The following is a 250,598-nucleotide window of genomic DNA, read 5'->3' as shown; positions in this document are numbered from 1 at the left end:
TAGATAGATAGATAGATAGATAGATAGATAGATAGATAGATAGATAGATAGATAGATAGATAGCAAATACAGAAGAAGAAAGAAAGGTCACTTAACTGAGAATGAATACAGAAGAATGTCACAATCTGTTAAAAATAGCTCATGAGGTAGAGTTCAGAATAAGGCCGATGATAAATACTGAGATAATAAAGGAGATAATTGTAAATCACTTAGCATAGTGCCTGGCTAGGTAGTAGGTACTGAATAATTATTAGATATCATTATTATTATATTATTACTGATGTAGGGAAGAAAGGAACCTTCGACACAACAGCAGTAATATAGGACAAAGATCACCAGTTCTGCCCTACTTCCTCCCAGGGTCGCTAAGCATACCCTTGAATCTAGTTAAAGTTTTGAGACAATTTATGTGGCCCAAGTCATGGCACTAGGTACTAGAGCATGAAAGGAATTTATAGGAGTGGAGGAATACCTCCACTGAGGACAGTGGATAGCTCAAAAGTTAAAAAAAAAAAATCTTGATAGCCATGAAGATGCAGCCTAGGTTGGATCCCTAGAGAGAAAATAACCCAGGTTTAAGGTACTCTTCCAGGTAATCTTCCAGGGGAAACAATTAGAATGAAGCCAATGTCTTTGTAAGAGCAGCAGTAACAAAGTTTCCTCCACCTCCATAAACCTCCCACAAACAGAGGATCAATTGAAAGAGTAGGAACAAATAGAGTGTGCATTAGTAAAGAAGTAAACACTTAAGGAATACATGTGACCAAGGTAGCCCTTATTGCCAGTACTTCAGAGCCCCGGTGCCCTTTGTCTCCTAACTGTATTCTCACAATACTCTGCTGAGCACATTTTGGGGGGTAGAGGTTCCTTGGCCTGCTTCCTTCTGGTCCTACTGTTTCCTATTTGATGAGAAGCTGAACTATGTAATACCAAAGTCAATAAGAAGGGAGGAGAAAGAAATTCCTCTTTAGCTGAAGAGATGAGGAGCTATTCCCTCTCAAGAACTGGGATGTTCTTCCTTATCTGATTCTCTTCTCAATTGCCAAAGCTTATACTATTCAGAGATGCCTCTTGCTTTGAATGGTTCTCTAAATATTGTGTTTATTTTGTTGTCTAATGGCCACCAGGGACACGGTGGATCCTTCAACCAAGTAATGATTAGCTAAACTATGTTTCCCACAGATTTGGTTGAAGAACTTCACCCCTTTTAAGGTAGTAACAAAGTGTAAACATTTTTTCCACTTTGGCTAACACCTTAATATCTCATTGTCTCAGTCACTGTCCCTTTACACTTTCCCCTAAAATTTTATCTACTAGATTGAAGGGAAATTCATTTATTAGGGATTTACCACCACCATCACCACCAGGTTGGTCTCTCAAAAGACTAATAACAGTCCTGACCCACCCCCAAAATATGCACTTGTGCATGCACACACGTGCACACATGCGCACACACACACTCAAACTCCTACATCCCAACAGAATAACCCACAGCAGCACATGACAATTCCAGCAGATGGCAGTCTAGTTTAGTAAAAAAATAACAGTCATAGCAAAAAGTGAAAGCTCTAGCAGATGACAACAGCATCTTAGTGGGAAGGCAGCTTCAGAGACAGAAGGCAACATGAGGAAGTGGAGTTTTAAGCTGATGACAGTTGCAGATAAAGAGTTGAAGAATAGTTTTAAGAGAACTATGATGCCATGCCACAGAGGCAAAGCTTAGAAATTGAAAAGCAAGTTTGCCAAGAAAGCAAAAAAGAATGAGCACTATGGAAAGTGTTCAAGTCACAAAATAATCATGTTGGAGTATCTAAGTAGTACTGGCTTCTCTCCACTGGTATGGGAATCTGTGGGATACTGTATCTCTTCATGTATGGGGAAAGAGAGAATGCTTCTACTATTGGATTTTTTTAACTTTTTTTTAAATTAAATTCTTTGCTATTTGATTATGGTTCATGCATAGCCTCTTGGAAAAAGTACTTATTGGGTCTTTAGCCATATTTGAATAATTATGATTACACAAAGCTCCACACACTAAACATGGGGTAGTGAAACACTCCAGAGTCATGTGGGATCCATGCCATACCGTGGACAACAATAATGTCGGGAACAAGAGGAAAATGAAAGATAAGATTTTTGTCATAGGATAATAGGCAGCTGAGATAAAGAAAGAATTAAGTAAGTAACTATTATTTTGCTTCTTTTTTTAACAAAAGAGAATGATCTTTGGGTTGGAAGTATTATAATAAAATTGTAAACATGGAAATAAAATCCAAGATATGTGAAGAGATATAAACATGAACACTTAAAGGCCTAGTTCAAATAATTAGGCTGAAATTGATTATATCCAAAGGTACCAGAGCCAGAGTTTGTGATAGCTAACATTTATATTTGTTGTTGTTCAGTCATTTCAGTCATGTCCAACTCTTTCTGACCCCATTTAGGTTTTTCTTGGCAAAGATACTGAAATAGTTTGCCATTTCCTTCTCTATCTAGCTCATTTTACACATGAGGAAAATGAACCCAAGAGGTTAAATGACTTCCCCAGGATCACATAGCTGGCCTGATTCCACTATCTAACCACTGCATCATCAACATTTACATAGCATTTACTATATAACAGGCACTGTGCTAAGTGCTTCACAATTATTATCTCATTGGATCCTCACAACAACCCTGGGAGGTAGATGCTATTATTGTTCTCATTTTATATAACTTTGAAAAATTGTGGAGAATAGCAGGTGCAATTCAGAAATCAAGAAGAGCAAATGTCCAAATTTTAGACAAGAAAAAAAAGAGAGAATGGGTCATTCCAAGTTCAGTAATCTTGATTTTGACTCCAAAGAGAATTCTAGAAAATTCTACTTTTTTGTATTCTTTGTTGTATCTGTCTTACATTCGAACTTAATCTTAAAACTCACATAGTGCTCAAGATGAGCTGAAAAATGTGTTTTGTGCCTTAAAATTTTAATAGTATTTTCTTTTTTACCAATTATATGTTGACAATTTTTTAGCGTTCATTTTTACAAGATTTTGAGTTCCAAATTTTTTCTCCATCCCTCTCTTCCTCCTCTCCCCTCTTCCTAAAATGATAAGCAATTTGATATAGGTTATATATATGCAATTTTGTAAAACTTATTTCCATAGTAGTCACAGTTGTGAAAGAAGAAACAGATCAAAAAGAAAGAAACACAAAAATTAAGTGAAAAAAGTATGCTTCAATCTGCATTCAGAGTCCATCAGTTGTTTATATGGAGGGGGATAGTATTTTCTATCATGAGTCTTTTGTAATTGTCTTGGATCATTGTGTTGCTGAGACCAGCTAAGTTATTCATAGCTGATCATCACATAATGTTGCTGATATTGTGTACAATGTTTTCCTGGTACTGCTCATTTCACTTTGCATTGTTTTGTGTAAATCCAGGTTTTTCTGAAATCTGCCTGCTCATCATTTCTTATTGCCTAATAGTATTCCATTACATTCATATAGCAGAACTTGTTCAGCCATTCCCAAATTGATAGGCATTCCCTCAATTTCCAATATTTTGCTACCAAGAAAAGGGCTGTTATAAATATTTTTGTACATGTAGGTCCTCTTCCCTTTTTTATGACCTCTTTGGAGTACAGATCTAGTAGTGGTATTGCTAGATCAAAGGGTATTCACAGTTTGGTTGCCCTTTGGGCATAGTTCCAAATTGCTCTCCAGGATGGTTGGATCAGTCTACAACTCCAGTGCATTACTGTACCAGTTTTCCTACATCCTCTCCAACATTTATTATTTTCCTTTTATTCATATGGGCCAATCTGATAGGTGTGATGTGGTATCTCTGAGTTGTTTTAATTTGCATTTCTCTAATTAATAGTGATTTAGAGCACTTTTTCATATAACTATAAATAGCTTTGATTTCTTCATATAAAAACTACCTGTTTTTATTCTTTGACCATTTATCAGTTGGGGAATGGCTTGTATTCTTATAAATTTGACTCAGTTCTCTATATATTTGAATAAATCTCTATATATTCTCTCTCTCCATTATATATATATGTATGTCTATTTATGTATATATGTATACATATATATATATATATATTATCAGAGATATTTACTGTAAAAAATTTCCCCCAGTTTTCTGCTTTCCTTCTAATTCTGGTTGCATTGGTTTTGTTTGTGCAAAAGCTTTTTAATTTAATACAATCAAAATTATCTATTTTACATTTTGTAATACTTTCCATCTCTTTTGTTTGGTCATGAATTCTTCCCTTCTCCATAGATCTGACAGGTAAACTACACCTTGCTCTTCTAATTTGCATATGGTATCACTCTTTATGTCTAAATCATGTACCTAATTTGACCTTATCTTGGCATACAGTGTGAGATGTTGGTCTATACCCCCTATTATTTTCCAGTTTTCCCAGCAGTTTTTATCAAATAGTGTGTTCTTTTCCCAGAGGCTGGTGTCGTTGGGTTTGTCAAACAGTAGGTTAATGTGGTCATTTACTATTGTATCTTGTGTACCTAATCTATTCCACTGATTCACCACACTATTTCTTAGCCAGTAGCAGCTAGTTTTGATGATTACTGCTTTATAATATAGTTTGAGATCTGGTATTGCTAGGTCACCTTCCTTTGTATTTTTTTTTCATTCATTCCTTTGATATTCTTGATCTTTTGTTCTTCCAGATGAATTTTGCTGTTATTTTTTCTAGCTCTATCAGATAATTTTTGGTAGTTTGATTTGTATGGCACTGAATAAGTAAATTAGCTTAGGCAGAATTAGCATTTTTATTATGTTGGTTTGGCCTACCCATGAGCATATTGATATTTTTCTAATTGTTTAGATCTGACTTTATTTGTGTGAAAAGTGTTTTGTAATTTTGTTCATGTAGTTCCTGGGTTTGTCTTGGCAGGTAGACTCCTGAGTATTTTATATTGTTTATGGTTATTTTAAATGGATTTTCTCTTTCTATCTCTTGATGCTGGGGTTTGTTGGTCATATACAGAAATGCTGATGATATGTGTGGGTTTATCTTATATCCTTCAACTTTGATAAAGATGTTAATTATTTGAAATAGTTTTTTAGTTGATTCTCTAGGGTTCTCTAAAATACCATCATATCATCTGCAAAGAGTGATAGTTTTGTTTCCTCACTGCCTATTCTAATTCCTTCAATTTCTTTTCTCTTATTGCTATAGCTAACATTTCTAATACTATATGGAATAATAAAGGTGATAATGGGCATCCTTGCTTCACCCCTGATATTCTTGGGGAGGCTCTAGAAAATATTTTTATCAGTCAATTTGACATTTATTAATTGTTTACTATTTGTAAGACATTGAAAATATTTTCACAATCGATTTCTATTTTAATGAGAGAAGAAAGTGGGGTCCTTGAGGACCCTACAAACCCAAGGGACAAATAGTTGATCTTTATTTAGGTCTTACAATTGCTTCCTATGAGTCTTGAAATCTTCCAGGGTTCTAAGATATTGTGGTCATTCTTGATCTAATCCTCTGCCATTCAAGAGCCTAGAGGTGAGACATGAGACCACAGCCATCCTTGTCACTTTTAGTTGTCACACAACAGGGGAGTGTACCTGCTTTGTAGTTTTCTCCATCTACCATATGAGTTCCCTACTCAGAAGGAGGTATTTAATAGGGAGTACTACCTCAGGCTTTCAGATTTTCTAAGTTTGCTGGGCACTTTCTCTTTTTTTAATCTCCCTAGTCTAAAAAGTGAAAGAGATGCTGAATCTTTTTAGACCAAGTCACTAGGTGGTCCTGGGACATGACTTTCTCTTGCACCCCCTCCTCTGTACTTCCAAATTCTGAGACACCTAGATTGGCTACTGGCTAGAGGTGAATTGGTTCCAGCTCACATAGTTGCATCACTACTATTTTAGTAGTTTATATAATATATGTTATTAACCAAATCATTGCCATAAGGTTTTTTCACAACAGCAGCTTAGTACCTCCAAGTAAGCGAGATTCCTCACCTACTCTGACTCCTTGTCCCAGCTAGCTTCTTTGTATTTCTAGCTAGTCACTGGTAACATCCATTGCTTTCTTTGTATGAAATTAATGTACAGATATGCTGCACAAACTATTATTTTTATTAATTAATTAATTTTTAGTTTTCAACATTCACTTCCACAAAATTTTGAGTTCCAAATTTTCTCCCCATCTCTCCCCTGCTCCCACCCTAAGATGGCATGCATTCTGAATGCTCCTTCCCCCAATCTGCCTTCCCTTCTATCACCTGCCCCCTATTCTCTTATCCCCTTCCCCTTCTATCTTCCTGTAGGGTAGAATATATTTCCATACCCCATTGCCTGTATGTCTTATTTCTCAATTGCATGTAAAAACAATTTTTAACATTTGTTTTTAAACCTCTGAATTTCAAATTCTCTTCCTTCCTTCCTCTCTCCCCACCCACCCTCATTGAGAAGGCAAGCAATTTGATATAGGTTACACGAGTGTAGTCATGCAACACTTCCATAATAGTCGTATTGTGAAAGACATATTTCCCTCCATCCTATCCTGCTCTCTATTTATTCTATTTTCTCCTTTGACCCTGTCCATCTTCAAAGTGCTTGCTTCCAATTATCCCTCCCAATCTGTCTTCTCTTCTACATTTCCCCTTTCATAGCCTGTTCCCCCCATTTTCCTGTAAGGTAAGATAGATTTCCATACCCAATTAAATGTGAATGTTATTCCCTCTTTAAGCAAATCTGATGAGAGTAAGATTCACTCATTCCCTCTTACCACCTCCCTCTTCCCCTCCACTGTAAAAGCTTTTTTTTGCCTTTTATGTGAGATAATTTGCCCCATTCTACCTCTCCCTTTCTGCTTCTCTCAGTACAACCCTCTCTCACCCCTTAATTTTATTGTTTAGATATCATCCCTTCATACCTTCATATTCAACTCACCTTGTGCCCTCTGTCTATATGTATGTGTATATATGTATATGTATGTGTGTGTGTATATATACATATACACATACACATACACATACATATGCATATACATATACATATACATATACATATACATATACATATACATATACATATATATATGTATATTCCCTACAACTACCCTAATACTGAGAAAGGTCTCATGAGTTACAAGTATCATCTTTCCACGTAGGAATATAAACAGATCAACTTTAATAAGTCCCTTATGATTTCTCTTTCCTGTTTACCTTTTCATGCTTCTCTTTAGTCTTGCATTTGAAAGTCAAATTTTCTATTCAGTTCTGGTCTTTTCAACAAGGATGCTTGATTTCATTGAATTTCCATTTTCCCCCTGAAGGATTATACTTAGTTATGCTGGGTAGGTGATTCTTGGTTTTAATCCTGGCTCCTTTGACCTCCTGGAATATCATATTCCAACCCTCTGATCCTTTAATGTAGAAGTTGCTAAATTTTGTGTAATCTTGATTGTATTTCCATAATACTTGAATTCTTTTTGGCTACATGCAATATTTTCTCTTTGACCTGGGAACTCTGGAATTTGGCTATAATATTCCCAGGAGTTTTCCTTTTGGGGTGATTGGTGGATTCTTTCAATTTCTATTTTACCTTCTGGTTCTAGAATATCAGGGCAGTTTTCCTTGATAATTTCTTGAAAGATGATGTCTAGGCTCTTTTTTTAAGCATGGCTTTCAGGTAGTCTGATAATTTTAAAATTCTCTCTCCTGGGTCTATTTTCCAGATCAGTTGTTTTTCCAATGAGATATTTCACATTGTCTTCTAATTATTTCATTTTTTGGTTTTGTTTTATAATTTTTTTGATTTCTCGTAGAGTCATTAGCTTCCATTTGCTCCATTCTAATTTTTAAGGAATTATTTTCTTCAGGAGTTTTTGGTGTTCCATTTGGCCAATTCTGCTTTTTAAGGCATTCTTCTCCTCATTGGCTTTTAGGACCTCTTTTGCCATTTGGGTTAGTGTATTTTTTAAGATGTTCAGTTGACTCATTTTTCCTGATTTTCTTGCCTAACTCTCATTACCCTTCCCAATTTTTCCTCTACTTCTCTTGTTAGCTTTTCAAAATTCTTTTTGAAGGGGCAGTTAGGTGGCGCAGTTGATAGAGCACCAGCCCTGAAGTCAGGAGGACCTGAGTTCAAATCCAGTCTCAGATCAAACACTTGCCACTTACTAGCTGTGTGACCCTGCACAAGTCACTTAGCCCCAATTATCTAAAAATAAAAAAATAAATTTAAAAAAAATTCTTTTTGAGGGGCAGCTAGGTGTTCAGTGGATAGAGCACTGACCCTGAAGTCAGGAGGACCTGAATTCAAATCCGGCCTCAGGCCAAACACTGGACATTTACTAGCTGTGTGACCCTGGGCAAGTCATTTAACCCCAATTGTCTAAAAAAAAAATACTTTTTGAGCTTTTCCATGGCCTGAGATCAATTCATATTTTTCTTGAAGGCTTTTGCTATAGGAGCTTTGACTGTCATCTTCTTCTGGTTGTATGTTTTGATCTTCTTTGTCACCAAAGTAAGATTCTATAATCTGAAATTTTTTCCCACTGTTTGCTCATGTTCCCAGTCAATTACTCGACTTTTTAACTCTTTGGTAAGGTAGAGGTCTGCTTCCAGTGGGGAGGGTGTACTGTCCCAAGCTTAAAGGGTTTTGTGCAGCTGTTTCAGAGATACTTCTAGGGACCTGTAAGTTTTTAGTTCTTCCAAGGTGGTAGGATCAAAGAAGAGGTGTTTACTTCTTTCCTATATGCCTTTCTGGCCTATGCTCTGATCTATAAGTGACCACAAGCACTCTTTTCTGTCTTGTAACTGTGAGAAGGATTCCCTGTCTACTGTGCCACAAGCTCCGCCACACCAGTACTCCTCCTCTCCCCAGGACGACCACCCAGGACTGTGACCCAGATCCAAGTACTGGTAAAGCAAGAGAATACTGCCTCAGTGTCAGCAAAGAGATTCTTGCAATCCCCCTCTGATTAGTCACTCGATCCCCCCACCATTTGTTGGTCAAGAGCTCCACAAGCAGTTACCACCCCAGAGCTGTACCAAGGCTGGGGCCTGACCATGGATCTCTTTCACCCAGATCCAACAGACCTTTCCTACTGACTTTCTAAGTTATATTTGGCATTTGTGGGTTGAGAAACCTCCACAGCTGCCAGTGATTCAGTTCCCTAAGGCCTGCTACAAGTTTGTTGGGGCCCTGCCTTTGCCTATGCAGCTCATATTGAACTGTGCTCCTCTCCCAGCCCAGCACAACTGACCTTTCCCATCAACTATCCAGGTTTTCTTGGGCTGGAAATTTGTTTCATTCTTGTCTTTTTGTGAGTTCTGCTTTTTGTGAGAATTTGTTTAGAGTCATTTTTATAGATATTTACAGGGGTTTTGGGGAGATCTCAAGCAAGTCACTGCTTTTACTCCACTATCTTGGCTCCACTCCACTAGAAAATATTATTGACGGAATTGTTTATGACCATTTAGGAATGGAAGTAATGAATCTATGAACCATCACGGGCACAATAAGAAAAATTTATGTGAAGTTACTTTTATTTTCTTTAATAGGATTGTTAGATTGTCAGCTCAAGACAATGCCACAAACATGGCATATCAGAATTTCTGCAAGTCATTTGACAGATTTTTTTCATGGTATCTTCATGGACAATAACGAAAGATGTGGATTACTTTATAGTATAGTCAAATAAATTAAGAGCTATTTAAATAATGGGACCTAAAGATTAGTAATTAAAGGGCTGCTATACTGGGGAAAAGGTTTATAATGTCATGTTTTTATAATGAACTGCCTTCCCTGGCTTCTTTTAAGTCCCAACTAAAATTGTATCTTGTAGGAAACCTTCCCCAACCCTAGGGTAGACTTGCATAACTTATAAACTTCTTCAGCCCACAGATATGTTAGACTAAAGACAGACTGATGATGGTTGGTTGCTGCAGGTCACATGACAAAGAAGAGTGCGCAGTGACAACCCTACATTTTTTGTGGGCCACCCCAAATCCTGTAGTGGACAGCAAGTGGCCTATGGGCCGTATGTTCCTCATGTAATTATTTTCTATTTTTCCTTTACACAGCTTGTTTGTTCATATTTGTTTGCTTATTGTCTCTCCCTTAGACTGCAAGTTCCTTGAGGGTAGGGATTGTCTTTTGCCTCTTTTTGTAGTCTCAGTGCTTAGTACTCAGTTGCTAGCACTTAGTAAGTGCTTAACAGATGTTTATTGACTGACTGACAGAAAATAACGTAAAACTTGAGGAGAGAATTATTAACATGTTAGGCAGAAGAATCTGGATCTCAAAGGATCTCAATAAACTAGAAAGGTGGGCTAAAATTTAATAGAAATAAATATAAGTTCTGGAGAGGCAGTCTCTTGTGGTAGATAGTGGGCCAGCTCCAGAGTCAAGAGTAAAGTTTCAAATCCTCCTTCTGACAAATGCTGGCTGTGTGACCTTGAGCATGACACTAACCTCTCAGTGCCCAAGCAAAGCTCTAAGACTACAAATTAAAGGACAGTTAGTTATTTGCATTGGTAAAGGAAGTTTCCTCTGCGGAGGTTGCCTGAGCCAATGAATCACAGATCCAGACTCAAATATAAATTATATCCTTGGGTTCAAAAAAATTAGCTGCTCAAGTATAAGAGAGGAGAGGTATAGATAGACAACAATCTGAAAAAGACTTTGAACTTTTAGTGAATTGTAGGCTCAATGTGAGTTGAATGTGTGAAAAGGCAACCAAAGCTAATGTGGTCTTAGGCTGCTAAGAGACATATTGTTGGGGACAGCTAGGTGGTACAGTGGATAAAGCACTGGTCCTGAGGTCAGTAAGACCTGAGTTCAAATCCAGCCTCAGACCAAACACTTGACACTTACTAGCTGTGTGACTCTGGGCAAGTCACTTAACCCTAATTGCCTAAAAAAAAAAAAGGTATATTGTCCAGAACAAAGGAGAAACATATAGTCGAGAACAAGGGAAGAATTAGTCCTGATATACTCTGTCTTTTTTAGATCTCATCTAGGGTATTGTGTTCATCCTCAGGTACCAAATTTTGGAAAGGATATAGACAAGTCCAAGTGCTACCAAAAAAAAAATAGTCAACCAGAATAGTAGGTTGAGGAACATGCCATTCAAGGATCAATTCAAGTAGCCTGGAGGACAGAATACTTAGAGGCCCAAAATAGCTACTTTTTGAATTTGAAGAACTGTTATGTGGAATTTAATTAGACTTATATTAAGCTTTCAAAGGCAGAACTAGAAATAGTATGCAAAAGTTGCAGGGATACAGATTTAAGCTTGATATAAGGAAAAACTTTGATCATTGTCTCAAATTGGAATACTATGTTCTCCCTCACTGGAGGTCTTCAGTCTGACTATATGACTATTTGCCAGGAATGGCAGAGAAAGGATTCTTTTATTCAAGTATGAGTGGTATGAGATGCTCCTTTGAGTTCTTAGATACTGTTCTATATGGAAAAGTAAAAAGGCATCAGTGGCAAAAATCAACCAATTAAGAAGTGTTTATTATGTTCTTACTATGTGCTAGATATTGTGCTAGGCACTAAAATGGGGCTTTAAAACAATGAATCTGGGAGAAGATTCTGGGAAGATGGTGGAGTAGGTCAGAAAATTCCGAGCTTTCCAGTTTTCCCCCACAAGCAAGAAAAAATAGCACCTCAGGGTAAACATAGAGCAATAAAAATAAATGAGAGTTGGGAGAATAATGATTCTCCTGAGACAATCACAAAAGATCTGAAGAAAAATCTCAAGGTTTGGTCCCTGTGAAAAATAAATATCTCTAGGCTAGTTCCCTTGAAACAGCAAGCCATGAGTCTTGGGACTAGGTGGGTTGGGAGGTAGCCTCAGCCACAGCCACAGGAACTTTCACTTCCACACAGTGTGGTTGGGAAGACTGAGGGAACCTCTGCTGATAAGAGATGGCAGACCTAGCTATGCTGCTGAGACAAGGCCCTGGGCAAGAAGGAACCAGTACACACCTAGTGAGTGCAGAAGCAGTGGGATAGAGACACTACTGGCCGTAGGCACTTGCAGGAGGGCAGAGTGTCTGGTTTTGATTCTAGGACAGAGGGGAGAACTGAAGAAGGATCTGAGGCCAGAGGCAATATCCCCCATGCCCCAGGACAAAAAGTGATTACAAAAAATAAAGTGCTACAAATTAAAAAAAGAAAAAAATGAGTAGGCAAAGGAGAAAGAATCCAACTATAGAAAGTTACTATAGAAATAGAGAGGACTGGGGTTCATCTTCAGAGGAGGATACTGAAGCAAAAAAAAAAAAAGTTTCTCCTATCCCAAAGAGTAATGTCAAATGGTCATTTGCCCAAAAAGAATTCATAGAAAAACCTTAAAAAGACTTTAAAAACCAAATGAGAAAAATTGAGGAAATTTTCTTAAAAATAAGAACAATCCAAGAAAAACAAGATTATGAAAAGAAAGTCAATCAATTAGAAAAGTAGATCCTTTAAGGAAGAAAATGACTCCTTGAAAATTGGAATTGGATAAGGGGAAGCCAGCAAGGTTATGAGACCAAGAAATAATTAAACAAAATATAAAGAAGGAAAAAATAAAAGAGAATGTGAAACATCTTATAAGAAAAAATAACAGATCTGTAAAACAGATCAAGAAGAGAAAACATAAGAATAATTGAACTATCAAAAAGCTACAATAAAAAAGAATATTCATACACTAATACAAGAAATAATAGAAGAAAATTGTCCAGAAGCATTTGAACAAGAAGGAAAAAGTAGAAATAGAAAAAGTTCACCAGTCACCACCTGAAAGAGATTCTACGAGGAAAAACTATAGGAATATCATAGTCAAATTCTGAAAATCTCAGCTCAAGGACAAAATATTACAAGCAACAAGAAAAAAAAACAATTTAAACATAGTGGTGCCACAATCAGAATCACACAAGACCTAGCAGCAGCAACACTAAAAGACCACAAGTCTTGGAACACTATATATTGAAGAGCAAAAGAACTGGAGCTGTGGCTGAAAATATCGTAGCCAGCAAAATTAAGCCTCATTCATAACAAAAAAAATAGACATTTATGTTGTTATAAAAAAAAACATGAACTTAATAGATTTGACATACAAGAGCCAAGAGAAATATAAGGTACATATCAAAGACCAATTACAAGGGACTCAATAAGGACAGATTGTTTAACTTTTATATGAGGAAATGTAAAGCCTATGTTTTACATGTCCAAGATTGTTATTAGTAACTGGGTAGTTCCTAAGGAAGATTAGGGTAAACCTGAGTATCATATGATTTTAAAAGCAAAAACCATTTAGGAACAAGTAAAAAAGAGTAATTATTCTATACAAATGAGGTGCAAGAAGAAAAACTGACACAAGAATTAGATGGGGGAAGAGGACCCATTGTTCTGGAACCCTACTTTCATCAGGTATGGGTTTAATAGGAAATAATACATATATATATATATATGTATATCTTGAAGAGTATAAAAGTCTTCTAAATTCAGAAAGAAAGAAAAGGTAAAGGGGATGGGATGGGTAGGAGAACATAAGGGAGAGCTTTTTAGAGAGGAGGATGAGGGAATAAGATAAGGGGGGTAATACAAGGGTGTTTATATTAATGGGAATGAGAGGGATCCTTGAAGGGCAGATAGGTTAAGTAATAGGAGGGCAAGGTAGTGGGTAGAAGTAAAGTAGAGGAGTCAGGAGGGATAGGAAATAAGAGATATACACAAACATAAAATAAAGATCAGCAGTAGAATTTAGTAGGGAAAAAGGCAAAGGTAGTAGTCATGATCTCAAAGGTAAAGCTAAAATAGATTTAATCATAAGAGAAAAATAGGGAAACTACACTATATGTCAGTATTTTGTTTAGACTATTTAAAATAATTAGACAGCATAAGGTTGGAATATTGCTGTGGTGTAGGAAATGATGAGTTAGTGGACTTAGAAAAATATGGAAATACTCAGACTTATGAAGGAAGTCCTCCCTCAGAGAGACAGAGGACAAATAAGTATAGTATGGTCTTACTGTGAATGTATATGTCTATATATGAGTATGATTATAGATATCTAAGTATATGCGTGTGTATGTAAATGTATGTGTGTATATGCATGTACATATCTGTGTGTATGCGTGTATATGTATGTGTGTATATATGTATATGCATGCATATGTGTGTATGTGTATTCACATTTAATTATACCTTCTTGGGGTGGGGAGAGGAAAGGGGAAAGAAGAACAAAGTAAAAAATGCACAGCAGAGAACAAAAGAAAGCAAAGGAAGCAAAGAAAAGATTGATAGTGCTGAACACTATGCATAGTATTTATTATATAGGCTTTTTTGAAATAAAAATTTATTGTTGTATATTTTTAATCCTCTCTTACGTTCTGCTGTGTACATTGCAATGTTTTTTTAAATTTTTTTCTTATTTTGTATTTAAGTTTATAATATGATTAAGTATTAAGTTTGTAACATGTTTCTCTTTCTTTCATATGTATTGAAGTTTAAAATAAATTAATTTTATAAATAAAACAATAAATCTGACAGCAGTGTGTAGAATAAGGAAAGACTGAAAGAACTGACTCTAGTGAAGAAACTAGTGAAATAATCTAGAACTTAAGTAATAAGAGCTTAAGCTAGAAAGGTGGCAGGAAGAGTACAGAGAAGGGAACAAATAGGAGAAATGCTTCTAAGGAGGAATGAACAGGACTTCGTGATTAATAGCATATGAGGGACCAAAGAGAGAAAAGAGTTTTGTTGTTGTTGGGTTGTGTCCGACTCTTTGTGAGCCCATATGGAGTTGTCTTAGCAAAGATACTGGAGTGGTTTGACATTTCCATCTACATCGGATTAAGACAAACAGATGACTTACCACGGGTCACACAGCTAGTAAGTGTCTGAGGCCAAATTTGAACTCAGGTCTTCCTGACTCCAGGCCCAGTGCTCTATCCACTGAGCCACTTAGCTGCCTCATGAGAAGAGTTTAAGTGTTCTCAATTATTTGAACCTAGTTCATAAGAACAATATTGGCTTTTCTATACAGGAATCTTAGCATTTACTGTCCTGGTTCCCCCTTCTAGAGGGTTTCTTGACTACTGACATAGCTGTCCAACTTCCAATCTTGTACATTTATTACATCCCTGCTATTCTTCCTAGAACTCCCTTCCTGACTAACTCTTTAAGTTTCTTTTTTTTTTTAGCAGCCTCTACTCTAACATGCCAAAACAGGCAGTTTTATTTGACTCATCCCACTTGATTACGCCTCTATCACTTCTGTACTTCTTGATCATAGGTAGAACTGAGCTCTTTGTGTTTTTGTACAGAGAAATTTTTTTTTCCACTGGTTTTACTTTCTCACTGTAAACTATTTGTGCTAAAATGTCACTGTCACTGACACTACTCAGGGTGACTATGGAGAGTAATTAGGTATGAGACAAGGCATCAGTCAACTAAATATGGTATGACAGTGACTTGCCCTATAAACAGCTCAGGAATGAAGCAAGCCCTAAAGGAGCTTGTATATATTTATGGAGATAAACAGTTTTATAAGATTCTGTATGGTTATCCCAAAAGTCTTAGTACAATTTTAAGCCAACAGAACTACTAAAGCTTAAAATTGCACTAAGACTTTTGGGACATGTATATAGCCTGATTTATTATAATTATAATTATGTTATATTAGATATTATATTATATTGCCATATTGGAAATTATAATAAACAAAAAGAAAATGTGAATATTTTACTTAGAGAATAAGAATTTAATATGCCAACATTTACTAAAATAAAGTTTATATATTAGGAAGCAATAAATACAGGGGAAATTTGGAATTTGGATTTGGAGTCAGAAACCTAGTTTCAATAATTTACTACCTGTGCTTCATTAGGTAAGTTGTTTAACCTCTTTGTGTCTCAGTTTCCTAATCCGTAGAAAGAGTTGAACTAGATCTCTAAGTTGCCTTCTACCTCTAAATTTATGATCCTATAATATAATCTATTAGTTATTCTTAATAAATAAGAGTCTATAAACAATGAAGAAAACTTTTAAAATAGAGCCTATGTCTAATAATAATCCATAAAGTGCATGAAACTTGATTTTAAAAACATAGAATCAGTTTTTCTTCTCATCTGTGTAATTGGGGGCAGGGGGAAGGAAAGGGGTTTACAAAGATAGAGAATTTCCAATGCCCAATTTCCTCTACTGATAGAGTTTGGCAACTTATCTGTAATTTATAATGTCAAGACATGAGGAGATAGACACCCTGTTTTCCAGAGCTAAGGTCCAACAAGCACACTGTGCTCTGAGGTTGACATTACAACAATCTTTTGCACTCACGCTCTAGATGATCTCACAAAACCACATAATTATTGTATTGCTTTGACCAGTACCAGGTGTTCTCTGAGCTTGGACAAGCACTGGACAAGCTCAGACAAACACCCATGTTCTGGTCATGAAGCCCTGCTATGAATCAAACCCGTCTCATTGTTGCTGTTACCCCTCATTTTCAGGAGCGCAGCTCACTGTGTAGCCATTGGTATAAGTATTGAGATCTCCCCACGCTGTCTCAGGTCCCCCCACTAGGGGCAGGGGCCCAGCATATGTGTCTAATCTGCCTCCTCACTTGCAAGCCATTTCCCTCACTTTGAAACTAAACTTCTGTTTTATTCCTGGCTCTCTTGTCTCTAGCCTGCTCTGTTTGGTTCCAGCCATCCAAAAGTTAGAGGCCAGGGTTGACAGTAGTCTTAGAGAGTTGCCTGAGGCATTGAGAAGTCAGGTGATTTGTTCACTATAAAACAGCCAATATGTGTAATAGTCTAGAATTGAACCCAGAGCTTCATGATACTGAGGATAGCCCCTCTGTTCAGTATACTAAGGTGGCTTCACGTTTTATAGATACACAGTTTCAATCACCCTTTTCCATCCTTTGGTTGTCTCCTCCTTTCTTAAATGTTTCATAATAAAAATGAACAGAGAAACCACTCTCATGCCGAACAAATTAAATAAAAACATATTACATTTGTAATATCCTTATTGCTGAGACCTTGAAAACATACCAAGTTGAAGTAAATATATTCCCTTATATATCCCTTGTGGATAAATGTTTCGCTGTGGCAAAGAACAGATGACAGGAAGAATAAAAATGTATATGGAACCACCATTGCCTTCATACCAATGAGACCATTTGAGAGGATTCATTATTTGTACTAATTGGAACCTAGCTGGCAAATTTTGATATTTTGTTCCATGTTCAAGGCCAATTACAAAATAAAAATTGATATAACAGCAACAACAAAACTTTCATAGTAAATAAGCCTTCCTCTTTTAAGCAATATTTAATATTAGGGCAAGAGAAGAATTTATATAGTGTCATTTTTGTCAGATTTGAAGTGGCTGTTATTTCCTGTTTGTCTCCATAATTCCTATTTCACTGGGAATGTTATGAAACATAATTTCTTTACTCTGGCTTGGTCAGGGAATAAAATTTTCTGAAGTTTGGAACTAATAGATAACATTCAACAGACAAAAGTAAGACAGTGGGCCAAGTCCCCAACTTCAAGAAGAGTAGATTGAAGACAATGTGAAGAAAAAGCAGCAAAGTCCCTAAATACCTCACCACAGAGATATGGGAGGCAGTCATACATGTCCAGGCCAAAAACATATATATATATATATATATATGTATGTATGTATGTATGTATATATATACTCACACACACACACACACACATATTCCAACCATGATACAACACCAGGGGTCTTCCTGGAACCCTTCCTCATTTCATAGACCAGGGACACATCACCTTTTCCCACTAATGTGTGAGTCTGAGAAGACTGCACCCCTGTATGTAGGCAGCTGAGAATGATTCTATAGCTCAATGCCCTCCCGTTGACCCTTCCCCCACTATTATTTATTTTATTATTCTGTCTAAATTGATACTTTGAGGAAAGGACTCACTATATGACAAAAACTTCTGGGGGAAAATGGATGGCAGTCTAGCAGAAATGAGGTTTAGACCAATACCTCACACTTTACAATAAGGAAAAAGTAAAATATATGACCTAAATGTAAAAGATTATATATAAACAATTTAGAGGAGCAAGGAAGAAACTACCCTTCAGATCTATGGCTAAATATGACTAAACATTCAATAGAGATGATCACACAAAATAAAATCGATAGTTTTGTTCACAAAAAAACAATAAAGTTTTTGCACAAGTAAATCTAATATGGTAAAAATTAGGAGGGAAACAGGTAGTATTTGATATCAGAAAGATGGATCTAATTTGTAAACTGATTAGTAAGTGCCTAAACCATTAATTTTTACTATCACCTATAGATTAACTAAAAAATATATCTACATGAATGACCATCTCAAGAAAAAAACACCAAATTACTTTATCAATACTTATACCACCTTAAAGAAAAAATTAAATATGTGGTCAATATGAATGCATAATAAATGTATAATAAATATCTCTCCACTATTCCTTTTTCTAAGTAAGGTAAGATAGTTCAACATTAACTTTTTACTTCTTTGGAAGAATACAATTTTTGTTGAACTTTTTTTTCTCTCTTTCTTTTTGGTTCTTTACTGTAGGGTATGGTTCCCTGGATAAGTGAGGAAAGCAAATTACATTCTAAAATGAAGATGATAATAATAAAAATAAAAAATAAATGAAAATATGATGCATTTTAAAAAACACACCCCAAATCATACCATTTTAAGTGTTTTACTACAATCATGACATATCAGAGTTGTAAAAAAAATGGGCTGTTTCAATTTACCCTGTTCACTTCCTGGCAGTGTTTTAGAAACTAGGATGAGAACCTGACTTGCAGTTTTTAATATAATTTTCAAATAATGTTCATGAAAATTCAGTTGTTATCTGATGAGAATATGGGTAATGCCCTTATAAAAGAAAAGGATGAATGCCTCACCTGTTTGCTCCTACCTTCAAGTGACATGCCTATATCATTCTTGTTCCTAGAACCTGCTTGATGGTACCTTTCCATTGTTTCTCATTATTCTTCAAAGGCTTTAAAAAGAGTAGTTAGCATTTAAAAATCACTTTAAAGTCTGAAAATATATTTACAAATTCAAAAATGTTGAGAAGTAGGTGCTATTATTATCTGCACATGTGTTAACTAAGTGCCCAGGATGAACCAACAAAGAAATATCTGCAATTGGATTTAAATTCATCTCTTCCTAACTCCAGGTCCATCACTCTATCATATTAGTACCAAACTAGTCCACATGAAAGAGCAGTGCCTTACATAAACAATAAGAGAGAGAGTGAATAGTCTGATATTCAAAAAGACAATCACTCCCAAACAAGAGATACAGGTGATCAAAAAAGGTAAAATAGACAATTCATATTACATGTACAATGCGAATAATCAGGAAAGCCTCCACAATTTGCTGGAATAGGGTATTTCCCTTTTGGGGCTGAACCTGTATCCCTGTCCCTTGTGGTGGACTCCATGCTTGGGTCACTTCTATTGACACATGTGCCTGGCTTCTTGCCCAAAGTACTGTGTGACCATACCCTTCTGCCCAGTCCTGTGGCCTTGGTGATGGGTGAGGAGGGCTATACCAAAGGGGATTGGCAACTACTCGAGGAAGAATTACCTATTCAGTAGGCTTAAAGGAAGAGGCCAAAGTCTCTAACCCTCTCTCTCTTCTTCTCTTTCAAGCATCTTGGGACTTCATCAACTTTCCCTTGGACTGCTGGGAAAGGGAGAAAAGAAAGAGATTCCCTTTCCCCACCATAGGGATCAAGGGACCAACCAGATTACACATGCCCTTTAGCCAGGCCAGACCATTTGTATCACCATAAGTGGGCCAAGCATGGAATCTACCAAAGAGGCCAGAATCTAAGCTCAGTTCCAGCAGATGTGCCTCATTCCAGCAGTGGGATAGGGTGGAGATATCCATTGTTTACTCACATGTCACATAAAAGTTTAAAACATTTACACAATTAAAATCAATACAGTCAAAGCAATGAAAAACTGTTCAGTGAGAAGGATAAAAAAATAAATAATTTCCATTACTACAAGCTCACTGGAAGGAACTCTCAGAAAGCAGATTAGCATCTTCTTTGAAATTTATAATCACACAAAGTTGCCTGGGGGCAGTGACAGATAAATGTCCAGGGTCACAATGTCAGTATTTGCTAGAAGTGAGATTTGAACCCAGGTCTTACTAATACTGGGGCAAGCTCTCTCCTTCTTATGCTAACCACCTTTTAATATAACTTATGATCACATATTTCAAATGTAACCAATATGAAATATCTCTGATAAAAGTCTAACATATAAAAATACAGTTAATTGATGGAAACATATGAGATCAAGAACCATTCCTCAATAAATAAATGGTCAAAGGATATGAATCAAGTTTTCTTTTTGTTTTTAAATGATAATTTGTGTTTTTATATCACTTTTGTTTCCATATATGTCATTTTCTCCTCCACATATAATTAGTAATTAGCAAAGAAATGAAAGGAAAGTGGGAAAAATGTAGTTCAGCAAAATCAACCAGCATATAAACTGAATCTTTCAGTATATGCATAATTCCACACACACTATTTGACACCTCTACAAAGAATGAAAGAAGGTATCTTTCTTCATCTCTTCTCACATGAGAAATATTTGATACAAAGATATTTTACCATTTGATAACTTTCTTCTTTGTCCTAGTTGGACTGGTATTGCTTATTCAAAAACTTTTAAATTTTATGTAATCAAAAATGACTTTCATCTTTTTGTGGTCTTCTCTATTTCTTGTTTGGGTTGGCCATAGTTGTGAAAATAACTGATCCTATTCTTTTCTATTTTTATGGCATGTCTTTATTAATATTCATGGTACATATTCTGAATTTGAGCTTATTGTGGTATATAGTGTGAGCAGTTGGTCTAAAGTGAATTTCTGCCAAATAGCTTTACAATTTTCCCAGAAATTCTTGTCAACTTAAAAATTTTCCCCGAGTAACTATATTCTCAGGTTCATCAAATACTGAGTTCAACTGTCTAACTCTTCCTGATCCAGCTTTTCCCCTGTATACTTTAATATTTTTAGTCAGTATCAAAGAGCTTTGATAATTACTGTTTTGTGGCATAATTTGAAGTCTAAACATGTTATTACCCCTTTATTCCTACTTTTTCCATGAGTCATTCTGACATTCTAAACTTGCCCTTCTTCCAAATGAATTTTATTATTTAGTCTAGCTCTAAAAACTATCTCTTAGGAAATTTAATTGGTATGGCACTTCATCTTCATGTTAATTTAGGAATCATCATTTTTATTACATTGACATGACCCATCCAGGAGTATTAAATATTCCTTCAAATCATTTAAATCATTCTTTACTTCTTTGAGGAGTTTTGTAAATTAATCTCTGAAAGCTTTGAGTATGACTTAGTTTACATTTATTCCAAGATAGTTCATGCATTTTATAGTTATTTTGAATGGGTTTTCTCTTTCTGTTATTTTCTCCTAGATTTTGTCATTGCTAAAAATGTTGCTGATTTTTGTGGGTTAATTTTTTCCCTGATACTTTACTGATGCTGCTGTCTCATTTATTTTTTTTTCACTGATTCTCTGGGATTTTCTAAGGAAAACGTCTTGTCATCAGCAAAAAGGGATTATTCTGTCTCCACTATTTTCAAAGCAATATTTGAAGCAATATTTTGAAGCAATATTTAAAGGAATATAGATTTATAGTTCTTTTTCCTTGGTTTATACCCCCTTGGTTTGAATAATAGGACTATATTCATCTTATTAAAAGAATCAGGTAGCATGTTTTATTTTGTTAATCAAATTTAACCGTGATAAAAAATGGAAATGATCGATGTGGGAAGATCTATGGGAAATCAAGCACATGAATCTCTGGCTGATGGAGTTCTAAGTTGATTTAACTGTTTTAAGAAACAATTTGAAGATAAAGAAAAAGTCATCATAATGTTCTTGCCCTTTGACTCGGTAATCACACTACTGAGCAAATACCTACAAAGGACATTAAAAGAAAAGGGGAAAAAAGGATCCCATATATAACAAAATATTCACTCTTATAACAGCAAACAATTTGAAAGGAATAAATGGGAAAAAACATTTATTAAGCATTTAATGGAGATAAAGATAGAAAAGTAGATAATAATCAATTGGGGAATGGCTGAACAAATGATGCTATATGAAAATAATAGAGTATTATTGTGCTATAAGAAATGACAAAATTTCCAGTTTCAGAGGAAACTTGAAAGACCTCTATGAACTAATGCACAGTGTAATGAATAGAATCAGAAGAAAAATGTATACAGTGATAATCTTATAGAAAAAAACAACTTTGAAAGAAAGACTTTAAGATTTTGATCAACACAATGACAAATCACAGGTCTAGAGTAAACACACCAACCACATTCTGCCAGAGAGGTGATGGACTTTAAATGCGGAATGGAGCAAACATTTTTGGACATAACCAATGTGGGAAGTGTATTTCCTAGGTTATTGCATATTTGTTATAAGGGAATACCTACTTATATTCCTACATTCTGACCTATATAAAATTATAAGAACAATCTACTTATATGTATATATCAAGTATGCTCAATGAAAATAATAGTAAAGAACAGACAGTGGGTTTTCAAAAACAGTATTTCCACAGTAGACCATATCTTCATTATCACTCAGTTGGTTAAAAGATTTTAAGAACGGGAAAAGGACCTACATGTACCAAAATATTCCTAGCAGCTCTTTTTGTGGTGGCAAAGAATTGGAAATTGAGAAGATACCCATCAATTGGGGAATGACTGAGCAAGCTGTGGTATATGAATGAAGAAATGATGAACAGGCTGACTTCAGAAAAACCTGGAAAGACTTGTATGGTCTGATGCTGAGTGAAGTGAGCAGAACCAAGAGAACGTTGTACACAATAACAGCCACATTGCATGATGACTAATCCTGATAAACCTAACCCTTCTTGGCAATACAAGGATCTAGGACATCTCCAGAGGCCTTGTGATGGAAAATGTTATCCACAGAAAGAACTATGGAAGCCAAGTTGCTAATTTTTTTCTCTTCTGTTGAGTTTTGTTTCCTCTTTCTGATGGTTGCTCCTATTGGTTTTAATTTCTACTTACAATATCACTAATGTGAAAATATGTTTAATATGAATGTAAATGTATAGCCTATATCAGATTATGTGCCATCTTGAGGAGGGTGGTGGGGAGGAAGGGGGAGAAAAATTTTAAACTCAAAAGCATATAGAAGTGATTATCAATAAATAAAAATAAATTAATAAAAAAGTTAAATAAATAAGCAAATAAATAAATAAAAAGAAAAAAAGATTTTAAGAATCTAAAATCTAAAAGATTTTAAGAAAACTACTTTACTTATTTTTTTGCTTATTATTTTAAAAATTGATTTGGTAGCCAAGTCCTACCTTTAAGATTCTTCCACAATAGGGTATATCCTATGCATACATCACAGTTATCCAGTATTTTTTGTGTAACACAGAGGACCTTTTACAAAGGAATGTTTACTTCAAAAGTTTTGGTTGTAAATATACATACTCCCACACTAACACAAGGGAGGCATAATCCTACTACACCTTGTATCCCCTCAGTCTCTGGGAAGGCAAAGGGGATTAGCTTCATATTTTAGTTCAGTTCTCATAGACCATAATTCCATTTCCAAGTCCCATCTATCCCTGTCGGTTCTAGTCCCAAATACCCAGACTTTTCAGGGTCTCCACGCTGACATGTCTGACTGCTTTACTTCCCTATCTGCAATCCTGGTTCTAAGGTCACCTTGGCTCAAAATCATGATCCTGTGGAGATCATCTTGGGCACATGAAATTGAGGACAAACAAGACAGAAGAGAAACAAACAGCCCCAGGTCAATTTGTTGGAGCCAGGGTAAAAGAGTCCCTTTTCCCTCTCAACCTTTCAGTTCATGGTGTCTATGCTGGGAGCAGCAGCTGGGAGCAAATCAGAAGGATGGCAGAAAGTGAAGAACCAGAAGCAACCAGGCTCCACGTTAGACAAATCAGACACACTCAAAAGCCAAGCTATACTTTGAGGCTATAAAAATGGAGAAAACTTTGTTTACAATCCTTTCTTCCTTCATTAATACTGGTTGAGGTATAAAGCTCCAACAAAGATATTCACTCTTATAGAGAAAATCCAACAGAAAAATACAAGTACAATGAGACTTACCAATGAATAGAGAAATAATTCAAATGTTCATGCTTGCAAATAATATCATGCTGGTTACATCAACCCTATTTGACTTCTGGATAATATCTGTAATTCAAAGAACTTGGTCTGACATATACATAAGGAAAAAAGTGAAAAAGAATGTCTATTTTCCAAAATACGGTATAGTTCTATAGAAAATATAATGGACAAATATTCCCAAACATAACTTTTTTTATAAGAAAACTAAGGAGATTAGACAAACAGACAGACACACAAATATCTTGGATAGACATTGAAAAAGGACAAGTTGACCTTGGAATTAAAAAATGAGCACAGAAGACTGCACTGCCTCCATGAAAGTGACCTCAAACTTTTCCTTAATACAATGGCCTATTTTTTTAAAATCCTCATATTTACCAATACTTTTAGTTTTTATATCAATTTCATCTAATGTATCCCACCTCTACTCAGCAAGCTATCCTTTGTATGAAAATTAAAAAAGAAAAACAAGTAGTTCAACAAAACAAGACCAAACCAGCAATCTCTGATATTTTCTTGCAGTACTTTATATCCATAGTCTTCTGACACCAAAGGAAAATGTGTTGCTTCTGAAAGAAAGCTGAGTCATTCTAGTTGCACTGTGCTCAGAATTGTTGTCATTTTTCCAATTATGCTACTACAGTCATTGAGTGTATTGTTATTCTGGTCTGCTTATTTCATTTTGTATCAGTACATAAATATTTTCCCATTTTCTCTGAATTCTTAATGTTATTCACTTACTACAATGCAGTAATGTTTCACTGCATTCATGTAACATACTTGGTTTAGTCATTCCCTAATCAAGCCACATCTTTATTTTTGTTCCCAGTTCTTTGCTATTATAAAAAAAATTTGCTGCTATGAATATTTAGGTACATATGGGACCTTTCTGTCTTGATCCTCCTGGGATATATGGTTAGCAGTCAGAACAGTGTAAAAACATTTAAATCACTCTCAGCATAATTATATTACTTTTCAGAATCATCAGACCAACTCAATATGTTAGTTTACATACCTTCCCACGGTGCCTCCAACAATAAACAATTTGCCAACTTGCTGGGTGTTAGGTGAAAACTTGGCTCTTTTGACTTGGATTTCTATTATTTGGAATGATCTTTCATATGGTTGTTGGTAGCCTGGAATTCATTCTTTTTAGAAATGTTCCATCATATTCTTTGACCAATTGTTTATTGGGAATGGCTCTTGGTCTTCTATCTGTGTCTTAGCTCCCTATGTTTGGAATATTTGATCCATATCAGAGGTTTTTAATGTAAAAGTTGTTCTCAATCAACAGCTTTGTTTCTTCTCCCAGCTGAATAGTTGTTAGTGCAAAGCTTTTAAATTTCCATTTAAGTGAAATTGTTTTATCTTTTTTGGTAACCTCTTTCTCTTGTTTGGCTAAGAACTCTCCCCAGTTATAGCTGTGAAAGGTTATCTTTTCTGGATCTTATCTAATGTTTTATAGTGCAATCTTCATTAATATTCATTGGGCATATTCATTTTGAGGTTATTGTGGTATATTATATTAAAGGCAATCTAAATCTAATTTCTGCCAAACTGTTTTCAGTTCTTCCAACAGTTCTTGTCAAATAGAGAGTTATTTCCCAAGTAAAATATGTTCTAAAGTTTATTGAACACTAGATTATTGAGTTCATTTGTTTCTGGATCCTCTTTGTCTAATTTATTCCCCTGATCTACTTTGCTATTTTTTTAAACAGTAAATGTTTTTGTACTATTTTACCTTATTCTTGTTTTTTCATGATTTCCATTGATATTCTAGAATGTTTGTTCTACCAAATGAATTTTATCAAGCACTATGAAATATTTCCTTGTAGTTTAATTGGTATAGCTCTGAATCTGTAAATTGGTTGAGGTAATATTTTAAAATTATTTCATTGGTTCAGTCCAACTATAAGTAATAAAAAAAACTCTGTGATCATTCAAGTTGTTCTTCATTTGCTTGAAGTTCTTTATAATTATATTTATATGCCTTAAGAATATCTAAGTATACTGACTACCATATATTTTATGCATTTTGCATTTATTTCTAATAAAATCTCTTAATACATTATTGTATTATATATTAATCCTTATGGATATTGTTATTGGCCGATAGAAATGCTGATGATTTGGTGAGTGTATTTTTGAATATTTATCAATTAGAGAAACCTACAGAATAAGTAAAAAAAAAAACCTAAGTAACCATTTCTTTGACAAATTGGGCTAATTTTGTCTTATTCAATGTTTATGCCGTTCAGGCTTCTCTCTCTTTGTCTTACCTATCACTAACATTTCTAGAGCTGTGCCAAATAAAAATGGGCAGAAGAGGTATCCTTGCTCTATTCTTGCATTTATTGAAAAAGCTTTTAATGTTTCATCATTGCAAATATTAGATTTTGGTTTTAGGGAAACTTTTTTCATATTAAAAATGCTCCTTCTATGCTTTGTAAGGATTTTAGTATAAATTATTTTTGTGTGTTTTCAAAGTCTTTTAAAATATATATATACTATTTTAGTCATGTCATTTTGGAGAGTTTTAAAGTAGAATTCTGTTAATTATTTTCTTAATTTTGAGTCATCCTTGTATCTCTCATATGATTCAAACTTAGTCAAAGTGGATAAATCATATACATACATATATGTGTGTATAGCTATATTATTTTACCAATTTATTTAAAAATTTTGTGTCAGTATGGTACAAGTGAACTTATAATGATCAAACAAGTGATCTTATGATCACTTCCAACTTTTGTTTGATTAAGAACTCTACCCACAGACAAAGCTGTGAAAGGGCACATATCCACTTTGAGCATATTATATTTGGTATAGGAACTTGGTTTAAACCAAAGTAGTTTCATTTTTTACTTTTCCCAGCAGTTGTTGTCAAATAGGGAATGCTTCCTTAGGTGATTTATATTCTTAAGTTTGTTTTTGAGTTCAGTTATTTCTGACTTTTCCTTATCTAGATTGTTCCCCTCATCTACTTTTCTATATTCTGACTAGTACCAAATAATTTTGATAATTATTGTTTTTGTAATATAATTTTAAGTATGGAAGTACCATTCTGTCTTCATTCCTACATTTTTGCTGAATGAAAAGTCTTAAAACACAAACATTTCTACATTTTAATAGTAATTTATTTGTAGAAAACTTACACTAAGTTTTAGAAAAGAACATATTCAAATACATCTGGGATAAAAATAATGTGAGTATCTATACAACAATGCCAATCACAACTTCTCCCTGCCTGCCTGCACCCACCTTGTTAAACTCTTGTCCATGTCTTTTTGTCACCTCAGGAGATCAACAAAACATACCTTGGGGCCTTCCTTGAGTTCTCTCAAAATAGCCTTTGCCATGCTTTTGTTTTTCTTTTAAAAATGTTTGCTTTTCATCAACATTATACCATGATTGACTTAGCTCTTCTCAGCAATTCAATGATCCAAGACAATTCCAAAAGACTCATGTTGGAAAATACTATCCACATCCAGAGAAAGGACTATGTAGTTTGAATGCAAAATCAAAGCATGCTATTTGCTCTTTTTTTTTCTTCTGTTTTGTTTTTGTTTCTTCTTTCTTGTGGTTCCTCCTATTGGTTCTAATTCTTCTTTACAACATGACTAATGTGAAAATATGTTTAATAAGAATGTATAAGTAGAGCCTATATCAGATTGCATGCTACTGTGTGGAGGGAGATGAGGAAGAAGGGAGAGAAAATTTAAAACTCAAAAGCTTATGGAAGAGAATGTTGAAAACTAAAAATAAATTAATAATATAAAAAGAATTGTAACAGAAATTTATAAGAGGAAAAAATATAGGCAGAAATTTCCACTTGAAAGATTAAGGTCTTATTCTATAATCTTTTCCCAAACAAGATATCCTATGATTTCAATCTTACCTTCTATTACTTCCAATATCATAGTTATCTCTGATGAAGGACTGATGTAGCATGATATTCTTTATTTCTCCATTTTTCACTGTTCATGTAAAGGCATTTAAGTGATGAGAAAATTTTCTGGGAGTTTTAAGCATGTAGCACTAAAAATGTTAGGGTATTGCACTTAATTAAGTAACAATAATCATTTACTTGTAAGGTAAACAATCTCATTTCATATTCATAATTCAAATTTACATTATAAAGATATAATAAAATATCATTTTAAGTGTCACCAGTACTTGTACTCACAGTGTTTGAAGTATCTCTATTTTAAATCACTGGCATCATAGGATAGTTTTCCTGCCCAGTGTGAAACACCTGAGATTTATCCTCTTGTATTAATAAGTAAACAACAACTGAAATTAATGGCACTGGGACCAGCTCAACGTGAAATATGAATAACTTTTTAATCCAACACAGGATTTTCACCTTTTCTCTTCACTTTTGCTTGATTTTCAGTTAAGGAAACCTCAATAGTGTTGCTATAGGTAAACCAAATAGCTTTTCAAAATAAGCTTATGGAACCATAGAATTTTGGAATGAAAAGGGGAGCTTAGGCATCATGTAGTGCAACCCCCCTAATCTGACAGATAACATCCAGAGAGGTTCAATGACAAGGTCACAAAGCTAGCTGAAGCTTGACACTATCTTAAGAGGTATTGTCTGTTTTAAAAAAGAAAATGTTTGTGTTGATAGAAAATAAGTTTAAGATGGAAACAACTAACCATTTCAATCATGCAGTAACAAGGAGACTGTGGCACAGTAGAAAAGTCACTTGATGTTTTGTCAAGGGCTATGAGTTATAGTCAGTTTTGCTTATGATTTGAAATGATTAGTTGTTTCCATCTTAAATTTATTTTCTATCAACACAAGCATTTTCTTTTATAATCTTTCTGGGCCTCAGTTTCCTGATCCATAATAGATGGTTCTAAGGTCCTTTCTAATAGTTCACATTGTAATAGTAAGAACAAGCTCACATTTAAAAGAACAACAAACTGCTTTACATATGTTTCCTAACATGGTCCTCTCAAAAACCCTATGAGGTAGGTGTTAGTATTATCCTCATTTTACAGAGGAAGAAACTAAGGCAGACAGTGATTAAGTGACTTGTCCAGGGTCACACAATTGGTTAGTATCTGAGGCAGCATTTGTTTGTTGGGGTTTTTTTTAATACTTAATAGTATTTTTTCCAATTGCATGTAAAAATAGTTCTCAACATTCATTTTTGTAAGATTTTGAGTTCTATATTTTTCTCTCTCCCTCCCTTCCCTTCCCCCCTTCAAGATATCAGACAGTCTGATATAGGTTATACACGTACAATAATGTTAAACATATTTCCACATTAGTCATGTTGTAAAAGAAGACTCAGAACAAAAAAAGAAAAAAAAGAAAATCCATGAGAAAGAAAAAACAGAAAACAAAGTGAAAATAGTATGCGTCAAACTGCATTCAGACTCCATAGCTCTTTCTTTGGATTTAGATAGCATTTTCTATCATGAGTCTTTTGGAATTGTCTTGAAACATTGTGTTGCTGCAAAGAGTTAAGTCTATCAAAATCGATCAATGTTGCTGTTACTGTGTACAGTGTTCTCCTGATTCTGCTTACTTCACTCAGCATCATTTTATGTAAGTCTTTCCAGGTTTTTCTGAAATCCACTTGCTCATCATTTCTTATAGAATAATAGTATTCCTTCCATTACATGTATATACTACAACTTGTTCAGCCATTCCCCAAATGATGGGCATCCCTCAGTTTCTCGTTCTTTGCCACCAGAAAAGAGATGCTATAAATATTTTTGTACATGTGGGTGCTTTCCCCTTTTTTATGATCTCTTTGGGATACAGACTAGATTAAAGGGTATGCCCTTTGGGCATAGTTCCAAATTGCTCTCCAGAATGGTTGGATCAGTTCAACAATGTATTAATGTTCCAATTTTCTCACACCTTCTCCAATATTTATCACTTTCCTTTTCTGTCATATTAGTCAATCTGATAGGTGTGATGTGGTACCTCAGAGTTGTTTTGATTTGCATTTCTCTAATCAATAGTGATTTAGAGCATTTTTTCATATGACTATAGATAGCTTCATCTGAAAACTGTCTGTTCATATCCTTTGACCACATATCAATCAGAGAATGATTTGTATTCTTATACATTTGACTTAGTTCTCTATATATTTTAGAAATGAGGCCTTTATCAGGAACACTGGCTGTAAACATTGTTTCCCAGTTTTCTATTTCCCTTCTAATCTTTGCTGCATTGGCTTTGTTTATGCAAAAATGTTTTAATTTAATGTTTTAATTTTAAAATCATCCATGTTGCATTTCATAATGTCCTTTATCTCTTGTTTGGCCATGAATTCTTTCCTTCTCCATAGATCTGACAGGTAAACTATTCCCTGCTCTCCTAATTATCACTTTTTATGTCTAAATCATGTACCCATTTGGACAATATCTTGGTAAAGGGTGTGAGATGTTGTTTTCTGCCTAGCTTCTGCCATGCAATTTTCTGGTTTTCTTCACAGGTTTTTGTCAAATAATGAGTTCTTATCCCAGAAGGTGGAGTCTTTGGGTTTATCAAACAGTGGATTACTATAGTCATTTATTACTATGTCTTATGTACCTAACCTATTCCACTGATCTACCACTCTGTTTCTTAGCCAAAGAAGTACCAAATAGTTTTGATGATTGCCACTTTATAATATACTTTTAGATCTGATATGACTGGGCCACTTTCCTTTGTATTTTTTTCATTAATTCCCTTAATATTCATGATGTTTTGTTCTTCCAAATGAATTCTGTTATTTTTTCTAGCTCTATAAAATAATTTTTGGTAGTTTGATTGATAAGGCACTGAATTAATCAATTAATTAATTTAGGTAGAATTATCATTTTTTTTTATATTAGCTTGGCCTACCCATGGGAAATTGATATTTTCCAATTATTTAGATATGACTTTATTTGTGTCAAAAATGTTTTGTAATTGTGGTCATATAGTTCCTGGGTTTGTCTTGGCAAGTAGACTCCCAAATATTTCATATTGCCTACAGTTATTTTAAAAGGAATTTCTCTTTCTATCTCTTGCTGTTGGGCTTTGTTGGTAATATACAGAAATGCTGATGATTTGTGTGGTTTTATTTTATATCCTGCAACTTTGCTAAAGTTGTTAATCATTTAAAATAGTTTTTTAGTTGATTCTGTAGGATTGTCTAAGTGTATCATCATATCATCTGCATAGAATGATAGTTTTGTTTCCTCATTGCCTACTCTTATTCCTTCAATTTCTTTTTCTTCTCTTATTGCTATAGCTAATATTTCTAATACCATGTGGAATAATAGTGGTGATAATGGGCATCCTTGTTTCACCCTTGATCTTATTGAGAAGTCTTGTAGCTTATTCCCATTATATATAATGCTTGCTGGTGGTTTTAAATAGATACTGCTTATCATTTTAAGGAAAACTATATTTATTTCTAAGCTCTCTAGGGTTTTTAATAGGAATGGTTGCTGTATTTTGCCAAAACTTTTTCTGCATCTATTGAAATAATCATATGATTTCTGTTAGTTTTGTTATTGATATGGTCAGTCATGCTGATAGTTTTCCTAATATTGATAGAGGCAGCATTTGAACTCAGGTCTTCCTGACTCCGCATCTAGCCCTCTATCCATTGTTATCACATAATTTAAAAAAAAAAACTTCCTCACAACACTCCCTTGAGCTTGGTAGTATTAGAATTTCTATCACTAAAAATAATCATGCATGTGTATAAGAAAATTAAGTATTTTCTTTCAAAATATTGCTGTAGGGTATTCTAAGAGTAAAAGTGGTCCCTGGTGGAAATAGCTAAAAACCAGCATTATGAGTTCTAAGAAGATGAAATCTTGCAAGTTCTTATTCTTGCAAATATCTTCCCAGTTGCAAAAAAAAATAGACAGGTGAAGAGAATATGACAGTGATATCCCATGGCCCTAGAGCTTGCAGAACTTTAAGATGACATCAAAGAGGATACGAGATAACTTTACAATCCAGGTCAAAAAAGATTCATTTCTTGTAAGGACCTTAGAGGGACAGGATAGTATTTCCTAGGCCATGACTAGCAGAGGCAATAGGTATTGAAATCATCACTTTAGGCATTAGAGATCACCATTAGACAAAGTAAAGTTTGGGGGAACAGATAATGACTGTAAGGGCAATTCTAATCAGCCAATTCCATGTTCATGGAATGATTATTCGGTTAATAGAAAGGCATAGACCAAGAAAGTCAAAAATATAATGTAAGCTCTCAGTAGCCAAAAACTATTTCTTCCTTTTTGTCTTTGTAGCCAGCACCTAGCACGATTCCTGACACATTGAAGGCTCTTTATAAATAGCTGTAGAATGAATTATTGTATCCTCAGTACAAGATAACTAGAACACTTCAGCATTATGCAATGATAATGCAGAGCTGAAATGATAAAGCAACTCGAATTTTAATGTCACTTTAAATATTATAAAGCAAGTACTTTCCTTGTAACATTCTGGTGAAGTTATATGTATTATTATCCCCATTTTAAAGATAAGGAGACATAATAAAGTTAAATGATTTTGCCAAATGTCATGCAGCTCATTAATATCAGAGCTGGAACTCCTATTCAGATCCTTTAACTGGATGCTCTGTATTTCTGAATAAACTATTAGAGTTGAAACTATAGAAATAATCTCACTCAAGCAAATCATGTTGGACATGAAGAAATTGAAGCTCAGAGAGGATGAGTAACAACAACATTTTACATTTCTTAAGTTTACAATTTTGAATTCATTTCAGGATAAGTGACTTGTACAAAAGTGAATCCAAGTGACTTACTCCCCTTTTTACTTTATGACATTGCACCATTGTTTTAAAATGACTATTAAATTTATGTAAATGATAAAAAGATACAAACATGTAAGACATGATTTTGGTGAAACATTATGTATCTTCTGCTACTCATTTTTCATGCCAATGATTATAGACTATCCTTTTTTTCCCTCCTGGCATTCTAATAAAAACAAAAAAGCAGAAAAAATATCAGCAGATTTTTTTTAATTTTGAATAACTAAGTTAAAAACAACCCTAGAAAAATATATGAAACAATAATAAAAGAAGACTTCATAATGATATCCTGAATGAGTTGCTGAAAAAAAAAACTCAGAAAACAATAATGATGTGAAAGAATAACAGAGATCAGATATCACAATTTCTGAAATTCAGCTAAAGCAATTCTCGTAGAAATAATTATCTCTTTGAAAATATATAACAACAAATGTTTGTTTTGGTTTATAAATTAAAAATAAAATAAATATTTAAAAAACAAAAAAAAGAAAAGAAAATCCATAACAACAAAGGAAAAGGAGATTCATCAACTGAATATACCATTTTAAATGCTAGAAAATCTATAAACAACAACAAAGCACCAATGAGGAAATCTTGAAAATTAGAATAGAAATAAATAAAAATGGAAAACAAAAAGTCCTATAAAATTGGGAGATAACAACTGAAGGTGGGTTTTTTGAGAGACTAACAAAATTGATAAGCCTTTAGCTGACCTGATTTTTTTTAAAAGAGAGAAAAAATAAAATTGCTAAAATAAAAAAAGAGCAAGGTAAAAACTATATAAATAAAAAAACAAAAATAATTATCAGAACTTTCTTCACACAAGTATATGCTAGTAAAGCTTGAGAATTTAAAAGTAATGGATATTTATCTAAAAATATAAAATATCCAAATTAACAGACTGTGAAATAAAGTTTTTTTTTTTTTAAGGAACTCAGTTTCATAAAATAACACTGGCTCATGGAGGAACTGCCAAAGGAAAAACAAATATGCCCTAATCCAGATGAACATATAAGTGAATGCTGTCATACATTTAAAAAGCTAGTGGAACTATATCTTACAGCTCTAATGCCTAAAACAGACAGATTAGAACTAAGACAGGAACCACAGATCAATATCACAATGAATGCGGGGGAGTTGAGGGAAATAAATAAAACAATAGCAAAAAGACCACAGCAATACACCTTCTCCAAAATGTTCATCAAGTTGGACTTCTACTAGAAGTATAAAGTTGGTGCAACATTAGAACAAATAACATAATTAAATCAAAAGAAAAATAGCACAAAACAAAATTATATCAGTAGACACGCCCCCCCCAAAAAAAGTCTTTGACAACGTACGAAATTCATTTACGCTAAAAACTCTAGAAAGCATAGGTATAAAAGCACTATTTTTTCACTCTCCCAAATAGTCAAATTAATCTGTGATCTTATTTCAGGAATGCCTTCCAACAATATACCTATCCATGCCTGCCCATCCTGTGAGATCTTTGTCCATATTTTCCCCTAACTTTGCCACAGAGGGGTCCTCCAAAAGTGCTAGAGGCCATCTTTGATTTCTACTTAAATCTTGAGTGGAACAATAGATCTCGTGGTTTATCTGTCATATGATAGTTACAACAATATAAATGAGAATTACAATAACAACAACAATGATGATAATAATAAAAGTGGTGATATAGTGTTTTAAGGTTTTCAAAGCACTTTACAAATACATCTCATCTGTATCCTTACTATAACCCTGGGAAATAGGTGCTACTATTATCTTTACAATAGAAGAAACAGGTTAAGTGACACAACTAATAAGTGTTTATGGCAGGATTTAAACTCAGGTCTTTCTGATTCCAACTCCAAGACTATATCCACTCTACCACTTTGCCGTCTGAACAACAGTAAAACCATGAAACTGAACACTGCATAATTACTATTTCCAATCTGAAGTAGGTGAACATACTGTACTAGACAGACATCGACATATTGGTTAGTTTTGTCAAACTATTTTTTTCTTGTTCTTTATATTCTTTGTTATAAGGCATGACTCTCTGGGTAGCAGAGAAGAGAGGGTTATATTAAGAAATGAAACTGATGTAAAAACAAAATGTTTCAATACAAATTTTTTAATTGAAATAATATATACATTCTGCAACAAATAGTCATATCATTGAGCCTGAGTTGCTTAATGTTTTGCACATGCTTATTGCGAACAGTATTGTAGGGAAGGGATGGGGAGAAGTGAGGGTTGAGAAATTGAAACTGCTCTCTTACTCCCTTCAGAGTTATTGATGTTCTCTTAATTGCCATACCAGATGTTTTTGTTTGTTTGTTTATTTGTTTGTGTGTTTCCTCCTAGATCCTTATCCTTCTTGACTTCTTTTCAATAATTGACGTAGTTGACCATGCTTTCTTGGATATCTCTCCTCACTAGGTTTTCATGACACTGCTCTCTTGGTCCTTCTGTCTGTTTGACCAGTCCTCATTCTCCTTTGATAGGTCAGAGGCAGATAGGTGGTTGGTTGGTGCAGCAAATAGAGAACTAAATTTGAAATCAGGAAGAACCTAAGTTCAAATCTATCCTCTGACATTTACTTAGCTGTGTGACCCTGAGAAAGTCACTCAATCACTATCAGCCTCAGTTTTCTTCTCTGTAAAATGAGGATAATAATAGTGCCTACCTCCCAAGGTTATTGTAAGGATAAAATGAGATATTTGCAAAGTACTTTCCACACTTTAAAGCATTATATAAATGTTGTTATTGTTGTTATTGTTATTTCCGTTGATCAATATCAAGCTAATTAACTTTGTGTATACCTCACAGCTCTTTCCTAAGCCTCCTTCTCTTGTCTTTCTATACCCTGTCCTGGTGCCCTCATCAGCTACCATGGTTTTAATTTTTGTCTTTTATGTTGATAACTCTCAGAAAGAATTTTGTAGCACTAGTTTCTCTCCTTAGCTCCAGTGCTACATCATCAACTGCTTATTAGACTTTTCAAACTAGATGTCTAGCAGACATCTCAAACTCAACATGTCCAAAACAACTTATATTTTCTCCAGAACCCACTCCTTTTAAAAGCTTCCCTGTTTCTATTGAAGGCATTACCATCCTTTGGTCACCCAGGTTCTCACCCTTACTGTCATCCTTGACTCCTCACTTTCACCCTACATACCTAATCTGTTGCCAAATATTTCTGTTTCTTTCTGTCTACTATCACTCACATAATCACCTTTTTAGCAACAATTTTAGTTCTGGCCTTCAACAACTCTCATCTGGTCTATCCACTGGTCTCCTTGTCTCAAATTATCTCCCCATTCTAAGCCATCTTCCACACAACAGTCAAGATGATTTTCCTAAAGCGAAGGTCTACGTATTTCTCTCCCTTCTTCAATCCCAGTATTTCTAGCTTGAAATTTAAACTCCTTTGTTTGGCATTTGAGCCTCTTCATAATCTGGCCCCAATCTGCCTTTTCAACCCTTATTATTTCTCTCCTTTGTGCACAATATGATTCAGTCAATCTCACCTTCTTATTGTTTATCCTACTAAGCAATCCAAAGATCTCCATGCCTTTACATTAGTGGTATCCTAGGCTTTGAATGCACTCCCTCCTTCCCTCCACATCTCAGAAATCCTAGTTTGCTTCAAGGTTCAGTGTAAGCATCACTTTTTGTATTAAGTCTTTCCTAATCCTCCCCACCAGTAGGTATCTTGCCTTCCTCCTCCAAAAATTGTCTCAAATCTATTTTTCCTCTTTTTGAATATGCCTATATATGTATCTTTTGTTTCCCCTGGCTATTGTGTTAGCTCCTCAAAGGGAAGAGGTGTTTCATTTTATTCTTACATCCCCAATGCCTAACAAAGTACCTGCCCAGAGTAGGTTCTTAATAAACTCTTGCTAGCTATTGCTTATTGATTGGGAGAGACTTTTGGTTATAAGGTCAAATGAAACATGCAAATGAGGTTTTTAAAACATAATTTTTCAATTCACAATAAAAAAAATACAATTATACTCAGTGCTACATGGGTGGGTGTGTCACTTTTGATATATTGGTTGGTCAGTATGCCTACCAGCTAAACAAAAATAAGTTATCTATAAAAAGAAAGAAAAAAATTTCTTGTGTTATTTAGAAAGAACTCTAACATTGTATAATAAAAACTTATCCACCTAGATGTTTATTTAACATTTGCTTGTCTTTCTGACTTTCTTCCAGATGGGTAGCAATGAAGTGGAAGGAAGACTTAATTGGAGTCACAGGAACTAGATTTGAATCCTGCTTCTACTATGTATTACCAGTATGATATGAAACATGTCACTGTCCCAAGCTTCAATTTCTTCTTCTGTAAAATGAGGGACCTCTAAGGTCACGTCTAGATCTAAATCTATAAGCTAGAATCTAGCTAACTTAGGCAAGCAATGTAGATAATTCTGGGGGGAAATGACTTTTTATATTAAAATTGAATATTTTTATTTGTGTTTCACCTGGATTATGAATTTTCATTTCACTTTGATAGTATAAACTAGAAGTATCAAATACACTATTCCTTAGCTGACTTCAATCAGGTTGAAATGTAACTGGGAAATATTTTATAAATGAAATAAAAATACAATATAGGTGTTAATATATAGTTTTCTAAATCAATATATTACTTGTGGGGGTCTTATGTATAGTCTAATGGCCCCCATTTCTTTTTTAATTTGACAACACTAGTATAGGCCTTGATTTAAAAATAATTGTTATTTAAGATGATATTCATGGAAATGATGTTTTAATTTTTTAAGACAAAAAATCTTCTGGGAGTAATAGGCCAGGTTTACATCTCTATATTCATCCAATAAAATTTATTACAGAGAAAGTCTATTTGGTTTTAGTAAGCTTGCATTAGTTGATTCCACAAAATTTAAATTCATTAACAAACTTACAGTTTTACCTTCACTTTTCACAAAAAAGTTTTCTTCCATTGTTCATAGAAGCTCAAGAGAAATGAATATGATAGTTTTAACTTAGTATTAAGCTGAGATCAATATTATCAAAACAGCACAATTTGTCCTAATGAAAATTTCCATTTTGTCAATAAGATAGGGATTGGAATATTAGTGTGATGCATATTAATATATGAAGCAATACTAGATCATTTGAGAAAAAGAAAAATGAGACCTGGAAAGAGTGATTCTTTCAGAGCCATTAGGTAAAGTTTTCATAAAAGACCAAGTTGCTTATGGACACCATTTATCCAAGACAATGTGCCAAATTGTTGTTATTCAATTGTTTCAGTCTTGTCTTTGTGACCTCATTTGGGTTTTTCTTGGAAAAGATACTGGAGTGGTTTGCCATTTCCTTGTCCAGCTCATTTTACAGATGAGGAACTGAGGCAAACAGAGTTAAGTGATTTCCAGGCTCTTACAGCTAGTAATTATCTGAGACCAGATTTGAACTCAGGAAACTGAGTTGTTCTGACTGCAGGCCTGACACTCTATCCACTGCACAACCTAACTGCCCTGATATGTGAAGACAATGACTTATTTCCTTATTAAAATTGAAATGTCAGACTCTTCCAGGAACCAAGATGGTGGAGTAAGAAGTAAGTTGCTCTTATCCTCCCTTATTGACCTCAGAAAGCCCAGAAAATATTGCCCCAGGAAAAACCCTGGAACAACTAAGCCAGCAGAAAGATGGGGTACAGCAGTCTTGTAGCCCAGGAAGCTTGAGGTATTAATGGGAAAGGTCCCTCTTGCCTTGAGGGAGGGGGAGCAGTACAGGATGGGAGGAATCCTGCAAGCCAGCAGCAAACTCCACCTCAGCATAGCAGAGGGAGATCCTTAGCTCCAGGGCAGTGGAGCAGGCAAACGCCAACACCAGGACCCCATAAGTACCTCAGTATAGGCAGGGGAACCAGTAGACACCCACTCAGAAAACCACCATGCGGTGGTCCATCAGCCAAATTTCTCAGTGCCTCAGTACAATTCCAGGAAGCACAACTCCAGGAGGCAAAGCTCCAGGCTGACAGACATCCTCCAGAATCCAAACATTCAAATGCCAGGCCTGGGTGAGCAGAAGCCAAAGAAAGGCATGCAAAGTCTAGGTGAGTAGGCATTCCTCAGGGGTAGATGTCCCATCCCCACCCTGAGAGCTCTAGTGTTGCTGATCCCAGCCCAGCACCAGGTGAGCTGCCAGAACCCCACAGCCTCCAACTGCCAGAATCTGAGGCCCCAGCACAGAAAGCCAGTGACCAGGTCTGGGTCTCCCAGCACAAGAAGCTTGGGTCAGTGCTACCTGTGCTACAGCAGGAGTGCTCAACTTTTTTAAAAGTCAGGAAATAGGCAAACACCATGAGCAAAAAGCAGAAACAGACAGTGATGATAAATTCTTATTATGGGGACAGGGAAGACCCAGACACAAATTCAGAAGAGAACAACATTGTCAACATACAAATATCTGAAACCTCAAAGGGGAATATGAACTAGTCTCAAGGTCAAAAAGCCTTCTTGGAAGAGCTCAAGAAGGATTTTAAAAGTCAAATAAGAGAGATAGAAGAAAAAAATGGGGAAAGAAATGAGAGGTATGCAAGAGAGAGTGAATAGCTTGGGAAAAGGACAAAAATTAACTGTAGAAAACAAGTCCTTAAAAAATACAGTTGGGAAAATGGAAAAAAAAAGTACATGGAAGAAAACAAGTCCCTAAAAAACATAATTGGCTAAATGGGGAAAAAAAAGTACACTGAAGAAAACAATTCCTTAAAAAGTAGAATTAGTCAAATGGAAAAGTAGGCACAAAAACTCACTGAGGAGAAGAATTCCTTAAAAAGTAAAATGGGCCAAATGGAAAAGGAGGTACAAAAATCTAGAAGAAGAAAACAATTTGTTAAAAATTAGAATTAGGCAAGTGGAAGCTAATGACTCTATGAGAAATCAAGAATCAGTCAAATCGAAACAAAAGAGAGAAAAAATAGAAGAAAACATAAAATACCTCATTGGTAAAACAAGTGACCTGGCAAATAGATCCAGGAGAGACAATTTAAAAATCATTGGTTTAACTGAAAACTATGATTTAAAAAAAAAGCCTGGACAGCATCTTTTAGGAAATCATGAAGGAAAACTGCCCTGCGGTCCTAGAACCAGAGGATAAAATAGTCATTGAAAGAATCTACCAATCACTTCCTGAAAGAGATCCCAAATTGGAAACAGCAAGGAATATTGTAGCCAAATTCCAAAATTACCAGATCAAAGAGAAAATACTGCAAGCAGCCAGAAAGAAATAATTTAAATATCATGGAACCACAGTCAGGATTATGCAGGACCTTGAAGCTTCTACATTAAAAGATCAGAGGGCATGAAATACAATATTCTGTAAGGCAAAGGAGTTTCGATTACAAACATGGATCAACTACCAAGCAAAATTGAGCATTATCTTTCAGGGGAGGAGATGGACATTCAATGAAATAGGGGACTTCCAAACCTTCTTGACAAAAAGCCCAGAGCTCAACAGAAAATTTGATCTTCAAATACAAGACTCAAGAGAGACATAAAAAGGTAAACAGGAAAGAAAAAAAGAACAACATATTATTAATAAGAGCAAACTGCTTACATCCCTACAAGGGAAAATGACACTGATAACCCTTGAAAAGTGTATTGTTATTATAACATTTAAAAGGGATATGCATGAGGGGCAGCTAGGTGGCACAGTGAATAGAGCACCAGCCCTGAATTCAGGAGGACCTGAGTTCAAATCCAGTCGCAGACCAAACACTTGACACTCACTAGCTGTGCGACTCTTGGCAAGTCACTTAACCCCAATTGCCTAAAAAAGTTTTTTAAAAATGTATAAAAAAAACACTCACTTTCTTGGGGTAGCTAGGTAGTACAGTGGATAGAGCATCAGCTCTGAAGTCAGTAGGACCTGAGTCCAAATCCGGCCTCAGACACATAAAAACTCCCTAACTATGTGACTCTGGGCAAGTCACTTAACCCCAATTGCCTCACTAAAAAAAAAAAAAAAAGGTATACATAGACAGAAGACATGGGTATAAGTTGACATTGATGTGATGATAAAAAATCTAATTAAGTAGTGAAAAGGAATTGTACTAGGAGAAGAGGAAAGGAGGAGGTAGACAAGGGTAAATTACATCACATGAAAAGGCACAAAAACCTATTATAGTAGAGGGAAAGAAGGGAGGGAGATGAGCATTGTTTGAACCTCACTCTCATCAGATTTATTTCAAAGAAGGAATAACATAATCAGTTACATATAGAAATCTAACATACCCTATAGGAAGCAGGAAGGGGAAGGGAAAGGGAAAAGAAAAGGGAGGGGGTGAATAGAAGGGAGGGAAGACTGAGGGAGGTTGTGGTCAAAAGCAAAACTCTAGTGAGGAGGGAAAGGAAGAAAGGAGAGAGAAAAAGCATAAATGGGGGGGAAGGATGGAGAGAAAGACAGATAGTAATCATAACTGTGAGTGTGAATAGGAAAAACCATAATCCTACAAAATGTCATTTACAAGAAACACATTTGAAGCAGAGGGATACAAACAGAGTAAAGGTAAAAGGCTGGAGCAGAATATATTATGCTTCAGTTGAAGTGAAAAAAGCAGGGGTAGCAATCCTAATCTTAGACAAAGCAAAAGCAAAATTAGATCTAATCAAAAGAGATAAGGAAGGAAACTACATCCTGCTAAAAGGTACCATAGACAATGAAGTAATATCAATACTAAATATAAATACACCAAGTGGTATAGCATACAAATTCTTAGATGAGAAGTAAGAGAGTTACAGGAAGAAATAGATAACAAAAGTATACTAGTAGGGAACCTCAACCTCTCCCTCTCAGAACTAGATAAACCTGACCACAAAACAAACCAGAAAGAAGTTAAGGAGATGAATAGAATTTTAGAAAAATACATACAGTTGACCTATGGGGAAATTGAATGGGGATGGAAAAGAATATACTTTCTTTTCAGTGATACATGGCACTTACACAAAAATTGACCATGTACTGGGACATAAAAACCTCAAAATCCAAGACAGAAAGGCAGAAATATTAAATGTACCCTTTTCAGATGATGATGAAAAATTACAAGTAATAAAAGGCCATAGTAAAAAGTCATTGGAAACTAAACAATCTAATCCTAAAGAATGAGTGGGACAAACAACAAATCATAGAAACAATCAATAACTTCATCCGAAAGAATAACAATAATGGGACAACATACCAACACCTGTGGGATGCAATGAAAGCGTTTCTTAGGGGAAGTTTTATATCTCTCAATGCTTACATGAATGAAATAGAGAAAGATGAGATAAATGAATTGGGCATGCAACCAAAAAAGCTAGAAAAATAACAGATTAGAAATCCCCAAATAAATACCAAATTAGAAATTTTGAAAACCAAAAGAGAGATTAATAAAATTGAAATTAAGAAAATTATTCAACTAATAAATAAAACTAAGAGCTGATTTTATGAAAAAAAAAACAAAAAAATAGATAAACCTTTGGTTAATTTGATTAAAAAAAGAAAGAAGAAAACCAAATTACCAACATCAAAAATGAAAAGGGTGAATTCACCACCAGTGAAGAAGAAATCACAACAATAATTAGGAGCTTTTTGCCCAAATATATACCAATAAATTTGACAATCTTATTGAAATGGATGAATATTTACAAAAATATAAATTGCCCAGATTAAGGGAAGAGGAAATAAAATACTTAATAACTCCATTTCAGAAAAAGAAATTGAACAAGCCATCAATGAACTCCCTTAGAAAAAATCTCCAGGGCCAGATGGATTTATAAGTGAATTCTATCAAACATTTAAAGAACAATTAATATCAACACTACATAAATTATTTGAAAAAATGGTAAAGGAGTCCTACCAAATTATTTTTATGATACAAATATGGTGCTGATATATGAACCAGGAAGAGCCAAAATGGAGAAAGAAAATTATAGACCAATTGCCCCAATGAATACAGATGCAGGAGCAGCTAGGTGGTGCAGAGGATAGAGCACTGGCCCTGAAGTCAGGAGAACCTGAGTTCAAATCCGACCTCAGACACATAACACTCACTAGCTGTGTGATTCTGGGCAAGTCATTTAACCCCAATTGCCTCACCAATAAAATAAATAAATGAATGAATATTGATGCAAAAATTTAAATAAAATATTAGAGAAGAGATTACAGCAACTTATCTCTAGGATAATACACTATGACCAGATATGATTTATACCAGGAATTCAGGGCTTGTTCAATATAGGGAAAACTATCAACATAATTGACCATATCAAAAACAAAACTAACAGAAATCATATGATTATCTCAATAGGTGCAGAAAAAGCATTTGACAAAATGCAATACCCATTCCTATTAAAAATACTAGAGAGCATAGGAATAAATGTAGTCTTCTTTAAAATGATAGGTAGTATCTATCTAAAACCATCAACAAGCATTATATGTAATGGGGATAAGTTAGAAGCATTTCCAATACATTCAGCGGTGAAACAAGGATGTCCATTATCACCAATGTTATTCAATATTGTACTGAAAATGTTAGCTTTAGCAATAAGAGAAGAAAAAGAAATTGAAGGAATTAGAATAGGCAAAGAAGAAACAAAGCTATCACTTTTTGCAGATATGATGGTATACTTGGAGAATCTTAGAGAATCAAGTAAAAAACTATTTGAGATAATAAACAAATTTAACAAAATTGCAGGATATTAAAAAAAACCCACACAAATCATTGGCATTTCCACATATTACTAATAAAGCCCAACAGCATGAGATAGAAAGAGAAATTCCATTTAAAGTTACAGTAGACATTATAAAATATTTGGGAGTTTACCTGCCAAAACAAACTCAGGAATTATATGAACACAATTACAAAACACTTTTCACACAAATAAGGTCAGATCTAAATAATTGGAAATATATCAGTTGCTCATAGGTAGGCTGAGCTAATATAATAAAAATGACAATTCTACCTAAATGAATTTATTTATTCAAGGCCATACCAATCAAACTACCAAAAAATTATTTTATAGAGCTAAAATAAACAAGAACTAAAGAAGAACTAAAGGTTCAGAATATCAAGAGAATTAATGAAAAGAAATGCAAAAGAAGGTAGCCTAGCCATGCCAGATCCAAAACTATATTGTAAAGCAGCAATCATCAAAACTACTTGGTATAAGCTAAGAAATAGAGTGGTGGATCAGGGTTAGGTATGCAAGATACAACAGTCAATGCCTATAGTAATCTACTATTTGATAAATCCAAAGACTCTAGCTTCTAGGATAAGAACTCACTATTTAACAAAAACTGCTGGGAAAATTAGGAAATAGTAAGGCAGAAACTAGACATAGACCAAGATCTTACACCCTATACCAAGATAGAGTCAAAATGGGTGCATGATTTAGATATAAAGGCTGATACTGTAAGCAAACTAGGAGAGCAAGGAATAGTTTTCCTATCGGATCAGGTAAGAATTTATGACCAAACCAGAAATAGAGAATATTATGAAATGCAAAATGGATGACTTTGATTAGATTAAATTAAAAAGTTTTTGCACAAACAAAGCCAGTGCAAACAAGATTAGAAGAGAAGCAGAAAACTGGGAAACAATTTTTACAGACTGTGTGTCTGATAAATGCTTCACTTCTAAAATATATAGAGAACTGAGTCTAATTTATAAGAACACAGGTCATTCCCCAATTGATACGTGGTCAAAGGATATCAACAGGCAGTTTTCAGAGGAAGAAATTAAAGCTATCTATAGTCACATAAAAAAATGCTCTAAATCACTATTGATTAGAGATATGCAAATCAAAACCACTCTGAGGTACTACATCACACCTAGCAGATTAGCTAACATGACAAAACAGGAAAATGATGAATGTAGGAGAAGTGGGAAAATTGGAACACTAATGCATTGTTGGTGGAGTTGTGAACTGATCCAGCCATTCTGGAAAGCAATTTGGAACTACGCCCAAAGAATTATAAAATTGTGCATGCCCTTTGACCCAGCAATACCACTTCTACATCTGTATCCCAAAGAGATCATAAAATGGGAGAAAGATCCACACATACAAAAATATTTACAGGAGTTCTTTTTGTGATGGCAAAAAATTAGAAATTGAGAGAATGCCCATCAATTGGGGAATGGTTAAACAAGTTGTGGTATATGAATGTAACGGATTACTACTATGCTATAAGAAATGATGAGCAGATGGACTTCATAAAAACCTGGAAAGACTTGTATGAACTGATGCAGAATGAAATGAGCAGAACCAGAACACTGTACACAGTAACATCCACATTGTGCACCAATTGACTTTGATAGACTTGGCTCTTCTCAGCAATGCAAGGATCTAAGACAACTCCAAAAGACAATGAAAAATGCTATCCACATCCAGAGAAAGAATTTAGTCTGAAATTCAGATGGAAGCATACTATTTGCTCTCTTTTTCTTCTGTTATTTTGTTTTATTTCTTCTTTCTGATGGTTCTTCCCATTAGTTGTAATTCTTCTATACATCATGACTAATGTGAAAATATGCTTAATATGAATGTATAACTAGTGTCTATAACAGATTCCACACTGTCTTGGGGAGGGGGGAGGAGAGGAAGGAGGAGAAAATTTAAAACTAAAAATCTCATGGAAGTGAATATTAAAAACTAAAAAGAAATAAATTATTTAAAAAAAAAGAAATGTGAGAATACACAAAAATATTTCTGGTAAAATAACATGTAATGTTTTCATCTCCAGTTTGCCATTATTTGGGAGGGGAGGGAATCTTTGTTGAGTGGTGTGCAGTATGTCCAACTCATTGAATTATGCATATGTGCACTAAATAACAAATGGATTATCTCTAAAGAAAGATATCCTACTAAAGGATAGAAGGTACATTTTCATTGCAAATGCAAAATGAAACTCTTTATACCAGCAGTGTGCATTTAGAGTTCTACTCCCCCTACATCCAATCAGTTACAAATTCTTATTAATTTACCTGAACTCCATCTTCAGATATCACCCTCTTACAACTCTCACAGTTGCCCCTCTAGTTCAAGACTTCGTCTCTTCTAGACTAGGCTGCTGAAATCGTATCCTAATTCGTCATCTTGCCTTCAAGCTCTCTTCTTTCCAATCCAAACTCTCCATGTCTGCAGATCCAATATTCCTGAAATCCGGGTCTAGCTGTATCATTTCCCTACTTAAGAATCTCCCCTGCCTATAGAATAAAATATAAACACCTTTGTTGGACACTTAAAGTCCTTCACAATCTGCCTCCAGTCTATGTACAATCTTACTTTATATTATTTCCCCTTATACACTCTATGTTGCTGCTCACTGGCCAGGTAGGCAAATTTCATCTTTTATGTTACATGTGCAGATAGCCTAGGAATCAAAATCCAGATCTCAAAAGCATGGAAAGAAAAAATAAGGTCTTATTTACAAGGCAGTAAATTCTGGGAGAAGGAGTAGACAAAAAATGGACAACTGGTGCCAGGGGCTAGGAGACAAGCTTCAGTGGCAATAGGACTAAAGGTTCCACAAAAGACTCATTAAATATATAAATGCTTATCAGTTAGTGGTAAGAACAAAAACAAAAACATTTCTCAGCACAGGCTGCCCCTAGTTACTAAAACTTGATGTATGTCCCTTCTTCATTTCTGATCCTTAGAATCTCTACCTCCACCTTCAAGATTCAGTTCAACAGCCCTCTTCTAAACAAGATATTTCCTGATGCCCTCAATTATTAGGGTTATCACTGTGTAACTACTTTGTGTACACTTTATATTTACTTCCTTATAAACTTGGAATGAAGTTATGAGGTTGTATTCAACTCTTCAAGGTCTAAGGGAAATTCCCAGAGTCTCCTTTAACCCCAACTTTCCAATTCCAAGCTATCTAATAATAAGCACTGTAATATACTCATCACTTCTTTTACCTAAGTGTTTCTTATATCCAGATTTTAACGCATTTATGTAGAAGTCAGGTGTTAGCTGTAATACATGAAATTTAAATTAGGACGGACAACTATATCTCTGTATGACAGGAATTTCCCTAACAGGGGGCTCTGAGCTATTGTGATTGTATCAGTAACTTTCCATCTGCTGTAAACTCCATAAAATCCCAGAGAATGGAACCCCATTAACCTGAAAACTATTATATTTGTCCCTAGGCTAAAAATAAACTAATTTTTATAAAGGGGTGTGGCTGCTTAAATATCAGAAAGGAGGAAGGAAGGAAGAGAAAGTATTAAGCAAAGAAAAGATTATACCCTAACCTAATTCCCAAGGAAGAGATTGATGAGGCCGATTCAGCTTCATTCCTTTCCAGAATGGAGAAGCAAGCCAAAATTGATAATATTAGCCAACCAACTCTATCCTCCACGATGACACCTCGGTGTGTTACAAAGTTGGTTCTAGCAATACATTAAGACCACTAAAAGTAATATTGAATGTTGGAAAGAGCACTGGTATTAGAAGTAGGTTTGGGGGCAGGTAGGTGGTGCAGTGGCTAGAGCCCTGGCCCTGAAGTCAGGAGGACCTGAGTTCAAATTGGGCCTCTGACCAAACACTTGACACTTACTAGTTCTGTGATCCTGGGCAAGTCACTTAACCCTAACTGCCTTAAAAAAAAAAAAAGTAGGTTTGAATTCTAGCTCTCCTATTTAACATCTGTGTAACCTTAGTCAAATTATTTGATCTTCCTAAGGCTCAGTTTTTTCATCCATGAAATGGATGTAATAAAACTTGCACTATCTTATAGGATTGCTGTAATTTTGTAAATGTTAAAATGGCATAGAAATGTAAGCTATCATTATTTCTTAATGTTAATAATACTAATCTCCTTTGAAAAAGAAATTCTCTAATATGAAGTCACAAGACATCAAGGATCTTGAAATTAATAAAGCATAACACAAAACTATGATTTACTAAGTTTTTGTTTTAAGGGCTAAGACTTAGTAAAACAGCACAGTTGTGCAAAAAGTGACTAGTTTGAAGGATTGAAGGAAGAGTGAGGGCCTGGGCAAGGTACTTAAGATTACATGAAGAGATCAAGTTTATATCATCAGAGTGAAATAGGCAGAGAATATTTACACATACTTCATCCCTCATTTTATACATTCAGATTATACTAGAAAGTTCAGATCTAGCTCTCCAAGTCATAGGAGAAAATAACATTTTTTTTTAATATAAGACAGTAACTTCTGGGGAAAGAGGGAGTAGTTCAAAAGGGCCAACTGTTACCAGGGACAGGGGAGCAAGCTTCAGTGACAACAGGCTTAGAGGTTATGCAAAAGATTGATAAAATATATAGCTGCACATCAGTGTGTAGGGAAAGGAGATAAACAGAAAAGCATGCAGCAAAAAGCACTACCACCCCAGAGAAACAGCTGGTGGTAGAGACTGCTAATGGGTTATGGAAGAAGGTACTCTGTAAAATAAGCATCCTTTAGCTACTAACAAGGAACAAAGTTCAGAAACCTTGTCCTAGGTTTGAAGGAGAGAGGAGGTTGAGACTACATGTGCCCAGGGCAGCCTCACAAAAATAAATTCAAGTTTCAGAGTTAAGCACTGATCATATTCTAGTGCTGTTTGCCCACTTCAGTTTTCTTAACTCCTCTTTTTCTCCTCTTCTCCCTCTACTTTTCAGCCCTAAACCTTTCTTCCTATAAATTGATACCCTCATAGACCTGGGGAATAGATTGGCTCTTTGACCTAACACCAAATCAAAGGAGTTAGAGCTAGACAGAAACTTGGAGATCTTCTATCTCAAACTTCAATCAAGGAAACCGAGGCCCCTGAGGTATTAAGTAAAATGTCCAAGGTCACAGGTAGTAAGTAGCAAAATTGAGATCCAAATTCAGGTTTTCTGACTTGGATCTGTATCTTGACCTACTAGACCATACAGTTTGCCTCTGTCTCTCAGCTCCTCCCCCAGAACTTGATCTGTCTAATTCATTTTGCCTCTCCTTCCCCACCAGGAACTAGAAGATGTACTTTTACTCAAAAAGCCACCTGGGAATGGGATTCAAATGTTAACCAAAGCCTTTCTCTGTTCCTTCTTTCTCCTAAAGACTGTCATTTCATTTTCCAAACTCCACCAGCAACTAAGAGCCTGGGCATCTTTCTTAAGTTAAAGAGACAGTTTTTCTCTCTCCACTCCCACCACCCTCTCTCTCTCGGGCCAGCAGTGCAAACGGAGGGAAGGAGTGTTAGCAAGAAGGAGAGTGGGGAGGAGTGAAAGCAGGCACAGCAAAGAGAGGACAGGAGGGAAGAAGAAAGAAGCTTGCTGGGATTGGGGAGAGGGAAGGTTGAAATCATTGCCTCTGTGTCTGCAGAACTCCGCCCCTGAAGCCAGTGCCCCAAGTATCTCTTGCCTCCTCCTTAGCTCCAAGTCCACTGGGGGAAGGAACCGATCCACTCTCCAGAAGCAACAGCAGAGGCAGCAGCTGCGGTGGCAGCTGCAGCAAAGGGCTGTCACCTTGCCTTCCTGGCATTTTTCCAACTCACTCCCCGTCACAGTTCGCCTTTCAAGTCCTCTGCGGGACCTTTCCAGACGAGAAATTTGATGCTCAGGAAGACTCCAAGATAACTCCGTGGCGGGGCGTTCGGGAAAAGAGGGGCAGGTGAGAATGCGCTGCGGGGACTGTTGGAGAACAAGTAGGGAGGTCAGGCTTTTCCTCATACTAACGACGCGCCTCCAGAGTTCAGGATTCCTTTCTCATTCCCCTTCCTCCTCAACCAAGCTCCGCAGTTGCTTCAGTTGTGAAGTCCTAGAGTACATATGTGTCTACATGCTAAGTACCTGCGACACTGCCCCGACACTGGAACCTTAGGGAGGGGAGCGGGTTGAGAGCGGGGGGGGGGGGGTGTTAGGAAAGGGAACTGGAGAGGAGACAAGAAAGGGGACGAAGATGGAGAAGAGTATACATCTCTGCCTTTACAATCAAGGCTCCTGTGTCTCCTTGGGAGATTGGCCAGCACAGATTTTGAGAGCGGCTGCTAAAGGATTCTCGAGGAATCAAAGGGAGAGCAAAAGCGTTAGAAAGAGGGGTGGGAGAAGGAGGAGGGTCACAGGAGAGGAATACCGCCACTTGCTGTAGTTGCTAAAATAGGAGAGGAAGTCAGAGAGAGAGAGAGAGCGAGTTGGGGCTGGCAGCGGGGTTGGGGGGAGCGGGAGAAGTCTTGGATCAGAGAGAGACTGCAAGTCTGAAAATTAGAGTAGTACTTAACTGCTTCAATAGGAACGGTGCTGTGGGGGGGGGGGGCTACCAGAGGGTGGGAGTGATGCTCTGGAAATACAGAATTAGCCTGCTGAGGACACTGAAGGTCCTAGCACCGAAAACTTGTTGGGCTTGAGAGAGGAATGAAATAGATAAGGAGTGGAAGTTGGTGAAGCATTTAAGGTTGTTTTTGAGATGCATCAGTATTGGGTTGATGTAACTGGCTTTGTCTTCACCTAAAAGAGAAAATAATGACCTGATGGTAGAGCTCTGGGAAACAGAGCTGAACTTCCACTGGTTGTAAGATACTCCTCACAATTTATTTTCTGTTTCTCTGCCTTGGAAAGTGCTTTACTGGAATCTTGGCGGGGGTGCGGGGGGTGGGTGGTGAAAATGATGCCTGAAAAGTAGGGCATTTTGTTACACATGGGTGCTATCAACTATTTTTTTTTCTAGATTCAATGTGTTATATTTATGCCACATTGAACTTTTTTAGCAGGCATTCTGCATGAGGGAAAATAGAAAAACTACACAGCAATCAATAAACATTTATTAAGTGCCTACTATGTGCCAAGCACTGTGCTAAGCTTTGGGGATACAAAAAGAGGCAAAAGAAAGTCCCAGAGTTTCACTATTTTGCTTAATGTTAAACTTAAGACAAGTTTAAATTTATTTTGTATTTAAATATTGAAAGATAAATTGGATTTAAAACTTCTGTTTGTAAGAGGAAGCAAAACATGCTACACTGTGAATCTAACAGCAAGAGGGAAGGGAGTGGGGGACAAGGAAGGTGCTGTAAACAAAAGAAATTGCTGAGCAGAATGAAGGTAAGGGCTTCTGCTCTTTTTCCTGTCTCCTTCCCAATGCAGTTTCTCCCTCTGATTCCACTCCAAACATACAGTTTTGTTTCTATTATAGTAATTGTCTTTTTGTCTAATCCCTAGTAATACCAACACTAGATTTGTATTTCAAGAAATACAAGGTTGTTACCCTTGTTAATCCATGCTAAGGTAATTTCACATCCAAATTACGTTATCAGTTGTCTTTCACCAACAGACTAACATGCCCATAAAAAAAGAAAAAGATATCCTGCCTATGACTAACTGAAAGAGTTACTGGATTTCAAAAGAGATTTTGTTTCGTTGTCACCCAAGGACTTGCATGCGTCCCTTCCTCTAAATGCTCTTCTAATCAGCAAATGAAAAATGAAAGACTGAAAGATATTTGAAAGGAGATAGGCTTACATTATATCCAGCATATTATCTACCCCTCTACCCTGTGGCTTTTTTATTGATGCACAAGAATGTTTGATTGTTGCCATTAAAACCTGTTTTAACAAATAGGATGGCTTCTTATTCACCCTTCCAATCAGTCTAGGTGTGTGGATGATGGACTTGTTAATATTGTTTAAATATTTTTATAGTTTTGGGGAAAAAATCAGATTTACCTGTATGATATGTATAACATCCTTTAATTTATATAATATTGATAGGCAGATAGTTATTATAGGGATTATCAGGAAACTATTAATTCTCAGTAGCATGTTTTAAGACACTACTGTTTTTGTTTTCCTAAATATGCTTTGAAATAAACCATTATTTTTTAAATCAAATTACCCAAAACTCCTGTCAGTTTTTATCTGAAAGTTGGAAACAGGTGTGTGTGTGTTTTTTAATGTCACCTCCAAAGAAAGAGTCTGATCTTGTGTGTGTGTGTGTGTGTGTGTGTTGTAATTATTGCTATTGAACTCCCACATCAACAGTCTGAAAGATACATCCTCATCTACTGTTAAATGCAAGTACGTTGGTTTGTGAAAAGTAAGCTGGACAGTATCACATATGATGAACCACCTCAAACCTTATTTTAAGGGTAATGACTTTAAGAAGTCAATAGTGACTAAGGAAACCTTCATTACTTTTTGGAGCATAGGCCTACAATGAACCTACCCTCAATCCCAAGTGTGAGAGAAGGAAAAAAAAAATGAAAGAAGTTTTGAGGCCTTTGGCTTCCCATTTGATCAGCCTTAAACCAGGCAAACAGGAAATATCCTTTCCTGTTTCTAATATGAAGATCTGAAGACCTGAATTAGCAAGTTACCTCTACTTAACAAATAATAGCCACAAAGTATAGGTGTGAATTTAATTTCTTAGGCATTGTGCCACAAAATCCATTGAAATAATAAATGATAATGTCAAGCCCTGAAATAAATAAAATTCATAAGTGAAGGAAAATTCATCTTTAATAGAGATAAAAAGGGTCTCAAGCCTGGGACCCTGCATGTATCTATAGTACATGGGAGTACATGGGAATCCATCAAGAAAACTTACAGAAAGGTTTTTTTAATACATTCAGGAGAAAAAAGGGGCAGGGAGTATCATATGAGATCCGAGGCCTGGTCATGAGGCCCCAGCCACCCTTGGCAATCTGAGCAAGAAAACTCACTTCATTTTGGTTTACCTTCTTGACCTAATTTCCCCCAAACCTTTATGAGGAGGCAAGGACACTTGGAGTCACTTTTGGTAGCTGTGGTTAGCCCAAGCCAGTTCTGTTTATGGGATAAACAAAGCTAAAGGTTTCCAGCCCAAGCTAATTGAGAAGAAGAGCCTCAAGAGCAGGAATACAAGGCCATTACTAGGACCCTTTAAAGGGAGTGGCAGGGAATATTACATTTGATATTAACAATATTAAAGTTAATTTTCCTATCAATAAGAATAAATCTTATATATAGATATATCTTCAGAATCAGTGGGTTTTCTTCGGTAAGTTTTTATTTTATTTATTCTTCAGGTAAAGGAAAGTGACTGGCACAACCTAAAAACTTAATAAATACTTGTTGCTTGGTGGATTTCTGATTCCCCCACCTCCAAGTTCTGAATGTCTACCTTTAACCATTAGCTTGTATTTAGTTTGTATGTGTTTTCTAAGAGAGGGATCATGGTATAGTGGGTCGAGTTGATCTTGAAGACATGGGTTCAAGCCCCAATCTGACACAAACTGGGCAAAGTATTTAACATCTCAGTGCTCTAGGTACCTCTTTACTTTTATAAGTTGTAGGGAACATGCTGACATACATCGATAGAGGCCTTTTTGGTTTTTTTGTTTTTGTTTTTGTTTTGTTTTAATCTGGGAAATCCCCAAACCAATAAAATCATAGACTAAGCTACTAACCCCATATATTTTTGTATGTAGTTTGGTCTGGGGCAGCTAAGTGGCTCAGTGGAAAGAGTGCCAGGTCTGGAGTCAAAACAACTCATCTTGCTGAATTCAAATCTGGCCTCAGACACTCACTAGCTGCTTGAGCCTAGAAGTCACTTAACTGTTTGCTTCAGTTTCCTCATCTGTTAAATGAGCTGGAGAAGGAAATGGCAAACCACTTCAGTATCTTTACCAAGAAAACCCCAAATGGGGTCACCAAGTCAGACATGACTAACAACAAAATGCTATATGTGTCTTTTTGTCATTTTCCCAGATGCAACGTCACCTCCTTGAGGATAGGGCTGTTTCATTTTTGTCATTGTATCATCCGGGCCAAGCATATAGTAGGTGCTTAATAATTGCTTGCTTGATTTACAGAATTACAGTGTTAAGAGTTAAAAAGGGAAGCTCAGAGGCTTGTGGTAGCTGATAGAATCCCCTCTACAACATCCAATACTGGTGGTCATTTAAGCCTATGCTAGAACACTTCATTTTGTTGTTGTTGTTGTTGTTCAGTCATATCTGACTCTCTGTGACCCCATTTGGGGTTTTCTTAGCAAACATACTGCAGTGGTTTGCCATTTCTTTCTCCAGCTCATTTTATAGATGAGGAAACTGAAGCACACATAGTTAAATGATTTCCAGGGTTACACAGCTACTAAGTGTCTGAGTCCAGATCTGAGCTCAAGTCTTCCTGACTCCAAACCCAGTGCTCTATCCACTGTGACATCTAGCTGCCCCCACTTAAATATATTATAGGTAGCTATTTCCATTCCTGAAAAGCTGTAATTGTGAGACTGTTCAGTTTTACAATTAAGTCAACAACTGGCCCTCTATAATTTCTGGCCATCAGTCCCAAGTCTGTCCTCTAGAACTACATAGATGTAGTCTAATTTATCTGTAACATGACAGACCTAAAATATTTGAACACCACTATCATGCCTTCCCTACATCATTTTTACAGAACAAATATCCCCATGTCTCTAAATTTGCCTTTATATGGCACACTTTTAATCACCTTACCTTTCTGGTGACCATCTTCTGTGATGCCTCAGTTTGTCAATGCCCCTCATAAAATGTGATGCCCAGAACTGACCAGAATACTGGAGATGTAGTTGGACCAAGACAAAGAACAGTGGAACTCACATATTTCTTCTGTACAGTGTATTTCTCTCAATATGGTCTAAGATAACATTAGCTTTTGTTTGGTTTCCATATCATTCTTTGCTCAACATCTACTAAAATCCATAGATCTTTTTCAGGTGAATTTCAGGTTGATTATTTGAACCAAAGTATAGCACTTTACATTTGTCATAATTAAATTTCATTTTGTGAGTTTGGGCTGTAGTTCCAATCTGAATTTTGATTCTGTATTAACTATCTCTTCCAGTTTTGTGTCTTCTGAAAATTTGATGAGAATGCCATGTCTTTAAACTTTTTATGTGAATGACTTTTATATGTAATCCTACAGCATAACATTAGAGACCTCCCTCCTGTTTGAGATCAATCCATTGCTCACCACTCTTTGTGTATGGTTGTTGAAGCAACTATGAATGCTCTTAACCTCTGTATTCTCCAACCCACATTTCTCTGTTTTGTTCTCACTGATATCATAAATGATGAAATGCCTAACTGAAATCCAGGTTTGTTATTTCAGTAGCAATGGTTCCCACCTCATAGGCCAGGACACATTTGAAATTGTTATAAAAGGTTTTCAAACCCATATTGTTATTCACTCATGTCTGACTCTTTGTGACACCACCCCCCCCAGACCATAGCAGGACCAGGCCCTTCTATCCTCCACTATCTCTCAAAGTCTATCACTGTCATTGTTTCTATTACACTATCTATCCATCTCATCCTTTGTCATCTCCTTTTCCTTTTGCCTTCAATCTTTCCCAACATCAAGGTATCTTTGTGACCTCATTTGGGGTTTTCTTGGCAAAGAGACTGGAGTGGTTGGAATAGAGGTATTACATTAGTATAGGATATAGCATTTATTATAAGAAGTCAGTGTTAATCTCATGTCCCCAGTTGTTAAAGACCCCTAAACATATTATTGAACAGTAATTGTATTCTTTTAGTGGTGAGATTTTAGCAGTACATTGATTTTTCTAGGCTCTCATGTTTTTGAAATTATTTAAAATAATTACTACTTGTAGGGTTTTCTTTTTAGTTACCATAACAAACAAGATTTCTGGCTGCTGTGTTAATAATCAAGGTTGTTTCAGAGGAAAAAGTTCTTACTTTTTTTAAAGGGTCACTCAGCATGATACAAGTAGGATAACTAATAGGGCAGTGGTACATTTTCATGCTTCCTTGTTAGTTAGTGTTTGAAAAAATAACTACAACTCTTGGAAAACAGTCATTTCAATATTCTCTTTGCATGTTATCCAGTGCAGAAACTATGATTCAGCACTAATAATTCAAGGAATCTCTTTGATTGTTCTTTGGAATCCTGGCAGTTCTTTCTGACAAGTCAAGGACCCTTTATTCTTTCTATTTAATTTTAGATGAAATTAATTCTTCAACACTTTCCTTCCTCTTGATTCTAGAACTTGGACCTTTTCTACTCCAGGGGAGTTTAGGGGCGAAAGGTGGAAAGAAGGAATCAGAGTCTTAAGTATGCATCCTATCATCTTTCAAACCTTGCCACTGCTTTGGATCAAAAAACCATGTAAGAAGGAGACAGCCAATTAACTTATGGAGAGAGAGAGAGAGAGAAAGAGAGAGAGAGAGAGAGAGAATTTAATTTTCTTGCCTTTTCCTTGGCTGCCCAAATTAACTACCATGAAAGGATCATTAGAGGAAAGAAAATAATACACCTTTCCAGATGCCTCTACATTTCCCTTAATCATTCATATGTGTCACCCATATACCCAAAACAAGGGACCCCTCCCTTCCCTTCACCCTTCTCCCCCACCCCCTGCATCTTTGGCTCTTTGGCTCTAGGCCTAGTGGCTTTAATCTAAACTTTAGTCCTGGGAAAGCTTGACTCCCAAGAGAGGGCATCAGAATTTTCTTATACTCTCTGGCTTATTTTCTCCTCTTGGAGTCAAACTCCAAAGAAAATTCCTTACTCACATCTTTACTGTGGCTCATGTCTATTATCCTCCCTGAAAGGAATGAATGCTTTCTTTTAGAAAAATTGCCTCGATGTACAAAATAGTAGATATCAGGTATTTATGTCCTACTCCACAAAAGAAATGCTTAAAACAAAATAATTATAGTGCTTATTAACATGTATTTCAAACATTAACAATAACTTGTCACCTCTATTATCATCCAGTAGGTAAATACTTTTTGTAGAACCAGAGATCAGATATTTCAGTCTCACTGGATCATCTGAGCAGCTCTCATACCTAAGCACCCCATATCTTCTGGACATGGCTTTAGTTTTAGTTAAAGCTTCCCAGCAATTATATTTTTGTCCTCTGAGAAACTGTTGCACAACCAATAATCAACTCAAGGTCCTCTCAACCTCTTGAACTCCTGAGGTAGCTTCCAAGGCAATAAAAATCCTTTTCAGTATCACTCTTTGGTCTATTCATTCAAATATACTTGGAGAAAGAAAAACAAAGCAAGAGAGTCAGCCAGGGACTTGAAGTCCAGTCTCATGTTTGAATAAGAGAGCAGTGTCTGGGAAAGAGAAATCTCTTCAATCCTTTGCTGGAAGTCCAAGGGAAAGCTGATATTTTCTTTGTTTTAATGAAGAAGCCATCTCAAAAAGAAACTGGAAGCTATGTCAACTCATTTGTTATAGCCCACAGAATGGGCAGTTCTTCTCAACTCCATTGTCAGTCTTCTTTGGATTGTCCAGTCACATGAGGACCTACAAGGAACAAATGGTCCCAGATGTCCTTTAGAAAGGAACCACAGCATATGTTCTTCCCCAAGTAACTAAAATGGGTATGCCTACCTTCATAGGAGCTGTCCTAGTCCAGCAGATTAGGGACTTCCCTTGATTGCCCCATTACACTAGAAAATATTTTTAGAGAAATTAGGTTTGTCAACCTTACAGAGTTTGTTCTAAGAAAGACCAACAAAACTAGGCTGCATGTGCATGTTTATTTCTCTCAAAGCTGGAGACATGAATGAGTCATACACAGGAGGTCATAAGAATGAGCTCAAAGAAAGGACAATTGAAGAGGAATCTATGTCCTCAGAGCAATCCCTCCCACCCCTCCTGACTCGGGATGCCTGTGTCAGTTAAAATTAGAGTCTCTATATGTGTCAGCCATAAACTTGGGCATAAAACATAAATGTCATAACAGGATATAACATAACAGAATCCGTGCAATGACAAGATAAGAGAAATGCCATTATTCAATACATTGTCCAGTTCAAGGTACCTGGTCCTTATCAATTGTAAACAGAAGAATACTCCTGGTCAGTTTCATCCAGCCTTGTTGCTTACACAGAAAAGGGCATTTTGGGTTCACTCAGAGAGTATGCAAAGCATTATGGTAAGTTAAGTTCAGAGTGGGCCAAAAATGTCTTTCTTTTGATTGGCCAATACAGGTTTTAGGCCTTTTTTCAGGTTGGGGGGGATCAAGCTGGTTGGGGTGCAAGGCACAAGCTGTTTTACAATAACAAATGAGCACAGTCAAGCAAAACAAATCCACATATTGGCTGTATTTGAAAATGCTTGCTCTGAACCTCCAGTCTATCACCTTCCAGGCAAGAGATGGGAAGCATGATTCACTATTAGTCTTTACACTGCAGCACTTCTTAAACTGCAGGTCATGACCCCATATGGGGTTGAGAAAAATTTGCCAACAGTAAGAGGTTGAACATACAAAGACCAAAAATTAATTAAAAATCAAATGCTTAATGAATCCGAGGTGTTTCTGGCAGCTCTTGCCCGTGATGCATCATGCAACTTCACTGCAGGCTTGGTTCTGAACACAAAACATGTGCACTTTTCACTGCACATACCCTCAGGCCATGCAACATCAAAGAAAGCTGCCAAAATTCAAAACGGAGTTGTGAGTGAAAAAAAGTTTAAGAAACTTTTTTATAGTAGTTATTGGCAATTGTGTTGATCATAGTTGTTAAGTTTTTCACAATTGTTTTTCTTCTATGATATTTGTAGTCATGGTAAGAATTGTTCTCCTGATTTGACTCAATTCACTCTGCATTAGTTCGTATGTCTTCCCAGGTTTCTCTGAATTTTTCCCTTTTGCCATCTCTTACAACACAATATTCTTCCATTATTTCATATTCTGTAACACTGGGGGGGGGGGGGGGTCAGGAATTTCTCTCATTTTACAAGTGAGGAAACATAGGATCAGTTAATTGACCAAGGTCAGAGGCTAGGTAGAAGAGCTGGAAATAGAATCTAAGTCTACAAGTTCAGTGTTCTTTCTGTTACTATATGTTTGTAAGAGTTTGATATGAAGTTTCCTCTTCTTGAAATTTTTTTCTAATTCTTTCCTATGTTCCTCTGAGCCTAATTGAAAGAATAATTGTGACTTTTCACATATTTCTCTCCTTCTTTCATCTTTGCTCTCTTCTGTACCACTAAATACATTGAAGCCTTTGCTAAAATTGTTCATGCAGTACTCGATTTTTGTTTTTGTTTAATGCCTGACCTTCAATTATTTCATTCACATTACAATATGGTACCTTATAGGAGTAATTCATTAACCTTTCTGGCCATCTACTATAATAGGTTAGATTAGTTCACAAGATTAGCTATCTTGTAAATAGGACTCTCAAGGCCATAAACAGGTAATTATGCATGGCAAGAAGGAAAAATTTCTGGTACATCTAGTGCTATTCAAGTGAGTAGCTCCAGCTGCTATGACTGTATAGGGTGACCTTGAGTCACTAGGAAGCATAAAATGACCATAGATGTTTGAAGTTTTTAAACATCTTAAAGAAGGACGTAGCCATTTTCACATTTTGTCTTCCCTATCCCTGGTAATTAATGAGAACCTATTAGAACTCCTGAGGTTTGCCTTGAAATTTAAAAACAAGATACAATTTTTAGAAGGCTATGGAATAGTATCTCACTTTACTTTCTGCTTATGCTGCAATGACCAAGGTGATCCTTCTCCACTGGCTCCAAGAAAGAGCTTCCTTTGAAGGGATTGGCATCTGAATCTATTAAAGTCCCACCCTTCCTTTAAAGACCAACTAAAGTTCTACTGCCCTCGAGGTAGCCTTCCTTGGCCACCTTCAGGTGAAAGCAAGCCCTTGCTTCATAACACTTTGGCTGGGCCTGTTCCTTAAACTTATCTCATTCTGTTTTGTTACTCAGTTTTCCCCCCATGATAGTTGATCTCTCCATAGTGCTTTAAGAGATACAAAATGTTATATATGTATATATGTATGTGTGTCACATTCTCATGTGATAGCTTTAATAGTGTTTGTGTACATAAGTACACACACATATGTGCATGTACATATGTGTGCACACATATTGCCTAGAAATTCAATTCTATCAATTCCATACAACAAACCTTTATTAAGTAGCTATCTGGGACTGTGTATCTATAACAGGCCTGTATAACACATGGCCCATGGGATGCTTGTGGCCTGCTAAAGGATTTCAGTCACTCACAAAAATGTAAGGTTGCCACTGCTCACTCTCCTGTTTGTTACATGATCTGTGGCAACCAACCATCATCAGTTTGTCTCTAGTCTAACCTATCTGTGAACTGAAGAAGTTTAGCCTATTTTAATTTTGACCCCTACCTACTGCCAAGTAGGTAGGCCTGCTCTATAGGGATGTGCACATAGACATAGGCATATGTGGATATGTATTGCATATATACATGTATGTGTATAGTCATATATGTGTATAATATACACACAAACATGTGTATATATGTATACACACATATATGGTGAGTGTTATTTTTATTTTTGTCTTCGTATTCCCAGCACCTATCATTGTGTCAGGTCATCTAGCTATGCATCCACATCTATGATTTGACAGGATTCGAATCTAAATCTATTAAAGTCACACCTTCCCTTCAAGCCCATCTAAAGTGTCATGTCCTCCATGATGCCTATAGTATGTCAAAAGCAGTATGTGTAGTCCATATAGAGTAGCTATAACAAAGAAACAAAAACTTTCAGCCTTACAACAAATCCAACACTTCTGGCTACTATAATTGTAAAGGGCAGGGCCATCTTCAGTCACCCTGGTCTGTATCTTGCCACTGGACCCAGATGGGTCCAGAGGAAAGAATAAGGCTGGTAACTTTACACAGCACTGCCTCACTTAAATCCAATTCACTTGCAAGTCATGACATCACCTTCCCAATGTCATTGGTCCTCTTCCAGAAAGAAGGACAAAAAACAACAACAAACAGTTTTTAAGTACAAAATTACACACATACATACACACACATGTTTGTATATATATATACATATATATGTGTGTGTTTATATATATATATACACACAGACATACATATATACGTACATGGCATATACCTGCGTTCACAAAACGTATATAGACATGCATACATATGTATATATAAATATACTATCTGTATATGTATTCACATATGTGTATATTATGTTCATATGCACACATGTGTATGCATATATGGGTATATGTGATATATGTGTATATATAATATATATACTTGTGCATATTATTGTTGTTCGTCCTTCATTTTCAAAAAGGATGAATGACATCACAAGTGATGTCTTAACTTGCGTGTGAATTAGATTTAAGTGAGGCAAAGTTGCACAAAGTCATCAGCCTCACTCACTCTTCCTTAGTCATTGAAGTCCAATGGCAAGACAAAAGTTAACATAACTGGTGATGGGCCAGGATGCAGTGGATGATCTTGATATCTTCAATGCCTGACTAAGCTCTAAAGCATTCCACAGCACCTGCTTCAGCCACCTTCATGGCTGTTGGAACAAATTGTTCTTATCTGCCCATTCTGCCAGGGAAAATCTTCACATGCCTGAACTAGCTGTCTTCTTAATTCACCAACAGGTTTAAGGCCTGTCAGTTACCTTCAACCTGGTTTAGCCTGAATGACAAGATGGTTTACTGAAGTATGGCTGCTGCACATGCTGCAGCTTCTTGGAACCACTGGTAAGAGTTGAATGAAGGTGGACAGCAAAAGTGGATGAGCAACCCTGAAAAGGGCTTGGAAAGCCCTCACACTAGAGGTACTAGTACTCCCTAAATACCCCAATATTTGTGCATATGCACGTGTATGTATATATATGAATATACATATCAGAAATATGAATATAGAGTTAGCTGATAAGCTCAGGGGTAGGGTGTAGCATCTCTATAATGTGCAGCCCAATGCAGATGCATAAACAAAGCTTTATTGTTTTTTAATAAATAAAGTTGTTTTTCTGACATTCTAGAATTGAGATTGATAGTATTGAAAAGTACGCAACAAGATAAGTCAGAGAACTGATCCTTGTTCTCTCCATTTCACAATTCCCTGATTAGAATGATCTTAAAAACCATAGTAGTCAGGAGTGTTGGATTTGTTGCAAGGCTAAAAGTTTTGGCTTCTTTGTTATAGCTACTATATATGGAACATACATATTGCAAACTGTTACTCTCATTATTGAAATAAATAAGATGCATAGTTGTAATATATCTTGACCACTATCTTTTCAATTTCCTTACTCTGAATGCTACAGAGGAAGTTTCAATTAAAAAATAATAAAGAAAACAAATGGTAAGATTTTTGAAAAGTTTGTAAAACATTTTAAAAATCTCATTTGTTGGCTTTATAGATGCAGCCTCAGCACTATTACTTGGGTTGCAGTTGAAGCTTTGCTATATAAAGCTTAGCATTGTCAAAACCAGAAGAGAAATAGGCAAGATATTCTTTGTCAGAAAGTGAATTGAAATTAGTATACGTTCTATGGAAATTCCCAAATAACCTTCAAAGATTGGTGTTTAAGTGTCCTGGATTTCAAAGATGCACCATTAATAAGAAAGAAAAATGCAATCTCTATTTTACTAATCAGTGTTTTTTTTTTAATTTGTTACCAGTTCCTGTAAAGAGTTACACATGTGCAGAGTTCCTTTGTGTACCTGGTACTAGTATTTTTTTTTTCTGTGTGATCTGCACCACAGGAACCTTCAGGAATGAGCACATTCATTGCTACATTTGCCAAAATCTTTACTAAATACTCTTAAAATTATTAAAACAGAGGTCCAGGAGATTAAATAATATTAATAAAGCAACAATGTCAGTGAATAAACATCGAGGTGATAAGCATGTAAATATGCTATTAATATCTATGTGAAAAAAAAAACTTTAAAATAAACCAGTATTGCAATATGTATGGAATGAAGGATCCTTTCCCAATCCCTCTTAATCCCAATGCCTTATCTCTGTTAATTATTTCCTATTTCTCCTGTATGTAGCTTGCTTTGTCTATATTTATTTGCATGTTTTCTCCCTCATTTGATTGTAAGCTCCTTGAAGGCAGGGACTGTTTTTTGCCTCTTTTTGTATCCCCAGCAATTAACACGTTACCTAGCATATGCTAGGTACTTAATAAAATGTTTATTGATTGATTGATTGATTGATTGATAAGGATAGTATAGCACAGTAGAAATAGAAATTAAACTAGGAATCAAAAAACTTGAGATCAAGTTTTAGCTAGATGACCTGGAGCCTGGGCCTCTGCTTGATCCTCTGCTTTGCATTTTTTTTTTTTGCCTGAATGTAAGCGACTTAACAGCAGCCCCAAGAAGGACAAGTACAGGTCTGGAGGCAACTTCATAGAAGAGAAGACAAATGAGTAAAAAAATAAGACCCCTGGCTTGATTTGCAAAAGACATGGACCAGGGGGGAATTATTTGGACAGTGCAATTAAGGTAAAATATGAATCAGTTTAACAATTCCACAAACTGCTTTATGCTGTTGATAGTTTTCCTTGCCAACCTTCTGGGAGAATATAAACAATCATATGTTAATATTGCTATTTCATTAAGTTTTCCTGTAACTCATTTGTGTTTAGCATTTCCTTTGTGTAAAAGAAATAGTTTTCCTATACATGATCCACATTGTACATTGAGTATCTTTCTACTCTCCCCTTTTGAAGAGACCCTAGGCATGAGTCAGATTTCAGCTTCAAATGATTCTCCCTAGGGCTCCTGAATTTGAGGTTTTGGACTTGTTAATTAACCAAATGAATGAACTTGACTCTTCTCTCTGAAGGTCAAACTCTCCCTAGATTTGAACCTCTTTTATAATCCTAAATCTAGAGCTCAGACTCCTGCTCTCTGGCACCAACAATGGTTCTTATTGTCACATAGTCTTTTAGCTCTGGAGGACCACTGTCCTGAGAGCAACCATTTCTACTGTCAAAAGAGAAGCAGTATCATTGCTTATTCTAGAAGTCTAAATAAATATTTCTTTATTTCTTTATTTATTTATATATGCATGCATATACATATGTATACATGTAAACCTATATAGGTACATATATACATGCATATACACATCTATTATCCAAGTTTTTTGTTTAGGCATGGTTTACATAGAGTCCAATTAGTCTAAAATGATCTATTATTCACATTTTTTTCCAGATCAGTTGTTTTTGATGGTAGATACCTTAGATATTCTTTATATGTTTATAAGCATGTTTATTTCTAAATAAACAAATATATAAATAAAATTTATTTATAAATAAATAAATATTTCTTTAAAAGATTTGACAGTTCCACCAAATAGTAGGAGCATCATATAGTGGATGAGGTTTTAGTCTTGGAATTGGGAAGACCTGGGTATAAACCTGCCTCAGACATTACTAGTTATATGTTCCTGGGTATATCATTAAAGCTACCTCTGCCTCAGTTTCCTTATCTGTACAATGAAGGGGTTGGACTTTATGGCCTCTAAGGAACCTTCCAGCTCTACAACTATTAGCCAACGATCCTATAAAGATTACTCTTGTTTTTAACATGACCTAATAGGAGTTGAGGAAGTTGTTTCATAGTGAGATCAAATGTTCTATATAATATAGTTCTCATTGGTTTTCAGTAGCCAGAGGTAAATGTGAATGTCACAGGTATAATATACCAATAATGGTTAAAGTCACATTGGTGGACTTCTGATTTAATTACTATGTTAAAAGTTATGGAGGAGCCCAGCTCTGCCACATAAACTCTAGCAAATATCTGATAAAGGGCTCTGGAGAGAGCAATGATAAAAAAAAATACTGTAGAAAAACTGATGTAAGCTCATCTATTCCATCCAGATTTGCATGAAAGACAACTAGAAGCCAATAGAGACTGAGAGAGGGATAACACTAAGGAAGCCAGCACAAACTCCAGTGAACAGTCTAGAAGTATGCAGATACCTCAAGAGTGGTCCTGAAGATAGCCATACCTCCAGTAATTGAGGGCCTGAAGTCATGTCCTGGCCCCGAGTTTGAACAGAAGTAAGGAGTAGAGCCTCCCTCAGGTCACTGCACAATAAGAGAATGCAGCAATGCATTCCTCAGTGCATTGGGATCCAAAGCAGGATTAAGGTTAACTCAGACCTTAGGCAATCATGTCAAATAACCTTGTAAGGGGCCTGAGATGAGTATGATATCTGACATTGGAACAAGGCCAGAATAGATGACCAAACCAGCTCCTAATAGAATATTATACAAGGAGAAGGAGTCAGAACTTGCAGTGACCCACCAGAAAAAAAGCTGCAGCAAAATCCAGGGATTAAGGCAAAAGATGGGGTCTAATACCAGCCATCCCATCCACAGTGGTAGCTGAAGTGACATCCACATTTCAGAGAGAATAGGCCTGAGCCAGATCTACCCAACCCATCCATTAGTATCAAAAGGGACTACCCCAAGCACAGTCCCAATACAAAAACTGAGGTTGGTTATAACACTAAATAAAAGAAAATACTGAATGTGATGAAGAAATACTACGGGTAAAGAGAAGCTCAAGTCATTATCTCTAAAAAAAAAAAATTATTATCTCCACAAAAACTATAAGTAGAGCTAATAAAATAAATGGCTTGGCCAAAAGGATTATGAGTGGCTGGAAAAAAAAAAATGAAGGAAAAGATCAAAATATAAAATTAGGGTTCTAAAAGGGGAAAAAATGAGAAGAAAGTAAATAACAGACCAGAAGATAGAAAACGTCATGTAAGTAGTAAAATCCTTGACTAGAATGGAAGAAACAAAGCAGTTATTCCAGGAAAGCAGAGAGGAAAGTCAAAAAGTTGAAAAAAAGTTAAAGAATATCTAAGGTATCTACCATCAAAAACAACTGATCTGGAAAAAAATGTGAATAATAGATCATTTTAGACTAATTGGACTCTATGTAAACCATGCCTAAACAAAAAACTTGGATAATAGATGTGTATATGCATGTATATATGTACCTATATAGGTTTACATGTATACATATGTATATGCATGCATATATATACACATTTATTGAAGCACAATGTTTTGTTTAGTCATGCTGATGTAATTTGGGGTTTCAGGGAACCCCAAAATGTCAGCCTACAGGACAGCACCCACCCACAATGAATTCACACACTCAAACCTTCTTCTAGTCAAATGACAAGTTTTATTGTAATGCCAATAAGAGTGGGCAGGGTTCTTAGTGAACCTGCAACTTAATGGGGGTGAGACTGATGCCTTTATACAAAAAGGACAGTGAAAGGATCTGGATGGGATTAAGGAGTGGTAAGTAGTCTGGGGTAGACCAAGAGCTACAGTGAAAGGAACTGATGTAAGTAAGCTATTTAGGTGAGCTAAGTGAGATGGGGTGGACCAGTTGCCTTGGGTGGAGCCCAATGATCTGGGCTGCTGAAATATATGGGAAAATTCAGGGACTGGGTTGCTTTCAAAGGCATGGTCTTTTCCTTTTAGGGATTTAGGAATTTAGGGAGTTAGTCTCATCACCCCAGCAGAATCATAGGGTGAAGTAAAAATAAAAACAGTCCCCTGATCACCTTCTAAAAAAAATTTAAAACTCCTAGGAATATCTTGATCAAAATTCAGAACTTCTGAAAAAAAATTTGTAAGTAATCAGAAAAAAAAATTCAAAAATGAAGGAACCAGAAAGGAATTCTGGGAAGATGGCAAAGTAGATCAGAAAATTCCAAGCTCTCAAGATTTTCCTTCACAAAAGAGATAAAACACCACCTCAAGGCAAACATAGAGTGATAAAAATAAACAAGAGAAGAGGCAGAACAGGAGTCTTCCTGGGACAATTGGAGAAAATTTGAAGAAAAATCCCAGAACTAGGTCTGGTTCCCATAAAGAATAAACACATCCAGGCTAGGAACCCCTTAAACAAGAAGCAGCAAGCTCTAGGGTTAACTGGTTTGGCCCCAGCCATTGAAACTTCTCCGGGGAGTTGGGTGTCTGAGCCAGGGAAGACCGAAGGAACCTCTGCTGACAAGGAACTGTAGACCCAGCTGTGCTATGGAGACACAGCCAGGGGCAAGAAGGAACCAACATCTGCCTGATGAGTACAGAATCTGGCTGTGAGTGCTGTCTGTGGGCACTTACAGAAGGCTGGAGGTCTTGGTTTATGTTCAAGATCAGAGGTCAGAACTGAGGGAGGACCTAAGGCCAGAGGCACCACCACCCCCATGCCCCAAAACTGGAGGTTATTAGAAAAATTGAGTTATTACCAAAACAAAAAAAAATGCACAGGCAAAGGAGAAAGAATCCAAACATAGAGAGTTACTATGGGAATAAAGAAGATGGAGGTTCATCTTCAGAGGAGGATAGTGAAGCAAAGAACCCTCTTCTACCCTAAAGAGTAGAGTCAAATGATCACCTGCCTGAAAAGAATTCATAGACGAACTTTAAAAAGACTTTAAAAATCAAATGAGAAAGATTGAGGAAAAACCAAAAAAATAAAAATAAGAACAATCCAAGAAAAACAAGAGGATTATGAAAAGAAAGTCAACCAATTAGAAAAGGAGATCCGTAATCTTAAGGAAGAAAATTACTCCTTGAAAGTCAGAATTGGCAAGGGGAAGCCAGCGAAGTTATAAGAGACGAAGAAATAATAAAACAAAATATGAAGAATGAAAAAATAGAAGAGAATGTGAATATCTCATAAGAAAAACAACTAATCTGGAGAACAAATCAAGAAGAGAAAACATAAGAATAATTTAACTACCTGAAAGCTATGATCAAAAAAAGAATCAATACGAAAATACAAGAAATAATTAAAGAAAATTGTCCTGAAGCATTAGAAAAAGAGGGGAAAGTAGAAATGGGAAAACCCACCTATCACCATCTGAAAGAGATCCTATGAGGAAAACACACAGGAATATTACAGTCAAATTCCAAAACCCTCAGCTCAAGGATAAAATATTGTAAGGTACAAGAAAAAAAAATTTACATATGGCAGTGCCACAATTAGAATCACACAAGACCTACCAGCAATAACACTAAAAGATTGCGGGTCTTGGAACACTATATATTGAAGAGCAAAAGAGCTAGGGTTCCGGCTGAAAATATACCCAGCAAAGCTAAGCATAATACTGAATGAAAAAAAAAAGGATATTCAATGAGTTGTCAAACTTCCATGACTTTGTTAAACACAAACAAACAAACCTGACCTTAATAGAAAATTTGACATATAAGGGCCAAGAGAAACATAAGGTACATACCAAAGACCAATTACAAGGGACTCAATAAGTACAGACTTTTATGTATGTAAAATGTAAAATGTATGTCTAAGGTTGTTATTAATAATTGGGTAGTTCATAAGAAAGACTGGGCTAGACCTGAGCATGATATGACTTCAAAAAGTAAAACAGTTCAGGAACAACTAAAAAGAGTAATTATCTTATACAAATGTGGTGGGAGAGGAAGAACTAATACCGAGCAATTAGGTGGGGGAGGAGGGCTGTTAGTTCTGGAAACCTACCGGAATGGGTTCAAGAAGGAACAATACATATACATCTACAAGAGTATAAAAGTCTTCTAGATTTAGAAAGAAAATGTTAAGGGGATAGGGATGGGGGAGAAGATAAAAAAAAATATGTAGGAACTATAACAGGATAACACATGACTATGATGCAACTTCTTTAAAGGAAAGAAATTCTCATAATATAATATTCCAAAAGGCTTACAAGCAAGAATAATGTATTCTGAAAAACTGAATATTTCTTATTGGGAAAGAATAAACCTAAAAGAGAAGAGAAGACTTTCAAGCATTCCTGATGCAAAGACCAGAGATAAATAGACACTTTGAATTGCAGACACTGAATGTGCCCCTTTCTTACATACACAAACCTAACAAAAAATAGATAAGAAAAAAATTTAAGACATGAGTAGAATTTTAGAAAAGTTTGAGATATATATATATAAATATATATATAGATGTATATATAATACATGCACATATATGTATATGTATATAACTAAGAGCCTGTATTACATTATCTTTCATTATTCCATTACATTACTGTAATGTATATTACATTACATTATTCCATTACATTATCTGTAATGGAAAAATGTTAAAGATCTTTCCAGCATTCCAGCATGACCAGGAGTGACATGACCAGCATGACAAGATTATTATTTGAACTTGTGCAAGAAATACTAACTATAGCAATAGGATAAGAAAAATAAATTGAGAATAATCATAGTTAAAAAGGAAACAAAATTGCAATTTTTGTAGGTATTATGGTTTAATTAGTGAGCCCTAAAGAATCTACTGAAAATTAATTAAAAGAGCTTCAGCAAAGTAACAGGATATAAAATAAACTCACAAAAAATTAGCCCTTTTGAATATTACCAATAAATCCAATAGGAAGGGATTTAAAAATAAATTCCATTCAAAATACTACATACATAAAATTTCTAGGAGTCCAGAACACACAAAGGAATTCTATAAATATGACTACTACACACTCTTTATAGAAATAGTGACCATCTTAAATAATTAGACATATTAATGGCTCATGGTTGGACTGTGCCAATATAAAAAAAATGACAATGTTATCTAAATTGCTTCACAAGTGTGTTGCCATATCAATATAAATACCATAGACTTATTTTGTACATAAGGACTGGATAGGGGCTGGGTCAGTGATTCATTGATATAGGAAACTTCCATGAGTAAAACTACCTCTACTAATACAAGTTCAAATCTACTGTGAAGCTTAGAGTCTAAATTATTGCCTAAAACATTGAATGGTTACATGACTTGTCCAGTCACACAGCCAATATGTATCAAAGACAAGACTAAAGCTCAGGTTTTCCTGACTTCTAGGCCAGCTCTCTATCTACAATGCTAGGCTGCCTCTCTTACTTTTAAGAACTAGACAACATATAGGTTCTTAATTATCTTTGGAAATAGACCAAGTTAGTGGTATTGCTGGGTCAAAGGGCGTGGGTAGTTTAATAACAATTAAATTAATAAAGGATAGTTAGGGAAAGATAACTAAGGGAAAAGGAAAAGAACCTATATGCTTTAAAATATTTATAGCACTTCTCTTTGTGGGAGCAAAGAACTGGAAACTGCAGGGATGGCAATCAGTTGAGGAATGGCTGAACAAGTTGTGGTATATGATTGTGATGGAATACTACTGCACTGTAAGAAATGATGAGCTCAATGGTTTTCGAAAAACATGGAAAGATTTGCATGAAATAATGAAGAGTGAAATGAGCAGAAACAAGAGAATATTGTATATATTAACAGCAATATTGTTTGTAAGAATGACTTTTAGTGAACATGTCATTTTGACTACAATGAATACCCAAATTAGTTATACAGGACATGTGAAGAAAGAAGTTATCTGAATCCAAAAAAAGAACTGATAAATAGAAGTATGCATAAAATAATTTTACCTACATACATACACACATATAGATAGATAGGAATGTAGATGTGTGTGTGTGTGTGTGTGTATGTGTGTGTGTCTAATGGTAGCCATCTCTAGGGTGGGGGTTGGGAGAAGGGAAGAAAAAAAGAAATTTACATGACAATTTTGTTGTATATTTTAAAGGAATAGCAAGTTGTGCGTAGTATATTTGTAGTTTCATGTGCAATCATCTTTTTTATTGTGTTATGTTAATATAAATGCTTCTTTTATTCCATTAATTAAAAGTAAAATTAAAAAGAAAGAACTAGACAGAATAATAACAATTTATTTGGAGGGGAGGAGGTCAAGAATCTTAAGAGAAATAATGAAAAAAATAAAAAGGTAGGAAGGGGGGGAAAGGTAGCAGGATCAGATCTCAAATTATATAGCAATAATGTTCAAAACAATTTGCTATTAGATTAAAAAAAAGTAGATCATTGGGACAGATTAAGTATTCAAGGTCCAGGAAGAAATTATCATAGTAGCATGGTGTTCAATAAATCCAAGCACTTGCTATTTGTCAAAATAATGGATAGTCTGAAAGAAAAATAGATTCTATTCAGATTACTACAGAAAATTTCTACAAGTCTAGATGCTAATTCATACCATATACCACAATGAGTTCACGTGATGAAACATAAAAAGTCATATCATGAATTAGGGAAGAGTTCTAGACCAAATAAGGAATAGACAGAATCACAAGCAATAAAATAGACAATTTTTATAACAAAATTGGTGGGAAGATTACACACAAGAAAATGCAGTTAAAACTAAAAGTGAAATAGTTAAGTGGACAAAACATTGGCACCAAATTTCTCTTGTAGTATGAGTGCATGTGTAAAAACTAATAAAAATATATAAGAATATATTTTCAGCTATCAAAATGAACTTCCTAAAGGGTGTCTGACTATATGTCTCCCTTATTTAACAAACTCCATTGATTCCTTATTATTTCCAAGATCAAATATAAAATCCTCCATTTGGCTTTTAAAACCTTTTGTAAAACATGACCTTTTTCAGTCTTCTTATACCTTATTTCCCACCACCTCATCACTTTGTGACTTGGTTACACTGGCCTTCCTATTGTTTCTTGAAGACACTCCATTTCCTGATTGAACATTTTTACTGACTCATAACCCAGACCCGGAATTCTTTCCCTCTTCATCTTTGCCTCCTGGCTTTCCCAATCCCCCATAATGCTAGAAGATTATCTCCAATTATTCCCATATAGATCTTGTTACATGTTTGTTTGCTTGTCTCCCTCATTAAACTGTTAGCTCCTTAACAACAGGGACTGTTTAAGCCTTTTTTCTTATCCCCAGTGCTTAGTGCGGAGCCTGACATAGTAAATATTTAATAATCCTTGTTGATTTGATTTAATAGAACAAGAACTATTCCCCAATAGACAGGTGGTCAAAGGATAATTTGATCAACTAAAATCTCATCATCACATGCAGATTGGCTTAGTTTTTGATACCAAGCACCTGGCCAGCTCTTTCAATTGCTCTGAATAGAAGGTTGAAGTGCATAGCAAACGTCTCCTAAAGCTTTCCTTTGCTGGGGGGCTCAGAACTTTCCAGGTAACTCACCATGCCCCTATACCAAATACTTTCCCTCCCTTTTAGCTTCCTTGTAGGGCAGCTAGGTGGTGCAGTGGATAAGGTGCTAGCCTGGAGTTAGGAATACTAAATCTGGCCTCAGATACCTACTAGCTATGTGACCCTGGGCAAGTCTCTTGACTCTGTTTGCCCCAGTTTCTTCTATAAAACGATCTGGAGAAGGAAATGGCAAGCCACTCCAGTATCTTTGCCAAGAAAACTCCAAATTGGATCACAAAGAGTCAGGAATGAAAAATTCGGGTACACACACACACACACACACACACACACACACACACACACACATTTTCTTCCCCCATTAGATTGCAAGCTCCTTGAGGGCAAGGACCCAAAAAATGTATAATACAATTGTTTGAAGCAATGCAGGAAGATGGGTACACTGATGTACTGCTGGTGGAGGTGTGAATTAATTGGTTCATCTATTATGGAAAGCATTTTCAAACAAAAGCTCAAAAAGTCAAACTTCATACAACTACTAGATCACTCCAAAGGGATCAATGAAAGAAGGAAAGGACTTATAATATACAAAAATATTTATTTCAGATTTGGCTTTTTTTTTTGCAGTGGAAAAGTACTGAAAATTAAAAGGCCTCCACCAGTTAGGGAAAGGATATATATGTGGAATGGGATATTAGTGTGCTATAAGAAATTACAAAATGGATGGATATGGAGAAAACCTGGAATGATTTACATAAATTGTAGCAGAATAATTATAATTATTGCTAGCAGTTATATAGTGCTTTAAGATTTGCAAAGATTTTCTCAATTGATACTCAAAAGAGCCCTGGGAGGTAGAGGATATTATTATTCCCATCTTACAGATGAGGAAATTGAGGCATAAAGAAGTTAGTTGACTTCTCAAAGTCGGACAGTAAGTATCTAAGACTGGATTTGAACTTTTTTTCCTGACTCAAAGTCCAGTTCTCTACTCATTGTATTACTTAAGCAGATCTAGAGCACTTTATCCAAAGACCATTGTAAAGATAATATACAAATACCAACCACTATTCCAAAAGACTGATGATGGATGAATCATGCTTTCTACCTCTTGGCGGAGAAGCAGAGAAGCGATACACTCGGGGTAGAGAAGGATTCAGACATTTTCATTCATGATGTTTGGATTCTTTTTTTTTGTTTTGCTTAACTATATGCATTTGTTGTAAGGGAGCACTCTATTTTGGGAGGAAGGCAGCAATTATGCAAGCCAGTATGGAGGGAGTAATAGTAGTGATGCCCCCAAAAAAGGAAGAAAAAAAAGACCTGTCAGATTCAATGGTTATATGGGTTGATTGCATTTAACTAATTTTCTTTGTTAAGAAGAGCTCTTTAGGGTCAGTTAGATGGTGCAATGAATAGAGCACTGGCCCAGGAGTCAGGAGGACCTGAGTTCAAATTCAGCCTCAGACATATAATACTCACTAGCTATTTGACTCTGGGCAAATCACTTAACCCCAATTGCCTCACCAAAAAAAAAAAGAGCTTGTTGGGTTTTGGTGGGGTGGAGGTGGAATAAAATCCAGAAATTACTATGATATAAAAACAAAGGGTATATGTCAACTTATTTTAAAAATTATTAATAATCAAATTGATCAAATTAGCAGTGAAAAATATTTCTTTTATCTTACACCTACTGACAGTGTATGCAACATTTTCTATCCATGATTCCCTATCTCTCTATTGAAAGGAAAGGTATATTTTCTCAACTCTTTTGGTGCCATTAAATCCTACAAATTAGACAGTCATCTTGATTCATACTTTGCTAATGAAAGCAGACAAGGTATGCTTAAAAATGTCCAATAATCATGAATGAGCCATCTAAATTCATACCCTGTTAAGAACAAGTCTAGAAGAAGACAGAAATGAGACAGATAGGGGACTATACTGGAAAGAAAGAAGGGGAGGGAAATCATTTTCACACAATAAGAGTATAAAAGATGAGTATTAAAACATCATGGCATGGAGAAGGCAGGTAGAAGGCATGGAAGGAGTGGGCATCCCATGAGCCTTACTTTCATGTAAACCACAAAATCACACTTACGTGCACACACACACACACACACACAGCAAATCCATTGCCTTACCTCTCACAATATGTTCAAATGCCCATGTGCTACAATTTCTAGATGTAGCTCTTTCTATCACCATGAAAAAAATGAAACTAACTGGCCTATTTGAACAGAAAGTCCATGACTTTGGATTTTTTAGTTTTTTTCAAGAGCATTGGCTAATCAAGTAGCAACAATATTTAGTGTTTTAGTAAGAATCCAGAAAATATTTATTACGTTCCTACCATGTGCAAAGTCCAGAATTAGGTAGTCTATAGTATACAAAGAGGAAAAATAAGATAATCCCTGTTTTCAAAAAAATGTTTGACAAGTAGAGACTAAGACACATATACAAATAATTATAATATAAATGAGACTGGGATATGAATTAGAAAGATCAGACATAGATGAGAGAATGAGGGAAGGGATCATTTCTAACTGAGATGAATAAGAAAGGCTTTATGAAGGAGGTGACAGTTGAGCTGGTTCTTGAAGAAAAAGGATCTCAACAGCCAGATATGTAGAGGAAAAGGAATCTGTTCCAGGCATGTGAGATAGTATGTGGGAATCCATAGTAATGGATGAGATTGGGAAGCAATGAATGGTCCAGCTAACCTGGACTCACACAGGGGAATAGTATGAAATAAGACTGAAAAAGTAAGTTAGAATCAGATTTTGGCGTTGATGGAATGTGAGGCTAAGAAGTTTATATTTAACCCTAGAGAAGCCATAAAAAATCTATGAGCTAGAATAACATGATCAGATCTATGTAACTGGATGATTTCTTTATTGTATGTGTGAAAGAAGACTTAAAAGAAAGGGAAGAGACTGTAGCTAGAAAAAATAGTAAGAACATTAAATCAAGTAAAAGTATAATTGGGTTTAGACTTAAGGTGGTGCCACTAGAAGTAGAAAGGAAGGGATGGATACAGCAAATACTATGGAAATGGAGATGGAGGACTTGGCAATTGGTTGTAGTGTTAAACCTAGAAAAATGGAAATATGATGAGACCATCATTAGAGAAAGGGAATATATAAGGAGTGATGTTTAGTGAGAATGAAGATGAATTCAATTTTAGACACGTTCAGTTTGAAATGTCAGTGGTAAAGGTCCACAAGATAGTTGAACATATTTAGATGTCAGAAGCTGTTCATGAGCTAGAATTATAGTTCTAGGACTAAGGACTCAGAGTACTTTGAACATGTGGTAGCCATCTCCTAGGGGAACTTGACCTATGAGTGTGAATTGGGAGGTAGCCAAAAGGGGACTGCCTTCTTATCTTACAGGTGGAGATTTGTCAGTTGTCAACTTAGAGGTAGAAAAAGAAGCCATGAGAGTGAGTTGGTCCCAAAGAAAGGCACAATCCTTTTGTTTGCTATGTATAATAGGTAACAGTGAGCTCAGAGTATGCATAGATTCAGAATTACATAGTGTTCTCTCATATGTGGCAATCATCTTACTGTTATCAGTACAAAGTAGCTTTGATTTAAATAAAATTAAACTTCTGAAAAGTGTACTTGAGTCACCAAAACCTAGTGATGAACATTAGCATAAAGGAATTTCTAAAAAAAAAGTCACAATTTTAGTTTTAAAAACTACCAAAATAAATGAAAATGATGATTTTTAAAAATGATGTCATCCTGACTACCACCTACTTATAAGCAACTCATCCAGCTTGCTCAAAATAGACTCCCCTGAGATTTCTACATCCTATTATCTGAGGTTAAAAGATCCTTCGTTTCTGACCCAACTGCTTGCCTGGACTTCACAATCTCCAAAAACTCATCATCTTTCAAGATGACATCAACTCAGAAACTCACATCTCCTCAGTATCACTTGCTCCTAAAGTGACTCTCTACCTCTGTTGGGGGGGGGGATGGAGATTGGACAGATCCTCCTAGATCCTCCATTTAAGGAAGGCACCCAGGGCAGTCACCTCATAATACTCATCCTAGCTGTAGGACTTCATCATACTCCTGTACCAGCTTAGTAAAGGAAATGCAAAAATTGGAAAAGTATGTAAAAAATTAGCTGAAGAAAACAACTACTTAAAAAGTAAAACTGGCCAAATGGAAAAAGAGGTACAAAAGCTAACTGAAGAAAATAATGCTTTAAAAATTAGAATTGGGCAAGTGGAAGTTAATGACTCTATGAGACATCAAGAATCAAGCAAACAAAATTTGAAAATAAAATGAAAAAATAGAAGAAAATGTGAAATATTTCATTGGAAAAATAACTGACCTGGAAGATAGATCCAGTAGAGATAATTTAAGAATTGTTGGACTACTCCAGAGGTTATTTCCAACAATCCTGAGACTTATCTCTCCAGTCCAAGTCTCTCTCCTGAGCCTTAGTCTTATATCAACCATGCCTGTACAAAAATGTTTCATTATGGCACAACAAGAAGTAGAGAGCATTATAAGATATAAAATGACCAGTGCAACCAAGATTAGAAAGTAGAAAATTAGGAAATAATTTTTACAGCAAATGTCTCTGATAAAGACTTCATTTCATATATGTATATATATGTACATATATATAATACATATATAGAGAGAGAGAACTGAGTCAAATTTATAAAAATTATTCTGTGATTGATAAATTGCAAAGGATATAAATAGGCAATTTTCGGGTGAGGAAATCAAAGCTATCTATAGTCACATAAAAATGCTTTAAATCACTAGTGATTAGAGAAATGCAAATTTAAATAACTCTGAGAAACCATTTCACACCTATCAGATTGGTCAATATGACAGAAAAGAAAAATGATAAATAACATGCTTTCAGAAAAACATGGGAAGAATTACATGAACCAATACAAAGTGAAGTGAGTAAAACAAGGAGAATATCATACACAGTAACAGTAATACTGTATGATGTTTAACTGTGAATGACTTAGCTAATCTCAGCTATACAATGATCTAAAACAATTTCAAAGAACTAAAGATGAAAAATGCTATCCACCTCCAGAGAAAAAAACTGATGGAGTCTGAATGCAAAATATACTTTTTTTTTCAACTTTTATTTTTCTTGGGATTTTTTTTTGGTCTGTGTTCTTTTTCACATGACTAATTTGGTAATGTTTTGCATGATTAAACATGTATAACTTATATCAAATTGCTTACTGCCTCTGGAAGGGGAAAAGTGAGGGAGAAAGAGAGAAAATTAGGGACACATTTTTAAAAAAAAAACAAATGTTTAACAAATATGGTGCTGATACCTAAACCAGGAAGAGTCAAAACAGAGAAAGAAAATTATAGACCAATTTCTCTAATGAATATAGATGCAAAAATTTTAAACAAAATATTAGCGAATAGATTACAGCAACTAATCACAAGAATAATACACTATGACCAGGTAGGATTTATACCAGGAATGCAGGGCTGGTTCAATATTAGGAAAACTATCAGCATAATTCATCATATCAACACCAAAACTAACAGAAACCACATGATCATCTCAACAGATGCAGAAAAAGCTTTTGAACAAAATACAACACCCATTCCTATTAAAAACACTAGAGAACATACTTGGAGAATCCTAGAGAATCAAGTTAAAAACTACTTGAAATAATAAACAACTTTAGCAAAGTTGCAGGCTATAAAATAAACCCACATGAATCATCGGCGTTTCTATATATTATTAACAAAACCCAATAGCAAGAGATAGAAAGAGAAATTCCATTTAAACGTACTGTAGACATTATAGAGTCAGATCTAAATAATTGGAAAAACATCAGTTGCTCATGGGTAGGCTGAGCTAATATAATAAAAATGACAATTCTACCTAAGCTAATTTATGTATTCAATGCCATCCCAAACTACCAAAAAATTATTTTATAGAGTTAGAAAAAATAAGAACAAGGTTCATTTGGAAGAACAAAAGGTCCAGAATATCAAGGGAACTAATGAAAAGAAATGCAGGGGAAGGTGACCTCACCATTCCAGATCTTAAATTGTATTATAAAGCAGCAATCATCAAAACTGCTTGGTACTGGCTAAGAAATAGAGTGGTAGATCAGTGGAACAGGTTAAATATGCAAGACACAGTAGTCAATGACTAATATTGTAGTGTCTATTATTTGATAAACCCAAAGACCCCAGCTTCTGAGATAAGAACCCACTCTTTGAAAAAAACTACTAGGAAAACTGGAAAAGAGTATGGCAGAAACTTGGTATAGACCAAAATCTCACACCATATATCAAAATAAAGTCAAAATGAGTTCATGATTTAGATATAAAGGCTGATATTATAAGCAAACTGGGAGAGCAAGGAATAGTTTACCTATCAGATCTATGGAGAACAGAAGAATTCATGACCAAACAGGAGGCAGAGAACATTACGAAAAGCAAAATGGATAATTTTGATTACTAAATTGAAAGGTAAAAATTTTAACAAACAAAACCAATGCAACTAAGATTAGAAGGAAGGTAGAAAATTGGGAAAGAATTTTTAAGATCAGTGTCTCTGATAAGGGCTTCATTTCTAAAATATACAGAGAATTAAGTTAAATTTATAAGAATACAAGCCATTCCCCAATTGATAAATGGTCAAAGGATATGAGCAGACAGTTCTCAGATGAAGAAATTAAAGCCATCTATAGTCATATGAAAAAATGCTCTAAGTCACTATTGATTAGAGAAATGCAAATCAAAACAACTCTGAGGTACCACATCACACCTATCAGATTGGCCAATATGACAAAACAGGAAAATGATAAATGTTGGAGAAGATGTGTGAAAATTGGAACACTAATGCATTGTTGGTAGAGTTGTGAAATGATCCAACCATTTTGGAGAGCAATTTGGAACTATGCCCAAAGGGCTATAAAAATATGCATACCCTTTGACCCAGCAATGGAACTTCTAGGGCTATATCCCATAGAGATCATACAAATGGGAAAAGGACCCACATGTACAAAAGTATTCATAGCAACTCTTTTTGTGGTGGCAAAGAATTGGAAATTGAGAGGATGCCCATCAATTGGGGAATGACTGAGCAAGTTGTGGTATATGAATGTGATGGAATACTATTGTGCTATAAGAAATGATGAACAGGCTGACTTCAGAAAAACCTGGAAAGACTTGAATGGTCTGATGCTTAGTGAAGTGAGCAGAACCAAGAGAATGTTGTACACAATAACAGCCACGTTGTGTGATGACTAATATTGATAAACTTAACCCTTCCTGTCAATACAAGGATCGAAGACAACTCCAGAGGCCTTGTGATGGAAAATGCTATCCACATCCAAAGAAAGAACTATGGAAGTTGAATTGCTATTTTTTTTCCTCTTCTGTTGAGTTTTGTTTCCTCTTTCTCATGGTTCCTCCTATTGGTTTTAATTTTTACTTACATCACTAATGTGAAAATATGTTTAATATGAATGTAAATGTATAGCCTATATCAGATTGTGCACCATCTTAGGGAGGGTGGTGGGGAGGAGGGGGAAGAAAAATTTTAAACTCAAAAGCATATGTAAGTGAATATTGATAAATCAAAATAAATTAATATAAAAGAAGAAAAAAATGAATGCGTAAAATTGTTTTTACATGTAATGAGAAAAAAATATTTTTTTTAAAAGAGGAAGAGCTGGGGCAGCTAGGTGGTGCAATAGATAGAGCACCAGCCTTGGAGTCAGAAGGACCTGAGTTCAAATCTGACCTCAGACACTTGACACTTACTAGTTATGTGACCCTGGGCAAGTCACTTAACCCTGATGCCTCACCAAAAAAGCAAATAAAATAAAATAAAATAAAAGAGGAAAAGCCCAAGAGAGGCTCAATAGACCATTCCCTAAAGAGATCAAGGACATCAAGGTCCATAGTCCAGAGTTAAGTTTGTCCTAGGCACACAGGTTTTCTTCCCTACTCATGTCCTTTTTTTTCCAACTGTGTACATTGATAAGAGAGTGTTGTCCCAGGTTGATGGTGAGGCTATTATGATTACTTTTATCTTTACCTTAAAACTTCGTGGCTAAGAGTTAGCAGTATCATCTTGGCTATTTTTGTTTAAATAGAAATCACTACAGTTGTGAATAGTAGATGAAGAGCTCTCCATAACAGGATTACCCACAGGACCATGAAGGTGAAATTTAACAGTGTGGTTACCCCTTTGGGAAACCTCCTCCAAACTGGCAGCATTTGTATAAGTGGACTGAGCAAAGTTGCCCCACTCCAGAGAGAAAGAACAGTTGGGGAATAGAGGAAAAGTGTTCTATGTCCAGGGTTTTATTTGTATCCATATAACATAATTGAGCAAAACTTCCATTATCTTCTCACTTGTATATTTAAATATTCAAGCTGTGTTTTTTTTTAATTTTGGAATCTAAAAAAAACCACTCCTCTTTCATCACCTGTTTGCTTTAAAAAAATATCCTAAATGATATTTGTTTTCTTCTTTATTCAGGGCTGTGTTTATTTAGGATGAATTCATAGAAAGTAATGCAAAAATTTCTCTTATTTCTTACCTTTTTAGGTTAACTGTGACAAGTGTTTATCTCTTCCTTTAATAATTTATTTTTTAAAGTTTCGAAAATTACATTAAAATTATTTTTGAGATTTGTTGGCTTAAAAATACATTATTTTCTACGTAAAATAATAAGAACCACCTATTAAATTTGAATCAAAACTGAAAATCAAAGATATAACATACCAATAGATAATACCAAAACTCAGGATATATGTATAGGTAAAAAATAATTTTTCTAGTTCCATAATTTGCAATTTTAAGTCCTTAATTTGAACTTAAAGTATCTTTCAGACTAACAAATGTGCTTTGAAGGACGAATGATAAATATTTATAGGTTTCAGTCAATTAAATGAAAATAATATCCTACAGTTAAAAATGTCTAATGTTACAAAATTTTAATGCACTCTTAAAATTACTCCTCAGGAACATTAATGTTTTTTTTTTCTTTATTTCTTAAATTATGTGGATTGAATGATAGTATAATGTTTAACCTTAAGGAAAGTCACTCATCTTTATGCTGAAAGTATTTAAACCTTAAAATTAGTGCCTCTCTAAAAGTGTGCTGTTTTCATGAATCTCTGGTGCCAATCCCTTTGTTTTGCAAACCTTCAAGCATTATAATGAGGTTATATTTGATAGGAAAAAAAATTAAGTTGGGAATCTTGACAATTCAGATTTTCCTCAGAGGAAACTGACTTTCAAGCTTTTCTTCACAGAATAGCTGTATAAAGTGAATACTCCCATGACCTATTTCCTCATTTCCAAGCATAACTTTAAGGGCTTCTAGGGCTACCCTCCAAGTAATGCTAATGCCTGAAGTATGTATGAGAGGCTCACTGCAACTCTCAACCACTCTAGAAAGTACACCAATCTAGTATATCTGAAGAGTTTTTCCAAGGAGCAATTATGTTGCTTCCCTGGGATTCTGATTCACTTGCAAGACAGGTTAGATAACAATTGGACATCTTTTAGATAGTCATTCACAGAATGGATGGTAACTTCCATAGCAGTCACAAAATTCCAGAGTCTTTACTCAGTCTCTCTAGTGACCTCTTCCACAATCTCCATACAGTCCCCAGAATCTATTTCTCACCCTTACAAAGTTGCTTGATACCTCGTGTCTTTGTGAAAGAAACAAAAGTCTGATTTATTCATTCAGCACATCATTAAGTGCTTATTATATGTCAGGCCCTCTACTAGCCACTAGGGATACAAAAACAAAAATGAAATAATCCCTATCCTCAGGATGCTTATACTCTCTTAAGGGGGGGGGGGAGTGGGGAATACATGTTTGCAAATGAGTAAGTGCAAAATAATTTCTGTGGTGAAGGCACTAGCACCTGGGGAGATCAGGAGGTATCTCTTGAGCTCAGCTTTGAAGGAAGCTAAGGATTCTAAGAAGTGGAGGTGAGCAGGAAGTGCATTATAGGAATGGCGGACAGCCTAGACGAAAGCATGGAGATGGGCAGTTCAATGCCATGTGTAAGGACATGCAAGTACACCAGTTTGAGCATAGTGCAGAATGTGCAATAAGCCTGGAAAACGAAGCCATAGCCAGACCGTGAAGGACTTTAAATGCCAAATGAAGGAGGTTGTGTTTTTCCCCAGAAATAAGAGGAAGCCAGTGAAGCTTCTTGAATACAGGACCCCATGGTCAAACCTATGCTTTGGGAATATCATCCTGGCAGCTGTGTGAACGATGGATTAGAGTGGAAAGAAATTGGGGGCAAGAAGACTAATTAGGAAGCTATTGAACCATCCCAGGCAATGAGCTCTTAAACTAGGTGGCTCACCACATAGAATAGGACAATTAGGAGAGATGTGGAGGTAGAGTCCATAAGACTTCACAACTGACTGGATGGGAGGAGAAGGGTGATGGCAGGGAGAGTAAATAGTTTCCTCTACAGTACGTTTGAAACTGGATGCTTGGAACTATGATGGTACCCTCCCTAGAAATTCCAGAAGTTAAGAAAAGGGCAGGTTTAGGTGGGGAGAAGATAATGAATTCTATTTTGGACATGTCAAGTTTGAAATGTTTAGAGGAGAAAGGGAAGTAATAAACATTTATTATATGCCTACTAAGTTCCAGACATTGGAACCTCTTACACATATTAATTCCTTTGGTCCTCACAACTGTTGTCCATTTTACAATTAAGAAACCTGGGCAGACAGAGGTTGTGACTTGCTTAGTATCACACAGCTAATAAGTGTCTGACACAAGATTTGAACACAGGTCTTCTGACTCCAAGCCTACACCTCTATCCATTGTGCCATTTAGCTTCCTTATAGGAAATAGAGATGGCCTTGATTAATATTTGTTTTTTACAGTCTCTTGATTGGAATAATAAATGTTATTTTCCTTAACAAGCTTTTTTTTTTATTTTCAAGGCCAGACTAGAAAATATAGGCTGTATCTGAACAAGCCTGATATTTGATATTTATAAACTCTGCTACAAGCATGCAGACAAGTAGAAAATGGAACTTTAAAAGCATGAGCATATTCACAGCTTTATAATGGTAATCTTGCAGACATAGACACAAATACAATTTCAAAAGGGTTTTTCCAAAATCTGTTTTATAAAATAATGGACAAAACAGCAAACTTGTGGCATCCAGGAGTGGAATTTGTTGTTCCCATTCTTCAAGCCTGTCAGGCATTAGCAGAAAACTATTTCTTAAAAATAAAAAATAAAAATTAGTTTGATGCAGTGTTGTGGCAGAATAAACTATGTTTATCCTACTAACTTTAAAGCCATTTCTCTAATAAATTTCAATATCCAAAGCAGTATCAGTAAAGGCCAGAATTATCATGGATGCTAGAAATTATCCACAAGAATCTGATTTTATTTGAGAGACTATATTTTTTCCTTCTCTTCTGCCTTCCTCTCCCTTCTATGAAATTTTATAGTAGAATTTAAACTTCTAAACTTTATGGGAGAAGGTCATAGATAAAGGACTAGGAGAAGAAAGAACTTAAAGTGAATAAGGTCATCACGTAATTACCTTGAAGGGATTTAGACTGGAGAAGTAGGTCAGAGGTTGAATTTGGAGAAATTGTGGAAAATCTGAAGAACCAGATCCAAACTAAGATACTAGTCTATATTCCACTGGAATAATTAAGAAGAATCTAAAAGAATTATGTAAGATCAAGGAGAATTGGGGAGTAGAAAATTAAGAAGATTCAAGATGGGAAAGAAAAAAGTAGTGGGCAAGAAAAAAAACACAAGATAAGTTGTTAGGGTTTTTTTAGTAAGTTGAACAATTAGAAGATAAAACAAATTGATAAAGTGAATTGGTACTGTGGGCAAAATTGGTGAAATGGGAGCTTGATGCAGGTCTGAATGGAAAGTGGGTGTATCTGTGAAGCTATTTTTAAGGAAGAAATTTAGTAGGGTGGGCAAGTTAAGAGGTGATAATTGACTACAAACATTTTCAACTTGTATAGTAGTAGTATGACCCATGAGTAACAAAAACAAAGTATAAAACAAAATCTCAACTAATACAGGGACTATTGACTTGCATCAAGTATATGATATTTATATTTCTGCTATGGCCTATTATGACTATTATCTGTTTTCTAAATGTAGGCAGACTTCCCTCCTAGAGGAGAAGGTAAAGGGACTCAAAAAATGGTTCTCCACACTTTACATTGTTAAGGACAATGAAGGATTCCTAAAGAAAACAGAATCAAGACTTCAGCAGGGAAAAGGGGATCTGAGGTAGGGAAGAGCTTTTGTTAGGATGTTGGAAAGTAGAAGGGTGTTACACAGAAGAAAAAGGAAAGGAACAAGAAATAATATAATTAGAACTTTAAAAATAAATTTGATTCTCTTGCTGAGAGGATGGAGCTGGATTCCCTGAGGAGGAGGAAGCAGCTTGTCCTCCAAATAATTATATAGTAGCGCTTCAGAAGCTATACACTTGCTTGCACAGAACGTGGCAAATAGCGGGTGCTTAATAAATGTTTGTTCCCTTCCCCTTTCCTATCCAATGATACAGATCATCTAATAAGGGTTAGAGGAAAAAGATAGTAGTTTATCATTCCCTGCTCTGAGGCATGTATTTGTTGCCCTGATAACAACTATGAAGAGGCCTATTGTCTTGCCCGAGCACATATCCAAGACATAAGACAGCACCTTCCAAAACTTTTCAAAACATGACAACAGCCGCCTTCTGATGTACAAATATATGGGTACAAATGATATGGTCAGAAGGAACCAAGAAAGTTTTACCCACTATCGTAAATACTTGGGCAAGAAACTGAAAGTCATTAGGTGACAGAAGAGAAATTTTAACTTGAGATTTGGACAACTAGCTAAGAATGTTGTGTCTGAGAATGAGATTTGATTATTAGGATTCCTGACCAGAGATCAAGTATGCCTAGAAGCAGCTAGTCATAGTGGAAAGCTCTGAATTTAGAATCAGGAAGACCTGAGTTCAAATATTGGCTCAAACATTTATTACCTGTGTAGACCTGGGCAAATTACTCAACCTCTCTCAGCCTCACTTTCCTTATTTGTAAATGGAGATCATAATAACACCAAATTCATAAGTTTTTATGAGGATAATGATGAGATAATATATGTAAAGTGCTTTCTAAATTTTAAAGCTCTACAAATGCCACCTATTATTATTATGACACCTAACAAAGGCTGGCAAGAATGTGTCTTACAAATCTAATCAAAAGGGCTTTAAATTTAAGAGTATTGAAAGGAGAAGGGAGGAAAAAATTGCCATTGTATATCCCCCAAGTTATATATAATAGGAAGTAACTACAATGAAAAAAGAAAAAAACAGCAATTTAGAAAATGAGAAGTTCCCAGCAGATAAAACCAAGAAAGGAGCCAGTAATAAATATTCACAAGTGCCCAAAATTTAGGCAACAAGAAAAACTGGAGATTATAATGCAAGGAGGCAAATTAAACCTCATAGGTATCACTGAGACTTGGTTGTGTGAAATTCATGACTGCCCTGCTTGGGAGTACCTTTATATGTATGTGTATGTATGAATATATAGATAGATAGATAGATATACATATACACACGTACATATACTCACATATATACATATGTATGTGTATATACATACATATTTTTATATATGTATGTATATACATATTTATGTGTGTATATATGGGTGTGGGTATAGACACACACACATATATGTAGGTAAAAAGAGAGTGAAAGTAGAATATTGTTGTAAATACACTATATCTGTGATTTATCTCCTTCCATAAGGAAACACCCTTTGCCAATGTAGGAGCAGCCTGCCTTTCATTCAGTAATCTCAACTCCCATGGGTTCAATTTATCATCTCTATGAAGATGATCCTGTAAGAAGTAAGAAACTATTATATTTCCATATAAGGAAATTGAAGGAAAGTAGCTCTGGGTCAGGAGCTTCAAGAACCAGCTAAAACTGGTTGCTTGATTAAAGGGGCTGGAAGTAGGACAAAAGTTAAGCTTTACTTAGAGTGTGCATGCTTAAAAGGCTCATGAATACTAGCTTCTCTGCCTCCCGGCAGGGTTAAGATGCTGTTTTTTGAACATACAATGTATGAAGAAACAGGGGAGAACATACCAAGGGGAACATGTGGTAGACGTTTCAGGAAGTCTATGACCTGTGCTGACTTTTACCAATGAAAGTCAGCTAGGAGGGACTTGTGGCCAGGAACAGCGATATAAGGTTTGCTCTAGCTTCTGTAGGGTGTGTGTGTGTGCTCCTCTGAGTTCCACACCCATTTCCTGTAGGAAGCTTATTAAACGTTTCAACTGCTTCACTCACCCCGAGTCTGGCTAACTTATTGTGCCTGTTTGGGCACCAGAGGTTATTCCAACAATTCTGAGATTTTTCTCTCCGGTCCAAGTTGCTCTCCTGAGCCTTAGTCTTATATCAACCACTACTTAATGAACATTTCCAGTTGAATGCCAAACTTTTTAGAAACATTTATTATGCGAAGAGATGCATGCCTGTACAACAATGTTTCATTTGTAGAGGATTTTCAGAGACTTTATCTTATTGAGCAGTCAGTCAGAACTCTTAATAATAACATATGTGTATAGCACTTTTAAATTTTACAAATCACATTCCTTACAACAAGTCTGTGATGTAGTGCAAATTCTATGGTGCAGCAAGATTGATAAGTTACAGAACCTCTAAAGCAACCATATTTTAAGCTTTGATGATTTTACTGTTTGAGTCAAAGCTATTTTCACTAGAAATAGGAAGGGCTGGTTAGGAGGAATGAATCTGTGTCCCTTATTTAGAATTTTAATCACCTAAGTTGCCTGACCTGAGTTGCCTATAATGGTCCACTAAACATCACAGAGCACCTGAAATTCCTCATGACTATTTTGTCAATAAGGCAATAAAGAAGTGATGTCAACAGCCTGAGCCTTTAGTCCCCTGAACCAATAATGTCTTGATGTTGGTTTCAATACTTTTTAAGGAAAAACTAGGCTAACTTGTGTAATGGGAATTTGGCGTGTGTGCAGACCACATTAATTTGCTCCGTTGATGATAATGGACAATACTGGGGAAACAGCATCCAGGAGAATCATGATAATATGTAAAGGAAGTATCTTGGAGACACTTTGGAGCATTTATTGACCTTCTTTAACTGGTTCAAGTTGACTAATCATGTGTTTTTTTTTCTTCTATAAGCTATGCAGTTGGAACTGTCCTCCTCAAAAAGGCCGTTTCAGATACTTCCTATTGCTTCATTTGCATGTGTGGTTCTTTCACTCAATGGCTTCCAATGAAAGAAAATGAAGTAAAGAAAGAGTCTTAAGGCATTAGGACCATCTTCCCTCCTAAGGCCATGTACACCCCACCCCCACCCCTGGAAAGGGGCCACCGTCCGTGGCCTTTTCAATTTTTTCTTTTTTTTCTTGTCTAGGTAGAAGGAGGGGACCCCCATAACCTAATAAGTTTCAAAGGTCATTCCAATATCCAAGCATTTAAGCCCTATGGAGTGATCTATTATAATGGCCTTCAGGACCCTAGCCAGCATTCAACTAGAGGTGTTTGATGGCACTAATGCTATGTAGAAACTGAGCTAAATTTTGAATCTACTCCCCCAGAGTCTGAAGTGGTAAAGGGGGAGAGTAATCCCCAGAGGTACTGGAAGAAATCTCTGGATGTTTATTCTTGCTATATCTGTGAAATAGTTTTTTATGCAAGCTACCTAGTGATGACTGTTTAAGTAGAACTGGCATGTCAGTCCATAAAAGCCTAACAAATCAAGGAGAACACAACTGAGGGGGGCTTGAACTGATGTCAGTAGAGAAAACATATCCTAGCTCCTTAGGATGACCTGGAAATCTGAAAAGTGATGTAGCCTGCTAGCTCCTAGGAGAATAGTGCCAGAAACATGTTATATTTGTATGGGGGGCAGTGGTTATAATATCACACAATGATGATATTTGTTAAATACATAATGAAAAGAGAAAATTTAAACTTTTTTTAACTCTTTGATCCCAAATGATTCATTCTCCAGTGATCCTGGCTAACAAAAATCTTACTGTATGGTGTGATAGGAATTAGATGATGAGCAAAAACAAAACAAAAACTATGAATGTTTTTAAATTAATAACCAATTTGGAGTGATATTTTGCTCTTACTGTATGATGCATTACAATTAAAAAAATTGAAATACAATGCATTCAAGCTCAAGTCAACATCTTATATTTATTCAAGAAGACCTTTTATTTAAAGGTTAAGTGGATTTATAAGAAAATTGCCTTCATTGAATTCATACAGTGTTGTAAGACATTGATGAATATTTTATATAATAGAACTTTTAATCCTGTTTTTTTATAAAATATGACTAAAATGCATGCCATTATTGAACTTATAATGAAAGAACTTTAAAGTTTGCCTTTTAGATGATTTATACTGTATATATTTCTTTCAAGTAGTAGTAAGGACTCTATTGTGACATTATCAGTACTTTAGATTATGGTGCTTGAAAGTTATTTAGCAAAATCTTTAGTGTTTTTCATTAATATCTCAGGAAGCCTTCAGGAAGCTCCTGATTAATATGTGAATCAAGAAGAATAAACCTATATCTTTTTTTGTCCCAAAGCTGACTCCTTTTAATGATGTAACAAGGTCAGTAGGTTATAGGACCATACCTTAAACTTTGAAGTGTCACTGTGTTAGTCAAAGCTACTATCTCTGGAGATAAGAAGGGTTGGCTAGTGAGTAATTTAATCTCTTTCCCTTGTTTAGAGCTTTTAAGCACCCAAAAATTTCATTATGGGGGAAGGGGGGAAGTAGGAGGATTCAGTGAGCTGAGAAGGGATGGTGGTGGAGATGGCCAATATACTGGGCCCAGCTGGATAGGAGTAGGTGATGAGTAACAAACATTAAGTTCTTAATATGTCCTAGACATTATGCTGCATAGGTGCTAGGTATCCAAAGACAAAAGTGAAACAGTTCCTGCCCTAGAGGAGCTTATGTCTAACTGAAGAAGACAGTGTGTGTGTGTATGTGTATACAGATATGAAGGTACAATGAGTATTTATGATCTCACTCTCCCATAGCCAGCCTAGTTTTATTGTTGTGACATTAAATAAATATATTTAGATAATATCACCTTTTTTATTCTATTGACTTGGCCCACCCATGTGCAATTAATATTTCTCCAATTATTTGAAAGCTACTAAACAGTGTATATTCTTTGACCTACCTATACCACTTCTAAGCCACCCCCAAAAAGGTAGGTGGTACAGTGGATAGAGTGCCAGGCCTGGAGTTAGGAAGACTCATCTTCCTAAGTTCAAATCTGGCCTCAGAAACTTACTAGCTGTGTAACCCTGGGCAAGTCACTTAACCCTCTTTGCCTCGGTTTCCTCATCGATAAAATGAGCTGGAAAAGGAAATGGCAAATCACTCCAGTCTCTTTTCCAAGAAAATCCCAAATGGGGTCACAAAGAGTCAGATATGACTGAAAAACAACTGAACAACAATGAAGTCCTAGTAATAAACTCTGTCCATCAGTTCACAAAGGATTATCCACAGAAGGTTGGTCACCAGATAATAATGTTTATGGTCATGGCAACTAACAATAAGAATCTATGACAGTATAGTGGGGTTATGATTGGGTGCCATTTGTGTTGTCACCCAATCACAAATTAAGTCAGAGATCCTTGAAGTACTAAAGGTGAATGGTATCTTTTCTTCCACCAAAAATAAATTAATAAATACCAGTTGCTTTACATGATACATTGACTAGTGAATTAATTTCCCCCAAAAGCTTCAACTTTTACATCCAGTCTTATGTAACAATAGGAACATGTAAAAACTAAAAGTTTTTAAATGTGTTTGTATAGTTTAACATTACATTTTATCAATAGTAAATGAAATTCTTGTCTCTGGACTTTCCTTCTGTAGAATCCATAATGCTTATGACTTTAAAGGATCTCAAGAGGTCATTTGGTTCCTTCAGCTAAGCTACTATCCCCAATTTCTAGGTTGGCCACCTGAGACCCAACATAATGGACCATAAGTGTGTCATTGAGTTATAATCCTAAGTGTGTACTAACTATGGGTCACAAAATGAGTTTATGTCAGAGTTGAGCCTAGAATTGATTTTTTTCAGGCCTCCTAGTGCAGGACTCTATATATTTTGTTTAGAAAGGCAGTCAAGCACACGTACAGACTCTATAAGCTTGCTCAGCTGATACAACCTCTCCACATAGAGGACAGTGGGGAGATGGCTTCCAGGAGAATCATGCTAGTATGTAAGAGGAGTGCCTTGAAGAGACTGGAATATGTATTGAAATTCAGTAACTCAATGGTGGGCTAATTAACTATGTGATGACAGAGGCTCTCTGATTTCAGAGATGTTCAAAAAGGCCTATCAGTCTCAGTTACTTTTTTTTTTACTACTTTCATTTCTGAGGGAGCTCACAAAGTCTTATGAGACTATGCAGCAAAATGAGGAGCTTTGGGGCCTTCTTCCCCTCTGAGACCAATAGGGCTCCTGGCTTTAGTTGTTAGCCTTTTTTGTTCATTATTTTCTGTTCTAAGTTCAAGGGAGTGTTGAGTTTCTGACCTTGGGAGTTTCCAAGGTTGTAAAAACATTCTACAGGAAACTAGAAGTCAGAACCAGGCCAAGTTGTGCAGCCAGCTCAGCATTGATGAACTGAGGAATAAGGATCAATCTTAAGGAGTGATTTTATGGACCTCAGCCCAGTTGTGAAGAACTCAGCAGTCATACTGTCTTTGGATGTGAACTTAATGAGGCCACTGCTATGAGGAAATGAGCTAAGTTTTGAGCTTAATCCCACTTAGAGACCAAGGTAATATGTGGGAGAATAAGTCCTAGATGGATGAAGAGAAAATGTATGTTTGTTCTTGCTATGTATTTGGAGTAAATATGTCTTTGTAAAAGCTATCTGGTATAAGGTTAAAGGAATGTGCTAGTTATTGTCCCTTGATAGTAGGAGAACCCAGCTGATGATGGGGGCTCAAATAGTAATAGAGAAGAGAAAGATCCCAACTCCTCAGGGTAGCCTAAAACCCTCAGTAGGGATGAGGATCAGGGGTAGCAGGCCTGACTTTGGGAGAGAAAGCCAGAGAGTATCCCTTACATTGATTATTAGGTCAGATTCTTACTCCCTTGTGTTTAAGATCTCTCTCTCTCTCTCTAATATATATATGTATACATACACATATGTATACACATACATACATGAAGTTAGTTTATATATGGTTTTATATAGTCATAAAAACACACAAATAAGATGCACATATCTTTTAATATATATATAACTATAGACATATATATATAACCTATATACATACTCACATGTATGTATAGTATTGTCTGTTGCTCATGACAAAATACTAACATCCCAAATTTTTAGTCTTTTGTACATGTATAAACCCTTGGGGTTACCTCCCTATTGTAAGAGCAGTATCTACCCTATGTAGTCTACCCTAGTTTTCCTTAAAAGATATTGAAACCTGGGGCAGCTAGGTGGCACAGTATTTAGATCTCCGGCCTTGGAGTCAGGAGGACCTCAGTTTAAACCTGACCTCAGATGCTTGACACTTACTAGCTGTGTGACCCTGGGCAAGTCACTTAACCCCCAATTGCCTCACTGAAAAAAAAAAGCAAAAAAAAAAACTGTTTAAGGGGCAGCTAGATGGCACAATGGAAAGAGCACTGGCCCTGGAGTTAGGAGGACCTGAGTTCAAGTCTGGCCTCAGACACATGATGTTCACTAGCTGTGTGACCCTAGGCAAGTCACTTAACCCCAATTGCCGTGCAAAAAACAAAACAAAACAAAAACAAAAAACAAACAAATGAAAAAAAAGATATTGAAACCATCCTTAATACTTATTTGCTCCTGGTGCCCCAAGTGCAAAAGCCAGGACACAAGTAGTCAGAGACACCTTCCTCAGGCTTCATATATGCTTATGACTCACATGCTACCTTGCAAAGTACAGATAGAATCCTGGAAGCTATATCTAACTGAATCAATTCTGTATACTTACTGAATATCCTTTCTTTTTGTTAATTTCCTTTTGGTAACTTCACAAATATTTGAAGGTGTAATAATCAAACTGTATAAAATAATCATCTGTACAAAGTTTTTTAAAAATTATAAGGATAGGGGTTAGATTTGAGCAGTGATTGATATTGAAATGAGAGAGGGAAGTTACTTGTATCTGGTGTTTATATTTCCTTTAAAATTGTGATAATTTGTTTACTTTGTTGGCAAGATTGTTTACAATATTTAAATGTATAACCCTCCAAAAACCTAGTAAATAGAGAAACAAAAGTAAAATACCATAAAATTGTACATAATATCACAAACTTTTCTCATTTAAATTTTGATTGAAATATATAAATTAACAAATAATATCAAACTCATCCTAATTATTTATGTGTTCTCCTTTTCTCTAATTTCTGTATATTTTTATTTATTATCTATCTATAGATATTTTTGTTTTTATATTTTCTTTGCATTGAATCATCTCATGGATTTTCATATTTCTTTATAGCCATCATATTTGATATATTGTGATCTAATAATAATCTGTGTAGTCAAACCTTCATATCCTTGCTAATTGAAAATGTCTGGTATAATAAAATGATGCCATCACTTCTGACTATACAAAACACTGAATGTCAGCTGGCCTTCTGTGCCTGAGAGGAAATGCCCTTTGTATAGTGTCAGTTGAGAGAATCCAGAGCAATGAAGAAACACTACATAGGTTGTTCTGCTGGGTCAAGCCATGTGGGCACAATGATAAGGAAACAGTATAGCAGTGATGATGTTTTTCTCTTTTGGCTAGAATCAATGCTGGTAGAGTTTCACTGAGACTAAAAGTAAGAAAACTGGGAAGTTGGAAATTTGGATCATGGAATATTAATATTGAAATAATAAAAATTAATGACTTTATATAGTAATGCAGGGTCTATAAAAGCACTTTACTCACAACAACCTTGAAAGTGAATGTAGATAAAGTATGGAAATCAAGATAATGTGATTTTCAGTCTTACTGAACTGTAAAATATCAAAAATGTTTCTTTTTATTTTATCATTAAAAACAGAATTGTTTTATCTCAGAAGTAGATGTTTCTCTAATCCAATTAGGCTAACATTGAGATATCTAAAATATCTCAATCACTTTATCAAATCTTTGAACTTGTATCTAAGAGTAAACATTAAAAAAAATGATTACAATTGTGTGCTTTATGTAATTATTAATAATAATAATAAATAGCTAACATTTATATTGCACTTTAATATTTGAAAAGAACTTTAGATATACTACCTCATTTGATCCTCAAAACAACCCCATGAGGCAGGTGTCATCATTATGTCCATCTTATAGTTGAGGAACGGAAGTTAAGTGACTTTCCCAGGGTCACACACTTAGAAAGTATCTGAGGCAGGATTTAAATTCAGGTGGTCTTGATTTCAGGTCAAGGGCTCTATAATTCTAAATAGACAGCAATATTTTCAAACACCATAAATCTGTTGTCAGAAGAATATCATTTCTCAATTTCCACATGCCTCTCAATAGTCTATATTCCATCCCACCTAACTTTATCATTAAACTCAATGCCTTACAGGAGATGGTAACATATTGGGAGGAGAAGGGGACAGTGAGAGGCTGCAGGTGAAAAACACAGAAAATCCTATAAGGGAAAGGTAATAAAGAATAATAAAGGAAACTAGGTACCTATTCTTTCCCAGAAAATGGAGTCTTTCTGATAGCTCCCCCCTTTTTGGTCTGAAAAAAATTGTTGGTTCTTATTAAAAAAAAAGGATTTTTACTTCATGGAGGTATGTTTTTCATAATACTAGTTATTTAGAAAAATAGTATTGTTCATTTTTAGGAGTTGAGCACTTTGAATATGGTTTCAAAAGCTATGATACAGAAGGGAAGAAAGTATTTCATTACCCTTCATAATATAGGTGTAATGACTTATTTGCAAATAAAGCATTTCATTTTCTGGCTCACAGACACACATACTCCCACTCCCAACAAAACAACTTCCTAGAGAGCATTCTTTCCAATGTTCCAAATTTAGACATCTCTCCAGTTTTTAACAAACATACCCAGGTCATAGGTAATCTAATTAGGGTAAAACAAAGCCTTGTAGATTTTGCAATTAGCCCATTTTTCTGAACTCTCTATGCAGTTAGCTATGAGCATATATATGTTCCATATTGATTTTGGAGGAAAAGTTGCTGGCACCACAGGGTGACAACACAAAATCCCTTGTCATTCAATCATCCCTTTCAAAATAGAAAGTAAAACAGAACTAAAAAGAAATAGCTATTTTTAAACCAACAATACACTTGAGTCTAAAAGTTCTTGTATATGTATTCTACTCCCTGATTAAGAGCCCACAAAGGCAGACCTTTGAACACCATTAGCAAAGGTAGTGCTGGCTCTGGCTTTGGTCCCTTCTAGTAATGTTTTCATAGAGACATAATGTGTGTTATCCATTTATGTCTTTGAACTCATTAGCACTTTTCATGTCTCCATTCCTTTCCTTTGTGATATGGATGCACTTCAGGCTGTCCTAGAAACTGAGAAGCTATCTTAGCATGCTTTTTTTTTTTAGTAACTTCCAGAAAAGCACAAGGAACACAATATGAGAGGGCAAACTGGAAGAATTCAATTGAAAACGAGGGGAGATTGATTGAAACCTAGAGAAAATGCTGCTGATCATCCAGAAATCAAATTTGACAAATATTATTTTGAAATAATTTACTGAAATATTTTTGACAAAAAGAAAGTTCTGCAGTACTTGTATGGTTCCAATGGAGAATAATACAGATGTCAAAAGGATAATGTTTAATTTAGTCACAAATAAATGATGTGACAAGTAGTACAAGTATAAAGAATATGGGCTTTTAAGTAAGTGTATATATAATATATGCAGGGTAGCACAATGGATAGAGTGCCAGGCCTGGAGTCAGGAAGACTCATCTTCCTGAGTCCAAAGCTGGCTTCAGAAACTTAATAGTTATGTGACCCTAAGCAAGTCACTTAACCCTATTTACCTCAGTTTCCTCACCTGTAAAATGAGCTGGAAAAGGAAGTGGCAAACCACTCCAGCATCTCTGCCAAGAAAACCCCAAATGGGGTCACAAAGAGTTGGATGCGTCTGAAACAATTGAACAACAAAAATAGCATAGATTCAAACAGATCCTTGCAGCACCCCATTGAAGACCTTCTACCATGGTGACATTGAACCACTATGACATCAATTTACATCAATTTAACCCATTCCAAATCCCTATTTGGAATTACAGCATCATTTAACCTGTATCTCTCCATCTTTTTCCCACAAAAATCAAATTTCTGTCAATTTTTTTCAAAATCAAGACAAAGAATATCTACAGTTGTCTATTCTACCTTGTCAAAAAAAAAAGGCTATAAAGTTAATCTGGCACGGCATCTTTTTGATTAAGTCATATTGGCTCTTTGTAATTTTTCTTTGTTCAATTATTCATTAACCATCACTTTAATGATCCTTTCTTAAATTTGCTCAGGAACCAAAGTAAAATTCACGATCTATAGGTTATAGTCTCTATTTTCTTCCTATCTGTGAAAATCAAGATAATATTTGTCCTTCTTTAATTCCTCTTTGCTTCTCCACAGAAATATAACTATCACTGACTGGCTCAGCAGTCATATCTGCCATTCCCCACCTCACCCCCAAGGATGTAGTTCATTTGGAACAGATAATTTAACTTTGCAAATAAGCATTCTCTTATCTCTTTATTTATCTTGGATAGACATTATTTTTATTCTGTCATTTCTAGTGCAAACTTCCTCCCCAACTCCCATCCCACCCCATCCCACATACTCTGTGACCTAGTAACATTGGCCTCCTTACTATTCCTCAAACAAGATACTCCATTTCTCAGTTCCTAGCCTCAAGTGCTCTCCCTCCTCATCTCTACCTCCAGGCTTCCTTGATTTCTTTAAAGACCCAGCTAAAATCCCACTTTCTTCAGTAAGTCTTTCCTGATCCTCCTTAATTCTAGTGTTTTCCTTCTGTTCATTATTTCTAATTTATCCTTTAAATATCTTGTTTGTATAGAATTGTCTACATGTTCTTTTTCCCATTAGACTGTGAACTTCTTGTGAAAAGGGATTGTCTTTTGCCTTTTTTTGTATCCCCAGGGCTTAGCATGGTGCTTGGAATATGGTTGGTACTTTAATAAATGTTTATTAACCGTCTGCTTGAGGAGGTAGAGAAAACAAAAACCCAGCCTGAATTTAGCAACAATTCTTCTTCTCTGTTTTCAGTTTAAGTCATCTCATCTACCCTGGTCAGTGGCCCTAACCCTTGCTTGAAACAGAATAGAATTAACCAACCATTGGTGGTTCCTTCAACTTTTGCTGGTTAAAATTATCATTAAGGCAAGTAAAAAAAAAAATCTGTTCTGCTTATAGCTGAGAAAGAGCTCTAGATGTCTTGATAATATGCTTGCCATGACTATTATATTGTGCTTTTTATATCCAGCTCCTGATTTGTTTCCTTAACCCCTACTCTATTTCTTCTGTCTGTCCAAGTGATCCAATGAAAAATCAATTCTATTTTTTCCTCCATAATTCCCCGAAATGTTCTCCACCATGCTTCTCACCATTGGTTTATTTTTTTTCCCCATGAGTATGCTTTATTATTTGGGATACATTAACTGGGATTACAATTATACTCTAGCAAACTCTTTGCCTATCCTGCTTCTTTTAAATAAGGCACACCCATTTGAAGTCTTTCTAGTCATGAGTTTTACCCTGCCAAGTTTCAGTGATAATCAAATTTGTCTCCTATATTGGAACCTCTAGTTCATCTAGAGGTTACTAGGTGACACAGTGTATAGAATGCTGGACTTGAAGTCAGTAAGAGCTGAGTTCAAATCCTGCCATTTACTAGCTGAATGATTCTGAGATGGGCAGCTAGGTGACACAGTGGATAAAGTGCTGGGCGTGGAGTCAGAAAGATATATCTTCCTAAGTTCAAATCTTGCCTCAGACAATTACTTGTTGTGTGATTCTGGGTAAGTTACTTAACCCTGTTTGCCTCAGTTTCCTCATCTATAAAAATGAGCTAGAGAAGGAAACGGCAAAGCACTCCAGTATCTTTGCCAAGAAAACCCCAAATGGGATCATGAAATGTCAGACATGACTTCGAAATAACTGAACAACATCAAGAAGACTCTGGGCAGAGATACTTGATCTCTTTTAGGGCTCTACTTTGTTGCAAGGATAAAATGAGATTCTATATGTAACACGTTTTTGCAAATCTTAAAACACTATATAATGCTAGTTCTTGCCTGTTTTTATTGCTGCCTAAGCTTTAGGCGTTTGGGAACATACAGCCGAGGCCACATGTTTTATATTGACTCTTTTCTTGTAAATTTCTGTGTGACTCAGTTTCTATTCTTCCTTTATTATAGTTATTCTGTATTATATTTCACTTAGTTGGTGGGTAGTTTCTTTCTCATCCTTTTCCACCTGCATTTTATTTTCAAGTCCTTTTGATTAGATTTTTCAGACTCTAGGCACATACTTTCTCACCAGCCTTTATTAGATGTGCTCCATCACTGTCCAGGAGCCTGTTATTGCTGTATTTTATACTGTGATCTAAAAATCCACATCCCATTTGTTTACTTCTCAGGTTATTTTTTTTCTCTTCTGTCTCCTTTGCAATGGGTAGTAATGAGGAAAATAACAACTTATTGCTATCATTTTTAGTTTCTTGCCTGACTTCATAATCTTTGGAAATACTTTCTAGGTTGCTTATGACGGTATCATTTGTGCCCATGTGAATCACCAAAAGTGGATAGTAATCTAATTCATTTTTTAGTTATTTGGTGATTAATCGTGAATGATTTTGTGACATCTTTCCTATGGTTTATATTGAAATGAGGTTTTGTTTTTTCTTTCCCTCCACAAAAGTCTTATCTCTCTGGTATATGAAAAGTTCAAAAGACATAATTTCTAGGTAATTAATCATTTTATTAAATATGGCTAGTGAATAATTAATAAATGAATAAAAAGTCATTTGGGCTTCTCTTGTAAACCAAAGACAGCTCATGGAGGTCTCTCAATGCTTATACGCCCTTGGAAGAGGGGGTGTTCCCAACAGGCAGAAATCAATTCTGATTGGTTAACAATTAATGAGAGAATGAATATTATAATGAAATGCAGACCTATTCTAATGAGGGGCTGGGGGAACCATGACTTTGATTGTATCACTATTACTCCCAGACCACCCACAGCCTTGGGCAAGCTAGACAAAAGGATCACCACCCAAGCCAGTGTAGAACACAATGGGCCAGAATTCACCTGGATTAGACTCTCTCTGTCAGTTTTCTAATTGGGTGGGGTAAAAATTCCACCTAGATAAGATGGTCTAGGTGGGGTAAATTTTGGGGTGAGATCAGTAATTTCCTTCAAAGACTGGCTATATAACCTACAGAGGTTTATTTCTGAATGAGGAAATTAAAAAAAACTTAATCTCAATTAATAATTTGTTATTATTATAAGAAAAAATAATCATTTCTCTCATCCTTGATCTTCACTGTCACATAGAGGTGACATAGTTATCCAGGAGAACATGAGTTTTGCCAGGTCTTATAAGATGGTAAAGTCCTTAAACACAGATACAATAATCAAAGACTATCCTAGCAATGGTTGGAGGGTCTTATTACCAGATTGTCCAAGGGGCACATTGTCTATGAATTATTTTGGGCACAGAAAATCTCAAAGACTCATTCATATTGGTTGGAATTGATATACTTATAGATCCTTGAAATATTAGAAAGAGATATTATTTCAGTATTTTAAGGTTAACTCTTCACGTGTTTTGTCTTCCAAACTAAAGTATAAGGTCCCTGAATGATAATCCTAATGCTTATTTGAACTTCCTATATCATTTAGAAAATATTTTGTATATAATAAATAGTCAGCAAATACTTAATTACATGGAATAATAATATAAAAATATTTTATACACATATGATATTAACTTATTTTAATAGATGCTCAATGGATGTGATCTCATCAGTTTGGATTTTTCCAATGTTGTCGATATCAGCTCATCTGTATCTACCCATTCATTGTGACTCTTGATCATATCCTCCTGTAAGTTCAATATAAAAGCTCCACAAAATATATAGGAGGCCTTACTTGCTTTTTCCTGGCATTGTTAACATACTTGGCCTCAGCACCCCTTTAGTTTACAGTTGATCCACCACATACACACAAGAAAAGCTACTGTAAGTATTTTTATACATACAGTTCCTTTTCTTCTTTCTTTAATCTCTTTGAGGTATAAACCTTATAGTGCTATCACTGGGTCAAAGGGTTATCCAGTTTAATAACTTTTTGAGCATAGTTCCAAATTGTTTTCCAGAATGGCTGAAGTAATTCATCGCTCACCAACAGCCCTTTAATCTGCCTATTTTCCTGCAATCCCTACAACATTTGTCATTTTCCATTTTTTGTCAGCTATGGTTATCATTTGTAGAATGGCTGAACAAAGTATATTAATATAATGTAATGCTATTGTACTATAAGAAATGATAAAGGGAATGGTTTCATGGAAACCTGGGAATATTTGTATAATCTGATTCAAAGCGAGATAAGCAGAAAAAGGAGAGCAATTTATACAATAACAATAAAATTGTAAAAACAAGCAATTTTGAAAAACTTAAGAATTCTGGTCAATTTAATGAGCAATACTTCCAGAGGACCATAAAGAAGCATGCAACCCACCTCCAAAAAGAGAGGTAATAGACTCAGGGTGGAAAATGAGACAAATTTTTTGGACACGTACAATGTGGGAATTTATTTTTTTTTACTATGTGTATTTGTTATAAGGGCTTTGTTTTTATTTTTCCTCAGGTGTACATGGGATGAGTTAGGAAGAACAGAAAATAGATTTTTTTGTTCATTGAAAAAATTAATTAAAAAATATTTAGATTGCCCTTCTTATGGCACAGGACTACAGGACCAAACAACCTTCCTTTTCTGCCATATATTTTACTCTTAAGATGCTTTACAACTGTTCTTCTTTGAAGTTCCTCTTTTGTTATATATTGCAACCTGTTCACACATAACATACCTTCCCATTGCCTTCAGTATGACATTTATTTTCAGTGTTGTATTCCACATATCACAGCCATATAATAATACCAGGAGAATATCAGTCTTAAAAAACAAAGGCCATTATTTCTGGGAGAAGCTTGAGGTCATTAATAGAGTTTTACAATTTCCTGGAAATTCTCCAGCCTACTTTCCTCCTCCTGTTTATTTGAGTTCAAATCATTGTTCATTTGTACTGTTTGTCCATATATGCATATTGGTAGACAAGCTACAGGGTTTCCATTCAATTGTATGTCATATCTTTACAATAGACATTCTTCATCCACTTGGTCTTGCCAGTGTGGATGGTCAGGCCAAACACTTTTGAGTGACCATAGATACTTCTAGGAGGATCTGTAACATTCTAGGGCTTGATTCAACCAGGACAAAGCTATTAATAAAAAGAAGCATCTGTAGAACCTCAAAATCCATAAAGATTTCTTCTTGAGCATGAATTCTGTGTTGGATTTCTATCAGAATGGTAAATACTTTTGGTGAGAGTACATCTCTTTATTTTATACCTCCCCTAATATCAAAATCAGATGAGTTGTTAAACAAGGTTATTTCTGTTGTTATTTCTTTCACAGTCCCTTAAGCGACCTTGATATGGGGACGGGAGACATCCCGAAGGAAGAAAGCTTTTATGGTAACATTTTGTTCTAATAACTTAAAAACTTTTTAAAATAAAAGTAAACCAGAAAAGATCTTGTATCCTCTACACTTCCAGTTAATTGAAGAATGTAAAGATATGATCCACTGTAGAATATTCAATAAGCTGGGAATATAGGTACAAAGAATTAAATAATCATTATTTATAAGGAAATTACATTCTAATGGGTAATGTAAGTAAATGTGTGTGTATGTCTCAAGCATAGAATAAATACAAATATATAGAACATAGTTAAATATAAGGTGCCATGGGAGTGAGTTCAGTTACAAAAATACAAAATTCAGCTACAAAATTCAGTTAGACAAAATTAGAAAAAGCTTCATGTAGAAGATAATGCTTGAGCTGTGTATTTTAAATAAGAAAGGGACACCTTATAAAGCTGGATAAATAGGCTAAAACCAAGTTACATAGAGATTTAAAAACTAAATAAATTAGTTTATCTTTTATCCTAGAGGCAATAAAAAGCTATTGAGGTTGCTTGAGTGGGAGAGTCACATGGTCATATTTATACTTAAAATTTATTTAGATGTAGTGTATAGGATGGACTAGATTTGTGAAAGCTTTGAAGCAACTATCTTTATTATATATGCCTTTGCTGAATGACCAGATGATTATTAAAATTTTATATAAATGTAAAAATGTAGGCATATAGGTCAGTAGTTACCGTTGTTTTACTTACTTTTTTATATGAATAGTCCTGAGGTTTGGTTTTGCTTGTTTATTTGTTTTCAAATTGTTGATATTTTTTTCCCTCCAGATACCCTGTAAAATGGTCCTTCGGCTCTCTTAATATTGTTTCACCTCCAGGACATATCTCCTCTATGTACACTTGGACTAATTTACCTTCTTTTCCCATTTTTGTTATATTTAGAGTTATTTCTATCTCTTCTATAAGCACATGCAGGATTGTGACGTTGAAATACAAAGACTCTACAGAGTCTTTCTGTCAAAAACAGTTTTTAAAATCTTTAAAGTCTTCTGTTAGACTCCTTTTATTTTCATCTTTAAATAATTTGGGGATGATTTTGATTGGTAGGTTCTTTTGCCTAACTTTCTTTAAAATAATTTTGCCCCACACTGTTTGACTCTGCTTGATGAAGAAAAGCTGCTCATAATTTTTCATCAACCATCTTCCATAATATTAGAAAGGTATTTGTATCATACTAGTGGTTCCTTTGGATGCCACTGTTCTCTCATTGGCAATTAAGTCACATGTTTGCTAAGGTCTTTTTTAGACATTTTTAGTATCCTTGTTATGGCAATGGATTTGCATTAGTTAAACTTCTGTATAATATCAGTGTAGATGTCCTTTCTTGAAGCTGTTACCTGTATTTCATCATTAACAGCTTTTTAAAAATAGGTCAGGATTGAGTTATTTCAACCACATACCATATTTTTTCATTATTAGTCTTTCCTATAACCTTACATTAATTCTGATCTTTGTGCTAATAAGTCAGTAGTCTGTCTGTACATATGCATATGCTTCTCACCTTAGTAATGAGTCTTTTCTTTTCTTAGTAATGAGTCTGCTAATATATAATCTATTTCCTTTTTATTATGTAATTTGGTGCTTACCATATCTAGCCCCTGCCAATCTTTTTTTCTTACTAAAGCATTCATGATATGGAGGAATAAGGTTTCTTCATAGTCTGCAGTCCACTTCTGGGTTCTAAGTCTATTTTAAATTCTGCTGCAGATTTTTTTTAGTATTTGTATTATTCATGCTTTTTGTTATATTTCCTAGACCCTGAGTCATCCTTTGTTCTGTGAAAATCTAATTGAAAGCCTTTTCCCTTGTCATCATTGATCTAATAAATAACATTTTAAATATATCCTTTATGTGTTCAGAACTATCTGGAAAACTCATTAATAAATTAAAGGTAAAAAAAATGCTAAAATCAGTGACAAAATGACTTTACCTGATTTGCACCACATAATAAAAATATTTATAATTTGAAAGGAAATTAAAAAGAGGACTCTTTTGTACCTAAGAAAGTTTGCAGTTGTTTTTACTCAAGGGGAGGGAAATCTACTAGTTTTACTAGATACTTGATCTACCATTGAGAAGTAATTTCTTTAAAGGTCCTGCCACTTTGGATTATGATCCCATTCTGGACAAAAATAAAAATCATTTTCTAAATGGATATGTACATAGAGATTCACTTATTCATTCAAAAATGAAGTACCTATGGTGTAGAAATGTGCAGAGCACTGTTCTAGGTACCTGAGGACACAAATAGATTTAAGACATGTTCACTCTTATGAAAAGACAACAGCACAAATAATTTTATTCATAATTGTACGTAATATGTGTTGTTATTCAGTCATTTAAGTCACGTCCAACTCTTCATGACCCCAGTTTGGAGTTTTCTTGGCAAAGCTGCTGGAATAGTTTGCCATTTCCTTCTCCAGTTCATTTTACAGATAAGGACACTGAGTAAACCAGATTAAGTGATTTGCCCAGGGTCACACAGCTAGTACGTGTCTGAGGTGGCATTTGAACTCAGGTCTTCCTCTCTCCAGGCCCAGCACTCTATCTACTGAGCCACTTAACTGCCTCAAATACATGTGTTAGAAAGTTGTGTAACAAAATAGATTAGAAAAATGAAAGACTGAAAGCAAGAAAGCCAACTAAAAAGTTACTGAAATAGTTCCAATGAGAAATGACAAGGGTCTGAAACAGGATAGCAGCTGTGGAAGTATAAAGGAGGGCAGTAGTGCAAAATATAGTTTTGAGGTGGAATTGACTAAACATGACAGTTGATTGTATTTGGAGATTGAGGGGGGAAAGAATCAAGGATGATTATCTGAACCTGGCAGATGCCATGGATGGTGCTGCCCTCAACAAAACTAGAAAATTTTGGGGATAGGGCAGATTTACATGAGAAGATAATGAGTTCTGTTTTGAACATGTTGATGCTAATAACCCATCCAGAAATATTTTGGATTTAGAGAAAAGAGATCTTAGAAGTTATCTAATTTTACAGATTAGGAATCTGAAGCCAGAAAAATTAAGTGAATTAGAAAAGTTAACTGGGGTTCAGAGAGGTTAAGACACATAAATATTAAGTAGCAGAGGCAAGATTTAAACCCAGCTTCTTAAACACCCAATCTGGTGCTCTTTCTACCACGCTTCCAAGAAGCAGTTGGCAAAGCAGAAACTGGAGGTCATCAGAGAGATTGAAGTTGGTATATAGATTTAGGAAACATCTGAATATAGATGATCATAAATCATTAAGAGAGAAAGAATCTAGAACAGGTATTCTTAACTTTTTCATGTCATGGACCCCTTTGGCAATCTGGTGAAGCCTATGTGTACTCCTTCTCAGAATATTTTTTTTAACATGTGTTTTTAAAATTTTGGGTTACAAATTTTCTCCCTTCCTCCCTCCCCACCCACTCTCATTGAAAAGGCAAGCATCTTGATACAGGTGATAGATGTGTAGTCATGCAAAACACTTTCATAGTAGTTCTATTGTGAAAAACTAAGTATATTTCCCTTCATCCTAACCTATCCCCCATTTATTCTATTCTCTCTTTTGACCCTGTCCCTCCTCAGAAGTGTTTGCTTCTGATTATCCCCTCCCCCAATCTGCCCTCCCCTCTATCAACCCCATGCTCTCTTGTCCCCTTCCCCCCTTATTTTCCTGTAGGGTAAGATAGATTTCCATACCCCATTGTGTGTGTTATTCCCTCCTTAAACCAAATCCTATGAGAATAAGATTCACTCATTCCCTCTCACGTTCCCCCATTTCCCCTCCATTGTAAAAGTCTTTTTTTGTCTGTTTCATGTGAGATAATTTACCCCATTCTACTTCTCCCTTTCTCCTTCTCCCAGTATAATCCTCTCTCATCCTTTAATTTTATTTTCCAGATATCACCCCTTCATCTTCAACTCACCCTGTGCCCTCTATCTTTCTATCTATACATACATATAATTTCTTTCCCTCCCACTACATTAATACTGAAAAAGGACTCATCTTTCCCTGCAGGAATGTAAACAGTTCAACCTTAATAATAAGTCTCTTATGATTTCTCTTTCTTGTTTACCTCTTACATGTTTCACTTGAGTCTTGTATTTGAAAGTCAAATTTTTTATTCAGCTCTGGTCTTTTCCTCAGGAATGCTTGAAAGTCCCCTATTGCATTGAATGACTACTTTTTACCCTGAAGGATTATACTCAGTTTTGCTGAGTTGGTGATTCTTGGTTGTAGTCCTATCTCCTTTGCCCTCTGGAATATCATATTCTATGCCCTCCAGTCCCTTAATGTAGAAGCTGCTAAATCTTGTGTAATCCTGATTGTGTTTCCATATTACTTGAATTGTTTCTTTCTGGCTACTTGCAATATTTCCTCCTTGACCTGGGAACTCTGGAATTTGGCTATAATATTCCTAGGAGTTTTCCTTTGGGGATTGGTGGATTCTTTCAATTTCTATTTTGCCTTCTGGTTCTAAAATATCAGGGCAGTTTTCCTTGATAATTTCTTGAAAAATGAGGTCTAGGCTCTTTTTGATCAAGGCTTTCAGATAGTCCAATAATTTTTAATCTCTCTTTCCTGGATCTCTTTTCCAGGTCAGTTGTTTTTCCAATGAGATATTTCACATTCTCTTCTATTTTTTCATTCTTTTGGATTAGTGTTACAGTGCCTTAATTTCTCAAATTGTCACTAGCTTCCAATTGCTCCATTCTAATTTTTAAGGAAGTATTTTCTTCAGTAAGTTTTTGGACTTCCTTTTCCATTTGGTCAATTGTGCTTTTTAGGGCATTTTTCTCCTCATTGGCTTTTTGGACCTCTTTTGCCATTTGGTTTAGGCCATTTTTTTAAGGTGTTATTTTCTTCAGTATTTTTTTGGGTCTCCTTTAGCATCACTCTCAGTTTTTCCTCTACTTCTCTTACTTGCTTCTCAAAACCCTTTTTGAGCTCTTCCATGGCCTGGGACCAATTCATATTTTTCTTGGAGGTTTTGGATATAGGAGATTTGGCTTCATTGTCTTCTTCTGGTTGTATGTTTTGATCTTCTTTGTCACCAAAGTAAGATAATATAGTCTGACTCTTTCTGCGCTGCTTGCTCATGATTCCAGCCAATTACTTGAGTTATAAACTCTTTGTTAAGGTAGGGGTCTGTTTCCAGTGTGGAGAATGTACTGTCCCAAGCTTCAGGGGTTTTGTGCAGCTGTTTTCAGAGATACTTCTAGGGACCTGTAAATTTTCAGTTCTTCTAAGGTGCTATGATCAAGGGCAAGGTGTTTACTCCTTTCCTGGCCTGTACTCTGGTCTATGAGTGACCACAAGCACCCTTTTCTATCTTGGAACTGTGAGAATTTCTTCTCCACAGCCACTACAAGCTCCACCACACCAGCGCTTCTCCTCGCCCCAGCACAACCACCCAGAACTGTGACCCAGATCCAAGAATGGGCAAAGCAAGAGAATCCTGCACCAGCAGAGAGATCCCTGCAATCCTCCTCTGATCAGCCCCTTGATTCTCTCTCAGTCTGTGGGCCAGGAGCTCAGGAGGCAGGCACCACCCTGGGGCCAAACCAGGGAATGGGGCTGGAACCCCACCTTGTTTCTCTCTCACCCTGCAGAAACAGACTTTTCCCACTGACCTTCTAAGTTGTCTTTAGCCTTCATGGATTGAGAAGTCTGGAAACTGACACAGCTGCCCACGATTCAGTCCTCTGAGGCCTGCTCCAAGTTCGATGTGGCCTGCACGCCCATGCCGAACTATGCTCCTCTCCCTGCCTGACACGATAGACCTTCCTGATCAACCATCCAGGCTGTCTTTGGCTGGAAATTTGTTTCACTCTGTCTTTTTGTGGGTTCTGCTGCTTTAGAATTTGTTTAGAGCCATTTTTTACAGGTATTTGGAGGGGTTTGGGGGAGAGCTCAAGCAAGTCACTGCTTTTACTCCACCATCTTGGCTCCGCCCTCAGAATGTTTTTCAATGCACAAAATAAAACACATAGAATTATAAAGGAAACTAATTATATTAAAATCCAATTATCAATTTTTTTTAAATTCAAGGACCTCATTTTAAGGACCCCTGGTGTAGTGAGGGAAAAGGGAAGGGCCCAGGACTGAGCCTCTATAGATAAGCACAGTCAGGGAGTAGTAGATAAAGATTTAGTGTAGGAGGATTGGTTAGAAAGGTAAAAATACACACAGGAGAAAAAAAATGTTATAGAAGTAAAGCAAGGAAAAGAGTTTGTTTTGGGGGGTAGGATATATAGGTGGTGGTCAACAGTTCAAAATTAAATAAAGGTAAAATAAGATGAAAATTGAGAAAAAAGCCTTTGTATTGAACAATGGTCTGGGGTAAGCACTGCAGAGTTCAGGCAGATAGAAGTAAGAATAGGTGTATTGTTACTGATGGATATCCTAGTCCAGGCTGCCTCTATCTTTGACAGCACAGATTTAGGACCAGAAGGGATTGTAGATCATCTAGTCCAAATATTCCATTTAACATAAGCCATTCAGCAGATAGCAAGAACACCCCCCAACTCCCTGCCAAACATCATCATCATATTCTGCCACTAACCACCCTAATATCCTGTGGATTATAGAGATTAAAATCAGTTCACAATCATGATTAAACCAAAATCCTTGGACATCACAAAATCAGATACTCTCAAGATTGGAAGAGATTTAGAATTTGTCTAATTCTACACATACCTGAGCAAGAATTGCCTCTAAAACATTCCTAATAAGTGGTCATCCAAGTTTTCCTTTTTGTGAAAGTCCCCATAGTAATGATGTCATCACATTTCACTAAGAGCAAGCCTTTAGGTAGCCTTAACCACCATATCTGCATTTTTCCCTGATTCTATCAACATTGCCAAGTCTGGTGCAAGCTGAGTATATACACATCCAGCCAGCCAGCTAATTATCAGAAAGTAATTTTCCATCAACTTAACACCTCTAACATTCCCCCAATAAAAAAGAGAATTAAATTCAGTTGTCAACTTGGAATTTTCCTGGAAATGACAGAGCTAAGAGAAACAGTGCATGAGACTGTGCCTGAAAAAAAAAAAAACCCTGGCACCTCTCAAATACATAAAGGGCCAGTTCAAAACACCTAATGATGTACAAAACTGCCTGTACTCCTCCAGGTCTTTGAGCTCAATGGGGAAGCCATTGGCCCTCTTTTTTGGTAAATTCATGATAACTAATAAACTGCTAGTGCTCAGAAAAAAAAAAAAAAAAAACAGACTGTGCCTGGCATAGAAATAGAAACTATGAGCAAGAGTTTTTATTTTCTCTGCATATTTTACTTGTATATTCTTTTTTTTGAAGATTTAAGAATCCTAATTTATGTATTTCATGATGGAAAATGCTATCTGCATCCAGATAAAGAACCAATGGACTCTAAATGCAGATTGAAACATACTATTTTCACTTACTTTTTTTGGCGTTTTTTCTCTTTTGGTCTGTTTCTTCTTTCGCAACTGTGACTAATATAGAAATACGTTTTATATGATTGCACATATATAACCAATATCAAATTGCTTACCATTTTAGGAAGAGGGGAGGGGAGAGAGGAAGGGCAACAAATTTGGAACTCAAAATCTCGTAAAAATGAATGCTAAAAAAATTGTCATTACATATAATTGGAAAAAATAAACAATAATTATGTATTTCTGTACAACAGGCTAATAAAATACATTTTCAATGTACTTTGAAATATATGTCTTTATTCAAATTCTGTGCATAATATAAAAAGTCTGTCCATTTCAGGCATGAATGCATGAAACAGAAAAATAGGGGGCCTGTACCATCCACTATAAAGCTCAAAGTTCTTTTATCTAACACAAACTCTGTTGCTTTGCTTAAGTCCTATCAAATTGCACCCTACCCAATCAAATGTATTAGACTTTCAGTGGAAGAAAAACTATTGCCATCTTAATATTTGCCTTCTACAACACTACTATTATGATTCTCTGTCTGAGGAAGACAAGCTTCAGCAACTTCTGCCAAAATATTGGTACACTTAGTATAAGAGAAAATGAACCATATATTTGTTGGAATTTTAATCTTCAATTCAATTCAACAAATATTGATTAGGCACCTTTCCTGTGGCCCTGGTAATATGAAAACAAAAAACCAACAATGCCCCTTAAGGAGCTTAAATCTACTGGTAGAATGAAATGAAATTTAAATCAATCCAAGCTTATGACCAATAGAAGGACAAGTCACAGCTTCTCCTTGGGGAAGCAAATAAAAGACTTAAAAGAGGTGGCCTTATTATATGGAGAAAAGATCATCCTGTGTTTATTGTTTCTTGAATACAGAACTATGCTGAATTGAAGTTATCCTCTGATATATTTAGGCAAATATATTTGGTATAATGAAGTGATGTTGAAAAAATAGAAGCAGAGCCACCAAACTATACATAAGAATTCCTGCAGGCCATATATTGATTTAGAAAACCATAAATTAATATTATTGAAAACCACATTAACATTATCTGTGTTTTATTGTAATTTTGTTTATTTTGTAAAGTATTTCCCAATCGCATTATAGTTTATTTTGGGTGAACTGTGGGCATAGGGCTTGATATAGTGAGCACAATTCTGAGAATGGGAACATGTGGAGAGCTCTATCACTGTTAAGGTATCACCTTTTATTGGGATTTTACACAAGACCTCTTTCATGAAATTAAGGAACTTCTTAGATGGATGTGTCACTATCCATCTAAAGTTGGGGGGAGAAGGGTGCAGTGTGTTTGACACTTCTGGTGTAGTTAATAGAAGACTGGATTTGAAGTTAGGAAGTAGTAAGTCCAAATCCTACTTTAAACACCAGCTGTGTTATCCTCATCAAGTCACTTAACCTCTCTTGGCCTTTTTTCTCAAATGTAAAATATTAGAATATAATAACACTTATTTTATAGGGTTATTGTGAAAATCAAATGAAACAATGTATGTAAAGTGTTTTGCAAATACTAAAACCTTAAATATTAGCTATTATGTTCATATATGTAAAAATTATCTTTTTACATATTAGACATGACCATAAAGATAAATGTATTATTAAGAAAGTAGCATGGTCTATTGAGAAAAAATGCTTGACTTAAAGTTTGGAAGATGGAGGTTTAAATTCTGGCTCTGCCATTTGGTTGTTATGTTGTCTTGGGAAAGTCATTTTACTTTTCCTCATCTATAGAATGAAAATCAAAATAGTCACACAACTTCCTTCACAAAATTGTCATAAGGAAAGCTTTCTATTAGCCTTAAAGCACTACATAAAGGGAGACAGTATTTATTTAATGATCTTCTGAGTGGTACTATAACTGAGCATGTGAAAAAGAGAGACATATCCATCTAAGTTCCATAATTTCATGAAGGAGATATTGTGCAAAGACCTAGTAAGAAAGTGATATCTTAATAATGATAGAGTTCTTCAGATGCTCTCCTCAGTGTTGTGCTTATTGTATCTAGCCCTAAAACAATATTTTACAATTATTATTATCTCCTCAGTGAGCTCCATAGTGACTCTAAAAAAGATCATTTTAGCTAACTACACTTAAAAAAAAATAAAGAAAGCATAACATCCAAAGAATGGCACAAAGTTGGAAAGACAGATCATTGAGTAGGCCCTTTCATGTACAGACAGTTCTTGTTTTATGTTGCTTTTCCTCTCCTGTCTGTGTCCGTGTTTGGCAAGGGTAGAGGCATTGTCTCCCTACATGGTTGTCCTGTGTTCCTCCTCCTGCTCTAGCTTTTCTGTCCCCAGTCCCCACATATCCTTGAACCATGTGCCAGCCTTCTCCCTCCATGGCGAACACCCCTTTCCAGCATTCTTCCCTCCCTTCTTCAAGTCCTTTGGCAAACTGGCATGGTGCAAAAATCACTTTATATAAAAATATTGCTTTACATAAAGTGAGAACTGTCTGTAGGTGTCTGACTATATATACGGGTATGCTTGGACAGATGCAAGGTTGTATTATATTGAAAAAGAAGGTTATCAAGCTAAATTGGATTCCAGAAACTCCACAGTGTTTTCAGTGATCTTAAGCTATTTGTTGCCTACCCCCCCAAAAAAAAGAATAACAATACTAACAACATCATTTTAACACAAATATTGTCCTTATGATACTGTGTGACTGTGGCATCTATAAGGCATAATGGATACTGTGCTGTGCCTAGAATCAGGAAGATCTGAGTTCACATACTGCCTCAGACACTTTCAAGCTGTGTGACCTTGGGCAAGTCACTGAATCTCTGTCTGTGTCAGTTTCTTCATCTGTGAAATGGGAATATATATCACTTAACTCACAGGGTTATTGTGAGGATAAATGTGATATTTGTAAAGCACTTTGTGCACCTCAAAGTGCTATTTAAATGTTAGATGTAGCTATTACTAACATCACAATCTCAGAAGATTAAAATTTTCAGATGGCCCTGAAGGTCATAGAAAGTGTTATGGTAGTCATAAGTACAGCGCAACATATTACCAATTATAATTTGTGTCCTAAAAGTAGGAAAAGACGTAAGTAAAGTCATATACAACTATAAAATCTTTAACTAACCATGTAATCAGAATAGAGAATAATGCATGCACAGCCCATTTGCTTCCCTGGTGTCCACAAAATATTAAAAGAACTCATGGAACGGCTCCAGCACCAAGAAGAGATCGTCTAAGACAATAATAACATATGTTGAAAAGGCATGGATAAGCTATGATCTGCACAGGTCAAAGTGGAGATCCCAGATCACTGAAGTATTGAAGCAAGTAAGAACATATTGAAATAATATCCATGTGAACTTAAGCAGTATATTATAATGGAGGGAGCAGGGGGCTTACAGTAGAAAGACCTAGTTTTGAATCTCCACCCCAGCACTCACTATTGGTTCTTGAATTAATCACTTTACTGCTCTCGGCTTCATTTCCTCTTTCATAAAAATGGGTACCTTAAAACATATATTCCTTAACTCAACTGGGTTATTGTGAAGAAAGCTTACTGTGGGTTATACTTTTCCAGACTCGTTATATATTACTTCCTTTCATGCTTTCCATGGGCCAGCCAAACTAGATTCTTCCTCTGTCCTGTCCCTGGGCCTTTGGACAGGCTGTCATTTCTTTTTTGAAATTCTATTCTTTCCTCACCTTTATCCTATTCTTAGTTTCAATCAAAGCTCAGGCAAGTGTCAGTTTCTGTATGAGGTCTTTTTTCTATTTTTACAATAAAATAATAATTGATAACATATTACAGCCTACTAATGACCACTATAAGCTTTTCCACGGTTTTTGGGGCCATCAGACGTTTTTTAATCTTATGAGACTATGATATTGCATGGTTTTCAGTCAGACAGTATCACCAAGAGAATATTTATGTTATAAAGTTGTTTGGATTTAGGGGAGCAGGGAGGAGCTTAAAATCATTGAAGGTGTTGTATAGTTTCCCAAGTCCAATTCAATTTGATATCCTTCTTATTTAATTCTACTCAAGGTAGTAACTGTCCAAATATGCCTGTCTATATACTCAAAAAACACAAGGAAGGAACAATTCAATGAGCCGCCTATCCAACTTCATGTTATTATCTGGAAAAATTCCTTTCATCTACTCTTGCCTCTCCCTAACCTGTTCCCATCCCATACCCTGTCTTGTATCCATATGTATATTTTGAATATACTTTAACATAATAATAGCTAATAGCTAGCATTTACATAGAGCCTTAAGGTTTGCAAAGTGCTTGGGAAATATCTCATTTTCACCTCACAACAACCCTGGGAATTAGGTGCTTATTATTGTCCCCATTTTACAGATAAGGAAACTGAGGTAGACTGAGGTTAAATGACTTGTCCAGGGCCACAGAGCTGGTAAAGATATGAAGCAGGATTCAAACAGGACTTCCTGACTCTGTGTCCAATATTCTATCCAATTCACTACCTACCTGTCTCTATATTGACATATGTATATAAAGTTGCCTTCTCTGTTAGAATGTAAGCTAACATTATTCAAAACAGGAAAGGCTACCTCAGGAATAAGCAGATCCCCATCCTTGCAGGTACGTGACCAGAGGCAAATACCTCTGCTGACATAACTGCATGGATGACAACTTGTTAGCAATTCATTCTTCCAATAGGGATTGGACTAGACCAGAACTATCAAACACATGGCCTATGCCTGATTGCAGCCTGAATCAAAAAATTTAATAGGAAATATCGAACAAAATAAATAAAAATACAATAATATATATATACATACAATGTTAATATGTGGTTTTCTAAGTCAATATATGGCCCACAGGGATACTTACGTATGATTTAGTGGCCCCTGTTTCTATTTGATTTTGATACCACTGAACTAGATTATTCATTCCCTTCCAACTGTAAGATTTTATTGTTCTAGGATATTGACTTATTCTTCTATTTTGTGAAATGTCTGAAATATCAGTTTCTTTAGCTCCTTTTTCTCAGTTTTTCCTTGCACTTGTTAAGCTGCTATTAGCTCTTGTTCTCTACTACTCATCCTACAATTTAATTATCTATGTCAGTTCATCAAATGAGATAAGTACAGCTGCTGACACATTTTTAGGAAGATAATTTTATTGCTAGGATATATTGTAGCTCAAAAGTTGTGACTTTTGTTGAATCTCATCCTTTCATGTATTTCTTTTTGCTAGGGAAGACAATGCATTTTGATCAGGTTAACAATTAGGAAGTTCTTTAAAAGATTGTTATTAACTAATCACTTTTACTTCTCTAGATTCGACTTGGGTTTGCATATTATTGAAAAATATGACTGCAGCAGAAGTTATATCATTCTAAAGTGTAAGGAAAAAAAACTTGGCTCCAAGGATTTGCTTTAAGAGGACACAATGCTGGGGCAGCTAGGTGGCACAGTGGATAGAATACCCGCTCTGAAGTCAGAAGGACCTGAGTTCAAATCTGGCCTCAGACCCAACACTTGACACGTACTAGCTGTGTGACCTTGGGCAGGTCACTTAAACCCAATTGCCTCACTAAAAAAAAAAAAAAAGAGGACACAATGTTTCAGAAATTATAGCATTTATATTAATTGGCACTGCTGACAATTTGTTATCTCTTAGTTGTCTTTCTACCTACAATGATGATGGAGTATTGAGTATTCTTACCCTACAGAGAAAAATTGAAATTGTTTTTCACCTTGAAGATTACATCAAAAGCATTAGTAAATTAGATAAAGAAACCACTGTTTTGTTTCTAAGCCTGTTTCTATAAAGCTCAAAGTCAAGGAAAAATGTGGCAAATACTGTATGTGGTCAATCTGATTAAGTGAGAAAAGACCTAAATTATACAATGTGAGTATTATTATATTAACCAGAGAGCTGGTAATCTTTAATATATACTTTGTAGACAAATCATAAAGCAATACTAAGATATCAGCATTCCCAAATACAATATTTCCAGAATAGCATGAGGCCTAGGTAGGTATTTTGTATTCTGTTCCAGCTTAATAACCTTGAGTATTTTGCTGGCACTCTATAGGACTCCTTAAATAGGAAACAATTTCCATCACAGTACACTTTGTGTTTCCTACAGTATGATTTAATTTACATTTGAGTACAAGAAATAGGATTTAAACCAAAGTCCTCCAACTCAAGAACTAGGGCTCTTTCCACTGTACCTGACAGCCTCATCACACTTGTCTGTGGCTTCTGCAAAACTCCCCAAAAATTCCCACTTACTTTCTTATGCTGACCTGCGATATATCGAAACCACAATGGAGAAAGTCATAATGTGGAAGGGTTAACTATAATAATAACTGACATTTATATGCTTTAAGAACTGAAAAGTGCTTTACATCTGTTATCTCATTTGAACATCACAGCACTGGATTCTGAGGGGTAAACAGAGAGGAGTTGATGACAATAGGGCCTCAAGATCATACCATATGTTCTAAGCCAGTCCAAACAATCCAGACTCAGGACTAGAATACAATGAAACATATATGGTTCATATAAAATGTGAATAAAAATAAAGGACAATGAAAGGATACAATAACTGATTCACAAGGATATTGCTCCAGTCCGCCTCCACATTCACCATAGCAGCCACACTAGGGTCAGAAAGACATCCTGCCCAGCAGCAGGAATTCTGCCAAACCTCAGAAGCACCACTTCACAATAAGCTGCACTTTTGATGCCTCAGGTGACAAGGGAGCCATGCTAATGACTCAGGACCTAGTCTCCCAGCACAACCAAGTCCTGAAGACAGTTGCCTTGGAAAAGGAAAGCAACTTATTTTAAGTAAAACAAATGCTGCTCCTATTAAGCCGTAGGAAATCTGTTAACAAAGAATTAAGTATGTTTAGCCTAGATAAATCAAGAATCTATGGGAGAAAATAGCCATCTTCAAGTTATATGGAAGAAATATTAGGCTTCTTTTGTTTGTTTTTGGAGGTCAGATCTAGAGTGACAGATAGGTCCCAATGGGGGACAGGGAGGCAGTTTTTCAACTCTATATAAGGAAAACCTTCCCAATAATTAATAAACTTTCCTTATTATATTTTTTGTTCACCTATTTCCATCATGTTCAACTCTTCATGACTCCATTTGGGATTTTCTTGAGAGTGGTTTGTCATTTCTTCTCCAGCTCATTGTAGATGAGGAAATTCAGGCAAACAGAGTTAAGTGACTTGCTCAAGGTCACACAGCTAGTAAGTGTCTGAGGCCAGATTTGAACTCAGGTCTTCCTGACTCCAAGCCTGATGCTCTATCCACTGAGCCACCTAGCTGACCCTCATAATTAGAGCTATCAAAAACTAGAATGAGTTACCTCTGAAGGTAGAGAGTTGTATTCACAAGGAGACTTGTCAGGAATAGTATAGAAACAATTCTTCATCTGGCAAGGGATGGACGAGATAGCTTCAGAGGTTCTGTGATATATAACTTTTCTGATTCCAAACAGAGCTGCAATTCTAATTCCATCTAATCATAAAAGGTAGTACATTACATCTCAAACTAATTTCCCTTTCATTTAATTTCCTTTCCTATTAGTTTTGGCAAAGAAGGAAAAAATATTTAAAAGAACAAATTTTAGCAAAGAATCACATTTTTACCAATTTAATTCACTTCAGCAAGCATTTATATTCAGAACCTAAAGCATTAGGGATGGCATGGAGTCATGAATAGATAGAATTGTAATCAGGAAAACCAGGGTTCTAGTCCTGCTTCTGGCACATACCAGCCGCTGTACCATGGAAAAGTTGCTTATCCTCTCAGTAACAGATTTTCCCAGATTATTAGTTATCTATATTAGCTATCTCCAGAATAGAGCTGTTTTTAGCAGTTCCTAAGTCAATCACATCCATAGCCAACTAACAACTTAGTTAATTTAGAGGAGGGGGAAGGAAGATTCCTGTATCTGTGTCACACACACACACACACACACACACACACATTAAGCTTTACCTTAAAGAAAGGGTTGAATTTTTAAAACAGAATAGAGGGAAAGTTGGAGTTTTAGATAATGGTAACAGTATGACCAAAGGCATAGAGGTTAAAATGTACAAGAAGCAGTCAGAGGAATGCTCAGTCTAGCTGTGTCTGAAAGAAAAATTGATAAGAATTGCTGCCTGGTTAAATATGGAAGGAAATGGAGCTGGAGGAATCAAAGACAACTCTAAGATCTAGAAGGCAAAAGAGTTAGCAAGGATGTGGTGCATCATGTTGTATTGCTCTATAATGACTGATCTTAAATGTCTGTCTTATAAGAAGCCTACTAAAATATGATATTTCCTTTTTTGCTCCTGATTTTTTCATTTGCAAATTCAATTTGATATATATATTCATATATGTACATATGTATGTGTGTGTGTGTGTGTGTGTGTGTGTGTGTGTGTGTGCCCTTGCCTTGTCTTCAAATGGTTTACTACCAGCTGGGGGAACAACAAATGAAAGCATGAATTAACTCATACATAGTACAGCTATGTGTGATAGTGGATAGAGGTTTAGACCTGAATCCAAGAAGATTTGGGTTTAAATTCTAGTTCTGTGACCCTAGACAAATCAATCAACCTCTATCTGCCTTGATTTATGAAATAGGGATAATAGTATCACCTAAATTGTTGTGGGGATAAAAATAAGATAATATTTGTAAAGCACTTTGCAAACCTTACTTATTGTGTTGTTTTATATTATTGTTTTTATTATAGAGTTATAATTATTGTTGATTTTATTATTATTTAGTTATTGTTATTCTGAAGAGTCAACAAATACAAAGGGAAGCATCAAAAAATATATGAACAGAAAAGGAGATAGGCCGGTTTTGGAACAGGATAACTGATGGACAGCCCATTTGTGACATTGGTTTTTATGTCAAGAGATCTAGAAAAAGAGCTCAAGCATATGGAGTAGAACCCCTCCACTGGGGAAAGTATCTATATCCCTGAGATCACAAATCCACTAAAATAGAAAGCAAAACTTTTTAATGTTGTTTTTCACTAATATGATATTGGGCAGCTAGGTGGCACAGTGGATAGAGTGCCTGACTTGGAGTCAGGAAACTCATCTTCTCAAGTTCAAATCTGGCCTCAGACACTCACTAACTGCGTGATTCTGAGCAAGTCACTTAACCCTGTTAGCCTCAGCTTCATCATCAGTAAAATGAACTAGAAAAGGAAATGTCAAACCCCTTCAGTATCTTTGCCAAGAAAACCTCAAATGGGGTCACAAATAGTCAGACACAACTGAACAACAACAATATGAAATAATGTATTATTAAGTTCAAACAATCAGCTGAATTTCATTTTACTTTCTTTAGATGAATACTGTCTACAGGAATTTACTGAGTCTAGTTACTTTCTTGGCACTTTTAATATAAAGAAGGGAAAGAATTTCTAAATGGATGGACTAAACTGGAACCCATTTGCTCTCAAAGATATGAAACTTTACTTAAGCATTCAAAATATGTAGAGTTCAGCTCTCTTTGGATAATTAATTATTATTACTATCTCCTTTTTATCCACATTACTTGATACATTTGTGTATGTGTCTACAGGAACACAGCATAGGGAAAATGTACAACTGAATAGCAACAGGGATTAGGGAATTAGCAAGAAAATCCTTTGCTTTCTATTCTCACCACTCAATGAAACACAACTGTGGCTTTTGCTTTCAGGTTTATATTGGGGATGTTGGTTTCATTCTTCTAAAATGCAGGGGAGGAGCAAAGCAGAGATGAAAATATTCATTATCTGTTTTGTTTTATTTTTAGTATAAAAATCAGTGGTTGCCAAAGTTCTCACCTTGTAACAAATACCTTTTCAAATATAAGCAAATATTAAGTCCCAAAATGAAAAGGTTTTTTTCTAAATTTTACAAGTAATGTGAGAATAAACATTTATTTTGGATTGTCCTTTGGAGTATTCCTCTACTGCAATACTATATATTTTAAATAGCTGTATCACTATAAAAATTAATCTGTGATACTTTTAAAGGATACATTAAGTTTTAAGTTATTTTTGAAGTTGTTTATATTAGATGCGTCTCATACGTCTAAAGGTTCTTGACCATGCAGTTTAAGTTTTAATTTTAAAATATGCTGAAAGGTATGAAAAGTGACATTTTGTGCAGGCTGGGTGGGGAAGGAATAGTGTCCTTCCTGTTATTGTGAAATGACGCTGCAAATCTAAATCTAATGCCTCCATTGTCTAAGTTTTCAATTAAAATGTTCACTTGAATATTTATATTCAAAGCATTGTGCCTTAACTATTTTTTTACTTTCCCATTCAATGAATTTATTAGTAATTGCCTATTTTTCATATGCTAGTATTATGATTAATAAAGACTGTAACAGTTATTCATGTCAAAATTAAATTTTGTTGATTTTATGTTGAGCATAAAGATTAAAATATGTTAATTTTATATTGAGCCTAATTTATAACATTTTCCTCATAATCCATGTCAACAAAAAACTTACTTGTAGTTGAAATGAATATATAATTCAATCTTCTTATTTCTGAATAACTTACATCCTAAGCACAGCTTAAATCCCACTTCTTGGAACTTTTCCTTATAACTGTAAGCATGTATGCTATCTTTCTCCAAATCCTTATATAACATACTATATACTGCAAACTGTAGCACATAACATTGTACAACAAAAGTATAACATATTGGGGAATGGATAAACAAATTATAGTATATGAATACAGCGGAATATTATTGTGCTGTAAAAAAATAATTAAATGTTCAATTTCTGCGAAAACTGGGAAGACCTTAATGAAGTAATGCAGAATGAAGTGAATGGAACTAGGAGAACAATTTTTAAAATGATAACAGCAACACAGAAAAAAGAAAAAAAGAAAAAACCTTGAAAAGACCGTAGAACTCTAATCAACACAATGATAAATCATAAGTACAAACAACTGAAGATAAAACACACCACTCACTGCCTGACAGAGAGGTGATGAACTTAAAATACAGAAAAAGACAAACTATTTCAGACATGGCTAAACTGGGAATTTATTTTGCTAGATTATGTAAATACATATTGAGGGATTTGGTTTTTTTTTTTTAATTTGATTGGGGAAGGATCAAATGAATAAAAATGACTTATTGCTGCAAAATAAAAATAATAAAATATTTATAGTATATGTCTAAATGTATTATGCTAAAAAATTTGCATCAAGTGGTTAATATACTGACATTGTTATCTAATTGCTTATTTTTGTGTTTATCTTGTATCACAAAAGAGACTGTAAATCCTTTGAGAATAGGTATCATATATTTTTCCTTACATGTTGTATAGAGCATAGTCCTTACATAGATGTAATTGCTATTTGTTGATGTATTGAATAGACTAAATAGATGAACATTGTAGATACAGTTAAAAATCTCCATGCACTGCCCTGATTACTTTCTAAAAGACTAATAGAATGATTTATAGGAGTAGATTTGTATCTGTAGGCAGAAATTTCATAAAAGAAACATTTATGATATTAGAAAACAGTGCAAACTTTTATTTGTTTGGATATAAATTTAAGGAATTGTGTTAGTTATAATAGTATTTTCTTTTTTCTATATAATGTACTGCAGGACATTGTGTTGCCTTAATGACACAAACATTGTTTTTCATTTGAGTTAAATGAGACTCTGTCTCTCATATAATAGATCAGGACATTCCTGTTTTAAAATTGTTTTCTGAATTTGTTGGTCTAGATTTATATTTCAATTAGGATTTTTCTATATTTGAGGAGTATTAGTTGTTCTTACTATGGCTAAAAGGCCAAGATCCCCCACTACCACCTGGGCCATCTCCAGTTGTCCTGATCTATATCTGGCCACTGGTCCCAGGTGACTCTGGAGGAGAAAGTGAGGCTTGTGACTTTGCACAGACCTCTGTCACTTAAATCAATTCATTTGCATGTCACAGCACCACCTCCCCAATGTCATGGTCCTCTTCAAGAATGAAGGACAAACAGCATCATTCAAGAGAACATCTCTCTATTCTTTTCCCACAAGAAATTTTACTGCAATTTGCTGAAAGACATGTCCATTTAAAAATTGGCATTAATTACTATTTGGTTTTAAGATGAAAAACACAAATGGACCTCAAATTATATCTTGATATTCTTTAATAACATAACACAGTTTAACTGAATCAGCCAACTCTTTAAAAAATTGTCATGTAAAAAACAGGCAGTTTCAAAATGCTGAGCAACTAGCATTTGGTTCAAAAGTGGGAGGGAAACACTTCTTATGTTCATCTCTGTTCCTTGAGAGCTTGGTCTTAAGTGCAGGTAACCACATAACTGGTATGATTTCAAGGGTCATTAGAAAATGTTCCATGCCCCCCAAAAGAGTTGGAAATTCATTGATTTGGCCTAACCAAATTAGTTAGCCAAGTGGCGTAATACACAGAAAGCAGAACCTGGAGTCTGGAAGACCTGAGTTCAAATCCAACCTCAGACACTTACCAGCTATGTGCTCCTGGGAATGCCACTTAACTCAGTTTACCTTAGTTTCCTCATCTGTAAAATTTAAGTAATAATAGCACCTACTTCTCAGGTTGTTTTGAGGTTAACATATACAAAGGGTTTTACAAATCCTTTTTCATTTATTTTATTACACAGAATATTTATCTTAGCAATGCAAAAATTTAAAAATACAAATGGTTTCCACTTCAAATCCTCATGCACTTACATTATTTTTCTCAACAAATATTCCACATTTATTACCAATAACAATACTATCAACAGCAGTCCCACCCCATTAAGGAAGTGCATCCTTAAAAAAGTGAACACTTGTTTTTTTAATTAGCAAGATGTTGCAATGTATTTTGTCATTCCTTTTTAGCACTATGATGCAGTGGATGAGTTTTAATTGAGAGCACCGTATCATATTTCATAAATTTTAATGAAAAATTGTGACAAAGCATAGAATAAATATCCCTTTTTGTTGTGTTTTTTCTATTTTTGCTATTCTGTCTCTCCCAGTACCTCTCTTGAGCAAAAAGATAGATAGATAGATAGATAGATAGATAGATAGATAGATAGATAGATAGATAGACAGACAGATGAACAGATAGATAGATAGAATAAATGGATGAATGCATGAATGAACAAGACCCTCTGATAAAGCCCTCAATACATAACTACATAATCTAGCAAAAAAAATTCCCACATTCGCCATGTCTAAAAATGTGTCTCATTCTTCACCTCTCAAGAGGTTCAATAATGAATTTTGTCTTCATTCTTTTGAGCTCCCAGTTAGATTATCATTGTATTAAAGTTCTAGAGTGATTTTACAAACCTAAAAGCACTATATAAATGGTACCCAATTTAAAATGAAAACACCTAAGAGAGAAGTAACATTAAGCCTTATCAGCCACTTGCATAATGGTATAAAAATGTTTATGTGACTCTTTGCTGAGAGTAATTGTTTATAAAAGGTTAGTACTAGGTGTCTAGTGAGAAGCATTTAAGGAAGCACAGTAGCAAGAAGATGAAAAACAATAGAGGTTGAGTTGTATAAAAGACATTTTACTTTCTTTTAAAATTTTGCCTTCAGCAAAATTGAAATAAAATTCAATATTGAACTATTGAATTGATAAAATTACTTCTAGGATTGAAAAATACCATACTTAAAAGTTTTCAAGGCAATTGTATGAATTTGGGGGAGAAATATTGGTTTATGATTATGGGTTGTCCCAATAGGACTTGATATAATAAACATAGCAAGCTCTTATATAGTGCTATAAGGTTTGTAGAGTACTTTAAAAGTAATATCTCATTTTATCCTCAACAATCCCAAGAGTTAGGTATTGTTATTATTCCCATTTTACAGAAGAGGAAACTGAGACAGATTAAGTGCGTACATGGTTATTGTCTGCCTCTATTGACATTGACTTAATATTTCAGATTCTCATCCCTTCATCTCTTTCACTTCAGCTAAAAGAACTTCTCTTATCCTAAATCCAAAGAAGTTTCTTAGTTCTTTATACATAAGTTGCAAGGGGGGAAAAAGTAAGAGTTGGTAATGAACTGCTAGATATAGAACCAGAATTAATTTGATTATCCATAATGCAGTCAAATTGATTGTTTTCTTGTCTCTTGTAAACTATTGGTTATTTTACAACTTACGTTTTATTATTTTAACAACTAAAACCGATTATGCTCAGTAATTGCTAACCTATTATATTTGTTTTATGTCTCAAAAGGCTTTTGCAAATGTGATATAATTTAATCTTCATAACTCTTTGGTAGACATTATACAAATGAGGAATCTGAGGCTCAGAGGGAGTTTGTGCTTCCAACGTTGTCTGATTAGTAAAGCACAAGACAGGAACCAGAGCCTAATACTACATCAATACGACTGCTCCATTTTACTTGTTTGCCAGATAACTCCTCTTCTATCTGCTTTTCATTAATGGTGCATCAAGCCAGTTATTGTTTTCTCCTGAAATTCTCTCCATTCACTAAGACAAATAATTACCTCAGCACAGTTTTCAACCTGGAACCCTTCCTTGGTCCACAATGCTTATTTTGCCTAATTAATCCCTTTGGCCGTGGAGTAGTGCCTAAAGGAAAAGATACTGTTAAATGCAAATCAAGCTGTAGGTTCTTTGTTGAGTTTCAAGTTGATCATACTTCAGATACTTAGAAGCATGCTTGGCATATAGTAGGTACTATATATATAAATGCTTATTCTCTTCCCTCCACCCAACCTCCCTTGATGCCTGCTTTTCTCTACTAGTTAGTAGTAACATGAAAAGGCAATATTTACATTAAACCAGTATAAATATATGTATATTGCCATGGTAGGTAGTAGCAGATGCCTTTTATACAGATGGAAGACCCAATAGTTAGGCCAAGGCTGGAAACCTCACTAGAGCAAATGTTTTGAATGGCGGCTGAGAATCTTAGAGAATTGTAGTTTTCTTCCCTTCTTATCCTAGATATAAGATGTAGGAAACTTTAATGGGATTTAGGATTTGAAGTATGAGATGTTGAAGCACATGGTCCTTGAGCAGAAGAGGGGCTCAGAAAGAAAAGCAGCATCCTAGAGAAAAAAAGAGGGAATCACTGGCTATATAATGAAGAAACCGGCCAGAGGCTAGTTGATATTATAAACTTAAAATGTTACCAAGGACCAATACTTATGTAGAATCATCACTGTTACCCCCAGCAGGTTGCACTTATGAAAGTAATCAAAAATTTCACCATAACCAATGAAGAAGCCTCATGGAATAGAGATAGATAAAAAACCAGACTCAGAGGCAGGACAATGTGGGTTTAAGGTCATCCTGCCTTTGACACAATCTACCTGTAACAGAGTGGGCAAGTAAATCAGCCTTTCAGTGTCTCCAGCAAACTATCTGACAATAATTTACAGGAAAAAAAATGCTTATCTTTATTGGTGGAAGGAATTTCCATGTTGGGATCATACCATATCAATGAAATCACAGGTCCAGACATAAACCCCCCCCAACAAAAAACACCATAAAACAAGCCCATAAATCAAACTGAATATGCATTTTGATACCTTTTATTACTCTGACAAGTTTGGTTAAAAATTAAATCAGCCGTAACAAAAGTCACTGTCAAAATACACAGAAAAATTAAAAGTGGGCAATGATCAAATTGAAAGAGATGCCTAACTTTGACCAATAAATTATGAAGTAGCTTTATGAAATGAGTGACAGTGGTGGTGTTTTTTGGGCATTGCAAGCAGAGAATAGAATTTATGAAGGAAAGAAATAAGCATTCATTAAGTATCTACTGGGGGCAGCTAGGTGGTGCAGTGGATAGAGCATGGGCCCTGGAGTCAGGAGGACCTGAGTTCAAATTTGGCCTCAGACATTTGACACTTACTAGCTATGTGACCCTGAGCAAGTCACTTAACCCCATTGCCTAGTCCCCCTCCCAAAAAAATTAAGCATCTACTATGTGAAAGTCACTGTGCTATATTATATGTAACATCATATAAAATATGTATATAATTATTATATGTTATTTGTATATAATTATAGCATATGTAATGTTATAGATATGAGTAATATTATATGTATATGTAAAGTGCTTTATAACTATTATTTCATTTAATCCTCACAATAACCCTGAGAGTGAGGTGCTACTATTATCCCCATTTTACAGTTGAAAAAACTGAGGTAGGCATAGTTAACTTACTTGCCCAATGTCACACAGTGAGGAACTGTCTGAGCCTGAATTTGAACTCAGGTCTTTCTGATTCCAGGTACAGAACTTGATTCAGTGAACCACCTAGCTGCTCTAGATAGTACTAATGACAGTTTGGATCTTAAAATCAATTCATAATTAATTGTCAAGTCAACAAGTCAGTAAGCAACTTTTAAGTGCATATGATGTTCTAGGCACTGGGCCAAGCCCTCAGGTTACAAAGAAAGGCAAAAACAGTTCCTGCCCTCAAGGAGTTCACAATCCAATGGGGAAGAAACATGCAACCAACTATGTACAAACAAGATTTATTTAGTATAAATTGGAGGTAATCTCAGAGGGAAGACATTAACATTGAAGACAGGGAAAGGCTTCTTGCAGAAGGTAGGACTTTAGGTGAAAATTAAGAGAAGTTAAAAAGTCAGAGATGAGGAAGGAGAATATTTCAGGCATCAGGGATGGCCAGTGAAAATGCCCAGTCAAAAGATGAATTGTCTTGTGTGAGGAATAACAAGGAGGTAAGTTCACTGGATGAAAGAGTACACAAAAGGGAATAAAGTGCAAAGAGACTAAAAAGGTTAGAAGAGACTGAGTTACAATAGGCTTTAAAAACCAAACAAATGGTTTTAGTTTTGATTCCAGAAACAATAGGGAGCCACTGAAGTGTATTGAATGCGGAAATGCTTGATCAGACTTGTGCTTCAGAAATATCATTTTCATAGGTGAATGAAGGATGGACTGGAGCCAGGAGACACTTAAAGTAGGCAGGCCAAACAGAAGGCTATATATTCCATGTGTGGGGGGTTGAGGCCGTATATGACAGTGATTACAGTTTTAGAGGAGATGTTGGAAAGGAAGAATCAATAGAACTTGAAAACAGTTTGGATGAGGTGTAAGTAGTTGGAAGTCAAGGATAACACCTGAGTTGTGAGCCTGGGTGACTGGCAAGATGATAATGCCTTTGACATTAATAGAGATGTTAGGAAGAGGGGAGAGTTTGGAGGAAAAGATAAGAAATTGAATTTTGGATGTGTTGACTTTAAGATGCCTACAGGATGTTCCATTAGAGATGACCAGTAGCAATTGGAGATGCAAGATTAGAGGCTAAGAGAGGTTAGGGATGGGTAAGAAGATCTGAGTCATCTATATAGAGTTGCTAAGTGAATCCATGTAAGCTGATGAGATAACCAAGTGAAATAGTACAGAAAGAATTGAGAAGAGGGCTTTTGGAGGCACCTATGGTGAGTGGATATGACTTGAATGAAGATCAAGCAACAGAGACTGAAAAGAAGTGGTCAGACAGGTAAGGGGAGAAACAAAAGAGAACAGAGTCATGAAAACCTAGAGAGAAGAGATAAGAAGGATAAGAATTGAGAAAAGGGAATTAAATTTTGCAATTTAAAGATGGCAACTTTGAAGAAACCAATATTGGTTTAATGATGAAACTGCAGATTTCAGAAGACTGAAAGGAAAAGATGTTGATGTATTCATCATAGACAGTCTTTTCAAGGAGTTCAGCCATAAAGGGAGGAGAAATATAGGATGATAGCTCACACAAATGGATGGGTGGTCCAAGTGAGAGATTTTTAAGGATTGGGAAAACATGGGATTATTTGTAGACACCAGACAAACAGCTAGTAGACAAGGAGAGATTGATGATTAGTGAGAGTAGGGATGATAGGGAAGTCTCCCAGAAAGACATTGTCAAAAGGAATTACTTGTACATGGATATGAGTTTACCTTGGCAAGGAAAAAAACCAACTCTTCACATGAGACAGAAGTAAAGGAAAAAACGGTGACAAAAGCCATAATAGTGATATGAGGTGAGGAGGAGAGGATAAGAGAACTTGTAGCAAATGGTCTCAATTTTTTCAGTAAAATATGAGGCAAAGCTATTAGCTAAGAGGATGTTGGGAGTGGAGGTTTGAAGAGGGATGAAAAGGTTTGGAAAAGCCATTATGGCCAGTGAGATAGTGAATCAATTAGAAAGGTATAAAAAGATTCTCTTAACAAAATTAGAATCATTTTTTTATTGAAAGTTATAATAAATTACAGGCTTACACCACCTAACATTGTTGCATCAAAAAAAAAATTATGAAGAGGAACAGTTAATTCCAATGGAAGTGTTACAAATGGGAAATCAGTTCCTGGGTAGCCAAAATCCAGCCCTTACAAGCCTGAAATAAGGTAAAAGTGAATATTCCACTCTGATGTGGTACAATGTAAAGAGCACTGGATTTGGCATCAGAGAACTTATATTCAAATCCCATCTCTGACACTTAGTATCTGTTTTACCCTGGGCTCTGAGATTCCATTTCCTCATCGGTAAAATGAGAGTGTTGGATTAGATGGCCTTTAATATCCCTTTCTGCTAATTATTTCTGCTGGGCAGGCCACAAATTCTGCCATTTTATTAACCTTTTAATTTCTATTAAGATTCAGGTTTCTTTTTTGAACCATTTGGGAACATTCTGCTACTGCAGCATGCTCTTGGGAATCCAGTGTTGTCTTTTTCATCAAGTTTTCGTTCATTTCCCTTTTTAATTCAGTCAATTTAATTCGATCAAATTAATTTAATTTAATTTGAGAAATTTGGAGTCATTGAATATCTTGGTAGACATATTCTCTTCTGTTTTAATATATTCCCATTCATTTAGTTGCTTATTCTCTAGGTCTTTAACTAAGTTTTCTTTCTTCTGAGATCTTCAGTTCAATCTCTAAAAATACAGATTATAACCTATCCTTGGTGGGCTATCCTTTACAGTTCTTGTCTATATGCTTCCATTAGTTCACCACAGGAGGCCCATCCAATTGCTCTTCCTCCCTTTATCCTGAAAACACAAGGGTAGCAGTGCAGCAATCTATCTATCCCTTTTCTATCCCTCTCCATATTGCCTTTTGTCTCTCTGCCACATATAAATATCAGTAGTATATTGATATTTGAAAGATAGGTCTTTACCATTATGAGAAGGGTGTGGTCATTAAAGGAACTTTGTAATTTCCCCCAAATTCACTCTTGTAACTTCCCCCAAATTGACCTCTTCCTGGTCAATTCAGGGCTCAATTCATCTGTATTATCCATACTAATTCCTATTGTTATCTGAGCAATAAACATTCTTAATCCACTTGATCTGTCTTTCATGTATGGTCAGGTTATTTTTTAGTGATCATAGTTCTCTTCCAGGAAGTTCAATGATGTTTTAGGGCTTGATTCAATCAACACAATGATGCCTGCAAATAGAATCTGAAGTATCTCATGATCCACTGGACATCTCTTTTAAGCTGGAATCCTATGCTAGATCAATCACTCAATCAAAAAATATTCATTAAGTACTTGGATTTTCTCCATCTCTGTGATGAACATCTTTGGCAAGTCTACATTTCCCTTATTAATGCCTCTCCTGATGTCTATAATCAAAGTATCATCAAATAGAGTCATATCTATTGTTATATTTTTCAGGAAATCTTGAATAACTTTAATGTGAATGGGAGATAAATTGATTTAAAAGCTCACTCAGGACATCATTTTACTCTAATGAATCACATACTTTATCAGTTAAGAAACAATAAGCAGCCAGGTAGCTTTGTAGATAGTGCTGTACTTGGAGTTAGGAAGATGAGTTCAAATCCTGCCTCAATCCAGTTACTTATTAGCCCTATGACCCTGGACAAGTTACATAATCTCTTTTGCCCTCAGTTTTCTCATCTGCAATATGAGGATACATATAGCACCTATCTTACAAGGATGTGAAAATCAAATAATATATTTAGCTAATAATAGCTAACATTTATTTAAGATTTGCAAAATATATATTATATATGTAGTTTGAAAAATATTATGTGCACATAATATTTTGCAAACCTTAAAGCAATAAATAAATGTTAGTTATTATTAGCTAATAATCAACCCACATTTGAATTTTATGTAATATCCTTTACTCAAGCGTGAAATGGTAAAGCTGTTGTCTAGCTCTGAATACCATTTGATAAATGGCTCCTTGTTTATACCTCCTTCAAGGTTCTCCTTGATTCATATTTTGTCTAGATGGGAGAGTAAGAATATAAGTAAGTTAATTATATCATATTAGTTACCTATTTTGGGTATTAAGTTTGGTCTAAGATTTTATTCCGTGCTTTCATGTTTTCCCTTCCTTGAGATACCTTGTCTATAGATGTCTACATGTTTTCACAATTGTTTTACCTCCAGCTCAAAGCTCCTGAATATATATTTGGTCCAATCCAGCTGCTTTGCCCAATTTTGTTCTCTTTAGTGATATTTGGAATGTACTTACCAAAATTCTAGTTCATAAAACACTTTTCAGCATGTCACCAAATTTTTAAACTTTTGAAAATAAAACATAAGCAAAATAATTGAGGTAAGATTTTTTTAAATAGTACTATAAGAAATTATTAATTATTCCTACTAATTAGACATTCCATTAGTGTCAACTTCTCCTTGACAACTCCCTTCCTTCCTGCTGCTTAACTGATACTCTTCCTATTGTTCACCAAGCTGGCTTCTACACCACTTCATAATCCAATGCCTTCAATCCAAGGGTTACCTTAACAATTCAGGGGACATATTGTTTTAGTGGCCTCTGAAACACCGGAGGATACTTTAAACCCAGCTTGATTGTGGTTCATTTGCCAGGGTGGCAAAAGGGCACGTGAATAGTAGGAGATGTCTACTTTTTTTAATTATTCATTTACGTAGTGAACACTTTTTCAGGATCCTTCTATGGTAGTGAGAAGGCAATGAATTGGTCAACTTGCACAGCACTTCTAATTCTTACCTATCCAAATGTGAAATTCAGATGGGGGGTCCAGTGGAGTACCAGCAGTAGTTGCTGATTTGAGATAAATCTGAAGGGACACAAGAACTGGTAAGGAACCTGTTCAAGGGTAATAAAACTTATCAAATGCTTACTTTCTGGAGACAAATCTATTTTAATACCAACATAGAACAGCTAGTCCCAATCTTATCCTCCTTTCTTTGATCTAAACTCACAATTTTATATTATTGACCTCAACCTCCTGCTTGATTCGTTGTCTTCTCTTGAATTCCATGACATTGCTATCCCTTGATTCTCCTTTTACCTTTCTAACTCTTCTTTAGTCTCCTTCCCTGGTTCATCTTCACCCCCTATCTCTATACTGGCTGCACGCCGACCTTCTGCCAGCCGTGCGCCAGTACCTACTTCTCTTATAAGAAGCACACTACCAGAGTCTTACCCACACCCGGGTCTTAGGTCCTCAGCCGGATCACCACACAGAGACGAGCCATCGGGAGGCGCCAACACCAGAGCTTTATTCAGAGGCCAACACAGCAAGCCATCATAGCAAGCCCAAGCAGCAAGGCCAGAGCAACAGGGCAGGAGCCAGGGGAGAGCACGTGATCTGACCACGCTTGTTCCTAAGTACCTACCTAGCCCCTCCTCCCCAGCCCGCTACTAGCCAATGATTGTAGAGTCAGATACCGGAAGGGGCTGTCTGAGTTTAGCACACCAAGGGGGAGGGAGTGACGTAGGAGGCTAGGATTGGATACAGGAAGGAGGCATCTGGGATTGACGCATAGACAAGAGTACGTGACCTAGGAAGTCAGGCTCAGACACTGGGAGGAGGGGTCTGGGTCAGTGCTGCACAAAGGGACCCAGGAAGTCAGGAAGGTCACAAGAGGCATCTGGGGATGACGTTGCATATAGGGAGGGGACTAAGCAGAGGGAACTCAGTCCTCTGCCGTCCCACTCCCACGTGGCACCGCCCCTTGCCTCAGGAGCTCAAGCTCCGACTACTTCCTTGTACCCAGCTTATCTCACAAAGCATCGCCCATTGCCTCAGGGCTTCTCCGTATCCAGCCCATCCCAGTACACACGACTCTGCCTACCACAGCCCCTACCTCGACTTCCAAAATACCCAGATCTTACCCTACCCTTGCCACAGCACCCAACCTGGTAGCTGCCAACATCAGACAGTCCCTCACATATCTCAACACCATCCTCCAAGGTTCTGTCCTCAGTATGCTTCATTGTATCCCTTACAGGGATATATGTTAGTGATTGGAGGCTAAGAGACTATCCCTGCCCAGTGAAGAATCAAAGGATCAAAGCAAAAATAAACCAAAAGCCAGACAGACTCAAGGACCAGGGTTTCTGAGAAGTGCCAAAATCCAAGATATAAATCTGAGGACAAAAAGAGATTTCAAAGCATATTCTATAAAGGATCAGTTAGCCACTATCACAGGGTGGTGAGGACTATGGAAACACCTAGGATTCATACCAAAATACAAAGTCCTCCAATACTCAACCACAAAAGTTACCTAAGGACTAAAATTCATATTCTCTAGAATGGCTCCTATAGGCTCAACCCCATATATACTCCTTAAAGTTCAACTCTTGGTACACCTGCTTATGTTCTAAATTCTTTTCTTTCAGTGCATTTTAATAGATATGGTGAAAAGGAATGGGGATTTTTTTTCTTGATCTTAAAGGAGAAGGAATGGATTATTGCTTTAAGAACCACACACACACACAAATTCCAAGAATTATTTTATAAATTGGGCCAAGGATATTACAGGGCTTTGGTAAATACCTATTTGTTTTGCTATGACAAGGCTGAAGTTTTCTAATTCTTATATTTACCAAGTCTAGGAAAAGAAAAACTCATTGATGCACTATATATAGTTTTTCTTATCACTGTAATACTTGGAGGTACTGAGGTTTTGAGGAATAGGTGATTCTAATGAGAAATCATGAGAAATATTTGTCATAGGACACAATGAAACCATGCATCACAAAGAAAATCACAAACTAGAAATGCTCCACTTTAAGAACTTGATCATCAAAAAATGTTCAAGGATCATTATTTAAAGATAGGCCAAAAATATTTAATTCCTTTGAAAGCATATTGAAAGCACAGACTTTACAAATAGATTTCAAATGCCATTTCCTATAAATAGAAATAGTATGGAAATTCAGAAGTAAAAGTACAATGGAATACGTTTTTAACAGAAACAAAGCACTTCATAATGAAAATGACAGAAAGTCTTTCCCCTATACCCCTTAATTTTAGTGCCTTCCCTCTGTTGATTATCCCCAATTTATCCTGGAGGTTGAGTGGACTAAAGAAATAAAATCAAGCACTGAATTCAATTCAACTAAGTAAGCATTTGTTATGTGTCTGCTATTTGCCAGGCACTAGAATTATCTGAGACTGTTCTGTTTTATTAGGTGGTGCCTAGAGTCAGGAAGACTCATCTTCCTTAATTCAAATCTGGCCTCAGACACTTACTACTTGTGTGATCTTGGGCAAGTCATTTAACCCTGTTTGCCTCAGTTCTTCATTTGTAAATTGAGCTGGAGAAGGAAGTGGCAAACCACTCCATTTTGTTTGCCATGAAAACTCAAACAAGGCAGACACAACTGAAAATGGCATCCCAACCACTAAGTAAGCCTTGATCAATAACTGCCACATATATCCCCTGAGTGTATAGATTATGGAGAAAAGCATCTTATTTTGTTTGCTCATATTTTAGAGCAATGGAATAGGTAACAAAGATTTCAGTTAAATTCTAGGGTGCTGGATGTTATTATGGTCACTGTCTCCCCAACAACTTTCCTTCTTTGGTGTTAAGAAAGGGAAGAAAGAAGGACAAGAATTTTTTAAAGCATCTACTAAATGGTAGGCACTGTGCTAAGTGATATTTCACTTGATCCTCGCAACAACCTTGTGAGTTAGTTGCTATTGTTCTTCCCATAATAGAGTTGAGGAAACTAAAGCAAACAGATGTTAAATGATTTGCCCAGGATTACACAGCTAATAAGTATCTAAATCCGGATTTGAATTCAGGTCTTCGTGATTCCACACTCAGCACTCTATGTACTGAACTACCTTGCTGCCTCTTTGGGTGCATATATAACATATGACACCTTTCCTGAAAGAGCACATCTCATTCCCATCCTTCTATAGAATCAAGGGAAGGAGAACTAACTTAATTTTCTCTTTCCCAACTTTCTTCTAATTACTTCCACTAATACTTTACCCCATCCAATATACGTGACTACTCCCACCAAAACCTTTCCCTAATAGATAAAAATTCCAAATTCCTTACAGTACTACTACCCATGGTATTCACCATTGAACAGTGCCTACTAAATAGAGTCATGGTGCTTATTCAAAACAAATGTTGATTGAATTTAATTTTAAATCATTATCTCAGTATGTTTAATTTTTAAAAATCTTGTAAATTCCTAGTTGAACTAAAATATTTCATCAGATCCTGTGTAATTAAATTTTAAAATGAAATCCATAAGAAAATTCTAAATTAAGTAAACCTCCATGACACAATATAGCTCATTGTGAAAGACCTATTTGATATTTCATTCTATACTTCTTTTGACAATATCCTAACTTTCTAAAATCTAAGTGACTTCTTTAAATATCTTTCCATTAAGAGTAAAATATAAGTAATGAACTGAAAATGAAATTATTTTACCATAAAAATAAACTACAAAAACAATGGAAAAATTATTATAAGATTATACTTAATAATATTTTTAAATTGTCATAAAATTTACTTTTGTGCCTTCTATCCCATACTACAGAAAATGGTACCAGCATGACAAGTTTTACATAATGCAGTCTTCCTATACTTAAACCTTAATACAATAACTAAAAATTAGGTGTTCTTTCTATAATCTATACTTTATTATGGAAAATTATACCCTTTAAATCCATTATTTAAAAGCTATAAAATCATATTTTAATGGTTATCTTCTTTATTGAAATAACCACATTCATTTCTTTTAGCAGGCAATGTGAGTCAAGTTTCTACAACCACACATACTATGATATAAGGATGGACTTGTTTATTCAATAGTCAAGAATTGTCTCTGCTACAAAATGTGCAGGTTATTTTTAAACATATATAAAGAGATTTAATCTAGAGATTCAAACCTTAGGAATAGTCCACATACTATATGAAGCAGATGCAAAGGATTTTGGTGTTTTTTATCATTTTTAATTGATATGTTATGGGTTCACATCACCTGCATTTATTTGTATATATACTTCCTTCCTCCCCTACCAATGACATTATCTGTAATGAAGAATAAACAAAATTAAAATGGGGTGGAAATTGAGCAGAACTAAAATATGTGTTAACCATATTTGTCAATATTTTAAATATTTCACACTTAATCTGTCTCCTCTCTCAACCTCTGAAATGATGAGAGAGAGATACATGTTCTCAACTCTTCTGCATGTCAAAGCTTGGTCAAAATAATCATACAACATTCAGTTTCTCTTTTGGAGCCTTTCTGATCATATTAATAGATAACATTCATTTTGCTTATTTGTCTTGGTTCTATTTATTTCATTACATACCAGTTCATATAAGTTTTCCCATGCTTCTCCAAAGTTTTCATATCATTTCTTAGAGTTCAGTAATATTCTATTGCATTCATATGCCACAATTTGTTTAACTAGTCCCTAATCAATGAACACCCATTTTGTTTGCAGTTCTTTCTTACCACAAACCAGTTGTTAGGCATATTTTGATGTAAATGGGATCTTTCTCTCTTTAACCTCTGTTTTGGATATATGCATAGCAGTGGAATCTCTGGGCTAAAGGGTGTGGATATTTTAATCACTTCCTCAGTATTATACTAAATTTCTTTCCAGAATGGTAGGTCCCATTTACAACTCCACTAACAAAGTATTAGTGTGCCTGTTTTCCCACAGCCCCTCCAACATTAATTATTTCTGTGTTTTGTAACTTTTGCCAGTTTGCACAGTTATTTTGATTTGTATTTGTCTTATTACTGATTTGGTACAATTTTTCATATGGTTTATGCTGGTGTATATTGTTGGACATATACTCTGAAACAAAGAGGTGGCTCTTGGTCTTAATCTTATTTATCTTAGGTATGTTAATTTTTTTCATTTTTTATCCTAGCATCATTTTGGTTTGTGCAAAAACATTTATAATTTCATGTAACTGAAATTGTGTTTTATTTTTTATTCCTATACCTTTAATTCAAAATTCTATACCAGTCATACATTTAGTTACCTGATCTGTTTTTCCTATTTTTAATAGTGTTACCTCACATTTTTTTCAAAGCAGATGAATACTTATTCCAAGTAGTCACTCATATTTACTAAGTGTAGTAAGATTTAAAGAACTGAGACTTGAATTACTAAAAAAACAAATAGCTTACTGCATTATTTGAACAGAAATTTTTTTCTACTATATTTTAATCTAGAAAAAAAGATAGTAGGTTGGTTGACCATCTGAGTCACCATCAGTTATCATGAAATTGTGTGTTTGTATAACCCTTTAATTGACTAGAAATGTTATAGTATAAAGGAAAAAACACTGGACTAGAAGCCTATATTCTAGATGTACTGCTGGTTCTAGCTATGTGATTGACAATGGACAAGTCACATTTTCTCTGGGACTCAGTTTCATTAACAGCAAAATAAAATAGTTTGCATAAGATTGCCTCTACAATCTATGTCATTTCTAAGAGTGAATAATTCTGTGAATGTTACAGAAGATAGAAAAAAGCCAGTACACAGATACTCATACAATACTGTTAGCCAACAAAAAAGCCTATTTGAGAAACCATTTAATTTGTTGGAAGCCATGTTGAATGAGCACTATACTTGAAAACAAAAGGCTTGGATATGAATCATGGTTCTCTGGACCTTTGTCTCCTTGTCTGCAATATTTGGGTACAACTGGGGTTACAGTCTATGATTTCTAAGATCCCTTATGGTTCTGAGATTCTCTGAGTCTATGGTTGTACAGATGCAAATTTTGAATACTCAAGTTCAAGTTCCTAAAGGAATTTGGTCAAATGTTTAAATAAGCATTTAGAGTTTCACAAAATTGGTTGTTTGGTTTTATAGTAATTTTTATTGTTATAGACCTATGACTTCCTTAGTATAGGGAAGAAGTTCTCAAAGTATGGTCTGGGGACCCCAAAGTAGGGTCCATGAGGTCAAAACTACTTTTATAAGAATATTAAGATGTTGTAATTTCCAATATGGTAAATAATTAGAGTTGTTATTCATATAAATGAAAGTTCTTTGGTGACTTCTCAATAATTTTTAAGATTATAAAGATAAGAGGTCCTGAGACTAAAAAGATTAGAACCAATGTAGAGAATGCCCAATGAAAAAACTCACTTCAATAATGCACATCAGAAACTGTTCTGCAACTTGTTGTCTTAGGTTTCCTGGGGTGCTAAGACTTTCCCAGTGTCACCTCTCTAACCACTGCATAATGCTGCTTCTCACCTATAAGAACAATTTATATCTAAACAGCATTTTAAGGTTTACAAAGAACTTTCATGACAGCTGTTTGTCCTTTATTTTTGGAGACCAATGACATCATAGGAGATGTCTTAACTTGCTTGTGAATTGGGTATAAGTGAGGCAGAGTTGCACAAAGTTGTCAGCCTCATTCTCTCTTCTTGAATCATCAAAGTCCAGTGGCAGGACAAAAGTCAGGATGACTAGTGGTGGCCCAGGATGCAATGGATTACCTTGGTGACTTCAATGCCTGACCATACTCTAAGTGCTTCACAGCACCTGCTTTAGCCACCTTCATGGCCATTGGAACAAATTGTTCTCATCTGCCCATTCCACCAGGGGAAGTCATCACATGCTTGGGGCAGATATCCCCCTAACACACCAACAGTAATCCCATAAGATGGGTAGGATGTTACAGTTGGGAAAATGTCAGTGTAGATAATAAGCATATAGTCATATGTAGTAGTATATATAGATTTATTACAGCTTCCTGGATTGAGCCATTCAAGAAACTGACAGATTTAAATGTGCTTTTGGTTAATTCTATTCATTTGCCTTTGTCAAAACCTCATTATCTTCCTACTTATTTATACTACTTATTATTATTTTATTATATATATACATATATATATACATATTACTTCCTACTGTTTTCAAACAAACCGAAGTCTCCTCCATCCATAAAAATACCTTCACTAAGCTCTACCATCCCTTCAAGATACGATTCTAAATCTCTTTGCTGTTTCTTAGCCAAACTCCTCCAAAAAAAAAAGCTATCTGCATTTGCTCTCTCTACTTCCTAATCTCCTTCACTTTTTGACATTTTCTATTTTACATTCTGACCTCTTGGCATTCTTACTAGCTGTCCCTCATGCCTAGGATGCTCTCCCTCCTCATTTCTTCCTCCTGATTTCTCAGGTTTTTTCAGGTCTCAGCTGAAATCCCACCTTCTACAGGAAGCCTTTCCCAATCCCTCTATTTCAGTGCCTTCCTTTTTTTTTTCAATCACTTCCAATTTATCCTGTATATAGTTTGTTTGTACGTAGTTGTATTCATGTTCTCTTCCCCATTAGATTGTGAGTTCTTTGATGGCAGATACTATCATGTTTTTGTTTTTGTTTTTGTTTTGCCTTTCTTTGTATCATCAGAGTTGAGCATATTTATTGCCTGACACATAGTAGATACTTAATGCATGTTTATTGACTAACTGGCCTCATCACTCATTAAAACTGCCCTCTCTAAAGTTATCAATAGTTTCAATTGCCAAATCTGAAGATCTTTTCTCAGTTTCCTCCCTCTTGATCTATCTGTTGAATTGGAGACTGTTGACTATCCTCTCCTTCTAGATGCTTTCCCCTCCCTAGGTTTTCATAACACTTGAGCCCTCTTGGCTCAATGACTGCCTATCTGCCTGAAACTTTTCACTTCTTTTGCTGGCTAATCATCTTCATCATGACCCCTAAGTATGGGTGTTTCCCAAGGAACTGTTTTTTGCCATCTTTTCTTCTTCCTTTACACACACACTCTCTCTTGGTGATGCCCATCTTCAGCTCCTATGGGTTTAATTATGAGCAGGTGACTCATTGGCCTTTTCTCTGTTCCTTACACATGATTCTCCATCTCCCATCTCCATGCCTTTATATTTATCCACATAATATATATATAGATATAGATAAATATACAATATACTTGTTGTCTTTTCCTATTAGAATGTAAACTCCTTATGAATAAGGATTGTTTCATCCTTTGTGCTTTTATCACTAGCACTTAGGATAGTGCCTGGAACATAGTGTATGCTTAGTAAATAATTGTTGATTGATTGTTATGATGTAGAATTAGTCTTGGATTCTCAAAGGTTGTGTAAGTGGAACACTATAAAAGGTTCTACCATTCTGGGAAGGTTTAATGTATGGCCCTGGCAACAGACTACACTGGCCTAGGTAGGTATAGAGAGGCTTGTTAAAAGCAGGCTGCCCACTTGATGATGAGCTCACCATGGCAACTCACAAAACAAAGAAAACTATCACAATCAGGCCCTTGGTTCTGTGACTGACTTTCTTTTTCTGTAGTGATGGTGATAGAGTGAAAGGGGGGAGAGGGGCAGAATGTAGGGTGGTGGGGGAGAGAAAGAGACAGAGACAGACAGAGAGACAGAGAGACAGAGAGAGAGTTTTTCAGTTAGTTCTAGAGCAATTGGTCTCACAAGTTCCCTTTTATCCTCCCTTTCCACACCTTCATAGCAAACAATCACTCAGAACATAGTAACAATCATCTTTATCTAGAGACAAAACCTATTATAAAAGTACAGAAAGTAAATAGATAAGATTTTTTAAAAGCTAGTAATTCCTAAGGATAATGGATGCCACTTCCCCAGACAAAATGAAATAGTGGGGAGATGGAAGAAGTAAGTACATTCAATTTTTTTTCTAGGCTAATTATTCCTTAAATGGTTCAGTGAGCCAGAAAAGGATCCAAAGAATTATATTAAAATGAAGGTAGCAGCACCCTTCACTTACAACTGATTCATTACAGATGCACCCAGGACTTCTCTCTCCCTAGAGAACAAAAGTTGCCCAGGATTTCACTGACCAGCAAGGCTCCTGACTCATATGATCATTCCCTCTTTCCAACTGTTAAAAACATCACTTCCCATCATCCCACTGGTTGCTAGGAGCTACATTTTAATAATTTAGTTTTTAGACTATCCATAATATTAGCTTAACTGTTGTTGCTTTTAATGAAGTTCTTGTAATAACTAGTGGACATCCTACTGAAGGAACTGAATTATATAAATGTTGACACTCTTGTGATAACTGAAACTTAAAAACAAAAGGAAATCAAGGAATTAACCCACTTATTTTTATCATGTACACAAAGACAAGAAAAAGTATTATTTCATCCCCCTTGCCTGGAATTTTCTCCATCCTTATATCTACCACCTGGCTTCCTTGGCTTTGTTCAAGTCTCAACTAAAATTCACTCTTCTACAAAAAGCTTTTCATGATCTCCCTTAATACCCATGCTTCCATATATGGATGTGTGCATACATACATATATGTACACATATGCATATAGATCTTATTTTTACATAGTTTCTTGTATGTTATCTCTTCCATTAGACTGTAGGCTTTTTGAAAACAAAGACTACCCTTTGACTTTCTTTGGATCCCTAGCACTTAGCACAGTGTCTGGCACATGAATGCTCGTTGTTGTTGTTGTTTATGGTAATGATGATGATAATGATGATAACACACATACGTTTCTCATGATGTATTTGCAAAAGTGTAACTGCGAAAATAATTGCACTATAACGTGTCCATGTATATTGTAGGGATGGAGACTGAGAAATTCTACAGTGAATTTAGTAATACCATCCAGATTAAATCACCATATATTTAACTACTCCATAGCTTCAATGCAAATGTAGGATGGAAGCGAAGATGACAAAAACAGTATTTTGGAAAGCATAATTCAAAAGTAAAAAATGAGAGAGGTCATAGTCTTGTAGACTAGATCTATGGGTCTCATGCCTTATAGATAACAAATACTTTATTCCAGGGAAGAGTCATAAAGCACTAGTTATGATGTACTAAATAACATCACACACACACAAAATGAAATGACTATATTCTGTTGAAAAGAAATTACTATCTACCAATGTGGAAGTAGTTTCTGAATCATTTGTGTACAGTCAGACCATTGACTTGTTAGAGAAAAGGTCAAAAAAGCCACAAAATAAAAATAAAAGATATGGCATACAAGTGAAGGACTCCAACTTGAGCTATCCAAATAAGTTGTTGATTTTTTTAAAAAGGGGCATTGGATATAAATCAGACTTGTAGAGATCATCACGATGTCCTATAGAAGTTTAATAGATATAAAATCTATTTCTCAAACTGGACACCATGAGTCTTGAAATTATCTTAAACCAAAAATGCTCAATCTCCTTATCAAGAGATTTGGCAGCCAAAGGCAACAACAGTTTTGAATAGAAATCTGCAAAAACCTTAAAGGAGAGGAATAATCTGTGTTGCTCCATAAAACAGTGAAAAGCAGCAATAGGAACAAATGAAGAGAAATTTGAATGAAAGATCTAATTAAGCTAAATCATACCAAAAATGTTTAAGCATGAAACTAGAAAAACAACAATAAGATGAAAAATGGAAAAGTCTGTCAAGATTTCTTTAACAGACCTTTTTTTTCCCCATCAAAGAAAATGGAACAATCACATTTGATCCCAACATCAGAGTTTCTGGCATGCTGCAGGAAGAAGTGTAAATGACACTAAAAAAATTAAAGATGGAAAAAACAGCTGGAGTAGCCCACGTATAAATACAGAAGTTCCACGCTGGAGGGGATGCAATTCTGATGGCACTGAGGCATTGATTCTCAAGTTACATATTTAGGAGAATAATCTACACATGAATTGGGGCCATCTTTTAATAACGGTATGGAAATGGAATAACAGGCGTTAGAAAAGGTATTATATGGCAGATTAAATCTTTATAGTCACACAATTGACTGAAAGGTAAAAGGGATATAAGGCCCATTATATTTATTTATGAACTATTAAGAAAAAGAGAAGCCTGAAATTATCTGCTCTAATTAGATGTTTGTATTGTCTTAAAATATATGCATTTATTAATACTATGCTAGATTTTTTCTGAAATATGTAACAGAGATAACTTTTAACAACAAAGATGTTTGCCATTGTCACACAAGACAGAGTCTGAATGGATGAAAGATTCCCCATAGATTCTCAGGTCATCTGGATGCTCCCATTTGTGGATGACACAATGCTTACTGCATCGTGATCTGAAATATGAAGATCTTCTAAATTAGACTCATAATTACTCAAAGGACTTTGACTTAACAGTACACAAGACAAAATTAAATGGATTAAAAATGCCTTTTGTTCAAACTGCTGTTGGATAGAAAACCATAGAGCCGGTGAATCAGTATCTTCTCCTTAGATACAGCAGATGAACAATGAACAGGAGCCATAATTGAAGGAAGACAAGCAGGCTGAGTTGCCTTTAAGAGATTGTACAATGTCTTTAGTGACTCTCTGTTTCTTCATGAAATGAAGGGTCACATTTTTCAAATCAATATTCTTCTGTGATGTAGTAATTGATATGAGTCATGGAATATCACAACCATTTAAGACTCAAGGTTGAGCATCACCCAGAGTGCAGTGGAGAGATATAAAGTGGAAATGAGTAGCCTGTGACATATTAACAATGAAGAATTGTGCAAAAATGGCACAATATAAGCAGATTAAGAAGGAAGGTATGCTAGTCTTATAGTAAAGGTAAGGGATAGATGATGGATAGTCTGCATGTTGCATTAGTATCCAAACAATGTCAAGAGATCTAGATAAAAGACCCAGCATGCTGAGAGGACATGACTAAGTGTCACACAGAATGTAAAGGTGTGTATCAGTCAGGATCTCTTTCAGTAAAGTTGGTACATCAATTGTCAATGGGAGCACAAATGCATCAAAGTATTAAAAGGGTCTTATTGATTCAAAAACAAATACAGTGATAGGGGTGGAGCCAAGACAGTTGAGTAAAAGCAGTGACTTGCTTGAGCTCTCCCCCAAACCCTTCCAAATACCTATAAAAAAATGGCTCTTAATAAAATCTAAAACAGCAGAACCCACAAAAAGACAGAGTGAAACAAATTTCCAGCCCAAGACAACCTGGATGGTTGACCTGAAAGGTATATCATGCTGGGCAGGAAGAGGAGTGCAGTTTGGCATGGGCACCCAGGCAAGGCAGGCCTCAGTGAACCTGGAGCAGGCCTCAGAGGACTGAATCATAGGCAACTGTGGTGGTTTCCTGACTTCTCAATCCATGAATCACAAACACAACTCAGAAGGTCAATGGGAAAAGTCTGACTGTGGGGGCAGCGAGAGAGAGAAGGGCGATCCCAGCCCCAGTCCCCGAGCTTAGCCCCAGGGTGGCGTCTGCTTCCAGAGCTTCTGACCCACAGACTGAAGGGGAATTTTTCACAGTTCCATGGCAGAAAAGAGTGGTTGTGGTCACTCACAGAACAGAGCACAGGCCAGGAAAGGAGTAAACACCTTGCCCCTTATCATACCATCTTGGAAGAACTGAAAATTTACAGGTCCCTAGAAGTATCTCTGAAAACAGCTGCACAAAATCCCTGAAGCTTGGGACAGTGCATTCTCCACACTGGAAGCAGACCTCTACTTTAACAAACAGTTTAAAACTCAAGTAATTGGCTGGGATCATGAGCAAACAAAGGTCAAAAAAAGTCAGACCATAGAGTCTTTCTTTGGTAAAAAAGAAGATCAAAACCAGAAGAAGACAACAAATTTAAAGCTCCTACATCCAAAGCCTCCAAAAAAATATGAATCAGTCCCAGGCCATGGAAGAACTCAAAAAGGAGTTTGAGAAACAAGTAAGAGAAGTACAGGAAAAACTGGGAAGAGAAATGAGAGTGATGCAAGAAAATCATGAAAAAAGTGTCAACAGCTTGTGAAAGGAGACCCAAAAACTATTGAAGAAAATAACACCTTAAAAAATAGCCTAACCCAAATGGCAAAAGAGGTCCAAAAAGTCAATGATAAGAAGAATGCCTTAAAAAGCAAAATTGGCCAAATGGAAAAGGAAGTCCAAAAGCTTACTGAAGAAAATTAGAATGGAGCAATTGGAAGCTAGTGACTTTATGAGAAATCAAGACACAGTAAAACAAATCCAAAAGAATGAAAAAATGGAAAACAATGTGAAATGTCTCTTTGGAAAAACAACTAACCTGGAAAATAGAGCCAAGCAAGAATTTAAAAATTATTGGACTATCTGAAAGCCAGGATCAAAAAAAGACATTATCTTTCAAGAAATTATCAAGGAAAACTGCCCTGATATTTTAGAACCAGAGGGCAAAATAGAAATTGAAACAATCCATTGATCACCTCCTGAAACAAATCCCCAAAGGAAAACTTGTAGCCAAATTCCAGAGTTTCCAGGTCAAGGAGAAAATATTGCAAACAGTCAGAAAAAAACAATTCAAGTATTATGGAAACACAATCAGGGTAACACAAGATTTAGCAGCTTCTACATTAAGGGACCAGAGGGCATGGAGTATGATATTCCAGAGGGCAAAGGAGATAGGACTACAACCAAGAATCACCTACCCAGCAAAACTGAGTATAATCCTTCAGGGTAAAAAATGGTCATTCAATGAAATAGGAGACTTTCAAGCATTCTTGTGGAAAAGACCAGAGCTGAATAGAAAATTTGATTTTCAAATACAAGACTCAAGTGAAACATGAAGAGGTAAACAAGAAAGGGAATTCATAAGAGACTTATTAAGGTTGAACTGTTTATATTTCTGCATGAAAAGATGATATTTGTAACTCATGAGACTTTTGTCAGTATTAGGGTAGTTGGAGAGAAAAAATTATATGTATGTATGTATATAGATAGACAGATAGAGGGCACAGGGTGAGTTGAAGATGAAGGGGTGATATCTACAGAATAAAATTAAGGGGTGAGAGAGGATTATCCTGGGAGAAGGAGAAAGGGATAAATTATTTCGCATGAAACAGACAAGAAAAGGCTTTTACAGTGGAGGGGGGACAGGGGAAAGTGAAAGGGAATGAGTGAATCTCATAGGATTTGGCTTAAGGAGGGGAATAACATACACACTCAATTGGATATGGAAATCTATCTTACCCTACAGGAAAATAGGGGGAAAGGGGACAAAAGAGCAGGGAGATGATAGAGGGGAGGGCAGATGGAGGGAGGGGGTAATCAGAAGCAAACACTTCTGAGGAGGGACAGGGTCAAAAGATAGAATAGAATAAATGGGGGGCAGAATAGGATTTAGGGAAATAGAGTTAGTTTTTTACAACATGACTACTATGAAAGTGTTTTGCATGACTACACATGTATAACCTGTATTGAGTTGCTTTCCTTTTCAATGAAGGTGGATGGGGAGGGAGGAAGGGAGAAAATTTGGGACCCAAAGTTTTCAAAACACTTGTTAAAAAAAATTTGTTTTCACATGCATCTGGGAAATAAGAAATACAGGAAATGGAGTATAGACATCTATCCTGCCCTACAGGAAAATAGAAGGGGAAGGGGATAAAAGAAGGGGGGAGAGATAGAAGGGAGGGCAGATTAGGGGAAGGGGTATACAGAATGCATTGCCATCTTGGGGTGGGGGGAGGGATGAAATGGGGAGAAAATTTAGAACTCAAAATCTTGTGGAAGTGAATGTTGAAAACTTAAAAAAATTAAAAATAAAGCTGTAAAAAAACACAAAAAAGGTCTTATTTATAATAATACAGGGTATGGGATGGTTAACTTCAATATTTGTTTTTAAATACAGACTTTACTACATACTTTAAAATCAAGGCAATTTACTTATACATGTGTAGGGGAATCTAATCTAAGATTGAGCAGAACCTGACAAGACAACTACCTTGGCCTTTAAGAGAGGAGGATATGGAGCTGTGTTGGCTGTTGGTAGAATTTCAGAGCTGGTGAAGTCTATCTTTGTTTTCCTCCCACATGTACTCCTGGATCCATTTAAGAGTCCTATCTACTTCTAATTGCCCCCGTTTTCTGCCCCTATTAGATTCCTTCATTAGATTGTAAAATTCTTGAGAGCAGGGATTGTCTTTAGCCTGTTGTTGTTGTTTTTGTTGTTGTTGTTGTTGTTGTATCCTCAGAACTTAGCACAGTGCCTGGCACATAGTAGCTGCTAAATAAATGTTTGTTGACTGACTGACTCCCCCAATCAGGAGCTCATTCAGCTTATGTTTCCTCTGGTAGTCTAAGTACCCCATGCACATAAAGCATTTTTCCAAAGCCTGCTTTAACCCAAGTGTCCCATAATTTAAAACTACCTTTTTGCTTCTCACCCTCCTATTCACATATTCCAATCAACCTCCCCATTTCCTTTTTTGTCCAGTCTTAAGAAAGTTCCCTAATTAAGCTATATTAATTTGTAATTCACTTTTGAAATTTTTTAATATAAGTCCTTCTTCCTAAGCTGCATAGAGATTCTACCTTCCTTTTCAAACATCTCAGTACTGTATAACATTACATTTTATACTGTACCAAAAATGAAGCTGTCTGCTTAGTGTTAAAAATAATTTTTAAAAGGCCCTACATAGTAGGTGGCTTTCCTTTAGCTACCTTGTTATCAGAGTAAAGTATCATCTGTCACCTTCAACTTCTAATGAGCCCTAATGCCTGCTTCCCCTGGAGTAGCTACCTTTTTCCCTTTCTTTTCTTCCTGGAAGACAGACAGCCAAGATTTTGCTATTGATGAGGTCTAGAGGTTTAGGGATGCTGGAGTCCCCAAGATCATGATGCAGGCCCTGCTGAATGAATTTAACCCAAATCTTCTTTCAACCAGAGAAAAAGTTTATTAGAGATAAACCATACAGGCCAGACTCTTAAGGAATCTGAACATTAGTAATGCCCATAGGGACGAACAGGCATGAGAAAGTCTCAGCCTTTTGGGCATGAAAGAGTCTCAGCATTTGAATGGGGGACAGGGTGGATCTTATATACACTAAAGTAACTTTGGGTGGCCAGAGGAGGGGCTGGGAAAAGGGTCTAGGTGAGAATTCCAATTGGAAGGTCTGAGAGATTGAATAGACAATGGGAATAGATAATGAAGGGAATGGAAGGAAGAAATTTGAAAGGCATCTGAATAAGGTCAAAAGGTGGGGCCAGGGCTTTCAAAGGGAGATAAGGGGAGTCTATAAAGAACTGTTTGAGACCAAAAGTAAGAAGTTTAAAGGTTTTCTGTGGCTTGTAGAAAAATGGGAGCCAAATTCTTTTTGGCGAAAGGGACAAAGGTTTCTGCTTCTGAAACTGAATGATGGGCCCATACCCCATCGTCATGGCTAGTACTTTCTTGGTTCTCAGACCACTCTGAAAGCCTCCTAAAGTCAAAGATTAAAAGAATAGATAAAATTTACTTTTGTCACCATTGTAAAAAACAGCTAGCACTTTTGTAAGTTGCTTACTATTATGAAAGTAATTTTTCATAAAATTAACTTTTGACTGAGAGTTTTTGGCTCCCTCTGAGTCTTGCTTTAAAGATCTCACCTTTCCCTTTCAAAAATCTTCTTATTTGTTAATTGAATAAGAATGTCACCATTGTCTAGGAGGTCTAGAAGAGAGGAGTCAAACACTAGAGTCTGGGGCTTCATTGTTGCCCCAATACTCCTGAATGCTGCACCAGATTAGAATGTAATTGGAAAATATTTAACAGGATAAATAAAAATACAATAGAACATAGATAATGCTAATATGTGGTTTTATAAATCAATATGTGGCCTCAGGGTTCTCTATATAAGATTTAGTGAACTCCCTTTCTCTATGAGTTTGATTGGTCTAGAATTTAACCCCTAACCTCTGAGGGATGTTGCTTAAATGTATCTCTAATGATAAAAAGTGGAAGATCTATCTGGACATGGGGCACCTTCTTTTAAACTAGGAGTTCTTAACTTGGGGTTGTGGATTTTCAACAGAATTTTGAACATGGTCTAACCTGGGAATGGCCAGAGCAAACTAGAGGCATGTGTGAAGACATAAAGTAGCAGTATAATTTATTTCAGACTGAAGAAAATGACTTACAAGCAAGGAAGCCCCCTCCTGAGAAGAAGGGCTTAACATGTTAGGGTACAGGCAATGCTCATATACATAAGCAGGCTGGACTATAACAATCATTCCTAGGTCTTGAGTAGCAGTTTACCATGGCAGGCTTATGTGTGGACAATGCAGCATTCCTGGGTCCTGTGGGAACAGTCTTCAAGTTGCTTGTCTCGCAACAGGATACTGTACCTGGTTTGGTTCATTTAACTGTTACAAGGAACATTGTGATTGTGACCAAGTGTTATCAAGTCAAGCAAGGTGATGGATGGCTCTCATGTCCCTGGGAAATAGGGGGCAGTGCGCACCTGGTGCTTGGTCAAAGCAATACCCTTTGCCAGAAGGTAAGATCATCCAGAGTGCAAAGGATTGTTGTTATGCCAAGTTCAGGACATAGCCTGCTTGCTGGGCCTTAGCTCTGGGGAACAGGGAGCCTCCAAAATATTTTGACATTTCCCCCTTTTGGCCAAAGGGAAGGGGTCTAAAAGAACCCCTGCCTTTTATATCCAATAAAGGAGAGGCAGATAAGCCAAGATTCCATGAGAGGACAGTTGGGCCAGAACAGGATGTTGCCCAGGGAGCTTAGTTCCTTAAGGGAACTTATTGGGGTCCAGGTATCATTGGTAGACATTGTTTGCTTACTAGCATAGAAAGGTGGGGGGAGGGGCACATGCTTGCATGCATGAGCCTGCCTGCTACTCAAGACCTAAGAATGATTATGTCATAATCCAGTACACTTCTGTATATGAGCATTGCCTGTAGCCCAATACGGCACAGAACCTGAAACCACAACCGAAACCACAACCAAAACCAGAAAATTTGGGAACCAAAGATGGCTTCCTTTACCAGGAAGGGACTCCTACCTACATTGGCTGTTGGAGACTCTTTGAAGAAGGGAAAGAATGAGGCTTATATAGGTTTTAAGAAGGCAGGAGGTGAATTGAATATGGGGCACCTCTTGACTGGCTAAGGCTTGTTGCTGGAAAATTGGCAATATGAATAGGGTATGTGGTATCAGGAAAGACTCTTGTTTGGGTTAGCTATTTCTTGCATTTCCACCTAATAGATAGGACTGTTTCACAAAATCAAACCAGACCAGATTCTTTGAGACAGAGGACATCATCAGGTGATATTGGTCAAGGACAAGTTCTCTTTCCCATAGGAATGCCATTATCTTGGATCTGAGAGAAGCTTAGTATGCTTGTCTGTAGATGGATCAGGGCAGGCTTGTGGAGATATTTCTTTGACCATCTCCAGGTTCCAGGTCACTTGTGGAGATTCTCTAGATAATGCTGGTAAAGCCTGCTAGAGATAAGACAGTATAATTTAGTAAAACCTAATCAGATTGGTCTTCCAGTGCTTATTTCATTTAGTAAAAATCAATTGAGACCTTATAGAACTAACCTTATTAACAACAGAGCTATAGGAAAAACTTCAAAGTAGGTTACCCAATAAGGTACCTTATACTTTTGTCCTATTATAGCAATTTGGAGTATTACAACAACAAAATTCGTTTTATATACATATATATATGTATATGTATATGTATATATAATTATAGTTTTACCTGCCATGTTTAGAGAGATTTGCTATGAAAGGAAGAAGGAATATGATTACAACAACATAAAGACCATCCCTCCATGTCTAAGCCATGCCTGAAAATGTTTATTTCTGCATTTTAAGTTGATTACTCCCAAACAAGAGGTGAATGGCATGTTTTATCATCAGTCTTCTGGAATAGTGGTTTGTCATTGCATTAATAAGAGTTCTAAAATCTTTCAAAGTTGTTTTTCTCTATAATGTTGTTTCATTTGTATATTTTTTTCTTCTCGTACAGCTCACTGTGCCCTGCATCACTTCATAAAAGTCTTTCCAGTTTCCTCTGAAATTGTTCCTTTAATAATTTCTTATGGCACAATAATATTCCATTCCATTCATATGTCATAATTTGTTTAGCCATTCCCCAATAGGAGGAGAACCTTAGCTCCCATTTTTTCCTACTACAAAGTGCTGCTAGAAATATTTTTGTATACTTTTCCTTTTTCTTTAATTTCTTTGGAGTATGGACCTAATAGTGGTAAATATAGCTCAGAGGACAGGCACAGCTTAGTAACTTTGGGGGCAGAATTCCAAATTGCTTTCCAGAATGACTGGACCAATTCACAACTCTACCAACACGGCACTAGTTGAGCTTGTTTTCTTACAGCCCCTCAAACATTCACCATTTTTCTGATTTTGCTACCTTTGCCAGTCTGAAGAGTATTAAGTGAAACTTCTAAGTTGCTCTAATGTGCATTTCTGTAATTATTAGTGATTTAGATAATTTTTCCATTTGGTTATTGATAGCTTGGATTTCTTCTATTAAAAACTACCTATTTATATTCTTTGACCATTAAACTATTGGGGAATGGTCCTGATTTTTATAAATCTGAATCAGTTTATAAAGGCCTCATAGCCAAAGATATATTTTTTTTGGCTATGAGGCTTTTATTTTCCTGTAAAGATTTTTCGCCAGTTACCTGTTCTAATTTTTAATCCATTAGATTGGTTTGTACAAAAACTTCATATTTTCATATAATCAAAATCGTCCTTTTTATCTTCTATGATCTATTGGTTGTTTAACTATGAACTCTCTCCCAGCCTTCTCTACAAAGGTAGTCCAACCTGGTAACATTTGCATTTGATACCAAATTTTTCTGAATTTTATCCTCCTCCCTCCACTAAAGTAATATTTTTCACAGAGTTGATCTTTAGGCTTCAAAGGTAATGCCAAAGGAATATAAACTCTGGTAGATCTTATCAAATTGGTAAGATTTCTAGAATCAGCCCAGGCCCAGCAGTGTGTGTCTATTTTCTGAGGACCAATCTAGTAAAGGTGAAAGAAGGTTATTATCATCAGAAATTTGGCCACTCACAAACTACATATGGCTTCTCCTTTACCTTGCTCATGAAAACATAATTTCTTAAAGTTTTGGTCTTTTTTTATGGTTATTTCTTTTTATTTGCTACCATTCCAATATTTCCAAGTGTTCTGGTGTAGTTGTAAATTTTAAAATATTCTATTGACCAACTTAGGAGGATGGTAGAAAAGGAAAGAGGAGTACAGAGTACATAGGAAAAGTAACCTAAGTGGCAATACTTTGATCCAAAAGTTATTGCAAAACATATAAAATAAAACTCAATCATAGTATAGTTCAAAATAAGTTTTAAAGTTTAGAATAGACTATGAGAAAGGCTGATGATATTTCAAAGTGGATTTTGCTTGTAAAACAATTAGAACAAACTATCATGCTAACAATTAATGAAAATGATTTTATCTTGGATTTTCAAGGAAGACAATGCCAAAAAAAAAACCTAACCCTAAGTGTGAATCACAAATCATCACCTGTCATCACACACACATACACATACAACACACACACTTCATATTTTGTGATATTCTAATTGCAAAACATCCCTCTACCTGTGTGATTCACCAGCCTTTTCCTTTGATCTAAAAAGCTAATAAGCAAACTGATTATTTCATGATAAAAATTCTGATCAACAGAGAATCAGTTATGTATATTCAAAAAGCAATATTGCATAGTGGAAAGAGTGCTCTTGAGACCTGGGTTCCTGGGTTCAGATCTCACCTCTGCCACTTACTGACTATGGCCTCAAATCTCTCTCCACTCTACTTGATCCACCCACCACTCAACTGTATAACTGAGCTTCCTAAAGCTTAAGTCTGACAGTATCATCCTCCTGCTCCTCTCTTCCCTATTCAGTAAACTCCAATGGCTCCCTATTATCTCTAGGATCAAATGTAAAATGACCTCTCTTCTATCTTTCCAGTTTCTTACACTTTACTCACTCCCATGTATTCTGTGATGCTATGAAATTGACTTGCTTGCTATTCCTTGGCCTCTATCAATCTCCAGGCATTTTCACATGCCTGGGATGTTCTCCCTCATCATTTCTGTCTCCTGGCTTCCTTCAAGTTCCAGATAAAATTCTACTTTCTACAAGTCTTTCCTAATCCCACTTAATGCTAGTGCCTTTCCTCCCTGATTATCTCCAGTTTATCTTGTTTATATTTTGTTTATACATAGTTGTTGACATGTGGCCTCTCTCATTAGACTGTGAGCTCCTACAGTGCAGGGACTGTCTTTTTCATTTTAACCCCAGCACTTAGCAGAGTGACTGGCACATAAAAAAGTACTTAATAATTCTTATTGACTGACTGACTATGATAAAGTCACTTTAATACCCTAAACTTTGGTTTCATCATCTGTAAAATGGGGATAATACACATAAGTATCAACCTCACAGGGCTGTTGTAAGGAATAAATGGGATATCCACTTTTCACTGTTTAAGTATTCTATGAATGTCAGTTATTAATTATTTTGGAGAACATTTGTATATTTGTATGTACCTAGACTATGCAAAAGTAGGTATTCATGGTAGAACTATTTTATTAAACCAGTATTAATGTTGGGAAACTTAGTACTGAATAACAGCCAATAGTTCAATAAAAATACATTTTAATTAACATACCCTTTATACAATGAAGTTTCAGTAAAAGACTTACATGGTTCTGGCTTTAGTAGAGTGGCGGAGTTTTGTGGGAGTTTTGCCTTTTCAGTACTTGGGAGACGCATGGAAGAGGGGATAGATAAATTTTGTGATTGGTGTTTAAGTAAATTGGTTGTGAACCTCCTACCAGCCTCCTAATTAGTCTTCCTGCCTCATGTCACTCCCTACTCCAGTACATTCTGCATGGTGCTGCCAAAGACAATTGCCTTAAGCACAGATCTGACCATATCACATCTTTACTAAATTATTTCCTGTGGATCCCCATTGCCTCTAGGTGGTCATCTTCAAAAAGGAAGGAAAAGCAACAAGAGGATAACATACAAGTTCTTCTGTTTAACTTTTGAACCCCTTCACCACGTGGCCCCAGCAAACCTTTCCAGACTCATTGCTCATTGCTACCCTTCTCATACTCCATTGTGATCCAACCAAGTGAGCCTTCTCTCTCTTCTTTACACAGGACACTCCATCTCTCAATCATGCCTTTGCTCTGTTTATCCCACATGCTTGGAATGTACTTCTGCACCTCCACCTTATGAAATCCCTCTCTTCCTTCAAGATCCAGTTCAAAGTTCACCATGATGCTTTTCCTGATCTTCTCAAATGGTAATGCCCTCAGTCCCCAACCATCTTGCAGTTAGCTACTTTGCATTTACTCTCTCTATATTTATACTCATTATATGTACTCATTTATTTACTCATTATCTCCCTGATTCAAATGTAAATTCCTTGAGGGCAGGAACTTTTTCTGCTTATATTTGTATTTGGAGTATCTGGCACAAAGCAGGTCTTTAATAAATGTTTGTTGGTTGATTGATGCAAAGTTTCCCAAATCAAGAAAGTAAAATTTCATAAGTTTTAACAAAACACAGCATATACACACATTTCTCACTGATTCATATACCACTAAAGAAAAGACAAAATTGTAAATATTAACAAGGCAAATTCTTAGTAAATGCTTGAAAGTATTTTTTAAATTAAGTAAATTTCAAAACAAATAAATCTCACCTTGATACTAGTATAGTTAAACTTATGGTATAGGATAAAGAAGGCTGTTTGGGGATCTGAAGGACCTGAGTTGAAATCTGATTCTGCCACTTTTTGTGTGACATTGGCAAGTCACTTGGCTTCTCTGGGATTCAGTTACTTCATCGGTAAAATGAAAAGATCAGACTAGATTAACATCAGTAAGATCCTTTTCAGTACCAAATCTTATGAAGTCCAAACAAGCATCCATTGCAAATTAGCATGTATTTGGATAGTTCTTTTTTTGTCCTATTTAAAATAGTGATTTCCAAGTTCAAAGAGATAGTTTTCTTTACTTTGGAGCAAATAGATTGATACATTTTGTTTTGTTTTGTTTTTCTTGGATTTTTTTTTTGCATCTGTGCATGAAAGCATATACCCATGCACATATTGAGTAAATGTTCAGTATTCCATAAACGATCTTACATACAAACAAATAGGAAATGCCTATTTAAACAGAATGATTGGGGAATGAGTCTCTGACTGTGACTTTCCAAGGATACCACATTATTAATTTTTAAAAAATATATAGTACAAAAAAGACATACAACATTGAGTTGGCACATTGTTGAACATAGTTTAATTTTGATAGGTCAGAAGATCCCTGTAACTGGTGTCAGCAAATTAAGCCAAATCTATTTAACTTGTCACCTACTATGGTTGTTGATCTGTTCTTTTTAATGAACCTCAGAGAGAATTCTGGGAAGATAGTAGGTCTTCCCTAAAAGGAGTAGGTCAGAAAATTCCAAGTTAGATTTTCCCCCCCAAAAGAGATAAAATAGCATGTCAGAGCAAACAAAGTGCAAGTAAAAATAAATAAGAACAGAGGCACAACAGGAATCCTCCTGGGACAACCTGAGAAGATCTGAAGGAAAATCCTAGTACCAGGTTTGGTCCCCAGGAAGAGTAAACACCTACAGGCTAGGGTTTGTTTAAACAACAAATAGCAAACTCTGGAGTTAGCTGGGTTGGGAGGCTGCCTCAGCCCCAGTCACAGGAACTTTTACCCCAGGGACAGTGAGGGGAGTTGGGCATCTGAGCCAGGGAATATCAACGGAACCTCTGCTGACAAGGAACATGAGACTCAGCTATGATGCAGAGAGCAACAGAGGCAAGGATGAACCATCACACACTCAGTGAGTGCAGAAGCAATGGGGCGAGATGCCCCTGAGTGTGGGCACTTATGGGAGGCTGGTGGTTTGGCTTTGGTTCCAGGCTAGAGGGGAGAACTGAAGATCTCAGGCCAGAGGCACCATCCCCCATACCCCAGGACTGGAGATGATTATAAAAATTAATCTATTACTACTGTGTGGGACAGTGACCCTAACACAATGAAACTCAGAGACTTCTCAAGGTGGAAGCAAAAGTTACTCTTTATTACAATCTCACGAGAAGGGGCGTCTACTCCTCCAGGACACTACCAGCAGGAGACAGGCGAGGCACAGAAGGCAAAAATGAGGTTATATACCCTAACGTAAAACAAACCTCTACCCACCGCTATTCCTTCTTCCCATTGGCTGGGAGGCGGCTTACAATCTAGGAGCAAAAATTCTTTCCTGGAGACAAAGAACAAGGAAACAGGGTATAGCCAATCCAAACATACATGTCCTTATTTAGCAAACCTAATGTTGATGTGGCAGTGGTGTGGCAATCAAGGGGCGAAGGGCCAGAAAGCCTTGACAAACAAGATACTTTCAGGGGGGACATCGCCTGATGTACTCCCTTATCTTGTTTACATATTTGTGTAAACTAATAAACCAAGAAATCAATTAATCAATAACCTAATCTCCCCCTGTCCTGTTTTCTTATCAATTCTGTGGGAACCAAACTGTTAGCATTCCTCACGCTACAAAAAAAAAAAAAATGAGCAGGCAAAGGAGAAAGATTTGAACCATAGAAAGTTATTATGGGAATAGAGAAGACCAGGGTTCATCTTCAGAGGAGGATACTGAAGCAAAGAAATCCTCTCCTACCCCAAAGAGTAATGTCAAATGGTCACCTGCCAAAAAAAAACCAAAAACAAACAAACAAAAAGAACAATCCAAGAACAACAAGATTATGAAAAGAAAGTCAACCAATTAGAAAAGGAAATTCAGAGTCTTAGGGAAAAAAATGACACCAAGAAAATTAGAATTGGGCAAGGGGAAGCCAGTGAAGTTTTAAAAGATCAAGAAATAAATAAAACAAGATATAAAGAAAGAAAAAATAGAAGAGGAAGTGAAATATAAGAAAAACAACTGATCTGAAGAACAGACCAAGAGGAAAAAACATAATAATAATCATACTCCTTGAAAGCTATGATCAAAAAAAGAATCTTGATACAATAATACAAGAAATAATTAAAGAAAATTGTCCTGAAGCATTAGAACAAGGGAGGAAAGTAGAAATAGAAAAAATTCATCAATCACCACTTGGAAGAGATCCTATGAGGAAAACTCATAGGAATAGTAAAGTCAAATTCCAAAACCCCCAGCTCCAGGATAAAATAATAAGAGCAACAAGAAAAAAAATTAAATATGATGGTGCCACAATTAGAATCACACAAGATATAGTAGCAGAGACACTAAAGGACCATAGGTCTTGGAACACTATTTATGGAAGAGCAGAAGAACTAGGGTTCCAGTCAAAAATATCATACCCAGCAAAGTTAAGCATAATCCTGAATGAAAAAAAATGGATATTTGATTAACTGTCAGACTTCTAGGACTTTGTTTTTAAAAAAATGGAACTTAATAGAAGATTTGACATAGAAGAGTCAAGACAAAGATAAGATACATACAAAAGACTGATTACAATGGATTCAATAAGGACAGACTGTTTACTCTTTATGTATATAAAATGTAAAACATATGTATGTCTAAGATTGTCATTAGCATTTGGGTAGTTTGTAGGAAAAATTGGGGTAGACCCAAGTATGATATGACTTTAAAAAGTAAAACTATCTAGGAACAGTTAAAAAGAGTAATTATCTTACAAATGAGGTGTGAGAGGAAGAACTGACACAGAGGAATTAGATGGGGGAGGAGAGCTGGTAGTTCTGGTAGCCAACTTTCATTGGGAATAGGTTCAAGGGGGAACAATACATATATGTATATATGTGTATATATATATATATGTACACACACACACACATACATATATATGTATTGTTATATCTAGAAAAGTATAAAAGTCTTCTAAATTCAGAAGAAATAAAATGGTAAGGGGATAGGGAGGGAGGAGAGGATAAAGGAGGGATCTCTGGAGGGGAGGGTAAGGGAATAGATTTAAAGAGAGTTATAGAAGGGTGTTGAGATCAATGAGAATGAGGATAAGGGAGGGTGAGGGAATAGGTTAAAGATTGGTATAAAGGGAGTTTAGATTTATGGGAATCTGGGATAAAAGAAGGATGGGGGGGAGAGGTAGACCAAGTAATAGAGGTAGTGGGTAGAAGTAAACTAGAGGATTCAGGAGGGATAGGAAATAAGAAATATGCACAAACATAAAAACAAAGATCAGGTGTAGAATTTGTTGGGGAAAGTATATGTCTATATATGTACATATGTATGTATGTGTGTGTGTGTGCTTATATATGTATATGTCTATGTATATATCTATATCTATATATAAATATATTCATACTTAATTGTAGCCTTGGGTGGTGGGCAGGGGAGTGGAGAGGAAGGGAAAAAAAAGAACAAAGTAAAAAATGCACAGGAGAGAACAAAAGAAAACTTACAAGGAAGCAAGAAAAGATGGACAGCTTTCAACACAGTGTGCAGTATTTATCATACAGGCTTTCTTGAAATGAAAATTTATTACTATATGTTTTGAATCTTCTATGCTCTGTTGTGCACATGACATGCTTTTTTTTCTTTTCTTACTTTGTATTTAAGTTTCAATATTTAAGTTTATGATATGTTTCTTTTCTCTATTCTGTATTTGAGTTCTGGTGTTTGAGTCTAAACTAAAATAAATAAAATAAACCTCTATGTCTATATGCTTACTTGTAAAGAGAATTTTATCCTCTCCTCCCCAAACTCCTAAGTATTTAAACTTTTTAATCATATAAATTGCTAATAAATAGGATTTTATGAACACCCATTTACACTGAAAAGCCATAGGCTACATATGAAAGAGGTAATCAAGTTTGGGATCTAAGTCTTCCAGATCATTGATTTAATAATTCAGTGGTTTGAGAGGTAAGTAATTGGAAGAGCATTCTCACTATAAGGAATAAATTTAGGTCCTTTTTGAAAAGTATTTATTACTATCAGTAATTTTATTCTCCTTTTTTATGAAATCTGTTTTTCAAAGCCAGTAGCACCAATTTTATATTATCCCTAGGAGTACTAGCAACTTTAGTTAAAATTGCCTTCATAACAACAACAGTTCCCCTTATATTCCCATCTTTCCTTGTTCTTTGCTGATACTAATTTATAACTTATTTAGCTGGACTTGGGATTTTATAGAGAGTTGTTTTGTCTTTTGCCTTCAGAATTTCCCTATAATGGGTATTTAAAAAGAAGAAAAATAATGATCTGAATGTAGGAATATTTTGGAATAGTAGAGCTATAGGTGGCATGCCTGAATAGTTTCTTTCTCCATAAGAAATATTAAAAAAAAAAGTAAAATAGCTAAAATTTTGCTAGATATCTTTTGGTTGACCCCATTTTTTTTTAAACTATAAAAGGAATACGTGCTTTTTTTAGTGGCATTTACAACTATAAATCTTTTAGGGCTTATTATATTCAGCTGGTTCTATATGTGAATTTCAAGCATATATTGGCTTAGATAATTTTTATTGATATTTTCAAAAATTTTGTTATCTCTTCCATTTTCTCGACAAGAAAACAAATTCATAGGTAATGGAACACTCTTCTCAGGAGGCAGCTTGGTGACGTGGAAAGAATGCTGGATTTAGAGTCAGCAGATCTATTTGACTTATAGTCAAATGCTAGTTTTGCTATGCATTATGACTATGTGACCTTGGACAAGTCACTGAAAGATTTTCTGAGTCTCAGTTTTCTGAAGTGTAAAATGAGATTACATTAAATGACTTTGAAGATCCCTAACAGCTCTAAATGTGTGCTCTTATGATATATGTGTCTGGATGATGTGTTCACAGGATCCAAAGATTTCTTTTGGAGTTACTACAAAATAGCTCTGGGTTTTCAAGTTCAAACCTTTTGTTTTTGTTTGTTAAATGTTTCTTAGCTGTAATTTTGTTGAAGGTAATATAGCCAAGATTGTTCTTTGCTGGTTCTGATCTTTAGAGTCATATATTCCAGGTACAGAAATGAAGAAGAAAAATGTTTTCATAAAATATTAAAGATTCTACTGTCTCTCCTAGAGAAACAAAGAAAATTGAATAAAATTAATATTCAATTTTGAAGTTTCTAGAAAACAAACTGGAAGTTTAGATTTCTAATTTCAACGGGTTTAATTGAACTAGATTGTCTCTTCCCCAATAAAAAAAGAGCTACAAACTGAAAGTTATCTGAGAAATCACAGGACAGCAAACCAAATTCTTGTTTGGAAAGGAGAAAGTCATTAGGTAAACTTGGTGGCTAATATATTGCACGCAGTCAATAAATACACCCTTATCCCTTTGTCTGGCTTCTTTATTTCCATTTAGTGCCAGTTACTTTTTTTGTTTGTTAAGGAAAATATCTGTATGCTGACAAAAGGAAAACCAAAAAAATTATGACTTGAATTTTTATTTCCCTAAACATTTTTATTTTTATTTGCCCTTTCAGGATTCCAAAATAAGGGTTGTTCTAGGAATTGCTAAGATTTCTATTCTCTGAATTAGAGTTGATGAATTAATTTGAAGGCCCAGCAATTGCATAAATTCTCTTTGGCTTGCTTTTCAGTTATAAACTTAAAACCTAATACTAAGCATCATTATGATGTTCCCTAAGCATAGTACAGAAACAAAGTTAAAGTTATACATTCATGATACAAACTACAGTTCTTTTTAAATTGTTTTCATTGCAATCCTGATTAGTTCTGGTTATTTAGTCTGTGATTTGGGAACATGCATGCTTTTAAACAGTGCTTGCCAACCATGCTCAATTGTCTGAGGGGGATTTACTTGCCCACATTATTCTTAATGATATTATCCAGAGATTGTATCCACTATAAGGTAAATTTAGTCTAACAAACCAGTAGTATAGATTATCTGTGATGAGCAAATGAACCAAAAACATAGAGAAGAAATGCAAAAAGTGCTGGATTTGGAAGCAAAAGGCTTGAGTTTGAATCTTGGTCCTGCTGTTTACTAAGTATGTGACTTGGATCACTCAATTTCCCTGCACTCCAGTTATCTCATATGTAAAATGAAAGAGTTGAATTAGACAACTCCTGAAGCATTTCCAGCTCTAAATCTATAATCCTACGAACTTTCAAAATTCAGACTCGGAAAGAGGTACATATGGTGGAGAGAGTAATTGAGAAGGAATGACTAAGAGATAGCTAAATTCACCCACTCACAAAGACTGCAACTTTTTTAAGTAAATGCCAGATTTCTTTCTACTCACCACATCTCCTCACTTCTCCCCAATGTTCAAGTGAAACTTTGAAACCACACAGTGCATGGCATATAGCTAGCCCTTAATAAATGCATATTGGGGGCAGCTAGGTGGCGCAGCGGGTACAGCACCAGTCCTGACGTCAGGAGGACCTGAGTTCAAATCCAGCCTCAGACCAAACACTTGACACTTACTAGCTGTGTGACCCTGGGCAAGTCACTTAACCCCAACTGCCAAAAAAAAAAATACATATTGACTGTCACTTTAGAGTTAGCAGCCACTGTCAAAGAAAAAGCTGGTTTGCCCATGATCCCATATCATACCTCTAGTCTTTCAGTCACGTGATGATGATGATGATGATGATGATGATGATGATGATGATCTGGTGGTTTATTTAACCCTTTAAAGTTTATCAAGAGTTCAGATTCATAGAGCTAGAGGTGGAAGGACCCTCAGAGGCCATCTGGTCTAGTCCCATCACTGCACTGATTAGGAAATTAAGTCCCAATGAGTTCACACAAAGGGGAACACAAAAAATTTGAACCTTGGTTCTCTGAATCCAACCGTTCAATCAACAAGAAATTATTAAGTACTTACTATGTACCAGGTACTATGCTGAAAAGAGGAAGCAAATAGTCTTTGCCCTAAAAGAGTCTACATTTAATTGGAGAGGGGAGATAACATATATAGGTATATACAATAAATGTAGGAAGTAGAGTCACATTAATCCTCCAGAACAGTAGTTTTCACTTTGCCAAATGGCCTCCTTTATGTACACTATCTCATTTGAGCCTCGCAACAGCCCTGTGAGGTAGATATGATCATTGTTGTTCCCATTTTTACAAATGAGGAAACTGAGGCTTAGAGAGTTTAAATGATTTATTCATTCTCATGCAGCTAGTAACTTCTCAATGACCCCAAGCTAGCAGTATAGTTTCAGTTCACTAATAGGTACCTTGTATAAGTACACCAACCTATTACTCTCAGAGTGATTCAGTATACTGACAAAGTATCATACATTCTGTATTAAGGAAGAGAATTTGGATTGGACAGTTACCAGGCTAAATATTTTTTTGTTACCGGATTCAACTTGACAACAAGCATTTATTAAATGTGTATCATGTGACAGATATTATGCTAAGCACTGTAATAGAAAGGCAAAAAAAAAATCCTATCTGTTAAGGAGTATGCATTCTTTTTTTTTTTAAATAAAAATATTCATTGATTTTTACAAGCATTTATAATCTGGATCTTCCACTGCCCACTCCCCAAGGAAACAGATATTTTTAAATGAAAAATAAATAAAATAAAGTTGGTTTTCTCTCCAAGTTGTTGCCATTGTATAAATTCTTCTACTTTTGCTCACTTCACTTTGCATCAATTGATGATGTTTCTGAATTTGCTCCAAAATCATCAATTTCATACTGTCTTATGGTAAAGTAATACAAAATTACATTCTTATACCATAATTTATCCAACCATTCCCCAATAGATGGAAGGCCCCTTAATTTCAAATTTGTGGCTATGTCACAAAGAATTACTTTATATATGTTTGTGCACCTAGGTCCTTTTCCTCTTTCTTTGACCCCTTTGGCATACAATCCCAATACTGGCATACCTGGATCAAAGGGTATAAATTTGAATCAGCTCCTCACATGTCTTAGATAAAAGATTTGTATCAGAGAAACTTTCTGCAAAGACTTTTTCCCCAGTTACTCATTTCCCTTCTAATTTTTATTACATTAGATTCATTTGTGTAAAAAATTTTGAAATTTTATATAATTAAAATAGTCTTTTCTTCTGTGATCATCTTTGTTGCTTATTTAATGATGAACTCTTCCTCAATCTATGTATCTGAAAGGTAATTTTTAATGATCATGTGGCAAATTAGAGACAAAATGAAGAGGCAGTTTCCTCACCAATAGAATCACAAATCCAGTCAAAAATAAAAATCAAGCGACCAAAAAAGTCACGTGAGCAACAAGAGGGTAGACTAGACATTTTCTCCCACTCCCACGAGCTCTCAAACCTCTCTAAAATAGAAATTACGTACCAAAGATAAAGCAACTTCAGCTATCTTCATGGAGTAGAACACCCAGAATCCAAAAGAAAATTGAAAAAAAAAAAACCACAGGAACTGACACTTACTGACCCTGAGCTCACTCAGTATCCTTTCGATGCTACTATAGCAAGGCTGCACAAGCAGACCCAAGAACATGATAGGGGTTTACCCTTACTCCCCCTTTCCCTCTTTCATATGCCATGGAGACCCTGGCTCCAGGTTGTAGACCTGGATTTTCTTAAGCTTTGACATTGTTGATGAAGCTGTGGGATGATACAACCATTTAGGAAAGCAATTTAGAATTATGCAAATAAAGTGACTAAAATGTTCATAGCCTTTGAACCAGAGACTTCAAAGAATCCATTGATTAGAAAAAAGTCTCCATATATTCCAAAATATTTATAGCAACATTTCTTGTGATTGCTAAGAATTGGAAACAATAGTAGGTGCCCATCAGTTGGGGAATGGTTTTAAAAATTATCATATTTAATCAATTCACAAAATTAAATTCAGTAAATATTTCTTAAGTAATCTCTTATTTTGAGATAAGCTGCCACAGAACTTAAAAAAAACAGTTGCTATCAAGACCCTAACAATCTAGTTGCTAATACACAAATTAGAAAATAAGTCCAGAGACAAGTAACAATCTATACCAATGTGGATAGCTTTCTCTAGGGGCATTCCTTAGGGCACTGTTCTTGGTCCTATTCTGTTCAAAATCTTTTCTATGACTTGAATAAGAACATGGAAGCATCTTGTGCAAATATCTAGATGATGATATTGATATGATTAAGTGACAGAATAAGCATTAAAAAAAACCTCAACTGGTTAGCATGGTAGACCAAAAGTAACAGGAAAAAAAATTTATGGAGATAAATGTATATGTGGTTTTTCATTAAAGTTTTTAAAAATCATTTACAAAAGCAGAAAATAAAAGATTCAAGGTACAACAATTTACATGGAGACAAATTTTGTTTTCTTCTTATATTGGCTGTGTTATATAAGCCAGTAGTATTATTTAAAATGTCTCTGGGGGGCAGCAAGGTGGCACAGTGGATAGAGCACTGACCCTGAAGTCAGGAGGACCTGAGTTCAAATACGGCCTCACACTTGACATGTACTAACTGTGTGACCTTGGGCAAGTCACTTAACCCCAATTGCCTCACTAAAAAAAAAATAAATAAATAAAATGTCTCTGACACCTCACAAAACCTAACACAATCTTAGGCTAAATTTATAAAGGTATAGTAGCCAAAATAAGACAGGGCACAGTTCACATAGTTCTATTTTATCTTGACTTGATTTTAAAATATTATTTGAACCAATTAATTATGATCTTATTTTTAATGATTAATACACTTAAAATTTCATCTTATTAACATGCAAAATTTCAAGGTTGCTATAACAAAATTCTCTTTAGCTGCTTTGCTAAATACTACTTTAATTCTTTTTTTTTTAATGAGATGTTCCAGAATGTTAGTGAGAGACATTATCATAGGTTTTAAAACTTCTGTTAGTAACAGGATTTATGACTTTGATGTTGAGAGTATTATATGATGTTTTGATAATGAGATTTTCTTAGTGCAATAATTAAATCTTTGCAATAAAGTCATGTAAGACAATAGTACTGTGAGGATTATGGGTCTTAGAGATTAAATAGGTATGACTCAGTAACATAAACAATTAAGCAAATTCTTTTTTATACCACAGCATCCCCAAATGAGTACAAATCTCAAATAGTTAAGACTGTCAAATTACTAGCTACCTCATTTTTTTATGTGAAATATCATTTTGATTCAGGGTTTGGGATACCTTTGAAGTGTATTCCTAAAGTTGAACATTCTCCATTACATTGCCATCCTGTTACTCCATGAAGTTACCTGTTATCACCTCCCTTAAGAAAGGCACTGGTAGGGGCAGCTAGGTGGTGCAGTGGATAGAGCTCTGGGCTTGGAGTCAGAAGGACCTGAGTTCAAATCCAATCTCACACACATGACACTTACTAGCTGTGTGACCCTGGGCAAGTCACTTAACCCCAATTGCCTCACCAAAAAAAAAAAAAAAAGGCACTGGTGGAGTGGAAAGGACATGGGATGTGGAGTCAAAGGATTTGGGTCAGATCCCAACTGTCTGTATGATCTTAGGCAAGTCACAAACTCTAAGCCTCAATTTTATCATGTGTAAAAATAAATCCTTTACAGCTCTAAATCTATGAGCCTATTAACCTAGCTTACATTAACTGTGACAGGATTTCTAATTTGCTAAGAAGAATATTGATAAAAATGTCTTTCCTTCTATAATGAGAGATTGAATAATAAGCTTAGCCCTCATTAGACTGTGAAGAGTGGCATGGCAATTGTCATGTAGATTTAGGAGCATATATATGTAGGCATTCTATAAGTGGTTCCAGTTTATTGAGATGCTCTTTGATTGAATGTGTAGCTAAAACTAGGGGTACATTCAAAAGGCACTAGTCAACCAGATTCTCTTCCTTCTCTTTGATCTGACATTTTCCTGTGTAATGGCAATACAGTGAGAGAAAAGATAATACAATGAGGAAAAGAGACTTTGTGTCCTTTCCATACAAGGCTGACATAAATATGAGACTCAGTTATTTTGCCTCAGGATTTGCTCTTTCATTTTAGTTGAAGGAGATTAGAGGCTATAGCCTTGTGAGTTTTGACAGGTCAAGAGAGCAAGCTACCAGGAGTTCTGAGAGTGGAGTGCCTGCTGGGGTTTACAGCCTGATAGCTCACATTTTATGTCTGTAAGGAATGACCTTTGGGACCTAGCTCCAAAGTGGACTCTCTTTACCAAATGGATAATGAATACAAGAGCTTATCCAGCAGCCATGCCCCATTTGGACATGAATTTTGTGTGTTCAATGCTATGTAGAAACTGCTTTGTATGAGCCAGAGACAGGGAACCTACAGTCTCAAGGCCACATGTGGCCTTCTAGGTCCTTGGGTGTGTCCTTTTGACTGAGTCCAAGTTTTACAGAATAAGTCCTGAGATTTTTTCTGTGAAGTTTGAATTCAGTCAAAGAGCTGCCCTTGTTGACCTAGAGGGCCACATGTTGGCTGAGGGCCACAGGTCCCAACCCTTGTCCATTCTCCTAGTACAGAAAAGAGTGTGTCCCTCATTGTATGGGGGCAGAAGGGCGGTGAGTAGAATGTTTGTACTACTGGTCTTGTTATATCTTCAAAGTAAATATTCCTTTGTAAAATTAATTTATGTTAATTGGTTACATGGAACTGGAATGCTCATCACTGCTGGATAACAGTAGGGAACCATACCAAAATTGAGTGTGTATAGGGGAGGGGAGGGAGGAGATGAACTGATAGCATGCGAGAAAAAGATATCCCTCCACTCCAAAACCCTGTGAGTTCTAATTAGCAATGTAGCTAGGCTTGCTTTGAAAGGGTAAAACAGTACTTGATGCATCTAGGATAAAACTGGTCATTTTTTGAGATCCCTCGAAAGATTCCCTACTCAAGACTTTCATTATTGGTACCCTAGTTTTGGGGATCCACTGTAGAAAATTGTCAATTGGAAATTTTTTTTCCTCTCTCTGTTTTCAGCTATAATTGTACAACTTTTCTCCCAGTTCATGTTTCCTTTACAAGCCATTCCATTTTGTAGAATTTTGCATTTGTATATTATTGAATGCTGATATTGAGACTAATATGAGAAGTATGGACTAAAGTCATAAAGTCATTTCCTCACTGAAATACTGGTGCCTAGTTGAAAAATGTTCATAATTTTACTGTTGCATTTAAATAGACCTAAACTTCTTGCCTTATTATGAGACTCTTATGCCCTGTAAGTCCATAGAGAACAGTTTGTCTGCTTAATGAGAAATCTCAAATAGTCAACCCTTGGGACTTAATCTTTTTGTCTATGAAGATTTCAACTGATCTTGTTTGCTATTTTCTCTGACCTGTTATTGGGTGTTTGAAATTCCGTTTTGATTGCCCTGGCAGTGGCAGGGATCCATGGAGGGAGTAGGGCGGTTGGGGGAGGAAGCGCCATTTAGAATAAGAACCACCAAAAACATTTTGGTTTGTCCTATGTAGAAGAGACACTTAATTGGCTAGTGTTGTCACTCAAAGGAAATAAGGAAGTTAGGAAACAATTGACAATTAGTTTCTCACCTGAGAGTAAGGGAATGACTTCTAGTAGACCCTATGTGTCTAATCCCTATGAGGAGAGTCTCATGTGCTCTGGGATTGCTGTAGGGATTCTGTTTTTCTTCTGAGTTGGGAAACTTGATTATCTTTTCTTTTTGAGTTATCAATGATTAAACTTTTATGAATGTGGATCCAGGATAGAGAGGAGGTCCATTGGTGGTAAAAGGAGAGGGGAAAATAACCTAGCCCCCTGGGATGACCCAGAACCAGTTCTCAGGACAGTTCTCTTCTGAGGTTGAAGAGTGACTTCCAATTGACCCTTGGTCCGAAATTCATTTGAGTAAAGCACCATGTGGTCTGGAAAGCTCTATGGGGACCACTTTCTTTCTAAGATAGAAAGCCAATTTTCTTTTGTCTTTTTCTTTTCCTTTCTTTATTGGCTTTAAGTTGGGGAAAGCTATTCAGAACACTAAGACAGGTATTTGTTGCTCACAAAGCAAGCAATAATCATTCATAAACCCATGTGAAATGTTCTTTGTTGAATCTACATAACTTTGTATTTGAGGACAAATGTTATTTTTCACCTGTACATGTAATATTGTATAAGACTGCCACAGTGATAGTTTATGATTCTTTCCTACGTGACATAAGATGAGGGGTTCACCTCATCTCCCAATAGCTCCTTGTTGACTGCTTCCTAAGCCACTAGAAAAGTGTCTTCATCCTCAGTTTGAAAATTATTCTAGTTGTAAATAAGAGTGGTCATTTTGAGTACCTAAAATAATGCCTACATAAATGTGTAGTGGGAAATATCTCAGTGCTAGCTCAGGCCTACACCCCTCTCCATAAAAAACAAAGACGTCAGATCTATAACTGGCAAGAATGATAATAAACCACATTTACATAGCTCTTTCTGGCAACAAAACACTGGATACTCATGTTCTCATTTGACCCTCACAACAACCTTTCGAAACAACCAATGCAATAGTATCCTTATTTTCCACATGAGGAAACTAAGGGTCAGAGAAGTTGAAGTGACTTATTCAAAGTAACACAGCTAGGGAAAAGTATAAACTATTCAAATGCTAATCAACTAACTAAAATTCACCTCCAATACTTCTCTACTTTTCCCATACACACACAATTCCTTCATGGACTTCTATTATTTTTCCTTAGGATATTCCCTTGGGGGTAGGGGGGAAGGAAATAAACATTTATTAAGTATGCTAAACACTTTACAAATAGTATTTAATTTGATCCTCACAATAACCTTTGAGGTAGGTGCTATTATAATACCTATTTTCAATTGAGGTAACTGAGGCAGAGAAAAATTAAATTACTTACCCAGACATACAGATAGTAAGTGTCTAAACCTGGACTTGAACACAAGTTTTTTGTTTGGTTTTATTTTGTTTTGTTTTCTGACTGAGGCCAATCACTCTATCCACTGTGCAACCTGGCTGCTTCAACAGTACAGATTATAACCATTCCATGTCTTCTTAACCTATGTGATTCTTATCTATATCATTTTTAAATCCTCCATGGAAAAACTACATAGTATACTTTTAAACATATTTTAGGGAGGAATGCATTTTTTTATCCATTTTTTTCCCAATAATATCCCTGATTAGGTTTATATACAGTAACACAAAATGACCTACAGGCAGAATACAAGACCCAACTCCAATTTATACAGCTCAGCTGATACTGTGTTGAACTGGATCCAAACACTTTTCCCCCCAACACACTTCTCTGCAATCCACATACGAACTGGAAAGGTAAGAATCATGCAGGAACTGTTCCTTAGGCTATTTCTATATTGTCTGGATGGCATAAATGATGACTTTTTGGTGACAAGCAGCTCAGTGTTTCTACATAAGCAATACAAGTTTTTAAAACTTTACTACTACTGACTCAAACAAAGGAAGAAATAGCCTTAAAATTGGAGAAAATTAGCTTTAAAGCTGTGAAGAATTTAAGAGACTGAACTTTGGGGTAAGTAGAAAATTTGAAATGGGTCCCAGAGCACAAGAGTCAAGACCAAAGTTTGTTACTTGACAGGTAGATTTTGCTCATACTTCCATTTATATGGATCAAAATACCTAGAGAAGGTAACTTCTCAGTAAACTTATTCACCATAGACATCAATTCACTTTTATCCAATAAGAACATGGAAGGACAAGGAAGCAGATAGTCTAAGCTGAAAGATAAGAAGATAACTGACTAAAAATTGAGATTTTTTAAAAATATAAACAGCCACAGACATTTGGTTAAATTGTTAAAAATTGAAATTGCATTAAAAATACCATATGGTATGTCAGCAAGTAAATGAATAGAAATTGGTGTTTGCAGCTTTCAGTTGTCAATTAAAGCTAGAAGATAACCTTAATTTTTTTTTTTGCAAATTGAGGATAAATTTGAGACCTACATAATTATTAAGACCAGTCAGTTGACATTTGCTTAGAACTGCAATCTTCAAGAAAAAAAATTAGAAAAATAATTGAAGAATCATACCTTAATTAAATGTGGCCTTAGCTGCTTTAGCAAACAGAGACTGATAAGCTTCATAGTAATTTCAAACACTACATTAAAGAATAATCTTTTTTATATTCATATATTAATTCATTTTTTAAAATTTATTCTCCACTAGAGGTCAATTTATAAATTTTTCCTCCACTAAAATCCTCAGAGATGTCTCATAGGATCATAGACCGATAAATTGGAAGTAACCTTAGAAGCCATGTAAACCAATGCCTTATTTTAAAGATCAGAAAACTAAGGCCCTGAGGCATTAAGCAATTTGTCTAAGCATGGTCTGAGGCATCTTGATGACATAATGGATAGAGTACCAGGCCTAGAATCAGGAAGTGTCATCTTCCTGAGTTCAAATCTGGCCTCAGACACTTACTACCCTGGGCAATACACTTAACCCTGTTTGCCTCAGTTTCCTCATCTGTAAAATGAACTGGAGAAAGAAATGGCAAACCATTCCAGTACCTTTGCCAAGAAAACCCCAAATAGGGTCACAAAGAATCAAACACGACTGAGAAGTGACTGGAAAACCACAGTTAAGTGCAGTCACATAGTGTATTAAGAGCCAGAGCTAGGTATTCTAGATGCACATCAAAGATTTTTTTTCTACATAATTTAGCCAATATTGTATCCTTAGAAGCTATTCAAGTTAAGTGCAAGCCCTGACAAGTCTTGCCTCACTGCAAACACTTTAAGTATGGACTTGGTAGTGAACCACATGCCTTTTATGTAAGGAGAAGTCTGATTAATTACAGAGAGGCCATAATTAACCTCCATAATGAGGTTGCTTAACCATGGCAGTTCATTTAACTACTAAGACACTAGGGGAGGGTGTGATACCATTAAACCCTGCATCCTTGAGGTATGGAAGTAATCACCTTTTGGGCATCTTCTGACCAAGGTTCTGTTATATTTCTACTGAAAAGGTAAGTTTCACCAGGGGGAAAAAAATTACCTTTTCCAAATCTTCACTTTTCCAATCTTTGTACTATCTTGCCCATGGCAAGCTTTTTTTTTCCCCTTCCTAATAAAGGTTATGTTAGAAATAGACCCCCCTGGATCCCCTCAGCAGGGTTGAGAAGTTAGCCCCGGCAAGCTGCCGCAGCCCATTGCTTTCCTAGTTGCAATGCTAAGTGGAGTCCCACTCTCAATAACGAAACTAAGTTCAGAGTGAAAGAAGAATCGTTTATTGTGGTTCTTGCAAGAAGTGGGTGCGCCCTCTAGAGAGAGAGAGGCACACTGTACAGAAGCAAGAGCCAGCTTTTATACTGTTAGTATGATCCTGCTCCTCCCATCAGAGCTAGGATTGGTCCTAGCCCTTCCAGGTTACAGTCTTCCTTATATGACCATCTCATGTTGCTCCTTGACATGTTATCCCCCCCATCATGTGTCCCATGTTCAAAAATAGCAGCAGTCTCTGCCCTCAGGGTGTGTCAGTTAATATTCAATAAACTTATTAAGCATGGGCACTTGCAAAAAGCTGGTGCCTGGTCCTTCACCCCAACCGGTTTGAGCTGCTTTAGGATCTGGGCCCCTCCAACAGGAACTTTGTGGTTAAACTAGCTTCTTGCTTCAAGATCTGATTGGCTGGGGCAAGCTTCCCTTTTCCTCCAGGGCCCCCTGTTTTGCCATCCTGTGGAAGCCAAACATCATCACATTCCTTACAGTTAGCAGCTGCTTTATTATTGGCCTTCTCATTATTCTTCTAACTTAAAGAAGCCTGTTAATAACAACATATCCAACTTCCAAATCCCTCTAAATGTCTTTGCTTGTTATCTGAGGATTGATTAGACTATTTAGATGAAATAATTTGTTGGGCCATGTTTGTGTTGTGACTTGGGGGTTGTTGTTTTTGTGCTTATGTGCTTCAATGTGAGTGATCCTATTTTATTGTGAGATTAAATGATCCTTAAAAGTACTCGATTTTCCCACACCATCAGCTGCAGCAATATTTCTAACAGTCATTGAGGAGTGCTCTTTAAGAGGAACAACTTTTGCACATGTCCTTGAAGTAATATCCTTTCTTTAAAACCACAGAAGTAATAATACAACAAAATAGAACAAAGAAATTCATGTGTATGATATGAAATCCAGCACTCAACAAACAGACGTCAACAAATATTAGGTAGCTAATATAATTAAAGTAGAAGTAACTAAAGGTAGAAAGACTAGCTACATCTAGTTTCACTGGCCAATGTCAAATATTGTAAATCTTCTTAGTGTCAGTGGAAACACATACAAATGATCATTGCTGATGCAAAATGAAATCATGTCAAAATTATAGCAGGTCCCAAGTAATTTGCGTACCAGTGTAATGTAGATAAAAGAAATATTGAAAACAAATAGCACTTTGCTTTTACTTTGCTTGAAAAGGTAAGTTTTATAACCAATATAAAATTGCTTTGGAAAAGCTGTTAAGCAAATATAGCTACTTTTCTTGTAATAATTTTTCACTAGTTCTGCAATTTATTCCAATAAAGTATAGTGACTATCACAGAAGAAGAGTAAACATCACCTATCATTTTTCTACTTTCCTCACCAAATTCCAATTAACCTGAAGAAACTACCTCAAGTGAAAGTGTGTTTCTTAGGTACAGGTAAGAAAGATTAATTGAAATATATTACATTGAGCTCTTAGTTTCTTACTTTTTTTTTTTTTTTTGCTTTTTGGTGAGGCAATCCAACTTGCCCAGGGTCACACAGCTAGGAAATGTCACTAAGGATTTTTCTTTCTTTCTTTCTTTTTGGTGAGGCAATCTGGGTTAAGTGACTTGCCCAGTGTCACACAGCTAGTAAGTGTCTGAGGCCGGATTTGAACTCAGGTCCTCTGGACTCAAAGGCTGGAGCTCTATCCACTGCGCCACCTAGCTGCCCATCTTTCTTACATTTTGCAATATAGAGAAAAGTAGATTTAGAATGACAGATAGTGGCATATCTAATCTTCCTATATATTTCTAGGGTATTTTGGTGTAGGAGAACCAATTTGGAGTCTGAAGGACTTAAGAAACACAAAATAAATATAATTGTTTGAATCCTAGTTCTCTTTATGTGACTAAAGTCACTTTATTTATGAGAACCAATGTCTTTATCTGCAAAAAACAAATTGGTCTAAATGATTCATAAAGTTCCATCTAGCTCTAAATCCTATGACCCTATTAAATTGACCCAACACACTCACTATCCTTTTGTCCTGGCTCAACATTGATAGTAAAATTTCATATAGAATTAGTCAAATGTAACATGAAGTTTTTGTTTAATCATAGCAGTTAGCATCTCAAATATTTTTAAGTAGTTATAGTACCTTACTTATTTTTATGGAGAGTAAACACAGTAACTGCTTTTTATTGACACCACTCAAAGATATTTACCTACTAAAAATTGTCAAAAATATTCACACACATGAAGAAGCATGAAAGACCTATTACAATGGAGGGAAAGATGGATTGCCAGTATCAACAACTAACAGTATCAAATTACCAGTATCAAAAATGAAAAGGAAGAATTCACTACCAATGAAGAGGAAGTTAAAGCAATTAATAAGAACTACTTTGCTTCCTTATTTGCCAATAAATCTGACAATCTAAATGAAGTGGATCAATATTTACAAAAATATAAATTGCCCAGATTAACAGAAGAGGAAGTATAATACTTAAAAAACACCACTTAGAAAAATAAATTGAGGCTATTAAAATGTGCATACCCTTTTACCCAGCAATAGCACTTCTAGGGCTGTTTCCCAAAGAGATCATAAAAATGGAGAAAGAACTCACATGCACAAAAATATTTGTAGCAGCTCTTTCTGTGGTGGCAAAGAATCAGAATTTGAGGGGATGCCCATCAGTTGGGGAATGGCTGAACAAGTTGTGGTATATGAATGCAATGGAATAATTGTGCAATAAGAAATGATAAGCAGGTGGACTTCAGAAAAACCTGAACTTATATGAACTGATGCTAAGTGAAGTGAGCAGAACCAGAAGAACATTGTACACAGTAACAGACATGTGCAATGACTAACTTTGATAGACTTAGTTCTTCTCAACAATGCAAGGATCTAAGATGACTCCAAAAGACTCATGATGGAAAATGCTATCCACAAACAGAGAAAGAACTACGGAGTCTGAATGCAGAACAAAGCATACTATTTGCTCTCTTTTTTTGTTTGTTTTGTTTTGTTTCCTCTTTCTTATGGTTTCTCCCATTGGTGCTAATTCTTCTTTACAACATGACTAATGTGAAAATATGTTTAATATGAATGTATATGTAGAGCCTATCTCAGATTGCACACTGGATTTTTTCTTAAAATTAAAAGTAGTATGTATCTAAAACTATCAGCAAATATTATCTATATTGGAGATAAGCTAGAAGCCTTCCCAACAAGATCAGGAGTGAAACAAGGATGTGCATTATCACCACTATTATTCAATATTGTACTAGAAATCTTAGCTATAGCAATAAAATAAGGAGAAGATATTGAAGGAATTAGAATAGGCAATGAGGAAACAAAACTATCATTCTTTCTAGATGATGTGATAAATCCTAAAGAATTAACTGAAAAACTTTTTGAAATAATTAACAACTTTAGCAAATCTGCAGATATAAAATAAAACCACATAAATCATCAGCATTTCTACATATTACCAACAAAACCCAGCAGCAAGAGATAGAAAGAGAAATTCAATTTAAAGTAACTATAGACAATATAAAATACATGGGAGTCTACCTGCCAAGATAAACCCAGGAACTATATAAACACACAAATAAACTCAGATCTAAACAACTGTAAAAATGTCAATTGCTCATGGGTGGGTCAACCTCAAGCCAATATAATAAAAATGACAAATCTATCTAAATTAATTTATTTATTCAGTGCCATGCCAATCAAACCACCAAAAAATTATTTTATACAGCTAGAAAGAATAACAAAATTTATCTGGAAGAACAAAAGGTCAACAATATTGAGAAAATTAATGAAAAAAAAACTGTGAAGGAAGGTGGCCTAGCCAAATCAGATCTCAAACTAAAGCAGTAATCATCAAAACTATCTGGTACTGGCTAAGAAATAGAGTGGTGGATCAGTGGAATAGATTTGGCAGAGAAGACACAGTAATCTAGTGTTTGATAAACCCAAAGACCCCAGCTTTTGGGATAAGAATTCACTATTTGACAAAAATTACTGGAAAACTGGAAAGCAGTACAGCAGAAACTAGATGTAGACCAACATCTTATACTGTATACCAAGATAAGATCAAGATGTATACATGATTTAAACATAAAGGGTGATACCCTGAGCAAATTAGAAGAGCAAAGAATGGTTTCCCTGTCAGATCTATGGAAAAAGGAAGAATTTATGACAAAATAAGAGATAGAGAACATGATGAGATGTAAAACAGATCATTTTGATCATATCAAATTAAAAAGGTTTTGCAAAAAAAAACCAATTACACAAAGATTAGAAGAAAAGAAGAAAGATGGGAAACATTTTTTTATAGAAAGTGTCTCTGATAAAGGCCTTATTTCTCAAATATAGAGAAAACTGAGTCAAATTTGTAAGAATACAAGCAATTCCCCAGTTGATAAACGGTCAGTGGATATGGATAGACAATTTTCAGATGAAGTTATCTATAGTCATATGAAAAATGTTCTAAATCACTATTGATTAGAAAAATGCAAATTAAAAGAACTCTGAGATACCACCTCAAACCTATTAGATTGGCTAATTTGACAAAAAAAAGGAAAATGATAAATGTTAGAGAGGATGTGGGAAAATTGGTACACTAATGCACTGTTGGTAGAGTTGTAAACTGATCTAACAATTCTGGAGAGCAATTTGGAACTACACCCAAAGGGCAACAAAACTATGAATACCCTTTGATCCAGCAATACTTCTACTAGGTCTGTTTCCTAAAAAGATCATAAAAATGGGAAAAAATCTACATGTGCAAAAATATTTATAGCAGCCCTTTTTGTGGTGGCAAAATATTGGAAACTGATAGGATGCCCATCAATTGGGGAATGACTGAACAAGCAATGGTATTTGAATGTAATGGAATACTATTATGCAATAAGAAATGATGAACAGGCAGATTTCAGAAAATCCTGGAAAAACCTGTACAAACTAATGCAAAGTGAAATGAACAGAACCAGGAAAACATTGTACATGCATCAACAACATTGTGCGATGATCTATGAATGACCCAGCTCTTCTTAGCAATACAATGATCCAAGACAAGTACAAAGGATTCATGAAGCAAAATGCCATCCATATCCAGACAAAGAACTGATGGTCTCTGCATGCAGATCAAAACATATTTTTTTCACTTACTTTATCCTTTCTTGTGGTTTTTTAAAATCTGTTTCTTCTTTCACAACCATGACTAATATGGAAACTTTTTACATGATAAGTATACATAAACTATACCAAACTGCTTGCCATTTTCAGAAGAGGGGAGGGGAAGGTAGGAGGGAGAAAATTTGGAATTCAAAATCTTGTAAAAAGGAATGCTAAAATGTTCTTGACATGTAACCAGGGGAAAAGATAAAATACTATTAAACTTTAAAAAAAGAAAGAAAGAAAGAAATGGTGAACAGGATCCTTTCAGAAAAACCTGGAAAGACTTACATGAACTGATGCAAAATAAAGTGAGCGGAACCAGGATAACATTGTACACAATAACAGCAAAATTGCACAGTGATCAACTATGAATGACTTAGCTATTCTCAGCAAAACAATGATCCAAGACAATTCTAAAGGACTCATGCTGAAAAATGCTATCCACATCCAAAGAAAGAACTGATGGATTGAAGCATACTATTTTCACTTTCTTCATTTTTTATGTTTTTTTTAACCTCTTTCTTCTTTCACAACATGACTAATATGGATATATATTTTATATGATTACACATATGTAACCTATATCAAATTGCTTACTGTCTTAGGGAAGGGGGAGATGAGGGAGGGAAGGAGAAAATTTGGAACTCAAAAATAATTTAAATGAATATTTTAAAATGCCTTTATGTATAATTGGGAAAAATAAAATACTATAAAAACATTAAGACATTGGTGTAACAAAATGCCTTCCTGCCACAGCAATATTTAGGAAAATATCTTATTAATATCAAAACAATGGAAGCAGTTTTGTTAGACTTTTCTCTGAGTTGGATAGTTTTATCGAATTATTTTTATTTTTGTTCTTGTTATAAAGGAAGGCACTCTGGGAGATAATAGGGTGAGAGATATGTTGAGAAATGTAAGTGATAGAATTACAAAAAATAATAAAAATATAAAAAGAGAAATATAATATGAGAAATAAGAACCTTGGCACTTTTTTTATATTTGCATTTTTTTTTGCTTTGATTCAAGAAGTATCTGAGGAACTATCATTTACTCAATTCAGTTATATTAGATATACAGAAACAGAATAAAATAATGAGATGTCATGCCTTTACTTAAGGAACCCAGAGAGTGTGGAAACATTAAAAACCTTCTTTTAAGTAAAATTGGAAATATTAAGAAATAATATTTTATTTAAAGTTCTTTAAGGTCTACTGTGAAAAGTTCTTTGAAAAGGTGTGTGGTAGTTAGAAGGGGAGAAAAAAAACTTTACTTATGGAAATATATTAAGGCTGGTGTTTACCTTTTTTTAAAAAAAAAAAAAAGTAACTCTATCTTGACCATATCATTATGTCTCCACCTACCAGAAGTGATTGGCACTAGGATCTACCCTTCTTGATTGAGAAATTAAGATATCGATAAAAGGGAGGAGGTTCCTTTGTTTTACTCCAGGTGCAAGGGTCTAGGAGAAAATAGTGGGATGTGGACATGGTTACTCATTGACTCTGGAATGCTAATCCAAACTATCTTGTTCAATATTCCTACAATTGTTATAATACAACATATTATAATAACATTAAGGCAGAGAGAATCTTGTTGGAGGGCCTGGGGAACTATGCCAGTTCAAACATCTCTCTCCATATTAGAAATTACTTTGATATAGGGCAATGATAAATTGAATAAAACTGTTTCTGGCAGACTTAAGTCTAAATAGGAATGTATTAACATCATCATCTCCCCCTCCTTTTTCTCTTCTTCCTTCTCTTCCTATTTCCTCTCCTCCTCTTTCTTCCTCTTTTTCATCATCATCATCATCAGTACAGAGGAAATTATGTCAGGATCCACGATTTCTGAATATACCACTCTCTGAGTCAATTCCTTATTCCAAGGACATACTTATTTATGATAGGTTGAGGACACTGATAGCATATAAATTTAAAACAAACCTAAATTAAAGAATATTTGTCAAAAATGCAGATTTATTACTTTCAAGTACCTAGTTACTATGTTCATGGCTTAACAAAAATTAAGTTACAAGATGACTGTTTAATAAAAATTTTGCATATAGATGTCCTCCCAGTATTCTAAATATGAAATTTGTGTCCAATGACAATGAATTCATGTATTATTAAATATTATCAAAGAAATTTGTGATTACAAAAGGAGAAGGACTAGCTATGTAGTAAGAAAAAAGAATAATAGAGTGATACCTGAAATGTGGCACCTGTGCTCCTGAAAGCTAAAAAGAGCTACAGGAAGCACTTTGAGTGAATTCTCCATGGAAGGTCTATTTGAGAAAGAACATGGACAAGAATCTTACTAGACAAGGTATAGATGGGTTGTGATTTGTACCCAGTAGAGAAAGGACATGAATTAATGAGCTCATGGATCCAATAAAATAGTGAATATTAAGGAACATTAGATGTGTTGCCAGCTTTGATCATAAAAGATGAATTGAAGAGGAGAGATACTAGATGAGTGATACAATATGTTTCACTGAGCTAGAAAAAAATATATAATGTATCCATGAAGTAGGTTGATGGCTATTGAGATGGAAAGGATAGAACAGATTTGTAAGAACTTGAGAAAATTGGTGGGGGGAAGAAAAAGCATTATAACAGTACTAGGGGCAATCTGTAGTCCAGATGGAATTAATAGCAACTCCATAAAGTTGAATAAATGAAAATGTTCTGTATTATCAAACTAACTTGGCTTTTTTGAAGGGTTTATAATTTCATTCTGGTTCTCTAACAGAAGTATAATTATAATTTCTGAACCAAGAGCAAATACCACAAGCCATGCCCGGGACAAGCAGTATGGTATGACCTTACCTAATAGCTGGCATCTATATAGTGCTTTAAGGTTTGCACAATGCTTTACAATTTTCTCCTTTGATCCACACCACAACCTTGGGAAGTACTTGCTATTATTATCCCCATTTTGTAGGTGAGAAAACTGAGGCAGACCAGTCAAGTGTCTTGCCCAAAGTAACACATAGTGTCTAAGACTTCCTAACTCCAGGTCTAGTTGCCTTAGACTGGAGGGGGCAGAACAACACTCTATGAAGAGAGACAGAAAGAAATCATAGCACAAATTCGGAGTGGAAAGAACAGAGTGGAGGAGCTAACCACAATCTCTCATTGATTTCTGTTTTAAGTAATTATTCTTTCTAACTAACTACTAAAGTTATGTTGTTTCTCTGCTTCTGAAAGAGTAAAATTGCTGCCAGCCACTCTAAAGTGAATACTCTGGACTGGAGCAAAACCCCAGTTAATCTGACCCAGTTACAGCACTGACTCCAGACTAGGAAAGAATTTGAACAAACTCCTCCACTTTCTCTAGCCCCCTCCTCAAAGAAAAGTAGTTTAGCAGTTAGGCTCTTCACACTTATTAAGGGGCATTTATAATGACACTTTGGGGCAATAGCTCTTAACTTTTTTGTGTATTGTGTATCCCTGAATAATCTGGTAAGGTCCATAGACCTCGTTTCAAAATAATGCTTTAAAATGCATTAAATAAAATACACAAGATTTCAAAGAAAACCTATTACATTAAAATTCACTCATCAAAATATTGGGGGGAGGAACAGATTCAGAGACCATGGTTAAGAACTCCTGTCTTGGGGGTGGGTGGGGAGAATAACCCTGGCAACTTTCCCTGTAAATCAAAATATCACTTTGCCAATCCCTTTTTGGAGGCCATGCTTACTTCTTAAGTGACATAGATTGGCACCAAATTCAACAACAGCATTAGAATATGTAGCCATAATGGTAGTTTTAAATAGTATGCAATCATAGGTTTCAGAGAGGAAAAATCTAGAATGACAAAGGAAAGGAAGATTAAAAAACAAATTATTGTTTAAGGTAATGTAAAATGTGTTAGGATGTCTGGGTTGTGACTTCTCTACGTGCCACATTCACATAACTAGTCACTGCCACTTTCAGATTATTTCCCTGTTCTCTATATTCTACAGAACTTTTAAAATTCCTTCTAACTTAACATTTTTGGCATTCCATCTTTGTACTGTCCTCCTCCAGATTTGTCTCACAACAATCTTCTGAATTAATCTAGTTTCTCTTTCATGTTAGCATTCCCACCAAAAGGAGGAACTTTGATTACTAAGCATGGCCTTTAAAATTCTATCACTTGAGGAACTTACTTTGAAAGAACTGAAGGCACTGATAGGAAAATAATAGTCTGTCATGTCATGATTCTTTACATAGTGAAATTGCTTTTCTTCTTATGATAATTGGTATTAAGTAGATGTAACAAATTACTTAAATTTTAAACTCATGATTCACTTCAATTGAGAAACAATTTCATTGATGATCCAAGAATTTAAAATAAGTACTTGCTTGTTTAATTGTACAGGCCTATGCTTAAATGAAATTTTTATAAAACCTGAAAACTTTTCTTTCATGTCTTAGAAAATCTCTTCAGTACTTTCAAGAATTATGGATTAGCTTTCATAAATTCTTAAATAGATTTTGTGGATCACTAGAAATACTAAGGAAGCCATTTGTCCACATTGGCTTAGAAAACCATTCCTGGGGCAGCTAGGTGGCGCAGTGGATAGAGCACCAGCCCTGAAGTCAGGAGGACCTGAGTTCAAATCCAGCCTCAGACCAAACACTTGACACTTACTAGCTGTGTGACCCTGGGCAAGTCACTTAACCCCAATTGCATCACTAAAAAAAAAACCATTCCTTTTCAGTTTGCACAAAGATAAAGCACAGCCCCACTCACAGCAAAAAGCAAGCAGGAAGAATTTACATCATTTTTAAATGTTTTGATTATCATGGATCTTACACTAAAAGGGAATTTTAGGTTTTTTAATTGCTGGAGTTTATTGCAAATATTTCTTTTTTCCTCTTCAACTTCCATGGTTTTAAAATTTTTCTCATTGAAATCTTTCATTTCTATATCTTCCTCATTTAGGGATACATGCCTCCCCCTGGTCTCCACCTAGTGTGCCATCTCTTGTAACCAAGAATTTTAAAAAAAGAACAGAAAAAGAAAAGCAGGTCAGCAAAAACAACCACCACATCAATTGAGCCTGATTGTTTCTGCAATATCTCAAAGCCATCATCACCCTGCTCCCACACAATGAAGGTGGGAGGGAGACACTGCAAATTTTTCTCATAGTGGTTGAAAAATCATAGTCATGATACAGACAGAACAGGAAGTGGCTATAATTTAGAAAGATGCTGCACTCTAAAATCAAATTAGAATTATAGAAAAGGGAAATTTTGTCAATTTTGAGGGGAGGCATTTGCTGCTGGGCAATCAGGGAAGACCTCAGGTAAAAAGTGGCATTGGAGCTGAATTTTAAAGGAAACTAGGGATTCTAAGAGTTAGGGATGAGGAGGGAGTACATACCAGGCAAGGAAAATATCCTGTATGAAGAGATGGAGATGAAAATTGGGACACAGAGATGAGGAAGAGTCAGGACATTTTCATTCCCGTAAAGGGCATGAAGGGAAGAAATGCATAAAAAGTCTGCAAGCATAGATTGAAGCCAAGTCATGCAGGATTTTCAGGGATTTTGTATTTGATCCCAGAGAGGAAAGACAGTGGAGTTCATTGAGCCAGAGAATGATGTGATCAGATGTACTTTATGAATGTTATTTTGGAAATTGTATGGTGAGTAGATTGGAAAAGGGAATGATTTGAGGCAAAGACCTCAATTAAATGGCTACTTCGATGGTCTAGGCATGGAGGGATGAGGGCCTGAACTATGATAGTTGTCATATGAGGGGAGGAAAGGGATTGATGAAAGACTTATTGAAAGGGTAGAATTGACAAGAATTTAAAACTGACTGGGTATATGGGCTGAGGCAAGTGAGGAGTGGAGAATGAGTCTAAAGTTTTGAACCTGAATGAGAACATATCATATAAGTATGTCATATAAGTAATATCTGCTTGTAAATCAGTAAGATATAAACTAAGGCTAGCAGTCTCAATTTATCTTTACTTGAAAGTTCTAAGTTACTAAACCAGCTCCATACACAAGTCCACATCCTAACATATTTCTAATTGAAACCATTGATTTCCAAACCACTAAACAGTGTTAAATTTTCTCTGCTAGATAGTTGAAATGAATGCAGACTACCTTACCTTTAGCATTAGAATTCCTTTTAGCCAATTAGGTGGAAAGCTAGGATTAGGATCCAGGTTTCTTGGCTACCAATTCAGTTCTATTCCCACTATAACAGGTTACACAAGCATAATAACTAATTATTATGATCAATATTATTGCATTCTCATATTTTTCAGAAAGGTCCAGATTGAACCTTAGAGAAGTTGTCATCTTATTTTCTTTTTAAATCTAATATTTTATACATAATTGAACTCTCAAATGGATGTATTCCTATCAATTTGGAAGTTGCCTCCAACAATGCAGATTAGAACCCATCTATGCCTGTCCATTTTGAATGACACTTGTCCATGTTCTCCCATTAGTTCACCTCAGGAGGAGCTTCTCTTCTTCTTATCATTACAAGAGAACCAGAGGAGGATTCTGGCCATCCACCTGCCACTCCTTGCTCTCATCACCTGACCAGTCCATCTTCTCTTATCATAGAATTCTTTGATGATTGCTTTTATTTCTGTTCTTCAAAGTTCCTCATTGGTCATATGTTGTAGCCTGCCTGTCTTTTCCCAACTTCTGTTATGGATTGCCTCCTCTATCATCACTGCTCTTTCACTTATCTTCCCTGTCTTTTGTTTTTTGTTTTGTTTTGTTGTTTTTTTGGCTAGGCAATGGGGTTAAGTGACTTGCCCAGGGTCACACAGCTAGTAAGTGTTATGTGTCTGAGGCCGGATTTGAACTCAGGTCCTCTGAATCCAGGGCTGGTGCTCTATCCACTGCACCCCCTGTCTATTGTTTACTTCCCAGATGCTTAAAAACATGCTATGTCTCCCCAGCCATCACAAAATCCTCACATAATTCATCCAGCTCCACTAGCTATCATCTTATATCTCTTCTATTCTTTGTTGCTAAACTTCTTGAGAAGGCGATACATAATAGGTGCCTCAATTTCCTTTCCCTTCTTTCACAAATCCCTACAGTTTGGTTTCCAACTTTATCAGTCAACTGAAACTTCTCTCTCCAAAGTTATTAATGATCTTTTAGTGGCCAAATCCAATGTCCTTTTCTCAGTCCCAATTTTTTTAGATCTCTCCACAGCTTTTGACACTATTGATCAGTCTCTTCTTCTTGATAATCTCTTCCCTTTAGGTTTTTGTGTCATTACTTTTTCCTGATTCACCCCCTAACTATATGACCACTCCTCAGTCTCTTTTGCTGGATCTTCTTCTAAGTCACACATGTTAAATGTCAGTGTCCCACAGGGTCCTGTTCTCCTCTATACTATTTCATTTGGTGATCTCATTAGCTCCTATAGATGCAAATGGAAATTCTATGCTAATGATTTTCAAATCTACTTATCCAGCCCTAACTTCTCTGCTGACTTCAAGTCTCTCATCTCCAACTGCCTGTCTATTATACACCTCAAAGTGGATGTTCAAGAGACATCTTAAACTCAACTTGTCCAAAAGTGAACTCATTATTACCCCCCCAAAATTTTTCTCCTCTTCCTAATTTCCTTATTATTATTGAGGATACCACCATCCTCCTAGTCATCTAGGTTCACAACCAAGGTGTCATCCTCAACTCCTTACTTTCTCTTCCCCCTCCATTTCCAATCTGTTTCCAAGGCTTAAAGATTTTGCTTTTGTAAAATCTACTGCATATGTTCCCTTCTCTCTTCTACCACTCCTACCACCCTTATCACCCCACACCTAGACTACTTAAGCTTGCTTGTTGGTGTCCCTGTTTCAAGTATCCCGCCTCACTCCAGTCCATTTTCCATTCAACTGACAAATTGATTTTCCTGAAATACAGTTCTGATCATGTCACCTCCCTTACTCCCATTAAGTAAACTGTAATGGTTCACTATTACTTATAAGATCAAACATAAAATTCTCTTTTTCGCATTTAAAACCTTCAAGTTATAAAGGCTTTGGGTTACAAAGACCTTGTCCACCTCTACCTTTCCAGTCTTTACACTTTACATGTTCCCACACATACACATTGTGTTCAGTAACTCTGTGACATTGCCCTCCTTATTGTTCCTCAACAAGACACTGCATCACAACAAGACTCTGGGCATTTTCACTGCCTGTCTCCAATGCCTGCAATGTTCCCTCCTTGTATACACTTCCTGCCTTCCCTGACTTCCTTCAAATCACAGCAAAAATCCTACCTCCTACAAGAAGTCTTTCCCAATCTCCCTTAATTCTAGTGTCATTCCTCTATTATTTCTAATTTATACTGTATATAGCTTGTTTGCACATGTATGCTGTATATTGTATCCCCTATTAGACTGTGAGCTCCTTGAGAGCAGAGATTGTCTTTTATCTTTCTTTGAATTGCCAGTGCAATGTTGGCACATAGTAATTGCTTAACGAACTTTTCTTTACTGACTGACTGACTGCCAATACCCACCATACACATCCCCATTACTCTCTCAGTATTCATTTTCAATTTTTTGAAGACATTATGCCAGATCTGTATTCCAGATTTTACTGCCATATTACAACAGTGGTAAAATATTGGTTCCAAAGCCTTTGCTTTCATGGACTATTACTCAGGTAAATAAGATAACTGTTTTTGTAGCCTAATACAGGAATTAGGTAAGCACATGCTGTTTAGGTTTACTGAAAGCATCTTCAGCATAACTCTAGTAGCTGACAAAATAAGGATGTTAGGTACCTCATTCTATTCCTACATAATTTTGATATCCTCTGCTAACTCTGAAAGCTTTTTGTTTCATGTACCTTGTATGTGAGTCACTATTCTTGGGAAAAGAGATATCTCCAGCTCACTTAATAAATAATATTTAATGAACTGATTGATTAAGGAAAAGTGGTTGCAGTTTTATTACTTATAAAGAAAATATTCAAATATACTCCTTGTTTTCTCTAGACCTCAGGTTTGTGAGATTTAAAAAATGGATGAAAGATAAAGCATTTAGTAAATACTTGTTGTGTTCCAAGAACTGTACTGAGCATAGGGGATACAAATATAAGCAAACAAGATAGTTCTTGACCTAGGGGAGCTTATATCCTAATTTAGGAAGGTGGAGTGGTGACAATACATAATGGAGAAGTAGAAAGCAGAGAGAGGAGACATATACTCAGTAAGCATGGTTTAGAAATGATCTGGAAGTGATGTGGAGGTCTGCTTCTGGGAAAGATAAAGGGAATACTCACCTATCAGAGCCTAGCATCCCAGGGGCAGAGTCTGTTTCCATTAAGAAAGGGATGAGACGGATGAAGAGGATGGCTAGAGCACAGGTAGCATGGTTTGGAAATGACTGGAAAGTGATTTGGAAACCTGATTATTACTACCAAAACAGTTTCAAACACAGCTAAAAGAATTAAAAGAAATATTAGTTCTGAAAGATCACTAGATTGGAAGTCAGGAGAAAACCTGGCTCTGCCCAATAGCTTGCTATGAGCCTTCAGTCAAGCAAGTCCTTCAAACATTCTATATCTATATTTTTTCATATACAAAATATTGGAATGTTATTTGTCATCTCTAAATTCACTTCCAACTCAAAATTCTGTTAGCTTATGGAGGTGAATAGAATTTTAGAAAAGTTAAATATGAGAGACCTCTGGAGAAAACTGAATGGGGATAGAAAGGAATGTGCCTTTTTCTCAGTGGTACATGGCACCTACACAAAAAGTGACCATGTATTAGGGCATAAAAACCTCACAATCAAATGTAGAAAGGCAGAAATACTAAGTGCATCATTTTCAGATCATGATGCAATAAAAATTACATTTAATTAAGGGCCATGGAAAGATAGATTAAAATTAATTAAAAACAAAATTATATTAGCTATTTTTTTAAAGTCACAGTGATACCTTGTTTTAGATTTGCATAATTTACCTTGGCAATTTTTTAAAAAGATCAAAACTCAAATTCAAAACTCAATTCATTTCTCTTATAACATTTGTCACATCCATTTAATGTATAACATAAATTATATGACTTTATTCCAGGGATGTTGTAAGGCTCAGATAAGATAATGGATGTAAAGTGCTTTGCAAACTTTAAAGCACTATATAAATGCAAGTTATCATTATTATCATTAGCTGACAGTCACCAGGTCTTGATTCTAGTGATAATTTCATTCCCTGAGCCTTCCTCTGCCTTCCTCCTGAGCTCCAGCACAATGTTTATAGTGTAACATAGGGGTATGGAGCTAAATGTTTAACAATTGGTTCTCTGGAGGAAAAAAAAAAGTATGCACACATACTTTTAAGTTTAATCTGCAATATTAACACTTTCTTAAGTCTAGAAAATGAACTAAACTATAAAGCCCTGATTTGTAGTAATGATGATTTTCTAAGCTTTAAATGCATACATTCAGATTATAGAAAACTTTAATAAACCTTTTAAAAAAATAATCGTGCTTAAAAATATGTAAAGAAAAGAAAAAGAGATGTCTTCCTTTAAGAATCTTTCTTTGATAATCTTTGATGTTTTGTCATTTTTTTCTTCCTTATTTAACAAAGAATTAAGTTATTCTAAATGTCATTATACCTAGATAAAGTGCCAATAGATCATGGAATTATGAATTCATTGGTGGCGTATTCTCATTCAATTCTTGAACTGCTACTAACAATTACAAAGTTGTTTGAGAATTGCTTAGCACTGCTAAATGACGGTGCCCTGGCACTGTCTTGTATTGCTTTTTCTGGGAGCAAAAATACCCATTATGACTTTCAGTAACTGACCCAAGAGCATACCAATGCAGAATGCAACCCAACCATAATTTTAAAAACTTTAGGAGGTACTTGAGTCTCAGAGACGTTAAGTGATTTGCCCAAGGTTATAGATAGTAAGTGTCAAAGGAAGGAAAACTTTCTGACTCCAAATCTAACACCCTATATATTTAGTCACACTAGCCCTAAAACAAATCCAAAAACATGTTTTTAGAATATGTGTATGGTAGATGCAAAATATTTTAAAATGAATTTCCAGAGCCTTTATCTTCAGTATTATATTGGCACTTAAATATATATCACCTAATGTTTTGTCCATGAGCATCAGTTTCCTTAACTGCATAATTAAGTTGAACTAGGTAATCTTTAAAGTCCTGTTAAATTTTTTTATTATTATTCCAGTATTCTCATTCAATTCTTGAACTGCTACTAGCAATTACAAAGTTGTTTGAGAACTGCTAAATGACAGTGCCCTGGCATTGTCTTGTATTGCTTTTTCTGGGGGCAAAAATGCCAATTATGACTTTCAGTAACTGACCCAAGAGCAAATGGAAAGTAAGTGGTTGCCTGAGCACTAGAACCAAGGTCTCCTAATTTGTCCTATTTCTTCACTAACCTATTAGAATTTATATTCCTTGGAAACAACAATTTTGTTGTATACATCATTACATCTCCCAATATCAAACACTCTGTCTTGCTTAACAGACATTTCATTAATTAGGTATTTGTGAAAGAAAGGAATTGAGAAAATAAAGAGTATCAGGATTATAATGTAAGTAATAAGACTATAATTTGAGCATTAAGGCTATTAAAAGGCTGTGCTAATCACAAACTTTTTAGAGTTCTGGAGAATAACCACAACAAAAATAGACCTCAGGTTGGCTAAAATTTTGTTGGTCACAAATTACTAAAACAAATTATTATATTTCCATCACTTCCCTGTGAAATTTAGGTCTATTTGCCTGAGGTAAGAACAGTATCCCAACCTTCTTCTCCTCCATGTAAGTAAGGCTAGTTTTTCAATAAAGGTAGTGAATTCATCCTTGAAATTTAATTGTCTAGGGAAATTAAAATTTCAGGATTTTGACACTACTTCTTGGTTGCCTAAATATAAACAGTTTTTCTCTAATGCTTGGCTGGTAGACCACAATGAGGCACAACTCAGAGGCAGGGGACTCTGTTCAGCTCAATGATTTTTACTATGTATTGTTGTCAGATCATCTTCACCTTCTCCGGCAAAAACAAAACAAAACTCTTATTTTGTTAATTGTTAGGTATCTCATTTCATTCAGACCTAAACTATCTGGGAATTAGCCTAAATCAGGTCCAGCCCAGAATACCATTCAACCTAGTACTAATAAAATTCCTTCCTTTAAAGAGCTCTAATGAAATAACAATAACAATAGGCATTTAGATGGCACTTTATTTTTTTTTTCCAAAGCACATCGATGCACATTAACTGACTTGATCCTCACAAAAGTTCAAACAGGTAAAGAGCAAGGATAGTGGCTTTTTTTCTGCTTTTCAGATAAAAAAACTGAAATTCTGAGAGGTTAAATGATTTCAGAACCACAAACAAGGCAATGCTTTCTTGAGGTTTCTGCCCATAAGGCCAGTGTCCTAGGGACACCATTGCTATTCTACTGAATTTGACCTAATCTTTTCGTCTATTATTTTCAAATAATCAATTATGAAGTTGTTTGAGAGTCACTTAGCACTGCTAAATGACAGTGCCCTGGCACTGTCTTGTATTACTCCTTCTGGGGGCAAAAATATCAATTATGACTTTTAGTAATTGGCCCAAGAGCAAATGGAAAGTAAGTGGTTCGCTGAGCACTAGAATCCAGGTCTCCTGATTCCTAGTTCTGAGTTTTTTCCAAAACATGTCTGGCCTCCCATATGGAACCAATTTCCAAATTTAGACACTGTCATTCACATTTTATGTACAAATTGCCAACCTCCTTTCCACCTTCAAAATGTACCAAAATTTCTATTTCAAGAAAGAATTCTCCTGACAGAGAAATAATGGAGTGTGGATTTAGACATACTTCTTAAGCATGATCAATGAGGGAATTAGTTTTGCTGGACTGTATGCATATATTTAAAAGGGTTTGGTTTAGTTTGCTTTGGTTTTTCCCAATAAGGAGAGAGAAAGGTAGGAAGGAGTGAAAATAAGTTTTTATTAGTTGGGGGAAAAAAAGATAATTTGAAAAATGTTATTAGGAAAAGCTTATTTTAGCCTGACCAAAACAAAAAAAAAAGTAGTCATTTTCATGAGGGATGACTGATGGCTTTATAAATTACCAAGTGCCTCATTTGCTAAGCAGCAAAAGGCTAAATGAATATAGGCAGTTTTCATTGCAGACATCAAGTTTAGGAACATATGAAAAATTAAAAGACAAGCAGTTCTGAGTATTATTTATAGAACCACATATTTTGATTTTTACAAATTCTTCCTACAAACCCCACTTCTCTACTTCTAAATTTTCAGCTATGGAATTCAAGAATTTGTTGTAATGGGTAAGTAGCAATGTATTGGGCAGAATAATCCCTAATATCCTAACTACTGGCTGCTTCTGTCCCCCCTCAAAAAAAAAAGCTTATCTCATCCACCCATAACACTAAAATTCTATCACTAGAAAATAATTCTTTTGACTTTAAGCATTGGCCTATTCTACCATCTTCTCTTAAAAAGTAAATATTTTAAAGGAGGAGTAACAATTGGTCTATTATTAGTCAATAACATTTCAATGTATATTAATTCATCAACAGATTATAAATTCCCTCAGAGCAGGGATTCTCTTTGAATGCCAAGTGCTTAGCAGAGTGTCAGGCACAGAGTAGGTGCTTAATAAATGAGTATTAATTATTATATCACTTTAGAGCATTTGCTAAAATTATAGCCTTGAAGAAGTAGGAGTTTTGATGACTAATTGAAAGGATATTTTTAGACCTGGGACACTGTCTTGGGAGAACAAGCTTGAGTGGGTAAGCATAATAATTCTAGGACACCGGGGAAATAATAAGAGAAATAGGGTTACTCAAAGGTACAACTTAAGGATGCCAAAAAATAACCTTTGTTTCACAGTTTTGCCTAAGGCTACACTCAGCTACTATATACTATAAATGCTTTTCTGGAGGAAATTAAAACAGGTTTCTCTGAAAACAGCTTCAGCAATTTTCCTTCCTACTTATAACCTCTGATTCTAGTGTGAATGTAGTGTGGATAGAGTTTTACTTTTAAACAAATATCAAAGTCTGAAATTCAAGGTAATCTCCTTAAAAGGGATGGAGCCACAGTTAATGTAATGGAAAATCATATATAATAATTCGGTTACTTTTTTATTTTATGCTAATTAACTGCTGGCTAATTTATGAGCTATCCTTTTTATATCATTTTTCGAGCAGTCGAAATGGATTGATGATGACCCATCTACAGGTGCAAAGCTTTTACAAGGTTACAAGTTAGGGTAAAAGACCTGAATGGCTATAGACTCATGTTATTATAAGCTAGTCTGCCTTTGCCCCTCAAAGGAAGCTAAATACCAACACACTTTTTGAGAACTAAAAAAAATCTGCTATCTAAGTTTTCTTTCTGGATCTTGTCTTGACATTAAAATGTTAGTCAACACCTACAGATGAATACAACAGATGGATTGCTGTGCTCTTCCTAATAGAAACTGATCTGTTTGTCTTTAGGTCAGAGAATAATTGCACAAGCAGAAGAAACAAGATGAAGAACAAGTTGGTCAATTTATTTCATCTAATGTTAGTAGAAAGGTTTTTTTTTTAATACTTATCTCCCCCAGTTTCTTGGAAAGCAGCACTTCACCTAGTAGGGTTCTTTACTTTGTGGAATTTTAGAAATGTAAAGGACTTTAGAGGTCATCAAGTCCAAGCCTCTCATTTTGCAGAAGAAGAAAATGAAGTACAGTTTGGATGAGTGATTTGCCCAAAATTACATTGCTACTTAAGTCAACAAAGATTTATTGAGGGAAATACACAGTAATCATAACTGTGAATGAGAATGGAATGAATTCACCATAAAATGTAAGTGGATAACAGAACAAATTAGAAACCAGAATCTAAGAATATATTGTTTACAAGAAACATACTTGATATTGAGAGACACACATAGAGTTAAAATAAGGAGCTAGAACAGAACCTTTTATGCTTCAACCAAAGGGGGAAAAAATGATACTAGCAATTATAATCCCAGACAAAGCAAAAGCAAAAATAGACCTAATTTTAAAAGATAAGATATATTTTGCTAAAAGGCACCATAAACAATGAAGTAATATCACTTCTAAACATATATGCACCAAAAGGCATAACATCTAAATTCTTAAAGGAAAAGTTAAATGAGTTACAGGAAGAAATAGACATTAAAAATATACTAGTGAGGAACCTCAACTTTCCCCTTTCAGAACTAGACAAATCTAACCATGAAATAAAAAAGAAAGAATTTAAGGAGATGAATAGAATTTTAGAAAAGTTAGGTATGAGAGACCTCTATCTTTCCCTTAAGCAGTACTTAGGGGAAATTTTATCTCTAATGCTCACATCAGTAAAATAGGGGGAAAAAAGATCAATGAATTGGGTATGCAATGAAAAAAAACTAGAAAAAGAACAAATTAAAAATACCCAATTTGAAAATCTTGAAAATCAAAAAAGAGATTAAGAAAATTGAAAGTAAGAAAGCCATTGAACTAATTAATACAAATAGGGTCTGGTTTATTAAACAATTAATAAAACAGATAAACCATTGGTTAATTTGATTTTTATAAAAAGAAGAGAAAGAAGAAAACCAAATTACCAAAATAAAAAATGAAAAGAATGAATTCACCACCAGTGAAGAGGAAATTAAAGCAATAATTAGGAACTGTTTTGCCCAACTGTATGCCAATAAATCTGACAATTTAAATGAAATTGATCAATATTTACAAAAACATAAATTGCCCAGATTAATATAAAGGGAAATAAAATACTTAAATAACCCCATCTTAGAAAAAGAAATGGAACAAGCCATCAATGAATGCCCTATGAAAAAATCCCCAGGGAATCTGACCTCAGACACTTAACACTCACTAGCAGTGTGACTATGGGCAAGTCACTTAACCCCAATTGCCTCACAAAGAAAGAAAGAAAGAAAGAAAAGTCCCCAAAACCAAATGAATTCAAAAGGGAATTCCACCAAACATTTAAATATAATTCATTCCAAATACTATGTAAACTATCTGGGAAAATGAGTGAAGATGGAGTTTTACCAAAAACCTTTTATGACATAAATATGGTGCTGATACCTAAACCAGGAAGAGTCAAAACAGAGAAAAAACTATAGAGCAATTTCCCTAATGAATATTGATGCAAAAATTTTAAATAAAATAATATCAAGGAGATTGCAGTGATATATCACAAAGATCTTACAGTATGACATAATCTGGTGTTTGACAAATCCAAAAATCCAAGATTTGGGGACAAGAAATCACTATTTGACAAAAATTGCTGTGAAAACTGGAAAACAGTTTGGCCAACATTCACATCATATACCAAGATAAGGTCAAAATGAGTACATGATTTAGACATAAAGATTGATATCATAAGCAAATTAGAAGAGCGTGGGAAAATGTGCCTATCAGATCCATAGATAAGGGAAGAGTTTATGACCAAACATGAGAGAGAGAGCATTGCAGGGTGTAAAATGAATAATTTTGATTACATTAAATTAAAACATTTTTTGTAGAAGCAAAACCAATGCAGCCAAGATTAGGGAAAAAAAGCAAAAAACTTGGGGGGAAATTTACAACAAGTTTCTCTGATAAAGGTCTCATTTCTATAGAGAACTGGGCCAACTTTATAAAACTAAGGGCCATTCTCCAATTGATAAATGGTCAAAGAATATGAACAAGGAACTTTTAGAAGAAATCAAAGTTATTTATAGTCACAAAAAATGCTCTAAATCAATATTGATTACAGAAATGCAAATTAAAACAACTGTGAGGTACCATCTCACACCTATCAGATTGGCTAATATGACAGAAAAAGAAAATGACAAATGTTGGAGGAGATGTGGGAAAATTAAGACACTAATGCACTATTGGTAGAGTTATGAACTGATCCAACCATTCTGGGGAGCAATTTGGAATTATACCTAAAGGGCTATAAAACATGCATACTCTGACCAAGCAATATTACTACTAGGTGTATATCCCAGATAGATCAAAGTAAAAAGGAAAAGTACCTATATGTACAAAAATATTTATAGTAGTTCTTTTTGTGGTGACATAGAATTGGAAATTGAGTTGATGCCTACCAATTGGGGAATGTCTGAACAAGTTATGGTATATAATTGTAATGGAATACTATTGTGCTATAAGAAATGATGAGCAGGATGCTTTCAGAAAAACCTGAAAAAATTTACAAGAACTGATAAAAGTGAAGTGAGCAGAACCAAGAGAACATTGTACACAGTAACAATAATATTGTATAAAGTGACTTAGTTATTCTCAGCAATAAAATGATCTAAGACAGTTCCAAAAGATTTATGATGAAAAATGCTATCCACCTTCAGAGAAAGAACTGATGGAGTCTAAATGCATACTGAAGGATAGTTTTGGGTTTTTTTCCTTTTGCCACATGGCTAATATGGAAATATGTTTTGCAGGATTTCACATGTACAATTTATATCAAATTGCTTACCTTCTCAAGGATGGGAGAAGGGAGAGAGAGAAAGAGTTTGGAACTCAAAATTCAAAAGAAAAAATATATGTTAAAAAAATTTCCTGTAATTGAAAAAAAAATAAGAGACAAAACCAAAAAAAAAAAGTGTTAATTCTTTAGGGTTTTCTAAGTAAATCACCATATCTTGCACCAAAAAAAAAAAGGAGGGAGGTAATAATTTTGTTTCTTTTTTGCCAGTGCTTATTCCTTTGAATTTTTCTTTCTAGTTTTATTGCTATAGCTAATGTTTCTAGAACTCTGCTAAATAATATTGGTGATGAAAGTTATCTCTATAAACATTCTCAGAATGAAATTTCAAGGCCAAAAGGAAGAAGTTTCGCATTCAATCCATTAAAGTCACACATGCTTCAAAAATAATCAACTGTCATTTATTCAGGGGCTGATTATCAAATCCAAGACTTTCTAGCTATCATGTTTAAAGTTCTGTTTATTTATTATAATTGTCTTTATCCTGATGCTGAGTAAAAGCAAAGTAAAATATTCAAAAACATTCAGAAAAAGGTGACTAAAAAGACAAGACATAAGTTTGATTCTATTTTCTTTACATCTGACTGGTAAATGATCAGACCAGATTGGATTTAAATGGAGATTTACATCTAAACCATCAGTTGTCAAAGTGTGTTCCAAAGTCCCCCACTCTTTCAAGGGATCTGCAAATCCAAAACTATTAGCATAATAATAATACATTTTAATTTCTAATATGGTCAATATCTATATAAGACATCTTCTGAAGTGACAGTCTAGGCACAGAAAACTATAATGCACAATACTATATGGCAAGTGCATCCAAGAGTTGCAAAACAAAATGTTATGTGAGATCACAGGTAGAAAGTCATTATTAATAGCAGAGATCAGGGAATACTTCTGAGATTTTACAAAGGAGTCTAACTCAAGGCCCCAAGGCAACTTGCAGCCCACAAAACTCCCAAGTTCCAAAGCGAAGTCCAAAACAGATTAAAATGAAATTGGGAAATATTTAACAAAATAATTAAAAACACATTACAATATAGTTAACTTTCATTTGTGGTTTTTTAAGTCAATATGCATCCCTCAGGGCACCTTTAATATTTGAGTTTGATGTCACTGTAAAACTGGAAGTTTTGATTTGAATTTCTTTACTAATATTACTCTACATAAATAATTTCTTTTTTTGGCAATTAAAAATATTATTCCTGTCTTTGTTGATGAGTTGGGAATAAAGATGGAACTACAATGGAATTGTTATTTTACGGATTCCATATCTAACCCAATAAAGTGAGTAGCTAAGTAATCAAGTTGGTAGCTAAGTGGCATAATAACTAGAATGCCAGACTTTGAGTTAGGAAGATCTGAGTTCTAATTGTGCCTCAGACACTTACTATCTGTGTGAACCTGGACAAGTTATTTAACTAAACCATGCCTTGGTTTCCTCATCTGTAAAATTAGTGGGTAGTACTTGTTGGCTTATATTTACTAATATTTTAAAGGGTTTTGTAGACCTAAAAGTGCCATATAAATGCTAGCTACTGTGATGGCAAAACCAGTCACAATACTACTATTATCATTAATATTCATACCAATATTTAGGTTTTTTTTTCAAATATTTGGAATACAAACTATCTATGATATGATAGCTATATCCAGCAAAAGTTTTCTTATTAATTTTATTGACATCACAAAGATCTTGGTATGAGGAAATGAAAGTACAATTTAAAATGATCAAAGTGGAGTAACATAATACTAATCACATAATAAAACATTAATAGTTAAACCTTCAAATAATTGATCATCAAGTTACAGAAAAGTCAAAAGAGAAGAATAGACATTATAATATGCAAGGATCCAAACCAAGTGATCATATAGAAAATGCAATTCACATGATCAATATGTATGTCTAAAATTTATGTTTCTACTCATATCATTAGGCTAATTTGTCATTTTAAAATTTTGCATTTAACAAATAATGAGTTCTTTCAAATTCTGGCTGTCTATCTCGTTACTGACTAAACAGAGACAAAGAACAGCAGCAGGTACAGAGAGTGGGATTGTACTCTCTTCTGCTTCCTCTCTATGTGACAGGCATCTCTAAACTGGCTGCTTACTGCCTATTGACCATGAAGAAATTTTCTCAAAGATTATAGTTGACTTTAATTTTTTTTGCCGAGTAGCAGAATAGAAAGGTGTCAGTTGCCAGCAATCTCTAAGAGTCATTAGAAGTAATACATTGGAAATGAACAGTGTTTCAGCAGGAAAATGTGCTACCAGCCACCCATGGATAATATATTTATACACTGCTCATTGAAAGTTAAAATTGCCTAGTTCTCTCCAGGCCCCCTTAAGACCTAGCTGAAGCTGCTTAATGAGTCAGTGGATTGCTTATGGAGGACAGGAACTACAGCAAAGTCGGCAATCTTCCCAATGAAGTGTTCTTCTCTTGTGAGTGTAAGTTTCCCACAGAACCTGGTGATTTATGTTATTACATATGTGGCATTTATATTACAGTAAATTGTAAATGAAAGGCAATCAACTGGATGATGATACCATCATAAAGTGATAAGACCATCCATTTCATGTGGCTTAAAACACAGTACAATCCACATCTAATGAAGATACATGTATTAAAAAGACCTTTATATGTAATAATTCATCTGTTTGTATGTGTAGGTATGTATTTCTGCATATACACATGTATTATATAAATATGTATGTGTGGATATGCATATACACACATATGGTTAAAAAATGCACACATATAAATAACACCTTACTTGTCCAGAGGTCATTTATCCAACAACTTCAACTACCCAGAACACACTAAGAACCAACTCTGTGAACAGGCAATTCAATTTAATAAACAAGACCCTATGCTAGGCACTGAAGATACAAAGAAAAAAATGACACAAAATAATCTCTGTTTGAAAGGAACTTTTATTTACCTAATAATTGACTTATATTACATATATTCTATAGTCACTAATTATAACCCCTCTGATAAGATGAGTCCCAGGCAACCCAGACCTCATCAGGGTAGAGTAAATGCATTCATTGGTTATTCTTCTCCAACCTTCATACTACTACTCCCTTCAACCTCCTCAATCCTAGTTGGACACTGGTCCTCCCACCCCCACTTTTGAAAGAGGGAACCCAGAATTCCCATTCCACTTAGACTCTTGGACCCACTTTTTTCCTTCCTCAGTTGTGATGGGCCCCACCCTGCAGAATAGACTGAGCTGTCTGTATTGCTTTGTTGATCATCAACAATCTCATCCATGTAAAAAGAAGTTTTAAGATCCTGGGTATCCCAAGGAGAGGTGATGAGGCTCTCCCACCTATTCCCCAACTTTAGCAACAAAATTTCTCTAAATGAACTATTATTCAGTAAATATTATCCCTACACTACCAAAAAGTAAAAGCAAACCCCTTTGTACAACTCACAGATATTCCAGTGGGCTACATTGAAGGAAGTGAGGCATTAGAGGAGATGAGTTATAGCCAGCCTTATCTCAGATGAATGAGTACAAAGGAATACAGATGCTTCCAAGCTCCCCATACCTGCAGATTTGAGGGACACACTCCTTCTGGCCTATAGTGTTTCTGTTTCTTCTCCATATTGATACAAGCACTAGTATCTGACTGAGAGTCACTGTGTCTTTGGCAGCAATGGAATTTGATCCTGCAATACTGGATAGCTCTTACCTATATAAGAAAAAAACTCACAAAACTCAATTTCTGACACCAGTCTTTAGCAGAAATGCCCATGCTTATCAGGCTTGAAGATTTAAGAATACTAATTGTCCAGGCAGAATGCTTTAACTTGCAGACAGACTTTTCTGAGTGCTAATTGACCAGAGCACATGTGCCTGGTTCCTAGACAGTCTTTTCTGAACTCATGATTGGTTTTTTAGACAACTCAGCCTTGACACATATGCAAGACCTTCAGTGGCCTTAAATACAGGAGCAAGATGTCTAAAGCAAAACCTATGAAACACTGGTTTTCATAATTAATCTAAAGATGAAATAGAGAAAGTAACATTGGGAAGTAGTAATTATCTCCATATGGGCAGTCTCCTCAGCTTAGATACTAATAACTATCTTAAGAATGACATTGAGAAAAGTTACTCCTACCTTATGAGGAGTTGGGAAGAATGTTTGTAGAAGTTTCAAGGGAGAAAAAAATCTGTGAAATTTTTGACAAGAAAATGTATACACTACAAAAGGTGTCACCATGGATAGCATGCTGGATCTGGAATGAGGAAGACCTGAGTTCAAATCCTGCCTCAGATATTATTAGCTGTGTGACCCTGGGCAAGTCAGTTAACCTGTGCCTCAGTTACCTTAACTATAAAATGGGGTAATAATAGTACTTATCTCTCAGGGTTTTTGTGAGAATACATGAAATAATATTTGTAAAGCACTTAGCACATAGTATGTACTAAATAAATTCTTATTTTCTTTCTTTCCATACAAGTGACTGTTCTTCAAAGAAAACTTTTTAACCATTAGCATGAAAGCAAAAAGGATTACAATATGCCATAATCAATATAAAATTTTTTTCTAGTAAGAAAAAAAATCTCTTCAAATGAAGGTTACACGTGCAGTTTTAGTATGTAATAAACAGTAATAATAATAGTAGTTTAATCCATCACTTAGCCTCATTTCTACAGCAATTGGGGTAGAATTTCAATTCTGAAATTCAAGCAGTAACAGCTTGAACCGTGAGATAGGTCCCGCAATCAAAATAAGGCACTAGTTTAAGGAGGGCAGGAGGGTGGGGTCATCGAGAAAGAGAAGGACAGAGTATATATTAGGGCAAAAGTTATATATTTCCTACTTCTACTGCAGCTCTGCCCCCAGACCCCCAAAGCACACATATTCATTTCCCTTAAACTCTAGAGTTGTGGGAGGATGATCAAATGTCATTAAGACAGGTCACATTTAGTCTAGAAACCAGAATATTCCAATAGGGCTTTTAAAAAGCATTTATATACATCAAAGCCTAAGGAGTATTACAAATATTTATGTGTCATTTAAATGAGATTATTAAAACAAGCCAATTTGCTTAGGAAATAACTGTAATAGACATTTTTTCAACACCTTATTGCTTTATACACATGTATATATACAAACAGCAAAGGCATTTGCACGTATCTTATAGAATCAAAAACAGCACTGAAAGAAGCTCCATGTAGAGTTTAGTAGGATCAGTAAAATTATAAAATATTTCTTATTCTAATTTTAAGATAGGTCACTTCCTATAGAATTAATATTTATTATAACAAAACCATAAAAGCTTCTAGGGAGGTTCTTGTATTGAATATTCAATTCAAAATATAATTTCAAGATAATCTTTTGAAAGAGGCTATTAGACCCCCAACAGTTTAATAGACAAATAAAAGTGTAGAGTTACTTTTAAGTGTGACTTTCCATAATGGAAACTACCAACATTTTAAATGTTTCATATAAATGGAATCAACAGTAGTTGGACATTTTGTCCATTCTAAAGGAATGTAGTAATCAAGAAAATGCATGTTTATTTTATTAAGCAGACAAGATAAATTTTCATAATGTAAAGCAATGGGAGGGGAAAGAAATAATGGAAATGACGTTTCTATCCTATTTCATTTAGTTTCAAAAGAATAGCTTCTCAGATATTGATTAAAGGGTACAAATGCTTTCAGGGCAAGCAACCATAGATTTGGAGAAGCACTGAACAGATCATTTTGTTCACTCACTTAAAATTATAGAATTTTGGAGCTGAAACAGCTCTTAAAATATTTAGTCTCACCCTGTCATTTTATAGGTGAGAAAGCTGAGAGAGCTAGAGAGGAAAAGCAGTTTCTTACAAGTAAATTAATAACAGAATCCTTCCCATATTCCATGGACTGGAGAGAAGGAAAGATAGATATTGGTCTACTCAGAGAGAGTTATGAAGATATCAACAGGAGAGAAGACAGAGCTGCACAGAGAAAGGTATATAAAAAGTTTAGACTATATATTAAAAAGTATATAAAAGATATGGAAACATGAGTTTCCAGCTAGAGACATGAAGACACCATGCCAGGGATGCATAAGAAGGAGGTAGATGAGATGAGAGGAAAAATAAAATAAAAATAGAATAGGGCAGCTAGGTGGCACAGTTGGATAGAGCTCTGGCCTTGTAGTCAGGAGGATGTGAGTTCAAATCCAGTCTCAGACATATGACACTTACTAGCTCTGTGATCCTGGGCAAGTCACTTAACCCCTATTGCCTCACCAAAAAAGCAAAAAATAAAGTAAAATAAAAATAGATGAGATGAGAGGGTTGGAGTAAGGAGAGAAGGTGGGGTGCAGAACACCAGAGAAATATTGGAAGCACTTTGCAAAGAGTAAATCCAGGGCTCTCCTTCCTCTCTTCTAGAACTGACAGCAACAAAGAACAGGGGGGCCACAGCAGCAACAGTTTGAGGTAAATAACTGAGCAAAAAGAATTTTGACCAACTCTTAGGAACCCCGCTCTGTTTTAAAACTGTTTCCCCCTTTTAGCCATACAACATTTGAGAGCTTGAAGCAAAATGACAGACCCCCATCAGTGCTGATCTGGAACATGAAATAACCACAAGAAAAGGGCTGGGAGAAGTCAGGAACATTTTATAACAAAATAGATCAAATTAAACCAATTTTCAAGCTGGAAAGTGTTGCATGTAAGCATTTTATTTATTCACATACATATATATGTATGTATACATATATACGTTCACATTTAATATTTTAGAAAGGAAAACATTTCACAAATAGAAGTTTTATCATGAAATTCTTTGCTTTGCTTTATTGAAGACTTCATTGAGGAAGAAGCTATTTTTCCTGAGGTGACCCATTTCTCTTTGGGAATAGCTCTAGTTATTAGGAAATTTCTCCTTGCATCAAACATACATCTGCCTCTCTGCAACTTATATCCATTGATCCTAGTTCTGTTCTTAGAGACCAAGAAGAACAAGCCTAAACCTTTTCCCAAATGCTAGCCTTTAAATATTTGAAAACAGGTATTATGTTCCACCCCCAAACCCCAAAGTCTTCCCTTCTCTAAGGTAAAAAATCTTTGGTCCTATCTATGAAATGATCTCAAGACCTTTCACCAATCCTGGTCATTCTTCTCTGAATCATCTCCAGCTTATCCATGTCTTTCCTAAAATATGGCACCAATTCACATAAATGCTTAAAAGCCAGAACTTTTAGCCTTTATGTTTCATCTAGAAATATTCTTCAGTTACCTGGAAAAATGAACATGTACTGATCTTTGGGGTTCAACCATATGCAGTTATATGTGAATTATCTACTTTGTGGGTAACTTTTAGCAAATTTCCCAACAGAGGAAAGCTTTATCTGAAAGAAAACATAATTAAGAAGAAAAATGCTTCTCCTCATCAAAATAATATATACATATATATGTCTGTGTGTGTGTGTACATACATATATTCTAAACAGAAATGGTTTTTGTATACTATGTTATTTTGAATTATCTGTGCCACTTTTCACTCAGTCCCTATACACTCTCCATGGTCTGTCCCAGGTCACCTGTTTTGCATCCAACTTGATCTGCAAGCCATAGTGTCAGCTGCAACAAGTAGAAAACTGTGAATCTAAGCATCCAGTGGTGACCTCCCATCTCCCCAATAGCATAGGCAAAATGATTAGGAATGTCAGACCAGAAGTCTCTACAAGGGTGAAGAGGGGTGGGTAAGCACAATTTGAGTTTTATTTAGGGTCTTTATGCCTAGATACAATTTCCTTTTTCTTTACCAGTATTTCATAGATCTCTTTCCTTTTCAGCACTTCCAGGAAGAGGAGTGGACATAAGAAACCTTTGTAATACAAATTACAACCTTAAAGGTAAGTAGAGCAAGTGTCATTATCTCCATTTTACAGATGAGAAAATTGAGACACAGAGCGGTTATGTGATTTTCCCCACAGACACACAGTTAATAAGTGCCAAAGCTGTCAGAGGATTTGAATCTACATCTTCTGAAGGTAAAGCCAACAACCTTAGACCATGTTATGCTGTCTCTTGTATTTATTTATAGAATTAAAATATAAAAAGCACAGAATTGTAATAGAAACAGATTTCAGTAAGCATCTCTGCCAAACAATAAGGGGGAAAAAACCTCTGCTACACCGCATCTGACAAGTGTGACCCAAGGCCCAGTATCCCCAGCATGGATATCCCCAATATCTTGCATAGTCCAGAAAAGGAGGTGAAGGAGGAGAGGAAGAAAGAATAGGAAAAAAGGAGCAAGTAGAGGAAAAGGTGGGGAGGAAGAGGAGCAAAAGGAGGAGGAGGAAAGAAAATATTGATTAAAAAACAAAGAGTTACTTCATTAGTAATGGCAGTGTTTAAGATTGCAACTTCTAAAAAAAATTAATATGAACATTTTGAAATACTCCTTAACAGTTCTAATGAGATATTCAATTGGTTCCAGATAGGGTTGCTGTTGGGTTTTTCCCCCATTTATATATCTTAGCTAGTCTAGCTATTTTTTTCATATATTCACCTTAGCTGTTACTTAAAAGCTGAGGCTACTTTCTTCTGCAACTATTCCTCTTCCCATGTCTCAGGTATTTGTTCCTAACACTGGCATAAAAAGTTTAAAATCCATTATTATGCTTCCAATTGAAATCCATTACCATACTTCCAGGACCAATTCCAGTAGTCTAAAATACATGTGAGATGATGAAGAGTCTTCAAGTAAAAGTGCAGGGAGCAAAAAATAGTGATTTTAATCGTGTAAGTATATTACAGATCACCTGGACAAAAAGAACTAGGTGAAGAGTTTGGGAAACGTGTATAAGTATGGCACAGAGAAATGATATGGTATTAATGGGGGACTTCAATTTCCAGACATCTACTGTAGCACTCTCTCTCTCTCTCTCTCTCTCTCTCTCTCTCTCTCTCTCTCTCTCTCTCTCTCTCTCAAAAACAGAGTACCTAATGACTTCTTGACTTATCTTAGTGATAATTTCATCCTTTCAAATGTGGAGGAATCAACAAAGGGAAATGGCTATTTTGAATTTGATTCTCACTAACAGGAAGGAACTGGTTGCTGGGGTAGAAATGATGAAATCCCTAGGGGAGGGAGGAAGTGACTAGTCTCCCCTAGAGTTTGTGATAGAGGACAGAAAATCCAAAAGAGGTTGGACATGAATCCTAGATTTTGGAAAAATAGATTTTAAAAGGTCTAAAAGCAAGATTGGTGGGATATTATGAACTAAAATGCTAGAGGATAAGTTGGCTTAGGAGAGTGGGGGCTGCTCAGAAATGAAATTCTGAAGTCAGGAAAGGAAACAATTAAAATGAAGAAGAAAAAATGGGATTTGTCTGAAGAGACTAATGTCCTACATCAGAACATCACACAGAAACTCACTAATCAACTTAGGATCTAAAAAGAAACATATCAAAGATGGCAGCAAGGCCAAGAAAAAAAAAAAGCATAAATATAGGATTCTTTTTTTTTTGAAGCATCAGGAAGAGCTAAAATTCAGGATGAGCTGAGGTTGGCAAGAGATGTTGAGGACAAGAAGGGTTTGGGTTTTGGCTTTCTTTCTTACCTATATTGAGAAAAGGAAAGGATCTTTGCTTGGGGTGGATGAAATGGTAACTGGCAACAGAGAGAAGGTAAAGTTGCTAGGATCTCATTTTTCTTCTATTTTCTCTGCCAAGGAGAAAATAACCTTTGCATTAGAAATAGCAGAGCAAAAATGGTTGATGAGGAGCTGATTAATACCCATGATAAGGAGATACTGAAAGACCATTTAGTTGATAGAATCATAGATTTAGAACTACCCTCAATGAATTGAAGTCACCAGGTGAGCTACCTTCTCTAATACTAAAAGAAATGGCAGGTGCAATTGCTGAGCCCCTGTCAGGGTTATGGCTGGTAAAAGATGAAATGACTGAGGAAAACAAAGGTGCAATCTTCTGAGCATATCAATTCATTAAGCAATGTATGCCAGTTGCCTAACAAAATGGGACCAGGCTCCTTCCTCAGCTTAGGCCTGGACCCTAAATACAAGGTAAGACAGACTTTTATACATTAAAAACAATCAATCAAATAAGAAACAATTAATTAAAAGGAAACACAACAACATTAGATAATCTGATTTCTAATTGGAGGAAAGATTAGGGATTTTCCAAGTTAGGAGAGTGTTTGTAAATAATCAAGGGAGTACGGAAACAATAACTGATTGATCAATACAGGCTAATTTTCAGATAAGCATATGAGTTGCTTGAGATGTATAATTGTGAGGAAACTCTTTGCATCAATCTTTTGGTCTAACTGGGTTTCTGATCAACATAATTTAGGTCCTTGGTTACGGGTCTCTAAACAGCAAGTAGAAGTGGTCCAGTTTCTCAGCCACACAAGACTAGATTCAAACAATGGTTTGAATAAGATTTTCTCCAAATTCCCACAATTGAATAAAGTTTTCTCACAAGACTAAAGTTTGACTAGACCCATAGCTGAATAGAAAAGGAACTGAGCTAGCTCCAGATTTGAGTCACAAGATGGAATCAGTGTGGTTCACTCAATTCCCATTACCGCTTGCCATTCTAATCCCTTCAATTCCTTCAATGTTATTTGGAAGAACAGAGAAAATGACAGAAGTACCACAAGATTAGAGAAAGGCAAGAAGCCTGATTTTCAAAAAAGTAAGAGAACAGTCTTCCAATTACAGGCCAACAATTTTGATTTAAATTCCAGGGATGATTTTAAAATTAATAGCTTGTAAGTGGTTGGCAAATGTCTAGAAAGGGAACTATGTGTGATCACAAAAAGCCTTAGACTTAGTCACACACAGACCATTCCAGGATAATTTTGTTTCTTTTTTTTTTTAACAAGGTTACTAACCTAGTAAATGAGGGAAAGTGCTGTTGATATGTTTACCTAGATTTTAGCAAAGTTTTTGCTAAATTATCTCACACTATTTTTGTGAAAAAGTCATAAAGATGTGGAAGAGATGATAATCAATTAGATAGATTTAAAACTGACCAGACTCCAAAAATAGTTAATGGGTCAATGTGGCAAGATATCTCAGGGTCTCTGCTTAGCTATAAGCTGCTTAACATTTTTAACACTAATGATTTACTTATTTATTTACTTAATTATTTTACTTTACTTATTTTATTTACTTATTATTGCTTTAGTTATTTATTTTATTTACATATACCATTGACATTGGCATAAATTATACACTCATCAATTTTACAGATAACTAACATTCTTGGTGATAATGTTCAGATCCAGAAAGATCTTTATTGGCTAGAGGATTAGGCTGACTCTGCTAAGAAGAAATTCACTGGGGACAAATAAAAAGTCTTACACTTTGTTGTAAAAAATCAACCTCATAAAATTGGTAGGTATGGTTAGAATGCCAGTCAGTCAATAAACATTTATTGAGTACCTACTATGCATCAGGCACTGTGCTAAACTCTGGAGTTACAAAAAAAGGCAAAAGACAATACCTGCCCTCAACGAGCTCACAACCTAATGGTACAGACAACAAGCAAGCAGATATGTACAAACTATATACAGTTATCCCTTCCACATCACAACTCTCCCCATCTCAGTTATGATGTGAAAGGATTTGTTTTAGAAAATTTGGACTCAAGCAAAAGGCCACACTCAAGGACCTAGAAGGTCACATGTGACCTTGAGGCTGCAGGTTCACCACCCCTGAACCAAAGGGTAGAACCAGGAACAGTGGGTAGAAGTTGTTGCAGATTTAGGCTTGATGTCAGGAAAAAAAAAAAGACCAGTCCAAAGAAGAATGGCTTCTCTCTAAAAGTGATGAGCTCCTTCTACTTGGAGGTCTTCAAGTAGAGGCTGGATGACCATTTGTCAGATATGTTATAGTGGGAATTCTCTTTTGTTTATAAGTTGAACTAGATGGCCACTGAAATCCCTTCCAACTCTCAAGGTCTATGCCCCAATGACAAAATGTGAAACTGCCAGGTGCCACCGCCCCTGAGTCTCTTGGTATTCAGAGTCTGGGAACTTGGAGTCCTGGAACTTTCAGCATTTCACTGTTGTCCCAGTTTCTGGTATCTCTTAGACCAGTGGTACTAAATATACAACACACTGACCACAATTCTCCCAAGTGTGGCCCAAATCAGATTAAAATGCAACTGGGAAATGTTTAACAAAATAGATAAAAATGCAATAAAACAATGGTAGTATGTAGCTAAGTCAATATGTGAACTGCAAATAGTCTTATGTACAGGTTAGTGGGCACATTTCTACTAAAGAGACCAAGAGGCTACTAACTAATCTCTGCGGCCAAGGCAGGTATGGTCAGTAAGTTCATCAGGTCCTATCCCAATGTACAGATTTTCCAGAGGGACCAAAACTCGCTCACTATCAGGTCTCTGCCCTATTCTGTGTTGTCAGTCAGGTAACAAGCATTTATTAGTCAACAAGCATTTATTAAGCATGTACACAGTCAAGGGGGTTTAGAAGATAAGGAAACATGTTATCATGACTAAAGCCAAATATATGGATCCATCCATTCCTGATGAATGATATCAACAAGTAACGTGGGTTTACTAAGGAGGCATCTCGATACTGAGACGACATAAAATGGATTCTTGGTGCAAGACAAGAAAATTCATTCCAACTGTCCCCTCAAGATGGCCCTAACAAACCTGCTGTCTAAATTAGTCTCATTTTAATTATGTAGACTCTGAAGGCCAAGGCTTAAACAAAAAGAAAACCATACCTTTCAAAATATATTAATCATATTTCATTACATCCCAATTGCTTTTAGCTGACTTGTAATTATACAGTAATATCCAATGAAGCAGAAATTATAAGGCAATTAAGCATGTGTGGAGAGTCACACTCATGGAGGTGAGGGCAGCTGCTCAATATCAACATGACTTGTAAAATAAAACCTTGTATGCAATGAGGGCCTTTATGAGCTCTGACTGTCAGTGTTGCCCTCTCTGACAAAATAAATTTAAATCCAGCAAATTAAATTTGTTTGAATTTTTAAAAGCAATTTAACATGTGTGCTATACATATCCCCTCAAAAATTTATGATACATACCTTATCAGCAAAATGACTTAGGGGATAACATGCTAGACATGGAGTCCTGAAGACCTGCATTCAAATCCTGTCTCTTACACTTACTTGTTATGTGGCCCTATACAACCTCTTACAGCCTCAGTTTTTTATATGTAAAATGGGGATAATAGCACCTACCTTACATAGTTGTTGTGAGGATAAAATAACATATTAAAAGTGCTTTACAAACTTTAAAGTGCTAAATGAATGCTATTATTATTCTTATTACAAATTATTATATTATAAATATTGTTACTACAAAATTAATTTTAAAATCATTAAAATTAATAATGAATCAGATATATAGATTGGTTAAAAAACTAACGCTACTAAGAAGAAGAATTGTTTCATTAAGTCTTGGGATACTAGAGATATCCTGAAATGGGATCTGATTGTAATTTCTTTGTATGCACTATATTTTGACTATGTCAGCTATACCATGGGCTAACAGCTCCACTAAATTCCTACTCCAGTGGCACACAGTGATACAGAGATGGCCTTAAGTTTCTTAGAAGTTCCAGCTCCAACATTTTACTGTGTGTCTGTCTTCTCAAGGCCAGCTTAGCTAAATTCAGAGCAACTCATTACCTAACAGCCTGAAACAGTGAAGAGACAGCTGAACTTCAAGGCATGGCATCTGAGGTCTTATCCCAGCTATCCACTTATTATTACTGGTGGACAAATCCCTTCACCTCTCTAGGCCTCAGTTTGTACTTCTCATAAATTGAGGGGATTGGAATAGATGGCCCATGAAGCTTTCCAATGCTAGAGCTATAATTCCCAAATTCTTTTAGCTATAGTTTGCCCAAGTTTGAAGGGTTTCAATTTTCATGTGATTGAGGAAGTAGCCACACAGGTAAAATCACAGAAATTTCAAATATTGAAGTATATTGTAAACATAAAATAGACTCAATGTAGTTTAAACTCACATAACAACTCCATCCACTATATCCCATTGCCTCTTCTAAGGCATACTAAATTCAACATCTCTTAAACAATTTTAAATTGCACTCAAATGTATATTAATGCCATACTCAGCTTCTCTTTATCTGTGAATAGAGGAAATGAAATTAATTAAGGAGATAATGAGCTAAAAGAACAAAGATTTTATATAACAATGCTGTTACAATAGGAATATGGTTTGGGCATACGGACTGGATCTGTGATTACATCGTTGTAGAAACTCCCTCTATCAATGCAGAAAAGCATGTTCTCTACAATCTCATTTTCTAGAGCAGGGTTTCTTAAACTTTTTCCACTCCTGACCCCTTTTCTCATTTTGGCAGCATTCCTTGGCATTGCATGGCTTGAGGACATGGGAAGTGCAAAGTGCACACGCTTTGTGTTCAGAACCAAAGCTACAATGAAGTTGCCTGATGCAACAATGGCAAATGCTGTCTGAAACCCCTCAGATTCAATACACATTTGATTTTTAATTAATTTTTGGTCGTTGTGCAGTCAGAAACCTTTTACTGTTGCCAAAATTTTTGTGACTCCATACGGGGTCATGACCCACAGTTTAAGAAGCACTGGCCTAGAGCACAAAGCATATAAGTGACTTGTACATGGTCACACAGCCAGTATTTGTCAAAAATAAGACTTGAACCCAGATCCTCCTGGCTCCAAGACCAGATCACTACCTACTATACTAACTTATTATAAAATATTTATCCTTTTAAGTTATAAAGATTATTTTGAGTTGATAAAGTGTTATTTCTTACTATTAGAAACTTGAAAGTATCCTAAAAGTCAATGCTTACTGCTACTTTCCTTGAAACACTAAAATTACATGTCTAAGAAAAAGTAATAACGTATGCTCTGAATGCTACATATTGCTTTACATGCCTAGTAACACTCAGGAACAACAATAATAACAACTAGGAGCTTATGGCTTCATAAAGAGTTTTCTTTTACCAGTTGTTTGTTGGATATTTCAAACTAGATATCCTGGAGACATTTCAAACTCAACATGACCAAAACAGAAGTCATTCTTTGCCCTTAAACTCACCTGTCTACCAAACTTCCCTGTTTCTGTTAAAAGTACCGCCATACTTACAGTCTATTAGGTTCAAAACCTTGTCTTTTAACCTTAATGCCTCACTCTCTCTCTCACCCTATGTAGCCAATCATGATTGCCAGATCTTGTTTTTTCTACCTGCACAATACCTACATTTGATGCCTTCTCACACAACCATCACCTCAATCTAGATGAGACCTAGTTTATTGTAAAAACCTCCTAACTGGTCTTCATCCTCAAGTCTCTCCCTACTTCAGTTCATCCTACATATTACTGCTAAACCAACAATTCTTAAGTGTAGATCTAACCTTGTCACTCCCCAACTCAATAAACTATAATGATTTCCTATTACCTGGAATGCAGATTTTCCTTATCTCCACCTCATGGGATCCCTCTCTTCCTTCAAGATTCAGAAAGGTCATAGATTTAGAGTGCAGAATACATACATATGTACACACATACACATATATGTGTGTGTTGTATTTATGTATATATACACATATATACATATATATATAAACTGTTAAGTAAAACTAATATGATGACCTCATCTGAAAGTGCATGCAACATTTCACATCACCTCTGCCTCTATTTCTCTCCCTCCTACTTCTACTTCAGTGAATAAAAAAAGAAAAAAGGAAACCGCCTTGTAACAAATATGAATATCCAAGCAAAACAAATGTCTTCAATAGCTATATGCAAATATATGTATATGTATGTGTATATATATATATATATATATATATACTCTATCAATGACTAGAACCTTTATCCCCTCCACATACTCTATGCTCCAGCAGACAAGGCTACTGATTATGTATTTATATGTATACATACATATATAAAAGTATGTGTGTGTATATATATATATATATATACGTATGTGTACACATATTTATGTGTGTGTGTAATTTACCACCCTAAATCTATGGCTTCTGTGTCTATATTTACATATATACAGACATATGTGTGTTCTGTACTTACATCTCTGACATATGTGTGCACACACACACACACATATTTGCCTACAGTCATTGAGGGAATTTGTTTTATTTGGATATGCATACTTGTTAAAAGGAACTTTTTTTTTCACTGAGGTAGAGGTAGGAGAGAGAAATGGAGGCAGAGGGTATTACTGAGGTGAAATGTTGCATGTACTTTTAGATGAGGTCACTATATTATTAGTTTTACTTAACCATTTTATTTTGTGGCAAGAAGCTTCACAAAGTGGGAATAATCTGTAAATATTTGTAGTCTAAAAACAAAGCACATCAACAGAATAAATCTCCCAAAAATGTAGTTCAAGGATTACCAAATTTACATAGCATCTTTTCAAATCCCCTTGACTGCTAGTTCCCTCCCTTGCAAACTAACTTGTATTTAACTACCTTATATTCATTCTTTTTGTATTTGTTTTTATATCTTTGCTGTCTCCCACATGAGAATGTAAGTTTTTGCATTTCATTCATTATATTTGATTCTCCAGTGCCTAACACAGTGCTTGGTATATAGTAAGTAATTAATGAATACTCATTGATTGATTTTCATATTGTTCTTTGCATATTTGCATGTTTGTCTTTGTTGATAGTTATGTTCAAAATTTAAGAAAATGAAACAAAAATTAACAATGACATACAGGCTGTCCCAAAAGTTTTAAGCTAATAAAGATTTCTGGGACATCCTGTATTTATTTTTAAAAGGAGAGAAGATATTTGAGCATTGACTGAACTGCTTTTTTTTTTTATCCTTTTACTGCAGGTATCCATTTACTCAAGTAAATATACCTTTTAAGGAAATGATGGATTTATTTAACTTGACGGATCAAAACATTACTTCAGAAGAAACATTCAATCGAATGCCATCTAAGATTCTGGTCTCACTTACTCTGTCATTATTGGCACTGATGACAACTGCTATCAACTCTCTTGTAATCACTGCTATAATTGTTACCCGGAAGCTACATCACCCTGCCAACTATTTAATCTGCTCTCTTGCAGTTACCGATTTCCTAGTGGCTGTCCTTGTGATGCCCTTCAGCATTGTATATATTGTGAAAGAAACTTGGCTTATGGGTCAAGTAGTCTGTGACATCTGGCTGAGTGTTGACATTACCTGCTGCACATGTTCCATCTTGCACCTCTCAGCTATAGCTTTGGATAGGTATCGTGCAATCACAGATGCTGTCGAATATGCCAGGAAAAGGACACCTAAGCAGGCTGGGATTATGATCACCGTGGTGTGGACTATTTCAGTTTTCATCTCCATGCCACCTCTATTCTGGAGACATCAAGGAACCAGCAAAGAAGATGAATGCATAATCAAACATGACCATATTGTTTTCACCATTTATTCTACATTTGGAGCTTTCTACATACCACTGGCACTGATACTCATCCTCTATTATAAAATATACAGGGCAGCAAAGACATTGTACCATAAGAGAAATGCTAGTCGGATTGCCAAAGGAGAGCTGAATGGTCAGGTACTCTTGGAAAGCAGTGAGCGAAACATTCACTTGGTCTCTACATCATATGTGCAAGAGAAGTCTTTATCTGACCCTTCAGCAGACTTTGATAAAATACAAAGCACTGTAAAAAGCCCCAAATCAAAATTAAGGCCAGAAAAATCTTGGAGGAGGCAAAAGATTTCTGGAACAAGAGAGCGAAAAGCAGCCACTACACTGGGGTTAATCCTAGGTGCATTTGTGATCTGCTGGCTTCCCTTTTTTGTCAAGGAGGTAGTTGTCAACATATGTGAGAAATGTCAAATTTCAGAAGAACTATCTAATTTTTTGACCTGGCTTGGCTATCTCAATTCTCTTATAAATCCATTGATCTATACAATCTTCAATGAAGACTTCAAGAAAGCATTTCAGAAACTTGTGAGATGCAGACATTACCTTTAGAATAATATAGCATTGAAAGTTTTTTGTGTATATCTATATCTATATACATATATGTACATTTAAATATGTTGAAATTTTGTGGGAAAAGGAAATATTTTAAGATTTATTCACATTTTGAATTTTCTATTGATCAGAATGTTTACTGATTAAAGATAGTTTTATTTGACCATCATTATGGGGTATTGTGAATCTGAGAATGGTTTTATGCAGAAAGAAAGCAGTATTCAATTTTCCTATTCATTTTTTAAAATGCTAGTGGGATGTATCTTCTATTGTGCTGATGACAGTAGTGGAGGGAAACTTTTTGGTTGCTATCAAACTCTTTAATCTTTAAGTCAGAAAGCTGAATTTATAAATTGCTGCTCTTCATTTCTGAAGGGAAGATGTAATTCATTCATAAAACATGACATGCTCTCTCAGTTCACTATCTCTCCAATACCTGACCCCAAGAAGTTCCACTTCATTTGACCAAAATAAAGGTAGAAGAATAACTTTATTGATCAAGAGACCTAGAATTTATCATTCAACTTTGTCTTTCTCATGTAGTAAAGAACCATAAAAGGAAAAAGGTGATGCATCGTCTTGAATTTGAATTCTTGTTTGAGATTCATAAAAAGTTTTCTATTATCCTCATTTAAAATCCCATCAAGAATATATTACTCATAACTTGGGGTTTTAAATGAAAGAACTATTCTACTAATAAGTCAAGAAGAATTCATACATGATTCTTGCTTACCTGTAAATACTTTTGACTTAGAAACCCAAGATAACTCAACACAACTACCTTATTATGTAACACATTTTCTAAAGTAGAAAAAGTATTTCATTACTGACAGTATTGGCAGGATCCAGTACTAACTGACCATGAAGGAATATTTTACACTTTAGCATTAACAAATATTTAATTTTGTGACTAAAGACATTTGGCAGGCCAATATTTGTCTTAACAGGCTATATGATTTTCCAGCTGAAAAAAATTAACAAAAAGATATTCATCTTTTTTTTTTGAGGCAGTTGCAGTTAAGTGACTTGCCCAGGGTCACACAGCTAGTAAAGGTCTGAGTCTGAATTTGAACTCATCAACTCTTGACTTTAGGACCAGTGCTTTATCCACTGCACCACCTAGCTGCCCCCAAAAGATGATCATTCCCAAAATTCTATCTCCTTCCCCTATATTCAACTCACTGTGCCACAGTGGAAATTTTTCCCCATAAGCTGTTTCTCCACAAGCACCAGCAGAAGGGAAAAAAGTTTTTAAATTCCTATTAGAAATTTGCTGAAATTTTTGTTTGACAATTTGCTGAGTACTAGTTGGCAACAAAGAGGGTATTAAACAGGAAACAGTATGTTCTCCAAGTGCCTTTGCTGTGCTCCCTTTGACTCATAGGATCATATATTTAAAGCTAGACCCCAGAGGCCATTGAGTCCATTCCTTTCATTTTTTAGATAAGGAAACTGAAGCAATTGACTTGCTTAAACTCCTGTAGATAACATCAGAGGTGACATTTGAACCTAGGTCCTTTGACTCCAGACCCAGTACTTTTTACCTAATCACAAATTAGTAAAGAAAGAAGAAGAAACAATTATGTAGTGTGAAAGATTTCTGCAACAAGAGAGAGAGGAAGACAGCCACTACTTTGGGGTTAATCCTAGATGTGTTTGTGATCTGCAGGCTTCCCTTTTTTGTCAAGGAGGTAGTTGTCAATCTTTGTGAGAAGTGTCACATTCAAAAGAACTGTCTAATTTTTTTTTTACATGGCTTGATTATTTCAATTCTTTTGTAAATCCACTGAAATACACAAACTTCAATGAAGACTATAAGAAAGCACTTTAGAAACTTGTGAGACACAGACATTACCACTAAGAAAATAGGCTCTTGAACAGTTGCCTAACTTTCACATTAAAGTAGTATTTCAGGAATATTTTACCCTTAATTTTCAATTTTCCTCCCAGCTAATACTTTAGCTCTTTTTGTTTTCTTTCTCTTTAACTAGAAGTAGATCAAAAACTTAACTTCAAGTTTTGAAAAATAAAGTTCATATTCAATTGTTTTTATAGCAACCATTTTAGATCGATCTGCTCTAATTCATACTGAATTATTTGAAAGACCCAAACCCTCTTCCAGCTACAATTGTTTAAAGATACTATTGGGTACTTTAGAGGTAATTTAATTAATTTTTGAGGGCTATCTGATTTTCACTTTATATGAAATTTAGAATTTCATACTCACAGAAGATAGAACTCAATTGTCCATTGTGTCCTGAGTCTCTTCAGTGAAATATACAGCCTTAAAGCAGATATATAAACATCCACACTGGAAAAGCAGAATGGATGAAAAACATATATTGCCCATATTATGGCCTGCATATTCCAATGAATGGACAGCTTATCAAATTAGTGTATATAAATACATAGACAGTTGATGTAGAGGAGAGAGAGCTGACCTCAAAGTCAGAAAAACTTGGCTTTAAATCCCACTTCTGACATATCCTAGCTGTTTGACCCTAGGCAACTCACTTAACCTCTCAGTGTCCCTGGTAACTTTCTAAGATTAAAAGTTGCAGAGAAAGTACTAATCTGAAATGGTAGAGGGAATTCCTCTTTAGAAGCTCTACTGTAGTGATGAAATCACAGGTCTGGTTAAAAAAATAATAACTGTAATTTATGATGACCAACATATTCATAATATGTGATACATAGGACACACAAACACACATGTTTATAACTTCGGGCAGTCACCAAAGACAGACAGTGAAACGGGTCCTTGTAGTAGGAAGAAGAGATTAAGGCTGCATTACATTGTGAAATTGTACAGTAATTTCAATGATCACAAACTGCTCATTGTTACATAAGACCATTCTTTTAAAAAAAAAATCATATTCTTTCAGTGGTGCTATATGATTCTGCCATCATGGTATTTCATTATTCACAAGAATCATAATTTCTTAAGTAACCCAAATGGCAATGCAAAGGCACATGATGTATAAAAAGACTGTAGCATGCAACCATTAATGACTCACATACGAAATGTAAAGAAGGAAGGAAATAAGCATTTATTAAGTGACTGCTCTGTGCCAGGCACTATGCTATGCACTTTATAAATATTATCTCATTTGATCCTCACAATAATGCTAGGAAGTAGGTGCTGTCATTATCTCCATTTTACACTTACATTTGAGAAAATTGAGGGAGACAAAGGTTAAGTGATTTGCCCAGGGTCACATAGCTAGTAATGGTCTGAGGCTGTATCAAATCAGGTCTTACTGACTCAAGGCCCAGAGCTCTATCCACTATACCATCTAGCTGCCAAAGTAAATTTGCAAGAATGAAATGATCAAAACACATACGCCCGGGGTGGGGGGTGTGGGGCGGGCTGGCTGGTGGTGTGTGTAAGGTAGGGAAAGAGATGTGAGTTAGTCATTAGAAAGAATGAAAAATAAGCAATGGATGGCTTCAATAGTAAATTGGCAATCCTAAGTTCCCAGAAAAACCAGAGGAAGGCCTCTAATACATTAAATCTATCTTCTATGGAAAAGTTTTTGGAAAAGAATTGCACAGTGTGAGAAGCTATGGAGGAATTAAAATTGCCTGCTATTGTAAGAAATATGTACACAAATGGATAAAACACCCAAATTAGACATTTAATGGATATATTAAAATATAGATTATCTCTTCTTTTAGGAATTAGTGTTTCTATAATGTATGTTGGAAGACCTTTTGACAACCTATTTACCTTTTTTTTTTCCTTAGGCAATTGGGGGTAAGCGATTTGCCCAGGGTCACACAGCTATTAAGTGTCAAGTATTTGAGGCCAGATTTGAATTCAGGTCCTCCTGACTCCAAGATTGGACCTCTATCCACTGTACCACCTAGCTGCCCCCAACATACTTCACTTTAACATTAGGAAATAATATGTTGGCTTTTAAAATGGTTCCACTCTATATGAAAGAATGCTGGATCTGTGTTTGAGTCACAGCTCTGCAACTAACTTCGTATGTGACTTTAGACAAATCACTTAAGTTCTTTGGACCTCAAGTTCCTCATTCATAAAATCAAGACATCAGACTAGAGGACCCAGTAAGGTCCTTCTTAGCTCTACCTTTATGATATATAATATATGATATAGTGGAAGAATTTTTTCAAGGTCAGAATGATGATCCCTAAGATTGATAATCCCTATGTACTGCACATGCCTTTGGCAGATAAAAAAATTTCAGAGAAAGTAAACACAGACTATTGTGCTAGGCTGGCCCGAGGCAAAATTAGGAAGTAAAAGAGGTTTTTGTTTGATTCTCTATCACCTCCTCTTCCTGTGACCTCTCCTTTTCTCCAGGCTCTCCACTCCTGGATTCCAAGGCCCTCCTACTCTCTTCTTCCAGCACAGGTTTACCTACTATAATGCTCCATTTCCCATAAACAGATCCCTATGACCTAGATATTCCTCTTCTCCTTTCCCACCTCAAGGTATCCACCTTCCTTCTCATTCTTAATAGATATTAAATCAAACTGATAAAATAATTCACATTGCCCTGTTGAAACTTAAAATGGAAATATCTATGGGAGGAAAAAAATTAAAATGAATGAATCTTGAATAATAGAATTTCAGGTACTGTGGCAAACCAGTGGGAGAGAGATTTTCAAGTCAAAGAATGTTTAGTGATACCCTTTGAATCCCAAAGAGGTTGGCCTTTGTGTTGGCTGAAGTACAGCAGTTCTGCCATAAGCTAAATCTAGACAAAATCCAAGGAAGGGAAATGAAGTTTCAGGGAAGGTTTTGTTTTTTGTTTTTTTTCATCTCTAAGTGCTTAGGAATGATTTGAGTTCATTATTTTTCTACATAGAAAGCTAGGTTTTCCATCCTATGGGACTATGACATAATATTAATTGTCATTTCACCTATCATTTCTCCTTATTCTGTGTGTACAGATAATGGCGTCCCTTAGGGGGAAAAAAAATCACGAATCACTTTAATATCATTATATGTTATCTAGGGTGTTAAAAATGCTCACCTTGTTGTTGCTTTATAAAGTACATGAAAGACATAGTACACCTCTCAAAATGCTTTTTATTTTTTCCAGAACCTAAAATCAAGTTCATTCTCAAAATGCAGAATTTGCACATGACCCAAAACAAGATATCTGGAACAAGAATTACTTTTCCATCTTCTTGTAAGCAAAGTAACAGTATAAATTCAAAGGTCTGCATTCATTGAAGTGTACATATATGTGAAACATACTTAAAAGTGTAACACAAAGGAAGAAAAAATAAATAAATCACAGGATTGATTAATTTCCAGATAACAGAAGTAGGAGTATGGAGGTGTAGTTTTATTAGGCTTGGAGTCAGAAAAAAAATAATTCTGCTCCTAACTCTAGTTGCTGGTAGAATCTCTGATGATACTTCTAAACTCTTGAAGTGCACAAGGTTGTAACCAGTACAATTCTGTTTCTGCATATTCATTCCTAAGATCAAGGCAGAAGAAGTACCAAAAAACAAAACAAAACAAAACAAAAGTGCCATGTGCTCATGAACACATGGTAGTCAAGTGTGAGAAAGGGCATCCACCCTCACCTTTCACACAGCACTTGAGGGCTCAGAAGAGATATTGTTTCATTTGCTTCCAAGAAGGACAAGAGTGAGAGATAGGCATGTTGTTCCTTTTTTTATATGAGCTGAATTTCACCTTATCACCTCCTGAGTCATTGGTCCTTCTGACTCAGCCAATTATAAGTTTTTTGATGTCATATAATGCTAGTCCCTTAGTCACCTATGGCTGGAAATGAGTTCTCCCCAAATTACTACATGGTTGCTTAGACTAGAACAAAGCAGAGACATCTGTAAATGGTCTAAGAATTCTGCTCTGTGTCTAGTCTCATCATTATATTTTGCATAGTGAGTCAGTCAACAAGCTAAACTCAATTGAGTATTTATTAAGTACCTATTATATGTAAATATAATAGGTTAGGTGCTTTTCCCTATAGAATACATGACCCCTAGGGGAAAAAATGGACCCTTTCTCATATTCACTAGTTACACAGACTTATGTCTAATCCAAGTGGAAAATTCTGAGACAGTTAGAATATGACTCTATTCACATATTCCAGGTTAAGAATGTCCTCAAGCTTCTTTAAGAGAGAGATTGGGGTGCCAAGAAGAGTCACCATAAATTCTTAGGGAATATCTTTAGTTTACTCCCTGAATATCTTAGAAGTGGAGCAATGGTAAAATGCCACTTTTCCTGGAGAGAAATGAATTTTCCATGTGTTTATGAAGGCCTGTTCCTTGGACCTAGATATACAAGATAAAATAATCAGACCAGTTATATTTTTTTAAGTATATTACAAAAATAGGGGGGGAAATCAGCTCATTTTGTTAGTGGTTTATACTTGCAAATATCTTTAACTGAGAACATTTACATAATTTAATATATATTTGGTATCATCCTAGCATCCTAAAATTGTTGTTATTCAGTCATTTCAGTCATGTCCAACTCTTCATGACCCCATTTGGGGTTTTCTTGGCAAAGATAATGGAGTGATTTGACATTTCCTTATCCAGCTCATTTTGCAGATGAACAAACTGAGGCAAGCAGGGTTAAGTGATTTGCCCAGGGTCACACAGCTAGTAAGTGTATGAGGCCAGATATGAAATCAGGAAGAGCCTTCCTGACTCTAGGCCCAGAACTCTATCCACTGTACCACTTAGCTGCCCCAGAATCCTAAAATGCCTGCATTTAAACATTTATTTTGAAAGAAAATATCCCCATCACTATGACTTCAACAGACATTGATTTAGAACTGAAAGGGATGTTGGCCATCTAGTCCACAGCCTTCATTACATAGATGAGGAAACTAAGGTCCAGAGTTGCAAATTTCACAAGCACAAGTTCATCAGAATTCAAATCCAGAACTTTATTTGCTGCTTCTGTGTAACATTTAAGAAAAGTAGTCTACAATACCCAATATATCAAAGAGCAAATTCTTTTGCAAGATTTCCAGGGTCCTCAATAATCTGATCCCACCTTCTGATTTCCCATTATTCCCTCTAGTCTGCTGCATAGTCTCACTGTTCCTAGCACCAGTCATATATATCCCTGCCTCAGAGATTTTCCTTATGCTTATTTCTTCTGCCTACCATTTTCTCCCCCTTTACCATCTCTATTCAAACCCTTCACATCTTTCAAAGCTCTTGTTAAGTCTTACCTCCTTCATGAAGTCTTCCCAAATTACTCCAGACTATCACTGATTTCTTCCTTTTCTGAATCCTTCATCACTCAATCACTCAGTTGCTCTTTGATTATTTCATGTGTATTGATATTGCCATCCCATTAGATGGTAATTATAAGCTATTTAAGTATGTCTTGTACTTCTTTTGTATCCCCTATAATACTTAATAGTCTACACTGGGTATAATTTATCTATATAAGCACACATAGAGCACACTGTCTTTTGTGTAAACAGACCTATTTTTACTTTGGTCATAAAATTAAATTTAAATAGTACATTTTAGGGTCATCATGCTTTTGATTTAAACGGAAAAGCAATCACCTTTCAAATATTAGAGAAAATTTTAGCTATGATTAATAGTAATGGATGGTAAATAAGCCTTTTTTTAAAATAGTGAATTGACAGATACACATGCAATAAAGCCAGAATTTTTTAAAATTTGTTTTAACCAAGAATAATGTCTTGTTCAATATTTTAAAAGATACTTTTAATAAAAGGATTTGTTCATGCCAAAACTTAGTTGTTGTTATCTAACCCACCAAAAACAAAATGTCATCCTTTCCTCTTCTCCAATCTGAATCACTACTATGTACCGGAAATCGAAGAGTAGAAGATAGGGGAAACAATAGACAAAGATTCACTGAACAGCTGTGATCTGATGTCAAAGATTAATCATTCTGTAATCCAAGAAATTGGGGGCATTTCCTATGTTTCCCCTGGTGTCACAGTTTATTCATGGTTATGTTAACTTTAAAGTGATAGCTATGGTATAGAAAGAATTAACTCAATATAGGCTCATTTACCTTCCCTCTTTGCTAAAAGGAGAGTAATCAGATTTAAGTAAGCCAACTCTTTAAAACTTATAGGGTCTCCAACAAACACCTGAAGATCACATTAATTTGCGGAAAACCAAATGATAATCTAGGCTATATGTACTTCAGGAATTCTCCTACAGGCCAATGTCAAATGGCCCTTCATCTACACACCCAGGTGCTATCTATAGATACACAAGAACAGTCTAATGAGTGGTGAATTGAGATAATAGGATTTAGATTTGAGAAGGAACTTAGAGATCATTTAGGCTAAAGTTCTTATTTTATAGATGCAGAAATAAAAAAAAACTAGAAAAGATCATCTTATTCAGTTGATTAATAACAGAGCTGGAATTTGAATCCAGATTCTGTGTCTACATATTCAATGTTCTTTCTACTCTACCACAAAAGGAGTCTTGCAAGACTACTTTAAGTATCTTTATCCTATTTATTTTGATGTTATAGAATAAGGGATCTGAACTCATAAATGGCCATCTGTGTCCTCAGGTCAGTATTTCTATTATGACATCATATTAATCTACAGATTTAAGATACTACATGTTCTATTTGTAAAACAAAGAAGTTCTCAATAAGGGAACCCTAATGCATGCCTGATACCTCTGTATTACGAATTTGTCTTCTCTTTGTCCATTTCTGAAATATGCAGTATGTCCTGTGTGGAAAACCGTTGGAGGATCTAAGTTGATTAGTTGCTCCTCAAGCTTTTTCTTTGTTTAAAGGTAGATTAGAGACTGTGCTGCTTTTTATATGTGTGCCTTTAAAGCAAAGCCAAAAAGGAAAAAAAAATGAAAATTCACTTTATTTCTTACCACTATTAAAACTTCCCAATAATGAAGAACAATATAGTGTTTGCTTTTTGTGAAAATATATTTTAAAAAACCTTTTTAAGTTGGCTTCAAAAATATTTAAGACCTTCTGTCCAACAAAAAATATACTCAAAATATAAATCATTTATAATCTCTGAATAATATGATTTGCTTCTTGTACTGACACATGAGTTAAATATGAATTATATTCTTACTTTTTGGCAAAACAAGGTAATGTGAAATAAAACATTTTTCAAATGATGAGTTGTGTCTCACTAGATGATTTTATTAAGGATAAATTTCAGAGAAAAAATAACTAAAAATGAGTAAGCATTAACCACAGATAGAGGTTTCTTATGCTTCCATGAATTATGCCCTCATGCATGTCACAGAATGGATAGTTTCCCCAAGCCAAGAGAGTATAAAGTTCATATTAAAGCTGACCTATGATTCTTCATCTCACATGACTCAATTCAGGAACTTGATAAACTCATAAAAGTCAATTTAGAACAAAAACAAGGCACTTTATTTTCCTCAATGAGCAATCAGTAAAAAGTGGTTACTGAAATGTTCTATCAGTGAACCACTTTAAACTGCAAATGGAAAAGAAAAATCAGAATTCTCTTCCTTTATCACTAATCCTTCCCATTTACCCTTTTCTGAGCTCTAACTTTTGAAAAATAATTTTGAAATGAATTGTTTTGCATTAGGTTCCAGACTTTGAGAAAACAGATTGGCTTGCATTTTTTCCTTCAAAACAATCTTCAGATCTTGTGGGTGAAAGAGAAGACAATCATGAAGAAACATCAAAATAAATCAATACATGGATTGTGCTTGCATTTATCCTATCATAAAAGAGATATCTCCATATTTTGTTTGTATAAAGAAAACTCTGCTGGAAGGACACAAATTGAAAATATATTGCAACCTATTATTGCCAGGTATTTGTTGCTGGATAAATTGTTCTATATTTCCCGGGGATTTTTTTCCTTCTCTCTAAAAAAAATTACTCAGTTTAGTATGTAGTCTTCTGACTTGGATAGTCGAGCCTTTCTGAGTTTTTGTGGTTTGACTGGTGGGGAGCTAAATGGAACTCAGAAGCCAAAAGTATCTTTTTCTTCGACCTACAGAGATAAAGCTCCTTGCTTTTGGTAGTACATAAAATCACACCTGTCTCCTAATATCTGAGTGAGGAAGTTGGCCCATATTTGCAGGGTACCACTGATTTGGAGCATGCTCAGGCAAAAGAACCCAGCTGTGTTAATCTACTTCCATCTAGGGTCTGACTGTGAGTACATTGACCTATGGCCTGTACAAACAGCAGTATTGTTCATGCAGAACTACCTTGACTACATAAAGAAAGTGAATTTGTGGGGTTTTTTGTGCCACTGCATAGCTTGCTGGTAACTATTTTTGTGCAGAGTGGAGCTGTATGTTCAGTCTGCAGGGCATCTATACAAATTGTCTCCTGTACTTTGTCAGCTTAACTCATCCGAACTTAATTTGGTGATATTAGCACAGTAGGAGTATCACGGTTTGACTGCCTAGGATATAGATACTCATATCATCTCTCAACATATTCTTAAAATGCCTCACAGATGTCCACTACAATAACTTACCCTATTGACTGAAACCTTTCTTCTTTTTTCTTTCTTTCTCTTTTTCTCTTTCTATCTATCCTTTTTCTTTCTTTCTTCCTCTTTTTCCCTATTTCTTCCTTCCAATAATAATAATAATTAACATTTATATAGTATCTTCTACGTGCCAGGCACCATGCTAAGTGCTTTTGATCTTCACAACAACCCTGGGAAGTAAATACCATTATGACCCCCATTTTATAGACTAGTAAGTATCTAAATTGAATTTGAACTCAGCTCTATCCACTTCACCGAATAGCTGCTCCCAAATTTAAAAAAATCCTAGAAAAGGATGCTTTACATTGAGGTAGGAATCATGCCATTTGAATGACATTTAACTTCAAGAGAAAGAATTTTTTAAATTAATTGCTGACAGTGCTACTGGAATAAAAAAGGGATATTTAAAGTCTTTTTAAAACTGTATTCTAAACTACAAAATATCTATTCTAGAAACTTCATGTCTTCCTTGAATTTGAGCAATTGTCCAGCTACTTGAATAGTTTGTTTATGTGTGTGCTTATTTTCAGAAGAACCAAACTAATATTGCTGAGGCAGGGAGGTGGAAGGCGTAAGAACCAGGCTACAATACACTTAAATTGCTATTTGCTTCCCCCTGCAGGCTAATCTAAAAATTACAAACGTGTATTCTTCTAAGACTGTAAATCAGCTTCCACAAAGTAAATCGAACACCAACAAAAAGAACAAATTTCTTTTCTTAAGACTCTTGAATTTACATTTTAAAACTGAGTTTATATTTGTATGAATAATATGTATATGTCTGTATACATATATACATAAATATGAGTGTGTGCAGAGAGAGAAACCACTGTGGCCAGCTCTGTGCTACCTGCTACAAAAAAAAAAAATTTAAATAATCCAGATGGATCAGTGGATAGAGAGCTTGACTTGAAGTAAGGAAAATCTGAATTCAAATCACTTTAACTTTGTCTGCTTCAGTTTTCTCATCTCCAAAATGGGAATGATAATAAGCACTTACCTGTTAAGGTTGCTGCAAGAATAAAATGAAATAATATTTCTAAAGTGCTTTTCAAACTTTAAAGTGCCATATAAACGCTGCTATAATCCATTTGGTTAGAATTTGCATTGTTTCTTTAAAATATAATATGTTACCTTAATTTTAGTTTATATTTTATTTTATCTACTTCTAAACTTTTGGCTTCCATTTCAGAAAACCTTCCTCATTTTCATAGACTTGTCTTCTGATTAACTTTATGATAACAATAGCTCACATTTACATAATGTTTTAAGAAACTGAGGCTAAAAGAGGTTAATCTATTTGCCCAAGGTCCCAGGAACAACCTGTACTTAAATCCAAGATTCCTGATTTAAATTCTAGTGTTCTTCCTACTCTACTGAACTACCTCCCTGATTTTAAGAAATCATTTTTAATCAATCAATAATTATTTGAAGACCTACTTTGAGGTAGCACTATCTAAGGCATTATATAAGGCAGAAAAGAAATAAGCAACTCATAATTTAGGTTTTGATTTTTAATAATTATGACTTGCTATTTCTTTTACCAGACCCACACACTTATTAAGCACTAACTGGGGGGGAGGGGGGAGGGAGGGGTGGAAGGGAGGTGAGAAAGGTAAGGGGAAGGAGCATTTATTAAGGGCCTCCTATGTGCCAGGGGCTATGTTAATTGTTAAGCCCACATTCTATACTATTACTTCTCAAACTATTGGATGGGATATGGTGCTGTCATTTGTAAGATTCTGTGGGAATCTCACAGCCTAAAGCATCAAGTTGGGTATGGTTCATTAGTACTACCTTGTCCTTATTGTGTACCTGCTTCTTCAAAATGTCTCTATTTTTGCCAATATTTCTCCTCCTCTATACCCAGCCCTTTCTTCAAAAATTTATTTTCCAAAGGTCGTAAGTTTTAGGGCTAGAAGGGACCTTTGAGATCATCTAGTTCAGGGGTGGTGAACCTGATGCCTCTATGCTACATGTGGCCCTCTAGGTCCTTGGGTGCGGCCCTTTGACTGAATCCAAACTTCACAATACAAATCCCCTTAATAAAAGGATTTGTTCTGTAAAATTTGGACTCAGTCAAAGGGCCGCACCCAAGGACCCAGAGGGCCACATACGGCCTCGAGGCCACAGGTTCCCTACCCCCGGAATTCTAGTCTAACCTCATCATTTTACAAATAAGAAAATAAAAGCCCAGAGGACTGAAATATTTCACAAATGCCATAGTCAGGAAGTAACAATGTTACTATATAAAACCAAGTCTTCTTATGCCAGAGTTCTTCCACTGATGCTTCCCTGTGAGGAAGCATCTCATCCCACATCTTCATAGACAGTCTTCATGAATTGCTATGACCAAAAATTTCAGCACCTGATGATTGACCCGGTGATAAGCCTTTCTGAATCTAGCTTGGCTGGTCCTCGGGAAACAGACATACAGTTAGTTGGTTACTGATCCATACTCAAAGCCTGTCCAAATTTGTAGACCCTGACTCAGTGGTCAGTTGAATGGTATAGCCTTCAAAAACTCAGAATTACCTCCACACCTCTACCTTAGGAAAACAGATTATATTTCCAAGGACAGTCTGGTCATTTCTAAAACTAGCAAAACCAAGAGATGGAGGAGAAGAATTGGTGGGAACTTGATACTCATGGTTACTTGGACCTCACTTTCAAGTCACAAAATGAGATGAAAGAGTGAAAATCACCTTTTTTTAAAAATGTGTTTCTTTACATAAGAAAGGGCTTCATCTCCCCTATTTGTTTTACTATATCAAGAGTTCTGTTTCATTCCCTCCCTCTTTGACACCCAACCTCAATTCTTAGCTTTCTCTTTCTGAAACACTATCTTTACCCCAAAACAGAAGGAGGGAAAAGGAAGGAGGACTTTATCATAAATAACAGATCATTGAAAGGTTCTGAATGAAACTTGGGGAAAGGGAGGGTACTTGTTCTAACTAAATGTTGTTGTTTGCTGCCCCTTGCTGGTAGAAGATAAAATTGCTTTATCACATGAAATGAACAAGTCCTGGTATGGAAGACTGGGGGATGCTTATTACACACGTTCAAAAAAATTAAGCGTTCTCATCCCCTTCGCCCAAGTTGGACAAACACGTAAACAATCGTAATTCTGCCTAACGTCTGTGTCTAGGACTACTAATTAAAAGAACATCAGGCCAAACAGAAAACCAAAACTACATACATAATAATTTCTATGGGGAGGAGTCAAAGCTTTCTGAAAAATTCTATTTATTTTAAAGGCACAATATTTACAATATTATACTCTATACCTAAAAAGCATAGGAAATGTTCTTATTTAAAAGATAAAGGAAAAACACACATATACTTTTCTCCCATCAAATCCCATTAATGAATTAGGTAAGTCTCAGGGAATTACCAGAGGTTAAAAAAAAGAAAAAGAAAAAAAAAAATAAACCTGTGCCCAGGGTCACAACTAGTGTTAGAGGTGGGATTGGAAGTCGGATCTTCCTCACTCCAGGCCTGGCACTCCATCCTCCAAACCATGATGCCTCTTAAAGAAAAATCATCACTGAATAACTAGGAATATATATTTTTTAAAGAAACATGGCAGGAGGAGTGAACATGGGAAATATTCTGGCATTTGGTGCTTTCTGTTCTTATCAAAATCTTTGCAAATATCCTTCTAGATTGACTATGACATTCTTAGGGCAAAAACTGGGCCCTGCTCTGGGGATCCCATATTCCATTTGTAGAGGAGGTTGGTCAGATGAGTTCTCTAGATTGAAGTGCTTTCTGAGAGGTAAGTCTTTGACAATTTTGATTTCCCAAACTTCTCTCCCTCTAGAGAGGCCATGCCTGTTGCCATTTTGTCAAGAAGACATGACTCCTGATTAAGTTTCTGTAGGCAAAGCTACCCCCAAAATGATGTGGTTGGTTGAAACCCTTGGGATGACTTATTCTTCTTGGAGGAGACATCACTGGTCTATATGAGTGCTAGCAGAACATTGTCATCTTTCCTGAGTGTAACACGTTTTGAGTGGGGAAGAAGGGTATTTGTCCCTTTTCCCTTTCCCCAGGAGCCATTAATATCTAGCTGTTTTATGACAGAAACATATGGGAGCTAATGTGCTTGCCAACAGCTTTCTGAGCACAGATCAGAGAGCAGATATCTGAGAGTGGACTTTCCTACTCCAGGACATAACATGAAGAAAATCTGTACTTTTCTCTTCACTTTAACCATGAGTGATTCAAAAAGTACTCCTATTGAGGAGGAAATTATTTGTCCAGAAACCCCAACGTAGATTTGCTTTCTGGGGGAGAGGCCAAACCACAAGGTGGCATTAAAGTCTGAGAGAAACTGTATAGAACCCTGTGAGAGAGAAGTATTTGATTGAAATGCCAGGATATTGCCCTTCTGATAACTTCAAGTTACTTCTCTTCCAAAAGGAACTACTATAAATACTTTATGTTTTCTTTCTGTTTGGGCTCCTGTAAGTCCTTTGTTCCTGATACATTTTCTGTAGTATAAAATAAAGGTTATCTTTTATCCAATATATATTTGTTACCTTGAGTGCCTCAAGTTTCCGCCATTTGTGGAAACCTAGACATGAGCTATATTGAATATTCTGAAGCTATATTGAAGATTTCCCAGAGGGTAGGGACACAATGAGCCAAAGACAGAATATGCCCTTCTTGGGTCAGCCTCCAAGACTGAACCTGGTCCAGAGCCAAGGGGTCACAGAATACATTTGTGTAAGGTACTGTTCTTTTTATATACAGTTGTTTTGTTTGCCAAAAGGGGCAGAAAGTGGATGTTCATTGAGAAAAATCTCTTGAGACATTTCCAAGAACCTGAGAGAAAACTGACACTAGATGACTGCCTGAAGGCAGCTCAAAGGCAAAAATATGACTGAAGGATGGATGCAGTGCATTGTTGCCCATTGGCTCACTTACATATGATTTTGCCAAGTTTTGAAAAATATAGCTGAGAAACTATAAATCACAGAACTACTTGGGGATGGTGGGAAAACTTTATATTGTTTGTGTTATACATGATAAATATGGAGATGCTGGGTTTTTCAACATGAATTGGTAATGTTCTGAAGCATTAGAACCCAGATGAGGGACTACAGAAGATGAACATAAGGAATCCAGAGGATGAAAAACCAGAGATCAGAATAGAAAAAAACAGTTGCTGCCTACAGAGATAAGCTGATGTCAGAAGTCTCCTCCCACTACTTGAAATAATCAGTAAAGGAGCATCAGAAGATACGAGCAGCTACTTCCAGTTGAGTCAGCTGAAGGACCTTCCTGGGGTGATGCAGATTCAATGTCTATTGGAAGCTGAATGGAGAAAGTCAGATCCTCCTGTTGTGTTAATAGCTGGCTTGGCTGATTGGTCTTTAGCGCCATCTAGAATTGAAAGTTGACCATCCAGAAGATGTGACACTGGTAGCTGCTAGGAAGAAAGTAGAACGTTGCTTTTGTGAAATGTTGTCTGGGATTGTTGCCCTTTAGTGCCATCCATAGTCTCAGAAAGATCAGCCCGTGAAAAGGTTTGTCTACATTGCTTCCTACTGCCCTATCTGGCTTGAAAGGAAGAAACTCCTTAGACACCCTACAGATATGAGGATCTTTGCACTTCTAAGAGAATTGCTTGTCACTGAAAAACTTAACACTGCTTTAGCACCTAGCCAAGGAAAGCAGACCTGGACAGCTTTAAAGCTTGGGCTAAAGGCTACTACTTTCTTGAAAGAATATAATGATGTTGTTTCACTGACTGAGCTGAACACTGTTCCAGAGGTCAAAAGTAGCAGAGAAGCAACTTTGTATAACAGGAAAGTGGGGAAGCTTAGAAGAAAAGCAAGGAATGTGTGGTAAAAAGAATCCTCCCTAAAAGAAACTGTCTGGTACCCAAATGGATGCCTGCAGTCCAGTCCAGTCCAGTCCAGTCATAAGGTTAAATATGCAAGACACAATAGTCAGTGACTATAGTAATCTATTATTTGATAAACCCAAAGACCCCAGCTTCTGAGATAAGAACCCACTCTTTGAAAAAAACTGCTGGGAAAACTGGAAAAGAGTATGGCACAAACTAAGCATAGATCAAAATCTTATACCATATATCAAAATAAAGTCAAAATGGGTTCATGATTTAGATATAAAGGCTGATACTATAAGCAAACTGGGAGAGCAAGGAATAGTTTACGTATCAGATCTATGTAACAGAAGAATTCATGACCAAGTAATGTTATTAGAGCAATACAGGGGTGAGCTGCTAAATGCTTAACAACGAGCCTGCGGGGTGGGGTGGAGGGGAAGGAATGCATTCACACATACATTTTAAAGTTAAATCTGCATTATTAACACTTTCTTAAGATTAGAATCAAGTTCTGATTTGTAAAGATTGCCAATTTTTGAGGTGTGAGGGTGTGGATATCTACGAGTTCCTCCTTGATCCTCTACCATTTAAGGAGGGCACTAAGGGAATTCTCATCATTTCCCACCTGGCTGCTTTCCTGGACTTTATCATCTCCAGAAACATTATTCTACAAGATGGCATCAACTCCAGAATTCACACCTCCACAGCACCTTCTATCCCTGGGGCCCTCTCTTCCCTCTGATTAGAGAGGATAGAAAATAGAGTTGTATAGCTCTTTCCAGTTCCTCTACTCTTTAAGGATAGCACCCAGGGAATTTTCCTCATCATTTCCCACCCAGTAACTCTTAACTCATCATTCTGCAAGACAAATCAACTTGGAAACTCACACCTCTTCAGATCACTTGTCCCCATGGCTGCATGACTTCATCATGCCCCTGAGCTAGGTAACCTCCTCTTCTAATCCCCACACCTGCTTTTTAGCTTCTATTCATGTGTGTCTACACAATTAAATCGTAAGCTTCTTGAGGGCAGGGACTGTTTTATACTTTCCTTTGTATCTCTAGTACTTAGCACAGTACCTGGAACATAGTAGGTACTTTGTCATTTGACTCCAATTTAAAATTTAACAAGTTGACTCTCACAAGCAAGTTAGAACTGGCTCTAGCATATCCCTACATGTATGCAGCAGTCCACTTTATCCACAAATGAGGCCATCCCTCTTCATAAATCCAGAATTATTCATTCCCAGTTATTAATTCATACTTGGAAAATATCATGAGTACTATATGCTCACAACTGAATCTGCTTCTAGACATGCACGGGAAACTTCATTCTTATTAGACTAAGAGCTTTACTAGCTCTTGACCTAAGCATCTAAGCAGAGCAGAGCACTTTGAGAGGCCTGGAGGGACAGTGATAGAATTATCCCAATTTTGAATCCCCAGGAAAAACAAATTGAACTGAGGCAAAGAGAGAGGGGTAAGATCAGGAGTGGGGACAATGCAGGGTAAGTTGAGGATGCTGAACCTAGCATTTTCTCTTATCACTTTGTTTCTTATTTCACTTAAAGGTCAAATAAATCTTATGGAAGTCACAAAAATGTGTTGAATAATGATTCCTTATTTGTGTTTGGTATAAGGGAAAACTGATAACAGATATTTGATTTTTTTTCTGACCCTATTCCCCTCCCTTCCTGTTTGGGAGGAATACATATTAAATCCACAGTTTACCTGTTCTTTAAAGGTTATTTGCATTCCCATTTAGTTAATATTAAAAGCTAGCATGAAAGTGTTGTGATTATAGTAATTTCCGACGTGTATTATTTCATTCTTGAGAATGGGATTTTGAGGGTGAGGGGAGATAGGAAACAGCAGTTTACACAAAGAAAGAAATAAATGAAAGAAATCTTGATTTAGATTACATGACTTCTCCAAAGTGGGGAAAGAGTAAATAAATCCGAATCTATAACCATAGGGAAAGTCTGAGCCACATACAAGCATTTTTTAAAAATGAGAAGAGGTTTTATGAGTACAAAGGGAAGAAGCTTCCTCAGAGGCAAATCATGAAAATCTCTCTATTTTTTCCTCTCCTTGCTGACTCTAAGAAACTCTTTTTGGAAATGGATGGATGGAGGAAGTGGGAAAGAGTGGTTCTACCTATGTAAGAGTGGGGGTCAGAGAGGAAAAAAATAATTTTCCTCTTCAACCAAGCACCTCTAACTCCAAGCATTGCTACATTTATAGCAATTAAAAATAAAATTCAAAAGGTAGGGCAGAGCCAAAATGGTAGGGAAAAGTCAGGGACTTGCCTGGGCTCTCCCCAAAACCCCTCCAAATACAAATACCTTTAAATAATAACTCTAAACAAATTCTAGAGTAGCAGAACCCACAAAAGGATGGAGGGAAACAATACTTCGGCCCAAGACAACTTAGAAAGTCAGCAGGAAAGGTCTGTTGCACCAGGGAGACAGTGGAGTTCAGTCCAGCACAGGCCATGCCCCAGCAAAGCTGCAGAAGGCCTGGGGTGAGTGGGGGGAAGGGCACTGAATCAGTGGCAGCAGTAGCATTTTCTAGACCTCTCAGCCCAGACAATAAGGGGTCAGACAACTGGTCAGAAAGAGGTAACAGGGATCCCTTGGATGACCCCCAGGGGCAGGACACTTGCATTGCTCATACTTGGATCTGGGTCACAGTCCTGGGTCTCAGTCACAGGGCAAGGAGGAGCACTAGCACACCAGAGCTTGGGACCCCGGGGAAGCAGGGACACTGGTCATAGTTCCAGGGTAGAAAAGAATGCTGGTGGTCACTCACAGACCAGAGCATGGAACAGGAGAGTAGCAAAGACACCTCTCCCTAGATCGTACTACCTTGGAAGAATCAAAAACTTACAGGTCCCCAGAATTATCTCTGAAAACAGCTGCACAAAAAACCTAAAGCTTGGGACAGTGCCCCCTCCACTCTGGAAGTGAAGCCTCACCTTAGCATAGAGTTAAAAGTCAAGAAATAGTCTAAAAAATGAGCAAACAGCAGAAAGGTATTCTACTACGGAAAGTTCCTATAGTGACAGGGAAGATCAAAACACACACTCAGATGAAGACAACAAAGTTAAAACTCTTACGTCCAAAGCCTCAAAAAAAAATATAAATTGGCCTCAGGCCATGGAAGAGCTCAAAAAGGATTCTAAAAATCAAGTAAGAGAGGTAGGGGAAAAATTGGGAAGAGAAATGAGAGTGATGCAAGAAAATCATGAAAAAAGAGTCAATAGCTTGTTAAAGGAAGCACAAAAAAAAAAAAATACTAAAGAAAATAACATCTTGGGGCAGCTAGGTGGCGTAGTGGATAGAGCACCGGCCCTGAAATCAGCAGGACCTGAGTTCAAATGTGGCCTCAGACCAAATACTTGACACTTACTAGCTGTGTGACCCTGGGCAAGTCACTTAACCCCAATTGTCTAAAAAATAAATAAATAAAATTTAAAAATTTTTTTAAAAATTAAAAAAAGAAAATAACATCTTAAAAAGCAGAATTGGCCAAATTGGGGTGGGGGAAAGGACAAAAATTCACTAAAGAACTGGCCAAATGGGAAAGGAGGTAAAAAAACTCACTGCTGAAAATAATTCCTTAAAAATTAGAACTGAGCAAGAGGAAGCTAATAATTTTATAATTTTTTAAGAAACAATAAAGAACAAGAAGCAATAAAACAAAATCAAAAGATTGAAAAATAGAAGAAAATGTAAAATATCTCATTGGAAAAACAACTGATCTGGAAAACAGATCCAGGAGAGATCATTTAAGAATTATTGTAATTTCTGAGAGCCATGATCAAAAAAAAAAACCCAGACATCATCTTTCAAGAAATTATCACCATTTTACAAACTATGGAGTCATACAGTGCATAAGTATTGGAGCTAGAACTTGAACCCAGGTTTAGTCAACCCAGAGTGTTTCTACTACCCCATAATTAAAACCAGTACACCGTGAGCTATCAACCCAAATTGTCCATGCCAAAGATGGCCTGTAGGCTGATTTTTGTTCAATGGACCACTTGCCTTTGCTACATACTCTTCAGCACAGTTAAAGCAACTACTAGCTGCAGGAGTTATCTACCAGCATGCACTACTGCCATCACACTTAAAAGCTGACACATAGCATTCACTGAACATCCCTCTTCATATACCCACTCATCAACAAAAAGCATTCATTTTAGTGAACCAGTTAGGTATCTGAGGGTAGACACAGCAAAATTTTGACAAACAGTGAGTAGGGGAAGATATCAAAATCAGGCTGGGTCTGGTCAAGACAGGAGTCTGGTTTAGGGGTTGATTAGAGGAAGGCTGAATGTATGTCAACACAGATGGCTGGTATCAATTTCAATGTCCTGAGCAAAAATTCCATTACTGGAAGCACCCATCCCACACACATTCAGAGGGTGAAATGCAGTTATGATTCTGAGGACTCAGCATATCTCTTGTATCTAGGGTCCCCAGCGTACTCCCTTCCATATACACACTGAGATTGCCTTCCAATAAGAATCAGAAGATTTGAACCTAAAGAAGGTGAAGTTATCACCTCAGCATATCTGAACTCTGACACCAGGATAGGGCTGCCTAGTAATGTCTGAATGTGCACATTTAAAGACAGCACTTGTGGGGCAGCTAGTTGGCACAGTGGATACAGCTCCAACCTTGGAGTAAAACGACCTGAGTTCAAATCCGGTCTCAGACACATAACACTCACTCACTGTGTGACCCTGAGCAAGTCACTTAACCCCATTGTCTCATCAAAACAACCTCAAAAAACAAAAACAAAAAACAGGAATGAGGGCATTTAAAGACTGCACTTGCACTTGACAACAAGCTTATGTTAGTACAACTTACCTTTTGGGAATGAATCCAAGTCACTGTCTTTGACCTTAACCAGACCACTGCCTTGTGATCGTCTTGATTTCTCAGGTCTCAGTCACAGGCACTCAAGAGAACAACTGCCTATGCATTGTCTAACCAACTTTATTCCCCAGATTTGACCTTACTTGCCTGATCTGACTATTCTAGTCCATCTATTCCATGATATTATCTTGAAGACAAATGTTGGTAACTCTACTACAAACTATTCCCTGGTAACTTTATTATAAAATTGCATAGCAAGGTTCAGTGTGAGATCTGAATGGGAAGAGCTCTACCAAATCAGAAGATCTAGGAACACTTCATTGAGGAGGTAACATTTTAGGTGGGTTTTAAAAAAGGATCAGGTATTCAACAGGCTAAGAAGGGGAGACAGAACCTTTCAGGCATAGGAAACAGCCCAAGCAAAGACACGGAGGTAAGAGAGTGAAGTGTATCTTCCAGAGAAAGTACAATCCATCTTGGATGAAACATAGAATCGATAGAGGGAAATAATATGAGATGAAGCTGTAAAAGTAGGATTATACCAGATTGTTGAGGGCCTTGAATACTGAGAGTTTGAATTGTATTGGCCAGACAATAAGGGGCTTCTGAGGATTTTTGAAAAGAAGGGTAACAAGATCTATGTGGAAGAAAGATCATTCTGCTAGCAGCATGAAAGCCACATCAGAGGGTTGAGAGTAGATATGGGAAGGCCTGCTGGCAGGGGTAAAATTATCTAGGTAGGTAATAATGAAAGAAGAGGGGTCATAGAATCATGGATTTAAAGCTAGAAAGTACCTCAGAGATCATTAAGTTCAACTCCCTCATTTTACAGATGAGGAAACTGAGGTACAAGGATATTGTGTTTTGTCCAAGTTTGCAGAACCAGGAAGTGTCTGAGCCTGATGTTGCAACCAGGTCTAGCTAATCCCAAGGCTAATACCGCATCCACTACATGATCCTCCCTCCAGAAATGCTGAACTGGTAGACTAGATAGTGGTAAATGATTAGATAAAAGAGGCAAAAGAAAAGGAAGAGTCAATAGTTTTCCTAATTTTAATTTTAAAATTTTGGGAAATCAGGAAATTGGAGATGAGGGGTGCCATAGACAAAAGTAGTGAAGCTAACTGTAGTGGGCACTATTGATCTCTTCCTCTCCCTAAAGCTTGGGCACCCAATCAGTAAACTAGGATTTATTGAGTACCTACTTACCAAATGCCAGGCACTATGCTAAGCACTGGGGATACAGAGAAAGATAAAAGATAGTTCCTATTCTTAAGGAACTCACAGTTTAAAGGGGTGGAAAAGATTCAAACAACTACGTACAAAACAAAAATATGAAGGACAAATTTGGGATAATCTCAGAAGGAAGGCACCAAGATTAAGAACAACTAGAAAAAGTTTTTGGTGAAGAAGGTAAGACTTTAGCTAAGACTTGTAGTAATCCAGAGAACCTAGGAGAAGAAGATGAGAAGGGAGAGAGTCTTACGCATAGTGAACAACCAGAGAAAAGACTTAGAGTCAAGAAGTAGAGTGTTTCATGTGAGGAACAGCAAGGAGGCATGCCACTGGATTTCAGAGTTTGTGTAGGGGAATAAGGTGTAAGAAGACTGGAAAGGTAGGAAAAGGCCATATTATGAAGGGTTTTGAAAGCCGGAAGATTTTATATTTGATTCTGGAGGTAACAGCAAACCATTAGAATTTATTGAATAGGGGAGAGGTATCAAACTTACATTTTAGGAATATCAATTTGACAATTGAGTGAAAAATTAATTGGAGTGGGGGAAAAGACTTGAAACATGGAGACCAACTAGCAGGCTATTGCAATAATACAAGCTTGAGGTGAGGAGGGCCTGTGGCAGGGGAGGGAAGAAGCCATATATGAGAGATGTTATAAATATATAAATGAAAATATTTGGCAAATGATTAGATATGGAGAATGAGAGTTGAGATGACACTCAAGTTGTGAGCCTGAGTAAACTGGGAAGATGGTGGTAACATCAACATTAATAAGGGAGTGAGGAAGAGGAAATGTTTTGGGGGTTAATTCAATTTTAGACAAGTTTTGAGTTTATGATGTCTATGGGACATATGATGTCTATGGGACATCCAGTTTGTGATATCTAAAAGGCAGTTAGGTCCATACCAGGTAGATAAGGCCTGGTTTCTCATTTACAAACGCCTATAGGGGCAGGAGTCATGATGACAAATTGTTGGCAGTAGAGGAGGAAATAGTATTAAGTCACCATCAACCTTCCCAGAAAGAAAACAAACTCACTTGTGAAGTGCAAAAAAAGAAAAAAAAAAGGGTTTCTATAGCTCCTGAGGATATCTTGTGTGCAGGACCTATGAAGATCATATTCAAAAGAAGGCTTAAGGATTAGATATATGTTTTTGAGTCATAATTATATGCAAGGAGCTTTCTTCAGACGAGTCTGTTGCTAGAAAAGTTGCTTCACCTTCCACTCATCTAGCAAAGCAATCCTCCAAAAGAGCAAATCTGATGACGTAATTCCTGTCCCCCTCCCTTTCAACAAACTCTAATGACTCCTCATCACCTTTAGGACCCAATATAAAATCTTCCATTTGGCTTTTAAAGCCCTTCATAACCTGATTTTTTCCTTTATTTCTAATCTTCTTACACCTTACTCCCCTCCACATACTCTTCAATCCAGGGACATTGGACTCCTTGTTCTTCACAAAAGATACTCCATCTCCTAATTGTGCATTTTCATAGACTATCCCCCATGCCTGTAATGCTGTCCCTCTTACTTCTACCTCCTGATTTTCCTGGCTTCCTTTAAATCTGAGCTAAAATCCTCCCTTCTGAAAGAAACCATTCAGGTTGCCCCATAATGCTAATGCCTTCCCTGTGTTGATTATCTCCAATTTATTCTGTACATATCTTGCATATATATAGTTGTTTGCATGTTGTCTTTCGTATTAGATTGTGAGGATAGGGACTGGTTTTTACCTTTCTTTGTATTCCCAGCTATTAGCACAGTGCTTGGCACATAGTAGATACTTAATAAATACTTGCTTTCTTATTTCCCCTCCTTTCCATCTTCCTTCTCATTACTCCCTTCTTCTTCTTCCTTCCTCCTCCACCTCCACTGATTTGGTTTGGAAGATCTTGTCAAATTCTTTATAGAATTTCTCGACTTCATCTTTCACAACAGAGGTTTGCATGTAAGATGTATTTACCTTCATGGTGGTCATTTCCCTTACACAAACACCCTGTAAACTGAGACAGGTGCTGGTGAAACAAAGCTTCATGTTGTCTATGGGGGAATTATGAAACCAATTCAGCCAACTCCTTTAAACACCATCCTGAGGCAGTCTTATATTCCATCCTTCCATTTAGCTATTTAGCTTCTTTATAGGTCTTCTGATTCCCTCTCCTGTGAAAATAGCAACATAGATATGGTTCAGTTCTTGTGGCCTTATATTAACTCATTAGTCATTGGATCTCACATTTAAAGTATCAACTTTAGAATTATTATTTGTACTTACTAGCTGTGTGACCTGGGCAAGTCACTTAACCCCAATTGCCTAAAAAACAAAAACAAAACAAAAAAAAAAGAATTATTATTTGTAAACTGTCTAAATGCAATATGATTTCAATTATTTCTTAAAAAAACACAAATACTTTAGGGTTCATTTACATACAAACTTTGAATATGCCAGTTTTGAACCACTGTTATTTTTTCAACAAAACATGTAATTTTCTAAAGACTTTAACTAGGCAACAATGTTATTCTGGCTGGAGTTACAGAAAATAATAAACAGCTTTTTTTTTCTTTTTAAGTACCTAACATTACTGATGAGGAAAGTTCACTTCATTTCTCAAAATGATTGGGCCTCAGAGAGCAGACCACTACATACCTTGTAATTCAGGCTTTTCAATGTCAACGAGCCAGCCTGACCCCTAATTAGTGCAAATTGCAAAGGTTTTACTTAGGAGAATAATTGTAGTTCCTAAAATGGTTTAAAGTGATTTTCCATGCATACTGGCTTGGACCTTCAATAAAATAACATTGACCACTCAACATGAAAGTCAGGGTTATGTTACCTTTTTAACAACCTATTCTTTTCAGTCATATGGTTTATGAATGTAAAGTAAAAATAATTTTTATTTTAATATTATTCCTATTTTAACCTATAAATCAAATTCATTTTCACTGTAACTATCTTTAAATATTTAGCATCAGTGTGCTTGTGTAAGATAGCTACTGTGATGGTATTTTTCTCAGTCTCATTTTTGTGTCCACAGAAACCACATAATTGCTAGGTTCAACACAACAGCTGCCTGAGAATTTCCCTTTGTTCATAACAATTTGAAGTTTTTCTCTATTACTTACTTATTAATACATATAACACATTTACATATATGAATCCTAATATAGCCTCTCCCTTTCTTTGTAGATTATATATATTTTGTATACAAAGAATAATAAATTTTGTACAAAGATTTTTTCTGTATAAAAAATATTATATAATTTCATAGATTATATAGAAAATAGAATTTATATATAATGTATACATTCTAATGTAGCTTCTTTTATTTACAGATTATATATACTTTTTACAATGAATTTAATTTTTAAAAATATTACATTTTACACAAAGAATATATATATTCTAATATAGCTTCTCTCTCTTTGTAGATTAAATTAATCTCTTTACTATAAAGAAAATATTTTATGTTTCTATATGCTTTCTAGAATAGCTTTCCTAGGCCCCCTACCTTTACCTGTCAAATTCCTAACCACTGAAGGTTTTTATTAACTGATACCGAGTGAAGTAAGGTTGAAGCAAGGAAACAACATATACAATAACTACAATAATATAAAAGAAAGAATAATAAAACTAAGTTGAATGCTCTATAATTGTAATGATCGATTTTGACCCCAAAGAACTGATAAGAAAATGAACCTCCTTTGCTGAACTTACTGTGTTTTTGCTGTGTACAATGTTCTCCTGGTTCTGTTCACATCACCATGCATCAGTTCACGTAAGTCTTTCCAGGTTTTGTCTGAAATCATCCTGTCATTTCTTATAGCACAATAATAGTTCATTACAATCATATACCACAGCTTATTTAGCAATTCCCCAATTGATGGGTATCCTTTTGACGTCAATTCTTAGCCACCACAAAAAGAGCTGCTAAAATATTTTTGTACAAATAGATCCTTTCCCCCCTTTTTGGATGTCTTTGGGATATAGACATAGCAGGGGTATTGCTGGATCCAAAGGTATGCACAGTTTTATAGCCCTTTGGGCATAGTTCCAAATTGGAATCAGGAAGATTCATCTTCATGAGTTCAAATCTGGATGCAGACACTTACTAGCTGTGTGACCCTGGACAAGTCACTTAACCCTATTTCTCTCTCTTTGTAGAATGGTTGGATAGGTTCACAACTCCACCAACAATGCATTATTGTCCCATTTTTCCCACATCCTCTCAAACATTTTCCTTTTTTGTCATATTAGTCACTCCAATAGGTGAGGTGGTACCTCAAAGTTGTTTTAATTTGCTTATGATTAATAGTGATTTAGAGTATTCTTTTCATATGACCATAGATACCTTTGATTTCTTCGTCTGAAAACTGTTTGTTCATATCCTTTGACAATTTATCAGTTGGGGAATGACTTGTATTTTCATAAATTTGACTTGTGAATCCATCTGCTCATCGGGATTTTTTCTTAGGAAGCTCATTGATAACTTCTTCAATTTCTTTTTCTAAGATTGGGTCATTTAAGTATTTTATTTCTCCTTTTGTTAATCTGGGTAATTAATATTTTTGTAAATATTCACCTATTTCACTTTCAAATTTATTGAAATATAATTGGGCAAAATAGATCCTAATAATTGTCTTAATTTCCTCTTCACCCCTTTCATTTTTGATACTAGAAATTTGGTTTTATTCTTTCCTTTCTTTAATTGGTTTTTCATAAAACCAGCTTCTAGTTTAATTTATTAGTTCAATGGTTTTCTTACTTTCAATTTTATTAATCTCTCCTTAGATTTTTAGGATTTCCAATTTGGTGTTTAATTGGAGATTTTTAACTTGTTCTTTTTCTTTTTTTTTTTTTTCAGTTGCATGCCCAATTCGTTGATATGCTTTTTTCACTATTTTATTGATGTAAGCAATTAGAGATATAAAATTTCCCTTGATTATTACTTTAGATGCATCCCATAAATTTTGGTATGTTGTCTCATTGTTGTCATTTTCTTTAATGAAACTATTGATTATTTCTATGATTTGTTCTTTGACCCACTTGCTTTTTAGGATTAGATTATTTAATTTTTAATTAATTTTTAATCCCTCCATTATCTATTACTGAATGTAATTTTATTGCATTATGATCTGAAAAGTATGTGTTTACTATTTCTGCTTTTCTGCATTTGGTGGTGAGGTTTTTATGTCCTAATACATGATCAATTTTTGTGTAGGTGCCATATACTGCAGAAAAAAGTATATTCCTTTCTATTCCCATTCAATTTTCTCCAGAGATCTATCACATCTAAGTTTTCCAGAATTTTATTCACCCCCTTAACTTCTTGTTTATTTTTTGGTTAGCATTATCTAAGTTCTGAGAGGAGGAAAGTTGAGGCTCCCCCCTAGTATAGCTATATTATGTATCTCTTCCTGTAACTCATTCAACTTCTTAAAAAATTTAGATACTATCCAGGGGTGGGGAACCTGCAGCCTCAAGGCCACAGGTGGCCCTCTAGGTCCTCAAGTGTGGACCTTTGACTGAATCCAAACTTCACAGAACAAAGCATAATAGATTCTGCTTCAGCCCCTTACCTATATTTCCTTCCATGCTATCTTTCCCTTGTTTATCCTCCCTTCTCTTACACCCCACTCTTTCCCTCCTCACAAGTGCTTTACTTCTTCTGATCATGGCCTTCTCTAAAATACCCTCCGTTTTACCAGTCTCTCCTCCTCCTATTATCCCCACCCCTTTTTACTTCCTTACAGGTTAAGAGAGATTCTTATGTCCAACTGAGTGTGTATGTTATTCCCTCTTTGAGCCAATTTTGATGAGAGTAAGGTTTAAGCTTTGCCTACCACCCCACCCCCCAATCTTCCCCTCCATTATAATAGCTCTTCCATGCCTCTTTTATGTGGGATAATTTACCCCATTCAATCTCCCCCTCCTTCTTTTTCCATTTCAATTTTCTTTTTCATTTCTTTATTTTGTTTTTTGAGGTATCATCCCATCAAAGTCACCTTATATCCACACCTTCTGTCTACATATACTTCTTCTAATTGCTCTTACAGTAATAGAGTTGTTGAGAGTTACAAATACTATCTTGCAATATAGAAATATAAACAGTTTAGTCTTATTGAATTTCTTATGTTTTCTCTTTCTTGTTTCCTTTTTATCTTTTTATGTTTCCCTTGAGTTTTGTGTTTGGAGGTCAGATTTTTTATTCAGCTCTGATCTTTTAATTAGAAATGTTTGAAAAGCCTCTATTTCATTACATAAAATTCATTTTTTGCTAAAAAATTATATTCAATTTTGCTGGTTAAGTGATTTTTGGTTGTAATCTTAACTCCTTTGCATTCTGGCATATCATATTTGAAGCCTTTCAGTTCTTTAATGTGGAAGCTGCCAAATCTTGTGTAATTCTGACTGTAGCTCCACAATATTTGAATTGTTTCTTTTTTGGCTACTTGTAATACTTTCTCCTTGATCCAAGAGCTCTGAAATTTGACTATCATGTTCCTGGGAGTTTTCATTTGGAAATCTTTTTTAGGCGATGATCAGTGGATTCTTTCAATTTCTATTTTGCCCTGTGGTTCTAATATATCAGAGCAGTTTTCTTCAATAATTTTTTGAAAGATGTTGTGCAGGCTTGTTTTTGGTTTTTGTTTTTGTTTTTGTTCTTAGTCATGACTTTCAGGTAGTTCATTAATTCTTATATTATCTCTCCTGGATCTATTTTCTAGGTCAGTTGTTTTTACAATGAGAAATTTCACATTTTCTTCTATTTTTTAACTTTTTTTAATCATGTCTTGATATCTCACAGAGTCATTAGTTTCCACATGTTCAATTCTCATTTTTAAGGAATTATTTTCTTCAGTGAACTTTTGTACTTTTTTTTTTCCATTTGGCCAATTCTTTTTTTTAGGGAGTTACTTTCCTCAGTAAATTTTTTGTATATCTTTTCCCACGCTATTTACTCTTTTTTTCGTGATTCTCTTGCATTACTCTCATTTCTTCTCCCGTTTTTCCTTCTTCTCTAATTTCCTTTTTAAAACCCTTACGAAGCTCTTCCAAGAATTATTTTTGGTCCTGAGACCAAATTACATTTTTCTTTGAGGCTTCACATGTGGCCATTGATGCTATTGTCCTCTTCTAAGTTTATGCCTTTATCCTCCTTATTACCACAGCCAAACTCTTTTTTGTTTGTTTGTTTGTTTGTTTTTTTCTTATTTTTTCTGCCTTTTCTTTTTTTTGGGGGGGGAGGGCTTATTTGGTATTTTTATGTGAGAGTTAGGCTCTGGTCCTGCACTACCTCAAGGTTTTTGTGCTGGGGCTCTCAGTGTTACTGCTGGCTTTCACTGGGCTTCAAGGTTTAGCTGTTTGCTTTCTCTGGAGGTAGACTTCCTTTCTGGCTTGCACTGAGTGGGGGGGGAAGGGTCTGCCTGATGGTCTCCCCTATGTGTGGGGTTTAGCTGCAGGCCTGCTCCAGGGATGGGGACTTGCTGCTGGGTTGCTATGGAAACAGGATCTCTCTGCTGGTAGGCCTCAGGACATGGCTTCACTATTGGTCAGCAATGGTGTCAAGGCCTTGCTGGTGGCTTGTTTGAGGGGTGGGATTATTGGGGTGGGGCCTTGCTATGCTACCTAGACTTCTCACTTGCCTAGGGGAATGCAGCTTGCTGGTGAATTGTCCCAGGCTTGAAGCCTTGCTGCAGACCCCTTCCTGTGAGGTTGGCGGCTGCTGCTGCTGCTGCTGCTGCTGCTGCTGCTCTTGGAGTCACTCCCCTCCCACCCCACTGAGACAGATCTTCCCTGCTGGGCTGGTAAGCTATATCCCTTCTCCTAGATCAATTCTGAGGTAGTTTTTTAGTTGTTTGGAGGGGAATTTCAGAAAACTTCATATGGTTCCTTCCTCACTCCACCATCTTGGCACTGGAAGTGCGCAACATATTTTTACCAAAGGCTAAAATTAATTTTATATTATTCTATATTTATCTAATTCAATATGATAAATTATACTGAGTCCATTCTCAAATGAGTTTTTTTAAATATATTTTTATTTCATTAAATATCTTCCAATTTCATTTTAAAATTTTTTGACATTCATTTTTTTTGAGTTCCAAATTCTCTCTCTTTTTCCTGCCTTTCCCCACTCCTTGAGAAGCCAAGCAACATGATATAAATTATTCATGTGAAGAAATGCAAAACATATTTCCATATTAGCCATCTTACAAAAGAAAACACATATATACACACACAAAATAAAGTTTAAAAAGAATGCTTCAATCTGCACACAGAATTCATCTCTCCAGAGGTGAATAGCATTTTTCACCTTGAGTTCTTTGGAACTGTCTTGGATGATTGTCTTGATCAGAGTAGCTAAGTCTTTCACAGTGATCATCCTTGCAATATCACTGTTATTTTCTACAACATTTTCCTGGTTCTGTGCATTTCACTTTGTATTGGTTCATTTAAGTCTTCCCAGGTTTTTCTGAAAAGATCCTGCTTGTCATTTTTTATAGTACAATAATGTTCAATCACAATCATATGCCACAACTTATTTAGCCATTCCCCAATTGATGGCATCCCCTCAGATTCCAATGTTCTTCAACCACAGAAAGAACTGTTGTAAATATTTTTGTACAAATAAGTTCTTTTCATTTTTCTTTGATATCTTTGGGATTAGATCTAGTAGTGATATTGCTGGGTATAAGGGTATTGCACAGTTTATAGCCCTTTGAGCATAGTTCCAAATTGTTCTCTAGAACAATTGGACCAGTTGATAACATCAACAACAGTACATTAGTGTCTCAATTTTTCCACATCCCCTTTAGTATTTGTCATTTTCCTTTTCTCTCATGTTAGCCAATCTGACAGGTGTGAGACAGTATCTCAAAATTGTTTTAATTTACATTTTTCTAATCAATAGTGATTTGAGAATTTTTTTTTCATATGACTATTGGATAGAGTGCCAGGCCTGGAATCAGGAAGACTCATCTTTGTGAGTTCAAATCTGGACTCAGACACTCATTCTATATGATCTTGAACATTCACTTAATCCTATTTGCCTCAGTTTCCTCATCCATAAAATGAGCTGGAGAAGAAAATAGCAAACCACTCCAGTATCTTTGCCAACAAAATCCCAAATGGACTCACAAAGAGTCAGGTACAATGAAAAACAACTCAACAACAATAATCCCCTAAATATTTTTAGTCCTAGGGAAATATTTTAGGTCCATGCTGTACACTTGGTCTCTATTGAAGAAGTGTCTTGAGCTATATCCAAAGGCTTGACTACCTTTCCACTAAAAGAAGGTTAAAGAAAGACTATCACACAGCGAATTGACAATAAACCCATTTATTCAAGACAAGGGCAAGCAGAAATCAGAGATAATACAGATAAGATAGACAATACACAGAGTGAATGAACTCTCTCACTGGAAACAAGATATTTCCTCTCAGTGGAAATATCCCTGATCCCACACAAGGAGAAATTGCCCAAAGTCTTCAGGGAGACAAGCTGAGAACAGAGATATGCTCGAAGCACCAGCTTCTCTACAATATTGGCTCCTTCCTAGACTATTTCTCTCCCTCCAGGACCTCTCAGGGAAGAGAACTTGGAACTCCTCCCTTGAGGCCAGTATCAGAAAGACCTAGGTTTTCTCCTCTCTCAAGATCTTTCCAACTGCTGCTCAGGTAGGCACAGGTTGGCAAGTAGTCTTTATCCACAAAGGAGTCTTGTGCAAAAGGGTTTTAAACCCTGGCTTTCTTAAACAAAACTAATTAAACAGAAGTGTTAACAAACTAAAGAACAGAGGTTATCTTGGAAATGTATACTCATTCTTCTCAGGAGGATAAGAAGAGATGAAAAGGGGAAAGATAAAAGTGTAAAATTTTGTTGTTTTTGGCAGAGACATCAACAGTCTTCCATGTGGTTTTATCCCTTCCAATCAGCATCAGTAGTAGTGTTAATTCTCAGACTTTCGCTGTCTCTGTCTCTGTCACTCTCTGTCTGTGTATGTGCATGTGTGTGTGTGTGTGTGTGTGTGTGTGTGTGCATCTCCCTCCTCCAAGTTAAGAAGTTATTTTTTTAAACACTGTCTTTTTGCCCTGACACAGTCTCACCCTTACCAGGAGCTCACTAACAGAAATTGAGAACTTTAGTTCTGCCACCAGACACCATTTTCCAGTACCCTCTACTATTTCTCCCTGGGGCAAGGAATTTTGTAGTCTCTTACAAAATCAATTGTAATACACTTGATATTTGGAATTGTATATCAGAAGATAAAAATAACACTAGCATTTAACTAAACAAGGATGATTAATCCAATGTTCTATTTGTTCCAAGCACCTTGAAGTAACATTTACAGGAAAATAAAAGTATATATATAAACAATATATGCAATTGGACTGCTAGGTGGCACAGTGAACAGAGCCCTGGGCTTGGAATCAGGAAGCCTCATCTTTATGAGTTGGAATCTGGCCTTAGACACTTACTAGCTATGCTCCCCTGGGCAAGTATTTAACTGTTTGCCTTAGTGGCCTCATCTGTAAAATGAAGTAGAGAAGGAAATGACAAACTACTCCAATATCTTTGCCAAGAAAATCCTAAATGGGGTCACAGAGTTGGACATGTCTGAAAGGACTGAACAACAACATGCAATTGACATAGGACAGTTTAAAATATGATTTGGTGGGCTACTTTATTGATTATATTTTAAAATTACATAATAATTATAATGGTGATGATAATAATAGCTAATATTTATATAGTATTTAGTATGTCCAGGCACTGTGCTAAGCACTTTACAATTATTATTTCATTTTATTACATTCAGGACATGTATGTAGTATCTATAGACATGTCTCTGTATATCCATAAAACACAAGCAAAAATATATATCAGTAAGCCTAGAGAATAGCAAAATATGTATAAAGAAATAAATAGCAAAGTTATGCTTAGTTAACAGAGCTTCAATAAATAATAGCTTCAATAAATGCATGATATAAGTACAAAAGCAAATAAATATGAACAAGAAAATAATGAGACATTCATCAAAGCATTCAGTAATTAACACATGCATTAATGAATATGTTCATACAGACATATTACATGGATAAATATTAGCATTGTCATCTGCTTACACATGTAACAGTAACTTCAGTTTCTGCTGGGATGTCATGTTGGTCTGGTAACAGAGAGGCCTAGGCTTTCCTATCATCTGGTGACCTAGCTGCACCCATATCTGACCTAACTGATGGTCTAGATTGGTCATGGTCATCATCAGAGATATAGTCTTGCTTTCATAAAATCAAACATGAAAGGGGTTATTATGCCCTCTATAATAGTGTTATCCCACTATGATATATAAGGCTGTATCATTTCCCAAGGGTTTCTATGGCTGAATAGTAGATACAAAGGGGATGGCCTCTGGGTTCAGTCATCTCACCTCATTTGAACTAGTTGATGGGTCCTCTACTGAACTGTAGCACACAGAGTCTTCTTCACTTGCAATGTCAGTTTCTGAGCCCATTGCCTGGTTTGGACAGACTTTGAATTATTGGCAGGTGATTTCTTTTGCTCTGAATCTGATAAGGTAAGTGACCACTTGGCTCTAACAGTTTATCAGGTAGTCCCAACAATTCACCTCTAGCCAATAAGAAGTTGGGGCAAACTGTCTTTACCATCCTAGCCCCTGCCAGTCTCTGGGGCTAATTTGTAAAGAACCCAGCTGCCTAGTCTGTCCACAACTGGATATGGGGTAGCTTTGCATTAATCTGTTCATTTATGTGTCCCATTTTATGATGATTTCTCAGGAAAATTCTATGTCCTTTTTGAAGGTCTTGACAACAAATTCAAGAAGTGTTCAGTCACCACCAACATATGACTTATGGTCTATATATGAAGTCAATGTAGACAAATTCCAAAGGTTTGCTAGTAGGTATATTCTCTAAATATTCAGCACAAGTTGATAATACCTTTCTTTGCACATAATGAGCACATACATGCTTGGTAATATCTGCAACAGTCTTCTTTCTACATCAGCTTCCTCATCTATAAAATGGGAATAATAAGAGCACCTTTCTCCCCAGAGTTGTTCTGAGGATCAAGTGAGATAGCATGTGTGAAGTGCTTGCAAACCTTACAGCACTACAGATAGGTCCTGAATAGTGCAAATAATGTGTCCTGTGAAGTAGTTGCATGCATTTACATTCACACTATGCAAAGTTATAATTATATAAAATATAGTCATTGGTTCCAGCCTAATGGAAAAATGTCAGACAAATTCGCATAATGTGACCACTTCATGGGATTCTTTATTTCTACTAATCAGAACCTGGCTCTATAGAACTGTTGACTGTTATTATTACGTCACAAGAAACAGGGATTGTGAACATGCCAGGAGATGTGATGGATGGCTTTAGGCTGCAGCCTATCAGCAACTGCTTCTGGCTCTCCTTTGAGGTTCATGCAATCTACATTTACCTCCCAATCAAAATTCTGGTAACTTATCTACTAACTTCCAGAATATTCCCCTTCTTTTCTCAATGAGTTCAGTACCTGGCTCCCAGTCTTTCTCTTTTGCCTTCATACTAAGGGACTTCAACATACATATTGATACTCTCTCAAACACCCTAAACTCCCAGTTACTCCATCTATTTATTTCCATTACATAATCTTTCATCCCATCTTAGCCATACACAGAGTCATATTCCTCATCTTGCCATCACCCACAAATGTACCACTTCCATGTTCATAACCTCTACTATTCTCTTACTTATTATATATAATATATATATGTGTGTGTATGTGTGTGTGTATGTATACATACACACATATATATCAGTATATAAGTGTATACACACATATTATAACTATATTAGCAAAGGAACACATTTATCCAAATCAATAGCAAAACAGAAATCAGAGAAAGTAAATATATGAGAATATATACCTAACAAGACATAGTGAAGTAGATCTCCCATTGTTATCAAAGTAACTCAGCTCAACCTAGGGAGAGAGTTCCAAATCTTACACAAAAGGAAATTCCTTGAAGTCTCAAGTATAGCAAACTGGGAATGGGGATATGAACAAAGTTCTACATGTAAGCTTCTTCTCAGAGTCTTTTTCTCTCTCCATTGACTTGAAGAGAAGTTGGCAACATGGATCTTCTTTCTCAGAGATGGAAGCCAGACCTGAAGAAGACTGAAGAAACAAGATCACTCTTCTCTTCTATTCTTGCCAACTCAGTTCCAACTTGAAAGATCTCTACCAATGAGAAGTCTCATTCCAATGAGCTTTGAGGCTTGGTTCACATTCCTCCACTGGACCAAAATTATTTGTAATCCCTTGCAAAAATCATCTGGGGCAAGTCTAAAATGTGTAATTATATAGTAAAGAAATAGACACCAGTGCTTTAAAATAACTATTTCTTATTTTACTGTTAAGTTCATTTGACTATGTTTGGTATTATGTTCACATTATAGCAAAGTCTGTTAATTGTTTTGGCATATATGCCACTGTTTATAGTTAAGTTGTATTTTATATGTAGGTCTATTGATTGTGTTTCTTATTGCAACTAGTTATTTTTACTTAGTTAAACATGTTTGTTGCTTTTGATTGTTGTATACTATAAATGTGCATGAAAAGTACTTTTGAAATGTTCGTATTTTATGTCTGGTATGTAGTTAGGCATATTGTCACAATAGTACCCTCCCAGGTGATGCTCTGTATAATGTCATGTCTATTATGGGTACTGTTAATGTGTATTTATTTTAGTTTACATGGTATCAAAGTTCGGTTAACCAGGAGGCCAGGAAAATTATCCTTGTCATTTTAAAAAAAACTAATCACAGTATGCTAATTTTCCATTTCTTCCCAATAGAAAACCTTGCTCTTTGTCCACACCATTACTTCTAACCCCTCAATCTCTCAGTTCTCTCTAGACCATTACCTCTGTACTAGCTAAATTCTGCTCCTTTTCCCATCTTGACCATTTGGTGAACCAATCCAACTCTTCGTTATTCTCTTCTCTTCAGTCCCTTGCCCCCCACAATCTCTAATTGTGTCTTGCCAAGCCTCATCCTTGGGTCATTCCCACTTTCCACTGCCTTCACTCCTAATACAAAGTGGAGAAAATTATAGAATTTTACTTACTGGGTCCTCTACAAATTATGTCACATCACCTCAACTAGGCCCTCACTACTTCAAATCAATCTTTCTACATCTCCATAATTAATTTACTATCGCTACCTGATCAGATGATCCATCCCATCTCCTCTAAAATATTGCTCCCTCGAATATCCCCATTCTCTCACTTAACTTCTCTTGCTGTTTGCTAACTCCTCCATCCTGAAAAAAATCTTCACTTGATTCTTCCATCCCCACTAACTATCATCCTATATCCTTCCTGACTTTTGCAATTAAATTCCATGAGAAGGTGGTCTACAATAGGTACCTCTTCTTCTTCTCCTCTAACTCTCTTCTTAACTTTCTACACTCTAATTTCCAGCCTCATCATTCAACTGAAACTGCTCTCCTCAAAATTATCAATATGATCTCTTACTTGCCAAATCTAATGGACTTTTCTCAATCCTCATCCTTTTTGACCAGTGTACTCTATACTTTGTCATTTGTCAATTCCCCTGTTCTACTTGATGCCCTCTTCTCTCCAGGTTTTCAGGGTACCACTCTCTTCTGTTTCTCCTCCTACTAACTAACTGCTCCTTCTAGGTCCTCAGGATCCTCAAACAGATCACACCCACTAAGGATGGGTGTCCCACCATCCTCTGTCCTAGGTCCTTTTCTCTTCTCACTCTATACTACTTCACATAATGATCTCATCAGCTTCTATGGATTCAATTATTACATATATACTGACGATTCTCAAATCTACTTATCAATCTCTAACCTCTCTGCTGACCTCAATTCTCACATATCCACCTGTCTGTTAGACATCTTGAACTGGATGTCCTGTAGACATATTAAACTCAACATGTCTAAAGCTGAACTCATCTTCTTTCCTTCCCTAATCCTACCCTTTTTCAAACTTCTCTATTATTGTTGAGGACACCACCATCCTCCCAGTTCCTGAAATTCACAGCTTCATCAACTTCAACTCCTCCCTGTCTCTCACCACTACCACCCCATATCCAATTTGCTGTCAAGGCCTACCTTTCCACATTTGCAACATCTCTCAAATGTGACCCTCTGACACTGCCACCACCCTGATGTAGGTGTTCATCTCACTGTACCTAGAATATTGCAATAATGTGGTGGTGGGTCAGTTTGCCACAAGTCTCTCTCCATTCCAGTTTAGTTTCTATTCAGCTGTAAAATTATTTTCCTCAAATGCAAGTCTGAACATGTCATCCCCCTATTCAATATACTCTAGTGGCTTCCTATTGCCTCCAGGATCATCTTCTGTTTGGCATTAAAAGTGCTTCAGACTTCTTCTTTTTTTAGTCTTCTTGTACCTTATAACACCCGCCACCTACTCTTTGATCTAACAACTCATGCCTTCTTGCTGTTCTTTGAAAAAGACATTCCATTTCTTGGCTCCAGGCATTGCTGTTGGTTGTCCCCTAGTTCTGGAATGCTCTCTCTCCTCATCTCTGCCTCCTTATTCCCTAGCTTCTTTCAAGTCCAAGCTAAAATCCTATCTTCAACAAGAAGTCTTTCTCAATCCCAATTCAAGTGCCTTCCCTCTGTTGGTGAGAGACACAGAGAGATTTGAGTGTATTTGAATGATAGACATAGAGAGAGAGAAATAGAGATAGACTGTAAGCCTCTTGAGAACATGGATTGTCTTTTACCTTTCTTTGTATCTTCAGTGCTTAGCACAGTTCTTGGCACATAATAGGTGCCTACAAAATTCATACCAACTGATTGACTTTGCTACTACAAGAAGTCTTGCTATAAATACTTTGTTGTTAAATTTCTTTCCATCATTTACCTCCTTGGGGTATATGCACAGCACTGCATCTCTGGATGTTAGTCATCTTCTTTACATAATTCCAGAATCATAAGCCCAATCAACAGCTCTGCCAACCGAATTTTACTGTGCCCATCTTCCTACAACAACTATAAAATTAACTAATCCCCTCTTTTGTCCACTCTACATGTGCCCTTATTATTTAGCTAATTTTCTGAGTATGAGTTGACAATTCAGAGTTGTTTTGATTTGCATTTCTTTTACAAAGAAAGATACTTATAATCTGAAGTTATCATTCCCCTAGACTAGTGTTAGTGAGCCACAAGCCCAAGACTGACAGAGAGAAGAGAGTTCCTCTATTCCTCTCCCCTTACTCATTGTCATAGTAACCATGTTACAGTTTGCTAGATCATGTAGATACCTGTTATACTGGCACATTTTAGGTGCATAATAAGTGCTTGTTGCTTGCTTGATTGACATGTTAATTATGAGAACCAACCCTTCATAAGTTTTCCCCCAGATAATAGGTACTTATATCTGAGGCTGCTGGAAGTCTCTCTATAATATGTACCAAGGCTGAATTCCCTTAAAAATCAATCATGTGGAGCATCATGATCAATTAATGCTCTTAAACATCCAACGCTGCTTGAAAACCATAGTCTTACCCAAAGAAGTGACATCAGAAGCAAAGCTTATCCCTTATATAAGTAAAAAGAAGCTAGCCTAAAATTGTATTGCTGATGAAGACTCATCCTGATCCTTTTGCTTGAATACTATTGCTTGTATAAACATGAAGAAGGCTAGTCAAGGAACAGGAACCCTAAATACCTGAAGGTATTCTCTCCACCCCCAATCTGGAAGCACCCAAAAAAAACCTTGGCAGCCTTTTTACTCCCTGTAGTCGTTTATCTAAGATCTGGCCAAATTTATCTTATATCATCAAATAAACCCTCATGTGTGAGGTCTGCATTAGGTTTTGCTTTCACCTTTTAGTGATAATATTAACCAAATATCTATCCATTTAGAAAATATTTGCTACTAAATCATCTTTCCAATACTTGAAATTAGCCCCAATAACATAGGACAACTTCCTAGAAGGCAGACTAGAGCACTGACACCTTACTAATTAAGCTTCAGAGACTAAAGCTGCATCTTGATTGATCAATTGAGGCTCAGAAGGATGAACTCTTGTCAGAGGAGCCACCCTCTCTGTGTCTCCAAGAACTGTGAGGCAGCTTACGTTTGTCCATTTCTTTTTTGCTTTCTCATACATGAACTTCTGACTGAAATTTAACAAGGTTGGACAAGGAATTTTTCCCTGTTCCCACCCATCTTAGGAACAAAAAATTGTAAAATTACAAAGAAGCACCTGGTAAAAAGACTCCCACTTGTCTAGGCAAGCCTTGGAGAGGAGTTCCTGAACCTCCAGTTCATGTCTGTCTTCTGACAGTCTATTTCCTTTTATGAGCACAGGTTAGAGAACAGTGATCTCAGGAATGAACACCTCCAGTGTTAATGGTTCTCTGGTATGTAATTCTGAGTTGGAAAGTTCCTATATTCAAGAGTTGGACACAGGCTTCCCAGAAATTTTTTTTTTCCCCTTGATAGTGTATCTCTGGGAAAAGAAAGAGGATCCTCACCAGAGAATTGCCCTGCAACTGAAGGACTAAAGCTATGCCACTGAGTGGGAGAACGGAGGTAAAAATAAGAAATCTGGACCCTGCCTACCATATTTTTTAATGAATTGCTTAGCCAGGGTAGGTCTGAAGTGAATATAGAATATTTGTTCAGTGTTTTCTCGGTGTCTCTATGTTTTACAGATTGTCTAATGAATTATTTCTGGGCGGCTAGGTAACACAGTGGATAGAGACCTGGCTTTGGAGTCAGGAGGACCAGAGTTCACATTCAGCCTCAGACATTTATTTGCTGTGTCACTTAACCTTATTTATCTCAGTTCCTCATCTATAAAATGAGCTGGAGAAGGAAACAGCAAATAGTCCATAACTTTGCCAAGAAAACCCCAAATGGGGTCATGGAGAATTGGACGGGACTGAAATGACTCCAAGTTATTTGAGTGCTTTATGCTTCTATACTTCTTTGTGGGTTCCATGAATCCTTTATATATATCAATGTATTTCCTGTACTGGGCAAAATAAAGATAGGTCCATCTTGTACGTTGAGTACCTATGCTAGAGCAGGGGACTCTTTAGGGGTAACCTAAATATAAGTTATACCTCAGTTTTGTTTTTAAAATTTCCCTGGAGTTTCTCTGAGGTGGGACCAATGAGCCAAAGAAAGAAACTGATGTTTTGGGATCAGGTAACAGGCTTGGACACAAGTTTGTGTGAACCCAGTCTTTGTGGAGTTTCTGAGCTATATATAAGTGATACCTACAAAAATATTGATTAGTAAAATTTCAAAAAGTTTTGCTTTCTTAGATGATTTGGTGATGCCTTGTACAATCAATCATGTTTATATTACTCATTTTCTGAGTAATCTTTTCCTTACATAGAGTATATAGGAGTAACTTAACCCAGCCCGGGTGGAATGACTATAAATTCCAAATTAGTGGAACCCAAATCATTTAGATTTTGTTCTTTGTGTGCATGTTAAGAATCTAGTCAAGTCAGTGAAAAAGGAAATTGCTTTATTTGAGGGTGCTCTGGAAGGGGAGCAAGCAATATTGTTTATTGATAACATAGCTACATAACTCTAGTCCCTATCCCCTTCTTCTTTTCCTTTCCACTGTTCCTTATATTGTTAACTTCCCCTTTATCTTGAATCTATTCCTTTCACATCCCTTCCATGTTCTGATACTCACTGAAACCTAACTTTATTTTGAAGATACTACATGTGTTGGAGCCATCTCCAGGTCTAGTTACTCTTTTCATATCCTTAACATAGGGACATAAGGATGGAATGATTTACTTTTTTCCCCACTGATGTCATTTTCACAACTTCTCTCAACCAATGTCAATCAACCACCACCTTTCCTCTATTAAAGAATACTCCATCTTGTTCAGATTCTTATTGATGCTATCGATGGAAATTTTGGTCCTCCATAAGAAGTTTGCAGTCTTATTTTTTACTTTAATCCCTATTTGCTTCAAATACTTGGCCTCCTCGTGCCTCATCCTCCCTAACTCCCAGGCAGGTAAACTATCTCCAGTCTGCCTGAACCGTGCATGGAAGTGGTCACACCTTAGATACTAATTACACACACACACACACACACACACACACACACACACACACACACACA

The 250,598-nt window shown here is 35.8% G+C and overlaps 1 protein-coding gene across 1 annotated transcript; it reads left to right on the top strand.

Moving 5' to 3' along the window:
• Positions 1 to 49,434: 49,434 nt before the first annotated feature.
• On the top strand, positions 49,435 to 208,939 carry HTR1F (5-hydroxytryptamine receptor 1F). The gene is made up of 5 exons (XM_027874174.1): positions 49,435 to 49,620; positions 100,582 to 100,640; positions 197,323 to 197,370; positions 198,732 to 198,791; positions 207,793 to 208,939. The coding sequence occupies exon 5, from the start codon at positions 207,830 to 207,832 to the stop codon at positions 208,937 to 208,939; it is 1,110 nt and encodes a 369-aa protein (XP_027729975.1). The 5' UTR covers positions 49,435 to 49,620; positions 100,582 to 100,640; positions 197,323 to 197,370; positions 198,732 to 198,791; positions 207,793 to 207,829.
• Positions 208,940 to 250,598: the final 41,659 nt, after the last annotated feature.

This window comes from Vombatus ursinus, unplaced genomic scaffold (genome assembly GCF_900497805.2).
Source record: "Vombatus ursinus unplaced genomic scaffold, bare-nosed wombat genome assembly UNPS02014805.1, whole genome shotgun sequence".
Lineage (NCBI taxonomy): Eukaryota > Metazoa > Chordata > Mammalia > Diprotodontia > Vombatidae > Vombatus > Vombatus ursinus.
The sequence above is the reverse complement of the archived record's forward strand: the minus strand, read 5'-3'. Positions and strand labels throughout refer to the sequence as shown.

Coding starts and splice junctions, on each gene's coding strand:
- HTR1F (XM_027874174.1), top strand. CDS start 207,830: ATGATGGATTTATTTAACTTGACGGATCAAAACATTACTTCAGAAGAA.